The sequence below is a fragment of the Hippichthys cyanospilos genome, chromosome 5 (assembly GCF_059441005.1).
Source record: "Hippichthys cyanospilos isolate Australia breed blue-spotted pipefish chromosome 5, RoL_Hcya_1.0, whole genome shotgun sequence".
In the NCBI taxonomy this organism is placed as follows: domain Eukaryota; kingdom Metazoa; phylum Chordata; class Actinopteri; order Syngnathiformes; family Syngnathidae; genus Hippichthys; species Hippichthys cyanospilos.
The window spans coordinates 15,301,793-15,518,451 of record NC_142373.1 but is presented as its reverse complement, the minus strand read 5'-3'; the positions used below and the strand labels follow the sequence as shown (position 1 = coordinate 15,518,451).

At 43.7% G+C, this 216,659-nt stretch overlaps 11 protein-coding genes, 2 long non-coding RNA genes and 1 other non-coding gene across 23 annotated transcripts in view; 11 read left to right on the top strand and 3 right to left on the bottom strand.

The window, feature by feature from the left end:
• The first annotated feature begins 4,862 nt into the window (after positions 1–4,862).
• Positions 4,863–82,538, top strand: nalf1b (NALCN channel auxiliary factor 1b). Its single transcript, XM_088415746.1, has 3 exons — positions 4,863–6,220; positions 73,032–73,203; positions 75,436–82,538. The coding sequence occupies exons 1-3, from the start codon at positions 5,402–5,404 to the stop codon at positions 75,735–75,737; spliced, it is 1,293 nt and encodes a 430-aa protein (XP_088271872.1). The 5' UTR covers positions 4,863–5,401; the 3' UTR covers positions 75,738–82,538.
• Positions 82,539–100,714: 18,176 nt separating this feature from the next.
• On the bottom strand, positions 100,715–121,682 carry LOC148423727 (cholecystokinin receptor-like). The gene is made up of 5 exons (XM_088415135.1): positions 121,362–121,682; positions 111,711–111,962; positions 109,633–109,894; positions 108,864–108,991; positions 100,715–106,509 (listed from the first exon to the last, which is right to left on the bottom strand). The coding sequence occupies exons 1-5, from the start codon at positions 121,504–121,506 to the stop codon at positions 105,968–105,970; spliced, it is 1,329 nt and encodes a 442-aa protein (XP_088271261.1). The 5' UTR covers positions 121,507–121,682; the 3' UTR covers positions 100,715–105,967.
• LOC148423728 (uncharacterized) lies at positions 105,875–116,751 on the top strand. 5 transcript variants are annotated; one of them, XR_015865633.1, is made up of 4 exons: positions 105,875–106,624; positions 106,715–106,747; positions 108,139–108,251; positions 108,483–109,612. It is a non-coding gene; the product is annotated as an uncharacterized LOC148423728 (long non-coding RNA). The 5 variants fall into 5 exon arrangements; XR_015865635.1 differs by lacking the exon at positions 108,483–109,612 and adding an exon at positions 111,718–116,751 and having other exon boundaries at positions 105,875–106,747; XR_015865632.1 differs by lacking the exon at positions 106,715–106,747 and having other exon boundaries at positions 105,875–106,426.
• A 4,436-nt stretch (positions 121,683–126,118) lies between the features above and the next one.
• fhip1b (FHF complex subunit HOOK interacting protein 1B) lies at positions 126,119–137,878 on the top strand. 3 transcript variants are annotated; one of them, XM_088415820.1, is made up of 14 exons: positions 126,119–126,532; positions 127,736–127,890; positions 128,023–128,140; positions 128,921–129,256; positions 130,456–130,848; positions 131,051–131,281; positions 131,413–131,658; positions 132,215–132,382; positions 133,120–133,199; positions 133,260–133,429; positions 133,804–134,880; positions 135,076–135,254; positions 135,333–135,495; positions 135,568–137,878. In XM_088415820.1, the coding sequence occupies exons 4-14, from the start codon at positions 129,122–129,124 to the stop codon at positions 135,861–135,863; spliced, it is 3,138 nt and encodes a 1,045-aa protein (XP_088271946.1). In that variant the 5' UTR covers positions 126,119–126,532; positions 127,736–127,890; positions 128,023–128,140; positions 128,921–129,121; the 3' UTR covers positions 135,864–137,878. The 3 variants fall into 3 exon arrangements, with proteins under 3 accessions (XP_088271946.1, XP_088271945.1, XP_088271947.1); XM_088415819.1 differs by lacking the exon at positions 128,023–128,140; XM_088415821.1 differs by lacking the exons at positions 126,119–126,532; positions 128,023–128,140 and having other exon boundaries at positions 127,151–127,890.
• A 1,361-nt stretch (positions 137,879–139,239) lies between these two features.
• On the top strand, positions 139,240–143,164 carry LOC148423725 (organic cation/carnitine transporter 2-like). Its single transcript, XM_088415020.1, has 10 exons — positions 139,240–139,446; positions 139,817–140,026; positions 140,188–140,291; positions 140,359–140,513; positions 141,457–141,628; positions 141,774–141,900; positions 142,116–142,216; positions 142,338–142,552; positions 142,621–142,803; positions 142,989–143,164. Exons 1-10 carry the CDS (start codon positions 139,240–139,242, stop codon positions 143,162–143,164), a joined length of 1,650 nt encoding a protein of 549 aa, XP_088271146.1.
• Positions 143,165–144,141: 977 nt separating this feature from the next.
• Positions 144,142–152,168, top strand: sestd1 (SEC14 and spectrin domains 1). The gene is made up of 19 exons (XM_088415930.1): positions 144,142–144,321; positions 146,219–146,294; positions 146,370–146,478; positions 146,813–146,903; positions 146,968–147,081; positions 147,397–147,510; positions 147,612–147,700; positions 147,771–147,823; positions 147,932–148,021; positions 148,419–148,579; positions 148,686–148,808; positions 148,887–149,087; positions 149,184–149,298; positions 149,363–149,513; positions 149,976–150,057; positions 150,142–150,264; positions 150,396–150,587; positions 151,214–151,317; positions 151,651–152,168. Exons 2-19 carry the CDS (start codon positions 146,219–146,221, stop codon positions 151,904–151,906), a joined length of 2,244 nt encoding a protein of 747 aa, XP_088272056.1. The 5' UTR covers positions 144,142–144,321; the 3' UTR covers positions 151,907–152,168.
• An 802-nt stretch (positions 152,169–152,970) lies between these two features.
• Positions 152,971–153,080, top strand: trnal-caa (transfer RNA leucine (anticodon CAA)). The gene is made up of 2 exons: positions 152,971–153,008; positions 153,035–153,080. It is a non-coding gene; the product is annotated as a tRNA-Leu (tRNA).
• A 9,576-nt stretch (positions 153,081–162,656) lies between these two features.
• On the top strand, positions 162,657–165,839 carry olig2 (oligodendrocyte lineage transcription factor 2). Its single transcript, XM_088415459.1, has 2 exons — positions 162,657–162,763; positions 163,949–165,839. Exon 2 carries the CDS (start codon positions 163,964–163,966, stop codon positions 164,753–164,755), a length of 792 nt encoding a protein of 263 aa, XP_088271585.1. The 5' UTR covers positions 162,657–162,763; positions 163,949–163,963; the 3' UTR covers positions 164,756–165,839.
• A 3,137-nt stretch (positions 165,840–168,976) lies between these two features.
• Positions 168,977–170,694, top strand: olig1 (oligodendrocyte transcription factor 1). Its single transcript, XM_088415588.1, has one exon. The coding sequence runs from the start codon at positions 169,200–169,202 to the stop codon at positions 169,866–169,868; it is 669 nt and encodes a 222-aa protein (XP_088271714.1). The 5' UTR covers positions 168,977–169,199; the 3' UTR covers positions 169,869–170,694.
• Positions 170,695–178,316: 7,622 nt separating this feature from the next.
• hpxa (hemopexin a) lies at positions 178,317–182,009 on the bottom strand. The gene is made up of 9 exons (XM_088414259.1): positions 181,858–182,009; positions 181,395–181,411; positions 180,491–180,729; positions 180,222–180,375; positions 179,925–180,137; positions 179,740–179,835; positions 179,325–179,455; positions 179,083–179,230; positions 178,317–178,655 (listed from the first exon to the last, which is right to left on the bottom strand). Exons 1-9 carry the CDS (start codon positions 181,920–181,922, stop codon positions 178,426–178,428), a joined length of 1,293 nt encoding a protein of 430 aa, XP_088270385.1. The 5' UTR covers positions 181,923–182,009; the 3' UTR covers positions 178,317–178,425.
• Positions 182,010–182,114: 105 nt separating this feature from the next.
• On the top strand, positions 182,115–183,590 carry LOC148423719 (uncharacterized). The gene is made up of 3 exons (XR_015865533.1): positions 182,115–182,251; positions 182,341–182,830; positions 183,046–183,590. It is a non-coding gene; the product is annotated as an uncharacterized LOC148423719 (long non-coding RNA).
• A 748-nt stretch (positions 183,591–184,338) lies between these two features.
• itprid2 (ITPR interacting domain containing 2) lies at positions 184,339–203,581 on the bottom strand. Of its 2 annotated transcripts, XM_088414258.1 has the most exons (21): positions 203,433–203,581; positions 201,474–201,551; positions 201,226–201,402; positions 200,161–200,203; positions 197,656–197,705; positions 197,530–197,583; positions 196,085–196,124; positions 195,912–196,007; positions 195,295–195,442; positions 194,390–194,450; positions 193,239–193,361; positions 192,084–192,423; positions 191,724–191,880; positions 191,206–191,257; positions 190,460–190,554; positions 188,368–190,017; positions 187,867–187,914; positions 187,668–187,792; positions 187,296–187,461; positions 186,056–186,298; positions 184,339–185,975 (listed from the first exon to the last, which is right to left on the bottom strand). In XM_088414258.1, exons 2-21 carry the CDS (start codon positions 201,514–201,516, stop codon positions 185,901–185,903), a joined length of 3,786 nt encoding a protein of 1,261 aa, XP_088270384.1. In that variant the 5' UTR covers positions 201,517–201,551; positions 203,433–203,581; the 3' UTR covers positions 184,339–185,900. The 2 variants fall into 2 exon arrangements, with proteins under 2 accessions (XP_088270384.1, XP_088270383.1); XM_088414257.1 differs by having other exon boundaries at positions 197,530–197,705.
• A 1,606-nt stretch (positions 203,582–205,187) lies between these two features.
• On the top strand, positions 205,188–209,742 carry neurod1 (neuronal differentiation 1). 2 transcript variants are annotated; one of them, XM_088415775.1, is made up of 4 exons: positions 205,188–205,313; positions 206,570–206,844; positions 207,116–207,345; positions 208,263–209,742. In XM_088415775.1, the coding sequence occupies exons 2-4, from the start codon at positions 206,585–206,587 to the stop codon at positions 208,769–208,771; spliced, it is 999 nt and encodes a 332-aa protein (XP_088271901.1). In that variant the 5' UTR covers positions 205,188–205,313; positions 206,570–206,584; the 3' UTR covers positions 208,772–209,742. The 2 variants fall into 2 exon arrangements, with proteins under 2 accessions (XP_088271901.1, XP_088271902.1); XM_088415776.1 differs by having other exon boundaries at positions 205,250–205,313; positions 206,567–206,844.
• Positions 209,743–210,928: 1,186 nt separating this feature from the next.
• cerkl (CERK like autophagy regulator) overlaps positions 210,929–216,659 on the top strand; it is a 14,575-nt gene continuing 8,844 nt past the window's right edge. For both annotated transcript variants that reach the window (XR_015865662.1, XM_088415452.1), the window contains exons 1-3: positions 210,929–211,149; positions 211,836–211,945; positions 214,603–214,833. Coding sequence is in view for 1 of the 2 variants with exons in the window: in XM_088415452.1 (XP_088271578.1) it covers positions 211,031–211,149; positions 211,836–211,945; positions 214,603–214,833 (460 nt within the window). In the remaining variant the exon portion in view is untranslated. The remainder of the gene's footprint in view (positions 211,150–211,835; positions 211,946–214,602; positions 214,834–216,659) is intronic.

Genomic DNA, 216,659 nt, shown 5'->3' with positions numbered 1-216,659 from the left:
AGGGGCCGCAACATGATCTTGAAGTACTTTCCATAGTGTAATATGTGCGTAGGAATTACGTTTGGCACATTGGTGTTTTGATTTCTCATTAAATATGAGTTTTATGGCGTGATCTTGCTAACCAGGAAGTAAAGCAGTTCGTTTGCTCTTACTGTGCCATGCCATGTTGCAGCTCAAGCGGCGGGCCCCGCGACATGCATTAATCCTTCTTCCTGACCGCGCGTCCTCACGAGGCTCCAGGTTGATTAGCTCTACTCCAACATCATGAATCAAGGGGCCAAAAACAGATGTTTTACCGACATTAAAACGCAAAGCGGCACCGATATGCCGCTCTCACTGACCTGTGTTCCTTCAATCAAATCAGTCCCTGTAGGAACCCAGGACTGGATTCTCTTGGATTCGTTTCAGTCACTTGAGCGCCAAAATTTCACACGCAGATGATTAGGAAATAGGCGTCTTTGGGAAGGAGAAAAGGCCCAGTGGTGACCAAGACCCAGGTTTTACTTTCCTTCGTGGAACCTTTGTGCAGACTATTTTGGTGGACCCCTCTTTATGAAGGTCAAGACTTATTTTTAGAGCACAACTCTGAATTCAGTTTTGGTTGTTATGGCTTGGATAATGCAGTCTGTTGTGATGTTCAAGAAAATGCAATGTATTACGGTATGTTGATTGGACGGTTAATTAATCTTGGCATTTTTTGTGGACCAAATTCTGACTGGTATTTTAGTCAGAATCTTAAAGTCATAATTCACATTTCGCAAGCGACATAAAATGATGTGGCGGGCCAGATTTGGCCCTCGTACCTTGAGTTTGACACCCGTGGAATAGATGAAGAGAAAGAAAAGGCTATAATCAGCAGACCAGTGTGCGCGTGTGTGTCTAAGAAATAATGTCTTTTCAATGGCAACGACGCCTTCTATTGGAAGGTCTTGAGGAGCAATGATTTTTCAAGTCAAATAAATCCATGATGGTCCCATTTCCTTCCTGGAATATCACTAAGTAGAAAGCAGACCTCCACCAAGGCCAAAGTGTGAATGCACATGAGGGAGAAAAACAACAACTCCTCAAGTTTGTTTTCATGCGTAATCTTTTGTTTATTAGGACATGTTCTCACTCAAAATGGCGGGAAGTCCTACTCTGGTTGTGGCAATTGGACCCTTCCGTTGACGTCATAATGAATAAATGTTCTGTTTTTCAAACATGAGGTTTCACCAAGTCTATGATTGTGTGTACATGCCAATAGACGACAATTAACAAAGAAGTCATATGGAACACCTTTTCACGTTCTCTAACAGGTGCACACAGCTTCATACTTTGCCACACTGAATCACCTGGAGACATCATAACCTTTACATGATCCTCCCCGTCTTAGTAATATTCCAGTGTGGAGGACTCGGACATTGGTTCAGTCGGCTCACTTCTTTTATTTATTAATTTTTTTCAATAATGCCGTCACAACCTCAGCTAACACGAGCTGCTCTTCGCTGCTTCAGGCAATGGCTGCTAACAGCCAACTGATTTCCATGCTCTTGCTCGTCCCGCAATTATTGTAAGTAAATACCTGTGTATGGCTAATAATAGTATAATAATAATAATAATAATAGTAATAATAGTATAAATAAACATCTACGTGCCAAAACCCAGCTTATGTGGCAGACGGATCAATCTTCCTCGAATGACGGCGAATAAGAAAAAAAGTTAACATTCATATAATTTTGCCCTTCATTTTAAAAATAATGCATCTTATATTTGGGAAATTACGGTCCATCTCAATGACAGAATTAAGTAACTGCAGGTTTATAGACCTTTTAATTTGAAAAATGAACAAACAATTTTTGCATTCATTCTTAAATACACACATAAATTGTAAAAAGAAACACAAAAGGGGATTATGGGAACTGTGGTCGTTTATTGAGTTAAATCTCGTCCCAAATTGTGTTAAATGCATTTACGTCAAACCTTTGGAGCAGCAGGAGGCATAATTGAGCTATATGATTATTCGATCAGAGGTGGTTCAATGGTGTATACACACATGCACACAGCCGCTGCATCGATAGTGGATGAGTCATGTCTGCCAAAGATTACAGTTAATGTAATGGCCAGCTATTTGCATTCATAGCACACGCGCACAAGAACCCCCCCCCCCCTCGCTCTCTCACACGCTTGCTCTCTGATGACAGATCATCAGGTGTGCTACAGAAAATGATCCTATTTCACTAATTGGTTCAGGAGGATAAAAGAAAAAAAAAAATATATATCTTTATTCATGAACTCTAGCTATGCCGTAGTTGTATAATGACAGGCATAACAATTACATGTTCTTCCACTAGATGGCAGAAAGTACAATTAATCTGTGTAGCCACAAATACAAAATTGTCAATGTCAACTAAAAACATTTGTGACCAACTCAACCATTAGATGCTGAAAAAAGACTACATCAATACGTAACGATTATTTTAAATTGTCAACAAAATAAACACAGAAGCGCCAATATCTTAGAAAATTTAACCTGAAGAAAAAGGTATTGTGCTGATTGATCTCTTAATCACGTAACATGATTTAGAAAAAGAAATGTTGTTGACAGTCATTTCAAAAGTTTCTAACTCCCACAAATAGTTTGACAATGAAAGCACCACTGCACCACCTGGTGTCGTGGATCTGCAATAACACTTCACATGGCAAAAGCAAAGCCTGTTCTTGGGGGGTTACACCTATTAGAATAATTGAATATAGGTTATCCCATATTTGTTTTTGTTTTTTTTTGCAATAAGCATGTTGATAGATTGTTAGACATGGATGTTTTCCGTCGGAGTTGTTTATGGAGAAGTTGTGAGGAGAGGACTCTCATAGCATGGCATGGGGTTGGTTTTGATGTTCCTGGGAAAGAAGATCATGGCATGGATTCGTGATAACATCCCCCAAGATCACAAACTGATTGTTTGCATTGTTGACAAGTGTCTCCCCTAACCCTTAAGGACAGCAATGGCTTTGTAACTAGGGCCAACCCAAATGAATAAATGAGGAGCGAACGTGGTGTGTAACCAGACCGGGAGGAGATCTGAGAAGGTGCAGGTCTCTCTGCCCACTCTCCTCGCGAGTAAAAGCTTCTTGTCTTCCATCTGGTTTGTTGTTTATAAAATGTTCGAGGTTGCTTGAAATTGACATCCCCCCCGGCATCCGGCTCCCATCTCCTCTCCTAAGAACCACAACAAATAAATCCAACATTGAGTTGGTCTCCTCCATTAACCTTACCATTGCTAAAATATGCCCAAAGAAAAAACTCACTGACCCTCGAATGAGCTTTATTGATGTGCATTGAGATCTGTGGGAAAATAAGTGGTTCGTGAACGGCTTTCTCTGTTACATGTGTTGACTGGCAAGCTTGTGCATTCATGTGATGTGTGACGGGTGACTGGGGAAGTCAATGCGAGACACGGCCAGTCCATAAACTCCCTCGTTACAGTCAGCGCGCCTTTGACTTGCCACAAAGCCTCGGCTGAGTCTTTTTTAGACAGTTTCACGAATGTAATGCTATGGTGAGTGCTTCAGTAGAAGGATATTGGTAAACTGGATCATCTTCAATCAAATGTTCCCATAGAAAGGAGTGATGTCAAACGTGTTTATCACAATGACAATAGTGCACTTCAAAGGTTGCCGTCACCATCTGGTGCACGAAAGAGCCTCCATCCATCCATCCATCCATCCATCCATCCATCCATCCATCCATCGAAAGTATTTTAAATCTTACTGTATGAAATATTACTTCCAAGCGGCATGTTAACACCCATTTTTAGACCAATTTTGCATTAGTCATTCATGCCTGCCTCCCCCTCAAGAACACAAATTGAGGGGATCTCTTTTGGAAGACTGATGTTCATCCTGCCAGAGGAGTTCCAGACGTAGACTCGCTGCCAAGGTGCACTGACGTCTTACTGCCAGCTTGCAGTGAGATGGGCCAACACCTCACTCGGGCAGATTTGTTAGCACTACTTTCATTTGTCATCAATTTGCTTGTTAGGGTTTGTGTTGCAGCAGGGATACTTTGACAATAATTAGCAGCGCTAGGGGTGCCCGGATAAATTGTCGTTTTACTTTTAGCTCCCGTAGAAAACAAGTGAACAAAGGTATTGGGACAGCAAATAGAAATGACTTGAATCAAATTTATTTAAAAAAGCCAAATATTAGTCCGGGACATAAAGAACAAAAACACTTGAATTGACAACACCTAGCATGTTAGCTAGATCCACCTACTTCTGTTTTATTTGTATTTATTTTTTTTACCAATACTTGGTCTTTCCAGAAAAGTAGCTCATAATCTGCTCTACGTAAATTCATACAAAATTAGTTTTTGGCAGTTATGAACTTGGAATGGATTTATTTTCCCCCAAAACCCTTCCCTAAAGCACTTTTTTGTTCCTGCAAACATTTAGATTTGGTTTGGAAAAAATCCTTTCTAAAAGGGGTCCCTGACTCCAGAAAGTTTGGGAACCCCCAGTGCAAGTGACAACAATGAACACCTGGCCAAGACACAATTGGTGTACAGAGATGACACAGAAGAACAGGTGGGCGCAATCAGACTAATGGACACAAGAAAACACGGACAGCCAGAGAGAAAACAAATCAGAAAGGCAAACCCAGAACACGGCACTTCATCGGCAGTCAGCAACGGCCAGCCCGCATCAAAACAAAGCGTTGCCAAAGTGCATGCGTTTGTTAAAACGTCCTTTGAAATGCGTACCTGAGAATACTCACCTCCTTCCCTCAGCATGCCCCCGTCTTCACCCCCTCCCCCCGCCTCTCTCGCTATCTCTCTCTTGTGCATATAGGCAATAAGCTGCTCGGCCACTGCGCAACGATGGAGCTCTCGCAGCGATGGAGATGACGCAAACAGCCCGTGCTCTCCGAAAAAGTGTTTCTAGGCGAACATGGCGGCAACTTAGGCGCGCTCCAAGATGACAACGGGCAGCCGGAGACGGGATTCAACGCTTGACGCTCGGCTTCCAGGCGGCGACGACACCGGCCAGCGCGGAGCGGCCGCCCGCTTCACTTGAGTGAGAGAGAGCCCCAATCTGCGGCAGACGCCCCAGCGGCAGCAGCAGCAGCAGCAGCAAAAGCAGAAGCAGCAGCAGCAGCAGCAGCAGCATCAGAGGAGAAGAGCGACGCCAAGGCAGGGATGCGGTCAAAGAGGACGCCGTCCCCCCGCGGGGAGCCGGCGCGGAGGATGCGGCAAGCCTAATCCGCGCGGGCGGCTTCAGCGGAGCGGAATCGCGGCGATCGCCCTGCGCCGGCGGAGGCAACGGCACCCCCGAGGAGAACCGAGCCGAGTCCGCCCAAGTCAATGAGTATTGAGACAGAGCAGCCCCCGCGGCGGAGTCGGCCGGGGCAGCACTCTCCCTAAAATATGAGCAGGGGTGCTCGGATGCGTCGACAGCATGACGAGGGCGTCAAATACTGGTTCGCACCCCGAGGGACCGAGAAGCCATCCGCCGAGTCGGAGCGGGCTCAGAGATGGCGCCTGTCGCTGGCCTCGCTGCTCTTCATCACCGTCCTGCTCTCGGATCACCTGTGGTTCTGCGCCGAGGCCACGCTGGCCCGCACCAGGGACAAGCGGCGCTCGGGCCCCGTCAGAGAGACGGGCGAGCGGCCCCGCTCCCTCCACTGGCTCCCGCCGGCACCGCCGACGCCGCCGTCCTCCCCATCCCCATCTTCACCGTCGCCTGACCCCCGCCACCGCTCCCACCCCCGCCACCACCCCCACCCCCACCCGCACCATCACCACCATACCCTCCGCTACCACGCCAGAGAGCAAGATGCTATTTTTCTAGGGAATTCTACCCAACCTCTGTGGCGGATGGACACCTGTCACCCGGACAGCGTGTCCAAGGACTGCTTCACTTTCACGGACGCGGACACCGTGTGCCTGGGCCTCGCAGGGGGAGATGGGACGCAGTTGGCCTACGTCAACCTGAGCGATTTGTACCTTTCTTTTTGTAATTCCTACTCACTTTTGGATTTGTTTTACGGGTTTACCAGTCCGCCCGACATGAATTGCACCCTGGATATGGCCATGGGGGCGGACGCGCCCGGATGCGGCGACTGCGTCCGGGCTTACCAGCTCCTGGACCGGCAGGCGGAGGACAACTACCGGGAGTTCGAGCTCCTGGTGCGCAAATACGAGACGGACGCCTACTCGGTTCGGACGTGCATGGAGGAATGCAAGGTAGGACGCGAGCGCGCGCGAGTGGACTTGAGGGGGTGGCGGGTTCACCGTTGCCATGGCAACCGCTGGGCATGTCAGGATATTTGCATTTTTGGTCTTTCCTTTCAAGAAATCAAGCTGCGCGCCTGGAACACTTTGTGCCGTTTTGCGCCTGTGTCTTCTGCTTCCGCTCTTTTCTTTGTCTCCCCTCTCGCGCGCAAACCTTTGGCGGCCCACGCGCCGCCTCTGTGGCCTTCCCGCTGTCCGCGGTGCTGACAAGAAGGCCCCACAAGAGGCCCGTTTTAGCTGTTTGCTCAACAGAAGGAAACCTCAGTGCTGCAGACCGCGTAGCTTCCGTCCCGCTTTTTCCTTGTCATCCCATCTGCATTGCTAGCCTTCGCTAATGCGATAAGTCACAGGCGAGTGCCGCGACCTCCTTTTTAGCCCCATCCGGTGTGCTAATCGGCCTCCGAGTCCGAGTGACCTTTGAGAAATCGCGGCGCCCCGGGACTGCGTGACAAACCGCCGCTTTCTCAAGAAGCGCTCTGTCGGAGAATAAATACGTCATTCCGCTTGATGTGTTAATCGTAGCTAGTCGTTCTCATTTGGAACGGCTGTCGGAACCGAGCGTCGACAAATGGTGAAGGCCTGTTCTCCAGCCACTTTGTTGCATTGCTGCTCATGAGGTTGCAAGTTCACGATGGTTTTGAATGGTGGACATTGTTCCGGGGAAGCCGTATTTCCCCAAACGGTGGCTGGCCAGGGGTTGTATTTACTCCATTGCAGTGAGTAGCAGGTGTTAATGTGAGGAGGCATCTTTCTTAACTACATTTCCTCAAACGCTACGCAGGAGCTTTGATTTAGTCAAATCCAAAGACATTTATTTGAAAGGGGTGATTTCAAAGGAGACCTGTACTCTATTTCTTCAAGTAGTTGCTGGGGGCTTCGGGTCATGTTTATGAGGTGTCAATTTTAGCGAGAACTTTCATAATTCTCCAAACGCTAGCCGGGGGCTTTTTATTTATCGAACTGCAGCTAATATGGCATGTTTATTTGAAAGAGGCATTCATTGGAAAGGAGGCTGGTGCTGTAATTCCTGAGATAGTTGCCACAGGCTTGTATTTACTCAACCGCAGAGAGTACAAGGCATTTATTAGAATAAGGCGTCCACTGAGCGGAGACGTTCACTGTCTAATTTTAACCCCTGGGTGTCTGGGGGGTTTTCACTAACCTGGCTTTATTGTCGCCCAACTTTGAAAGGTTCATAACATTGTCAAATATGAATATATTTTTTACATCATTTTTTAGGGGGATGCCTATGTCCCGTTTATGTACAAAAAGTGTCAAAATGTGATAACAAAACAATGACACTGTTTATGAATATATTTATGAAATAGAAAAAGGAATATTTTATATGTCATAATGAGATTATTGTGGCCTTTGAAGACTTCTGCATTATGGGTGTCCAGGCTAAGCCAATCAACAAGGTCATTGAAAGGCTTGCAAATGTCATAAGTTGGCCTCTAGCGCTACCCGGTTGTTTTGTGCTGTTAACACAAAAATTTGTATTGCACACCGTTTGTCGTATGATGACTTTTGAAGACTTTTGCATTACGGAAGTCCAGGCTAAGCCAATCAACAAAGTCGTTGAAAGTTTTGCAAATTTCAAAAGTTGGCCACTAGCGCCACCTATTAGTTTTGTGGCATCAACACATTTCCGTATGATGACGTTTGAAAATGTTGCATTATGGGAGTGCTGGCTAAGCCAACATATACATATAAGATGTATAAAATGATACAAGCTATATGATCAAGAATTATTACTTTTTCACAGGGTTTCAATATTCAAGAGATTTCAAGATTCAGGAGATTTATTGGTGGATTGTATAGTTTAACATAATAATATGGAATTACAAAAAAAAAAAAAAAAACAACAACAAAAAAGGCCTTTTACGTGCCACTGTAGCACCACCATCTATTTTCTGTTTTTTTTTTTTTGTGATCTTTACACCTCGGGATCTCTAAACGCGCGCAACACGCAAAGCAAGGCTGGGCCCCCGCGCCCCGTCTTTCCTGCAGGTCCAGACCGGAGCGCCTCTTCCGGTGTAATTTAATTTGCACTCCCATAATTCCGTGCTTCTCTTGTGGCTGCGTCTCCAGGGCCGCTCGGCAGCGCGTCCATCGTCTTCCTCCATCTATTCATCATTGTCTCTCGGTTACTTCCACATCCTCTGCCTCTTTGTCTTCCTCCCATCTGTGTCAAGAGAGTCGCGCGTCACATGTCCACGTGGCCGGCGTAATACTCTAACTCGGTTCCCGTCAGGGGCATTGCCCCCACCTGTCTGTCCTCTGAGGAAAAATGTGAGTGTTAGTGATAGATACGGATCTAGGTTGAGGTCCTTTCCCTCTCTTCAATTACTGAAGCGTTCACGCAGGCACCTATTTGGGCTCTCCGCATCGCTCATGCTCTTGTAGTTTTTTTCCCCCCTTTGCCTCCTTTCAAAGCGTGACGGCCACAAGACGTGCTTGGGAATTACGCAGCGGCGCTGGTGAAATAATACCGGTCAACTGTCGATCAATGTCATGTTAATGTTTCAAAACATTTTGTTCCTGTGCAATGGAAATAATGCCTTATGGTTTAAAGCTGTCATAAAACCCTTACTTACAGCATAAGTGGCAAACTCCAGTCCTGGAAGGCCGGTATCCTGCATGGTTTAAAGCCTTCTCTCTCCAACACATCTAATTGAAATGATTAGCAACATTTTCAAGATCCTTCGGAGCTTGCTTATGAGTTAATCATTCGAATCAAGTGTTGTGAGGAGGGGAAATAAATGCTGCTGCCTATTGTTCTTTGAATAGTTTCACACGATCATGTCTCTTATAACATTTCATACTACAAATGAAATAAAAACATGCATCTTTCCTGCTGTTATTGATTTGGATCAATATCTGTCTGGCAGCCTGGAGGTACGTCAAATTTGAAAAGGTTTCTGCAGGTACTAGCAAATCAAACACAATCCTGCTACAGGAACAGTCTGTTTTCATTTTAAATTAAGAGCAAATTGGCTGGAACATGAAGTGATTCAATCCTGGGTTGTGTTATAGTGACTTCCAACAGGTGAGATAGAACAGATCATGTTACACTGAATAAAATATGTCTTGATAGGACTAGAACCGTAGTTTGGGTATAAGACATGGATGGCATAGCACTCTGGTTTCATTTTTTTTTTTTCAAAACTAATTCTTTGCGCGGGTTAGGTGATACTTGACTGAAAAAATAGGCACATCATTAAAAAAGGTTATAATTACTCTTCAAGGGTGCAATATCGGTATCTTATTGAAAATGAAAGGCTATTCCAGATTTTTTTTTAAGTACTGTAGTTGCAGGGTGCATTCATTACTTTGAGAGTGCTTGACTTTTTTTTGAAGGAGGAATTCATTTGAGAGGAGGTATTTCCTCAAATAGGGTTTAGGGACTTTTGTTTACTGCAAATTATATTAGGTGTTTATTAGATGGAGGTATCAATTTGAGTGGAGAACATTAAATAATTTCCTGCTTTTATTGACTGCAGAAAGTACCAAATGACTATTTAGGAGTCATTCATTTGAGGGGAGGAATTTTTCCCGAAATAGATTTTAAGGACTTTTACTTTATCAACTGCCGATAAAGGCGTGTTTATTTGATGGAGCTATCAATTTACTCAAATGGCGGCGGGGGCTAAAGAGAGCGTCATGTGATTCTGTGACTCACTCATTAATATGAGGGGGGGGCCTTTATACTACGTACTTGAATTGAGGGTATGGGATACTTCTTGGACTGAGGCATCAAGGAGACATGTCCATTTTTTTTTAATGTTTTTTGATTCATTAATTTCAGATGAGGTGTTATTCTCACTTTGTTTATCTACAGAACTATTATACAAATGGAAACTTCCATATACTTGGTTGCTATTGTTTACAGTACCGTATTACATGGTGCCCACTAATATAGACGCGTGCCGATTATGACGATTGGTTCAGTTTATCGTGTACAGGTACTTCCTGGTGTCTCGGACCATTAATTATTATCCTAATGTTGGAGTGGCAGCTTTTTAATAACATGACCGTCACTGTAACAAATGACATTGGTGTGCCCGCCATGACCGAGGATCAGAATTAACTTCCCACATTAATCCGGTCACTATACATTAATTTCCGGCAATTTTTAAGCTGGAAAACGTGCATGTATACTTTTTCCTCTTAAAAAGTCTTCCTTATGTTTTTTTGGTGCATGTTACTGCAAATGCGGAAGATTCTCTTGCGTTCAGCGTTCATTAAAGGACAGTAAGGAATGAACGATTTTAAACGAGTGGATTCACGTAAGCATGCATGCATGCATGCTTGCATTAATGAATGGATTGCTCGATTGGTGCGTGCATGATTGGTTGGGTGGTGGATTCAAAATGTGCATTAACTGTAAAGTACTTCAGAGTTGGGCCCCGATGTGACACCTAAGGCGAGACTCCATCCATTGCTGATTTACATACGCTTATAAAAGTGATCGATTGTTTTTATCATTGTCTTTAATCCATTACACAGTGATGCATCGGTAATGTAATACACAAAAATTAGTAATGTGTATCAAATCATGATACAATATAAATAAAACAATCAACCTCAAACATCAAATACTGATAACCTCACAGAGAGGCCAAAAAAAACGTTACTGTAACATTTTTACTAAGTTCTCTAAATGAGATTGGACAATGTGTTATGCAGGTCATATTTCACTGTATATTCAAGGCGAGGATACAGTTCTTATTCCTTTTGGATTATGCAAATCTGGATTGCAAAACTCGCTGTCTACAAGTTCTCCTTCCAATTCAATTAGGTTGCCTCTGGGCCCATTTCAAATAAATGCTGGGAAAGTCCTCCTTCAAATGAGCTAGCAGTGTTTGCTTCCTTCCTCCCGAGCAGCAGATAAGGGAATGTGCGTGTGTATTGGGAAAAAAAAAACAAAACATGCAGCTGTACTCCCATGACAACATCTTCTCTCCGTGCTCCACTCCTTTTCTATGCACTGCATCACAATGAAAAAAATGCTTTTTTTTTTTCTCCCCCATTCACACTTGTGCGGACCCATATTTTATCACTATTGTTGGAATCATATGACTGGGTCAAAGCCCTAACTGCCTGTTCAGTAGTGTTTTTCTTTCTATTGATGATATTGTTGATTGCTTGCTTACCATATTTTCTGCATTATAAGGTGCACTGTCAATGAATGACTCGACTCATTTTAAAACGGTTTATATATAATATATATATATATATATATATATATATATATATATGTATATATGTGTGTATGTATGTATGTATGTATGTATGTAAGGTGCACCACATTATAAGGCACTTAGAATAGAAGCTACAGTAGTGCCTGGGGTTGCAATATGAATCCACTAGATGGAGCTGTGCTAAGATGAATATCAACAAAGTAATCAGTTCAATCAATCATACTTTTCAATCAGACAACTAAAAATAAAGATGATTTGTGGAAAATACTGCTAAAAATGGGGGGAGGGGGATACCTTTTGACTGCATCAAATGAAAGATAGAGTTACTTACAGATATATTTCCACAACTATAGCAAAGGGAGGGACAGGAAATAATAGAGAAATGGGCAGACATTCTTGTTTTTTTAAATTTTTTGATGGATTAGAAGGAACTCCGGAGGCTTGACTATTTGTATGAATCCATGAAAAAGTATGCTTTCCATAATATGATAAGACAAACAGAGTTTTGACAAGCGGAAATATGGAGTTGTTCTTCCTTACACAGTCTCACTGATGTGCTTAGTTGAATGATTTGATGAGTGGGTGATGTGTTAGCTTTGATTTTTCTCTGACAAGATGAAAAGCGAGAAGGGAGATTGAAAGTGGGTGGCTTGGGTGGGTGGGGGGGGGGCTTTCTCACACCACTGGAAATGGCCGCCGTTCAAAACTTGACTACACACACACAAATGCGTCGAGCGCCCAGACAGGAAATGTGGAAAGTTTGTATTTACATATAAGAACATCTGCATCTTCACGCCTTTTTGGACAGCAGCAACCTGCACAATGCGATGGAACAGATGTCGCTGCTATGCAGTATGTGCGGCAAATGGGATTGACTTTGTTCAGCTCTCGTGCACGTGCGTTTGTTCTTTTAGGAGTACTGATTCACTGATTTCAAAAATAGAATTCCATTCAGTTAGAACTTGGCTAAGGCAAATCGACACTAAGGAGTCAATCCAGTCAATGCTATTATTAGCGTTGCCATTGTTGAACTTCAGCCATGGTTTTTTGCATGTTCATTTAATGTCCGATTGGTAGGAAGGTGTCCTTTAACCCCCAGGTGTGCGGTAATTTTTCGCTAACCTATCTTTATTATCACCCAACTTGAGCTGACTTTGAAAGGGTCATAACATCGTCAAATATAAATATGTATTTACATTCGACCCCCCCAAAATATTCGATGGCATCAGCCCTATCCATACATATGTATATTCACATGGATATACAGTATGTTCCAAGGCTGTTTTGTTTTAAAGAATTTTCATTTTGTGTGAAATCAAACGTTAACAGCTATTCGATAGTGCAGATTTTGCCGATGGGAATATGCAGATAAAATGCTTTGCATGAAATAAAATGCTTCCCTTTAGTGCAACATTTAGTTCTTGGACCGAAGCTTTTTGTCAACAAGTCCCACAATGCATAGCAAGAACTTCGCATTATGGGAGTCAGGCCGAGCCACTCAATGAAGTCATTGAAAGCCTTGCAAATGAGCTTAGTCCCTTGAAAAGTGGGAGAGTCTGTGTTTTGAAGTCGGTGAATGTGTGTGTATAAGAGTGCACTTGAGCTGTCAGTCCAGTCCAACCAGTCTTAAGGCCACCTGATAGGGGGGAGAGGAACGATTGTTGTATCTTGAGAACTCTAGAAGAAGTTCAAATAGAAATTGTTTTGAATGCGGGCCGATAAATGCCATCGACCTTGAGTTCGTAGCATGAGATTTTGCCGAATAAGCAATAAATCCTCCGATGCGTTCCTTCAACTTCTCCATGCAGTGCCTGCGAAATGGGTTGGCAGCCTCTTCTCTGAATCAGCTGCACTCACCCGGGCACTGTCGTTGCAGCAGATAAGGAGGATCCCTGTGATCAAGGATCCTATGATGCAGATGTCCTTCATGACAAACCGCCCTCAACTTGTTCCATGGATCATCGGCGCATCCGCGGGCGAATGTCCCGGTCCCGTCGAAAAAATGTTGTCAATTGAGTCGAGTGCCCGGCTGACCAATTCCATGACTCGTTTAAAGGCCAAGGAATACTACAAGAGGCCACAAATGATAAAGACGAGGACAGAATGCAACAAAGTGCAGAAGCAGTGGAGGTAGGGAGGGCAGGAGAAGAGGCTAATCAATAAAACACTATCGCAGGTATGATCCCAGCTTTTATCTCTCTGAACTTCAATAAAATGCAGACGTTACAAATCCGGGCCTTTCTAATAACATCTTCACACCGTAACCGGGTTAGAGTAGAGTAGAAAGACAGAGTTCTAAACATGAGTCCGTGTATTTATGCCCCAAGTCCTGGCAGGTGTTTTCCATCGTTGACTCAGGTCAAGTTTTTGTGTGCAGTGAAAAAGTCAGAGGATTCAGCTCCTGATAAATCGGTGCAAAAACTAAAGTGTTGCATTTACAGTATTCTTTCAGTATACTTAAATACAAAGAGCACTTTAGTCACCTGTGCTAATAAATGATACTTTATGCGGTTGTTTTCTGCTAATATTCCCGACTTCCTGCATGTGCATCGGTCATGCAACAGCATAATTAAATCAAACAAGCGTTTCAGCTATATATCAGGCTTGACAAGCACTTCCTGTTTTGAGCTCCTCTCGCTCATATTAAAGCAACACTTGAGCAAACAACAAATGGCTGAAGCTGCTCGGCGGTGTTTGTTTTTCCCCCCGTTGAACAATATCTGATAGTTGACGTAGCGTAATACATATTCAGAAACTCCCCGGTGGTTGCAACTTTCAATCTGCCCGTCTTCCAACTAACCTTTTGATGTTTGATTTCCAAAGGCATGAGCAAATGGAACGGTTTTATCTCTGTCCATAAAATCTTGGCTGTGGGTCTTTGTTCCTAGTTGTCCATCTCATATGACTTCAGTCACATACCGTACAGGCATAAAGAAGGGTTGGTCTGGAGTTGATTTCATCCCTCTAAGGTACAATTGACACAAAAGCGCCCTTAGGGCTCCTTATTGGTCTCCGAGGTTACTTTTTGTACTTTTCCTCAGTCTGAAAACACGGAAGCATGGAACTGAGTATGTGGAGTATGTATTTGACGTGTTTGCAAGTACAGTGCTGGTACATTTCGAGGTATTTGCAAGTGTGTGGCGAAGTATTTGTAAGTGCGTTTGGACGTATTTGCAAGTAGGCTGAACGTGTTTGCAAATACATTTGGACGTACTGTATTTGCAAGTATGTTTGGACGTGTTTGCAAATGCGCTTGGATGTGTCTGCAAGTACGTTGACTGTATTTGCATGTACGCTTGGACGTATTTGCGATTTTGCTTGGATGTGTTTGCAAGTATTCTTGGATGTAGTTTCAAGTATGCTTGGATATATTTACGCTTGCTTGTATTTGCAAGTGTGTTTGGATTTACCATAATTCCAAGTCCATTGTGACGTATTGGCAAGTGTGTTTGGACATATTTGTAAGTGTGTTTCGATGTACCATATTCACAAGTGCATTGGGGCGTATTTGCTTGGAAGTACGCTTCAAAGTATTTGCAATTGTGTTTGGACGTATTTGCACGTACGCTTGGACGTTATTGCAACTACATTCACTCCTTTACCGCTGGTTACTCCACATTGCAGTTCCAGGCTTCACTTGCTATACTGCCAAGATATAAAAATCATGTTGGAAGGGTGCAAGAATAGTAGAAGCGCCTCTGAAACAAGTCATTGTACCCCTAAAGGTGCAATATTGCACACTTCTTTTTTCCTGGCAATTGATCCAAGGTCTAATAGAAGAGGGACAGCCTGGAGGAAGAGAAAGAAAAATTCTACTGATAACGTTGATATGAAGCTGTGAGAGCAGCCAGTCATGCTCGGCATCACTGACACACGCACACACACAACCAGTCACAGCTCCCAGAGCTCCCAGACGCTCTGCTGACATTCTCACATCACTGAGTCATCGTCATCATCATCCGCTCACAGCATGTCCTGTTACAGACGGAACATGAATGTTCAAGCTCGTCGCCACGCTCGCTGTCTCGGCTGTTAATGTCACATGATCACAGGCACACAGGACTCCTTCTCAGAAGAAGTGCGGTGCAATAGTTTCGTGATTACAGACAAATATCTTTTATAGGTTAAGGAAGATGCTAAAACGTTTTTCTAATGTGGTAAGAACAATCAGTGTGTAAAAATAAGTGAAAATGTAAATATTTCACAATAAAAGGTCAAATTTTGTAGTTTAATATACACATCCGCGGGCAGTATGTTTGACATTAATGTGTTACAGACTGAAGCAGCAACTGGATCATAATTTTTGGTGGACATCCTGTTTTTGTAAAAATGATGGAAAACAATATTATTACTATTCATTTGAATGTGATTCATCAATTAGGCAAGGGGGAGAAAAGGCATTCATTTCTGCCCATGCATGAGGAGAACGGAGAAGGACTGCACCGATACAATTCTGCCGCATTCTGTCTCTCTGAACCCTCTCTTTTCCGAGGTCCCGAGGTCACATGAAGGTTCTGGCCCTAAAAGGGCAAAAGTGCAGCTGGGGAAAACGTGCGACCGTAACCCAATGCATTTTTTCATCAATGTGTTGGTGGAAGATCAGTACATTTATACCACAACATTTCGTAAAGCTAGGCATTCTGCAAAATATTTTCAATCACAAGTAAAGTGACATCTGTCCGCGGTATGAGTTGGGCCAAACTTGTCGCGGCAACCTTCTGACAGCAAAGCATTTCTTCAATGCAAGCAGTTATATTGATTGTAGCAAATGTATAATCGCTGCATTTACAATTATTCCAACATTCTTATCATCATTGGATTATTACATTTTCTTGAAATTGACTTTCTGCACGTGCTCCACACGTTGTAGCGTGTAGTTGACAAGTTCTGGAGGCAAAGAGGGAGGAGACAATAGCAAATGCTAAAGATTAGAGAAAAGACCCAGTGATGTGTGCAGACAGGATCTGACAATATGTGTCACTTCCCCAGACGCGCTGTAATTTTCTCCAGGTTTTATTCTATTTATTTTTCTGGAAGGCAGCGGGGTGGGCGAGAACAATTCATTTGAGCACCTGGCCCGATATATAATCCTCTCCCATTTAATCAGCCTTTCTGTCAATGGATGAAAGTGCACACGTGTGCGCGCATGAGTGTATGGCATTGTGTGACGCCACAAAGCCACTTGTGTGTGAGCCACAGGCGTAAAAAGTTTGAAGGCGACAATTTCATATTTATGGAAAAGGATTAGGGCCGCTAAAGAGAAAAAAAAGGTGGGCATGCTTTTCTCTTTTCCCTCGGAATTCTGCCATTTTCCTCAGAATTCTCCGGTTCCTTACCTTAAGATAAAGTCTGACTTCTGTCAGAGTTCAGATTTTATTCTCAAAATTGGAACGATTATTTCTCTGCAATGTGTGAATTCAGACTACACTGGTGCTTCTACTTACGAAATTAATTCGTTCCAGAAGTAATTTCGTACCGTAAAGTAGAGCTGCTTTTTATATGTAAATAGCCTAATCCGTTCCAAACCACCCAAAACGCTCCTAAACCCTTTAAATGAATATTTTAAACTGTACAAAAAATGTAAAAGTAATATTTTCTTATTACTTTAAAGTTATACCCATGTAAAATTGTAATTAAAAATATATATTTCTAATGACTTCATTCATAAAAGCAGTGACTGCAATGCAATAGTTTTATGTAAACTTATTTGTAATATTTAACTTAAATTACATGAATAAATTGATGTCTTGCTGTAAATGTTTAAAAGCTTATGCTTATGAGTAAATCTGTTCTTATCATCAGATTTTATTTTTGCTATTATTTCCAAAATTAAGAAATTGGGCCTTGGTCTTATGCTGAAGAGAAAAAAATATGTTATTTTATGATAAAAAATCTGAATGTTTTGAGTAAAGAAAGCTTATCAAGAAAATGCTGGATTCAATATCTTGAAAGCATTTTTTTTTCTCAAGATATTTTTGGTACACAAGAATTTTTTCCTGTTTAGACAAAAAAAAAAAATAGCATATATTTCTTTCCATAAGCTTTTTTTTTTTTTATTTGAACGGACTTTTTGCAGTGTGTAAAGTTGCAGCTCATAGCTTAATTCTTTTCCCCGCGTGATGCAAATGATGGCTTCCTCCGAGCCTTCATTTACAAAGCCTAAGAGGCTGATTATTCACATCATTACTCGGGCAGCGCCTAGCAACCACCTCACCGGTCTGATATCGCCTTCAAGTGTGTGCGTGAGTGCGCGAGGGAGACAGAGAGCGTTGTTTGGCAATCCAGGTTGATGGTTTTTGAGAGTTGGTTGAACGCAACCGTCCTGGCTCTCCACTCCTCCTCCCCGTTAAATACGCTCAAGCACCCGACACCCACCTCCATTCTGACAGTAATTTGATTGTGAACGTAGCTGGGAGGGGGAGCGGAAGGGAGGTTATTGAGGGCCGCAGATAACGCATGGAAAAGGAACAAAAGCAAGGGAGGAAGGGATGGAGAGGAGCTCAACCTGATAATGAGGGGCTTATCGTCATCGCTCCCTCATAGTTTTTTTCCCCCTCAATGGTGCGGAAGGCAAATAGTTCACCTTTTTGACAAACGTCCACAGGTTCCGATTTTGTTGCTTTTTTTCATCACCTGCTTTTTGAAAAATAGTATACCCTAATTCCACCACTATAATGTACACAAATTACACTGATTCAATCGTATAACTGAATCACAAATGCTATTTGCTTCGATACAAAACCTTAATTAGCTGCAAATGAGTAGTACTTATCAGTGCTAAACCTTTGCATATGCTAACATATAGCAAAGGGAAATACAATGCTAACGAGCTAAACGCACACACGATCTAACCTGCTAACATTAGCTAGCATGTTTTCCGCAGTCACAAGTTGTCGGATCAACAAGCAAACTGAACAAAAGTACAACTTACAGACACCCGTGGGCCACATTTCACAGACAGGCGACAGTGAGCGCTCTCCACTCAAGCCACGCCGTATTTCCTCACCACAAAATGCCATATCGATAGCAGCCAGAGTCGGCGCCAAAAATCAGAGATCAAGCCAAACAAAGCACAAATAAAGAATAAACTCAGTCAGTTCCAAAACATTATTTCAGGTGCGGCCCGGTACCAGTTGATACCGGGCTGCAGACGGGCGGTTGGGGACCTGTGCTTTATAGCAGTGCTCCCCAACCTTTTATAATATATATGAAATATATATTAATATATGTAATATCAATAGCGGCCAGAGACGGCGGCAAAAGTTTTCAATGTCGCAATCACGCAGTGGCCGAGACCGTGCTAAATATTATGCTGACAATGCTGCGCTATCGTTAGCTTAGCACAGTAACTACAGTTCAACAGCTGTTAAGTGAAGCAAACGCTGCACATACCAGTTGTCCCAAGTTCTCGCTTCCGCCTTTCTACAAGCCAGGTGAGTGCTCTTGCTTGGCTCTGTTTTGTATTGAAAGCTCAGCTGGCCGTGTTGGATCGCTCCCGGTGACCGCAAAGCGGCCGCCATGATTCATTCCTGCCCCCTGCGTGAGCCGTTGAATGTGCCCGGAGTTGATTGGCTGTCGCGACGCGAAACGCGGAAAAAGTAAAAAAAAAATGTAACTTCACGCGAAAGGCGAAATTTCGCTTCTCGTGACCGCGCGCGGCCTTTCGCGTCGCTCCATTTGCGTCCATCGCGTCGCCCGATGTGCATTCGCGCCCAGTCACGCCAACTCCATTGACTACAACACAAAACGCTCCGCTTTTTCGCCTCGTTTGCGTTCGGTGTGCGCATACCATTAAACTAAATCATCTCCAAAACATTATTTCGGGTGCAGCCCACGCTGCCCGGTACCAGTTGATCCACGGACCGCTACTGGTCCGCGGACCGGAGGTTGGGGACCACTACTCTACAGGACGTAGCAAGAGAGAAAAAGTATAGCAAAACAAGATAAATCCCATCTTTTGTCATGTGGTTGACTGATCAATCTTCTTCTTGTTCTTCGAAAAAAACATACTAATCTTGAAGTTACCGTTTATAGGACGCATTCATATTTTTGGCCTTCATTTTGGAGAAAAAAAAGTGCATCTTATACTTGGGGAATTACGGTATTTAGTCTGTCTGACCTCCTTTTTGTACGTGCTTCTTTCCATCACCTCTCCCATTTGTCTATCTGACCCAAGCCGGGGTGTTGTGAAGCATAAGCCGTGTTGGCACATCCGGAAATACGCTTACTCTTGAAGACAAATGTTCAGTCGTTCGTGTGTACATCCAGTGCAGACGGCGTGTCGGTAACGTGGCGTAATTTGAGGGGTCACAGAACAAAAGTGCGACTCGGCATTGAGACTTTCTGGGACATCGGTTCTCATTCAGCTTTAAGTCCGGGGATTTACTTTATCCACTACGGGCAACGCTATTCTTCGACTGGTGGGATTTCAATCAGAAACAAGCTGGGCCTTATGACAAAGAATCAGGAGTGCTGCTTTCTGTTAATGATAGGGCAAACTAGGAATTTTCTTTCCAGTCCTTTAATGCTACCATCATTTTTTTTTTTTTTTTTGGGCCATGGCAAAAATGTGTTTTTAGGACATGCCACAAATGTGGATGGTGGGCCGCAATTGGTCCCGGGCCATAGTTTGTACGCGTCTGAATTATGCCTTTTTCCTTATTATTATTACAAATATTGGAGAGAAATGGCATTTACTCAACTGCCTTGCAATGATGTCATATTTTTAGAGGTTACCAAATCTGTTTTCTTACCCTTTAAAGGCAAGTTATTTTTGGAAGATGACTGACATTTATTTTTTACAAGACTTTGTTTATGACGATGCTTTTAGGAACAGTGGAGGGTACTGTTAAATGCAGGTAATATTTAATTAGCCGATGTTTTGATGACCTTTAAAACATAGATTTTCTCTTCTGGCTGTAGTTTTTTTTTTTTTTTTTCTTCTTCTGTGTACAGTGGTTGTGGCAGATCCTCTCAAGCTCCCGTTAAATTATTCATCTGCCAAAGGCGTTTACAAAGGCACTGAAGAGGAACTATGACATGCCCGCTCCTGTGCAATTTTTTGTAACGCACACATTTTCACACACGCACAGAAAATATGTGCGTGCCGCCACGGTCACTCATGCTAAGAATGTCAGCAAAGCCGAGCGGGCGGGCCCGTGTCACATTGCGTCTGGTCTTCGTTTTGCCCTGCGCTAGAGATAATCACCGCAACAAAATACACCTGCTGAGCACTTTGGATACGCCTCAACTTGCCAACGTAATCCAATATTAGACATAAGGCTAATAGGCTGATTTACAAACTATATATTCCATGCCAGTGTTGTACTGAACTGTTATGTTATCTGGAGGTCTTGACACACAAATATATATATATATATATATATATATATATATATATATATATATATATATATATAATTGGATACCATAGTTTTATCCACTTCCATTGGGAAATGGAAGTTGATACCTTAAGGAGGTTGTTTTTGTAGCGATCCCAAAATGGCCATCTTTGGAGAGAATTTTTGTCAGTAATTCAAAACTAAGCTCCGTGACACCAGCCTGTTTTTGTGAAAAACATCTCTCTCACACACACACATTGCACTCAGCGCACGAACATGACTTGGCTTTTGTATGAATTTCTACTAATGGACCAAATGTACAGTATTTGCACCGAAAAATCCTCAACCTTTTTTTTTCCAGATACAGTATGTGTTTTCGGTGAATTAATAGCACATTTCCCGCTTGAACAAGTTCCAACTGGGTAATATGAAGCAGCGTGTGTTCCGTTAGGTCAGACCTTGTCAGCTTAGAATGTAATAGGTTCCAACTGCTGGGCTGTGCTGTCTTCTCCTCCTGCCCACGTGTTCCATCAGCTGCACCTTTTTCCTCCCCGGGCCTCCCGTGCGGTCACGTGCAGCATAGCGGCTATAATGGAGATGAATGGCGTGCTACCAGGCGGGTGGGATCGGGGGGGCACCGCAATGCTGCACTTTCCTCCTCGCCTCCATCACTGGCGCTTATCTTTTAAAATGTGGAAAGTCCTCAAAGTGACTTGAATAAAACTGCTGCTGTCATTTAAAAAAAAAAAAAAAAGCAGAATTTTGGCTCGTTAACACAAACCGCATTTATGTTGGTGGCTGTTTCAAAATGTAACTTAAAATGAGCATTTTTTTTTTTCCCCTCATTTGAACATAGCTGGACCCAAATGATCTTAATAGTCTGTAAATTGTAAGCAATATTTGCTCAGATTTTGCTAGATTCAAGCAAAAATTCTTGGACGAATTTGAACATTTGGTGGTAAAATAATATTCATCCAAAGCTGTAATTTAAAAAAAAAAAAAAAGAGACATCCATTAAAGACATCACCAAAATCTTCTTAATTCTAAGTAATCCTAAAGGTTTAAACCAACGCCTGTGTATAAATCCGTTGTCATAATGAAGATGCTGTTTCCGCTATCATATCCGGAATTAAGAGCAGCGGTCTTTTCACCTTTCTGTGAGAAAACGTCAACGTTTTGAGCAAAGAAATCCTAACAACAAACCCCTCTTGCTTGAGATAAACGCATAGGATGCAGCACTGTATAACGTTAGCTAGCACGGCCCCCGCATTCGCGAGTCATTGGATCAACAAACGTTGTTTTTCCTTTTCCCTCTGCGCTTGTCTGTCACCCCCGAATGTAACTGTACAGTATGACGGCGAGTTGCTTGTGAAATTTCACTCCTGCGCGTGTTTGCTATGAATTACGCGTGTGTCATTGTGTTCTCGTCATGCGCCTGCTATGAGCGGCTCGCATCCAACGTTCTCATTAGCGCCGTAACTCAGCGGCGCGGCTGTGAACGCCGCTTGCCGCCGCATCTGCGCAAGTGTGTCCGCGTGACGGACAAAAAGATGAGAAAGTTCAGTTTGGAGGATGTTTTCCTTCTTTGGTTTGATGTCATTACTCACGCCGGGCAAAATTAGAGCAAAAAACAGCTCCAGCCCCAGCCATCCGTTAACTAGCGCGCTCTATTAAAAAGTTTGGCGGCTCATGAGTAATGCAGCCGGCCCGGATGAATCATGTCATCGGGCGCCACATTTCCATTTAAATAAGTCAAGCGTGTGGAGCATATGCTGCTGTATAGGAAGGATAAATGAGAGCAAAAAAGAGGTTGGAGGAAGAGAAATTGAGGGAAAAGTCAGAGAGCAAAAACCATATTCCGCTGGGAAGTGCTTCAGAATGCTATATGTAGGCATTAGTCACTTTTGCCGCGTTCGGGCTTGGGTACCGCACTGCGGTTGGGATGAGCATTCCGTTGCTCGATTGGAGCAAAACAAAAACAAAAAAAAACTGAGGAATTGCCTATTCAAAATGTTCCGTTTATTTAACGCTAGTCCTCATGAGCCTTGGTGAGTTGAATCCTCCTGGCTCATTTTGGGGAGTGAGGCTGGATACACCCTAGACTGGTCGTCTCTCAATCGCAGGGAATATTTCAAACAAGGGTGTCAAAGTCATTTCAGCTCAGGGGCCGAATCGTAGCGAGTTAAAACAAGTAGTATCATTGATATATCGATTTTTGCTTCGCGCACTGGCCTGGTCCTGTCCCAGACATGGTTTTTATATCAACAAAATCATATTCTGAAGTTTTTGGTTGCCATTTCATTAAAACATTTAAGTTTACCCTTTTTTAAATCATAGTTATATTCTTTCAAACTCTTGATTCATCTTGGCATTGTTCTAAATAGTCATTTAATGTAATCAAGAGGTATTTTTTCCCATTCTTCAAAAAGTCATTTCCAGAAATCAATAACGTTTGACTGATCTATCTGATTGTTTTTTTTGGCATCCCCCTTAGCGCAGCTCCATCTAGTGGATGCATAACACAACCACAGCCACTACTGTAGCTTCTATTTCATGAAGCTTATGATGCAGTGTGCCCTATATATAAAAACAGTTATAAAACAGGCCAATCCATCTAGTGCAGGGGTGTCCAAAGTTGGTCCTCGAGGGCCGCTGTCCTACATGTTTTCCAGGTTTCTTTTCCAGACACACCTGATTCAAATGATCAGCTCATCAGCAAGCTCAACAGAAACCTGAAAACGATCCTGATCATTTGAATCAGGTGTGTCAGGAAAAGAAACCTGGAAAACATGCAGGACAGCGGCCCTCAAGGACCGACTTTGGACACCCCTGATCTCGTGGGTGTGTAACGCTACTACTCTAGCTTCTGATCTATGCACCTGATAATGCAGTGCGCCCTATATATGAAAACAGTTTTAATACAGGCCAGTCCATCTAGTGGGTGCATAATGCAACCTCAGCCACTACTGTAACTTCTATTCTATGCACCTTATAATGTCATGCGCCCTATATATTTAAACAATTTTAAAATATGCCATTCATTGAAGGCCCAGGTTAAAATCCGGTGCGCCCCCCCCTTCACTTTTCATACAAAGAGTTACTCATCTACCAGCATGAGATTTGATTGATGAACACGGAAGCAAAATAAACTTGTCGCCGTCGCAGTGAGTTTGAAGCGGAGCAGAAATAGGAGAAGACAAACATTTCATCAAAACTACAAAAAGGTTGGGACCTTTTTTCCAGTGACAAATGTGCGTAACCAATGGTGACAACAGCAAGAGCTAGACACTATTAGATAGAGCACTGCACTGTCAGTGTGGCAGAGGACGATGCGGGGGAGTGTGACCTGAGTGATGCTTTTCATCATCAAGCAGCATGCAAGTAGTTCTGGTTCTACTGATGATGGGAGCGCTCCCAGTGGTGCGCACGTGCGGTTTTGCTCCCAGAAAATAAAAAGACCAAAAACCTTTGTTTTTGCCCAATGTATCGCTCCCCTCCATCCCACCTCGGCACCCTGCGCACGGGACGGCGAGTCGGAAAGGAAAGCCGGCTTAGATGGCCACTTTGTAAGGAGCTTAACTCTCAAAATATGGCTTGACCCATCTCTGAATGCTTCATGAATAAACATGGAGCAACTTAGTTTGACTTATTTGCAGCAAGCGTTGCTGAGTCCAAAGTTGAAAAGAAGAGATGTGTTTGAGGGTTCCAGTTGACCATTTGCGTCTAAGCCCAACTAATCTAGCATCGCACCTGCTTTAGAATGCTAATGTGGAAGGAATGCATTCGTTTTTTTGGGGGATGATAATGCAAATGAAGAGCTTTTTGCACAAAAGTGAGCACTCCAGGATGACACAAAACCCTCAAGATGAAGTGCAAGAACTTATTTCATGCTTTTTATTGTTTCAGGAAAAAAATGGCTCGTTCGGTTTTAAAACTATGAGGTGCTACATTTTTCCTGCATATCATTTGTGTACAGTATAAGCAACTTTGCCATCTTAGCCATCTAGTGGCGAATAGTGATATTGCAACTTAAAATTAAAATCGACTATACGGTTCGGCACACGCAGATTCACATGCTCGCATCACATATGTATAATATGAAATACCGATCAATCATGGACTTTATGCATAGCTAGTCAATCAGAAATATTGAAACAAAACACTTATTCATATGAAGTTACATTTCAGCATAGTGGAAAATTCACAAACATGCAAAAAAACAAATTATACACTCCCTGCTCATGCCAAGTATTGGATCCTTTTTTCCTATTTTGTGGTTTTCGCTGCAGTTTTTCAGTTTTGACTTTTTGGCTGACTTTTTTTTTAGACTTAATTCCATTCCTAAGCGTTCCATTTGAAAGGGTCCAACTGTGGACAAATAAAGGGACAAGGCGAGCGCATCCAAACACATTTTGCCTCTCGTGTCCTTGGTGACACCTGCAATGTGCCTGCAGAAAGAAAAAAACACATTTCGTTTTTAGGGTCATCTGAGGTTCAAACACAAGCATTGGAGCCCATCAAGCGGGTGCTCAGCATTTGCAGTGGATCATTTTTTTCACTTTTTTCTTTTTTTGTTAGCCTTTGAATATTTTGCAGGAAATAGGGTCTCATGCTGCACCATCTACTGTGTTTATTCATTTTATTTAAAATCTTGCAATGGTTTACAAAAATGAAGCCATCTTTGGCTAGCTGTCTCGACCATTCAGATTAGTCCCTAGGTGTGAAGGTGTACCATGTGTTTTTCGTTTGGGGGTGGGGGGGTGGGATACTATTACTACTACTACTACTACTACTACTACTACTCCAAATTTGGGACAGTTTGACCCAACCTTCTTGGGTTTTTTTTTTTCATATTAAAACCCCCCAGCCCAATAATTACTTCACATACTATGAAGAGCAGATTTCAGATTCCTAAAAAGTTCATCTATGTGAAAATAAAAGCTATTATGAACAATTTTGAGCATTTTTTTTTAAGTAGACGCATTTACTGTACTTGCCAGGTATTCATGTTTTGTAGCACATTATCGCTGCATTTGTCCTTTTGAATGAAGCGAAGCAATTTGATTTCCATTTGGCTTTATAGTGTGGCAAAATAGAAGTTATTTCAAACAATTTGCACTTTTTCAGCAAAATTATTTTCACTTTAAGGCAACGTAAACTCCAAGCAGTGTGGAGGCTTTCATTCCGCATGCGATCACGTTCCCAGCTCGAGCGTTCGTGTAGACCAGCTGGGTTTCAAACCCACTGCGGCCACCTCGACACTTCGCTTTATGCCATCCCGTCTGTGGCGAGAGGACGCCGTCCCTGTCTTCTTGTCTGCCTTCACAAATGCAGCATCGTTTACGCATGCGTTCATGCTTGAAATCACGTCATCATTTTTCCGCATTGTAAGGTACACCGAATTATAAGGCTCACCTTCAATGAATGGCCTATTTTAAAACTGTTTTCATATATACGGTGATCCGTCAGGGCCAGCAAGGCCTTCTCTGCTGGCCTAACATCACCTGACCTCATTATCATAATTATGATAAAAGTCCATTTTCTTTGAAATTTATATAAATGTATATTTACTAAAATTCTGTGGACTAATAATTTTAAAGGCTCTTTTATATTGGAATTTTTTTATTTTATTTTTGAAAAAAATCACGATGAATCATAAAACATTAGCATTACTGTTAAAACATATCGAGTTTTTCATTTATTGTTATTACATTTATTTATGGTTTTGTCATGTCTTGTCCCCATATAAATTGCTTCAAAATTGGAGCATATAAAGCATTTAAAATTTCAAACAAGGGGCTACAAAAATTCAAATTGTAAAAAAATACACTTAGAATTGAAATGCGGGAGTAAAAACTGAAGAATATACATGGCGATGAAGTTATTTCATGTTTTCGTTCCCAAAAAATGAAAACAGTTTATGCACTGTTTAAGGCACACCGGTTTATAAGGAGCCCCATCAGTTTTGGAGAAAAGTAGAGATTTTTAGGTGCGCCTCATATTGCGGAAAATACCATAATAATAATAATACTAATAATACATGTTCTGTTTGAGCTTATGTCTGTGGAGTTTTCACAGCGCAGTATACACGTGCGTGCATTTCATACAAATGAATTCAGAGCATCGCAAGGACCCATTTATGTCTTCTCCAGGGAGGAATTGTTTTAACAAGTGCGCTGATCACATCTCGTGAAATATAGTGCCTTCTCCCGCCCTTTTAGGTTGCCATCTTTACGGTGAAACTGAGTGCCATTGTAAATGTCTCGCTAAAAAGATCAGCCTAATCAATAAAGGTTAATGCACGGGACATGGTGTGTCCTGCTTTAAAAGGCCGCTTGATGGAATGTTCGCATCCACCGCAACGGAGATTAGCTTCCGAGGACAGCGATGCTTCTCTGGTGTGTGTGTGTGTGTGTGTGCGTGCATGCCCTTGGTTCAACATGGTGGGCTCCAAATTCTGGGTTTTACCATTTTTGTGGGGACCTGTTGCACTTGTAGGGACCATTTTGGTGGGGCCCACAAGTTCAGACCTCTTTTGGTTGAGGTTAGGCTAAAGTGGTTGGTAAAGCGATGGTTAAGGTCAGGATCTGGGGCTACGAAATGCATTATGTCAGTGAGACGTCATCAATATGATATGAAAACTCCTTGTGTGTGTGTGTGTGTGTGTGTGTGTGGGGGGGGGGGGGGCAATGTATGCTACTGCTGTGTTCTCACGTTCCGACAAACTCATACAGTATCTCCTCGGTTAACACAGTGGCTCCAATTAATTAAAATTCCAGCTGCTGTTGTGGCGGAACAGCTGGAGAAAGTGCGTCAACAAAGAAACAAGAACAGATTTTTTTTTTTTTTTTCAATGAACGTAGGGTAAGGTAAAATGGCAAATGAATGAAAAAATAAATAATGCGGTAATTCCCCAAATAGGAGACACACCTGTGTATAAGACGCACCCTTAATTTTGGTGTCAACCTGGTCTTTTTTTCTAAGTTACTGTGTAGACACACAACTGTTTGGCGACAATTTCAAACCTAGAGCCAAACAGAATGAACCTCTCTCTAAATTCTTCACATGTTCTTGTGTTCATAAAGGTAAGTTATCCAGTTGATGTGCGTTAAGAGACGCATGATTCAGATTTCCCGCATTGTGAGATGTCAGTGAACGCCTCGGTTTACTCGACCGTGATCCTCTCGGTTTTTGTAATGCTCCTACGACTCAACAGGGATGGACTCAGACTTATCTGTGTGTGGTGTGTGTGAGTATCTAAATATATATATATATATATATATATATATGTATATGATTGAGAGATGGACTGCGTTTAGCATGATCAGTAAAGCGGGCCCTTGCGTTTATCAATATTAGCGGATAAAAGTTGGACATATGCTATACGCTATATGCACCCAGACACAACAGCTGCATTCAGCATAATGGTGAGCTGAACTTCTAATCATTCGTTGTCGTTCGTTCCTAACCATCGAAATAGCATCCAAACTGCTACTTATCACCCACAAGGGACCAATGATCAATCATGTCGCCGATGAATCCAAATCGACTTGAGTAAAAACCATCTTCACTCCCAAATGCAATAATAGATAAGCGGAGAAACCAGTATGCTGCGCGCCATAATGCAGCACAAGACTGTTTGCAGGGATTAGGACGATACGAGCACTGCAGCTGCGGCGGCAGATCACACCTGTGGCGAGCGAACGGTGCCCCCCTCCAGCCCTCCCCTTGGCTTGTAAGGGTGTTTTATTTCTTTGTGAGGCTTAGGCATTGTGCATCAGGGGTGCACCTGCAAAGGTTTTGTCCTGTCAGCGTGGATCCTCAAAGCCTGACGCCATCAACCTCTGCTGATGAAAGGTGCATTTTGTCCTTGCCAGGTGTCCACAGAGAATGAGACAGCTAGCAAGTCCTCCATAAGCTAGCTTGAATATTTATGCTTCCGCCACTACACTTCATGCAAATCGGCATTGAATTTCAAATCCGGACCTGTCCGTATAAAGAAATCTAACGTCCTGAGGGCCTCTCGGCACCCTTTTTCTTTACATAGCTTCTCTCCGTGTAGTGAACAGAAATCATGATAATGGACTCCCTTGTCACTGATTATTGAGTCATGTAGCGCTAATTGGCTAAATTGCTTTAACATGCCATAGAATATCTAATTACATCCACAGTCGAGAACACGCAGTACATACGCTGAGCTTCCACTTTATTGGGATGGTCTTAAGTTGAAAGTGGTACAGTGGTGGAGCGCCAAAGGTCAAATTGTCCAGGTTTTCAATATTTCCTTTGTAGTATTAAATTCAAAATATGGCTGACGGAAGGAGTGCTGCGTCATCAGTTATTTTGTTAGTTGAATCTATGAATCAGTTTAGTAGTTTTTAAATTTGCATCTGTTTATTCAAAAAGGGGACAGACACCCTTTCCGATCGACAGCGTCAAAATCTCATGAATGAAGGCGGTGGCTGGTTTGTTCTGTGACGCATCGGAACAAAGGGAAACATGTTTGGAATTTATTGACACAAACATATTTATATAATCATATAATTTTATGCAAAATTGTCCACAATCAATTTAAGCCTTGTAAATGCCATAATATGACTCATTTTGTATTTGAGTGCATGTTATTCAAATTGGTCTGTTTGGAGTAATGCCACCCCCCTAATGTGAGGCTTGAAAATGAGGGGAAAAATCGATTTGTACCCTGAGAAATACAGTATGCGCTTTTCTCAATGTTTTCTCAAGTCTCGTATGTTCACCAGTCCGTTCTGATCTCCTATTTCCGTGTTCCGCTGTGTACCCCACGACTAGTCTAGAGTATCAGTCCCCAAACCGTTAAATCAAACAATCCCATTCGATCTTATTTCCTTTTCGTCAATCGTCTCTTGTATTCTCTCTTCTGACTGTTTGCTCCAAGGTAAAAAAAAAAAACACACAAAAAAATCAAAAGAAAAAAACCCATTCACCTCTCTCCGTGTGCGCTTATTCTAAGTCTGCCAGAGAATATTCTGGCGGCGTATTTATTGTGCGGCGAAGGCCATAGGAAATGGCTCTGTACAGTAAGTGATGACTGCGCCCACCGCAATGACATCCGGGAGCCTCGAGCAACAGCGCACTCGCTCAGAACATAGCACGCTCTCTAATTAACTAATCAAATATTAACCACCTCTTCATTCTCTTTCGTCTCTGTCTGCACTTTCCTCCTTATTACCCGTCCATTTTTCACTAATGTTCCCCATCCCCTCATTTCTCCGCGTAAAAAAGCTCAAACTCCTCTGCGGCCGGTAATGTGACATGCCTTCAAAATTGTTTCAAAGAAAAAAACCATCACAATGGAGAGCGCGCTAACCAGCGGGCCCCGCGTGCCGCTGCGATATCGGCAGCCGGGCTCAGTGCCAATCAATAAAGCTTCGGATCGGGCCAGAGGGCCAGGACCCCATGCGGTTCTCCCAGGTTCCCGATCTATATTTAGGAGGGCCTCCAAAGCGGCTGAGCCGGCAGTAGGCGCGCAGCGAGGGGAGCTCAAGTGGCCGCCGGGCTCGGCATGGGAAGAGCGCGCGCGCATACACGTACGGGGGTTTGCTATCGTTGTGGGGCCGCCCCGTTGAAATAATGCATTTCCAAGCCCACCACAAGCATCATTACCCTAACCGTATTTCTAGTCGGTGCATCGAGCGGGGAAATAATTGAGAAGCACTGCCCTGACCTTTGCCCTTTGGTGTGAGTGGGTGTTAGTCCCTGTGTGCCCTGCCATTGGCTGGCAAGCAGTTCAAGGGTGTCCTCCGCCCACCACCCTCATCTGGGATAGGCACCAGCAGGCCTGCGACCCTAGTGAGGATAACCGTATTTCTAGTCGGTGCATCGAGCGGGGAAATAATTGAGAAGCACTGCCCTGACCTTTGCCCTTTGGTGTGAGTGGGTGTGTGCCCTGTGTGCCATGCCATTGGCTGTCAAGCAGTTCAAGGGTGTCCTCCGCCCACCACCCTGATCTGGGATAGGCACCAGTAGGCCTGCGACCCTAGTGAGAATAAGCGGCTCTAGAAGATGCATGGGTTGATGTTGTACAAGCACAACATCAGTATTAATCATAAAATAAAAGTTTTTCATTTATTGAATTAAAAAAACAGCTCATTCTTATACTTTAGGCTATAAAATCATCTCGCAGGCAGGATTAAACCCAAACGGGCCGTATGTTTGACACAGCTGCAAGTCTTGACACTCTAAAAGAGGTCTGGACTAGCGGGGTCCAGCAAAATGGTAACCACAAGTGCAAAACGTCCCCATAAGGACAGTCAAACCCAGGATTTGGTCTCCACCATGTAGCAAACACCATGGGCACACACACACGAGCAAATTTGAGTTGGTGTGACGGCAAATGAGGAAGGAGGAAGATGTCATTTTTCCAAGTGAGCATGAATGACCAGCGGGGGGCGGGGGGGTGACAGCACCGGAATGGCTTTGCCTTGCAGCCGCGACAAGCTGTTAGATGAGTAGCTGCAGGGAGCGGGCTTAGCCACTCTTCCAGCTCTGGGTTGGAGAAGACCCCGCAGGGGCAACGCACCATGAAGTGCAAAGCTTTTCTCAATTCCTACTCAACTTGAAAAGAGATGTATTATGCCATTCCCTCGACAAATTAAAATAGTTCCCAGGTGGACCAAATACTCCAAAGACCAAGAATTACAACGCACTTATCAGGCTCTGACGCGTTCATGGCAGCCAGCGTGTTTGCATTAAAGCATGGTGTGTCTACCAGACTTTGAGCAATAGACTTTGATGCTGACAGCTTGACACATTCTGACTATTCTATGCGCCTTATAATGCGATGCGCCTTATAAATGAAAACAGTTTTTAAAGTAGTCCAATCCATCTAGTGGATGCATGACGCAACACCAGCCACTACAGTAGCTTCTGTGCTATGCGCCTTATAATGCGCTATTGAAAATAGTTCATTCATTAGTGGTGCGTTTTATAATCCGTGGTGCCTTATGGTGTGGAAAAAACCGTAATCGCACTGTCATTATTGACATCTGGTTGTCATGCGCCGGCATTTGCAGTGTCTCCCACCCCAACGCGGAGAAAATATTCTTCTATCAATTCAAGGACTCTGACCTATATATGAAGAGAAATGACGTCAATGGAGTGTTTTCACAGCGACGTCAGCTCACTTCCAGGAGTTTGCTTCACTTGATTGTCATAATTCTGGATAAGAATGAAGATGCACAGCAGTGCGGCAGAACCCCAGCTCCCGGTGAGAAGCGCATCAATTCATTTCTTCCTTTTAAACAAGCTACTGCATAATTTTATGAGGAAGTAAAATCACAAGAAAAGAGGCTTCAAATGGAGCCCTTGAGTGCATCACGATAATCTTTCGCACATCGCTTTGCTAAATACATCTATCCATCCGTTTCTGCGTAGAGAGATTGTTTAGCATTGCAGAGCACCCAAAGGGGACAGTTCATGACTAAACGATGAAAATGAATGCCCACACTGAGGTGCCACACAATATTTTGGGGTTTATAGGGATTAGCTAGCTTTTGTATTTAAAACCAATGCAGGCATGGGGAGAACATGCAAACTCCAAACAAACAGAACTGTGAGGCGGATGTGCTAACCACGCTGTCAAATTCAATGAAATTCAACTATTTGCTGCATCATTTTGCAGATATAATATGAAGACACCTGGGAAGTATTTCAAGTCGTGACATATAACATATTCATGATGCGCCCCTCATTAAACTGCACACATTTTCACCGCACACAAACGATGTTTGATTGTTGCCTATTTTTGACTGAATGACTCCACTTCTCTACGGATGACGGATGCATTTTGCACTCGGCCTCAATGCCAGACAGCATTTCTTTGTGCTGGAAAATGCATCATCCCGCTACTTGATATTGCCTCGCCTTCTATGGTGCCTGTCCCACTTTTGATAAAGCTTGAAATCAAATAATAGGCTCAGATAAGAGTTCCTTTAAAGGCTGCACCTCCGCGATGTGGCCCTTGAATAGGGGAACTGAGGCCATGGAGTCATGCTAACGGAGGACAAGTGCAGAGGGAGGCTATGGGTCCCCTGGAAAAGAAACTGCAGAAATGCCAGCACTTACCTGAGGCCTCCCAAGGGCATCGCCGAGCAGGAACACATGCGATTTTAATTCTATTACTGGCCCGATTCCTTTTTCTTACTGATTCCCGACGGGATATTCATGCATTTCACTTTTTTTTTTTTTTTTGTGAAAAGATTTATACATATTTGAGAAAAATATTCCTGCAGAACATATATTTACTTAAATCTTAACTAATTAAACCTTATGCAGTAACCGTACTGTTATCCCTTCCATTTGATCCCTTTGGCTGTAGTCTGACGGAGAGCGGTGGTTATATTGTCAACTCCCGGAAGTTCAATTGGAGTGAAGCTTGTAGCTGACCGAACATGATAACCATGATGTTTTTACCTGGGGTTTAAACGCATTAGCTCTTTAACAGAGGTTTGGATTGCCTGCCATGCGGTGAATTCGCCTTACGAGCCCAACCGCGGAACGGATTCATCTCGTAAAACGGGGGCCAACTCTAAATATATATATATATATATATATATATATATATATATATATATATACGTGTGTGTGTGTGCGTGTATGTATTGCGTGTGTAGCGATTCAAACAAAAATGAATGAATAACACCTGTCTGCGGAACAATTACGTATTTGGCAGTTGTTAACTATACAGAATGTGTCAGAGCTATTTGAGGCAGAGATGTCAAAGAGGAGGTGAGATTGTTTGGATGGGAGTTTATCCCCGCTATCGCTGTCTCACCGATGAGTCATACAGAGAGTGTTTATGTGTGAGTGTGAATGTGAGAGGAAATATGCTCGCTATGAACAGGTACTGTACAGTGAGAGAAAAGAGTTTGCTTCTCGGCCTCGTGCATCTACGCGCTCATATTTACCCATTTTTTTGTTACCTTTTCAAATCTTTACTAACTACTTTACAAATGTCATGTTTTAACCATCATGATGTGGGTCAAATGAGAAAAATATTTTCATTTTTCAAAGTGCAGTGACTTTATAAGTGGACAGTGATCAATAATAAATTGTAAAGATGGTCACTGGAGTTAAGAATAGGTTTGAAGACATGTTTTGGGGAATTGTTTTCAATGTAGTGTGTCAAATTAAAGCGTCTATGGCTGGGCTTGTAGAAATATTAACTAACCATTGCATGATGGATCTAAAACAGTGGACAACCTATGGATAAGATGAGAAGCATAAACTGGAGTTAATGGCCAAAAAACGTCATGTTTTACCGCAACTTAGATCTATATTCTTCAAATTGTTTTTTTCTCGGTTAAGGTTGTTGTTGTTCTTTTTCCGAAAAGAGAAAGCAGGAACTGAAACCTTATAAAACATATACAGCTGTCGGCGTGTGCGTCATTCTGCTCATTTCTAATCATACGAGCCTGCAGTCTCATTCCACCTGGTAAGAGTGCTGCAAACTTTCAGCACTAGTTTTTTTTTTTTTTTTCCTGCCACACTGACAAGTTGTGCAGCAGCTTTCGCGCTCACATCAGCTTCTTGTTGTCGTGGTTGTTGTCACTATTTTTAGCAGCTTTCACTCCAGCTTCCAGCCGCTGCTGCTGATGACTCAGGAATCGGAATTGTCTGTGTGGCACGATGCCGTCCCGCAATGTAAACCATTAATAACCATTAGAGGACTGGATTAAAAAATGTTTTATGGCGAGTAAAACAGTGCAATTTCCCTGCTTCTCATTATGTGTAAAGCAGGGGCGTCCAAACATTTTTTTTTAGGGCTGCACATGAATAAATAGAGGGGCATGAGGGCCGTTTTTTTAATCTAAATAAACACGGTAAAATTTAATAAAGCAAGCAAGTTATTGAAAGAAACTGCTTCATCAAGACTTTCTGTTAATGGGACAACGTATAAGATTTTGAGCATTTTTTTTATTAAAAAGGAATTAATGAAATGATTATAAATTTCAAAAACGTGCAAATAAATGTGTTCCTAGTGACCAACAGTATGTTTTAAATGTACTCGTGGGTCTAGTTTTTATGAAATTATATTACATGGAAGGTCGCAATGTCTGTTATAGCTACAGACAGCAGGAGGTGCTGCATTTACCGTAATGCCCCTAAAGCTCCCACAATTCAATTGATAGTTTAGGAACAGCCATTTTCAGACAGCCCTTTAGCCCAACTTGAAAAAAAAAATTGAAGTAGTTGGATGTCTGCTCTCTAAAAACGACTACCAACACCGACTTATTTTTGAAAAACATTGAGGGCTTTGTCAAAATGATAGCAATACTATTTAAAAAAGTCCATCAAAGGTTTGATGGTAGTCCTATATTCATATACGTTTCCACACACACTGTGAGCGTAGAGGCTGAAGTGTCACTGCCATCTGACACGCACATATCCCATTGGCCCTAGCATCTACAGTCCGTAATCACCAGTAATTACGGATAATCCAGTTAGAAGACGGAAATCTGGACATGTTTTGATGAAGATGGAAACTTGGAATGAGCAATCTGATGTATTGCCGTCACATTTTTATTACCTCTTTCTTTCCTTTTCTTATTTTATTGCTTTTTTTTTTTTTTTTTTTTTTAGTTTTATTCTTACCTATGAAACCAAATACAATCTGTTAAGGATATTGGTCGTAAATCATAATTACGAGAAATAAAATACCAAGTAAACACCCAACCGGCCCTTTTTTCTTAGATTTCTCCGCCCAGAAGCTGTGGACTTGTGTAAATGGCAGTTTTAAGTTGATGAGAGAATCAAGTAATTGCCCACAAAATGGCCTTTAGTGTATTTGTAACAACGAAAAGATTACGTGTTTCAGGAGACAGCTTTCTTCCTCCTTCACCATGGTTACCGTCTCACAGGCTCTATAGCAAGGCACGTGAAAAAGTCCCTATTAATTAGATGGCATGTGTACACAAGCCAAACACCGTTATTATTGCTTATTGCATATTACACGCTAAGCGAAGAAAGCACGACTCCCTCAAATAATGCTCATTGCCTGCGATTAGCTCCAGACGCGAAATTCAGTGATCGGCTATTAGCAAGCAAATGAGAGAAATAACATAATTACATTGTTAACTGCGTTGATCCCGCATTTTATGCCACACAAACAGAGAAAAAGGCATGTATTAGTTGTACAACTACGGCCTACTATTCAAGAGCGAAACTCGCGTTATTTCCACCTCCATGCCTCGCAACCTACCTATATATATATATATATATATATATATATATATATATATATATGAACAATGCCTCACTTACTGTATGTTTGAATAAATTCAAAGTTTCTATAATTACAATTTTGCTTTCATCGCCTTAGTCCTGAGAATGTTTGCAGAGTTAAAAATAGGCCTAATTTGAAGAAGGCCAAAGAAAAAGAAGCCAGTCGCCAAGCCAAAGTCTTGCTGAGTGAAGAGAGGCTACAACCCCCCACAAAAAGGAAAAGCCGCTCTTTTTGCAGCATTACAAAAATTTATTATGGCTAAATAAGCAATAGCAGAGATTAGATATCAATTAGCAGCAACGTATTTTTAAATGAAAAAACAGGATAAGAAATGGCTCAATGCTTTTAAATCATCTCATTCTTTCAATTGAAGCTCTGCTAGAATGTTCCCCACGTATTTTTTTTTTTTAGCTGACTGTAGGCTCTTTGGGTTTAATGGTTAAACGTGACGGGCCTCCGCTGCGAGATGTGTCATAATCCCAGCCATCAACACCCACGCGCTCTGCATCGTCACAGCACGGAGCATCCACTGTCTGTCAACACTAATGGGAGCTACGGCAAACAAGCCAAAGTGACGGCCCCACCAATTGTGTGGAGCAATATCGCACGCCAGCACTTTTACAGTACGTGTGCAAGCATATTCAGCTAACGTGATAGCTGCAACCCATCGCTTTGTCAGAGTTTTGCTATGTTAGCATTAGTGCATAGAACAAATTCTGGTCTGCTACTCCAAGGAGCATCCCAGATTGGTGCTTGCTATTTGAACGTTGCAGCAACATTTTTGGCATTCCATTTGAAAGCAAATCAATTGGAACAGTTTTTGAAAAAAAAAAACAGAAAAAAAATTATATATATATATATATATATATAATCTTCTGCTGGCTTGACAATTTTTTAAAGTATTATTCGTGAAAATCCGGCGTAATGTTGCTCAGACTAGCCTTCGCTGTGCTCAAGGTCACTGAAGATTGTATTCCTTCTCTTTCAACACATCTTCAAGCGGTTGTTGCTGCTTTGCGTTGCAGAAATATGCCGGGCAATGGGGAAAATAACTTTGAAATGATTTAAAGCTATGGGGTGAGACGGGCCAAAGGAAGGGGTCAATTTTTCCGGCGCGTTCGGATTAATGAAAAAGCGGTGAAAGGGAAGCACGCTGCAATGAATTGGCGCCACGTACGCAGCCCATGTCCTTGCGGTCGGCGGCGTTGAGGCCTCGCTTTGGAACGCAAAGGCCCGGACGGCAGCTAAGTGGGATCTGGATTGATGTTCTCCTTCAGCAAAGCACTGCAGAGGCCTCACTCGCCTCTCTGCCCCCGCGAAAGCTCTTCTTCATTCACCTGCATTGCACCACTTATTTCTCCTTCAACTTAATATCTCCTTCTGTCCTATAGATTCATGGCTCTTCAGTCCTCCCCCCCCCCGCGCGCACACACAAACGCACGCACTTCCGTCTGTCCCTCTATCTCTCACTGGGTAAACACCGGAGGGATTTGTTCACGTGTGTGCTCAGGTGCGGGTCGACTCCAAGGCAAATGAAAGCTGATAATCCCTCTTCGCTCGTCACTCGGAAATACAAACAAAAAGCGCGTACGGGGGTAGTCAAGCCTACTTCAAGTTTTTCCACCTAAATTCCCCAAAAACGTTCAAGTGGGTTTGCATCTTGGTCCAAACATCAAATATGAATATATTCAACCCCCAGACCTTTATTCAGTGGCATTAGTGCTATACATGCATATATACTTTTTGTTTTTTTGTTTGTTTGTTTGTTTTTTTTTTGGGGGGGGGGGTTACGAACCCTTTATTGCCAAAAATTGTAAAAATGTGATAATAGCAAATATTACTCATCAATTGACAACCATTTCAGCTAACAGCAGCTCATGTTAGCTGAGTTTGTTTCGGCATTATTTTCATAAAAGAAGCGAGCAGGCTGAACCAACATCCGAGTTTATCTTTGTTCACACACAGGAATATTCCTCAAACGGAGAGGATCATGTAAAAGGTAAATGTGTCTCCATCTGATTCCATCTGATGTATGCTAATCGACATCCTGGGGCATTGTGCAAACAAATCCTATGTTTATACAGAGTACTTTCAGGCATATTTAAAAATATTTTACACATTAGAAGCTCCAAGCTCCCATCCTGCTGTGAAATCAAATAAACAGGTACATTTTATCCTGCCTTTTTCTGAAAATGGATCTGTAAGCCATAGATGGAAAATTCAGGTCCAGAAAGTAGAAACACTGCCACCGGACCAGGCGTGTTTAACTGCCATTTGAGTAGAAGTAACCTGTTAATAAATGATCCTTAAGCAGTGGGGATTGAAATGTAATTGATGCCTTTTTTTATGTATCATTCATGAGCCGCTTGAAGGTTTTGGTTTTTGCTGCGGAGCTAAATTTAGCTAGGAGGGACAGACAAGCTATACTAAAACAGAAATTGCACATGGTTTTTGTAATGAAATCAAATTGATGCCATTGTTGTTGTTTTAAGGGCCCATGGCATGATATTTTGGCCAACTTTCCACATTGAAATACATGCATAGAAATTACATTCGGCACATTGCCAATTGAAATTTTTTTATTAAATATGGTTGTATGATCTCAATGGTTCGAACCAGGAAGTGAAGTGTCTTGTTTAGAAGTTGCTCCTCTTACCGCGTGGCTGCCTAGCCCCCTTTGCGATGTCATTCAATACGGTCTGGCCACAAAACCTCTATCCATCCATCCGTCCGTCTGTCCGTCCGTCTGTTCATTTATCCATCCATCCATCCATCTGTCCGTCCATCCGTCCGTCCATACATCAGCCTAAGTCTTCCCAAGTCATAAATCAGGTTTTCCACAATGTTAGCCTTCAAATGACTTCTTTAAATTCGCTGTGCGATGATCTTAAATATCAACTTTGCTATATTTTCTTTGCAAAATCTTGAATGTGCCGTTTGCCTGTAATCTATCAAAAATGTTTCCAAAATGGGCACTGCATTAGGTTTGTGGTCTTCACTCAACACAGTACACACACGCACTCAACCATGCAGCCGTTCATTACCCATACAGTTTATCCTACGAGAGGTAGCGAGCATCTGCAGTCTGTTCCAGCTGACATTGAACATGGATAAATACACGCAAAAGCAAATACATCCGCCTAGCCTGCGCAATTACGCCATTGTCTTCCTTCTCGTCTATTGCCCAGATGCCAGTGTTGACATTACAGCTTTGACAATGGCGTAATATACAGTTATGTTCGGAGTAACACCTTGTATTTCCATATGTGCAAACGCAAACTACTACTTTTTTTTCAAATAAGGAGCATCGGCAGCAGATTTTAGGTGTAAAGGAAAATATGATTGGGATGAAATTAAATTTACTTAGAAATTTAAAAAATTTAAAGACTGTATTTAGCTGGCAACCTGTTCAGAGTGCCCCCCCCCCGCCTACTGCCCCATATCAGCTGGGATAGGCTACAGCAAGCCTGCGACCCTTGTGAGGATTTACAGCTTTGAAAAATGGACAAATGGATGAAATTTATAATGGGTTTTCAAAATGAATAACGGTATAAATACTACACATTGTCACTTTAAATGCCCTAATAAACGGTCTTTTATCAAAGTGTACAGGACTTCCAAGTCTCCAGACCTCAATCCAATAGAGAACTTGGGGTAATGTCAGAAGTGTTGTTTGTGAAATGAAGAAGACTGATCCATGAAATACAGATTTGAAGCAGTTCTCTGAAATACTGATTTCCGCAGCTTAATGGAAAAATGACAAAAAAGTAACATTTTCAGACTCTTTTTGTTCATTGGAAAGATGTAGTATATAGTTAAAACAAAGATATAGATAATAATTACACTGTACAGTGAGTGTATTAACAGGATTGTGAGGTTTGCTCCATCCAAAACTCACAGATATTATTGTGAACACGACCGAAATGTTGTTCCAGAAAGCAATGAAACAAGGCTGAAAAAAACAACAACAACAAAAAAAAACAAGTGCCGTGAGGTTAAGTAGGCCAGCGAGCGCCACTCCAGTGGTGCTAAATTGACCAAAGTCTCCCGTGTGAGAGAAAGTCTGAGCTGGATGAGTGCCTTTGGGTCAAGTGTGATTTCCTCAGCAGCTGGAGCATGACAGGCGACGAGAAGCAGCGGCCGGCTTCACACCATCAACCCCGAGATGAAAGGCGCGGCGTACGCGCGCGCGATTGATCGCGACGGCGGCTTGTGTTTACGGCGTCCGATTGCCGCCGGTGCGGTGGGAAGCTTTACTTGTAAATCAGATCTGGGCTTTTCCCCGTCGCCATGGCAATGACTTCCTGATCCACTCTGTTGTGATTTAATAGTCCTCGGGGAGCTCTAAACACATGCCGCGGATGCTCTCTGGTCTCCGCTCACCAGGCTTAAATTCAATTAGTTGCCAGTTAGAGCACCTGTGTGCGCCTGCGTTGTTTTCAACGTGCTGCTGGTTGGTGGGGGGCCCCATCCCTTTTCTGATTAGGCAGCGGTCAGTCTCGCCGTTAAAAGTTGGAGAAAATGCCCCTCGGTGCGAAACGATGAGCGTCGACTTTGCTGTCCCGTTTTTCATTCTTGACGTCCAATGGTCAAATCAGCCCATTCCTGGCCAAAATGAAAGGTTACCCTCCTGCGAGTGTATGAGCCGAAGACGCCGAGCGACCTGAGATGACTTATCAAATAAGAATCAAAAGAGATGAAAGAGGATATTCACTCTCGTCGGTGAGACGCCAGAGCCTTAAACGCTCTCTTGACGGAGACCATCGACTCTTGCGTCATTGCCCAGCTATCTGATGCTGATCAGGAGACGTGAAATAGCAAGTGATGGATGAACGGATGGTGTGAAAGCTGGATACCCAATCATAGAGCTCGAGATTTATTGAAGGTGCCATGGGCCACTGGCCACAAGTGTTAAGATAGCAACCAGGAAGTACAGAAAGGGTGGATCACAGGCAAACTGAACGTCGGAAAAAATAGTCCAAAAGTAAAGTACCGCATTTCAGCGGGTACAGGTTGAGCTCTTTTTTTCTCATTTTCAATTTCAATTTTCAAATAGTGGGGCCCACTTATAACTGCATAACTCAGAGCAATTTTATCCACATATCTGTGTTCGGATATAGTCTTTTCCAGTGTGAAGTAATCTCATTTGCATCATCATTTACAAGGCTTAAAATGCTTATACATACCTCTGATTTGATAGAGTATGCCTCTGTTTTAGAGTGTTTCATACACTTGGGTAAAGACAGAGATGAGAATTTCAGGAACAGAAAGTAAAAACCCTGCCACAGTTTAGCTTTGGCCACAGGTGCTTCCACTTAACTGGCAGGTTAATGAGCTGATTGGAATGCAGGTTCCTATGGTTAAAGCCAAAATGTGGCAGGGTTATGCCTTCCTGAACCTGGTATTCCCTTCTCTGGGTAAAGAGCATCCCAAGTAAGATGATTAGCAAATCATCTCCGCCCCCTCGTCAAGGAAAATCTCCAGTATCTGTAGATAGGAGATATCATTAGGAACACGGACCCCTGACAACAAGCTAAGAGAAATTCCATGGAAACGGTAAAGCACTGCATGAAACCCTCCAGGCCTGATGTTCCTCTGAAGCGGTCCTTGTCAACTAGTGGAGCAGCTCGCGTATGACCCAAGGAAACAAGCTTTACCTTTGTCAAATAGGCCATTAGTTAATGTGTAGTTCAAACATCACATCTCATCAATCCCCCCATCAGGGTCCTCGAACCCTGAACCAAACGAAAATGGCTAACATACAAAAATAAAATAATTTGTCCAACAGTAGCCGTCAAGTTGATCAGAGGTTGAGTTTTGACAACTATAACTTGGTGCCCATTTTTCAAATGTTTGAGTTCACAAGACTACAAATATTAAAAACACTTATCATATATCTCGCTGCGCTTTAGCTCTGGTTGTCTCAGCTTGGGATTTTACCGTTTTTCATTGTATTGTTTTTGAAATGAAACACCAAAGCGGGTGAATGGATAAATATTCCGTGTGTAGTACTAACTGAACATCCAGGTTGTGCTTCAAATCTATTCTATTCATTTCTATACAAAGGCATGGCGTCTGGTTCTGATAAAACTACTATCATTCATTTATTCGTATTGCATTTCTCATCAGTTGCAGTTTACACATTTTCAGTCCATCATGCTTCAATGTTCCCAAGAGCAATCAATGGAAGTGTTTATCAGGGCATTTTCTCCTGGAAGGGAGCGATGACATATATCCCGCCTTTTGATAGACATCTCCAAGGCGAACGCTGGTTTGATGTGGCGGTGAGGTGATTTCTCTGAGCCGCTAATTTGTCTGTTTGATGCTTTTTCATCCCGCTGTCTGTCGTCGTCTTGATGTTTAATCATGGCAAACACGCCACATTTTCTGCCCTTTTCTGGCCCACCCGTCTGGCACTGGCCGTGGACTGTAGTTGTGTCACTAACAGACACTCGCATACAGTGGACAGCAGCAGTAATTGTTTCAGGATACAAGAATATACAGTATATAGTGATGGATGTATACAGTATATGTGTGTGTATTTGACTGAAGTTATTTGAATATTATTTATTCCCCGCACCCACATTTTATTTGTTATACAACATATATTTCAGGCTGAAACAGAAGTTTCTTAAGACTACACTTACAGTTTTAGAAGAGATACTCTGCATGATTTTTACTCCAATCAAAGACTGTGATTAACAAAGCTGCTGAATAACACTGTCAAGTGGAGACAAAAGCTCATCAGGAGATCAGGAGGTGGTGTGCTACTCTAAAAAGTGCCACAGTTTGTTGCCCTGACAATATAATCAGCCACGCTTTCACTTTTCTATATTTCTGTTTTATTTGAATCATTTATCTGGGGTGTGTTGATTCTGGTACAGTTCGATTTTTATTTTTTTTTAATATAATGAATGGATAGATGAGTATTATGCCAGCTGAACAGTGTTGTAATATAGATATATATACACACGCAAACTGTTATTTTGACATCAAAAACAGATTTTCACTGCTTTTGTTTCTGTTTTGTCGAAGGGAAGGACTAGTGAGATGTTTCAGATGCAACAAAAAAACATATTTGTTTCAAACTGTAAATGTGTGAGGATTTTTCTCCTTTTGTCCAAAGTAACTTGGTGTCACTCAAACGACCTAGTTTCAAACAAAGATGACTAAAGAATAAGGTAGAATCTTGCTTTCTTTTTCTAGGTAAAGAATGGAATATAATCTTGCATATGGTGCCAACGCTGCCTACATCGTCATACAATACAATATTCTGTTGGCCTTGAAAGCTGCATCAAAATGCTGGAAATCGACTTGTGCTCTAACAGGTTGCCTTCTCAGATCATGCTTGGTACTGAAAGAGTTCATCAGAAAACTGTCAAGTTCCAGCAACCTAGAACATTTAAAAAAACGGATTTAGATCATTTTCAGACCTATGGGCAATATATGAGATCCAAATGATCCAGGAAACTATTGAGCGTGAGGCAAATGTGAACCGTAGTAACATGTAATAATATCATTTAGGTTCTTCTACATACTGCTGTTCATCGAGTGACTGCCTGTTGCTGTAATCCATTTTTTAAGCGTGCTATAATCTGGTGTAGTTTCTAAAAAGTCATGTGGTCGCCATGGAAACCCCTTTCTGATCATGTTTCAGTTGGCTCATTGGCTGAAAAAAGCAGAGTGGATGCTGTTCAAATAGTTTTTGAATGACTTCATTCCATTGAGCTGGACTGATGCAAGTAGACTTGCTTGACATGTGTAGGCACGCGTTTTCCTTCTGGTGAGCCTGGAGCCTTTGCCTCAGGGTGTGATGTTAAAATAAAAAATAAAAAATAAATCTCAGCCGACCATGAATGAGGAAACTTCTACTGTGTACGCACTTTTCAAGCATTTGGAGCAAAATCACTTTTTCTAAGTAAGATTGCACAGGTCAGGTGTGCTAGCTGCCTTTTGATTTGAAAACATTACATATGGAGGAGAAATGTTGAATGAAGGCAAAAGTTATTGCACTAGTCAGTGTTACACATGCCACCAGCTTCAGATGTGTATTGAAAATATATGTCATGATGAGCCATAATACCATAAATTAGATTGCAACCCAAAACTTTAACAAACATTGTTTTGTTGATTTAAAAGTCTTTTAGCAAAAGTCCCCATATATATTGCTTTCAAATTGGAGCAAAAATCGCATATCAAATTTTCAAACGGGGTGTTATAAAATCGTAAAAGACATATTTAGAACTGAAGTGCAAAGGTAAGAATTGAAGCATTTACTGTACTTGGTGATTAAGTTATTGAAATTTTGTATTTGGATTATCATGCGTTTGAGGTAAATGAAGAGTTTTGGGTGCACCTTAAAGTGCGGAAAATCCGCTTGTCCTCTTTAGGGCTGCGGGAGAAATGGTGCCAAGGCTAGCTGATTTTATACACCCTGGATTAGTCGCTAGCTAATCACAGGGGGCAAACAGACAAACAATCATTCACACTTACATGATTTTGCATAGCGATCATTTTCAGGATTGGTATTTTTCCTCGTAATGTCACTAAAGATGCTAAAACCACCCATTTGCTGTTGCACTTGTCCCCCATTAGTATTGTTGGTTACCTGGAAGCCTGGACAAAATGGACCCCATCTTGTCACAGGACATACAGTAAAAACAAATATTCACGCTCACATTCAGATAAACACACTTCTCTATTCTCTTTTTATTTGGACCATCTTTGAAGTAAAATAAGAATATACACAAGTCGAAATCTGCAAGCCCAACAGCCTGCAGCTATTTTTTTTTCCTAAAATATTTTCAATATGGGGAAAAAAAACAAATAGAGCCTTTTGATATAAACCCATTAGCTAAAACAGTGAAAAACGCAGCGGTGCAGTCGTAAAGGCGAGTCATTGCCACAGGCGGCGTGGCGCAAACTATCTCCAAGATCTTGGCTCAACATGAGCCTATCTGTAATTAAATCTGCTTGTCTTGACAGACAATTTGTGCAATTGAATGAACTAATTCAATGAAGTCATGTCATTCGTACTTTTGTTGACTTTCAACTGCACGATTAATTGGTATCTAAGCGAGACGTGACGGCCAGTCTGAATGTAAGCCTTGCTAATTTGCTATAAAAATTCATGTTATACACAGACATTGTTTGACCTTATGCTCATGGGAAAAAAAAAAGAGTTTAGACCAGTGGAAATGCAATTAAGGGTGTGTGAAATTAAAGCTTTGACCAGGCAAGATGGACTTGCACGTATCAAAATGAACATCCCGTCTCCCTAATAAATGTCGCAATGCCGCCGCGAATACTGATTCATCAAACGCTGATAACTGTTCGGTCACTAACGTGGGGTCGCCTTTAAAATCAATGCCCGTACATTGTAATGAAATGTCTCGTGAGTGTAAAAATGCTATTAAAAAGTGTCACTCTTCAGGGAGGGCAAAAAGCTGGAAACAAGATGTCTTTATCGTTTCTCACTCTCCAGTTGTGTCAGTGGTGTCCATGGTGAGAGATTGTGATATGTAAGGGGCCAACAGCCGCGACCTTCACCGATGGCACTTTGTCACTGCTCTCCAAGCCCTTAAAGGTGAATCTAAGGATTGACATTCCTTACCGTAAATGTACCATATTTTCCGCACTATAAGGTGCACTGAATTATAAGGCACACCTTCAATTAATGGCCTATTTGAAAACAGTTTTCAAATATTGTATTATAAGGTGCATAGAATAGAAACTAAAGTAACAGCTGGGCTTGCATTATGCATCCACTAGATGGATTGGCTGAATTCAAAACTGGTTTCATATATAGGGCGCCGCAAATTTTAAGTCGCATAGAATAGAAGCTAAAGTAGTGGCTGGGATCGCGCCATGCATCCACTAGATGGACTGGCCTATTTTAAAATTGTTTTCATATATAGGGTGCACCACATTATACGGTGCATAGAATAGAAGCTCCAGTACTGGCTGGGGTTTGATTAAATGAAAATATTAAACTTGTCCAAAAAGTGTTTTAAATCTACTTTGAACATTTAATAAACACAAAACAGAAGAAAGACAAGTAGCTTTTTCCCGTGAGGACACTTCCTTAAAACAGTTTGTAATAATGTAAACAGTATACATACATAGTACAAGTGAGAACAAAAGTCTGTGAAAGTCATCATAGAAAATCAAGATGAATGTATAGAAAGTAAGCCGTTGTCGTCAACTAATTGGTGCTCTTTGTCTCCTCGGTTTGACATGACGCTCGCCACCGGCTCCTCTCCATCTGACATGTGACCTTCCCCGTGAGGGCGCGCTCCAATCTCGGGGAAAAAAAAAAAAAAATCAGAAGAACATTGCCTCTGACAGCGGGCGTCCCGAGTGGCCTCATGGGAAATGCAGTCCTGGCAATCGAAAGCGCAGCTATGACTCACCATCTGCCTCCCTCATTCAGTCATTACACACGGACACGTGTACGTGTGTGCTTGTGCGTCACTATTTACTCTTGTCTTGCATGAAGTTCAGATCAATTCCATTTTTCAAAAACGGACAAGTTATAAGGTGACCTTGAATGCCACTCTCGCAATGAAAGTCATTCGATGTGCGTGCTTGCACTTTCAGGTGATTTTAGGGATGCTGGCATGTGTGTGCCTGCAGGAGATGCTAGTGTACATATACACACATGTTCGCAGACTATGGAAACACTATTGCAATATTAGTTCAATTGGGTTAGCTCAATTCACTACATGTCAATAACAGCTATCGTTTAACACAGCTGAGATTTATTTGTAGTTGCGGCCTTTCTTAGTCCTGGTTTCAAGTTTCTTGCTGATGAGATATTCTGAGATGTGTTTCAAGTAACCAATGAATGCAGACCAAATTTGCATTCTTTCTCTGATTGGCTCTTGCCAGATAATGCAAGATAGAAGTTTTTAAATTCCTTAATAAAGACGGTTTTTAGTGAATTCAACCTCAGCGATACTTGTAGTGTATGTGACAGATGAATTTTAGACACATGTTAATTAAACCATCTTCTACAGTTAGTAGTTATAGATGAGAACCAACATCCACCATTTGAGAGCCATGTAAAGCATGATAATGCCATCCAGTGAACATGATAGCTAGCATGATAGCTCTCGTCGCCTGTATTATACATGATGGTGTATCATAGCCCGAGGTTAAACCCCTTAGCTAGTTTTGCTTTCGTGTTACACTTATATTATGTTTCAATTGCAGTCCAGAACTGCAGACATGGTGTTAACTTTAAGTGTAAGCCCTACGACTGAAAAAAAGAATTCGTATGAGTGCAGACAGAATCAATCAATCAAGTTTATTTGTATAGTCCTGAATCATTGAATTTTCAGATTAGAGCAGCGCCTGACGAATGACAGAACAGGAAAAAACAAAAAGTAAATTGTCACCCTCTTGTGGTGCCGGAAGGTTGGGCAAAAACACACGGACGGACTGACGGCCCGACAATGACGAAAAGGGGGCGGGGCTCTCACAGATGTGGGACCGGCAACAAAATGTTTGTTGCCCACCTCTGTAAACGTATACCCACACGAAAAGAGAAAGAGAGAGCGCCTCACGGCTGAGCCAGTCCTCTCCACTTGGCAGCGTCATTACGTATTCCAGGCATGACTTCTAGGATGTATTGACATTCCTGTCTCATGCTCCCTCCATTGTGCATTCTGTGAAAGCTAAGCCACTCATTTCTTCCCCTCGCGTTTTCCCAACTCCTCAGACACACCAGCTTTGGTCGGTGACGCAATGATTTTTATGTTATTCAAACTGGGCTGCTCACTGTTGCTTTTGGAATGATACACAAACATAAAATTCATTTTGTTTCTGTTTTGGAGGTCCCATTCAGCCATTTTCTATTGCGCTTATCCCATCCAGGGTCAAGCTGCAGCATATCCCGGAAGATGTCAGGGGAAAGGTGTGCAACACCTTGGAATGATTCTGGGTCAGTCACAGGGCACATACTTGCACATGGTTGCTGCATTTTTAAAAATATATTAAACTGGTCAAATTGATTGCTTTATTGAAGAGTCATTTATAATATATTTTGTTACTAACACCCCTGCAGGATGACGGACCCCACTTTGAGAACCTCTGGCTCGGTAGAAGAGTGGTTAGCGCCTCACAATTCACAGTCCTGAGCTTGCATCCACCTCACCCCTTCCTGTGTGGAGTTTGCATGTTTTCCCCGTGCCAGTGTAGCTTCTCTGCGGGCACTCTGGCTTCATCCCTCACTCCAAAAACATGCATGGCAGGTGTGCTGGACACTAAATTGTCCTCAGCTGTGATTGGAAGCGTGGATGGTTGTTTGTCCATCTGTGCACTGCGATTGGCTGGCATCTCGTTCAGGATGTGCCTAACCCTACTTCCCCTAGACATCTGAGATAGGCACCAGCAGGCCTGCAGCCCTAGTTAGGGTAAGCGGCTATAGAAAATGGATTGATGGATGATGCAAGCCAGAGCAGTTACTGATAATCGTTCTTTGTTATTTAGCTAGCTCCAAGCTAATCATTGTTGCATAGGTTATGGTGCTAGATTTGGCATTGAGGCAAAAGTGCACCATAGAACGTTTTGGCCCCTAACCAAGTTTGTGTAATTGACGGGCGGCGGGAATGAGCGGAAGTTCCTAGCTCAGATTTAGTAGCTGCGCTCTCAGAGCCTTTTGGAAGAGCGCGGCTGTGACAAATCAGGTCCAACGCGGCGGACACAAACACAAACTGGGATTACTGGCGATATTTGAAAGATGTATTGATTGAGCTACAATGGTGGACTGATTTGTCAGTGTGTGGATCCATCCAGTCATGTGCCCTCCAGCCAATCAGCATGAAGCACAAAATGTCTGTTGGGAAGTCCAAATCAATTGATTTGATTTATTGAACATACAAAAACAATATAAACAAAATTTAAAAAATAATTAAAATTAAAGAAGAGAAAAAAAATCAACAATAGATGTAGCAGTTTCATAGTTTACACACACACATTCATTTATCTGTCAAACACTCCCGCCAAAGTTTGACGGGCGGGTCCTAACACCTGATTGGTTACCCTGCTCTTCATATTAACGTGTATTTAATTAATGATACACTTAATGAATTGATTAGACATAATTGATGACAATTTATTTGATTATTTACTGGTACATCTATTTCTTGAATTTTGGTTCTATTGGCCTTCCATATATATCTCCACACCATAGGTAAGGTATGGCAATAATAATGGACTATACAATATTTAGAATGATTCCTTATTCAAGAAATCCTTGGTTTTGTAAAGAATATTGTCACAACCTCCCCGCTCTTTGTTGTGCTCATCTTTTGTTGAAGTTCAACCTTGGCATATGATTGCACTCATAATTGTAGATATACTGATATTAGTTTTATTTAGCTTTTCTTTTTTGTGTGTGTGTGTGCGCAAACCACCTCTAAAGAAATAATCCACTCATCCATCCAATTTATGCACCAATTAATCCTCTAAAACAGAGGTCCCCAACCGTGGTCTGCGGCCCGGTACCGGTTCGTGGATCAACTGGTACCGGGTCGCATGGGATGCACCTGCATCTAATTTTTATTATTTTTATTTTGGAACTGATTTAGTTTATCCTTGAACAGTTGATTCATCTGTGCTTCATTTGGCTTGATGTGTGTTTGTTTGGCGCCGCCTCTGGCTGCTGTTCAAATTCCATTTTGTAGTGAGGAAGGACGGTGTGTCTTGAGTTGAGAGTGGTCACTTTCGGTGACACACGTTGTTCTGTCTTGGTGAAATCTGGCCCACGAGTGTTTGTAAGACGTATATTCTTTGTAAGAATGTTTTCATTTATCATAAAATGCCTCAAAATTTGTTGATCCAATAACTTGTGACTGGATAACATGCTAGCTATTGTTAGCTCGTCAGCATGTTATATAATTGTGTATAATATGGCTCGTTAGCATTTTCGTTTGTGCTAGGTATTTCGTTTTGCTATATGTTAGTATATGCAAAGGTTTTGCATTGCTAAGTAATCGTTTGCATCTAATTAACATTTTGTTTTAAAAGGAATTGCATTTGTAAATCAGTGATAATTGATATGTGCACCCCCCCCGGTGCACAATGAAAATCTTGACCGGTCCACGGTGAAAAAAAGGTTGGGGACCCCTGCTCTTAAAAGTAGAAGTTACATAAAACTAATTGCAAGTTGTGCTCATCTATTTCGTTACCTTCACTCGCAGAAGTCTCCCCCATCAAGCGCTCCATCGTCTTTCACTTCATCCCAGGTTACTCTGGGGAGCAAGTCAAAGTTCAACCTGTTGTGTAAGCTGCACTCAGTTTTGCAAGACAGAAAAATAAAGTGAAGGAAGAAAAGCTAATTTGCTCCGGTCACTACAGGGAATAAGAACTTTAATAAGGTTTGGGGAGGGGGGGGGGGAGTTAGAAATGAGTTTGGGAGTTAAAAGGTACTTCGTTTGGGTTTGAGAAAACATATGCAACTCAAAGAGGAAAGATGAGAAATAGCAAATGCAACAAGGACCAGTGCTGTGAAACCTAAAATAGCCTTTCATAAGCCTTATAAAGAAAGCAATTTATAAGGCTTATAAAGAAAGCAACATGTGGCACAGTTGTCCACATTAGCTATATTTGCCTACTATCAAAATGACTACAATAATGGCTCCGGAACCCAACGACACTCAAAGACATAGGTAAGCTCGCCGTGTATATTTTCTTGCACAGGTGGTGCGGGATGTTGCTCCTGTTTCGCTCCTGTCATATAAGCGAACTTCAAGCCTTTTTCATCTCCACGGATGGGGCCCGTGCGAGAGTGCAAGATAAGCAGGAATGCCAAGAAATGAATCATTGAAGGGAAATATTATTTTGGGAGTGTTTATGGTGAGAAATCAACATTGGAACATGGTTAAAAGCTCCAAAAAGTTGACATTTGTAAACGTTTGTAAACAACATTAAAACAAAACATATTCCCTCCACATCGTTTTCAGCGTTTTTTTAAATAGCTCCTCCAGGGAGCCACTAGGGCGGCGATACAGAGCCTAGTTGGTCTAGAGCCACAGGTTGCTTACCTCTGGTCTCGACAAAGCCAGAAGCGATCATCTAACATCTTAGTTTAACGGCTGTACATTGTGTTTGAAAAGAAACATGTACGCTGGCTCATATTTCTGTTTACGTGTCTGCGAAGAGTGAATCACGCAAAGGTTGTATTCAATCATAAGCCCGCGGAGCATTGGGAAGCTTAATGTCGCACAGTAAGCCAGCACCAACCTTTTCCTTCAAGGCTTGGAGGCAGACGTTGGGTGGCTTCTGCATCTCCATCCCAGTTGACATTTAGCCAAGCGGGGAGCCCTTACTTATATGATGGAGAGACGAGGCGTGTTTTGTGCTCTTTACACTTGTCATTGCTGCTTATTGGATAGAGGCAGGTTCACTTAAGAGCTGCCCTGCTGTTGTCTGCTTATTCTTGTTGGAGGCAGGAAGACACATTCTGGCATTTCACTTGCACGCAAATTAACTGAGGGCCCAGGAGATGGCTTTCTGTGACAAATACAATCATGCACTCTATGACAAATACCTGAGGTTACGCTGTTTTCCGCACCATAAGGTGAACCTTCACTGAATGGCCTATTTTAAAACGGTTTTCATATATTGGGCGCACTGCATTATAAAGTGCATAGAATAGAAGCTACAGCAGTGGCTGGGGTTTCATCATGCATCCACTAGATGGAGCTGTGCTCAAGGGAATGTCAACAGAGAAATCAAATAAGTCATCCATCCATCCATTTTCTATATCCTTAAAAGGGTCGCCGGCATGCGGGTGCCTATCCCAGCTGACTTGGGGCAATAGGCAAGGGGACACCCTGAACTGGTTGCCGGCCAATTACAGGGCACACAGAGACCGACAACCATTTGCGCACTCAATCACACCTAAGGACAATTTAGTATGTCTGCTACACCTGCCATGCATGTTTTTGGAATGTGGAAGGAAGCCGGAGTGCCCGGAGAGAACCCACGAGGGCTCGGGGAGAACATGCAAACTCCACACGAGGAGGCTGGAGCCAGGTGGATTTGAACTGTGGAGTCTGTGAACTGTGCTGCGCTGTATTGGATTATAGGGCGCGCTGTCAGCTTTTAAGAAAATTCAAGGCTTTTAGGTGTGCCTTACAGTGCGGAATATACAGTAAATAAATGTTGCATTTTTGCCTTAAAAACTGTGAGAGAATTGGATACACTTTGTCTATGAAGTTATAATTAATTAGCTATTAAAAAGTACACGGAAAGAAACAACATGGCACGACATTCAAGCAGGCTACATTGGGTCCTGCATTCTATCTGTCAGTAGGCGAGTGAGGAGGAGGGGGGGTGGATTTGGGGACGCAAACATTAGAAGAGGAGAGACTGGAGATAAATTGTTCATCCCACCATTCCATCTCTCTCTTCTGCCTCACTCTCTCTCAGGACGACTGTGTGTGTGTGTGTGTGTGTGCGCGCGGGACTGCAGATAGATTCTGATGTTCTCATTTATGTCTTAATGATTGGGTTAGTATGCAGTTTGTGCTCTGCAATGCTGCGCTTAGACAGAAAGCAAGATCACAGGGACGCATACGCCGCCAGATGAAATGATTAACACACACACACGCAAGGGATTTTTTTTTCTACCATACTGGGGACACCTCGTCGACATCATGCATTTCCCAGCCCCTAACTCAAACCTTGACCATCACAACAGATTGTCTAACGCAAAATAGATTTCAAAGCTATATTCTAAAGCAGTGGTTCTCAACTTGAAAATTTGGTATTTTAGCCAATCATAATTAACATTTCGCAGGCCACAGAAAAGGATGTGGCAGACCGGATATGGCCCCCGGGCCTTGACTTTGTCACCTGTGCTCCAAAAGCAAGTCTAAACATGTGGGGGTCCACTAAAATAGTCCCCACAAAGACAAGAAATCCCAGAACTTGGTCCCCACAGTGTAGCAAAAACCAGTGGTGCGCACACACACACACACACACACACACACACACACACACACACATCTGAGCCTTTTAATCAGATGTGTCCTGGCAGTGTAGTTTGCAGAGCACACACTTGATCACGGCATAAAGTATGCATCTATATCAAACATATGCAGCACTCACATTAAGTGGGAGGGGGTCATAATGACAAATGATATTACCATGGGTGGTTAATGCTTAAAACTCCACGACCAGTGTCGTTTCATCATGTGAATATTTCATCGGGTGCCAATTACAAGCTTGTTTACTTATTAATCTGATTGCCGCTGCCAGAATGACATCAAGCGCTCTATGAGAGCGAAAGAGAGAGAAGAGGAATAGTAAAGCGGCCCCCACACTGCTGGTGTAAATAAATACATAAAACATTGAATGATTCTACTAAATGCCCATAATGCGTATTATATTCCACATATTACATACGTACTTTTTTTTATATATAAGAGGGAGAAGCAATTTGGAGATCAGTGAAAGTAAACATTTTTTTGTGATGATTGTAGCTTAGCAACTGTAACTAGGCATGGCAGGCTAGCGAAGCAGTGGATTTCCATGGCGCAGTGGTGTTACAGTATGGCTCTCTGGAGAGCCATACTCCAAGCGTTGCGGCAGCTTAGCGACGGAGAAGTCCAAAAATGGCTTGAAGAAAATGTTTTGGAAAATGAAAGTCACAATGGAGGGGGGTATTATGGAGATTTTGTGTCATAAACCAGCAGGGGGATTAAAGAGAAAGAAAAGCCGATGCGGAAGCAAAACATGCCACCACTTGCATTACCGTGTCGTGGCTGTTGGAGTTTTTGTTCAAACAATCTCTAGTAATGTCCTTCCTTCATGATGTAGCGCACCGGTGTCAAACTCAAGGCCCGGTGGCCAGATCCCGCCCGCCACATTATTTTATGAGGCCCGCAAAATGCCAGTGCTAATGACTAATACCAAACTTGCAAGTTGTCTTCAACTGTTAAAATTTTAAGGGAAAAACAAGCATTTTTTTTGTTCCCAATCGCTTTTGAACAGATTTTACTGACCTCTGTTAAACGTGAATGTGTGACGAAGTGCGAGGTGCAGGTTTCCAAGTTGGATTCAACTTTTAAAAATTCAGAAGGAAAAGACAAGCTTTTTTTTTGTTCCCAATCACTTTTGAGCAGATTTTACTGGCCTTCGACTTCAAAATGAGGTAAATGTGTGATAAACACACTGGTGTCAAACTCAAGGCCCAGGGGCCAGTTCTGGCCCGCCACATCATTTTATGTGGCCCTCAAAATGCTGACTTGAGAGTTTCTGGCTAAAATACTGAAATTGTAATATTTGGGGGGTAAAAAACAAACACGTTTTTTGTTCTCAATCCCAACTACGCCAAGATTTTATTTGATGAAATAATTTTCTGGAACCTAAGCTACTACTCACAACATGACAAAACCTTTCATTTACACTGAAAATAATGTGAATCTAAATGAGTCATGATGGACCTGTGCATGTGCAGTTTTTTGTCTTCGGTTGTTTACTTGCCAAATACCACCCCCCTTCTCTCTCTTTTTTTTTTCTATTAAAGCTGCATTTTCATTTAAAAGTCAATAGCAGTTCCACTGGCAAAGGTGGCTCAGTCTTTTGCAGAAAACAATGGTGGCTGTATTTATCGAAGCTGCATATCCCATTACAAGTGGCTGTGTAGCTTCACGCTGCCGTAACATCCTCTTGCTGCCTCATTACAACTCAAGGGCCCTCTCTGACCGCTTTGCCTCTCACTATTTGTGTACGTATATGCGGGTATATCTATCTATTTATCTCTCTATCTCTCTATCTATCTATCTATCTGTCTGTCTGTCTGTCTGTCTGTCTGTCTGTCTGTATATATATATATATATATATATATATATATATATATATATATATATATATATATATATATATATATATATATATGTATATATATATATATATATATATATATATATATATATATATATATATATGAGATCGCTGTTGTTTTGATTCTTTGTCTAAGTCTATTGCCCAAAGGTGTGAATGTGCCTGCGCTGCCGACCAGATGTCTCGTATAATTTCCGCTGGAATGGGCTCCAGATCACCCGCTATCCTAGTGAGGACACGCCGTATATAAGAGGAATAGATGGATGTTTGAAATGAGGATGTGCCCTTCCAAGGCTCCCTTAGTCACATGCAATATTCCACAGCTGTAATTCTCTTGGGATGTGATGACAAAAGGCGCATATAATAGCCAAGTGGGCTAAAATAGAGCTGGCCTCAAGGCCCCTGCTACTCGCTACTGCTTAGGGGAGTTGATATATAGGATGAGAGGAGAGCTGTGGGTGGCGCTGGGGGATTCTGAGAATGGCATCACAGTACAGTACAGGTTTTGTCCTAAAGATGTAAAGATGCGATGTGTTTTTGGGCACGTACACGGGTAACGGTGATTTCTGTGGAAATGGGCTGGAAGCGTGTTGATGCGGCGACGTGAGTGCGCTGATCTGCCCGGGTCAGGCTCTTGATAATCCGCTCGTTTTCCACTTTGCGGCCTCCATTGTGAGCGGGAGAGAACATTAGGAAAGCCTTGGTACACTCTGCTCCACTTGCAAACACATGCTCCACAGAACAAAGGCTAATATGCCAATTCAGCCTCATCAAATCAGCGTCACCCACTCATATACGGCGGGCCTAATGAGCAGCGCCTCTCGCCAACTGTCTGCGATGGAAGAAAGTGCGAGTGCTGAGGAATGACACATAACCTACCACTCAGGCCAATTACCGTATTGGCTGTACAACATGACAGCATCTCCTTCTTCTGTTTTGAAAAGATTTAATTAAAGGGGCCGTAACATGATATTTGAGTACTTTCCACAGGGTAATATGCGCATATCAATTACATTTGGCACATTGGCCATTACGTTTCTGAGTAAATATGGGTTTTATGGTATCAATCTTTCTAAGCAGGAAGTAAACGACGCGTTTGCTCTTACCGTGTAGCTGCCGCGCCCCCTTTCCGCGGGCCACGCAACATGCATCCGTCCGTCATCCCGACCTCGTCCTCACGAGGCTCGCGGCTGCTCAAGACTACCGTGTTTCTCCGAGTACAAGTCGACCCCCTTTTTTTATTTCAATTTGGGTGAATTTTAAAAGAATGCAAGTATAAGTCTTCCCCTGACTTTAGTGGTCACATAGATCATGGCTGTCCAATACTAACACATGCTGTGTGTTATTAAATTGACAAAATTACGCAATTCTTTATCGTGTATCGAACAACATACAGCTGGTGTGAGAGTACGCATAAGCAAGTATATAGCTTTGAATATTTTTGTTCTTACAAATGTAAGAACTGTCCAAATGGATTGACTAGCTGATGTGGACTTGAGTAAAAATTTAAGAAAGATGATTATGTGACCAGTGAAGACAAGTCCAAATAATGTCAGTCTTATAAATGGTTCCCGAAGTTTGCACATAGTCTACGTAAAAGGTAAAGGAGTGTCACCTGGAGGGCAGGAATGATTTACATATTGATTCTGGTGAGCTAAACCATCTGTAGGTGACCCACTCTGCTGGCTTATCTGCATGGGATCAACAGGCCAGACAGTTGATGGTGATTGCATCTTTGGTCACAGTTAATGCAGTCAAATTATGATTACTGTAAGTGTTAAATAGAATGGGCTGCATAAATATGGACAACCGGGAATCGGACCTATTGCGATATAGATAGTATTTTGCTGATAAACTGTGTTATATAACTTCATATAACCTAAAACTTTGAACCTCAGAACTGCATGGCGAAACTAATAAGCACTAAAACATCACGCTATGCTTCGTTATTTTCTATCAGTGACATTCATTCTAGCTGTTCCAGCTTCTCATTTAGATTTTGCAAAGCCACCCCCAGGAAAGAGAATACCTCTCACACTTCCCCAGTCACCGTGTTGACTATGAAAATTGAGATCTACATCTAATAAAATATCTGTATTTTAAACATCAACAAAAGAAAAAAAAGGACTATAAATCAACTTTCAACAACTGTTTGTACTTTTTACAGCGTTTATAAAGGTTAAAAGTTAGTCTAAAACTGAAAAAAAAAAATGAGTGCATCAAAGTGCCTGAAATTTTGAAAAATGATGCCAACCTCTTTTATTGCACTTCACATGGCAATTTCGCGACCTTCAGTTTGTCAAAATTAGCGGTACATGCAAAAATGCGTTTACCGAATTGTCAGCATTTGTCATCATGCTGCTCATTTCGTCGGTCTACTGAAAGAAATCGTGTCAAAACCCAAAGCGCGATCCATTCGGCAAAGCCAAGTATTAGTCCATTACGGCGGCGTTGCGCGCGGAGCCATTTACCGGCACATTTCTGCACAGTCACACAATCCCAAACGCGCCATTCCATTATGCAAATGAGCCTCCCAGAGTAACTCCGGGGAACGAACGAAAGCAGGGCAGACATTTATGAAGAGCACATATGTGCGAGACGCCGGTACGACGGCAAGGAGGCTCACGCGTTGCCGTAAGCGCCGCGCTGACCCTGAAATCGTTCCTGCGGCAACAGTAATGGCTCTCGGGTTACTTTGCACCGGCAGCCAATCACGAGCGATCCGCTGCCGCGGCCTCTTAACATCTCCTGTTGCACATACATTGACCACATCTTGTCCTTTCCACAACGCCGTCATGCGCAACATTTGCATTTAAATTGAAAACAGGCTGAGTAAATCCTTAATTCCCTGAATATCCACAGTCCCGCGTGACCCCACTCCACGGAGCTCTACAAGAACAGAACAATCTTTTCCCGGATGGCGACGGCTCGCTCGCCATCTCCTCCGCCCTTCCTTCCCGTCCTCCCCGGATACATGCGCTCACGTGCGTACATGACGCCGAACAGGCTGGACGCGCCCGGTGACGACTCGTCCTGTCATTAAGGTGGACACGATGACTCCAGCGCCGCCGGGAGCTCTTGGCTCGCTTATTGACGACTCTATTACGCGAGGTCTGAGGGGAAGCGCCGTGTACGGGCTTCTATCGGCCAAGGTAATGGCGCTTCAATCAAGTGACGTATGCTTCTTTTCGACACGTGTGAATCAACGCTTGCCCGTAGCGCTATGGGCCATAAGACGTAACGCGGTGTCGCGCGAGCTCATAGTCGTGCGAACCAGAGTTGTAATCAAAATACCTTGCGCTGGCAAGGTTTCGATTGGGAAAATCAACATCATTTAGTGTGGTACTCGAACGAAAACGATTCAAACGCAACACGTTTTTCAGTCATAAGAATTGTTTAACACGCATATAACTTTTTGACAGCGATCTTTCTCCGTATGTCATTACAGTGGACCCCCTCCATATGAAATGTTGGTAACATATCGGCATCATGGAGACGCTATGATGGCAACCAATAGCAGACTAGCATCTTAGTGACGCTGACCAAAAGCAGACCAGCATTTTTGTGACATATGCAGTGACACTTAGTGATGTGGTGCGACTCATATGCTCGCACACTGACCGCCAAGTTTGAATTTTATAATTGTGGTTGATGCCGTTAACCGGGAAAATGCCGTAAAGAGGGGCAAAAAAAACGTAAGCCAGGAATGCCGTAACCCGTGGGTCTACTGTAGTCGTTTTCCACGAAAGAAAGGGTAAACAATATATACCTCTATTTTTTATGTTGCCTGTCGTCGTGTGTTGTGCCACCATTTGTGTTCAAATATGCGTTGCTTACAGGGTTGCATCTCGTTTGCCTTTTTTTGTCATTTTGCATTATTTGTTAGCATGAAGCAAAACGGACTGTATTGCTGTCATTCTAAATACGTAAGGTGTAAATCTTCTTTGTCTAATGTTTTGTTTGTTGGTAACAGCTTGAAGCCTCCGTTTGAAATAACTGCACACAATGCGCCTAAAGGCTTGAGCGCTCTGCTATCATAAGAGCATTCTCGAGTCAAGCCAAAATAATGGGCTCTTATCTCAAGGTCCCTGTGTTTCACACTGGAGATGCACATGGAGTTACTTGTAAAACATCAGGCCTCTGCGCCGGGTACCTCCTAGCACAATAAAGTCTCTCGGCTCGAGAGTGAAAAGTAGGTTAGAAGAGCAGACTGGCTGACGCGAGTTGACTCATTGCGGCTCTTGTTCTTCGTCTTACCTTTGATCACAAACCGTCACGCGCTCTCCGCGGACTTGAGCGCTTTGATAACATCCAAGCTTACTTTCCAGTATGTACCTAAGAAAGCATGCTTACATAGCCAGAGCATATGTTTAACCTGTTGGCGGTATTTGTCCATTTGGGGGACTTTTACTGTCCAAAAATGAGAGAAAAAAAACCCCAATATATTCAGATAGCTATCCTGGCCCTGTACATTTTGAGTGATGAACGAATTTTCATATACAGCAGACCTTTTCATCCAAGGGCCACATTACTCTTCTCTTCCCAGATGAGGCGCCGGATCAGTTTGTAACAAAAACATGTGATAATTACAGAGTTGTCTGAAAGTGAATGTTTGTCGTTTTCCAGAATGCCACTTCTATCCGTCCGTCAAAAAATTGTATGTACGGGCCCATCGTAATTTTGATACGGAAAAAAACGATTGCCGCTGTGTAGAATAGCAGCCAATTGTGGCCGATTCCCATTCCGCACCGCAAAGTAAATCTCACGAGGTGGTGCGGAAAGCGGCGCTGAGAGAAGCACAGAGCTGAGTTTACATAATCAATACCAAGGAAAGACGTTCCTCTCTGCTCGTGAATAAATGTCAAATGCAATCAGGGAAATCTTTTCTTTTTAAACGCGGTTAAACTGTTGAGTTAGGAGTTGGAACGGCAAAGCGTTTACAGTGAATTGGATTTCGACGGAATCGATATGGTTTTACTCTCAAGGACAAAAGATCAAGAGTATATTTAAGCATTAAAAATATTCCCTCACAAAATGAGAATGTTTTGTGCTGTTTTGTTGTTATCATCTGCGATTGCCTGGGATTGTCATATAGAAAAATCATAGATAAGTGATTTTATAGTTGGGGCCTGTATGATTTGTTGTCACAGTTCACCAGTTCAGCCACCTCACTCCCAGCCTCACCTGCTCAGCCCTCCTGCTAATCAGCCCAAACACTAACACCTGCTGCCACTCACCCGCCTAGTATAAAGCCCGCTCACTTCCATCCACAACCTGCCAGATTGTCTCTATGCATCACGCCGAGCTTTCCAGCGACTCCTCCTGCCAGCCTGCCCGTTGCCTGACCCTGTTTGTTCCTGACCACCCGACTGCCCGCCGAATTGACCGAAGTATTGGTATTTCGACCCTGTCTGCCTCTGACCACCCGCTAGCCTGCCGTCTTAATCTGTCTGCCCGAGCCCTCCTCCTGTCCCGCTCCCTCAGCCCGGCTCCCAGCCAAGCCCCGCTCTCCTGACTCCGAGACCCCCTAGACTTCTTCGCCACGCTCTCGTCGGCTTCCACAAACCATCTGCACATTCTGTTTAATAAACTTTCTGCATTTGCCCTTACCAGTTGTGCGTGCGCTTGGGTCCTCTCTCCTCCGGTCGTCACAATTTGTGTTATAAAGAAATAAATACTTTGTCAAAGATGACATGTTTTGACATAATATTGTTCCAGGGGCCGGGCAAAATGCCAAAGTGGGCCGGATTCGGCCTGCGGGCCGTAGTTTGAGGACCACTGGTTTACTGCATACATCTATGACCAACAGCTAATGATGACTTCATCACATATTCTATTTTTGCACGTGTTTGAACTTGAACATTCCTGTCTGTGTTAAATACCACTTTGAGGTATTACCGGGGATAACAAAATAATATTGGATAGTTTGTTTAACATCTGCTTTTTTTGAGTCTACTATTTGCTAGAACAATTGCCTTAATTTATTTTAATGCACTGCAGCACTGTTTGGACCAGATGTGACATGGGCCATACGTCGTCAGTTTCTGATGAATGTTTTTTTTTTTTTTTCTTGCTATGTGTCTATGTTAAAGGCATCGGAAAAAAAAACCCAGTTAAGATGGCTGTTAACTCGACAGCATAATGTCTCTGCCCCCTAGAGGCAAGTAGCTGTTAGCTCAAAAAATGTTTTCACAGCTTTCAAGAGATTGCATTCACGCAACCAAGGAAACCAAAAAACATGTTTGGGTGCAGTTTCTCCAAGTAAGCCATGTACAGTTTTGTTTTTGAGCACTCGAGTTACATTTTAAGGAGTAAGTATTGTATTGTCATATGTTCTACCTGTAGTTGATATATTTAATGTTGGAAGTATAAGGTTTGATTGAATTGTTTTTTGTCATTACATATTCATTAATTAGCCCATCAATTCGTTCATTTTTATCTGCTATAAATGTCGGAATTGGCCGAGTAAAATCCTTAGTGCGTTCCTCAATCAACTACCACCAACTTACAAAGTTCATTAATTGCCTCTGAATTTGTGTAGGATTTTTTTGCATACGTCTGTGTATGTGCATTGACGTATATGGCCTCTTGGGGTCAAAAGTTTGCAGCAGCCCCCTGGACAGGTCAGTACAAGATCTCCATTAACACCATTTCCTCAGTGCTGCTAGCCGCCCATGTGCTGATTAAGTCACATGTGTCCATACATGTTTTTGCATCACTCGAGTACAATCCATAGTGTTTTGCCGTTAACGGATCAGCCAATGTGTGAAAATGCTGCTGACAGATAATTATGCCATTTTGCACTGGGCGCTATACCGTGAAAATGTAGTCGCTGTCAAACTACTCGTTTTGTAAGCTATAAGCTCCTTGATGAAATGCTGTTGACAAGCCATTACATAAATAAGTTCATAAACTTTTGCTCCTCGGTGTTTGGACATGCCGGGGGCCGCTTAATTTAACAACATTTATGGTGTCGTGCAAGTGATGAAGCATCTTTTTGTCTCTTCTCCCTGCGCGCGAGCTGCCTTAGGAAGCTCCGGCATATCCCCCTTAATGGCCATATTTAACAGCGGGAGCGAGATGGATTCATTTCCAGATGAACTATTCCATCATGTGTGGCGTCCAGCCAGTCACGTGATCTCCATATTTCATTTACGGTGTTGCGGGGGGGGAGTTATTCCCAGCTTTCAGCCATTCTCCTGGATATTGGATTTGATCTCCTGCACGTCCGTTTCAGCACTCCATTGATCTTTCTATCAGCGTCTAATTAAAAGTGAAGGCTCCCCCGACGCTTTGGAGATTCCCACACATCCCGTGAGGTCAAAAGACAAAGCTCGCGGGCTTGTCGAGTGGCGAGGCCTCCTCGTGACCTTTGCGTTTTACCATGGAAGCTGGCAAGAGTACTTATACTCTTATAAAATACTGTTTTTGTAACGCTTCAACGAATCATCTTGCGGGCCGGATTAAACCTCCTTGTGGGCCAGAATCGGCCCACGGGCCGCATGTTTGGCCGCTTTAGATGATCAATGAGCTGAAGTGGCATCAGGTGTTACACAGTAGTACAAGCCAATAATAATAACCAGGAAATCCTGATGCATTCACTCGCTGCCTGCACTTGTTGAAATGGCTTCTGTTTTAGCTCACAAGTGCACACTTACAAGTCGCACAAACATTCCTGGACAGATGCCATCCCCTTCTTTCTGCTTTTTCAACTCCTCAAGCAAGTGCTCTTTATTTTGTGCTTTATATCCCGCAGAGAGCACTTTTCATTGACTTTGTCCGCTCAAAGCCTCGCAACGGTTCATAATAAGATCTCACTCACAGCAGGGATGTTGTCTTAAGAATATAGACACCACTTTCACTTCATAGGTTATATATAAGCAGTGTATCATTTTATAATCGCTACTTACTGTCTAACTCAGGGCAAATAGAAAATGTTTATTAATAATTGTTCTGATTGTTTTGTTGACATTCTCTTTAGAGAATCTCCATCTAGTGGATGCAGAATGCAAATCCAGCCACTACAGTAGCTTCTATCCCATGCACCTTATAATGCGGTGCGCCATCTGTCATTCATTGAAGATGTGCCATATGTCGATGTGCCTTATAATGCAGAAAATATGGTGGTTTTTATGGTGGTTTTCCTTTATCAAATACTTTGTTATAACGAAATATGAAAATAATGCATTTCAAAATTGATATGTAATACATTGGAAAGTGAAAGTTGATTTGCAATATGCATAATTTCTCACTTCATACTTTGATCATTTACTGAAATATTGATAATATTACCCTGGTGCTCTTTTTTTTTCCGGCACAAATTTAAACATAATACATACTTGGATATGTAACAGCAAAAGATCCTGTTTGATGATGTATCATGTCAAATATAGGTCAATTTTAAAGTAAATTTTGAATGATGTATGACTTAGGGTGATGGCATCAGTTTCTTTTGTATCTACAGGCCACATTCGTGTATGCCACAGCAAGAACCGGTTCTTTTTGAGCCCCATCGCTATATAAAAGCAAAAGGATGTCAAATGCGTTGACATTTATGTGCGGGCCATGCAGCACTGACTTGATAGGCGTGGGTACGTGTCTGTGATTTGATGTGACAGTGCTCCGCGCCACTTGATGCTATACGACCGCCAGCCATTACCGAGTGAGCCACGTCAGTCCCGACAGCTGCCTCACATCTGGAGCGGCGCTTGATTAGGCCGACCAGATTCCAGGACATTATCAACCGAAAATGAAACGTGCAATCAATTCCCGCCACGTGTCGATTCTTGACACCACCTACGTAAACCCGGGACAAAGCAAGGGGGCTCAGGATTATCCGTCGGCATTTGGGAGACAAGCCTCAAAAATGGAATATTCCGGTTAAACCAGAAAGGCCGATCACCCTACTAGTGGTTAAAGTCTCTCTTACCGCATGCGCAACACATGCATACACATGCCTGAAAATAATTATCTCTGTAAATTCATTATCACTGTACATGCTAGTGTAAATTATGCCCCAATCTTGATGAATCTTTAGGAGAAATGTTTTAGGGCTTATGGATAGGCCCCTCCCTTTAGATTTGTGAAATGCCAACAAAAACGGTGTTGATATCTTTAAAATGTGAAGCAGCCATATTTAAGGCATTTCTAGTACAAAAATATTTGTTCATTGGACACGTGCGGTATCCGGTGATCTCGTTTTCCCGTCCTGGACGCAGAATTTTCGACGGGGGCACATTCTTTCAAATCAAAGTGAGTCCATCAGACATAACGTTTTTCAACATCAAAATATTCGTCATCATCCATCATCTTTTATTCAGCAAAACTTGTATTATAAGGCGCACCGAAAAGCCTCGATTTTCTCATATATGAAAACATTTTCAAACATGCCATTCATCGATGGTGTGCCTTATCTGGTGTGCCTTATAGTATGGCAAATACTTAACTAGAAGGTGTAGTTTTGACCGGTACTGTAGGTAAAAAAGGCGGAATACATCTTGAACTGGTCACCAGTAAATCACAGGACTTACAGTATATTCAGTAGACAAAGCACATGCCACCGATGGACGATTTGGAGTCTTCACTCGGTCATCTTGTTCGAAGCCACATCCTGTCATTAATAATGAACACGGCGGCCGGACCGCATATACTCTTCTTTCATTTTTGATGCGCCACCTTGCCGCCGCTCCTTTTACAATTCACCGCTCGTAACGTTCCTGCTCACCTGTGACCAGACGTCATTTAAAAAAAGGCGCACAGTCTCAACAGATCGGGCCACTGCACGTCATCTCTCGCCGGAGGTTTTGCAGCCTTTTTTTTTGGATGGTTTCACTTTGCAAAAGGAAAACATTTGATTTTGGATAAACATGGACACAAGAGAGCACCCCAAAAAGTGGAAAAGGGAAATAAAACTTTTTTTTCCCTCCTGAATTTGTTTGATATGATTTGCAAATGTAAATATGATTCGGGCCATGATAAATGTGTGCCAGGCTGGATTTGACATCTTTAAATGTGATTGACAAATATTAGGACAAAATTTTTGTAACATTGTTTAACCCATTACTGCGCAGAGTCTTTCCTGGCCGACAGTCTAAACAGGCAAAACGGCCGAAAGCGTCCGTAACAGCCACTGGTTGAATTCTAACGTACCCCGAAATTTCTCGAAAATCCTGAAATTCTTGCATGTTTAGGACTTAAAAATAGAAAAACGTGTGCCTGATAAAGGCCGTTTTTTGCCTTTTTCGACGATCGGCGAATAAGCCACCGCTGTGCCCAATAAAGGGTTAATATTACACTTAGCACAGACTTTGTTCTTGTAATATTATTTTTTCATATTATATTCTCTCTCTTTTTTACTATTACTATTTTCCCTGTTACCCATAGACTCCACCGTATGGCCAGTCATGTTTGTCATTTAAAATGAATCATTTGCAGCATTAGTTCAACAATTATACATCATCATTTCATCATCATCTTGAATACCTGAGCTTGCATGTTTATGTGCTCTCGTGCGTTTTGCTCCCTATCACTATTCACAGGACATTGTTTGTTTTTATATGCCGTTGACACAGTTGGCACGCTTTAACGGTGCCGCTGCCCCAGGGATGTCAATGCGCACCCGCATAGCATAGCACTCATTCACTTAGCATTACACACACAAGCATCACAGCCACTCACATGAGCCGCAACCATAAGAAGTAGATGCATAAACGGGCGCTTCTCGCTGACGTCTAAGTTCACGCTTGGTTTGAGTTTATTGCCTCGCCGATGTGCGTGTACAGCGGAAATAGAAAGTCTACTTGCGCATCCCTGTTAAGGCGCCACTTGTTGTGCTTTCTTTTGTGTGATAGCGAGTGTCTGTACTACGCGTTGTTGAGATCCCCATCTTGAAGCTTTGCTTTTGCATTTAGACACCGCTTAAGAGCAGGAAAATACATCACGTAAACATAAAGGGGCCGTAACATGAAAGTCAACTTTTTGAAGCTTTTAACCATGTTCCAATGTTGATTTCTGACCCGAAACACTTTTCTTCATTGATATATTTTTATAAACATTCCTTGCTTATTCTGCCCCTCCCGCGCCAAGGAAATGGCTTGAAGGAAAATACACGCCGACCTTATCCACATCTTTTTGTCTGGTTTTGGATCTGGAGCTGAGGAGGAGAGATTTGCCAAGCAAACGGCAATGTTTCATTTATTAGCTGCAACATTTTACCGTAGAAATGCTGAGGTGGCTAAAATGTGTGTTTCAGAACAGTGGTTGCGGAGCTGAGGAGGAGAGATTTTGCACCGAGTCTGCCAAGCAAACGGCAATGTTTCATTTATTAGTTACAACATTTTACTGTAGAAATGCTGAAGTGGCTAAAATGTGTGTTTGGGAACACACAACTGGAAAATTACCGTCAGTAGTAAATATTTCACCCACAGGTGGAACTATTGTTATGAATACTGGGTTACCACAGGGGCTGATTTGATAAACTGAACGTGTGTTAGTGAGAGCGGTATAATGACGCTTTGCTTTTCAATGTTGATAAAACACTTGTTTTTGACCTCGTGTTGTTGGAGTCGCGTTAAATAGCCGTGAGCCTCATGAGGACGAGCGCTCGGGATAATGGATGGATGCATGTTGCGTGGCCCACCACATGAGCTGCAAGATGGCGTGACACGGTTAGAGCAAACGAGCTGTTTTACTTCCTGGTTAGAAAGCTCAAAACAGTAAACCTCATTTATAATGAGAAATTAAATCGCCAGGGTGCCAAACATAATTTATATGCACACATTACACAGTGAAAAGTACATAAATATCATGTTACAGGCCTTTAGTATCTTTAAACTGGACCAAAGTCAGAGGGACTAAGAGTGTCAACTCCATTTCTAATCTCCGCTGCATGTTTACCAATGTTTAAATTAACATCGCAGTTGTGTAACCTTTGCTATTCGACCCTGGCTTTTGTATCGGAAATCCCAGAGGTCTTTGCTTCAGTGGAAGTGTGTGTGGATGTTGGTGTATGCGTTCCCTCGCCGGCTGCCTCTACATAACACCCTCTATATGACCTGCGACGTTTCGCCGCTTGAGCGGTCAGCTCATTTCATCAAACGCCGCAGAGGCCTCCCTGAATAATAACAGCAATAACAATAATAATAATCATAATCATAACATCTGACTGCATCTCAAGGTAATTACATTCGCCTGCGGCGGACGGTGTCTTCGCTGATTAATTTTGTGATTAAAATAAATACTGAAATGGCCTCTCTCCTTTAGCTCATTTGTGTCAAAAACAAAAGGATGGCATATCTCAAAGAGGAGTATCCGCTGTGATGATTTCAATAGACTCGCTTGTTAACAATAGTAATTTCAAACAATATTTAAATTGGGACACCATCAACTACAACAAACAACTTCATTATCTTCAAAGAAGTACCATTATGATTAAATAATACAACATCCAGAGGTGGCCATTTTGTCAGTATTGACAGACTACCCGTCACCGATGGTTTTGCACACGGGCTGCTGAACAACAAAACCATTTTAAAAGACTGACTAGGACAGACAGAACTCGAGATTTGGACCGTTAATTGAATCCTTTGTTGTAAATGTTGAGAAATAAATTGTCCTTAATGTTTTGAAGTGGCCAGCACAGGGCTGAGAAGTCATTGTTTGTGCATGCTTTCATGAACTGAACTGCATACTGTACACAATTTTGCTCAGCACATTCGTTGTATAGACCTAAAATTAAAAGCAATGTTTAGAACTAAGTATTCAGAGATTTTTATGTTTGTTGCATATTTAATATAATTTGAATGAATTAATCGCTCACACAGGTGAACCACAGCTTCTAGGGTGCCTTTCGATTCAAGTAACCAACGGTCACATTGCCAAGTGACAATCTCACTCTGATTCTTAGCCAGGAAATGTAAGATAGAAGTTTTTGTAAATTTCCCCAAAAAGACCCAGCAAAACCTTGCTTTTTACTTCTAGAGTATGTGACGGATAACGTGGTCAAATGTGAACTTTGTTTTAAGCAACCGGGTTGTAAAATGTTCTTTCGAGCAGTTAAAACGGATGTTTGAATGGAAGTCAAAACTGTTTGAAGAACGATAAGCTCCCTAGTAGTCGTGATTCCTAATTGCTATCTTGTCCCAATGACACACATTGGATATACACTCTGTTTGATTCATACGGTAGTTTGACAAGGTCCATTATTTACGTATGAAGCTAAATATGCTTAAATACAAATGTTTAAATTAGATGTCACTGGTAATGCTGCATGCTTCTACGCAGCGCAAGCTGCCACAGCAACCGCTCCCTCCACCCAAAAAAATAATAATAATCCGGAACTGCTGACAGGGCACAAGCATGCAGCGCCACTTAAGACCAATACCGCAGGGCGGAATAAAGGTCTTCCATCAATTACAATCTTATTAGCTTAACTATAATTAAATAATCCAATCAGAGAGTCTCGTCCCCTCAGAGCGGGTGAGGAAGCACAGGGTATGGATGAGATGCATCTTTGAATCCACTGCTACAACAAGTGCATAGCAAGAAAGAGCAATATATCCTGTCTATAAATATGATAATAATATTTTTGTGTTACTTTGACAACAATGTAAAAACGATCGCAAAATGGAATCAATCTCATCTTCCCAAGCCCTTCATATTCTCTTATGTTCATATCCGTGAGTTATATATTAGTTGTGCGCTGTGTTTCACGTTTCCCACATTTTGAGCGGTCGGTAAACGGCGCACCAATCTAACGTCCAATGCGCTCGAGGAAGTTGTTTTTTTTCCTTTTCCTCACGACAGCTCCGGTTACTTTTTCCATGAATAGCCAAAGTTGTGCAGTGTTTGCATTTCGCCAAGTTTACGATTGTGTGTATGTGCCAAGACCGCAAATAATAAACGAGTCAATTGGAATACCTTTCCGTGTTCTCTAAGCGGTGTACACACCTCGCCACTCTTGATTGAATCAGCTGGAGACATCTGAACTTACATGATCCTCCCGGTTTCAGTAATATTCCTGTGTGTGAACAAGGATGGACTCGAACGTTGGTTCAGTCTGCTCGCTTCTTCAACTCAAGATAATGCCTTGGCAACCTCAGCTAACACAAACTGCTGTTAGCTGCAACAGGCACTGACTGCTAGATCATTTTTGGGAAGAAAATAGTGCATCATACTTGAGGAATTACGGTACTATCGTATTTTCATCCACACTGCCTCATCAATAACATTTTTCCATGCCTTTTAAAAAAACTAAATCAAGAACTAAAATGAGATACTTTTTTCACCCAAGTTGGATATCCGATTTTTTCTTCAATTATACATTGTACACATGTCTTTTGTAAACTTATGTACCCCAAGAGTCGTGTACAAGACAGCTTTACAATGTCTGCTTCGTGCCATTTCGCCATGAATATAAACTGCACTCATGCCTTAATAATTCCATCCTTCATTCCATTAGTAGCACAATACACTCATGCAGCGGCCCATTATTTATTTCTTTATTTATTTTAACAGAGAATGAGTGTCCACTAATTAGGCTTTTAAAGTGTTTCGCTCTAAAAAGCCTCTCAGCAGGGCCTTAATGAATTCCTTTCTTTGGCTGGGTGCCTCAGACTCAAAACAGTCGCAGGAGTCCGTGACCTTTACAGTGGCTTCACAAGGATGGAAGGAATAAAAAAAAGTTTGAGTTTTGTCAATACGATCAATAGGTGACGAAAGGCACTGTCGGCCAAACTAACCTGCGAGTTTAAGAGAGCGCTCCGGTCGTTTGATAGCGTGAAATATGCGTGGCAGCAAATATGGCAGCGAGCGAGTTGGCTGACCTCAAACTCACTTACTTTGAAAGTGAGGAGAAAGCAGTAAAAAAAAAAAAAAAGACTGCAAGTGAAGAGAAGTTATGAACGATTTAGTTCCGTCCCGACAAGATTTCCAAGCCATTTTTATCTCTCGCACTGGCTATCTCCATTAGCGTCTTGGAGATACGACAGCAGCATGATGGATCAGCAGTTCTTTTGGTGCTTCTACAGTAGAGCCGTGGTGGAAGTGGGCTCAACGCCACAACTAAGGAGGGTTACCTTTCAGGACATTTTCATTAGGTGCCCTTGCACGAATGACAGCTGCAAGGGGTTACATTTTGACTGACGCTGTCAGAGGGGCAGTCGTAAAAATATCTTAAACGTCTATACTCGTCAGTGGGACTGAATGAGGTCAAATACATTCCATTATTTTTTCATTTAAAAACAATAAAGGATTCAAGATGCAAACTCGGCAGAAGAAAGCAGGCATTGAGATTCAAACCCAAAACAGTCAAACTGTGAGGCAGATACACTGTAAATTTCGGACTATAAAGCGCACCAGATTATAACATGCAACAACAATAAAATTAACTGAAAAAAAATTTCAGTTTCAAAAAGTTGAAACATCAGAGAAATGGTACTGTATTTTATGCACTATAAGGTGTAGCGGATTATAAGGTGCACCATCAACAAATGGCCTTTTTTTTTAAAATCAGTTTTAACTGCATTATAAGGCACATAGAATAGAAGCCACAATAGTTGCTGGGGTTGCATTATGCATCCATTAGATCAATGCTTCTCAAATAGTGGGTCGTGCCCGCCCCTGCCGGGACGTGAGGCAATGCCGGGGGGTGCAAAGGACCCCAATTAAACCATTTTGTATTTCAGGCACTTTGGTGCACTTTTTTCAGTTTTACACCAGCCCGTAACCTGTATAATGGCTGTAAAAAAGTAGTTAACGGTTGTTGAAAGTTGATTGATGCTTTTTTTCCAATTTAAATATTAAAGAGGATCTGGTTTCAGGTACACTTAAACAATTTTTTGTAAATATATATTTTTTTCCATTTTAGATGAACCTGTAACCTGTATTAACACTGTAAAAAGTAAAAGTTGTTGAAAGTTGATTTATGTTGCCTTTTTCTTTTGTTAATATTAAAAAAGATACAATTTCAATTTTTATTGAAATTCATAGCTGGTGGGGGGACGTGACAGGTTTTCTCTTTCCTGGGGGGGGGCTTTGCAAAATATAATAGAGAAGCACTGCACTAGATGGAGCTGTGCTAAAAGGAATGTCAACAAAAATGTGTAAGGTGCAGCGGATTATAAGGTGCGCTGTCAGCTTTTGAGAAAATTGAAGGCTTTTAGATGCGCCTGTTTTTGCACAATTTGTTAAAGCATTTTTTTTAAACTGTGGTGTTGAATAGCAGTCATTGGAATGGCTTCTGGCAACCTCCTATAGCATTAGCATCTGTTGATGATTCAGCATTGGGCTCATTGATCGCCGTGTACAAAAATACCCAGTCAGACGGTTGGCCATGCACTTTGTTTGCGGGGGGAGCGGTGGAGTTTCGCTGAGTCGCAGTGAAAACAAAACACGACGCGACACATTTACAGCGAGGTTAGTAATGTATGGTAGAAAAGAGCTAGGAGAGCCTTTATCGCTAACAGCCAAGATGAAATGGAAAATGTCAGCGCAGGAGCAAAAGATGGCCGCGTACGATCACATTTTCTCACACATGCATTCATTTAGGGCTATTAGCCTAATGCGCCCGTGACATCGGGTCATCTAAGCACATTTTCTGACATTCGCACTGTGCTATCAGATCAGGCAGAAGGCCAGGCTGTGTTTTGCTGTGTGTGTGTGTGTACTGTGCAGCCAAGCTTATCTTTTGATTTCAAACGTAATTATTATCAGCGCGTGGCATTTTAGCCCGCGTGTAAATACGTCTCACGTCGTCATGATCAGTCATGCATAAAGCCACGGCAACCTGCGTTTAGTCAAAGCTGTATATACATAACGATGTCATTGCAAATGTCATGCGTCATGAGAAATGATCTTGGTCCTAGCAAGAGGATTGAAAAAATAAAAAAATAATCTCTCAGGTGTGTTTGTTTTCTTGTCTACCATCTCAATCATTGTACATTTGTTCCTTTCAATGCTTGTTGGCTTCCTCCACGAACTAGGAAGTCAGAAGTCTGTAAGTCGGACTTTATTCTCAGAATTCTGACTGTCTCAAAATAGTGACTATATTTTCAGAATTTTCACTTTCTAGTCAGAATTCTGACTTTATTCCCAGAACTTTATTCGTCGACGAGCTGACAGCTGATGTTGTCTTCTCATTGCTTACAGTACTTTGCTGTCACTCCTACTTGATAATGTAAATCACACATACCTTAACACGTTTGCACTGTCATATGTATTCATCATGCTAGCAGGACACGCCCTCTGTTTTGCTTTCAGACGCACGGATGAACTCCCAGCAGGCGCTAGCTTAACTTGCAGATCTCGCAGTGATTCACAGGAAATAGCAGCTAATGGCTGCAGGTGATAATAATACCACATAGAGTGTCTGACACCTTTTTATGTGAGGAATATAATATCCCAAAAAAGAGCTGAAAAAAGACTTCCTGTTTGCAATATTTCATAACAAATTATGCCATTCTGTGATTATGTAAAGTATATCATATATATATATATATATATATATATATATATATATATATATATATATATATATATATATATATATATATATATATATATATACATACATATATATATATATATATATATGTGTGTAAATGTATATGTTTATATTTACTTATTCATTTTGATTTAAATGATTTTACTTGTGACTTGATACGTTTGAACGCGCATTATTCATTTCTACGTTATGAAATTATTTTTAATGACTTTTGATACATCTTGCCGAGTAACTGGTGCAACATCAATCATTTTTTTGATTATGGAACCTAGATTTGTATTCGTTTTCCGAGGATGGTCCCGCAACGTTTTGCTGACAGCGAGCTTTATCGGTATCAGTCAAAGTGTATTTGCGGGATTTGCATATCAGTAATAGCTTTGCATATGGAGATTCAGCAGTTGTAATATCAAACGGAGCTACTGATTCAGACTTGAATTTAATAGAAAATCTCATTCATCATCTACGCAATGTCATCAGATGAGGTCATAACTTGCGCTCACGTACAACGTTTTGTCAGCTTGGCCATGAAGGGAAATGTGAACCAAGCCTCGCTTGCATCAAAAATGTAATTTCTCTTTTCTCTGTGCCCCCCCACCTGTAGTTGGCGTACAAGCCGTGGCTGTGTTCTCAGTACTTCCAGACCACCCAGTTGCACTGCACTAAGAGAATCCCCTGTAGTCAATACTGCCTGGAGGTGCAGCAGCGGTGCCCCTTTGTCCTGCCCGACAATGACGATCTCATTCACGGAGGCAGCCCCAGTTTTATATGTACAGGTATGTTTCTGTCATTCAAGAGTTTTATTGTCATATGCAAAGTAATACCGCACAATGAAATTACGTTCACTTCCCCGAGCAGACAGCATCCCGTAATCGAGCAAATAATGAAGTCGGCAATAAAAGAAAAACGAAAGAAACAGCAGTATTCTTTGAGAATTCAGGCGAGATCAGTAAAATACGTAGCCGGGAAAACACATGGTCTTTTTGAGAGTTTCTTTATATCTGAAGCTTCAAAGACACAAGTCTTAAGAGTGCAAATATTTTGTCACACTACATACACCGCAAATTTTCATACTGGGGGGATGGAAAAAAACAAAATAATTAATCGCTATGAAACTGTTTTGAAATCAACGAAACACTATTTTTTAAGGTTTTTAGTTGCAGTTTGATTTGAAAATTTAAGTTCAATGCATGATTGAACACATTGAAAGACTCGACTTGATTTGTCTTGGCATTGATCCAATGTATTGTTCATTCAGATAGTACTTTACATTAATCACCTTTATTCTTCCTTTCTGATTGTCTTAATAGTTTGACTGATTTATGTGATTGTTTGTTGACATTCCCTATAGCGCAGCTCCATCTAGTGGATGCATAATGCGATCACAGTCTCCACTGTAGCTTCTATTCTACACATTTCACCATGTGGTACTCCCTATATATAAAAACCCTTTTAAAATCGCAGTCGAGAGGGCTTCCTGATTTGAATCTCGGCCCAGACCCTCCGTAAAGAGTTGATGCCGTGGTTGAATGAAGTCTCATGACTGTTGGGGAGGAACGTTAGGAGCAGTCAATCGCAGGAGGAGCAGAGGTGATATAAAAAATGGAATACCGAACATGCAGTCATGTGGGTGTTCATTATTAATAACGGAATGGCGCTCCAAGCAGCAAAGGGGAATGAACTTTAAACCGTTTGCATCATACTTCTGAAGTTCTCGGTTCAAGCCTTCTTTCCTGTGGTCGTAATGCGTTGTTCGAGTGCTCGCAAGGTTTTCGGTCACCGTCCCCATAATTTCAAAAGACGATAAATCTTCCCAGGCGTGAACCTGAGTGTTGTATAGGAAATTGAAATAGGAATATATGAGAGTATTATGACTTTTAAAGACTTGTATTATGGGAATCCAGGCTAAGCCAATCGACAAAGTCAGTGAGAGGCTTGCAAATGTCATAAGTTGGCCGCTAGCGCCACCCGGTGGTTTTAGGCTGTCAAAAAATGTCTATCGCATCCCATTCACGAGTTGCCGTTGCTAGGATTAATGGAAAAATTGGGGGAAACGCCTGATAAAATATGTGCGGTAAAATATATCCAAAATTGACAATACAACTTGTTGCTGTTTTGGGAGCGAATCCCCGCAATACTACACAGTTTGACAGAAATGTAAAAATATATTGCTATCGTAGATGCCGCGCTATACATTAAAAGTATTGAGGAAGCATTGTAGTTGCGGGTCAGGCACATTTCCATTGGATAACCCGCTTCAACCCCCTTTGAGCCGTGAGGTCCTCTCCCCAGTGTCCCCGCTGACCCCGACGCTTTGCCCGGCACATCACCAGGTACTGATTATCCCGACCTTCGCGACACCGCGGTGTCCTTAAGGACGCTTTTAACCCTCGCTGTCGTGATGGCGCCATTGACCTCCCGCCAAGTTTGTCGCCTCCTCAGGGCTGTCTCCTTATTCTCATTGGACCCTGAACGGGTGCGCTTTGACTCATCGCAGCCGTCGCTCCGGTTTCCCGCCGCGGCGGCCTTTGTAAGGACGGGAGTGACGAGTTAGTGCGTTCGTGTCAGTACGTGTCATCTGCGTCCACCTTGTTTGTCTGGGGACGAGGTGTCCTCCTGTGCCGCCTCTCGTCTCGCTTGAAGTCCACCCTGATGACATCCATTCAGTCTCAGGGAGAGCATGCAACATGTTGATTTGTTTTTCTAAACGGCGGACACATAAGGATGAAAGAGCCACATGTGGCTCCTGGGCCCGTGGTAAATGTTGTGTAAAATACGTGTAGCTCCGTTTTATGATCTACCGTATCTTGTTGGGTGGACTTTGTTATTCCTGTTGGAGTAAATGGTGTCGCTGCAGCAAAATCCAAACACCGCAATGGCTAATACATCGGATAGATCAAAGTGAAAGGCTAGCCGTAGCGTATGTACTTTGCGCCCCCTGAACCCGAAATGGCGAGTGCGGTGTTTTCACGCCTTTCTCTGCCGTCCACCGCTCGCGCGGCGGCCAGGGTTGCTGGAGGACCATCCGTCGGGCGCGGACCCCGAGGCGGAGTGCTGCGACGTCCGATGGGACTTGAAAGCGGACAACGTCTCCCGGGGGACGCTGAAAAGAACTCACCCGCCGTGCCAGCACCGGACCTCCCTCAGCTCGTCGGCGGCGTGCAGACTGTGTAACAGCCGCCTCAAACTCTGCCTGCTGGTGCTCGTCCTCCTACACACTGTCGCCAGCCTCACCGCATCCCACAATGCAACGGGCTTGGGCCTCCCCGCCATCACGCCTCTGGAGGAGAGCCCTGCTAATGAGGAGTGACGAGCCGCCAGGAGGAGGTGAGGTTGTCGAGGTGGTGGGATGGAGGTTGGGGGGCGGCGGTGATTCCCTCACCATGGCAACCGCGATGGAAAAATACAGCCACAGGTTTTTTTTTGTTTTTTTTTTTGTTTTTTCCTCTTTTTTTTTTTCTTTTTTTTTGCTGGAGCTGTGCGCCTGCGCGGCAGCACTTCCTAGCCAAATGGAAAAAAAAAACAAAAAAAAAACATTGGGACGTTTTGACACAAGAGACACACAAACCCAATCAAGACACATGAATAAAAACGGGAAGGGGCTCGTTAGTTAGGAACAGGGAACGATGCCGCAGCCTTTGAGTGGGAGCGTTCAGCTTCCCGCTGGCTGAGTTACTCTCACTTACGCTTTTTTACACTGTGTTCCGATTCATGTTTTCTGTTGCACTGCCTGAGTATGAACCGCCACAATCATATTCTCTTTCTGCCGTTTCACCGTTTGTGTTTGTTGGGCGGACAGGAAGGAGTACCTTGAGGGGTGACGTGTACAAACAAAAGAATTTGCTGCCAGAGTGATGTGTGCTACAATTTTGATTGTGTTGTTTTATGCAAACGCCCTTAGGACCTTTCGTATCCAATTACGTGGAACGCTCACTGTTTTGTTTTGCTCACAGTCTGTTAAACAACACAGGGTATTGAATACAATAACAAGCCGGGTCCGGTTTACGATTCCATCTTTGGTGATCTGATCACAGTTGCAAAGTTCGGAGTTGAAGCCTCGGAAGCTTCTTTCACGCAAAAATCCTGCCAAAGTTATCCTTCTGTGCATTTTTCTGGCTCCGCGTGCGCTTTCGCACAACCGCACGGCACCAATGACACATTCAAATCCTGCAAATGTGCTACATCGTTTCAGACATTTATCACTTGGTTCATTTTACACAGGGCCCAGCAAAGCGTGAGAGTTGTCCAGCGCATTTTCACGCAGTCGCACGGCCGCTCAAGTTAAAGCTAGACAGTCTTCTTCAAAGGTCACCTGAAATTGCCGCAGTCAAAGCAGACGTTTCGCCACTTGTGCATTTTACACAGAACCCAGTAAAGTGTGGCAGTTGTGCACTTTTGCGCAGTCGCACCGCCGCCCGAAATACAGCTAGTAAATCTTGTTCAGAGGTCATCTAAAATTGCAACAGTACAAGCAGATGTTTAGCCAATTGTATTTTACACAGAACCCTGCAAAGCGTGATATTTGTCGAGTGTCACAGCGCCACCCAAATCAAAGCCAGTCAGTCTTGTTCAGAGGTCAAATTGCAGCAGTAAAAGCATAGGTTAGCCACTTGTGCATTTCACACAGATCCCAGCAAATCAAGAGATTTTCCTGCAGATGTGTGTGTGCTTTCACGCAGTGACACAGTAAGGTGGACAAAATGAGTGTCAAGACAAATGACCTGTTACAAGCACACATTTTTTTTTCCTTTGAGAGGAGGAATAAAAATAAGCAACTACAATCACGCGGTTGCACAAGTGTGCACATCCTCTCATAATTCTGCTGTCACACATTCAACCTGTCATCATTTCAAGTCACTCATCAATCATCAATTGATGATCGTCAAGAATTTAAAGTGCCTCTGATGGATCCAAGATAAATCTCAGAGGCTCCAGTAGATTTTTTCTGCCTTGTTTTTTCTTTCAAGCAAAAAGCTGTAGTTTGTAATCTCATTAGTCAGGTGGATTTACAGTAAGAAAAACAGTTAAGTTAGCATAAAAACTTCAAGCTTCTGTTTAAAAGAAAAAGAAATCATGTTTGAAAAAGACTACAAGAACAACCAACTTTTTTCAGAGGTTGCTTTTTATTTCCTCTCCGTTTAGGTTTTTTTTTTAATTGAGTTGTGCAGATTATAGGTCATAAAAATGGTGGTATTTTTTTTTCTATCCCACAGTCTTAAATGAGCTGATTTCATGGAAGGTGCCGATTTCTCTTTCCCACTGTGGCCGTTTGTGCAAATTGTCATGTGATCACAGCACCAAAGAAGCATCACTTTGTTTTGTGAGATATTTAACAAATACTAATATCGTGCTCAACATTTTAATCACTTCCTCAAAAGGTAAATGCTGCTCTTGTTTTTATCCATAATTTTAGCCATTTTGACCTTAGTCCAAAACTAGAAGTTCAGATTGATGACCATAGTTTTTGTACTATAAAAGGCGCGGGATTATAAATTTGAATTTAAATAAAAGTTGCCTTCAAAATAAAGTCCGAATCGACATATTATCAACATAACACCGACATACTCAGATTATTCGAATACTGCACCAACACAACAGTGACATGACTGTTTAATAATGGAGAGTGCCCTCTGGTGGTAAGTACAATTGCACTTCTAAATCAAAATAAATGTTAAGTCTGTCTCCCTTTATTTAACGGGAGACTGCACCCTGGTGGCCAGTAAAATAAAAACAAAAACTTAGATAAATGAACCACACTGAACTATAAGCTGCAGGGTTCAATGAGTGAGAAAAAAATTCTCATGAATCTTTAGGTGCACCTACTCTTACTGGTTTTTTTTTTTTGCACAAAAAAAGTGTATAGACAATCGTAGCTGACCACTGAAAAAGTCAAGTGAGACTGAACCTTGGAACTTGAGCCAAATGGTCAAACTCTGAATGGAAAATATTTGTCAGCAATGGCGAAAGAGAACGCAAACAACGAGCTTGATCTTCTAACTCGAAGTTGTCGAACCTAAAATCACAACTGGGAATGCAACAAACGATGGGAAAAGCAAACGTATTATTGCATTGACGAATGATTGTATCTCACAGAACAAAGGCTGTCTTAACCAAAGATGTGATGGGAGTCATTTAACTGCCATTCAGGTTCGATTTGTGTTTTGGATTCTTCGAACGAATGGATCCACGTGTGCGTTTATCGAGAGCTCATCTTTTCACTTTTCTTTTTTCGACCGTACCGGCCAGTCCAATACGTCTGACGGCATCCAAGTCCATAGCTTCTGTCTCTTACCTCCTGAATTATTCCCGTCTCTGTCAAGTGTGGCGTCCGACTCGTCGCCAAACGTTGATTTGTTTTTTCTGTGAACACCTGAACCAAAACTATATTAGTAATCGTAACTCAGGCCTTTGAAACCACAGGCAACCCGATGACTGCGTTTTAGCTGCGATACTCTGTAAACTGTTAACGCTGCGTAGTCCTGCTAAACATTACCTGTCAATCATCCGAGCGGAGGGGGCGGGGCCACCGGCAAAAAAAAAAAAAAATTGTTGGACGTCATGAAGCCTCTCTGGTGCACTCTAGTAATCCGTTTACTAATCCGTACCCTCAATTTACTAATTCGTACCCACAGTTTAGTCATCCGTTTGCTCAATTTATTTAGTAACTCGCTCGCTCAGTTTACTAATTTGACCTTTGCTTTGAAAATCCATACCCTCAGTGTAGTCAATTTACCAATCCATACCCTCAATTTAGTCATCTGTTCGCTCGGTTTAATAATCTGTTTGCTCCGTTTACTAATCTGTTCTCTCAGTTTAGCAATTCGTACCCTCAGTTTAGTAATCCACACCCTGAGATTGAAAATCATTTCGCTCAGTTTACTTATCCATTCGCTCAGTTTACCAATCCCTTCGCTCAATTTACTAATCAGTGCCCTCGTATTAGCAATCTGTACCCTCAATTTACTAATCTGTACCCTCAGTTTAGTAATCCGTACCCTCAGTTTCGTAAAAAGTACCCTCAGTATAGTGTAAACGCTGTATTGAAAGGAGGTGTCTCTGGGTTTCGACATGAGAGCGGGGCAACGAAAGGGAACGTTTGGAGTGATTGTAGAATAACAGTGATGCAGACTACAGTAACAATAACTACAGTGACAAAAACATTTGTCAAAATTTGAAACCGTCATCTTTGTTGAATAGAAAATGACCTCTATGCGCAGCGGGAGCTGAAGGTTGCAGGGACCATCAGCAAATTGTAGTTTATTCATGATGACTAGGAATAAAAATTCCCCAAAAGGAAGCATAAGCTTTTATGTGCAAAATAGATGTTGTAATAGGGTCATATTAAATTATAATACATGAATGTACCAGAGGGGCTTTGTAGGACATTTAGTTTGTGACCCCCCCCCCCCCCCCCCCAAAAAAAAAAACATATCCCGGAACCTATTTATTGCTTTTGTTTGTTTCTATTCAAGACATTTCATGAAGTAAAGGGCTTTTTAAAGTACACCTCATTATTATTTGACACATTCAAGTGCAGCGTTACCATGTTAATTAACACATACCCCATCATCCGTGAGAAAAAACATGTCTAAACCGGATAATTCATGTCAGTGACATTCAAGACATTAGCGTGATGTGGATGTAAGATGTTGACCACAGGAAAGACCGACGGAACCTCAAGGGCTGACCTCACTTTATTTCTTTTTTCACTCCACAACTCAATAGATCAGGTATTCCAAAAAAAAAAAAAAAAAAAATCCGACATTCTTTGCAGCTCACAATCGATGTCCACTCTGATAAATGATGTCAATCATTGGATGATTAAGCTTAAAGTCGAAGGATGACAACAATGACTGGCCCATCTCTCTTAGCATAAGAAAAAAAAAAAAAAAATAGACAAAGCTGCTAGTCCTTAAGTAACCACTAGATGGTAGTGTTGCTCCAGTTTGCGGTTTTCTCATTTTTCATCATACATGAGTGTCCCCAGTGATAGATGAAAACATTCTACAGTTTGTTGTAACCAAATGAGTTGTCTCCTCAAACCACCCAAGAAATTGCCTTCATGAGCGCAATTTACGAATGAAAACAACATTTAGTGATGGATAAATTCAATTTCTCATATTTTTTATGGTCACTAGTGCTTACACAGGAAAGAAAACGGAGAACTGGCATGATCTCAGAGAATCACACAGGCATTACACAGAGTGAATTCTAATCTAAAACAAACAGGATTATAACACATTTTTAGAAATGTATTTGTTTAATCTATAACGGGTGTTAAATTCGTTTTTATCGTGGGCCACATTGTAGTTATAGCTTCTGTCAGATAGCCGCAATGACTGTGAAGTCAAATACATTTTAAGTGTGTTTGTAACACATTGACATAGTTCTGAAATCACCGGCCGCTCAAATCTTTTCAAAAGCGATTGGGGACCAAAAAAGTATTTGTTTTTCCCCCGAAAACTCTCGAAGTTAAAGACAATTTGATATTTTAGCCAGAAATTTGAATCAGAATTTCACGGGCCGGGCCACATAAAATGATGTGGCGGGCCGGATCTGGTCCCTGGGCCTTGACTTTGACACCCATGATCTAAGATCAGTCTGATTTCATCAATGCTGTCCAATGCAAATCAAGTTCTGTGATTTTTGAACAGTGTTCTCGTCATTTGGTATCAATCTTTCTTTGTGCAAACGACAAGTATTATTTTCAGTAAATGTGATAAATATTAATTTGGTAATACTAATTAGTGGCGGATAAATGACGCTTCACGAAGCACTTGTGATATTTTTGACTCCTTTAGACAGCACCCTTGATTGAAAGATGGACATTGAAATTGTTTCTACTGCATTAGCATTCATCTTTACACCAAGAGCGCTATATTGAGGGAGAACAAAAAAAGAATCACACACCTGAACATGAATCTCACATAAAAATCTTGTTTTAAAAACGGATGGATAGATAAATAGTTTTATTTGTTTTCCTTTTTAATTTGAAGATATGCAGTTTTCCATTGGACAGCCCTGATATTTGAAATGTCCCCACACGGCGCCATTCGCCTGACGCAGCGGCCCGTATCCTCACTTGCCCCAAACGCATAAACAGCACAGTCGAGATATTCGAAGCCGAATCGGCGCGAGATTTTCAAAGCATAAAGAGCACCAGGAAGTAAACAGGGTCCATCAGGGCCACACAACCTTTGGCTTTCACCTCATAAACATCAACAAACCTCACCAGAAGCACATTGAACTTACGTATCTGCAAGTGCGTGTCCAATATGTGGACATTTTTGCGTGCAAACAGCCACACTGACATGTAAATGCCGATTTGGGTTTGTTCCTAAGTGTTTTTTTTTTTTTACATCAATATGCAGCGTTAAATTGTGTTTAATTCAATCTACAGCTCAGATTATTGTGGTCTGAAGCTTTTGTAGCCAATGCTCATTTTCCACAACATCACAGGCCAAACGTCGTTGTTTTCTGACTTTCACATTTGTATTGTGCCAGTACCCCGATGATTGCTTGTATTTGTTTTTTTCTCTCTCCTGTGGATCTATGCAGAAGCCCGTTGACCTTTCTTTGCTTTGTTTTCTTTGTAAATATGTTTCCTGGTACACTGAACAATGTGTGTTCTCACCACCTCCTTGTATGTATGTATTCAGTTGATGTCACGATGTTGCGTTTTATTTTGGCGGGAAATTTCCAATGTTGTTGTTTTTTTTTTTTTTTAAACTATTGTTTCAAGCACCTCAAATCATTCATTTTAACGAGAATGTGTTCAATCCTTGGCTCTGTCAAAAGAGCGACAGAGTTTGTGGTTCCGTGCGCGCGTGTGAATGTGGAAAGATTTTATCGATTAGAAATAAGGGGAAAGGCATATAGAAGTATCATTGCGATTATGATTATTATGATTACTATTACGCTACCAGTATATTGTAATATTATAGATGCTTTAGTTGGACTAACTTCTTTAATTTTTTACAAATGACTTTGATGAAATGATTTATAAAAACCAGTCTGACAAGTCACGATCTTTTCGAGAAGTATGAGAACTACCGCTACAATGATAAAAAACTGTGTTCCGATGAAAATAAATACAGACATATTATCTGTTCATCTGCTGTCTTTTCTATTTGTGAGCAGCGCCAAAGAATGCGTTCAGTGGTCGTATGTTTGAGGTTGATACGAGACAAAGTAAAGGTACTTGTTTCCATTTTTGCGTTTTATCTTTTCAAATACTCTTTGAATTTTTTTCTTTTTTTTCTAGATGATTCTATAAAATTCCCAAAATGTCAAGCTACATGTTTCCATGCATTTTTTAAATACCTTTCATCCTGTTTGGAGGCGCTAGCCTTGGACCTACCTCAGCCAAATTGAAGTGATTTTAACTCTAGACCAGAGGGCCCCAACCGCTGTTCCGCGGCCCGATACCGGTCCGTGGATCAGGTGCTACCAGGCCGCATGAGCCACACCCGAAATCTTCAACTTGTCATGGTCTGTAAGCGTTGGCTAGTATTTGTGTTGTTTTGTCTCCCTCCTCAGGCCTCTTTGAGTAATTGATATAACAGGTCCACGATAAAACATCTCCAGCATTGAACGGTCTTTGGTGATAAAAAAAAGGTTGGGGACCAGTGCCCTCGACTGGTCGCCGAGTAACCACAGATGATACGGAGACAAACAACTCTGCGTTGCATGCAAGTCAGGTAAGAATACAGGTAAGCATCAATCACATCCTTAATCAGCTAAAGACTTATTAGCAGAGGCTCTTAAACTCAGGGGTAGAGCTACATGTTTGACGGAATCATTTTGATATCAGAGATGACAGAGTGAAGTATTTCAAGGTGGGAAACTTTAGTTTCATGATACAAAACCAGTCAAAAGTTTGTAAACATCTTCAAATTCACGTGAAAAAGACGACAAATAACATAACTAACATGCTTAGCATATACTTAAATCCGCTCACCACCCTGTCGATTACCTTCCGGTGGGCGATATTTTATTATATTATTAAGGCTCTGTTTCCTAAAATGCAAATTGCACAAGCAACGTGGAAATTGTTTTAACTGCAACACACCTGCACGTGCGTTACTTATTTATTCATTCCTCCGCGTGTGTTCGAGTCCCACTCATGACGCTTATTATTATTATTATTATTATTATTATTATTATTCATTTAGATTGTCACTATGTTTATATTACCCTGCTAAAAATTAGGAGTTGAAAAGGGGCCGATTTGTTTCGCGTGTTTATTGATTGTTGCTTGTGACGAATCTGCAGTCAGAAAACTGAAAACATGTAAACAATCGATCCGCATTGGAATCGGGAGCCAATTGACAGGTCCTCGAAAAGAACAAGCTTGTCTCAACCGGTCCGTGACAAACAAAAAGGTTTTGGAATAGTCATAAAGCATCACCCACTGGAATCTAATCTCGGGGATAATATTTGATCAACGTTTTTGTTTGTTTATCAAAAAATTCCGTCTTCATTTCTTTATCGTGCAGATGACTAAATATTCATCTACAATTCAGAGAATTTAAAACTAAACACTGCGTGTTTATTTATACTGCAATATATATATATATATATATATATATATATATATATATATATATATATATATATATATATATATATATATATATATATATATATATATATATATATATTGCCACAAGAGTAAGCTGTCAAATTTTGGCACCTATGCAAGTGGAGCAAAGTAATTCCTCTTCATACCAGGAGATAGCAGCCTCAGCACGTTTATTTGAATTATGTGCTGGCATTACAAGTATAAAAATAGATCGCAATTCAAGTGCACCGAAGAAGCACTGCATGCAACGCTAACGTGATCACGAATACATGAATGGGTGAATGATCCCTGTGAGTGTTTTGATCAGCAAGAATTACAATGCACTGTTTAAATCAGTCGCACGAATATAATGTGAGCTCTTTTATGAGTCGTTTCATATGCATCATACAGTAAGTGGCATTATGCACCAGTGAGCCAATGAGTTTGCATATCAATGAAGCCGTGGATGTTTCCATTCATACTTTTCCAGCCCAATAATCAATCAGTCCCTCTGCACTCCTCTGTTCTAAATTAGCATGTGTCACAAAGATGGGCGGCATCTGCACTGCTTTGGCGTCCGTGTGAGCTACGGGCAAGATTATAAACCGGAAGAAGAAGAATGAAACGTTACATGCTGGGATTGGCCTTCTGCTCTTCCGACTCGGGATTAAAACCCTCATTTCTGTTGCTGTTTGTTGGGAGAGATGAAGCCATCATTTGACTAATCCTCAACTAGCCTGCCAATAGTCACCATGCAAAAGTCCACCTGTGGGTCCAGGCTCTTAAAACTGTTCTTTGCTGATTAATATTTTGGTTGTGGAAGATTACTTAAGACACCTGTTTTCAATCCATCTCAAAGGGCAACTGTTTTGCCACTTGCTGTCATCTGAAAATGACATTGCCGTTGCTCTGGGCTTGGTAATGGCCAATCATGTCTCAGCTTGCAAATCTCTCAGGTCTAAACAGAAAAAAGAAAAAAAACTGTGATTGGTTGTTGCCTGAGCCCTGGGCTGTTGCAAAACCATGTTTAGTCTACAGCACAGGTGTCGTTGCCTCTCTGTAGTCGTGAGACACAGGAGATTGTTTCTCCAGTACTCCAGAGCAAGGCTGCCCTCGGGGTAGCGGCCGTCACACGTCAACCAAAGGCCGAGTTGACAATACAGCGGTCCTTTTGTTTCAATTCACTTTTTATTGTGTGAAATTGTCAGTTATACCCTTTCAGCCGTTCTCCATCCAACAAATATTTTGATGCTTATTTGATTTCAACTCACGGATGAGCTGGGAACAGCTGCTGAGTTTGAATGACAAGTAGTGAGTTACCATGTTACAGATAAATTGACAAACATATTCAAATCTAATGCTGTCTATTCAAACAGCCTCGCATCCATGTTTTTGGTATGTGGAAGGATTCCAAAGGAAAACTCATCAAAGGACAGAGAGAGCACACAAGATACACAATGGAAGACTGAGATGACATTTGAATCCCAAACCAAAAGCAATTATTCTTGATAGAATAATTTTGATCTTTTTTTTAGTCGTTGACAAGATTGTCCTGGCTTGTTGACTCTTTTTGCTTGACGGGCAGTAATGCCACATTATGGCAGTCGCTGGGATTAATCAACTTAGGGGTCACACTGCATCTATAGTCTGCAGGGGACGAAAACTCATTTCACCATTCTTGGTTTTGTTTTTTTCTTGCAAAGTTGGGACTGTGTGAAATGTGTGCTTTAATTACCATCATAATAAACATGATTAATGTAGTGCCAGATCACAGGCTGAATAATACATTTCAAGCAAACGCCATAATAATTGTCAGAGTTCTGGTGTCCCCAACTACCCACCATCTACCCGGAGTCATGTCAGTCTTTAAATGGGGAAGAAGAAAAAAAAAAAACACTGACTGGGAGGTTTTCTTAAATGAGCCACCTTTTGACACCCGTCTCTTTCATGAGCAAAGTAATGAGCCATCGTCAGTCAGACGGAATTTGGGTCTTCACAAGATTAGTGAGGATGCGTTTTTTTTTTTTCTTTCATTTGATGAACACCGCAGAAGGTTAAAAAGTAATTAATGCTCTAATTAGGATGTGCCTTTTGACGTAGAACTCAAATTAAAGTGTCTGTGTGCATGTGGAAGAGTATATGTGTATATAATATGTATGTATGTATACAAACTCATCCAGATCCGCCAAGGAAAAAAAGCATACAATCACAAATAAAACACCTGTTGAATACTAATGTATTAAGAGAAATCCTAGCTCCAATCAATTGCACATAAAGGAGAATTTCTTTTTCAATGAGTTCATGGATTACTTGAGCAAATACATCACAATGTAAGTGTCTTGCAGAATAGTTTTAATGGATGTGGCTGCTTCAGTTTGTGTCAAGAGCTCCTGAAAGGCAGGAAAAATCTTTGTCTAATTAACAGCTGCCATGGTGATGAGAATAAATGACAAAAGGTGGCGTTGCATCGGAGTGCCAGGAAACTTGTTTAATTGTCAGCAGAACGACTGCTGTGCATTGCTAATGACCGTCTGGGAACGCTAAAAGATGTCACCTATGTATATTTTTGCGCTGCTGTTTCTAACGAAAGATTTATTTTCCACATTTAGTTGCTACAGCCTCATTCCTATTCATATTATCCTAGAGATCAAAGGCCGGGTTACATGGCAACTTGGATGGATCTCAAATCGGACGGCAGGCCGAAGGACTTCGGCAAAGCCTCCATGCTTCATCAGCTTCGTTGGTGGCCTCGCCCTACTCAATTCGCTATTAAACCCTCAATCGTTCTTTGTTCCCGAGGAAAACTAATGAGGCATTAATGGCCGTTTGACTCCATGGTTCATTCATCTGGACCTGTGGGAGCTCGCTCCAAAGGTACTCATTTAAAAGGGCATTTCTAAAGGCAAACCTGAAAGAGAAAGTGAATATCCCGCTACTATTTTCCAGTATGAAAGTTCAAAGATTCAAGCCTTGGTAGTTTTACGCTGGAAAAAAAGCTTGGCTGAGATGAAGAGAGAAAAGCTGCCTTAAACAGAAAAAAGAAAGCGTCAAATCTTCCAATGGGAAAGATGTTCTGTCGGCCTTTAAATAAATAATCATTTTACACTGTAAAGAATACATGACGAGCTGAAGCGCGTCAGGAAGTTTTTCATCTACTCCAGCGTGCGCGACCACTCCATTTATTTGCAGCTTTTCTTCACCGAATATTTTTGTATTTACTTTGCAAGTCAATTTACAGCGTTTTTCCCCCAAACTTTGTTTGCACGCTTGACCGACGCACGGACTCGGACGACGTGCGACCTGAACCGCAAACGATGCGGTTCTTGAATCCTCGAACGGACCGGTTGTCATCACGGAGAAGTCGGAGGCTTGCTTTGAAGGATTTAATGCTCATTCGGCCAGATCACGCTTATCGAGCTGCTTCCGAAACAATCGCCATTTGGACTTCTTCCCCTGGAGGCCAAGGAGTTCTCAAGATACGACAAGCTTTCCTCCCGTCCCCGTCAGGTGGCCTTAAGACTGTTGCTTGGACTGACATATCAAGTACACTCTTGTACACACACATTCACAGACTTCAAAACACGCACGCACCCTACACTTTTTATATTTTAAGGTTTTTGGTTGCAATGAATTAAAATATTTCAGTTTGAATGAATCTCTTTTTTTTTTCAAACGCTCGGTCTTGGCATTGATCTAAACAGTCTTAATGAAATCAAGAGGTATTTTTGTATATTTGTGCATAAAATACGGCACACACGCTCTCCTCGGGTTTTGCGATTGCCCACAGACCAAAAAATGTTTGTACGTGCTGGCGTGTGGTCGACTCTTCAGTTGATGCGTTTTGGTTATGTGAAATAAGATCTAAATGTATAGTGATGGACGCATGATCTACATCAATACAACAGACTACTTTTGCATAACAATAAGGATTTAGCACTCCCCTTTGCTGGTGGTTTGGAATTTGGCTCGCAATTTTTATCCCCAAAGCTCACCGATACTTGTGAAAAGCAACTTTCTTTTAAACTCATTTTGCAAACGTAATACATCCACCTGTTGAAAAAAAAAGAACAAAATTGGACTTTTCTGAATCCTAACTTGTTGCGCAGTAAAAATGATGTGAAATAAATTGGTCCAAACAGGTACATTATCACCAAGGTTCACTATTATCAAAAGGCACAAGCTAAAGTAGGCGATGCTCTGTCACTATGACAACAGCGGTGAAGCTATTTTTGTGTGCTGATGTGCAATCAAATAGATTTTCAGGTAGAGGTACAACTCACTGTTGCTCCTACTAGTGTCAGCTGGTGCAGTTCTGGTATAAACTAACTTGTTTTTTTTTTTTGTGGGAGGATTACACTCCTCTCCAGCTGTGACACACACACACACACACGCACACACACACGCGCGCACAGTTAGCCAGTCAAATCAATGGTGACTTACAAGCAAATAACGTAAATACCAATGGGTCTCGTATGCATGCATTCTTTTGAATATATTTGCTTATTATTCTGTTGTATAAAAAGTGCATAAATATGTTGATTTAATTTGTTAGAACTTATTGTACTAATATTGGTGCATGCATCAATCTTTATTCCCACAACATTGTGATCATGATTATACCCATGATTTTGATCCTATAGTATTTTAACCGTTTTACGCACGTATTTACAGGTCAGGCCGAGCGTCAGCGATTAAAGCCAAATGGACGGACGACATCTGTTTTTGATGCCATCTGCTGCAGGCTGATGTTACGTCCGTCGGATAGACGAGGAGCACGTCAGGTGAGATTCCATAACATGGCTGCTGCAGCACAGGCCCAGCACGCTCATTTATTTGGCATACAGATAATGCCAGAAACTGAATTTTCCACATCTGTGATTCTTGACCATTAAATATATGTGCTGTCAGTGTTTTTTTTTTGTTTGTTTTTTTATCTCCGGCAAAGATCCCAAACCTCTGGTACGGGGATCACCTGGTACCGCAGCCTGAATGATCAACTACCGTAATTGCCCGAATATGTAATAAAGAATCATAAATAATAACATGCTCAGCTAGCACGGAATTGCAGTACGTACCAGGAGGGCTGAATGATTACAAAATTGAATTACAGATTTTGCCATTTCGATTTTCTCCAAGTTAAACTTCAGTGCAATAATGAAAAAATAACAAAAACCAAAAAATACACCAATCATCATTTTGAGGCCCTTTTATTGTGGAAAATGTTTAAATTGCGTAACGAAGCTCTTTGTCATGATTGATGTTCGACTATTCATTAAACCGATGACATTATTCCTTTAATGTGGCCCTCAAAATTATTTCGTCTTCAATTGGTCTTTTCAAGTAGCCAGTTTGTCTACTTCTTGATGTTCCTGTGTTCCCTGCTTGGCTACTTTTCCAGTATTTGCAAAGCAATCACCTCATAAGAAGCCACACATAGCTGCGAGGTACAGACAATAGGTCTCTCAAAATTCAGTTTTATGGCTACATGTTCACCTAAATAGCAATAAAATGTCTTTTGATGGCGGCAATTTACCAGCTCCCTTTTGGACAGGGAGGAATAAATGGCTTTGTTCTACAATTGATTGTTTCGCTTTACATAAACATCCCATTAGATATGTCTAATGAGGAGAAAAAATAAAGCTAGAACAGTAATTGATGGCATTGATTAGGAACCCTAAACAATTATCATGTTTTCCGCACTGTAAGGCACACCTTCAACGAATGGCCGATTTTACAGCTTGTTTTCATATGCATAGGGCGCACCACATTATAAGGAACATAGAAAAGAAGCTGCAGTTGTGGCTGGGGTTCTCGGCCAATAATCTGGATATTTTTCTGCCAGAAATCTGCATCCTTCTCAAAAAATTCCCTACCAGTCTGTCACTATAGTTACAAGTGTTAAAATGTAAATGAAGATTGACCTTAATATTTAATAAGCGGTTTGAGAAGTCTAAAAGCCTTGAAATACTGAATCAATCTATTTCATTGTGTACAAGAAAACAATAATTATATGATTAGTCTTATCCAGCAGGTACATTTGAGCCTTCCTTCCTTTTAATAAGTGGCAGGATTTTGAAATGATCTTTTAGATGGCTTGCTTAGTCCCTTGTTGAGCTTTCACCTTTACCTAACTAAAGGCCAATGCATGCATCTAATCTCAAAGTCCCTGCACTGATACCAATTTAGGTCTAGGAGCAGGAAGTAATCCATCGCTATATGACATTACACTGACAGTTTGTGTTCCGTGGCCAAGACAGAGTGTGGCCAAAGCCGAAAATAGCTATTGTGAAGGTGCATTGAATGTGTTGGCGGGAGGCCGACCAATAAAATCTTAAAAGCGTGGCTCTATGAGTCGACATGGTTTGGAACAATCGTATTGCCAACATTTTCATCAATACGATTCCACAGCATTGGGTCAAATGCCGAAATATGCATATAGTGAGCTGCATGCGGAATTTGTTTCTTTATTGAATGTTTTACATGGGATATAGGGCCATTAATTTCTAGAAATCGGAAAATCAGAGAATCTGCGAGTAAGTGATCGCTGGTGTGCGGGGTTCAACTGTAGTTTTACGTTGTAATATCAGCATTCACCACCAGATGGCAGACATGGTTTGATTACGCTTATATCCGGTCTGATACTGCCGCTCTATTACAACAAGAGTGGGATTAATCATTTTTTGGAGTTTGAAATATAACATAGAACACGAGCTACAGTAATGGCTCGGGTTGCCTTATGCAGCCACTAGATGGAGCTGCATTAAACAACAAAACAATTAGATAAATCAGTCAGATAAATCAGTTTCAATCGGAAATGATTTATGAAATGTATTATCTGAAAAATGGACAAATATGTCCTGACTTTAAAAGACACATGGAAAAGTAGCTTTCATTACAGCGAATTGTCGTACTTTTGCTAACTTTAAAACTCAGCACGTCCTCTTTACACGTCAAACATAATGCGTGCATCTGACCAAAAGGAAAACGGCCAGGGCTCGTTGCTACTAGCAACAGGACCAACAAAGGACAGTGAAATTAAATGGCAGCACCCAGACACAAACATACCTGCTATCTTATTATTTCTGTTATCTTTTCTGCAATAAGTCTGCTTGAGGGCCAGGAGTTTTTTTGTTTTTTTTTTTGATGCAAAGAAAATCTAATGTAGATGTTCTGAATTTGGCAGCAGACAACCATTTTAGCTCAATCACCTAAATGGAGTCTCTGCCCATAAGTCAGCATCACAGAGAATGATAGGTGCCCTTTTATCTTCTCATGCTAAATGACTGCCATTTCGAAAGGCAAATATACAGATCACAAGAGCGCTTATTGCATTTTTAGCTTAGACGCAATTGAAGCAGCTACTCGCTGTCATCTTGCCATGTCAATCTCACTGATCATTGAAAGAAATGTGAATGCTTTGCTTGAATTGGGGAGAAAACCTTTATGGTCTGTCAAACTTAAATGATGTATTATTTTGTTCAGATTGACAGAAACCAAAGTGGGATTTTTAAATACCCTCATGCATAAACTGTGTTTTTTGCTCTGTGGGCCATATTTCATTTAAAAATGAATGTGTACCACTTCAAATCGAGCAGGAGTCGAAATTAGTGTCTGTTCACACGACTCTCAACCTGATCAGTTGCAATTGACGATAGGCAGGGATGCACATAACTGCACATAAATCACTGATGCAACGCGTCACATGCTTCGCTTGCTGCATTTGCGTACACCACCTAACCTTCACCCATGACAACAACCGAGCCTGAGCTGAACTTTTTTTTTTTTTTTTCCTGAAAAGTGGCTCCAAGATGGGCCGTGGCTTGGAGCAAACTTTCGCTCCCGTTGGGACAATGTCTCTGGGAAAATAATCAATTATTTTCGGTAGTTAAGTACCGTAGTAAGAAAATAATGACTTTTCAAAAAAAAAAGGAATGGGTATCGGAATGATAGCAATAAGATAAATTCATTACACACTCAGCTTATTTGTATACTTTACGTTACAAAATCATCCACCGGGCCAGATTAGACCTGCTTGTGGGCCAGTACCGGCCCGCGGGTCGTATGTTTGACACACATGGTCTACATTTTGGACCAATTAGCTTCACTCAAGCTAGAAGACGCCTAGTTAGCTGCTAATTGCTTGTCACAAAACAGTGAACATCCAGCTATCATGGTACGATCATTGCAAAAAGAATGGCGGTTCATTGGCTTTTCATGACAGTGACACTTTGAAAATAAATTCCAATTCCTCCAAATCTTGTTGGTTTTGGAACCCTTTTTTTTCTCAACTCTGACAAATTGGTGGTGGATTAGTGAAACAGAAAACGTTGTTGTCAACTTTTGAGTGCCTATCTCTGATGCAGAAACAAATGACTCAAGTGGTCCTTGCATTACCGTCTAAAATAATTGAATACCTCTGACAACAGCTGTTGCGATGTTCCGTTGCGAACCACAGAGGCGGTCCACTTGACTGAACCATCAGAATGCCAGGTGAGGTGCCGGTGCATCCACTCGAAAGAAGAAAAACAACAAAAAAACAGTTGGATCATCAGGCAAATATTTGGGTTGACAGTGGTTAGTAGTTGTTTAACCTGCAGCGTGTTTCACTGGAGGGCCTGATGCAATTGAAAAGCGGATTTCGGAGGCTTTCGGGTCTGAGAGATCCGAATGGCAGAGCAGGGATTAGCGTGTGGTGTTTTCATCAGCACAGCTGTGCCAAGGACCTTTTACTCTGGCCGCAGATTGTAAGAAGGCTGCTAAGTTGTCTTTTGTTTAGAATCTCATTAGTCAAATCAGTACATCTTAAAACATATATTCATGTATGTGTGTGTGTCAGTGTCCAGTGTATATGTACATGTGTGTGTGTGTGTGTGTGTGTGTATATATATATATATATATATATATATATATATATATATATATATATATATATATATATATATATATATATATATATATATATATATATATATATATATATATGTATAAAATGTGTGTCTGTGTGTGCATGTGTGTTTGTGTGTGTTGTAAGCAAGCAAACTTCAACCTCCAAAACCAACAGTGCCAGACAGGAAGCTCATAATTAAATCAATACAGATGTTTTCCTCAGTTAGTGACATCATATGAACCGCTGTTATGAAAGACTCATAAGCGGCTTGGAGAGTAAAAATAGATCGTGCCTGCTTTGACCTCTACCATGTTCCAAGTGTAGCACTTGTCCATCACGCCCCTTTCTAAAAGCTCGTATCAGATAATATAAACTCGCCCAACCTCCTTTATTTCAAACCACAGCTGGCTCACGCTGGCTCCAACCCTGTCGGCCTGACGCTCCTTTCCATCCATCGGCAGGAAATTTGAAGTCCATTATTAAGCTGTTTTTGAGGCGGGCAAGTCTCAAGACCTGTTTTGCCCCCATGTTGTTGTGAGGAAAAAGCAGAGGTTGTGTTACAGTAAATCTCTGCGACAGGTGCAAGTGCATCTATCACCTGGGACGCCTTCATGCGCCATATCCATGTCCTTGAGGGTGCTTCGTAAACAAGAGTATCCCCGTTAATGCATTTTTAATCAAACTGAGGAATAATTCTGCCCCGCGTTTGCTTTTCTCCATCTCGACCTTCCATGGGATTATGTCAAATCTAACTACTTTTTGCACATGAATTTGGATTGATTATTGTTGAGTCAGTCAAACAGCGACTGATTTGACCTGATTTCGTAAACACTCGATCCTTAATCAGTGTACAGTGTTCTCTCTCCTTACTTCACGCTACACTTTTATGCAGCTTCGGTGCTTCGCTTTCTTTTTCAGGAGCGTCTATCCAATGTACCGCAGTAATACTCCCTCGCTCAGTGCTAACATGAACTCTGAAGCAATTAATACACAATCTAGTTTAGCTACAAATGAAGGCAATTCTGCTTAACAAAGCAAAACTTTTTCATGATGCTTAAACACTTGTGGCTGTGAGAGAGCTGTATGGAGATGTAAACATGAGGGAGGTGGTGGGGTGTTAGCGGATGCACCAGGCATTGAACACCCGGTCTGAGACTCGCCCTTTAAGAAAACGTGTGCTCGGGTCCGTGGGGAGAGTTAGCGGCCGCTTGCCTCTCTCTGATGAGCTGTGTGGTTTTAAAGAAAATGGTTCTCGCCCCAACAGAGACACATGCTTGTTCAACCTCTGTATTACGATTGTTAGATTACTGGGAATTGGAAAGAAAGGTCAGCACGGTTTTATTACACACATTTAATTGACTTTATGTACGTAAAATGTCCGTCGTGGGTGGGGATCCTAATTCGCAGAATTCACTTAACGTGGGGGATTTTCAGTTCACATTAATTGTGAAAAACCAGGAAACACTCTATAAACCACAATAATTGAATAAATCTGTATTATTATTATTATTAATGTATGTGCCTTTTATACCAGTTGAACTGAAATTGAATCTGTTTGAAAAATTGCTAGGATGGATGAATTCCCTTCTGCTTTCCACAAGGATGGACGCTCTCCCCTCAGGGCTTGACTTGTGTTGTTTTATAACTCAAACACGCGGTCCTATTGAGCTTTAAAAATCAGCAACCACCTCACGCAATGTATAGATGTTCATTCAATCCATACAGTAAATCTCCAGTCACTATCCTTCCTCAGTTTGGCACTTTTTGCCTTCCACTAGGATTTAAGAGCAAGAAGTCTGGCAGGGAATTATGTTTGCTCTGCATATCATCCGTGACATGCCTCCCCACCGGCGATGAATGTTGGATCCGTTTTAGCACGAGCTGGCTCAAGAAATACAAAGCATGAGTTGATGTGAAGGAAAGACTGTGAAGGGGGAACTATGATTGCATGCAAAGCCTGACAGCATCCAAATGCAACGAGCACTTGCATGCTTCTCGAAGGAATCCTTGGAGGTCGAGCCTGGTTTCATTAATAACGCATAATTACAGTACATTGGAATCAATAAAAGGAGCGTTGGCAAAATCTCCGTTTCGTTAAACTTTGGGGAAAAAGTTGGGAAAACTGGGAAGGCATTGTCTTATATGGCCCACATTGGATTGGTGTAACTTGTGTTTTGGCATGGTGAGATGTTGCCGACATCAATGCAGGGAGACCGGAGAAAAGGTGCACTCAAAACGGAGTAATTCAATATGAGGAAGACAACAAACCGAGGTTGAAGATTGTATACAAAGTAACAAACAAAAATGCGGACTTACTAATAAAGACTAAAAACAAAGACTATGTTGTGGAATCTATTGAATTTAGTCCATCTATAAGAAGTCTAGAATTCAAGTTGTCTTTGAGTTAGGTTTCTTTCATCTGAAGCCTCAAAGACACAAGTCTTAACAGAACAGCGTGGTGTTCTAAGAGTGTGAAGGGACAAGTAAAATATTCTTATTTGCTCAAGGGAGTAAACCCCTTGAAGATGGATGCCAGACCTAAACATGAAAAAGAACCAGTTCTCTGTTCAACATGCTTATGCAATCCGCAGAGTGGGGTAAATTTAACACAAACACTTTGACATGAACACTGTGCTAATAACCCGAAAGAACTTGAAGGAAACTGGAAACTAAATACATTCAAAACGGAGGCAACAAGGAGCACCTGGGCAAAAAACAATTGGAGCAGGGGCCTGACAGATGGACACAATCACACTGATGAGGACAGACACAAGGAGGAGCAAAACCATGAACTTACACCGATGCACAAAACCCCACAATTTAAAAAAACAAATATAAAAAACAGCCCAAAATAGAAAATAACAGAAAACATGATTCAAAACCACAGAAGACAAATACCACCAGAACATAACATATTTAGACTTAAAATTCAAGTCACTGGTTTAGTCCATATGTCAGAAAAAAACGAGATGGTGATGGTCTCAAAATGATTGATCACTTAAAATAAAATGTTTTTCAATGATTCTGATAATCGATTTGTGGTCAATTAGTTGTTTCAGCTCCACTTCAGAAGGCCATCGCACTTGGTGCATAATTGAAGCGCCATGATGACAAAAACAAGGTCAGAGCACTTGAACTGTTGATGTTTTTTTTCCAGCGATTTTTGCCCTGCTATGACATTGTGTTCCATCAATAATGTAAAGAGGCTAAAGTCAAACCTTGACAAATGGCAGAAACTACAAAATCGTGACTTCCATGTTATTACAAGGAACAAAAACAGGGCCAAGTACATTTTCTTTAACAGCATTTCACACGGAATAAGTGATTGCTTTGATTCCTGAGCTCATTTTATTCCCGCTGTCTGGCGTTGAGGGAAAGCCACCAATTAGTGAGGATAGATTGGACGTTGTGTGTTGTCAACCCCCGCAAAAACGGAAAAACAGCCGGGGATCATGGGGGGGGTGGGACTCAAGCACAGCCCTGACGAGACCAGTGTATGAGACGGAGAGGTTAAACAAAGGTTGACGCACTTTTTTGTGCCCGAAGTTGGGAGACAAATGTGTCGAGTAGTACTTGGTACGCCCTCATGCATTATGGGACAACCTTTAAGCTATTTACTACCATTAATGGCAACTATATGGCCAATATATAAACGCGGCTCCACGCGTCACCTCGGCTTATGTGGCCGGCGGATCCATCTTTCTCAATTGGTGTCGGAAAAAAAAGAAAATCTTTTTAAGTTACCAATTATAAGACACATCCATACTTTCGGCCTTCATTTTTGGAGACGATACAGTGCGTCTTATATTTGGGAATTACGGTATCTGGTTTTATTGCGCTGAGATATTATAGTAAGTATTTGGAGTTCATAACTCATCATGAAAAAATTGATCAGTTCCCTTGCATTCAACATGCTCAAGAAAGGTGATTCACATTTAGGAAGCAGAAGGTGTCGTTTGTAAGGCAACTAATTGGAGCTGAGATGAGGTTCAATTGAGCGTTAAGAACTCTGTGGAACTGATGGTTGATTAATTCCGTCTGACGCAATTGGGACCAACCACTTGGCTGCAACTAGCGAAGCGCTGTAGATTTGCTCTCACCTTGTTTACTTTATAATGAAGAGTAAATTAATTGTCACCTACGTGTAAGTGGCATCACTCTGTTCAATATAACATTGGACAGACATTCAAAGTGATGTCGCACAATTACAGTATATATTATGTCAACAAATCTATTCATCAATAATTTATCATTACCGTATTTTCAGCACTATAAGGCGCACCGAATCATAAGGCTCAATCAATGGCTCGCCGCGTTATAAGGCGAATAGAATAGAAGCTACAGTAGCAGTTGGGGTTGCGCTATGCATCTACTAGATGGAGCTGCACGAAAGGGAATGTCAACAAAAAAACAGATCTGTCGGTCAATCTTTAATCAAAAATTAAGAATAAAGATGATTTGTGAAGTACTATCATAAGATTGGGGGGAAAAATACCTCTTCATAACAATAAAAGACTCTTAAGATCAATGCCAAGATGAATCAAAAGACTAGAAATATATAAAATATATTAATTAATCATCTAAATATTAAATATTTATCATCTTTAGTATAATACACAAACAATATATCATATTAATATTATAAATATGGTATATTTATCCTTATGATTTAATTTTGATCATTTAATATCGTATTTAATGTTATTAATATTAGACCTCAATTTTTTTTATCAAATTGCTGAAAACAGTTTCTGGATTTATTTTATAAAATCATGCTTGCTTTTACAAAAAGTCACGGTTTTTGTGCCTTTTTCTCATATAATTCAAAATTAGAACGTAGATCACGTAGCAAAACTTCAAAGTTATAAGAATTAATTGTAAAAAGTTCATTTAGAAATAAAATGCAGGGGTAAAAATTCAAAGAATTTTACGTTGCAATTATGTTGTTTTATTTTTTCGTCCCCCAAAAATGAAAACTCGCTGTCCCAGTCAGATGTTGAGAAAATTGAAGGCTTTTAGGTGCGCCTTATCGTGCAAAAAATACGACAGTTAACAGAGGGTCATTTATTCAACGTTAAGTAGGATTACAAAAACATCATGTAGAAAGCCTGCATAGTTTAATCTGTAGAAAAAGCTTCTAAAAAATGTATGAAAATGACATGCTGGAACAGTAACATTTCCCAAACCCCGACAGAATCCGAGACCCATAATGGCTCGACGTTAACATCCCCCTATTTGGATGCCGCGATATCCCCAAAGCAGTGGCTGCGATTCAATCTATTTATGGGATATGTGCATGTTTTGCTCTGTTTGAAATTACCTGCTGATTTCCCATCGCTGAAAGGCCTCCGTTTAATGAACATGTTAGAATTCAGCTCTGCTCAGACAGGAAGAACTGAGCTTATTCTCCCTATTTCTCTGCTCCCCATCCCTCATCAGTCATCATTAGGCACCGTCACCCAAGTGACATTACTAATAACCTCTAACAGCTTTAAATTATAATTTTAATGTGTCTCAGTGTGTAGGAGTGACTACACGCTCACAAACATGTTTGATATGAGAGTCGTTGGATATCTACCATATATAGGAGAGTTAATGAGTTATGAATTGATTAAGGTCTAAGATATGTTGTACGTTGTGGACAAAAATGTCAGGAATCCTGGACATAAGTGAAAACGGGGGGGAAAAAAGATTTTCTTGCTCACTTTTTTCTGTCACGGGTTCATGGCACCGTGTGAACAGCAAATCCTATCCCAAGCCATTCCCATAAAGTGAGAATCATATCTTTTTTTTTTTACAAAATAGGTTGTCCATATGTGGAACTGTGTGCCTCTCTTCAAAGAAGATAAAACGGCAAGTGAACCATGAAGAGACCGGCTTGGAGAAAGAAAGAAAGCTTAGGGATCCTCTTCGATTTTGTGATGAATTGGAATTTCAAGCGTAAAGTCTGCTTTTTATCATTTTTGGTCAGTCCGAAATTTACCGTACATTAACATTTGTTGGCTTGGCCCCGCCATACATGTTTTATCCCCGCGCCGCTTACGTAAAACTTCAGACGCCGGCCGACCGTCGATCCCAAACGCCAATTTGCGGCGAGAAAGCCTTCGGCGCCGCTGATCAGCCGAACACAGCAGAAGGCGGGGACGAGCGGAACATCTTGCTTCCCTCCGGTCTGACACGCATTGTCTCGCCTCTCAATGTGACGCGTCTGTCACTCACGCTCAATGACGGGGAGAGTAAAAGCAATCTTCATGAATGCGCTTTGAATGACGTCGGCCGAACAAGCGATGTTCCCAGACCCTGAAAAACCTTCCGGCGTTGAGGTTCCACCTTTTCAAAATGTCAAGAGGCTTTTTATCAGCATAGAAATGCCACTGGCAGCGGCACAATTTAAAACAATTGCTTAATTTACTCGGCACTTACAAGCATTTGTTGCTCATTATTCAGTTGCGAGGATGATGAAATCGCACATCGATTTTGGGCCCAACACTCGTCCATACAGAGCGCGGAGCGGCAGCTTTAATCCCCATCAGAGCTGCAGTATTGATACCAAGTACACCCTTTAATCAATAGCCATCCTTTATACTCAGCCTTAGCGTCTAACTGATATTCAGCGGAGATGATTACCTCTTCACGGTCACTCTTATCTGTCACAATTAAAATGTCAAACACCTGTCGTCTTGTCATCGGAAGGTCAGCCTGATGGTTTCCGACCGCATTTTTTCCAACCGCGCCATTAGCCGCTTCTTTTGTGCTACTCTTGTGGCATTTCCTTTCTTTTGTCAAAGGATTAGGATTCAAATACGGTAGTATTTTCTGCACTATAAGGCGCACCTACAATGAATGGCCTATTTTAAAACTGGTTTCACAAATAGGGCGCACCGAGTTATAAGGCGATAGAATAGAAGCTACGGTAGTGTCTGGGGTTGCATTATGCATCCACTCCAGTAGATGGAGCTGCACTAAACTACAAAAATAATGTCAACCAAAACAATAAATTGGAATTGACTTGCAACGCGTCAAAAGAGTGAGCGGAAAAATAAATCGAGTAAAGTCGTAGAATGGCTTTGCCTTCATTCCCGTATGCCCACGCACAATAAGAACAGATGATGAATCCGTCAAAGTTGTCGTCAAGATTGACCCATAATGTCTTAAAGCAATTGGAGCCAAAACAGAACTCACTAATTGACTGCTGCCAGCAAAGCTACTGTTGTTGTTGTGCTAACTCCCTGGAGCAGCACTGTTTGGCTCAAATCCCTTTTTCTTTAATTTTCGGAAAGAGTCTCATCCCCATTATTATTTTTCCCTCTAGTTGAAAAAAATGCTCAAAATAATTATGTAATAAACAGAAACAGATTCAGTAGTAAAAGTGAATATTTTGTCTAAAATTAATTTTGTGGCTTCATTGTTTTTTATAGCAAATTAATACCTTTAAAACCGAGGACCATTACTGATAGTATTTCTTTATATGGGCCCTAAAAAATGTTATATCATTTTAACCCCTGTGCTGTATTTTGTTCAATCGTTAGATGCTGACAACATATCAAAGTTCAACATGGCACAACCACTCGTGGCAGTGTGCCATTCCTTGACTAAAATACTGACAGAATCATGTGATTAAAAATGACCCAAAAATTGTTAAAATATTGCACAAGGGTTAAGGGAAATGAAAGTTGTATCAAAAGTGATATTACTGTATTTTTTGCTCAATTTCCTGTGCTGCGGCTAATACTCCAGAAAATACGGTACTATTAGTCATGGTATTTGGTATCACTGAATGCTAAAGAATGGAGTACTCGTATTATTTCCAGTCTGCAAAAAAATGCTACCGAACATGTCTAGTTTAAGTTGACTTTATTTTAAATATATGACATACCAAGCAGCAGTATATGAAAAAACGGACTTCAGTACACAAACATTCCATATTGTATGGTGATAGCTTTGTGGAGTGTTTTCCTTACTTCTTTACTGGAGGGAGATTTGTTGTACCTTCTCCATATACCCCCAGAGGATCATTCAGATTAAAATCCAAGCATATGTAAACACATAAGGCCTAGCATTTGTAACAAAAAAACAAACATAAAAAAAAACACTTTTTTTTTTTTTTTTTACAACATCACCCCATTCCAGAAAAGACAACGGTCACATTAATCTTCGGCGCGTTACCATGATGTGACGGCAAGTCAAAGCCTGGAGCAACTTTGCCATTTGGTCCCAAACAACACTGACCCATATAAAATACACTGGGGATTAGAGAAAATACCAATAGCGTACAATCAAGCGACACTTAATGCGAGGTTGGCCTGCCAAGCGGGACAATTCAAGTGGACGTAAGACCGCCAGCGTGCGCTTTCCTAACTCTTCGGTCTTCACGTAGCCTTCGGCCCCGACAGGCTGCTTGCAAACATGGCGCACCGTCGATTATATCACTAAAACGTTTCCTTTACACAGCGTCACAAAACAGGATAATGCATTACTTTTACATCACAGGAAACATTTTCAATCCAAAGTGGCACCGCGTTTATTCATAAAACAGACACGGACGAGCAGGAATGCACATGATTCGTGCAGAAAAAGCTCGAGTGTCCGCGTGTATTCATGTTGACATTTGCTGCAAGCCTGTTGCGCTAATCCCAGTCCGCCTTGGAGGCGGTGTACGTTCAAACAATGCCCGTATGCGTGACTCTCATAAAAAAAGGGCACTTTCATCTTCATCGTCGTGCTCTGCCGAAATCGTATGGCACGCCATATGATGGGGGAAATGCTCGGAATATTCTACATTCATCTTTCTAGACCAGGAGTTCGCTAACTTTTTAGGGACCCCTTTTAGGAAGCAAATTTTCCAAGGAACCCTTAGTTAGCAAAAACAAACAAACAAAATCATCTTAGACAAACATACTGTAATTCCTCAAAGTAGAAGATGCGCCCTTAAACTTGGGGTCAAATTCGCGCCAACACTCTGTCAAAAATGTCTAAACTATAGCAAAACTGACTAAATCTCATCTTTTGTAAACTACATATTTTCTTGTGTTCATATCCGTAAGTTATAAATTTGTTGCGTGTTAAGTCATGCATGTTTCAGATTTCCCACACTGTGAGCGGCCAGTGAACACCCAACCAGTGTAATGTTATATGCGCTCAAAGTTGTTTTTCTTTTCCTTACGACGTGGTTTGAGTTCATTTTACCATAAATACCCGTAAGTTGAGCAGCATCCACTTTTAACTTTATGCCAAAGGACCGCAATTAATAAACGAATCAAATGGATTACCTTTATGTGTTCTCTAACCGGTGCCCTCTTAATTGAGTCAGCTGGAGAAGTCCTAAGTTTTTACTCTGGGTTTTAATAATATTTCAGCGTGTGAACAAGGATGGACTCGGACGTTGGTTCACTCTGCCCGCTTCTTTTAATGAAAATGCTACCATCACAACGTCAGCCAACACGAGCTGCTGTTAGCTGAAACAGGCACTTGATGCTATCTTGAAGCAATCATAAATAATTTATTGTTACAAAACATTTTTTAGGTTTTACTGAATTCTGGTCGCTGTGTTATTATTTTTTTTAATATAAATATTATTCAAACCTGAGGTGCTTCTTGGAATTGCTTTTAAATGATAAGCCAAAATATTTGTGTTTTGAATTTTTATTATTCGGCTGTTCAATTTGTTTTTGCTTTGTTTTTTCCTCAGCAGATATCGGGGTTAAAACACAGCCCGGACCGCAAAGTTCATTTTGCCTTTAGCTCGTCTTACGGGCTGCCGGCAAACGGCATCTTTATCATTCGCTCGCAACATTCCCCAAAAAGCACCAGCTCCATTTGTCAATGACACTTTCCGCACAGCAACCAGTAATTTGAAAAAAAAGGGACTTAAAAGGAACGGTTGCCCTCATCAAGCACGGGGATCAACAAGCTTGGGGGTTGGTGGAATGAGAAATCAATCACATGCTCCAGGTTTCATGGGGTTCTAACGGGAAGGAGGGACGGGTTGAAACAGCGACAGGACTGAGTGAGGACTTGCCACTCCATAAAGGCCAACTCATTGCCACCCGACAAACATGACTGATTAGCGCGAGGAGAGCGCTCATCCGTTTTCTGTCGCTGACCCTAATTAGCTTTGCAGGTCTGCTGGTGCCGATCCCCTTTTATAATGTGAGTTGACATTGACCATCCCCATTGGAAAGTCAACGCTAACACATTTTAAGTCATCTTTTTGTCTACTTTTTTTTGTATGAAACAAATCTGGTGACAGATCTGTGTTTGGGGACCTTAAAACTAAATAAATAAATCAAAGAGATGTCATATCGTTCCCTATTTGGACCCTCAAAGCTTTGAAAAGTTTCCGACTCTTACCATCATGGGAGTTGTTTTGAACGTGGTTGCAACACAATACATTTGTATTACACAGGTGTTTCTCAATTACAATATGCAGGTTTTTGCAGCACTTCTCTTCAGCAATCCCATGTAACTCATTATTTAAAAAAAAAAAAAAAAAAAAACACCTTCACACTTGAACTGCAGCTAATTTTGTGGCGGCAGCAGATTACAGATGGTAGCAAGACTGACATTTTAGCAGCGGTTCCTAACGCACGCCATGTATTGTGTCGCATTGCGACGAATACTCCCAAAACCCAATTCTTCATCCCTTGCATGTCACGCACTGGTACAGTATGCTCGGCATGAATTGCCACAACAAATTTAATAAGAGGATATCAGCGTGAGTGGCAAGTGGATGAGCCGCTATCACGCAACCTTCGTGACACCACAGGGAAATTATTCGCTCAAAGATCTCTTGGAGGGGGAAAAAAAGCATTCTCTGCGTCACTCATAAACACAGTCAATATTGCATTCCTATAGTTTTCCATACAGTATGCCCAACAGAATTACGACACGTGCAGAGACAATGGATCCTAGCGATTACTAGGAGGGCATTCAACCTCACTGGTGAGGCATTCACAGCCGCTCACAATGTGGGAAATCTGCAACCCACCTAATGCGCAACAAATATCTAACGTACAGATATGAACACAAGAAAATATGAAGAGTTTAGAAAGATGTGGTTGATTCTGCTTTGTAGTAGTAGTTTTGTAGTTTTTATATTGTTGCCATAGTGTTGGTTCATCTTGTACATGATAACAGAAAATACTAGAATTCAACCCCAAAATTAAGGGTGCGGTTTATACATGGGTTCGTCTTTTATTTGTGGAATTGCAGCTATTACATTATACTCTTTGTTGCCGTTGTTTGATATTAGGATTGTTGCCCGCTTGCTGCAATGGAGAAAAAAAACCAAGAACCTAGATCTTTATGTGTGTGTGTTTAAAATCAGTATTTAACTCTTCTATTAATTTAATCCTTCCACGTCGTTTCTAAAGCTACATTTTACCTTTACCTCTTGAGCAATAACCAATAGCCTTGCCCCAAATCAAATACCTACCGTACCAATTATCTGATCAATTACTTGCCGATCAACAAATGTACAAATTGGTCCAGGATTATGCTTCTCATCAGTGCAGATATTTTTGGCACACAAGAAAGCTCCTCGTCTCTGAAGATGATTACATGAGACTATTGCAATTAGTGATGGGCGTCATAATCTACTAATTAATCAAAAATGATGCGGATTTTGTGGAAGTGATTGCTAATTTGTTCCACCCTGAAAGCGATTGTCGATAAATGGAGTGCACTGCTTGCAGGCAACCAGCAGAGGCGCTATTGATCCACATAACTACATATTTGGATGTCACCTATCGGAAGTTGAGCAATGTGTAATGATTTTTCGGAAAAGATATGATTAAAAAAAAGATAAAAAGTGATTTTGTCGCGGACGCATTTTTCAGCCATAAGAATTTTAACTCATAAGTCAAGTTACTACTGTATACATGTTAATTACTTTATAATATACGCAAACACTGTTTTCATTAACACTTGGAAAATATTTTTATTCATCCCTGTTTTCCTTATGTTTGGCTTAAATGTTTTGTTTTGTTTTTGTCTGTTTCTTTTGTTCATGCAAAGCATTTGCAATAGGGGTCTTTGAAAAATTTGCTTTCCAAAAATGTGTCCCCCAACTCCAAAAAGTTTGAGAACCCTTGCCTTATGGTATGCCATACTTTTGGTTTCTCCTATTCCTTGTTTGATACTGAAATGGACTAGATTGTGTTCAGTAATTTGCAGAATTTGGTCTCATCAGACCAAAGCTCCAGATTGCATTTCATATGATTGAAAGCTTTTCAATCTACAGCAACGAATCCCAAGTCCATAAATACCGCAATAACGTCGCAGCGACAAGAACAAGATTAACAAGCAGGCACTTATTGCACAAGGCAGCTGAATTACCATTGATAACAATCATGTCTATAAGTAGGTGACAGAAATGTTTCACAACAGGTTCTTTTCTTCACTTATGAACCACCAAGATGACCAGTCTCATGATTTACCAAAGTGGTTTCCAACTTTTTTGTATATAGCAGAAATCGAAGGACGCAAGCTCTGCTATAATATATATTTACTTTTTTTTTACCCTTAATTTATTTACAGTAACATCAGTATCAGTGTCGGTGCAGATATGCTGAGGAATTCTATCACCGGGTTCTTCATCTCAGGAGATGTTTGCTCAACCATTTACCTTGCATCATCTAAGAGAGCGACATCCCTCTTCACAACTGCAACGGTATATTATTCGATATACGATGAAGAAATGCGTCTAAAAGTAGCTTACTTTTGTTATTTAATGAAACACACCGTGTGTTATAATTGGACAGTCATGAGCTCTACTTAAGTCAGGGGTAGACTTACAATCACGTTTTTTTGTAAAATTCGCCCAAATTGAAGTTAAAAATGGGGGGGGGGGGGGGGGCGACGTGATCGGAGAAATTACAGTAGCTTTCTGTTTTTGAGTGTATCGCTTGAGGTATATATACATTGAAAAAAAACGCTAGGATTTATTTTGCTTGTTTTCTTTCTCACAGTCATGGATTTAAACCTGTGCGTTGCTACATTACGCCAACAGTTTTCAATAAAGGAAGCGGAAGCGGTACACCGCGCCGCCCTCGCAACTGCCCCTTACAAATAAGGACGGCCTCCATGGGCCTCAGCAGGTTCCCATGGTGCTGACGGTGGTGTAACTGAACTTGGACATGGACGGTCCCATGGCCATGACGTCCTCCTCGTTGTCCCTCAGCCCGCGGCGGCGGCGGCGGTGGCGACAAGGGGCGACGCAGCAGGAGAAGGTAGCCAGCAGAGCTTTCCGGAAACGGGTGTTCATGAAGCAGTAGATGATGGGGTTGACGCAGGCGGAGGTGTAGCTCAGCAAATGGATGAAAGCGATGGGTCTGCCGGAAAGGGCTTTTTTGGCCGAATTGTCGTTGAAAGCCCGCCACGTGTTGGCGCAGTACAAAGGCATCCAGCACAGAAAGAAGAGGACCACGATGACCACCAGCATGCGGATGACACGCTTCTTGGCGTCCAGCTTGGCCTCCGACGTGTTGCTGCGCGGCCGCTCCGTCTTGGGCGTCCTGACAGAGGCGGACATCGCGGACATTTCCAACGAGTAGGGACGCTGGACGTTGACGTAGCATCCGTCGCCGTCGTCGTTGCCGCACAAAGCTGTTGAGGTCAAGCCGTTCTTCGCATCTGCTTGGGGCGGCAAAGAATAATTATTTCTTGAGGCGCTATTCGTCTTGTGGAGGAAATTAAATTCATTAACTATTGAGCTGTTTCCTAATAGATGATTGGTTTCCTCCCATCGGTATGCTTTGAGTCATTTTCGTACGGGCTGTTTGTTTTTTTTTTGTCACATCTTGGCTGGCTCACTGTACACACTTTACTTTATCTCCAGTTGGTTCAAAAGGCCGTAGCTCACCTATTAAAGGTATAGTAAACTTATTTAGCTACTTTTACCAGTAAAAAGTGTATATTTTTCCTCTCACTCAACAGCCAATCACTGCTCACTGTATTAGCAGTTTGATTACCGTATTTCCAGCACTATACGATGGCTAAAAGCCTAGAATGTTCTTAAAAATGTCTTACAGTGAAATGCGCTGTATACAGCGCTTAAAACCACAAGGTTTCATTTTTGGGGGGCGAAAAAATAAAATAGCTTCATTGCCATGTAACTTATTCAATTTTTAACCTCTGCATTTCAGTTAAAAAATGTATTTTTTTATGATTCAAATGTTTATTACACCCTGTTTAAAATTTTAATGTGCTATATAGGCTCCAATTTTGAAGCGATTTGTATGCGTGTAAGGTGCAAAAACGCAAGCGCGATTTTATAAATTCAATCCAGAAACTTTTCATGTCAACAAAACATTATACAGTATTTGCAGGTTTTTGGTTGCAAGAAATAGTTTAGGGCACATAGACCTGCATAGGATACACTCCATAACAAAAGTAGAAATATCAATCAAACGACTCTCAGCACACAAACGCAATTAGAAGCTTGTAACAGACAGCCTCTATTGGTTACCCGCCAATGATAAGCCGCAAGAATTTAGTCACGCCATTATTTCCGATCTTTATTGTAAGACAATGTACATGTTTCCATTCTTTTATCCTACAATCACTGCCTACAGTTGCCCTGGTTACCAGCAAGGCTCCACAGTGCGAAAACATATTTGATTATGTTTGCCAGTGACTAAGACCACTAGACTAGACTAAATTGCGCACTGCCCTGCAGCGCGGCGACTATTTTTATTTCATTCCGCGGTGCTCTGAGGAAAAACGTTCAAGTTGATTCTTTTAACCATCTCCATCAGGGAAACAACAAATGATTGAACTGACACATTGTTGATATCCTTTTTTTTATATTGCATGTTACCATTGCTTTGATTTGATCAATATTTTGAAGCCTTTATGCAGTATGTTGATATTTACATCAAAGGCATTTCGTGTCAAAGGGAAAGCATTGAAAGAAGATTGATTAAACATTGAACATATACGCACAAAGTTTATCCCTTGGTTAAATCCCAGCCAAAATGATGTGGGGAAAAAAGCGTCCCAAAAATGATCAAAACGCTGCACAACGGTTAAATCATGGTTGCAAATGAAACATTTGAAGACAGGATTGTCTAATTTGGAGGTTCCACTTCAATAAAAGCACACAGAATATATGTAGTTAATGGATTATTAAATTTGTCTCATTTTCCATTAACCTCCCATAAAATCTCCCAGGAAATTTTTATCCCTTTTATCGGATTTCCACTGAGATACGTTGGAGGCCTTTTTTTTTTTTTTTTAATACACGCTTGTCTCTTTTTTCAGACAACCTCTTTCCATGTGAGGACAAACAGATGGCGACGTCCGTGCCCGCAGCTGCCAGCCAATTGCATCCTCTGACATTCTCCTCCAGTCTACTGACAATGCCAGACCCTCTTGTAAGTACACTGACAGTTACATATAGTCGCTCATCGCCCACAGCACATAGCGGTGATGTCGCTAATGAAATCCTTACAGTCACAATTGCATTCATCTAGACCAAAATCAAGCTGGGGGGATTGCTTAGAAAATGAGATCTAACGAAAGTATTTTGCTCTCCAAAGATCATTTTGCTCAGCCACTGTCTCTCAGGTACTTATTTAACTGTGCATGTATTATTTTGGTTGCAGGCTGAAGCGGTATCCAATCGACAGACAAATAGGTGTCAAAAACACATCCGAGGGGTTTTTTTTCATTTCCGATCGTCTATTAATATAGTTTGACAGAGGTGTCTGATTGTTGACATTCTCTTTAGCCTATGTATATTCTTTATTCCGCTCAGGTATACCTTTTTGCATCTCCCAAGTCCAACTGACATTCCTCAGCAATACATCCTTGTTTTTATCGGTTGTCATGGTAATACCGGGACACGGTGATGCAACCTTTTGAGCATCAAACTTAAAGGACACGTTCCTATATTAAGTCTACTCCTTGACAGCCGCATCGCCCTCGGAGAACGACCCCTTTCCGTCATCTGTATTCCATATGTCAAGCTGTGCGTGCGTCCTCACCTGTAGAGTCTTTTTTGTGGCCCATCTCAAATTGGATGCCTCGGTAAAGCTCCCTGGAGATGAGTCCGTAGGCCACGCTCATCACCACCCCAGGAATGGCAAACAGCACAAGCAGCAGCAGAACGTACCTTCAGGACCAGGCGGGGCATCAACGGAGAAGTGTTAGGACATTGTATGGCGCTCAAGTCATGGAGGTGACAAGTGGATTGGACGCAAATCTGACAACAGGGAATATTTACGCCCCAGTGGACGCCACATCAAAACCATCTTGATGAAAACGTTATCTGCCCCAAAGTGAAAACATAATATTGATCTTTTTCCCCAAAGTGAGATTTTTTTTTTCTTCCCTTTGAAAGTACTCAACATGACAAAAATACTCGGGCTCAATTGAAAAGCACGAGGACTCGAGAGGGTGAAACGAGATGCGGCAACCGGGGAATAAAGTATCAATTTCATTATTTTTAGATCATTCAAGCCGCGAAACCTCATTTTATTTCATTTTAACATCAACTCCCATTTTAATTATACATTTTTGGGGACTAAAAAGGGGTCTTAAAATCTTTCGTCCGAAACGAATTCAGATTTAAGTTCATTACTGTCGGTAAATAACTACTAATGTAATCCGTTACTTTTGCAATTTTGTACCTAATCGATTTCTGATCAATTTAATGACCAAAAGGAATCACTTATTTTAGCAACGACTTACTTCAAGTAAGCAATTACTCCTGATCGTAAAATCGACCCCCCCCGCCCCCTCAGTCGGACTCACCAAGACTGCTCGGCCATGGCGACGGGCCACTTGGGACGACACTTGTGAGCGGTGGTGTTGTCGGGTCGCGGAAAGGAGCCCAGGTGACTGACCACCGGATACGGGATCATGATGATCAGGGCCATCAGCCAAGTGGCGGCGATGACGCGGTAAGCGTGGGAGCGAGTCTGCCAAACCCGAGACTTCAGAGGGTTACAGATGGCGCTGTAGCGCTCGATCGCTATGGCAACCAGGCTAAACGTAGAGATGCTCACTGATATACCTGTGGAAACACAAAACCTTATTTGACTCATTCGATCCCAAAGACGTATTTTTTTATTTTTATTTTCAAGCATCTAGACCAGAGGTGTCAAATTGTTTTAGCCTGGGGGCCGCACGGAGAAAAATCTCTTCCCAAGTGGGCGGGACCAATAAAATCGTGGTACTGGATATATTTATAGAACTTTAAAACAACTTTACTCCCGGTGAAACGTAAAAATACATCTTTTGGATTGACTTTGTTTAAGACGAACAGCAAGACCCATTGGTGCTTATCAGTATTGTTGAGTTTTGGTCCTTTATAAAAAAATAACAAAAGCAAGCAAGCGATATCTGCAGTCCGAGTGAAAACAAAACCTGTGACGCAGTGTTGTGTTTACAAAAACATATGCGAGGCGGACGCGCTGGCCTGGATATCTGAAGAAGAGGAAATCATGTCGGCCTCCGACACTGATCCCATCTGCCTTTTCCCTCCTGACAAGGCCAGACGGAAATTACTCTTTACCTCTCTGATTCGCGTACTTCAAAATGCAAACTGAGAATGTTTGTTTGGCTGTGTGAGTCAGAGGTGAAGCATGTTGTCAAAGCCCACGCGCCCCTCGAGAAAGTCAAGGTGGCGGAGGCGCAACTTTTTGTTGCGGTCATAAATACGCACTCGCCGGCATAGTTCCACGTTCTTGCGAGATCCGAGACGGTGGTACCTCGGGATACGGAGGTCCCGGTTTACCAAAAACACAACATACGAAACATTGAAGAATTTTTAGAAATTAGACTAGATTTCTGCCATCCTGCTCCTGCGTTAGTTGTTTAGCTTCCTTGGATGTGGACAGCTAACGCTGAAGCTTGGATAACAAGGCAGTTCTTAGATTGGGTCCGGCCTTGAAAAAATATTACCGTAATTCCCCTAAATATAAGACGCACCTGTGTATAAGACGCACCCTTAATCCATGGGGGAAATTTTGACGTTTTTGATGTGATAATCATACACAAGTGGGCTGAAATATTGGTAGGTTGTCAAAACATGACGATGTTTAAAATGCCACACTGCCGTCCCTTCTTAAATGCTTACAAACAAGGTCCAGAGGTACACCCTATAGGTGTCAAATTTAGCCCATTCAAAATTGGAATTATTGTCAATTTTGGACGTGTTGACAATGTCCCATGTTTTATCGTGCATTTCCGCTGGTTTTGCATGACTCTTTTCAACGGCAACTTGCAAAACCACCGGGTGGCGGTAGCGGCAAACTTATGAAATTTGCAAACCTTTTAATGACTTTGCTGATTGGCTTAGCCCATAATGCGAAAGTCTTGAAGTCATAAAACTCTAATTATGACATAATAGATATTCCTTTTTCAATTCCACAGAAATCTAAAAATACTATACATATATATATATATATATATATATATATATATATATATATATATATATATATATATATATATATATATATATATATATATATATATATATATAAAACTAACAATTGCAGAAGTGACTAACCCTTGTGCAGTATTTTGCCCATTTTGGGGTCATTTTCTTCCAGATCATGCTTGCAGTTTTTTAGCCAAGGGAAGAGACACTCCTGGTAGTATGATAAATAAGTGCTCATGCCATTTTGAGCTTTGAAATTTTGTCACCTTCTGAGTAAACTTTCAGCTCATTTGCATCTTTTTTAAGACTCCCTTTGATGTGCCTTTAATGTAAAGATCAAAGGAGTGGACAAAACACCGCAAAAGTCTTATATATTTTTCCCACTGTAACACCTCATTATTATTATTTTTTAATGTTTCTCCCCTTTCCTTTTGTCTCATCTCACCCATGAGGTAGGATACCGTCTTGCACATGATTGCGCCAAAGATGAAGTCCTTGAGGATGTTGGGGATGAGGGTGAACGGCATACAGAATACGGCCATCATCAGGTCGCTGACGGCCAGCGACAGCAGGAAGGTGTTGGTGACGGTCCGCATGCGCTTGTTGACCGTCAGCACCACGATAATCAGCAGGTTCCCAAACACGCTCAAGAAGAAGATAAGCGCGTAGAGCAGGATGGTCAGCGTGTGGTCGTCATCTAACAAACACAAATCAGGTAGGACGTTAGTATGGAGATCATTTAGCTCCGGGTACCCAACAGCCATTTGAGAGCTCATCTGGTTCGGTAACAAAATAGTACAGAATCCATTCCTTGTCAGTTTGTGGATTCCGTTTGGACAAAGTAACCCTGGAAGTCCTTGTCGAAGCGCGAAGGGCAACGTTCTATGCTCTTATGCTCTCAATATTCGTCGCTTGGGTAAAGAAAGCTTGGAATAATATCCCAAGTCAGATGATATTTATAATTGGGAGGTATACAAAATAATGCAGTTGTGATAGAGTAGCTGATTGATTTCAGCAGATCCAGTCAAAAGTGCAATTTATGTCGATTTACAATAAGAGCGCCACTGCACCACCTTGTGCTGTGGATGTGCAATTACACATGCGAAAACCGTTTCCTCCCCCCACCCCAATATGGCATCGCGCCTGTCCCTTTATTTGAGAGGGACTAGACTAATCAAGGCAATTCGGTGGAAGAGTGGTTAGCATGTCCGCTTCACGGTTCAGAGACTTGAGTTCAAATCCAGCTCGCGCCGGCCTTTCTGTGTGGAATTTGCATGCTCTCCACCCCCCATGGGTTCTCTCCGGGCAGTCCTGCTTCCTCCCACATTCCAAAAACATGTGTGGCAGGTGGATTGGACACATTCGGGAGGGATTGGGCGCAAGAATGGTTGTTCGTCCCTGTGCCCCCCCTGCAATTGGCTGGCAACCGGTTGAGAATGTCCCGAAGACAGCTGGGATAGGCGCCAGCAAGCTTCCGACCAGTGTGAGGAGAAGCGGCTCTAGAAAATGGATGGATGGATAATCCAATCAATTCATGGCTGATATATTTGTGTTGCCCGGGTGCAAGAGCTGTGTCTATATGGCCTCAGCCATTATCAGCTCCGTTGGATCATGTCCAGCCAAATCCAAGTGTTGTGCGCCCACTGTTATCTTCACTTCACCCCCCGCATGCGTACAACACTTGTTTCTCCAGAAGGTGCCCAACCGCTGCCCCTAGGTGGGGCTTAGTCAACCAAGTGTACCCATCCGCCGTGAGGGGAGGGATGAAGCGTGCGTTGCCTACAATATTTCAGCGTCGTCGGGGCTACTCGAGCCTGAATGCACAGAAAATAAACAACAATCTTATTTTTGTCCTGTTAATCTTTTGAGTTTTACACCAATGCTCAAGAGACGCAGACGTCTCCGTCTCCTATGCTTGGTGATTATTATCATTGTTGATTTGGCGACTCTCTCTCCTGCACCATTTTTTAAGAGGAAATAAAACAAGCTTGCACAATTGTAGACTCGTTCAACAAGGGTGTCGCGTGAGCGAAGATTGAGAGGCAATTACGCTCTCATCGATTTATTTTCACAAACTGATTAGTCCTCTCAAAATTGGTCCTTGAGGGCAGTAGCGCGCATACGCACCAGAATAATGGGCGCATTTCCTTCTTTGGACCACGTGGGATGCAAATGGTATGTGAAATGCACAGATGGCGGGGGCTGCGCCGCTTGCTTATCAAAAAGCGTCCAGGTCCAGGTCAAGCTGTGAGAACACTTCAGCATGAGAACATTTTCATTGCCTTTGGCTCACCGGAGCGGCTACTCTGTTTGGTTTGAAACGACACGTCGTGTGATGACGCGGCACAAGTAGGCCTATCGCCACAATTACCCAATCGACTTCCATAAATAAAATGGACCTTCAGTGTTTTGTTTTTGTTTGTTTTTTTTCCCAGACTTGATGACTTGCCAATTACATGCTTTTTTGTTTCAACTGCGCTGCGTCTTTCCCTCGCCTGTCAGTCAACTTGTGCGAGGTGGGACTTACACACATATGTACACATAAAGAACCCTTCTATCCTCGTGGGGACATAACCTCAATTGAAATCCAATTCGAACGTATAGTCTAAAAGCCAGTCTTGAGCCTCCACCAAAATGCTCCCCACAAGTTCAAGAGGACCCCACAAAGACCATAAAAGCACAATTTGGGCACATTCCATTGGCATTATGCATTTACTCGCCCCGAATCGTAACCATCACAACATTGCCAAACCTGAATGTCACAGACATGTGGGTGGGAAAATTTCGCATTCAAGAAGAACGCGCGGTTCGTTAATGCACCCTATGACACATTTGTATGAAGAACGCTGCAAAACAGCAAACATATATTCTAATTTAAAAAGCCATCTCACTCAGTTTTTTTTCAGTTGGAAACGATAAACGCAAAGGGCTGTCAATTTCTTGGCAGATTTCAATTGACTTCAAAATGTGACAGGCCAAAAGCCATTTCAGCCATATAAAAAAAAAAAAAAAAATGTGGCTGTATTATGTAAATGTTTTAAGTTTTTCTGAACAGAGGTGTGCCTGTTTATTATATTATGAACTATACTTTTAATTTATCTTAGACTATTACCCGCTCTGCATTTGACATTTATATTGATTGAAATAAACTGAATGGTAGTGTTCTAGATGCTTGAATTCTAAGTTAACACTCTTGAAAAGGGCATTCACAAAATGCCATGATCTCATATCAATGTATCAGCTGCATGATAAAAAAAAAAACTCTACAATACTATCGCGTATTGTGATAGTTTTTATGAAAATACCATCCTTTATACCATCCTAAAAATGTCTTATTGTGAGAAGCTTACAGTAGTCAGAGTTTCACACACTAGCCAGAAATCTGCAACACTCGCTGGCTTTGTGATATCCCGTCCATCACTCCGACTCAACCTTCCTTTGTCTCCTAAACGTTCACTTGTCACGTCGAGGCCCATTTCATGAGCGCTAATAAAAGCAGCGCATGGAAAAAGCCAGCCATTATTATGTAGAAGAGACAAAATAATAAAAAGATTCCCCGTAACTCTCACTTAATGTTTAGTTGTACTCCATACAGACATAACAGCTTTTTAAATAAATTTTAAATCATTTCAATCATTTTTTTTCTTCTTTTCTGTCTGCTGGGGGTGTATGAAAAATGTGCAGGCGGGTGATTGGATGGAAAAGATGTTCCTTCATTAGGTTTTCTTTCTGCCATGTTGAACAGAATATGCTGCCCGGGCTTCTGCCTAATCGAAGCCAATTAGCGTCCCTGTGTGCCGCCTGGCTGTTGATAACTCTCAGCACATTTATATTAAAAGGTGGCTCAGAAAACTCTCAATCGCTCCTCTGCTTTATAACGGTGGAGCGAATCACATTTTTTTATCTTCGCATTTGCTGGCGCATTTTTCTGTTATTCTTCACTTGGCAAACATGACACGGACGGACATAATGACGTTGGCGTGTTGCCCATGTTTGACTCCAGTTCTCGCTTTAATTTCCCCAAATTAACAAGCTGCCGTTTGTTTGTTTGGCAGTACTCGTTCCAAGCAGAATGCGCTGAGGAGCTTCTGTATTTTTTCGGGAGCATTTGCTGAACATGTTACTGGGTCGTTGCAGTTACAACAGGGGGACAGGATTATACAAAACGAAATCTTATACAGTGGATGTATAACGCAATCTCAGCCACTACTGTAGCTTCTATTCTATGCGCCTTATAATGCGGTGCGTCCTGAATATGAAAAATAGGCCATTCGTTGAGGGTGCGTTTTATAATCCAGTGCGCCTTATAGTGCGGAAAATACGGCAGTTGTAAATGAGATCCAAGCACTTCTTGGTTCTATTCTTCAAATGATCTAATCCGTTGCCTTGCGAAGGACTGACGACCAGTCCGGCGTGTCGCATGCCCTTCGCACATACTCGGTCGGTATTGCCTGTGGTGACCTGCGACCCTGAGTAGGATGAATGCTAAAGAAGATGAATGGCCGGTTGTTAATCTGTGGCTCTTTGCCTCATGTTCCTCTGCCCTCTTTATGAATGACCTAGACCTAGCTAGAAAAAAAAACATGAAACTACATCTACTCTTCTTTTTTCATCCAAGACAAGATTAATCGTGGGCGGAGGCTTTTATTAGACACGCAGTTAACAGAGGGCTCAGTTCATAATAGAGTTCATTGTCTGTCCATGAATATTTAACATTTAATCTGCTTTTTTCATTCAACAAATCTGACATTTATGGACTAAGAATTCTTCCCGATCCGCCTTCCCGCTATGTATGCAGAACGACGCTTTCTATTCCGGTTGACTCCGTGCGTATCAGAAAAACAAAAAAAAGAAAAAATTCTACCCTTACTCCTGTAAGGCGGCGCTATTGGTAAATGTCACCATGAGTGTCTTATCCAGCACTGCAAATGTCACCTCAGCTGTGTCACTAAGATCAACTGCAACTCGCAGCAGTTAATGGAGGGTGCTCGAAAGCTCTCACCGAGTACAGACTGTTTTTGACGCTTGTAATTGAAAACAACATTTCAATTTACACATTCAAATGAGATCCAAAACAGAAGATGTAGCGAATATTTGCCTACACAAAAGAATGATAATGGTCATCTTTTATTTAACGAAGCGGAAATCAATTCAAATATTTTCTTTACAGTAAACACACATCATTCCCGATTGATTTTTTTTTTTTTTGTCGAAAATGAATTAAGCAGCAAAAATCACCGTTGGAAATAAATATCATGGAAACAATGTGATTCCTTTTTTTTCTATTTCTTTTTTTTGTGCATTTATTTGCAGCCCAGGCTCTCCATAACTTCTGTTAACAAATTAAATTTAATTATTTCCCAACCAACTTGTCTCATAAAAAAGTCGCATATGCCATATTTTCCGCACTGTAAAGCGCAAATAAAAAGCTGACAGTGCGCCTTATAATCCGGTGCGCCTTTTACAGTGCATAAATCGCAAGTTTTCATTTTTGGGGGATGAAAAAAATAGAATGACTTGATCACCATGTAAATTCTTCAATTTTTACTTCTGCATTTCAGTTACAAATATATATATTTTTTAATTAAAATGTTTACAACACCTTGAAATTTTGCTATGCTACATTAGCTCAAATTTTGGAGCAATTTATATGAGGACAAGGCACACAAAACAAGTTTACGTAAAAGAAAGCTATTTTATCAAATACATCCAGAAAACCATTCTTCAGATAACAATTTCCACATCTTTCTTGTCCATTAATAAAGTTTGACTGACTTAACTGATTTTTTCGTTAACATTCCCTTTGGCACAGCTCCATCTAGTGGATGCAAAACGCAACCCCAGTCACCACTGCAGCTTCTATGTGCCTCACAACCCAGTGCGCCTTATGATGCGGAAAATTCGGTGGTACTACTATGGTGCTACTCCTTTGTTTGGACAGGCTAAATCCAGAAATACATTGAAATGTTTCAAATATTGAGTATTTTTTTTTTTTGTCAATTTTTTTTCTGCAACCATGGTATCCCTCTTTCTTTGTACAAAGAAACACACAGGTGATAATGGCGGTGGGTTAGTTTGAAATGTTCGAATTGAGGCTTTTGGGGGTCAGCGGTGGGAAAGGGAGTTTTACTGCACTTAGTTCACCCCCCCCCTTCTCATCGCCGAAGTAATGCCCTCCTGTTGATGCATGATGAATTGCAATCAGCCCTCATCCTGGGGAGCTCATCATTATTTTCATTGACTCGCTAAAGACCTTCTCTCTCGTCTGCACTCGACAAGAGAGCCAAGCCACTCCGCTTGGTGTCTGCGCAACCGCCCGACTGTGAAATGATGTTCATTGTGGAAATTGGCCGTGTGCCTTCAGAACACCTGCACCCCTCTTTTGTTTAAAAGCAATCTTTCAAATCTCAGGTGGCTAAATATACCATTCGACAGGTGGGCAACTTACACATTTTTTGCTGGTCCAACAGTCGTCGGTGCCCCGCCCCCCTTTTGTCATCGTCGGTCCGCCATTTTTTTCACGCTGAAAATATTCATCGTCGTTCCATCGGCAGGAGTCCGGAACCCCACTTAGGAAATCAAACTTCCTGAAGACTCCCATTGCAAATGTTTGTTTGTTGGATTGAATAAAAAACATCTTTAATTAGATGGACAAATTCATGGATAAGTAGTTTTGAAATCAAAAGCAAAGCATGACAGTTGGTTGATTTATTGTTGGGGTTGCTGTAACAAAACAAACCAAAAAATATTGCAAAATCTCAACTTTATTATGCATTATACACGCCAAGTTCAAATTTTGGAACTCAGTTTAGCAAGGATCGTGGAAATGTACATGATTGGCTTTCACGGCTCACATAAAATGATGTGGCGGGCCTCTGACGTAACGCCTATCCCGACAATTACAACGACGGATGAAAATTACTATTCCAACATTTTTAATTCGCCTTTTTTTTAACCATTCCCGTCCTTCGTCGGCGTCTGACAAAACGCCCATCTCTGCTGCATCGTACAATCAGCGTATGCTGTCGCGCATTTCAACGCGACCCGCATAATGCTTGTTAAAGACAAGCACCGTCTTTTTCAACGTGCTCCATGACAACCTGTTGGTGATTAAATATATGCAGCATATCGATGGGTCGAGCGATAAATGCACGTGCGTCACGATGCTAATTTTGTCTGCGGCTCGTCTCGGTAAGCTCCATAAACGCGGCGCGGGTGTGTAATGGAGCGGCAAAAGAGGTGGTGGGAAAGGTTGGCGGCCGTGAGCCGGTGGGGCGTCATTTCAGGGGTGACTGTGAGCGCAGGGATGCTGACAGCATCTGTGATGGCTCTGATATTCTCTTGGCTTCTTTTATGCAGGCGCTCTAGGGTGCCTGAGGGACAGTAGGGTCTTAATTTAATGTCATACGCTCACTGGATATTTTATGAGGTGCACATTAGCTATCAAGTGATAGTTGTTAAAATTGTTTGGGGAAAAAAATGGTTCCAAAGAAAATTGTGCTTTTTTTTATTGCTGCTGCTATGATTCAATATTAGGACCATAATTGATTGATTTCATAACGATGATGACATTTTAAAAAGTAAGACCCGCCGATGTCATGAGGCCTATCATGCTTCACTACTGTATGAATCGATTTTTTTGGTCTCAACCGGTCCGCGACACATGAGATTAGGGACGACTGCTTCAAACTACATTAAAAATAGACTTTTGTCATCAACTGTGCTTTATTGTATAAACAATTACAATTATTGTTACCCTCTTCCAGTCTCCCTGAGACCAAGTTAGGACACCATCCTGCTCACACTGCTCAAAATAACCCAATCCAATTGAGCGATTGACAAAAATAATGACGTTTGGACAAAAAGAACTCTCTCAGGTCTCGACTCGCCTTTCCCGGCAGCTAAAAGGTTCATATGTAAGGCGCACCGAATTATAAGGCGCATCAAATAGAAGCTACAGTTGGTGTTGCGTTATGCATCCACTAGATGGAGCTGTGCCGAAGGGAACGTCAACAACACTCAATCAAAAATCATCTGTAATCATGAAGTGACATATCCGCACCACTTGCTGGCTACGCCTCACGTGAGAGGGGCAATTTTATGCATTCACACTACCTGCTGGCTACGCCTCACCTACCCCGAAGCCGCTTCGTGATCAGTATGCACCCTTATGGCTGCGCGGAAGACACGAGGTGCTCGGCATGCCAACGGCACACTTAAGTTGATTGGGGACTTGAAATTTCTCATAGCGCTGTGATTGACAGGCAGAAGGCATTCTAGCTTTTGTCCACCATCAATGGAGACATGCTATAGAGGGTGGGAGCTGAGGACGACAAGAAAGTAAAGAACCAGTGTGACAGGTTTGAGAATGGCATCAGTGGTTTGAACAGCATGAAGCGCTGATTACAAACTGCATTGTCTTTCTCGACACTCCTAAAGAAGACACTTCATTTTGTGCACTTCATCAGCGGACAATTAAGCAGGTCCATTTAAGGAGGCGGTTAAAAATAGCAGGATTTGCTTGATGAAGTCGCGGGGATACAGAAGATGCGCCAATTTGTCTTTCTAGCAAGCGTGGCGTCATATCGTTACGTTAGGTGCAACGCAGGGCTGGGAAACCTAGGAACAAAATAAAGGAAATAGCAATTCACCGAACCGAAGTTTTCCGAATGTGGAGGAAGGCCCCGCGCAAGCACGAGCGGAACCTGCAAACTCCACAAGCAAAGCACAAGTTCAGATTTGAACCCAGAACCTCCAAATTGCAAGGCACACGTTCCGACCGCTAATCCGCCGTGCCGCCTTCAGTTTGATTATCGCCTCATTTTTTTCACTCCAATAGAACGTCACCCGGGCTATCGAAAAAGATGAGAGCGCCCCTAATAGAAAAAGGGCTCCCCACACCCAAATACGCAAGCCACAGTACAGATGTGAGATCAGCTGACCAGCTAAATCCCCTACAGCGGCCAGGTTTCATTTGCACTCTTAAGCCTCATGCCAACGCAGCCGCTACATTTAGGGTTTACAAATGATGAAATTGTGTACTGCCTACTATTGAATTATTTGAGACTGTGTAGGGCTACAGTTCCTCGGCATTGTCCGCAACAGAATTTGTCTTTAAAAAAATAAATAAATAAATAAATTATATATGTGTTTAAATGTCATCCAATATGTCAATATAATAATATATGGTAAATTGATTTATGCAATTTCCTGAATGTGTGGATTCACGTGCCGGCATTGTCATATTGGATAGCATTTCAAATGTTTATTATGTTCCAATATGCCAACTAATTCATTCATTATAATAGTACAATATACTAGGGGTACGACTAATGATTATTTTAATAGTCTTTTATTCTGTCAGTTATGTTGCTGATGAATTGATGAAATGGCTTTCGACAGGTTTGAATTTTTATGCCGAAACATATTTCAAACTGACATGAGTTGATTATGATTCAGTTGCTGGCTAGCCATAAATGCTGATCATGTTTTCCAACGTTTTTTTTTAGATTACCTCTCTGGAGGACAACAAAAATCAACTAATCAAAATTAACTATTGAGAATCTAAAATCCTGATATTTCAGACGATTTTAAATGAAAATGACTTTTATTATTAGTGATTATTCCAAATATTTATTTATGAATTTATTTGGAAATCAATGGGTTATTGATTAGTTGTTGTACCTCTATAGAATCTAAAAATATTAATTAAATCCAAAATAAACTAAGAAAGGAACAAATGAAATTCCCCTTCAGAAAGAGAAGTGTATTCTCAAAAAAAAAAACTGCCAGCAATGCTTTTGAAAAATATTGTTTCACTCACGGCCACAATATTATGATTGCGTTTAGTATATATATCAGTGCCAATGAAAATTCACCCTTCCGCTTGTATTGTGTGCCATTCTCTTGTGCAAGCCGGTGACATGTTTTGACAGGTTGAGGTCAGAGTATAAATGTACAGTATGGCCAAATTTAACAAAGTTTGGGGGTTTGCACTCAAGCGAAACTCGGGGTCTCTCTCCGAAGCGTGACGTCACACTGCCACGTACCTTCTCATCATTAAAAGGAGAAAATCAACCTCAGTGTGTTTTCTCACCTTTTGGCCGCACACCTCGAGGTGCGAGCGCCGTGGACACGTTGCCGCAGCTCCGATTTGAAGCGTCCGCGCTCGCGTCGTGCGCCTCGAAAACGCGCGTCGTTGCACACTCGCCGGACGTCTCGTTGGCTGCTAACATATCCATAATTCTTCAACCAACTCGCATCTACTGCTGAAAAGTTAGATGACCTCAAATTAGAACGTCTCGCAGCGCACGTTTGCATCCATGACGTAGTTCTTGCCAAGTTCTTGCATGGGGGGTGGGAGTACTTTTGCTTGCTTGCCTGTGCGCGACAAAAAGGAAAGGGAAGCCCTGCCAACTGCTGCGTTGTCACCAAGTGAATTTCACGCAGGGTGAGGGACGTAAGATACTTATAGAGGGAGGGGAAGAACGTCAACGTGCGCGAAAGAGAGAGAGAGAGAGAGAGAGAGAGAGAGAGAGAGAGAGAGAGAATCGTTTCCATGTGGTATTCATGAGAATCCATATATTTTCCAAGCCTCCCCATAAAAGGAAAGGTATTCCAATAATTCATAATAATTTATGATTCTGTACGTTAAGTCAACCCAGATGCGTTGCTTTATTTAACCAGGGGGGCTATAAACGCCTGTAGTAGGATTATATGCACTGTATCGCCTCCCAGTGGTCACACTCAGCAACTGCTTTTTATTACAACAGGGGTGTCCAAACTCGGTCCTCGAGGTTTCCGTCCTGCATGTTTTCCTGTTTTTTTTCACCTGACACGCCTGATTCAAATGATCAGGATCATCATCAGGCTTCCGCTGAGCTTGCTGAAGACCTGATGATTTGAATCAGGTGGGTCGGGGAAAGAACCCTCGAAAACATGAAGGTTACCGGCCCTTGAAGACCGGATTTGGACACCACTGATTTACAAGTATGATTTTCCTTCCGCTGAAGGCAGGGGAAGTGGAACTGAAATCAAATGTGTTGAGGGTCATTCCAGAGTTGGAGGACATTTCGGTTTCAAAATTATTGATAAGCAAAATTTCACATTTCTGACTTTCTGCCACATATTCTACATATTATCAATACATTTACTTTAATAGCAGTAACGGGATTGCACATCTGCGCTAATTTTAGCTTTTTCTCAGGAGGAGAAACAACCTTTTTAGCTAGCTTGCACTGCTGACCAAGAAGAAAAACTTACTCATGTAAAGACTCATGTAAGACTAACTCTTTTGTAAAAACATGATAAACAGAAGTGAGAACGTAGTGTTGCTCTCACTATTCTTTTGGACAATTGTTTGATGATATCGATTCCAGCGTGTCATGTGATCACTGTTTTCGTCTTCTTCTACCGTGCCAAAAAGGTTATGGTAAAAGGGTTTGCATGCATGTTGTGGGACACACGTTTCATGTACAATGATTATTATTTGAAATGTTATGTTTATGAAAACAAATGTTCCTACAGTCGCAAGAGACAGCAGTGAAATAAATTATACAAAAAAAAAAAGACATTTAAATTCCATTTGAATAGTTTCAATTGAGATTCAATGTGGTCATTACAGGGTGTGTGACGAAAAAATATCATTATTATTCTTATTATAAAATTAAGGGTGCTTCTTAAACGCAGGTGCATCTTATATTTGGGGAATTACACTTAGTACTCAGGTGAATCGGACAAATGGCTGGCACGGCGGGGGTCCCACCGCCTCAGAAAATAGACGTGCTCATTTAGGGAAAATCTAGAATTTTTCCCTAATGACCTTTACGCTTCACATTGAAGTAATGACGTTATTTGAAGTAATTGACTTTGCTATATTCCTGACAGCGATTGACTTCATGGACAGTTATGAGTCTTTGTTATAGTTTAATAGTGTGACCTCTCTTTTTCCGTCTCTTCTTCGCGTTCATGCTGTGCTCTTCTTTTTCTGAATTCAAAGTGGCGTATAACATATAAGTGTCGGTTGGGGCTCGCTCGCATATTCCACCTGCGTCCCTCTGTCCACTTTCATCCACAGGATGTGAACAAATGCACATACTGGCCCCGACCTCGCCGAGGTTCTGTGCTGTTGTGATCTAACAGCATTAATGTCAGTGTGCTTCCTGCTTTGTCTTGCATGCTCATGCAATCTTATTGACCGAACAAAAGTGCAATCTGTTTTATACATGGATTATTGACGTATGGATTTTGCGTTGAAATGAGCTCGACATGAATCTTGTCTCTTTACCGTACGGAGCCTTGGAGCTTTGGGGATTTGTAAAATGCAATATGTTTCGTTACGCAGGCTGACTTGCAAGTTTTCATTTTCAAAACTTTTTTATTTTTTATATCATAGGAAATAAGATAAGGTGAATGAATTAATTCATTCAATGCCAGGGATGTATTTTCACGTATTTATGGACAATAAATCCCAGATGCTTAAGTATCAAATTAAGTACATTGAGGACATTAGTTTCCAGACTCTTAAAAAACGTAAATGGCATTGAATGAGTTAATGTTACATGCAAACTGTCAACTTTAAACTTTGTGCAGTATTTGAACATTTTTGGGTCATTTTCTGACATGATTCTCACTATATTTTAACCAAGGAATGGCATACTTCTGCTCCTGTAATAACTAAGTGGTCGTGCCATGTTTAACTTTGACATCTTGTCACCATCTGGGTAAAATTTCAGCTCCCTAGCATCTTCTTTCAATGTGTTAATGCCTTTATGGAATTATTCATGCCTTCAATGTATAATAATTATAATTTGAAATGTTACGTTCATTAAAAATGTTCCCATGGTTGCAAGAGACAGCAATGAAATACATAAAACAAAACAAAAAAAAACAAAACAAATACATTATTTGAATAGTTTCAATTGGGATTCAAGTTGGTCGTTAGAAGGTGTGGGACAAGAGAAAATATCATTTTAGGGATCCACCAGACTTATTTGGTATATTTAAAACTATTTTCAACAGTAATTTTCTCTTGGTTTTTTTTTTTTTTTTTCGATTTGGTCTCAGGACAAGTACATTGACTCGGAAACTGCACGTATGTAGATTGTTTAAAATCTGATGAGTGGGGCGTGAAATGTCCTCCAATTCTGGAATGACCCTTACGCAATTTAAAACAACTTAATGGACTTTCTCCTCTGTGCCACACATTTGGGTGGTCAACAAGTGATATTATCTCTAAACTGTGAACCATCTGCTTGGTCTGGAAGCATTTTTTTTTTTTTTTAATAGCAGGAAATGTAGCGAGAGAGGAGGCCTGTTATGCCTCATTTCTAATTATTTTTTTCTCCTGTGCTTAATTGGCTGCCAGGCCCAGGTCATGCGTCGAGCCACTTAGCCCAGATAAACAAGCCATGGGAGCGTGCCAATCTGGATGAGGAGCGCTAATCACGAAACACGTTGATTACCGCTGATGAAGACAGCTTGGAGATAAATCAATTCTAGTGTGGCATTTTGCAACTTGCATGTCTGCTATTATTTGTTTGGAGCACTGCAGCTACAAGTCAGGCGTCATGGAAAAGCATCCATCTGTTGGTCGCTGAATTTCAAGACAGGCCTAATGGAGGGTGCACGCATGAGTGCTAGGCAGAGCTCAAGAGGATTTGGGGTCCCTCGGCGCTTACGGCATCAACCGCCACACATCTCTGGCGCTTAACAGCGCAGTGGGAGGAAGAGACCGAGACAGTAAAAGATGGGAATGAGTGTTCGAGTCGTTTGTTGTAGTCACACTTTCACAGTATAAGCCATTCTATATTGGAACGCAAGCAGAGCGTGATGATAGTGTGATACAACAACAAGAGACTAAGGTGTTGATCTTTCCATCAGCAGCTACGCGTACCTGACAAATGTTAGATCACATGGCTTCCCTGAAGGTTGGGGGGGGAGGGGTGCCATTCTCATGTGATAATGAATGGTGCAGTGAACTTCTTTTCACAAAAGAAAATACTCTTCCTATTTCAGTGATGGCCATCCATTTTCTAGAGCTTGCTTGTTCTCACTAGGGTCTCAGGCTTGCTGGCCAGCTGACTTGGGGCGGTAGGCGCGGGACACCCTCAGCTGGTTGCCAAGCAATGGCTGGGCACACAGCGACGAACAAGCATTCACGCACCCAATCACACCTAAGGACAATTTAGAATGTTCAATACACCTGCCATGCATGTTTTGGGAGTGTGGGAGGAAGCCGGAGAACCCGGAGAGAACCCGCGCGGGCACGGGGAGAACACGTAAACTCCACACAGGAAGGCCAAAGCCAGGTGGATTTGAACTCGGGTCCCTGAACTGCGAGGCAGACGTGCCCATCACTTTTTCACTGAGCCGCCCTTTCGAAAACAGTGATAAGCGTTTTTTTCTTGCCTTTTTTCCCAGCAGCTATGTTACAGACTAAAACAGAAATTGAATCATAATTTTTGGCGCTACCAATTTGACGAGTTGAATATTACAAAATCTATACAAAGATGAAGGATTAAACATTAATTTAACATGAATAAACAACAAAGTGAGCAAACGACAAAACTGTGTTGATCAATTTTGATTGCAACAAAACACGTTTACTTGAAATAGGAATTCATGGAAATTGACTAATTTTATTTCATGCTTAGTGATCAAAAAGTGGCTGGGATGATGTTTTTAAAGTCATCGCGCAGAAATATAAATTAGAATGGAAGTTGGATTAGATGAGCTAAAGCGTCTGAAGCTCAAAATGCATGTCATAAAACTACTCGTATGACCATTGCAACTGTGGGCGTGTGCTATTTTGGAAAAAAAATCATTAAAAAAATCTTTACAGCCTATTTGTCGCAAACCAAATGACGTAAACCAGCGGGTAAGGAGGGGAGGGAGTGCTTTATGTACCTGTCGGGACAGGGGTGTCTAATATAGCTTTATGTACCTGTCGGGACAGAATTGTGTAGTTTTTGGTACCTTTTTTGGAACTACAATCCCCCGTCCTACATCCTGCTGTCGGATCCATTAGAAGCTCGGTGCGAGTGAGGCGAGTGGTAGCTTAACGACGATGTTGGTTCTTCGCGTTCGTTCCGTCGGTGACCGACAGGATGCGTCGCCGCCCCGACGAGACGAGAAGCCTCTCTCTCGCGGTGCTCTCGTCGCTCCCCCGCCCCGCCCGGCCGGGCTCAGCGCTGACGCGGTAGCTGTCGTAGCCGCTAGCCACTAGCTGTTAGCTCCGCCCGACACTCGACTGGACAGCAAAATAAGGTAAGCCAGGCCATCAAGCCTTTGACACACACACCTCACACACGATTATCCTAATATTGTCAATAAATCCTAACGATCTGCATTTGACATAACATTAGAATTGAAGGTGCGTCGTCCTTGGTCCATTGATTTAGTTCATGCTAACTGACGCCTGCGAATGCTTTGCCAAGGGGTTCTTGACATAAAATATTAAGATAGTAGACACCCCCCTACTCCATCGCGGGCGTTGGTTATGTTTATATTAGAACATCCCCTTACTATGACAAATTGCATTTCTGACAAAATAATACTCCACCAATTAGACATTTACGATTGCGATATACAGACTGTGTGTGTATATATATATATATATATATATATATATATATATATATATATATATATATATATATATATATATATATATATATATATATATATATATATATACATACACACACATATGTGTGTGTGTGTGTGTGTGTGTATGTGTGTGTGCGCGCGTTTGTGCGTTAGATGTGTTTTAACAAAATCAGGCACATGTCTCCCTAAACGAGATAAATTGAGATCGCGATATATTCAAATGCTGCACTTAATTACCTTTACAATGATATATAACGCATGGAGGTAGCTCACAAAGTAAGTTCTTTTGAGAAAAATAAGTTTAAAGTTTTGTTACATTTATCTTTCGGTGGTGCGCATAGTTTTTTGTCATATTCTTCTATTACAATTTGAACCTTTTGGCTGATGGGAAGCCCTAAAGGGGGTTATTCTTGTAGAAATCCCAACATGGACATTTCAGTCGAAAAATCATATTTTTGTCTAAAACTCAAAGTTCTTGTCTGTGACTAGCCTGATTTTTTTTTAGATCAATGTGTGTAGAACTGCAGAGATTTCATTGCTTTCCATGAGATCACCTCAGATTTTGTTTTTGTTTTCTTGCTGATGGTTCAAGTGATGAAGTTAGACCTACAATGCCATACACATCCGCAAGTCCACAACCTATTGCATTATGGGAAATAAGTGCTCCATTTTTAGCTTATAGCCCACAAGTACATTGTAATGTCTTTGTATATATGGTACATTAGAAGTAGGCTTCAAGAAAAACATTTCTCTTTCAATTTGGCTTGTATCTTTTTTTTTTTTTCCTGGACGAAAAGTAAATGATACAAAAGTGAAGGAGGTCAGGAAAAGCACTTGATGTTTTGCTCCTGGTGTTGACAGCGTTCAGGCCCCACCCCAGGGTGCGAAGGTCGAGGTGTGACGGCTAGGCGCTCGTCTCCGCGCCTGAGCTTTTGCTTGAAGGAGACTGCTACTCTGGAGTCTTGTCCAAATCGGCGTTTGCCTTTGTCCTCTTCCGATGGTGGAACGCATTGGTGGTGAGTGGCTCTGACTTACAAAATAATTCTTTCTGAAGACTTGAACTTGTACTTCAGCTTGTCAATTCAATGATTAGAAACGGTTTAAAAGTTAACGAAGGACACTAAACTTCAACACTTGGTTGAACACAGGAGTTGAAAGGTCGGCAGAGGTTCCTCTGAATCGCTGATCCGCCTCCAAGGTCTGATGGGGACCCGGGGAACTTGTTGAACTGCCGCCGACGTTTTAGTCAACAGGATCCAAGTCTTTGTAATGCAGCTTTGTAATGTGCAAAAATAAAAACTAATGCATGTCACTTAAAAAAAAAAACTATAGGTCTCATATTTCTGGATTTATTCCTGTAATTAGTTTATTGGAGCGCACCAACCTTTAGCCAGGTGCTGCCCAGTGTTCAGACAGAAACCTCAGTGCAGAACCGCTTCAATGCTAACTATTCCTGAATGGCACTCAAAGCGCTTTTCTTATTTTCTTTTTGATGGTACAAAGAAACAAGGCATCAAAGGTAGAGCCTGATCCAAAGTGATTGCAGTCTAGATCTAAGAGAGTACATGCACATCTACCCAAGCAACTACCACTCTTGGCCAAGTTCTTCTCCTTCGGGTATCCGTAGTAGAAAGACGGAGGCCCTGTGAGGTGCAGGAGAACCTGTATAATTTGATATAAGGCTATCTGAAAAATGTTCATTGATTTGATAGGTTTTTTTTTTCATGTTATTTATTCGAATGAATAGATTTGTTTTTTAATGAATGTATTTTAGTTCAGCACTAGATGGTGCCAAATTCAATACGCTGTCCCTTTAACGTGAAACTTTTTAAATGACGATTACAGTAGTACAATTACAGTACTACAATGAAATCGTGTTTCTTTACTGCGCGGAAAACATGGCGGATGGACTATTGTTTATGGAAGTTTGCTGGTGAAATTAAGAATGAAATGAATAATTTCATACTGACATTCCAGTAGGATTAGCTGCTGCTGATGATGATGATGGTGATGATGGTGCTAATTGTGGCGATCTCTTGCCGACAGCACCCATGGAACAGCCGTGGTCACGGACTGGATGATTGTGTGCGGACCAGGAAGCTGGTTGAGGCACTTCCTGCTTTGCCATCGGGTGAAGCCACAGCAACCAACGTCAAGCCCGCTAGCCCCTCTGTGCTGTCCTGGCCCCACCCCTTTCCGTCTCTTATATATCACAGCCACCTCCTACCGGGTCATCGATGCCTGAAGATGAGCTGGCTGAGCAGGTTGACACCACGCACCCCCGCCACCCGCCCGGGGCGCGCTGCCGCACCCCAGGATCCACCGTCGTGCACCGCCGACCCCGAGACCTGCCTCATGGTCTTTGAGAACCACTGGAGACAAGTGAGTGCTTTGACGACAGCTATAATTGATATTGATATATAATTGATATTTAAAAAAAAAAAAAAGACTGTTTTGCGCTGCCGGGGTGCTGCATAAGACACACACTTTCCATCGAGTTATTTTCCCTTATCTAGCGTTGGGTTGTGGGTCTCAATTTCAGATTTCTGCAAGAATGTATTTCTAAACTCTTCATAAAAGCATTATAACTTTACAAATGTTACCTTTTTGTCTTTTGCTGGAGTATTTAAAAAGCTCTAGATAATATATTCACGAGAATAGCATTATTTATCATAATAAAAAGGGACTTTTTTTTTTCTCTACTCTTGTTGAAGGTTACCAAAGCATGGGAGGAAGTAACACTTGATTATCAGGTGCAATCATCTGCTGCACTACCTCCACTACACATATCATGCTGACAGTATTTCAAGTGAATTTATAAGCAGGGCTCATATTGCCTCTTAAAACTGTTGGGTCCCTGGGACTTACAAGCCTAAAAAACTATGGGTACTGACAGAAATGCTTGGCGTCCCAAAAATTGCGCAATAGAATGACAAAGTTCAAACTGCATTTACAAGACATGAGCAATAACCAACAACAGACATTAACAAATGTCACAATTTATTAAAATCGAATGAACTTACATTAGGGCTGCATGATTATGGCCAAAATAATAATCATGATTATTTTGTTCACCATGTTTGGTCAAACATGTCTATTTATTGCCCAGTTTTTAAACAAGGACTATATAAACAAGGATTGATACTTAGAAATAATAATAATAAACTAAAATAATTAAATTAACAACAAAAAACAAGACCTAGCAAAAACCTGGCACACAGGGCAACAACTTACTTCCTGAGTGCAAACCAATGAAAAAAATGAAGCCTATTTAGCAAAATTTAGGCAAATTTGAATAAATTAGCAGTCAAAATATCATTTTCGGTCATTTCAAACCGAGTTTTTGTTAGTTATTTATTAATTAATGTGAATAAACTTTGTTTTGATGGTGTGAATGTGCGGCCAGGACAGCTTGGCAATGGTCTGTCTGTCATCAATTGCCTCGTCTGCGGAAATATTTGCCGGTTTGCAATAGCTGAGTGCGAAGCGCTCTACGTCTTTAGGGGTGCCGGGGCTAATGCTGGGTTTGGGCTTTGCTCCGTGGTGCGTCACCACGCTAACGTGACGTCCACTTCACGCAGGTATCACGCGTGCTCGAGCAGAGTGAGTCGTCGCGCTCCACTGATGACCTGATAGCGGTGAGGAACCACACGGACCAGATGTTCTGCCTCCTGGCCGAGGAGCGGCCCTCTCAAAGCCAGGACGGCGAAGGGGGTGGCCCCATTCTGCAGCTAGTAGTCCGCGAGCGGGTCTTGGAGCACCTGCTGCTGTGGCACCTCCGCCGTGGCCCCGACGCGGACAGCCTGGGGGCGCTGCTCAAGCTCTTCGAAATGCTCATCGGCCAGTCGCCGCAGGCCTTGTTGCGTCGTCCGGCCGTCCTGCATCCCCTGCTCAGCCTCGTCGGGGCCTGTGCGCACCCAGACCGTGGCTGCCCCCCCGTGTTGGAGAACAGTCTGGTGCTTCTCCTCAATCAAGTAAGTAACAGATTTTTCCTCTTTTATGTTTAGGAGAATAACATAAAGACTGTCGAACAATGTTTTACTGTACATTTAGAACAGATGACTATGGAAAGCATGCAAGGAGCATCCAGTGTATATGAGAATGTGTGGCTAAAGGATGGCAAAGAGCGAGGTGATTGCGGCAATATTGACGGACGCGCCGCTTCTCTGCGGGCAGGTGTGCGTCCGTGTGGCGCGGGAGCCAGCGCTGCTTGAGACGTTGGTGCGGGCGGCCCCGGCGCAGCAGGGCTCCACTAACCTGGTGGTCTTCTCCTTGCTGGTACCCTTCATCCATCGCGAGGGCGCTGTCGGACAGCAGGCCCGCGACGCCCTACTGCTGGTCATGGCGGCCTCGGCCAGCAACAGCGCCGTGGCGCGCTACATTGCACACAACTCTTACTTCTGCCCCGTATGTATGCATGCGCTGCACGCTCATCACTTACAGTACTTCCATGCAAAAGCACACAGGAAATGTTACGGTTGCGGCGCTTGATGACGCTTCGTTACGCAGGGCACTAATCGTAGCTTGCGAATGTTCAGGTGCTGGCGACCGGTTTGAGTGCGTTGTACTCGTCCCTGCCTCGCAAGATGGAGGTACGTGGGGACGACTGGCACGCGCTGCGGCGCGAGGACTGGATGGGAGTGTCTTCGCTGGTGGTCTTCATGAACTCGCTGGAGTTCTGCAACGCCGTGGTGCAGGTGGCCCACCCAGTGGTGAGATCGCAGCTTCTGGACTATCTGCACAATGGCTTCCTGGTGCCTGTGATGGCACCCGCCCTCTACAAGGTACTTTTCAAGATGCCCGCCGAGATGTGTTGGAGCACAACGGAAGGAAGTTAGGCAATGGGTATTAGTGAAGATGCCTCGCTAAAGTGTTTTTTTAAGCACGCTTCTGGCCCAGCTGCTGTAGTACAAGCGAATCACCTCACCTATACAACACCACCTGTGTGAGAGCTGCCTCTGGAGGCTCCTATCTGCTCATTCTACCATGTTGAATAGTATGAAAATTAAAAGAAGTGCTCCTGGCAGCAGGCAATCATTCATAGCATTTTTTTCAAACAATTTAACGAAGGAGTGTGATAGCAACTCAGCCATAGCCCAGGAGCTGACCAACAGGGGTAACAAAATTCTCCATTCCATCATTTTTATGTTTACGATCACATTTCATGCAGTAAAATCGATTCTAGAAATATAAAAAGTGGACATGCTATTTTTGAAAAAAAAAAGGGTTTGCGTGCTCAGAGGTACCGATTGCTTTTTGTCATTGTCATTTGCTCGATTGCTAGTGCAGCGGCTCTATATGACTGTGCATATGCATGTGTGTGTGTGTGTGTTTGTGTAGTCCTCTGTAGATGAGATGATTGCCAGCACGGCCTACCTGGACCTGTTCCTGCGCAGTGTGAGCGAGACGCCCTTGCTGAAGACCTTCCTGCGCTTTATCCTGTTGTATCGCCTGGACAACGACTCCATTCTTGATACGCTATTAGCACGCATCAGCAGCAACTCCAGGGTGGGTGCACGTCGCTGTCTCTGGAAAAACTATTGACAGACCACTTCTGAAAAAAAGTTCAAGGAACGGTTCGGAGATTAAAGACAGAGACTTGAGATGAAAGGCATGTTAGGGGGTTGTTAATTGTGCTTGATGCCAATCTTGTACCTTATTTGTAGAAAGACAAAAATGAACAAAATCTTAACATACCCTCTATCAAACTCTTAAAATGAAGTGAATTTGAACAACATCAGTCAAAACAAATAAATATAACAGTCATGAAAAAATGCAAAACTACTCTCACCTGGAGCCTTGAGTAAGGCTTTTGCATGTCCGTGCATTTCTGAGACAAGAGAATGAAGCCATCGGCCAGGATTATGGGAAATTTTCACTGCCCAAGAGCACTGTTGCTGGCAAAATGTATGCTACAATAAAAAAATGTGATGGCGCGGTTGGTTTTGAAGCGATACAAGTAAGGCAGGCCTTGGTTATTTCTCAACATACATCCTCAAGCCTATTCTCGTCTGCTGCTCAAACATGTTTCAGTTGCACCAAAATCTCATGCAGTCGGAAATTCTGTGGACTTCTCACGATGTCGCATGCCCTCCCCAAGTGCCGCAAGACTGATGTCAGAAATGACGGGAAAATACATCAGCTACCTTACACAGCAATTGTTTTGTTTCTGATGTAAAAGATTGAACAGGAATTGTACGCTTCCTGGAAAACGGCAAATGAAAGCGTGCCATGTTGTGTTGCAGCTCTGTATGGTGTCCCTCAGCCTCTTCCGGACCCTTCTGTCATTCAACTGCGAGGACATCATGCTGCAGCTGGTCCTCAGGTAGGTCGGCGATGACGTGGGGCCATGTGACCGCCTTGACCTACTCTGCTGGCCCCCCAGGTACCTGCTCCCGTGCAGCCACGTCATGCTGAGTCAGCGCCGCGCCATCCGGGAGGCTGACATATACGGCAAATCCGCCAACAAGTTCCTCTCGCTAATACCTGAGTGTTGCCGGATGGCCGCGCCGCCCCCCGCCGTGCGGGACGAGGATCCCGCCCTCAGGGCCAAAGGTGAATGCCGAGGGGAGAACAGTCCTCCATGGGAATTTAAGAGGCGGGATTTGTGTAATGCGGTCTGAAACCTTCCACATGAAATCTGGAGCTATGTCATTGCAAATGTACAGTACAAATAGGTGTACAGTTTGTGACGGGGAAGAAAAATGTATTGGAATAAAAAAAAAAAAAACATTACAATTGCCATCAGCTGATTGTGAAAAGCATATTTGGGGACTCATCGTGCTAAAATTTCTCATCCACAAATGTATTCAAGTTTTCTGTTAAGAGCCCACCACGTGTGAATTGTGTGATTGTGTTTCACATGGAAAGTTTCCAACTTTGAAAGTTCTAGCTGGAATGCTTTAAAATGTGCTTTTTCCTGTCCTCAGCGGCCTACAATACAGGTGAGGAGGCCCTGGTGCCTCCCAGACCCAGCACGCCGTCCCGCTTGGCCTTTTTCATCCGCGCGCAGAGCAGCAGCAGCATGCCTCCCACCCTAGCTGGTTCGGAGTCAGTGCAGTCGGCCACGCCCGACAGCCCCGTGCACCACCTGCAGCCTGACATTACGGCCTGGGATTCGGGCTACCTGGACTACCTAAAAGACGCCCGACGAGGCATTGAGCTCTGTTCCTGGGCGTGCAGAGACTGGTCGGCGCCATATGATGGGGAGGACCCCTCCCCAAACACTGCGCCGCCGCCTCCACCCCCTACTGTGTACGCTCCCACCACTGCCGCACACCCAGAGCACTTCTCCCTCCAGCCAAGAGGCGAAGGCATCGAACGGCAGAGAGCCGGCGAGGCGGCACGTTTCGAGTGGAGCAGCTCGGAGCACGACAGCGGCGAGTGGGACGTGACCATTGGACAAAATGACTGCATCAGCCTCACGCCACGCTCCATGAAGAGGAGCCTTCAACGTGAAGAACTCCTTCCAAAAAGTGTTCCTCCACACCTTTGCCCCACCTTTTTAGCCACATCCCCACCAGCGGCAAACAACCCCGCCCCATTGTACAACGGTACAGCGGATCCGGGCGAGGGATGTCCAGGCCAGGCTAGAGAGCTGGAGGCCAAGAAGGTGAAGCGGGACTCGGACCGCAAGGAGTTTTTGGACGAGAACTCAAATCGGAACGGTTGCCCGGCCAACGACGCTTGCTCCAGGCAGCGCGGGCCCACGGTGGAGAGCTTGATTCAGGAGCTCCTGGAACAATCTCCTGGTGAGACGCGGCCCCCTGAAGATTGCGACGGTGAAGGCATCAGCATCGAGGCCTTCACTAGGGAGCTGAGGGAGCTGGAGGGCAACGTGACGCCGCCCGCTGGTGCTGCAGAGATGTCCCCGGGAGATAGACAACAGCTTGAGGACGATCCGAAGGAGAAAACGTCTGCCGCCGACATCAAAGGAGAAAGTTTCCAGGCTGCTATCTGCAGTCCCACCAGATCTCTCATTCAGGGGTCGTGTCAGCCATACACGGGTAAGAACCTCGTGGTGGGTCCGCTTGCATTTATGCGACTGGACCCTTCCACCCTTTAGCGCATTGAAGAAGGGGCCCAACTTACCGAATAGCCCTAGCCCCCCCCCCCCCCCCCCCCCCCCCCTTTCATAATTTTGGATGTAGGGCAAACATTTGCAGAGAAAGCTGAACGTGTAAACTGTGGGATGCGTGCAGGTCCGCTGATGGCGGTGCTGCTGGCAAAAATTGAGAACATGCTGCACAACTCGTTGTACGTCAACATCCTGCTGACTGGCGCGGTGGCGCGACTGGCGTGCTACCCGCAGCCACTGCTGCGCTCCTTCCTGCTCAACACCAACATGGTCTTCCAGCCCAGCGTTAAGTCTCTGGTCCAGGTGAGCCTCAATTCATCGTGGGGCTTGCCGGTTTGTCGTGGCAGCGACTTTATTTTGCACACCTGCCTCTGTCTCCAGGTCCTGGGTTCCGTGAAGAACCGCATTGAGGCCTTTGCCGCCTCGCACGAGGACTTCCCCGCCATGCTGAGGAAGGCCCAGCAGTATCTGATGGCACGGGGTAAGGTGGACTGGAATGAGCCGCCTGGTGCTGTGAACCCCCTGCGTCGCTCAGATTCTCTAGGTGAGCGTGGGTTGAAAATGGGCGGGCGCGCCGACTCTGTCTCGCTTTGACTACCGTCTCCTCTCATCCCAGTCAAGAGTCGCAAGTCATCCCTAAGTGACCTGATCCTTCGCCACGCCGGCAGCCCCACGCGCACCCGCAGCGCTGCCCAGATGGCCCTGGCCCACGTACGGGTGGGCGGGCAGACGCTACACAGCGCTCTTTTCCGCGGCGGCGGCACCAGTCTGGATAAGCAGGCGGAGGCGCTGCGCGTGAAGAATGCAGTCTACTGCGCCGTCATCTTCTGCGAGTTCCTCAAGGAGCTGGCCGCCCTGGCCCAGGAGCACGCTGTAGCGCTGCCCTTTGCCCGCACTGAGGCTGAAGAGTAGACCCTTGGGGAAGGACACCCAAGGCTAGCTTCTAAGAAGGGGCTGGACCTCTGAGAGTAGACTGCTGTAGACTCAGGAGGGCCCCGCGCCAAGAGCTGGACCCTGAAGAGGAGGCAGAGAAGAAGCTCTTCCAGGGTTAGACATTGAGACTGGATGCCAAAAGGAGTGTATCGCTCTGAGTAGACGTCTAGAACTAGATGGCCAGATGATGAGGGCTAGACCTCCAAGCAGTTAACCTGGAGACTCCACGTTGTGGTCCAGGATTAAGATGCTGAGGGTCGGACGCCCCCGGGTAGGCGAGGAACAGATGTTGGAGGGGTGACTGCCGAAGAAGGGATGCTAACGGTTGGAAGCCTCGACAGCCAAACGGCACCGTGCTCTTTGCCAGTGGCATTGCGGGACGTTGTGCGTTGAACCGGATCCTTTTGATAGATGTGGATTTTGTTGCTGCTGCTCCAAGTATTTTCCTTTGAAAGTGTCAAAGAGCTGACCGTGGTATGCTAAGCACTCACTTTGGACTCTTGCTGCGCGCCGCGTCTTATGTTGTTGTTATCGGACGTCACGGCCGTGTCCAAATGTGCACACCGTTAATGGGTTGCGCCAATTTGTAGAGGGTGCTGAAAATGACCCACAATGCATTTGGAACATTTATTAAATTATAATGATTTCAAGATGTATACAACAAAGGAAATCAAATGTTTTCAAATCCATTTTTATTCCCAAGGGTGGTAGCTCAAAATGCGGCAATCACGTGACTTGGAGAAAGTCATGAGGTGACCGTTCGAATGGCCAAGTAGCATGAGACAACTACAATCCAGTACTACGTGTAGTGAGTGCAGGGAACTTTATATGACCGGTGAGGGTGCGCATCTAGACATGGCCCTTGTGTTTTGTGACATCTGCACCTTTAACAAATGTATCCACGAGCCATTGATGCTACGTTCAACCACAGAAATGAAAGCACTACAAGGTTTGGTTTCCTCAAAGCCACTTTTGATATCATTCTTTTTGCCATTTTAGCACCATTTTGTCATTTACAATGCTGACCCAGGAGCGATTTTCTTTTTACCTTCTTGCGAAAAGGGATTTTGATAACTGACAGTCTGATTAGGGGTTCAGACCAATTGTCCAGCTACCCTTAGGTTTACGGACTGAGCCACAGCTACTGCTGTTTTGGACTGCTTAGGGGCCATAAGGTAGAGCTGAGGCACTGTTAAGACCAGTTTGGACCGGAGACAGCCTATAGGAGCAGCTTGTTTGCCGGTTGATGCCAGTTTTTGTCCGTCAATAAGATGCAGTCGAAGCCAGTTTCCTCGAGTGAGGAACAGTCAGCAACACTTTTGGATCGGGAGAATAAAGGTGTCTCTTTGGCCTTTCTTGGTTTGGTGCTAACTGCCAACAAGGCACTTTTCAACAGTTTTTGGTCTTTGTGTCACCTAACAAGTTTAGCTCTCAAGCACTCGCTAATGTGCTTAAAAAACAGGGAAAACCTTTTTAAGACTTCATTGTCTGTAAGGATATTTGCCAATGAAGCGTTTGTCTTCCTTGATGTATGTTTGTTCCTACTGCCATCACAAGTGACATCGCTTGAAACGTTAAACGACCAAGTCAAAACAAAAGATTGTAGTTTGGACATTACTGTAATAAAAAAAAAAAAAAGTGAGCAAAGGAGGAGCACTTGCCCAGTGGTTGGGGACCTCAGTCCTGTGACTTCCCCTCTGGACTGTTTGATCTCTGGAATTGTTTTTTTGTTTTGTTTTTTTCCGTGCCAATCTTCTCCCCATCAAAAGTTTCTTCCAGTTTGCAACTATGCAAAAACGTGGAGGCCGACCGTGTAAATATTGTAAGATTAAAGAAAGTGGTCAAGTGCGGAGCTGAAATGTCAAAAGAAAATGTTTGTGGACTATTTTTGTATGTGATATTGTCATGGCACGTATACAGGATGGAAAACCATCCGTGAGCAAAACACTAAAGGGAATGTTTGTATTAATTTATAAAGTCTTTGTCAGCAACAATCTCCTCTCATGTCTGCTTTGTGCCTGCTCTTCGCAGGCGGCGCTGTGAATAGCATGTCCGCCTCATAGGGACCAGAGTTAAAATCCACCTCACTCCGGCCTTCCTGTGTGGGGTTTGCATGTACTCCCCGAGCCCGCGTGGGTTCTTTCCAGGCATTTCGGCTTCCTCCCTGACTCCAAAAACATGCATGGTAGTGGATTGGACATACTAAATTGTCCTTAGATGTCATTGGTTGCGTGAATGGTTGTTCGTCTCCGTGTGCCCTGATTGGCTGGCGACCAGTTCAGGTTGTCCCCCGCCTACTGCCCAAAGTAGGCAGTAATAGGTATAAGTATATCTAAAAGATCCTTTTTAACAATGACAAAAGGAAAAAGCAATACAAACCAGCTTTCAACAACTGATACCAATCCTTATTTTATCACAATTACACTTCACATGGCAAAAACAAAATCCTTTTCCCTGAGGTCATCCGCGCCCCGCCCCACTATTTGAGAAGCACCAGTTTAAAAAAAAAAAAATATATATATATATATATATATATAGTGTAAGCACATTACCAATATATTTCCGCAGCAGAGAAACACTGGTTTTGTTGTTACGAGAAACACTGGTTTGTTGTGTATGGAAAGGTTGCGAAATGCCACTAGAATCTGTAGATAGGCGTGTAATGAAGCGCTGGGATGCCATTTCATCTTATTGCTACAATTCCTATACCCACTGCGATTTTTTAAAAAAACATTGTCTACAGGACTAAAAAGGGTTCAAGCGTTTATTCGATTGACTTTAAACTGGATATTTACCTTGACCTGAGTCCTGGCCTATCGAAACCCATCACAACAATGGCTACTATAAGTGTGATCGGAGCATTAACGGCTTGTGTTTGTCTGCGCATGTGTTCAAAATTAGTGGACGATCAACTTTATCGAAAGAAAAGTGAAGTAAGATTGCTAATGTGTGATCGTCTAGTTAGCATGAGCGCCAGAAGACCAAAGTCCACGAGAAGAAACCAAGGGTACACTACACATCCCAATGGTCTCCTGTTTGTAGTTTTAGCCATGAAAAGCTCTGCCCGGACTTCATCCATATGGATCGTCAGAACATAGCTAAAAGTTCAAATTTGAGCGAGCGGCACTGAATGTAGTCTACCTTTGCCTTTTGGCAGGAACGCTGCAACACAGCGAGTGGCCAGTGGATAACATAGATGCTCAAGCTAAAGAGAGGCAAAGTTTGCACGTGTGGATATGACACACACACAGGGGAGGAGTCGAGGCCCACCTTAAAAGAGACTTTTGGGTTCGAAAGGTTTTCAAAGTGAAGCACTAGCGTTTGTTGTGTCCCGCGGGTAAGTGGATGCTCGACCATGCAGGACTACGAGGACGCCGTGTCATTCCTGGGATCCTGGGGTCCCTTCCAGAGGAGAGTGATCTTCCAGTTGTGCCTGGCCGCCGTCCCCTCGGGGTACAACATGCTGTCCAGCCTCTACCTGCTGGCCACGCCGCCCCACACCTGCCGGATCCCCGATGGCAACCTCAGCCAGGAATGGACGCAGGCCGCCATCCCCCAGCAGGTCAGAACTGGTGGCTAGACCGCCTTCCTTTTGAAACTAAAGTGTCTTCTTGAAGGTTTTACAACAGATTGAAGAGTTCAGCCTTCTTATGCCTTCACAAAGACATCTCTGATTCCAAACATTCTGAAGCAGTTTATTATTACCCAGCAGTTTTGCTTTAGCTGACGTTCTCTAATGTGCAAGCACATGTGACATGGTTAGAAAATATCCTGGATGCAAGGTTCCTCCAAAAGTTCAACTCTGCAATAATGGACAACATATCCTCCAAAGTGCACAGATAGCAAATTATTGACCGCTTGGGTTTGTGCTGAAGCCACTCGGAACGGGTCATCTAATGTGGTTCGAACATTAATTCGTGTCTCCTGGCCAGATGATCTCCGGGCACATGGAGCGGAGCAGCTGCAGCCGCTTTCAACTGAGCCTCATCCGGAACCTTAGCGCGCTGGAAACCACCCAGAACCAGAGCGCCGGCACAGCAGGTTCTGCTTCAGGTCCGGCGCTGTCCGGCCTGTCACAAGAGGGATGTCAGGATGGTTGGACCTTCAGCACAGAGTACTACCAGTCCACCGTGGTCACAGAAGTAGCCATCTTGACTTTCTACTTTACAGTCATCTCCTAACTTAATTTACTCAATTTTGCTTGCTTAGATGAGTTGAAATGCCGTTCTGGGCCAGTCCCAAAAGCACCATCATTATTTGTGACACTTTAAGCCTGTCGTACTTAGCGTTGTGGTCCCTCCAGTTCAATCTGGTTTGTGAGGACCAGTGGAAAGCGCCTCTGAGCACCCTGACTTACTTCTTGGGCGGGATGTGCGGATGTTTCGTCTCGGGCCAGCTCTCCGACAGGTACCTTCACTCTCTCCCAGACCCCCATGTAAGAAAGAACCATAAGAATTCCTCATGTGGACTTCAGGTTCGGCAGGAAGCCAGTTCTGTTGGGTTCCATCGCCTTGCTCAGTGTCTTCAGCAGTGTCCTGGCTTTGGTGCCATCCTGGGAGCTCTTCACCGTGCTCTTCTTCATGCTGGGCCTTGGACAAATCGGCTGCTACGTCGTGGTCTTTGTTCTGGGTTTGTGCCACCTGGTCCTCTTCTTTAACAGGCTTTCAACGTTCTTGCTGTAAACATTGTTCAAAATGGGGCTGTCGCCAGCAAGTACTTTTACAATCCATTAGTCCCGCGACTAATAGGAGGAATGTTAGCAGATGACCATTATCGTTTTCTGATGGAAGCGAACCAAAAGAAGCCCACAGCAGTAGAGCCACATCCCACCTAACAAACGTCTGGAAAGTGAACACCATTTGTGGGCTACTGATTGATGCCAAGAAAGGTCCACCGCAAAAGCACTTTCTCAGGCTACATGTCAATAAACGACAGCTTTGTCATACCGGGCCTGTAAATAGTAATTCATTGTGTCAGATCACGCTGAGGAAGTCTGTTTTGAACGCAGTTTCGATTGTTGAATCCAAAACTCATCACCATCGTATCAAGCTCAGGTTTTTAGGCAACAGGATCCCCCATTTTCTTGAAATTGATGAAATCAATATGTACAGTATGCCCATAACACACTTGGGAAATAGTCTATGACAATGGGGAAACGCAGACCTTGTTGAAATGTGTCATGCGAATGGTGACGTATGCACTCCGCCTAAATGTTCCCCTGTGTAATCAGTCTGCTTTCATGACAGACTGCAGAAATCTGAAAATACTTACTTTAGGGCTTTTTTTTTTTTAGACAGAAATCAGAGGACTTGGACATTGTGAAGTTAAACACTGACTCTAAAGATTCATCACTGATAATAATACATGCTTGTTAATCAATTATTCAATTAACCTTGACTTTTAATTTGAGGAAATACGTGTTTATGTATTGGATGGGTTTTGAGCTGGCACATGATGCACAAGTCATATTGTGCACATACATAGTGTACTTAGTCCAAACCCGACCCCCTTTTTGCTAAGACTGAGAGGAAGGCATTGATTGGAGCATTGCTCTGTTTTTTTTCTTTGCCAGGCTCCGAAATTCTGACCGGTCCAAGCAGGGTTCTTTTCAGCAATCTGTGTTTGCCCTTCGCTTACGTGTTGGGCATGCTGCTTTTGCCCGGGACCGCCTACCTGGTTCGAACCTGGCGCATCCTGGCCCTGATCCTGGCACTCCCTGGTCTGGTCTGCGTGCCACTCTGGTGGTGAGCTGCTCTAATTTCAAGTCGGGAAAACACCTTCCCAGCAAAACCGATGTCTAGTTACCCACCTCAATGTACCTTCCACATCGTGCTTCTCTGATCCTTTCTCAGTAAGACCTCAAACACGGACCTCTGCGTTGCGTTGTAGGCTCCTTCCAGAGTCTCCTCGCTGGCTGGTGTCTCGTGGACGTCTGAAACAAGCTGAACTTCTGCTTAGCGCAGCTGCTATGGAGAACCGCGTGGAAGTCCCGCAAGTCATCTTCAAAACCGGCAAGGTGAGCCGATCTCATCCTGGATTTGATGGGATCACCCATTGTCATTTGATCCCTCACTAGCTCGTTCATTGGCCTTAACTCTGCACAAGATTTTTCGGCAAGGTCTTTCCTGAGGTCCTCTTTGCGGTTTTAACTGCAAATGAGGTCTATTTGGGGGTCTTACATTGGACTTTCAGTCTGGTCCAGAATGTGCTCTTGGGTTTGCATCCCAGCAGGTGGGGAATCAACCAATCGCCCAATCGAACTCTCTAAGCTTTGTGGACCTGGTGCGGACGAGGAATGTTCGTCACATGTCACTGATCCTGTGGATCATCTGGTGGGTTTATTTTCCTTCACCAGGCCATCGTGGTATTCAGCATTCAAAACGAACTCATTTTCTGTCCTTATAAAATGTCAACAAGCAGCAGACATCCTTGTCACTGTCACGTCACATTCAGGTTGTCTCTGAACATCAGCTACTTCGGATTGTCCTTCAACACGTCATCTCTTTCCGGAAACCCCTTTGTCAACTACTTCTTGGTGTCGGCCATCGAGCTGCCCGCGTACACCGCCAGCTGGCTGGCGTCTCGTCATCTTCCTCGCCGTCCGTCCTTCATGGCTTTCTCTCTGTTGGGCGCGCTGGCGCTGCTCCTGGTCCTGATCACCCTGCATGGTGAAGTACAGCACACTCAGCTCCGAACAATACCGTTCCAAACTGATGTCCGCTCCCCCTCCCCGCAGCTCATCGTAGTTTGACCCTGTTCCTGGTCCTGCTGGGGAAGTTCGGGGTTCTGGCTGGCCTGAGCATTTTGTACACTTACAGCGGAGAATTGTACCCCACCGTGATCCGGAACACGGCCTTGTCCTCCTGTGCCACATTCTCACGACTTGGATCTGCCGTGTCGCCCTACATTCTAAAACTGGGTCAGTTAAATTTGAAAGGTTTTTTTTATTTTTTTTATTTACCATAATCCACAAATAGAATTTTCACCGGGTTCTTCAATTGGGTTTTCTTTGTTTATGTCTTTCCTGGGGTTTTCACTCAGGTGTTTGCAAATTTGGTAATTTTTCTGAATTCCTGTGTCTGTCATTTTGGAATATTGTGTCAGGCATGTGGTATGATTTCTTGCCGTGGATCTTGGTGGGGTCCTTGTCTGTGTTTGGCGTTGTGCTCGGCATCTTCCTGCCTGAGACCTTCAAGCAGCCGCTCCCCGACACCGTTCAGCAGATGGCCACCATACGCAAGTATAGCTCATCGTCGTCGTCATTATCATCATCACAATAGCACAATGGCCGTCTCCTCCCTTCAGGTGGCCATGCGTGTCTTGTGCTGCAAAGCATGATGGGAAACCATTCAGAGACCATTCAGTTGGACCAGAGGTCATCCGGACATCCCGTCTTTAATGCATACTTGCACATACTACAAGAATTTTGGGTGTCAAAACACTGCACGGTATGACGTATTCACTGACAAAAAGATTCATGGAACAAAAACTTATTTGGGAGAAAAATCCACCCACCCGTTTCCCTTACCTGTTCTATTCACACTTCAGTAATGTGTAGTGATGGGTAAATCAGGCCCAGAACGTAAAAAACCCTGCCAAAGGTTGGCTTTAGTCAAATGTGTCTTCACTGAACTCGTAATTTAATTAGCTCATTTGACTGCAGGTTGAGTAGAAGCACCTGCGGTTAAAGCCAAACCCTGTCAGGTTTTTTTTTTTTTTTTTCTCATTTTCAGGACTTGGATTCCCATCTCTGGTAATAGAAAATACATTTTCTGACATAAAATTAAGAAGCTCAATTTTGTGAGGCTCTCGACATATATGAAAAATCGCGAAACAATTGTGTTTATCTTTAAAGTCCGTCTTAATTATTTAAAGGAAAAATTAAAGATGTAAGACTCGTAAGCGTAGCATTTTCCATTATTCTGTCAATAAATCGATGAGAATGCGCAAATAGAAGTAAAGTTTCCGATTGTCTTTGAACATATCGGCTGCTCCTGCCCCGGACATATGTTATTACCTTGTTAGAAAGTATTCAACTTTCAAAATAAGATACATTGACCTTAACTAATAACTCCGCATTCGCCACTTTTTCATGTCATCCTACCGAAACAATTTAAATATTATGATGAAAAAAATTTTGTTTAGAAGAGGGCAGAAATATCAGGACGGGTAAGATGACTAATGGCTAAAATTCGTATTCTGAAGCTAACTGAAGCGGAACTAGCATAATGTCCCGGAGGCGCATGGCGCATGCGCGGAGCAGCACCGCCGCCCGTTAGTTCCTGGCTTTTTTCCAGCTAGCAAGTCGGCGGCTGGCAAATGTAGAGCCGCTGGATGATAAAGCTATCATTTTCCGCCCACGGGATACGCACTGGTACTCCTGGAAACTCGTACAAGACTCGACGGAGCCGCAGAATGCCCAAGATTTGACTGAAAGGTAGGAAAAGTAGCTGAAAGGAGATTGGTTGTCCAATTGATCGGAGAGTCATCGATGGAGGGGCAAGGGAAGATTCGGAATTCAATGTAGGTCATTGTGTCTGCGGGCCAACCCCAAGCACATTACGGCGACGACGACGACGACGATGATGATGACTATTATTATTTTTACTGGTGATGAATTGGCGACACGTCTGGGCCATCATTAGGACCTCCGAAGTCTAACCCAATCTGTGTCGCCTGACTTCTCACAAGAAATCATCTCCATCATGCGATGCACGTTAGAACTGTGGTCATCTTATTTCTGCACGAATATTGGCCCAAATACGCGTTAAAATGTGAGAAGTCTGATTTTGCGAAATAGGAATTCTTCGCTTGAGTCCGAGTAGAGCTGAGGCCACATTTTCAATCTTGTTCTCATTTAGGTAAATGCAGTTTTCGCAGGGAAAAGTGCGATCCCAATTCACATTTGCTTCGTTGCATCCGTGCTTGCGCCTCACGTGCACAACGTATCGATGCTATGCACCGCTTTGAAGTCTATATGTTCCGTATCATGAAAGGTCATGTGGTTGCTACTGTGACCACATCATTAATGGATGACCCTTTGGAACAGCTTCGGTATAGGGGGATTAATTTGGGGGGGATACAGCTCATATGGTGTATATCACGGGGGGATTTTCCATAAAAATAAAATCTCCGATTTAAAAAAAAAAAAACATCTCCCCTCCTATGTTTTAAATAACAAGTATATTTGACCAATTAAAAAAATATTTTAACTAGCATTTAATATACATAACTGTCTTAGAATTAAAGTACGAAACGTCTGCCTTACATGAAAAATTTCTATAAACAAATGTAGCGTAGTAGAAAATTGTACGAAATTGACAAAGTGCAAAGCCAAAACATTTTCAACTTGGTTAAAGATAAACATTGCAGCTTGAATCACTTAGGACACAAACAAAACAAATTGGATAAGGAGTTGCCAATTTCATTGTATACCAGCTATACAATGACAATAAAGGCATTCTATTCTATGCAAGACCCGAGGTGTGTGCTTGTTACCCCCCCCCCCCCCCCCCCCCCCGCCCCAAACCTTTTTTTTTTTTAAACACATTTTTGGGAAGGGAGAACAGGCTGTCCACTGCCTCTGGAATAAGGCATGCCATGCTGCATGTGACAATTCTGCCCAACATACATTTGGGTGCTTGCTCATCAGCTATTTCATCCCTATCCATCGTACCCCGATATTTTCGTATGTGCTTCGTTGTGTGCATAACTCCTCCGCGGCGGCACTTTGTTGGTTGATGCGGTCTTCTCCCCCTCGCAAAGCTCGACATTTGACATACTCTGCCAGGTACTTCTGTTTCACTTGCCGAAATACATTTGTTGTGCTGGTACCTTTGGTTGCAACGCGCTTCGAAAATACATTACAGCGGTACAGTACTTGCTTCACGTCTGTCGCTGCATTTCCAAACCATTGACGATACAACCAATCTTTTTCTTTTGTCATACATGTGTTGCGCTAGTGGAAGACTGGTTAGCATGTCCGGCACGCAGACACCTTTCAGAGGTCCAAAGTTCGAGGTTAAGCATGAAGATAAGCGGCTAAAGAAAATGGATGGATAGATGGATGTTGCGCTAAGCCTTCAGTTTAGTGGGAGTGTGATGAAAACAAGGGTTAGCAAGCAGAAGCAGAGAAAAATAATTGTTTTTTTTTAATTATTTAAAAAAAACTGAATCAAATAATGGATTCATCTCCCTGGCCTAAGTCCAGCCATGTAGGAGTCATTATTCTCACAGGAAACATTGGCGAGTCCAAGTCCATTCAGCTGCTGTAGATTTGAGAAGATGTCATCGTAAGAAAATAATGACATCAAGTGTCGCTGTTGTGCCAACAGATGTGTCATCAAGTCAGCACCATGGAAGCCAGCAGCATCATCAATGTACTCAACAAGAAGCTGGCCTTCCTTTCAGGTACACGCTCATACACTCGGAGCTTGTTTGGGAACAAGCGTGACTGAACCGCCTGTGCTTCGGTTGCGCTTTGAGGTGGCAAAGACCGTCGCAGTGGTCTGATCCTCAGCATTCCGCTTGGCTGCGACCAGACCAACATGGATGAGCTGAGTGCCACGCTGGACTACCTTCTCAGCATACCTAGGTACGCGAACACGAAGCGCGCCATATGCACGGTCGCAAAACGTCTTCGGATGGAGTCAAGTACCAAGTGAACCAGTCACAGTGCTTACCCAGAACATTGGTACACACCATAGCGGTTCCACTCACACCACCAGAATGTAGCCAGTGTCACTTCCACACATTGCCGGCCAGTCTAAGGTTAGCGACAGCTCATCCAATACAACCCAGCGAGCCGACGCCCAGTGTCGTACGACGGCATAACTAGCATCAGCGCGTAGATGGCGCCATATGGCCACTTGAATCGTAAATTTTCCTCATCTCACTGAGCTGGGTGTGTGCGTGCATGCGGACATCAGCGAGAAGTGCAAGGCGCGAGGCTTCACAGTCATCGTGGATGGCCGGCGCTCACAGTGGAACACGGTCAAGACGGTGGTGCTCATGCTGCAGGTGGGTGCCCGCCCGCGGGCTAACATCGCCCTCGGCTAATTGCCGCCCACCCGCTCGATTTCAGAACGTGATCCCAGCCGAGGTGTCGCTGGTGTGCGTGGTCAAGCCGGACGAGTTCTGGGATAAGAAGGTCACGCACTTCTGCTTCTGGAAGGAGAAGGACCGGCTGGGCTTTGAGGTGGGACGCACCATCTCCCTTCTTTCTTCACTCTAAGTGTGTGTGTGTCAGTCTGCGAGAGAAATTGTTCAGCATGTGTGTAATTGAGGGCACAACGCTATTTGTGTCTGCGTTATTTGATGTGTGAGTGTGTTTTAATGTGAGCAGACAAAGTGTGCCAGTGGGTCACCATGTTGCTGCACAAGAACAAGAGGAATAAGAGCGTTTGTGAGCGGGTGGTGACCCACTTGTTTCCGTGCGCCGCTACGGAAAGCGGGCAGAGCATTTGTGAAGCTTTGAATCGAAGCTCAGCCCTTTGCATCTCTGTTCCATCAGGTGATCCTGGTGTCGGCCAATAAGCTGACCCGTTATATCGAGCCCTCGCAGTTGACCGACGACTTCGGGGGAACCCTGGACTACGACCACGGCGACTGGCTCAGCAAGAGACTGGTCTCTGCTCCGCTGCTAAATGTTGCCAAATACACCCAAGCAAGGCGATTGTTAAAGTGGCAACTCATGGCTTCTTTTTGTGTGCGTGCGCACGCGCGCAGGTCTTTGAGAAGTTCACCAAAGAGTCCACATCACTGCTAGACGAGCTCTCAATTATCAACGACGGCGACAAGAGTGCCGACCTCGATAAGTACGGACGCACCTTCGCGCATACACTTAGCATGCACGCACTTAGTATTGATGCGTGCGTATGTGTGTAGGTCAGCTGATGCCCTCCTGCCGTCCTTTGACCCGGAGACGGTCCTTCAGGCAGGTAAATGGCCGCTTAGCATTTCTTTGCGTTTTAAAGAGGTGCTTGTGCCCTTTGCGCCTTCCTCCCGGGTGGCAGCCAAGCACACAGTTTTACGCCCTCTGAGCGTAGGTCACGAGTTGCTGTCGGAGCTCCAGCAGCGCCGCTTTGACGTATCTGAGGGGGGAGGTGTCGGCGGTGGGGGCGGCGGAGGACAAGGAGGTGAGAAAACTCCTTAGCCAATGCGCTACATTCACACACATTAGCCCTGCGCACACCAGTGTGGACTCAACATTTTGGACTGGAAAACCTATTTGAAAATGTAGGCGAAATGCTCAAAAACCTAATGCCATGGGATATTTTGCAATTTTCTCGGCATTTGGCGCGCTTTATGCCGAAAGGTTTGAAAATTTAAGAGTTTTGTTTATGAGTCGTTTTGATGCTTTTATGATCATGTCTGTTTTTTTCCTATAATGCCACAAGTGGCAAAATGAAAATGAAAAAAATGCATCTGTCTTAGCATTTAGCGTACGAGTCCAAAATGCTGCATCGACACAGGGAGGTGGGTGCTTCCGTACTCTCCAGGCACAATAATGACCTTCTTTTGGGGGGAGGGCAGCCGCACCGGCATGGCGTCCGATGGAGGAGGAGCTTCTGGCTCAACCCCAGGTCATGAAGCTCCTGGACTCTCTGAGGGAGAAGTACACGCGCTACCAGGAAGTTTGCCGGCAGCGCAGCAAGCGCTCGCAGATTCACGACGTGCACGCCAAAGTCATGCAGGTGAGCGCACGCTAACGTTCGCTAAATGTCACCATCACATAAGACAATATTGTTATATAACGAAAAGAAATGCAGAATATCGCACCTAAAAATATCGCCTCCAAAGGTGGTGACGTGGCTGCAGGGCCCGGGCTCGGAGCTGCTCAGGAGCCACCGGGCCGTGGGAGACTCTGTGCGGGCGGCGCAGGCGCTACAGCAGAAGCACGAGGAGATCGAGAGTCAGCACAGCGTACGGCCCGAAACCGACTGACGATCCGCTCGCATGCGCCGGCGCTCTTAATGGGCACGCTCCTTCCTGCCCCGGCAGGAGTGGTTTGCGGTGTACGTGGAGCTGAACCAGCAGATCGCCGCCCTGCTGGCCGGCGGGGATGAGGACGAGGCGGAAGCCGGCCAGCTGAAGGCGTTGCAGCGCCAGCTCGGCGACGTTTGCTACCGGCAAGCGGCGCGGCTGGAAAGTCGTCAGAACATCCTGCAGGCTGCGCACGCCTTCCACACTGCTGCCCACCAGGTAAACCCCCTGGCTCGGCTAGCGATCTTGTCTGTTACAGCGACTTCGTGGCGTGTTAGCGTGTTGCGCTAACGTAGCCACGTTTGTGGCGATCAGCTGTCGCAGCAGCTGGACGCCCTCCTGGCCATGCTGTGCGCCGACGCGGCCCCGGCGGACGGCTCGCAGATCCAGCACAACCTCAAGCTGCTAGAGGAGAAGCTGCAGGGCGTAGGTGCGTGCGCGCCGCCGCTATCCAACCTCGTTATGCGCCCTGTGCCAATTCCTCCCCTTTACAGAGGCGGGGCTGGCATCGCTGCGTGAGAAGGGGGCGCTGCTGCTGGAGCAGACGCGCGCGGATGACGGCGACGACGACGCGGCGACCGAGCAGACCAACAACGTGCAGCACATCCACGACATCATGGATGACATGCAGATGAGGAAGCAGAGGTGATTGCATGCTCACATTGTCATCGCTGCGAGTCTTTTTTTTTTAATTTCTTTATACTCCCAAATGCTAGAATACAAATTTCAAAACTTGACCTCATTATGAACCCGAACCCTTGCTTGTATTTTGAAAGTTGGATTACATAAGACAACAACTTCTGGAAACCCTACTATGATATCCTAATCCTGGATTGGGAGCTCCCTTTTCGAACATGAAGCATCTCACTTCCATTCCCATCTCGGCCTCAGTTCCTAACTGGACACCCTAGCCAATCTGAAGGCCCAATTACAACCGCAAAATCCAAGCGTAGTTTAGAAATCCCTAACGGCCAATCCTGGCGTAGACTTGAAAGCCTTCCCTTGGCTTGACTTGACTCCCGACCCAGGGGACCTTCAAACGCTTGACCGTGCAACAGAGGAATTTAGCTGGCATCAAAAGCTTCCCTGTGATGTGTGCACTGACAGGTGCGAGGACATGGTGGACGTGCGTCGGCTCAAAATGCTTCAGATGGTCCAGTTGTTGAAATGCGAAGAGGACGCCCTACAGGTCAGATGGGCCGGCACCACCACCGCGACGTGATCACCGCGGTGTAGCCAGTGTGCGCTTTACGTCGAGTGTGCTCGCGCGCAGGCCGTGGATTGGCTGTGCGAGCTGCTGGATGCGCTGCTCAAGACGCACGTACGACTGGGAGACGACGCCTGCGACACCAAAGCCTTGATGGACAAACACAGGAAGTTCGTGGACGTCGCGCAGGTCAGACACATCATTGTGGTGTGGTGACTTTGTGTGTGTGCGTGTCAGAGAGCTTGTGTGTGCATGATTTTGTCTGATTGGAATTGTGAGAGTACGTATGCATGTGACCTTGGGCGTTATCGTCCGCACAGAGCACATATGACTACGGGCGTCAGCTGCTGCAGGCCACCGTGGTGCTGTGCCAGTCCCTGCGTTGCTCCGCCCGCTCCTCGGGGGACACGCTGCCCCGCCTCAACCGCGTGTGGAAGCAGTTTGTCGTCAGCGCCGACGAGCGCCAGCACCGGCTGCGGCTCGCCCTGACCTTTCACCAGCACGCAGATGCGGTCAGTATACGTGCGCACGCGCGGCAGGGGGCGAGTGCGCTCTGTGTTCTCACTTTTCCATCCAAAACTGTGCGCCTTTGAGATGAAGCTCACACAGGCAAAAGAAGGTCATAAAAAAGTCGGGACGAAACGATATTCAAGTACATTCAAAAAGTACTCAAGCAAGTAGCTGACAAAGCGGAGGAGACATTTTGGACCAGCAAACTTGGAAGCAAAATCCTACAAACAGCATTTTTTCCCCAGAAAAAAAAAAAAAAAAAGACTTTTAGTTTGGCCCTCATAATACCCGATACCCGGTATGAAAGTCATTCACTGTGGCATTATTTGCAAAAAAAAAAAAAGATTTTTCTTAGCATTTATTTTGAAAGTTTTTGCTTTGGCATTGAAAGCCAAAAGAGTGCCAACAGGTTGAGAAAAAGAAACGCTCATGCCACATTAGTTGGTGGGAACGCTGCCACTGTCATTGTGGGCTTACTCGCTCTTGCGCAGGACATGCTTGCAGCTCTTTGTTTCCCCTTTTCATTGACATTTTAGCGGCGCTTGATGCAGGATTCATGGACCAAAGGCTTGACATTTTTGGGATCCACGGCCGCTGCTGAAAGCTACCATGCATGTGCATGTTTTAGGTGCTTCAGGAGCAGCACGCGGAGGCCCGGGCGCTGGATGAGGTGGACGCTTCGGCCAAAGCTCTGCTGGACAGACTGGGTGTGCCTGTCATCTTCCCCGATGGGTTGGTACACACGCTCGGGCTGCGTGCTAAGTTACCAGGCCATGATGGAGTACTCCTCTTCATTAGATTTTGGAACGACGGGCCACAAAAACGTTCAAGCGCAAAGTCCATTTCATATGAAAGCCTTAACACAGAGGAACCTTTGAACCCCTCATTTGATGCCCTCACAATGTCTTGAAAAACCTCACTATCAAAGCTGTATTTGAAATCTGAGTCCTTAACGGAAAGTATAAGCCCCTAATCGGGTACGCTAGCAATGTCCAGAAAGTCTGCACATTCGAAACCTAGGCCTCGGCTATACGCGGGTGCTGACCGTGTGCATGTCTGCGTCAGGAGCGAGCAGCGCTTTGGTGGCGACGCGGCAGCGGCTGAGTGCGTGCAAGAGCGCTTGCTGCTGGTGGAGGAGCGCCGACTGCAGCTACAGGAGGCCGAGCTGGGCGGCCACCCTCGCCCGCAGGAAGAGGCCCTTCACGCAGCCCTGGACGTCATCGAGGAGAAGCCGGGTGAGAAAGAAGAAGACCCTGACGAGGACCCGCACGGGGACCCGGAGTTTGCCCCGGAACTCCGAGAGGAAGACGTGCCCTGCTGAGAGATTGGCGCTCGCTTGCCACAAAGCTAACTGATGCTAACAGTCACCTTTCTTTGTAACATCTGGATTGATGAGATTTTCCCAGCATGATCCTTGTTCCCGCCTGTGCTCTCCCAAACCAGACGTTGAGGAAAAACAAGATAATTTGTTACTTTTTTAAGCAAACCTGAAGCTTTAATGGCTGTTGCTGGATGTGTCTACCATGCCCCCTCCCCAATTAAATATTTATGACATGGTCCAAATAAACTTTTTCAAGTTTGAAGCTTTTGGTCTATTACATTCAGAAGGCTCAATGAAGATTTTTGCTCGACCAACTCGTTTGAACATACTGTACTTGTAGGCTAAACGCTAAAAGCATTTCAAAGACAATTCTGCTGTTCAGTTTTGGCTCGTCAAATCTGAATGAAAGATGTCTGCACCGACATCACTGCAAAAGCCTTTCGTTTTGTCAAAGGCATTACTCTTGCTGATACGCTGCTGATGTCTGTCGCTCAGTTTTGAGCAGGCACAATAAAAAAAACTCCCAATTTGAGATGTCCACAATTTGGTTTGGACTAGTCAGTGGTTTTGCCTGGTTAAAACTTGTGAAAAAAAGGATGTCGCTAATGTTCTTTTAGCGAAATGAATTTAAAGAGGTCTTCCACAGTAGTCGTGTCTGGTCGAGTCGATTGCCGCCACCAAGAGGCGGATAAAGGGATCGATAGTTCTATGTTTACAAGTTGACTTTGCTACGACGTGCGGTGACGTCATCAACAAGGGACAGTTGTCGTGATCGAAGGTAAAAATAAAAATGTTGTTTTCGGTGTTTTGTAGTCTACACGAGTATGACTTCAAAAAAGTTCTTAAACACGGTTCATGCCTCGCTTTAATTTAGCAGAGAAGACAACAGCGCAAGAGCAAGCACAAACCACGTCAACAACTGCGTTTCTATCAGTACCGTGCTCAAAAAGCAGCAAATTGCTTTAACATCCTTTTCTTATATGAACATATTAATCAAAACATTTGGACACAGTCTGATTTGAATTTAATTTTAAGTAGGCTATAATTGACCGTGTGAGTCAGTTGTCAGGATGGCCGAGCGGTCTAAGGCGCCAGACTCAAGGTTGAAACCTTCTCGCCAAACGGGAATTCTGGTCTCCGAATGGAGGCGTGGGTTCGAATCCCACTTCTGACAAGAATTTTTCTCAGGCCACCGTTTTTGCTGTTTTTTTTCTCCATCTTGGATTGCTTTATTTTCCGATGTATGAAGTCCTTCCTTGTTTGAATGATCAAAATAGATCGAACATCACAACTATTTTGTTCACATATTCACATATAGGTTAGAATCATGTAAACTCGTATTTAGTATGGCTATAATCATGACAGTCTTAACGTTGATGCAAAAAAAGTTAGCTTATTTCACGATAAATAGTGTGTAATATCCACGTGACTGTATAAACAATAATCAGTCAATTGTTTTTCTTGCGCGTATGCACACGCGCACACACGTACTCGCACGCACATACACACTACAAAATATTATATAAATAATCGTACAAACTATTCTTGTTTAATGGTTATTATGTGATGAAAGTTACTATTATTTTCAGTTGGAATTCCATATTTGCCGACAGTTAGCTGCACTAATGACTAATGCTCACTAGATGTCGCTGTAGGACGAGGAAACAACATCACACTGGACGCATCATTATGAACAGCCAATTATATCCTGCTAGTTGAATTCGCTAACGTCAATATTACGAGTCAATAAAATGAACTTTAACATTAAAATTATTTTTAATTGGTTTACGCTATGCCTCATTATGACAACCGTGTAACCGGCATACCTACTGGACTTAGAAAACCAAACGAGAAAAATACAAAAATAAATAAAAAAAACAGAGCATGGCCAAAACATTTGGTTAACGGAATGGACAAAAAAAAAATACGGGAGCTCAGGATGATCAGTATCGGTGGGAGAAAACAATGGTGCTGTCACGAGTCGCGACATAAGGCTCCAAACCGGTACTTCCCGGTTAAACCGACGAACATTGAAAGTGACATTTAATTCAGGGATGGGGAACATCAAGTTTTACATTCTCGCTCAACTATGATGCAACTGATGACGAGGAGTGTTCTGTTCTCATAAGTCCGCGTGTGTGTCGGAGGTGTCAATCACGGGGTCTTTGGGGATGCAGCTACTTAGTCTGGACAAACGTGTGTGCATGTGTGTGTGTGGTGGGGGGTGGGGGGTGACGAACTAGCTAAATTATGTTCCAGTAGTTACGTGTGTGGCGAGTGTTAATTGTTTGAGTGCCAAGTGACTCCCCTCAATCAGCCCGGGCCGGACCCTCAAGTGACCCCCCCCCCCCCCCCCCCCCCCCCCACCCATTCTCCCAGGCCCTTTTGTACCACAGGACTTGAACGTGACACGTCGGGTCTGGACCCACGAGCTCTTTTTGGAACATTCCTGCGTGTCAGCAGGCCTTTGGGGGCAACATGGGGTGAGGGGGTCCACAAGGGCCCATTTCAATCCTGCAACTACCTGCTCAACCACTCGGGAGGCCTTCAAGGGTTCATCAAGTAGTGGCGCCACCTTAGTTGCCTCCCACTCAATTAAACTTGTGCTTCTGGCATGCTGATCAGAGGATTACAACTTTTTCAGGGGGAGTTGTCGCTGTCGTAAGGGGGGCGCTCAAACTAGCACGTAAATGATTAAAATCACATCAAAAGACAAATCTGTTAACAGTTCGTACGATGCTAGCCACTTCCTGCTTTGTGGTATTTTGTTCTACCGGTCAAGCAAGCATTTTTCAGGAATGGGTAGACGGATAATAATCCAATCATCATCAAATGGTATCATCAGTGCATCTTTCGGTGGGATGCGCTTCTCAAAAGCAAGCACAAAAAATTTAACAGTGACGTCAACCATCAAAATTGTTGCCATCATTTGCGCAGCGCTTGGCTTGTCTTTCCTAAAGTCCTAGGCGCGATCATCCGAGATTGATGCCACCTTTTCGTCTCAGATGACGTCAGATGATTTGTTTTTGTCTACCCAATTTTGGAATCACATCAAATCGGCGGCTTTATTCATTCACAAGCAGGCCAAACTGCTAGGTGGTAAATTCTGTCCAATCAGAAAAAAACTTCCATCTCTTAACATGAGCGGCGTTGGTGTAGATGCGTGATGATGTAAATCTCTGGTTTATGATTGCTGCACGCAAACTCAGATCCAGAGAATTTGGCAAATCTCCATTTGGTCGGAGTTTTGGAGTCCGGTTTAAATGAAAAAAAAAAAAAAAGAACCGGGGTACGTATCGCAGATAAGGCGGAAATTTTTACTGCCCGTTTGCAAGAACACTGCTACTTGTTGACTATATCTGAGTTGGGTGGAAAAAATGCAGTTCAGCATCCTGTCAGTCCTCCAAAATAAAAGTGCATCGTAAAATAAGAGTCCCACGTCGTTAAGGGTGACTGTACTTGTGTTTGAGAGTACGTTTGAACGAGTCCAAAATGTTTGCCCCACGTTGGCAGCTATTCGCTTACGGTTGAGAGTTTCCCAAACTCAGCTTTTGCTCTTGCTTTCTTTTTTTCTCACAAGCGGCTTTAGGTTGTTCGTCCCCTTCGTGGACGTGTGGACGCTTCCCGGTCCCCTCGTTTGCCCCCCCATCCTAGCTGTCAGCGCTACAACAATGGCGCAGCATTAGCATGCTAATGAGGCCGACAGGTGGCTCGTAGACGTCTCAATTAAAGAGCTCGTTAAAGAGCAAAGTTAAGCAACAGCACTTATTTGCATTTGTCTCGCAACAAATGAGTGCGCGTGTGAGTGACAGCTCACAGGAAGTGAGACGGACGTCGCTAACGAGCCAGCTCGTTGAAAGATGCCCTTTCCTTTGGGGGCGCCATTAAATGGGCCGCACAAATATCTACAAATGACCCAAACTCAAGCCGGCCACCGGTTTGCGCTGGCTTTGCGCCGAACTGTCCTACACGTCATGCTTATCCTCACTCCCTGAAAAGTGGCACAATACCATCTGAGACCAAAGGCTCACCTGCTGTCTGTCTGTCTGTCTGTCTGTCTGTCTATCTATCTATCTATCTATCTATCTATCTATCTATCTATCTATCTATCTATCTATCTATCTATCTATCTATCTATCTATCTATCTATCTATCTATCTATCTATCTATCTATCCATCCATCCATCCATCCATCCATCCATCCATCCATCCAGCCGTCTTTGTCTGTCTAAGAGTAGGGTTTCTCTTTTAAAAGGATTCAGAATTGATGTAAAATATCCCAAGATCTGTAGTATACATAAAAAAATCATAGAACAAATCTGATTCCTGTCAGCATCTGTCATGCAAAGATTTACGAATAGACACAAGGATTGAGGAAATAATGTCTAGAATTAGTATATATATACTGTATATATATATATGATTAATGTCCTGTCCTGATTAATGTACTTTTTACGCTGTAAAAACCCTCCGTAGGCCCCAAATAGCACTCACAACAAAGGTGTGAAAGAGGACGGCAGACGGCGATGCTCCTTCTACTGCCCCCCGCTGGCCGAGGTGCAAACTGCAATGAGCAGCACCATGCGCATTGAAGTTACACGAAGACTGATATCGTCCTTTTTATCCTACCAACAATATATCTACTCAGAAATTCTCTTCACACAGAAACTTTTATTTTGCTGCTATTCTTCAACAATTCCTATTCATTTGAATATACACACACACACGCGAACAGACACACACACATTCACACACGGACATAAACATATACATGCAAAACAATGCACATAGACACACAAACAAATGTGCTCAAAAGCACCCCAGAAACACAAATGTGGAAAGATGATTTGGGACATGAGCGTTTTGGGTTACCCCAACTGTTGCTTGTGCTCAAAAACGTCTGCTTGTCTTGTCACGTGCATGCATGTGTGTGTGCGTACGTGTGTGTGTGGGTGACAATAAAGATGTAACACAACATGCTAATCACTTTGTAGCCACCACCAATTTACTGCTAATCCGCGGGGCTGTGTTCTCTGGACTGTGAAAACGGGGGCGGGTGTGTGTGTGTGTGTGTGTGTGTGCAAGAGAGTGCGAGACATGCGTCACGCCGCGAGTTAATGGGGCGGGCGGCGGGCGCTGGACAAACGGGGTTATGTTATGTCGTCGCGCACAATCGGCGATGGCGGCACTGGACACAAAAAAAAATGTGTGTGAAAGATGGACACCCCAAGCCCCCACCCCACCCCTTATGAATATGCTAATCCTTGCTTAGCATAGCCCGTTAATTAATGAGCCACAATGGCCCGCTTCTTGGTCTCGCGGAGCTGGCACAGTGACACCATTGGAGCATACTTTCAGTGTCATCAACGCCGGCCGTGTTTAGCGCTTAGGCGGCGCCGGCAGGCCACTTTTGCCGGCCGGCCGCTTGCAAGGCCACAAAGCGTGGCTGTTAGCGTGGGCCGGGTATTAACCTACATAGGGCCAGGATGACAACAAAAGACAACAAAAGCTGTCCACAATGACTCACCTCTCATGGTCAACACGTCGTCCTTATTTAGACGTGCATTACCCTTATGCTAATGAGGACCGGCACAATAGCTACAATGTTGTTTTGTTTCTAGTGTGTGACGGCTAACGTCAACTCAATCTGCACTGATGCTACAGCTAGTGCTACAAGCTGGTTATTTGTAGAGTTAGGCCACCGATTCTTAACTCATTCAATGCCGGGAGCGGATTTTCACGGTTTTTTTTTTAAGTTCAGACATTCAGTCCCAAATACTTAATCGTTAAATCGATATTTAAGTACAATAAGGATATCAATTTTCAGACACTTAAGTATTAAATAGATACTAAAGTATCTGGCCTGACCCTTTTACTACAAAGTTAGACAAATTTGCCATCGCTTATGAAAGTTTATAATTGAGTGTGTTTGCTTTTGACTGGATGTGACTTTAGATTCACCGCTTTCGGAGCAGTTGGGAAATTTAAGAACTAGCGAAATGCTGCCTTTTGTTGCACTTTGACCCCGCAGCAACCTCACCCTGAAAGGACTTTGCGTGACCTCACACTCCACAATAACGATGTTAGCATAAATGAACAGTTAGCGTTGCCAGCAAATGAAAGGCATCATCCACAAGTGACACTTTGGAAAACAAAAAGTAAAAACAACCAGGAAGTAACATTAGCAATAGCATTAGCATTTGAGACATTTTAGGCTCACGTAGCATCTGAAAGTCAGCATGTTGAGTCTAAACTTTAGCCTAATTAGTTTTGTTGGAATGAGTTCTAATTTAGGCTAATTCATCTTTCTATTTTTAAGTAATGTTTTATTTTGGTATAGTTTGGCTAACTTTGAGCTAACTTTGCTACTGTTTTAAATGTCATTTGTTTAAAATTACAATAATATGTGCACATTTGAGCTCATTTCAGCAAAGTTAGTCAAGCTGGCCATTTAATCTTAAGCAAACCTTGTTAAGCGGTTAGTGTTGTTTTTCTCAATTTGAGAAGTTTATAGCAAGTTATATATATATATATATATATATATATATATATATATATATATATATATATATATATATATATATATATATTTGGTTTTTTGTTAATATGTATATTTCACACAGAAAGATGTGTGTAAATCTAAGCTATATTAGGATAATTGTTTAAAAAGTTTACATGCTGTTTTGAAGTCAGCAATAAGTTTGATCTAAATTAGCTTTCTATATTTAAATAATGTTGTTTTTTGGCAAGGAAGTATTTTGTGAAAGTAAGAGAGTCATGAGTTAGCAGTGGTTTAACATTATCACTCACTTTGCTTGTGTGTGTGTGTTTGTGTGCGTGAGTGCATGCATGCTGCAGTTCATTTAGCATTGCTTGCTCTATTGAGTTTTAAATCTTTTATAATGAACAGAACTGGAGCTCATGTTGTATCAGTGTGTAAATAAATGTGCGAGTGGAAATCTTTAAATGAGTGTTTATTAAATGGTCGTGTACTCATTAGGTGGCCTGCACTCCCATGAGGCCCACCCAGCTCATTATGATGGAGCGACTCCGCCAGGGCCAGCTTATTAACACCTGCACGCTAAAGCGCACGCACATAGTTTGAATCCAAAGACATTTCTACTTTTTGTTCGGACTGTGAGTCAGCTTCAAGATTTTTTGAAGGTAATAAAACAAAAATGTACCTGTCCAATGTGCAAAGCCTAAAATCTCGGCATCAAAATATACAAAAAAATACATTTTGTATTGTTGATTAATGTACGTAGCTACAATGGCGGTGTGCTATGTCAAAATGGTGGAAGGAAGGGATGCAACCGTATCTTTTACAGCTGCTCCAGATCTGAGTTGTTTTTGCCACTTTGTTGGCATCCAAGTTTTGGGGTGCAGGTGAAAGTGAAAACTAGCACTGGACCTTTCATTAGGAACAACAAGTCCACCTCCTTTTGCCGTCTGCATGCGCATCCACTTCAGGGTGCTCAAGACTTGAACCCCCCGCTGTCAGAAGACAAGTCAGGTCCTGGAGTCAATTGCCCACTAGGCAATGGAAGAATGGCGAGAAGATGGCAGACCTCTAAATCACGGCCTGTTTTTTTGTTTTTTGTTTTTTACAGTGGTGAACATGTGATGATGGTGGTTGGGGGGTGAGGTGGGTGGGTGCGGTCCCGGCATCCTAGTAGGTGGTCACAGCTGACCCGCGCTCACCCCGCATCCTGTGGCCTTTCTGGACTGCCTTGTCGTTGGGACCTCCCTGCTAATTAGCCCCCCAGGAGGCGCTAAAGGCGTCCGTGTGACTCCAGCGTTGGCCGAGATGGCATTCAGGCCGCCGCCCCTCTACATTTCATCACCGCCCCCCGCTTTTGTCGGGCTGTCTCCGTCCATCAATCTTGCCATTAGGCCTCCGTATTACGGAAACCGCCGGGCCCGCCCCTTTACAGACGCCCCCCCCCACCCCGGTCTCATTAACCCCACCTGTTGCTGGCCACCGATGCCAGCACCGCCTCCTGAGCAAGGTGGGGGGGGGCAGCACTTTGGGTGGTATGTGTCTTGTGGGGGGGGGCCACAAAGCCCCCTGTGTTCAGGCGGGCCCACAGGAGCTTGTTTTACAACAGGGGAGGGGCCGCCCTCAATGGGCTGATGATGTGAACCGCCCCCCACCCCTTTCACACTCACAAATACCCCTCCATAATAACCCCCTGAACCCCTCCAACACACCCGCCCGCCAAATACCCCCCTTTGCCGCAAAAATGCTCCCACTGCTCATCTCAGATCCCAAGTGATATCATTTTGAGCATCACATCCGCTTCAAGGCTTCGGGATACGCTCGCGTCCAAGTCCAAGTTCCAAACGTACCCCCGGCGAGGTGCTTCCACTTAACCCTACACAAGTTGAGTTGTGACCTGCTACCACCAGCCTGTCTTCAGACCCTAATTTGAAACCCTAAATCTGCCTTGAAAAGCCTACCTTGAAGCACCTCAAGTGCGCAGCGTTCTTGCACTCCTTCATGTCAGCTGTCTAGCCTCACGACTACTAGAGTCTCAAAATCATCTCATCAAACATCAAAGTACACAGAGATATTCTGAAGTTGGAATTGTGCAAATGCATCTTTCCGAACAAGACGTTTGCAAGCATCTGCTCCTCCTCTGAAAACCAGTCCCTTTCTGAAATCAACAATCAATTTCTAGCAAATGTCTGGAATGCACACTGAAGCCAAAAGTTCTTCTAACACGCTTGCAGGCTGAATGCAAGGTGTAGTCATTTGCAAGAATCAGGAAAAGTTGTTTTTAGCACTATATGTTTGAAGTAAGTCAACAATGTTTCAGATAGTTTGATGGTCCTTTTTGGATCATGCCACTCTGGATGCCTTTGCACATAGCTCAACCTAAAAAGTAGTTTTTTTGCCACTCTGGCAGCTCGCTTCCTTTAGGGTAAGATACCCTAACATTTGTAAAAAGATTTCAATTGGGGGTTTCAAGGGACCCTTTCAAAATATTAGCGGTTCTGTGTCTTTTTAGCAGAAGAATGCTAATTTTTGCCACTATGTGAGCTCAATGGGAGCTTGTTTAAGCCCACTCAATCAATCAATCAATCAATCAGTGCAATATGAAGTGCAGCCACTGTCCTTGTGCTGGAGTTCATCAAATGTCTGCTGAGTTTCTGCTTTCTGTGCAGTGCATCTGTATGTGTGTGTGTGTGTGTGTGTGTGTGTGTGTGTGTGTGTGTGTGTGTGTGTGTGTGTGTGTGTGTGTGTGTGTGTGTTGCGTGTATCCGCGCGTGTTGTGTAAAGCGCTCACGGGATTAGCGCTTTGGCTAGCGGTTAGCAGGGAGGCCCTTTCAGGCCTTGAATAGGCGCCTGAATATAGAGCCCCCACCCCCCCTCCCCCCGCGTGACCCCGTAGGATCAGAGAGCAGCTTGTCGAAACATTTGTAACATTTGGCAAAAGCAAATCTCTGCCTGTTGAATCCCTGCGACGAGCGAAGAGGAACAAAGTGCCCCCCTCAAAAAAAAAAAAAACAACCCCGCCCGCTTCTCCCACGCAGTGCACAGCTCAAATCCTTCTTTTTCTGCACCCGAGGCCAGATGGGGCGGAGGAGAGAATGGGCCGGGCCGGGCGGGCCGGCGCCATTCAATGGGGCAAGCCGTGCAAAGACGGAAAGCATGCAAGGCCCTTGTCCGGGCCAGGCCGGGCCGGGCTGGGCCGGCCCCGCAAACCATTCAATTAGCTCCGCCCAAAGCCCGTTTGCAGCCCAAAGAGGCCGAGGGATCGGCCTTGCTCGGCTCGACTCGGCACGGCTCCGCTCCGCCCCGGCCGGCCGGCAGTCAGCGACCAAACAGCAGGTGGGCCTTCAGCAAGCCGGTCTGGACCTGCCCTTCCTTCTTCTTTTTGCCCTTCTACAAGGAGGAGCACTTGAGCACATTTCCAAGTCTCTCAAATGAACACTTCTCCTACACCTGCATTATTAGCTTTTTGTGTTTACTTGGTTTTAATTTTCTCGCCCTGGCTTTTTTGATTGACAGAATTGTGCAATTGGACTGGATATCTCCCCCCAACACGCTCAAAGGCTTGCATATAACTTGCACGATATTTGAAAAAACGCCTTTTCTAATTGGCCTGGACGTGCGCGAGTGACACTAATGGTCAAAAAACATCAACAATTTTTCACATGGGGGGGTAAATTTGTGTTGAATTGTCAGTCCTTCCAACGCGAAGATTTTTTTTTTTTTTTGTGAATGCAGTGAGTTCAAAACGACCTCTGCAAATCCACGAAATAAATAAATAAATGAGTGCATGCACCTCAGGCTCCGTTTATGAAAGCAATCGAACTCTGCTTTTCATGAATGTGTCGTTTGACACTACATGACTGCTTTTTTTTTCAGCGTCTGACATCTTGAGCTTCCTTTGGAAGACACCTTTCTTGAAAGCCCCGAGGCGCGCTTCAGGTCGTTCCGACTTGCCTGCATGCACGTGACCGCACCTGGAGCATGAGCCTGTGTGTGCGTGTATATGTGCGTGTGTGTTTGGCGGCCGCACTCATCTTGCATTTATATCGTTAGTGCGCGTGCGCGTATGCGTGTGAGAGTGATTTCAATTAGCAAGTTGTTGGGCCGCCCCTCTTAAGGCAGTTGATTGCGCGCGCGCACACAAACACACACACACACACAGTGAGTGTAGTTGTCCCGGAGACCCCCACCCCCCCTCACCCCCTCGGGCGTATAATAGGCGCCGAGCCCCGCCGGCGCGTCACTGTGCAGCTGTCTCGCGCGCGGAAGGACGTCACGCGCGTCGCGTCGAAAGGATCTGGCCTTCACCTTTTGACCTTTCGCACCTTTTGAGGAACTTCGCCGCTAAACAAGTGACGGTAAGTTACAACATTTGCCTTTTGGAACAAGTTCTCATGCGGGGGCGAACAAAATCACGCGCACAAAATCGCGCTGCAAAGTTACAGCCGGACCCAAGTTGTCTCCAGAAAATACTAAATTAAAATTAAGTTATCATATTGAATGATATCACATTAAATATGTAATTATATTATATTATATTATATTATATTATATTATATTATATTATATTATATTATATTATATTATATTATCGCTGGCAAATAAAACTTGTATTTTACATTTCAAGTGAATGATATTCAAGAAGTGTTGCATTGGCTTAACTTTGATTCCGTTATGTTGTACAAAATGAAAGCGCCTGAATTAAGATCAATTTTTGAAATGTAGGCTACTTCAAAAATGGCTCAGGATCCAGATGATTTGTGTACAATCACCTGCACTAAAATGGTATGTTGAATGAACTTCATTTAATTTCAGCAGTTTGTTTACGCAATAGATGTTTATAATTTATTAAGTATTGCACTTCAAAAATGATGTACATCAAATCGTTCTTCAAAAATGGGCGTGGATTCAGGTCTTTATTTTGTGCAACACCTTGAAGAAATCAAATGGCGTCAATGCAATGTTAAACCTTTTTCAGAGACTGGGTAAATGTTCAAAATGTGTTAAATTTAATTAATGCAGCTAGTATAAAGCTTTTCTTGGCCAAAATGTCGACTGAAGAATTACGCGTTTCATCTACACGTTCAATGCATTTCATTTTTCAAGTAAAGCACACGCATCAAGTCACGCGTTTACATTATTTAAGCTTATTAGTCACCGTGTGTACATATAAATCTTAAAGTTTTATAAATAAAAATTGTGTAGCATCGCTCTCACTCATTTGAACATGTATGACTCGTATTTCTATTATTTCTGATACTAAATTATTATCCGTACATGTTCAATAAACACACTGGAAGTATAGCGACTTGTAAGGTCAGTAAATTGCGCGCATAAAACTTTGATCGTTAGTTCTTGACGAAAAAAGTGAACAGGGGCGAATATTTGAGGCAAGTTAGAAATGACAAAAACTGTTTTCGCGCGAGTTAACCCGGGGTGTCGTCTAGGAAGGTGAATCCAGAAAAATCCTTCCAAAAGGAGAAAAAAAAAGAGAATCTTCCGTTTTGGAGGGTGTCGATAATGACGTCATGTTGTGCGGGCAGGTGTGCGAGCGCACGATGGAGTCGGACGCGAGCCGCGTGTCGTCGCCGGAGGCGGACGCCGCACTGCTGTCCAGGCTGCGCCGCTCCGCGCACGCGCACGCGCACGGCTTCCCGGGCGCCGTGTCGTCAACGCAGGGCGACTCGCCCGCCGGGGGCTCGCCCCCCCGCCGCCGCCACCACCTGCACCACCTGCACCAGCGCGAGGAGGACGAGGACGACGACGCGGAGGCCGAGGCGGAGGCCCTCTCTTCGTCGGCGCGCGCGGCCTCCAGGAAGGCGGCGGCGGGCAAGCTGCTGTCTGAACACGAGCTGCAGTCCATCCGGCTGAAGATCAACAGCCGCGAGCGCAAACGCATGCATGACCTGAACGTGGCCATGGACGGCCTGCGCGAAGTCATGCCCTACGCGCACGGGCCCTCAGTGCGTAAACTCTCCAAGATCGCCACCCTGCTGCTGGCCAGGAACTACATCCTCATGCTCAGCTCCTCGCTGGACGAGATGAAGCGGCTGCTGGCCGACGTCTACGGCGGGGGCCACGTCGCCGCCGCCGCCGCCGCCGCCGGGGCCCACGTCGCCGCCGGCGGAGGGGCGCACCACCAGGCTCAGGCTCCCCTGGCCGCCCTGCACCACCCGCTGCTGCCGCCGCCCCCTCCCCCGCCGCCCCCGCCCTCCGCCAGGGCCCCCCACGGACTTCTCAAGGCACCGCCGCCCGCCTTCCAGCACTGGGGGGTCGCCGCCGCCGGGATGCCTTGCCCGTGCAGCATGTGCGCCGTGCCGCGCCTACACCCGGCGGACTCCAGCAAGTGAACGCGCCCCCCGACTCTTCCCCACTGACTTGTTCGTATACGTGTACAGCAACGGAAGTCGCTCGTCTGACGCGCGGGAACGCGCTCCGTCTTTTCCTTTGACGAGCGCCCACTATTTATTGACGAGTGTCACGCGACTCCACGCGAGGAAAATAAAGAGCCAACAAAAACGCCGGCTTGTTGACTTTGCTCGCTTCGTCTTGAAATCATTCAATAGGAGCCAACATTCAATGTCACGTGTTTCGCAAGGGAGAAGAAACCCCACTCTGCATATTCAAAGTCAAATTTCAAAAGAAGGCGAAACATGGTTTGTTCCTTTAGAATATCTCGCGGCGTCCCAAGTTCAAGCGTGAGTTGGAGTTTTCCCAACTCATTCCGGTTCATAACTTGAATGCAAAATCAAGATGTTGCGATTTTTTTGGCTTTCCCTGCTGTTTTTTTTTTGCATTGCATTGATTGCACCAAGGATCCTTTTGGACTAGCTCGAAAAGTTGCTTGATAAAAGGCGTATTATAAGCGACAGCGCTGATGAGCGGGAGAAGGTCATTCCGGATGCATTCAAACACCAAATTACTAGTCCTTGGGTTTAGGAGGTCATTGCACGCACTGCCACTAGGACTTGACAAGGTGATTGGACAAGCGAAAAAGCAGCTGCTCTGTTTCATGGCGCGGCCCACTTGAAGTTTAGGTGCGCGACAAGCAAAGCAAAACACCCATACTGTCGCTCGCGGCCGGGACTTGTCAGTCTTTTGCTGAGGGACCTGAGGTCCAACCAAGCCTTCTGCTTCTCTTCCTAAGGTGCTCCTGCGTGTGTGCGGCCTTCCACTCACAGCCACTTCGGCAAAACAACAAACAAATTGACAAAAGAAGAGAAAGAAAAAAGCCCTATTTAAAGCACTTTGACTGTAGTGCACTTCTGATTTCCCCCCTTTATGTCTCAGATGTGATGCTGTTTTGTTGTTCTCCTGCCTTCCGTTGGAAGTTGGCTCAGAAGAAGAGTGGAGGAGCTTTTGATCAGCTCCGCTATGGCTTATTTGATTTCATTTGGTGTCACTGGAACAATAAATTGCTTCAAACCCACTGTCTCCCTTGTGTGTGAACGTGTGTGTTCCGTTTTCCACGCGGAAAGGGTTGACCACGGTGTGTTTGGAATTACTCAACTCTTCCACGTTTCCTTTTCTTTTATTTTCAATGCACGAAAGGGTCGATTAGGCAGGTGAAACGGCAGCAGCAGTAGAAGGAAATAAGCTAAACAATGTAAACATACTGTCAAACATGCTGTCATTTTTCAAACATTTAGACATTTATCATTTGTATACAATATATTGCTAGATATTTCATACATAGAGAAAAAACAACATACATATACAAGACAAACAATAATAATCAATAATAATAATTCAACTTAATATATCAGTCCGTTAACTCAGACAGAACGTTGTGTAGCGTGCCATCGAACAACTACATTTCCCAGAAAGCTTGCCGCACCAGGAAGCGATTTGACTGTTGCACAGAATTTGCAATAAATCTGTGACAAACTGACCCAAGAAGCGATCAAAGCGCGCGGCACACATCAAATTAAACTAAACAACAAAGGTAGTCTTGCACGTCACTACAGCATTCTTGTGCGTTCCGAGTGAATGCAACACGAATTTGAACGCTAACGCAAAGTTATTTCATTGTCCGAAACCCTATGCAACGGTTTGCAAATCAGTACAACCAAAGCAGGCGAATAAGCTCCAAATTAGAAAGAAAGAAATATTTTACCAGTTGACGCACATCTGGCCGAAACGCCGTTGACGTGTCACAGGTGGCACTGACCTTATAATCATGACATCTGCTGACGTCATATTTAAGAAAACACAACTGTGTGTGTGTGTGCGCGCGTTCGTGTGTGTGTCGGTGGGGTTTGCTCAGAGTAGGGTTTAAAACGTTAAAGTTTCAAAAGAGGGCTACTAACTGGGGTTACTAGTTAGAGTTAATTCTATATAATTCTAATGATGATTAGGTTATTGTAGTAGGGTGTAAATTTAGGGTTAAGATTTCAAATTAGGGTTTTAAACAAGAAATTGGGTTTCGAATGAGGGCCTCAAGCTAGGTTCAGAATTGCAATGCATAGTTGGTGTTTTTTTTCTGGTTTTAACCTTTGTGCACACACTTTGCTAACTATACACATTGCATCTTCCAATAATTTTGTAAATGTTTCTTTATTTCTGATTATTTTTCGCCAACTACTCAAATTATTCAGTGGAATCAGTTCTATCCATACATATATAGGTTGAATTTATTAATACTTACAAAAAAATTGAAAATGGTACGGTCGGGCTTTGTAGCTTGTGAAGTGATGACATTTTACGACATAGCAATTAACTGGTCTCTTCCGCCACCTACTTTTCTGTTTGCTGACATAGTTTGACTGCCACTCAATGGGATGTTGCAAAATGCGCAGGGAAATCAACGCAACAAATCCTATGAAAATGCATCTCAAAAATGTTAATTATAATAGATTTATATGGTCCATAATGTGGACAATGATATTTTTTTTTACACAAAATCACGCACGTGCAGCTGCAATCACAGAAATTTCAAAATCGTTGCATTTTGAAATTTTATGTTTTAATCATCTGCTGGAAATTTCAGGTCCCTAGTGTTTTTTTTTCCCATTGGTTCTTTTATGATATCATAAAAAAACAAGGAATTTCCATAATTTGTAACATAATGCTCAAGGTTTAAATGAGGGTTAGGGATTTTAATGTAGTAGTGGTGGGCTTTCCAACCACTGGCCACCAGTGACATGATATTTATTCCTACCTAAATTAATATCCCTTACAAATATATCGGCAAACAGATCCACCTCTTCACGCCCTTCTGCCGTCATGATAAGAAAAAGTGCACTGTGTTTTTAGCAAACAAATGTCGTGGACTCTCAGGAGAGGTTATCTAACCACAGGACACATCCATGACTACGTTTTGATTTCCACATAGGTCCAGCTTGCTTCCCCTGTGGTCGCAGTCTCGTGAGATGATTGCTCCGAGTGCTGTTAAGTGAACAGTCTGTGTTCATTAATATACAGTGGACAGGGCCTTCTCTTTGCATTGTGAAGGTTCCGGCAGAGTTCAGGGATACTGACACCACTAGCTAGCTGAAAAATGATTGGGTAATCAATTTTCTCCAGCCGCGTATCTTCACAACTGTTGTCGGCTTGCCGGTGCCCGTCCCAACTGTCTTTGGGCAGTACGCGGGGGACACCCTGGACTGGTTGCGAGCCAATTGGAGTAGTTGGATATAAGTTTTATCCATCTCAGTGTTTGCGCTATCTTGGTGGTGGGTGCGCGCCACTCATGTGAGTGGCTTTGAGTGAATTGGATTGAATGAATGAATTTGGGGAACCATTGATCCTGCTTTTTGATAACATTAGCGATGTATGTACGATGATTTGAAATGGACAAATGTCGTGGTGGGATGAGGGAGGGGGCATGGACATATCTGTCTTTTCTAGGGGGAGCTTTTCCAAGTCCTTGTAGTCCTTTACCGATTCTCTAAAACAAACGGACGTCATTGAAAATACAAACGAATGTCACATTCCCAACAAAAATGCAAATCCGTTAATCTTGCTAAGTGAAAAAAAGGAGCATCGGACTTCTTGAACACAAATGAGACTTGTTGCGTTGCGTCACCATGGTGACCGAGGATGGCTTGAGCCTTGTCCGGGACACTCTGGCCTTTTAGCGTGCAGGTGCACATTTGTTGGTCCAAATGGACACCGGCGCCCCCAGTCTTCCAGGAAGCTGGGCGGCGGATGCGGCCGCTCACGGTAGACAGCGGCATCTTTATGTGGAGTCCGGCCGCACGACTCCGCCAAGCAGGTGTTCTCTTTTCCCATCCGCCGGATCCAACGTTGACAATCCCGCCTCCTTCACGTCCATTGTGGCTACGTGGGGCGACGGGACGCCCCTTCCTGCGCCGCGTGCCGACTTCCTGCGCTCGTCCCTCTGTGGCGAACAAGCCACCTTGTGTGTGAACATAAACCTCGCAGTCGAGCGGTGGCGAGCCGAGGTTTCCAGGGGCGGATGGGAGGGGGGTCAATGCCCCTGTTGTTTTTTTTAGAAGGTGGGGGTGCTGGGGTCATGAAAGCAACACTTGAGACTTGCCCCAAGATGGAAAAGCTCCCACCTGACATCGCAGTCACGTCGCATGCGTGTGCGTCTGTGTTGTGCGCAGGTTTGCACAAAAAGCGCTTTGTTGACAACACGGCAGAGTCGACGGGTCTTGCGTGCGGGGGGCCGGCCGCTCAGCGGTCATTTAGCTCACTTTCCAGCACGTGAGGCGTCACATCTGCGAGTCCTCATGGCGGAGTGAGACGGTCCCCGGGAGGAGCGGGTGAAGATTTGCAGTCCCGCTCGCATTTTTGTAACTCTTCAGCAGGGGGGTGGGCCACTTGAAGATGAGCGTGTTGAGCAGCCCCACGCTCAGAGCCCCGGGGGAGCCCCGCTCAGCACAGGACCTGACTTCCCACCGCTTCCCTACGCCAGCGGCGCCGGGGGGCTCGGCCAGGGCCCCCCCCCCCAAGGCGGGCCGGGAACCGAATACCAGGGAGCAGCAAGAGCTGAGGAGGAAGATCAACAGCCGCGAGCGGAAGCGGATGCAGGACTTGAACGTGGCTATGGACGCCCTGAGGGAGGTCATGGTGCCCTACGCCTCCGGCCCCGCCTCGACGCCCCCCCGCCCCGCCGGAGCCCCTCCTGGACGCCGGCTCTCCAAAATCTCCACGCTGGTGCTGGCGCGCAACTACATCCTGCTGCTGGGCTCATCTCTGCAGGAGATGCGGCGGCTCCTGGGCGAGCTCGGCGCCGGGGCGGGGACGGGGGCGGGCCCCGTCCCCCGGCTGCTGCTTACCGGGGGCTGGCCCCTCATCTCTAGTCCCGGGCGGCTCCTTCTGGCCCGGGAGCCCTTCCCGGCTTCGGGCGCCTCGCCCCCCACGCCCCCCCTGCCAGCTGCCCCGCCTCCGCAGTGGGGCTTGTGGCCCACCTCGGCCTTGCCCTTGTGCCCGTGCGGCGCCTGCGGACTGCCTGGGTTCGGGCAGCCGGCCCCGCCGCCCAGATTTCCCAAGTAACGGCGGAGCGCTGTCCCCCCCGATGTTCGACGTTCGGCAATAATCAACAAATGAAGACATTTTACTGCTGTGAGTCAAGTTGACTTTTCATGCTAATGCTAGTTTATGTTAACAAAGATGCTAAGTCTGGAGTTGAAACATTTGGACGGCTAACAAACAAGCCGGTGTCATTTGGGGGATTTTGGAGCCCCCTTGGCCCCCGTGAAAAGATCAAAGAGTCGTAATGAGGCCTTTTGATTCTTTGCTCTTTCTCCTTGGGACAATACGTTCAAACGGAGAGAAAAAGTGCCAGCGCCGCCGCTGGTCCCGACGAGGTCCTCCTGGATGTGAAACCTGATGGGCGAGCACTTTGTGAGGATTACGCGTGTAAAAGGAGCGGTCTCCGCTAGCGTGCGCAGCACAAAGGAGGCGCTGGACGCAATTAGGGCAGATAAGGGCTAATAAGGATCTATGGGAGGAGTCTCATCAAAGTTGGACGCTCCATCTTGTCCTGCGTATTTGCATAAAGCTGTTGTGTGCCGGATTAGCTACCTTGCTACTTGGTCCTCTCGCCTACCTTTTGGGATGCCCCCACCTCCTGCATCCTCGAGTGCCCCCCTAAGAGGGTGTCGCTTTCTACTGCCGGCTGCTCTCATTGTTGCAGCGTCGCGGTGGTTCTTTTTGCACTTTAACTAATTTCTTGCTTTCTCACACACGCACACACATGCACGCACACACAGACACAGACACACACACACACACACACACACACAAGGATTGCTTCCATTTCAACCTTTGTCAGCTATACTTTTTTTTCAACAAGGAGTGTAATAAAAGATTTACTTAAAAAAAAAAGAATGACTCGTCTTCTATTAGACCTGCATTGAAAATGTTTATATGAATGAAATTTATGGAGTCATCCAATGCAAATGCATGTTTTTGCTCTTCATGTGTGAGTCCAATATTATATGATATAATATATATAATTACAACAGCATATCCACAAAAGGGATCACATATCTTTGAAATGATTGCATTGTTTGCCAAAAGCCTTTTTGTTTTTAATTGTCGGCTTGCCGGTGCCCGTATGCAAATATTGTCACAAATTAGCTATTTAGCTATTGGAATTATTTGCATATTGTAACAACATATTTATATATAACAAAATCCCTATAATATAATATTTTTATATTAAAGATAAGGTCATTGTGAAATATACGTCATAAAGAATTTTTTTTTTCATAAAATTTGAGGAGTCACGGAAAAGTCATCAAGTCGTCAAACGAAACATGTAGTCTAAATAACTGAAATATGTACAGGTACAATTTAAAAATTTCAACTGCCACGTTTGAAAGCATACATATTTTTAAAAAATGGTGTTTAATAATAAAACGCAAAAAGCCATTGAAAAATATTAAAAATGAAAGTGGGTCTGCTAAAATAAAAATAAAGAAACTTTTGAATTTAAAAAATGAGTAGTATTAGTCACGACAACGCTTGCTTGCTGTCTTCCATCTTAAGTGAGGTGACCAGTGAGTCGCTGTCGTTTGTGATGTCATCATGTGATGACATCATCATCTTGAGCTGGGAAAACAAGCTTAATGCCCTCTTTTTTTTTTTTTACTGTGTGTATATGTCGTTGTGTGTATATGTGTTGGTGTGTTTGTGAAGAGCAGCAAGAAAGAGCAGATGGATGGGTCAGATGGGTCCACATGGAAAAAAGTGTGTGCTTGACTGCTGCACATACCTCCCAAAAACTACAAAAAAATGCACTTCATTGCTATACTTAATGCGCACAAACACACACACACACGAGTCAAGGGCAAAGCCAAATGTCCGTAAGCGTGTGTACTTGATGTACACCCAACATTTTAAGAAAAGGTGTTTGTGTGTGTGCCTGTGTGCATGTCAAGTCTGGATCCGAGCCACAAGACTTCAACGTATGTCCCTGTGGGCCCCCCCCATTCATTCACTCACACACACACACACACACACACACACACACACACACACACACACACACACACACACACACACACACTACGAGTCTTTGTGCTGACCAGCAAAAGTCAAGCCGTCAAGCCAAGGACATGAAGCGTGCGCGCGCGTGGCCACCGGGTCAGCGCACTTTTGCTGTGATGTCATCGCGCATGTGCGCAGGTGTCATGGCGGCTCCTCATTAGCATACATTAGCATGTGTCAAAATCTTCACTTGCTGGACCGCTGCCCGCTCACGCGCATGAGCGGCCGGCTGCAGGCGTGCACGTGAGCGGCCTACTAACTTAACTCCCTCTCGATCGCTAACCTGCAATCAGGCCAAATGATACAATCGGCATAGGCGCCTCAAACGCCCTTTTTCTAACCTCCATAACTCTGTGTTGGTCACCTGCCGTTTGCTAACAGCCAAAAGTGGCTTCTGTCGTCGGTGAGCGGTTTGCGGCCCACAAACGGCCCATGAGCCGTATGTTTGACACCCCTGCGTCAATCCTTATTGAAACTAGAAACATTTTTGACCAACTGAAACGTTTGACGCTGAAAAAAGATGTTCTAATAAACATATTTGAAGGTGCTTCAGCAAAAATTAAGATTTAGAATTTCTTTTATACCATATTTTCCCTCCGAACATTTCCCCTCTAAAACAGGCCCCCAGCCTTGAGTTTGACACCTGTGTGCTAAAGGTTATGTCGTGACCATGGTGCTTTATTCTTTCTGACTGGGGAACCAAACAAAAGCAAATTGAAAATACTTCTCAGTTTCAAGTTTTGTTATGATGCAAAAAAAGCCAAAGTGAAGGTGTCCTCCGAGGCTGATATTTCTTCCAGGAGACTAAGCGTACGCTAAAGGCTCCGGCCCCCGGCGGGGCGCCGATCGGTCCGGCGTCAGCCGGCGGACCCCCGCGGGGCCAAACAGACACGCGTTTACCAGGCCACTGTTGTCGTTGCGGGAGTCTTGTCGCGCCCATGCTGCGTGACACGTCGGCGCTTAGCCTCAGCCCATGCCGCACACAAATGCGCCGCCATGTTCAATCATGAAGGAGATGAGGAGACCGAGCCCGCCTGGACCAGAACACCTTGGACTTTTTTGGACAACAACAACGGCTGCAGTAGACTGGAAGACTGCAGTAGTACGCTCACTTGCTGTATGGAATGTACATGATGCGTATGATCATCATCATCATGTAGATCCAAAATAAAAGCATAAGGTTTTCAATAGCAGTGGTCACTGCATAGGAGTACTCTATATTCAATAATCGAGCATCGGATACATAGGTCGGACAATAAATGAGAACGGAAAAACTAAGGTCCGCACCAACTTACCGGTCGATGAAGCTATCAGCTTTAGCATTAGCACAATAGTAACAGCAGGTTGACTCACCAGTCCCTCTTTTGCGACAATTTGTGGTGTACGCAATTGCTCATGGAATGGTGGAAGGCATCTGTAATGGTGGCAGCACAACAGTTACTATGGCTGTTTGAAAAGATCATCGTCGATTAAAATTGGTTAAGTGCGTACCTGCGTCTGCTATGGTCCATCCCGCATCCAACTCACCAGGGAATGCAGGGCGCGGCCATGTTTAAAAGGACGAGTGCACGACGTCTCGCAGACAGTCGATGGTGCAATTGGATGAAAATAGGCTAGATAACAGGAGCGAGTGGCCTGGGTAACCACCCGGACTACACATAGTGTTTTTTTGTAACTGATGATTTCATTATACTCATTATAAAGCTGCAAAACAATAATAAGATTGGTCCCTAACTGTGACTTTGGGGGCTTTGTCTCATCCTGTCCCCTCATCGCAAAACCTTTTTGATGCCTTTTTGTGTATTACACAAAACGCAACACAGACTGTCTCAATGTTGCCTGACATCTTTTTTTTTTTCACACAAAGATGCGCCTTGTGTGAGCGTGCGTGACTGAATGTGTCCATTCTGCGCTGGCCTTACTGCATCAGTGTGCATGTGACACACACAATCACGCGCATACGCGTATGCACACACACACACACACACACACACATGCTGTCTCACAGCTAGCGCGTTAGCAGCAATAAGCATCTGTAAGCGTCTTGATGCAGACGGTCCGCAGTGTCCTGATTTGACATGTGCACAAACAAAATGGCCACCCGCGATAGGTCGCAGCGCTCTGACTTGCATCGAGTGAGCAATTAGCCGCTGTGAGGCAAGGTGGGAGTGGGCGTCGCCTGACCTCAGGGGCCGTGCTTACTAATTTCCCTCAGGAGGACACGCTCCGCACCATGATCTTGTCACTGTGCCCTTTAATGAGACGGGCCCGTGAGGAGGCCGCGGCGCCGCTCCCGGCGGTTCATTTAGCCACTAGCCACGCTCTGACATTTAAACACAATTAACACCTGCACTGCATGTGCAAGTCAACAGTTTCATGAGTTGGAATTGTGTCCCAATTGAAACTTTTTTTTTTCTACAACTGAAGTTACTGCTGACAGGGGTGCCTGTTTGTCGTGCGCCGTTTGCGATAACATTGATGCCTGTGTCTTTGGCAATTTGTTGGCACGAATTTAAACACCTGCCTCTTTTGAGCGATTACATCTCTAATGTTTCCTCACAAATCAAGGCAAATCAACCTCACAGCTCATAAGTCAGGTGAGTCCTTTCCCAGAGCAGCATTTTTTTTTCCTACATCCAAAGTCCGGACAGAAAGCCTGCACCAATGTGTCACTGAAGGTCACTTGCCCTTAAGCAGAAGTGCACCGCATCCTGGAATCACCCAGCTATCTCCATTGTTGCGTGATGTCATTCACGTTGCATCACGCACCCTCCCACCCCGTGAAAAAAACTGGTGCCAGTCCGCACGTCCAGCTGCCACACACAAAACGACAAAGACGCATTTGTGTGTCCAACATGCCGTCACTGCGCGTCTGTTTGTTTTAGTCGGTTGTGTTTGCCGTCTGTAATGAATATTAGGATGAGTGCATGGCACCATGCAGCTTGTCAACTACTTTTCAGCTTGGTCTTGGCATGTGTCAGCTGACCTCACATATGTGCTGTTGGTAAGTGCACCTGATTGGGTCTCAGGAGTTTGTGCATCCTCATTAGCAAAAATTTTTTTGTGTGTTTGTTAATTGTGTCTTTCTGCGCCAGCTGCCTCCTCCCCAATCCCCCCCATCCACCCCCCTACTCCCACCGCCGCTGCACACGCACACGCGCGCACGGCTCTCTAACAGCCACTAATTGTCATCATAAGGAAGTGAGGCCAGTCACAACTGGAGAACAGCCTGCAGCGTAAATACACATGCACCGTATTGTGTGTGTCGCGCTCACACACACACAGGGGAGGCCTCAGAAGAGAGTTGAGGAAGCACGGGCGGTCCCCACGAGGATGAAGGCGATGTGCAAGTGTAGCTAATGAAGATGCGATAGGTGAGACGATAACCTCCACCAAGGGAAAAACAAGTCCAAGGCTTAAAGTTGAGCAAATGAGTGGGTGTTAAAAGCAGTAAGGAAATAAAAAAAAAAAATCCAAAATATTGGGATGGCAATGTCACTTGATTTGTTTTTTTTGTATACTGAAGGCATTTGTTTTTTAGATGAAAAGATGATCTTGAGGCTTTTCTCACACCAAACATGAAGACCATGCGCAAGTACAAGCAAGCGCCAGCCACGTGTTCCAATATTTTTGCACGACTGCCTTCAAAGCCAAGCTGCTTCGGCTGAGGACATGCACGTTGGATTTGGCGAGGTGGGGGGCTCCTTACGAGGCTGATGGCCAGAGAACGAGGAACGCCTGGACATGACACGAACGGCCGACTTGGGTCTGCTCCATCGGTAACGGCCGCGCCCAAAAAAGACCGAAGCAACAGGCACAAAACACAAGCACGCGTGCGTTGTTGTCCTTCTGGATTTTTTGAGGGATATAAGGTGGGCTGCGCAAGGAAAAAAATCAGTGAGAAGAGAGAAAACACTTTTTTACTGCACCGTGTGTTGCCGCATCTTCTAATGAATATTCCTGCGTACGAATGTGTGTGTTGTGCACTCGTGTTTCTGTGCGGGTCCCAGAGGCGGGAAGCGCATGCGGACTTTGCGCTTCACTTTTGACACAAGCTGCATCTTTTTCTCCATCTTCCTGGCACGATCAACACAACACTGACAGCTCCGCTCCGCTAGGACTCACACACGCGCGCACGCTCACACACACACTGGGGAGACATGAATGCTGATGGGAAATCAAGGAGATGTTATGAGGCAAAAGATGTAGACAAGCACAATGTTGTCCTTGGGCTGTAGGATAAACTTCTCCACCATTTCCTGGTTATTCTTTCATTTTCTGCCTTTTGTCCTGGTCCTTGTTTGTGACGTTCTGCTTTCCCTGCTGTTTCCTTACTCTGCTCTTCAATGTTAAAATGTTGCTGTGATTTCATAGTAAATTACTGGATAGGTTTTGCATTACTTTCACAGTCATGAATATCCTGTGAATGCATTTGCAACAACATACTGATGAATGGATTTTACTGATGAATAACAGGTAAATACTGTAAAATCCACGGCTGCTGTCATTTAAACAGGTATTCGTCGTAATATTACAGGGTGACTTAAATATAACAAATTACTGTAAATGAATACAGGCGATCATTGTGAAATGCTGGTCATTTTAAACAGTGTTCGTCCTTGTCATTGACCAGGTCCAGGTACCGATTCTAGACCTGCTCTTTGGCATGCACTGGACGAGGCAAAGATTTGTTCGTGTTCATGTTCCTGCTTACTTCTGCAGTTTCTGGTTTCTGTCCACTGTTTCAGGTTTTAGTCTATTTGAAAACTCTTAGTCCTATTTTTTTCTTACTGTGGCGACTTCCCTACTAATATGCATCATTCTATTGGCTCTTGTTCTTGCCACTGGTTTTAGTCCGATGACTGGGTCTGCGGCCAGTCTTGGTTTTGGTCCTGGTTCTTCTTCAGGTATGGCTTGCTGTTGCTGCTCCTGGTTCTGGACCTTGTTTTTTTTTTTTTTTATTTGATTCTATTTCGTTCCACCTTAACATATGCTTCACAATTGATTGTGTGCAAAAGCTCCTTGCTCCTCTATGTGTGTGTATATGTGTGTGTCACCTCCAGAACTAATGTTCCATTTCAGTCCAATTACACAAGAAGGTCAAAGATTTTCTCCGTTACAGATGCTCCATTGCGCATTGTTTGCCCACGCGAACGTGCACGACTGTGCTGTCACTTTGACGTGGGGCTCTAGGGTCACGTGCCAGAGAATTTTTGGCGGTCACCGGTCCAGAGGGGCGGCGGGCTGAGACCATCTGCTCACCAGAGCCAACATTTACCTGCCATGCTCTTGGCCGCTGGCCATACCCGCATACGCGCACATGCAGGGTCAAGCCACAACGAACGACAGGCTGAGAGCAGATGTCCGTCAGGCCTCCTTGCCCACTTAATTAAGCACAATCAGCGCTCACACTCACTCACTCACTCACTCACTCACTCACTCACTCACTCACTCACTCACTCATAAGCGGAAAAATGAAATGGATGGATTTACTTTAAAAGTGGATCTGGATCGAGAAGTGAGAGACCCTGTCCTTTAGTGAGCTCTCGAGGATTGAGAGATGGATGGACCCGGTTGACGAGCCTTTCCTGGCTGACTGGTGTTGCGTATCAAACAATTTGACACTCGACTGGTGCACTGTTGTGTCCAGCAATTTATTTCAGCTGCAGTGAGTGATGACATGACATTGACGAATCTGCGAGTTCAAAACATAAACCAAATTTGAATATTGTGCAAATAAAACAATGTTCCCCAAATGTTTGAAAGTCAAACATACCTGCGGTCAAAACCATTTGCCTTTCCGGTCCAATGCTCCCGCCCCTCACTCATAACCTGGTACTAATATAGGCTATAGCGCCACCCCATGGATACAGGCTAGACAGGTTGTATTTGGCCAGTGCAAGATGCTTTTATTTTGTGCAACCACACAACATAAAAAGTAATACACTTTTTTGTTTGTGTAGTTTCATGTATGGCACATATTGCTGAATCATAATTCGTCATGTACGTAAGTCATGTGGTGAATATCATTCTTTGTATATTGCACAGGTTGTACAAATATTAGCGTAATCAGACTATGCATGCGATAATGCAGCTTCATGTGTTTTATTGCTTTGGATAGATTGGAGTTTCTTTCTGCTGACCCATCTTTTAGAGCCATCATCTTTGGTCATTTATTGCGTGTTATACTGTTATAATTCTCTGCACCAAGCAAATTGAAGGCGAACACGTCTTCAATTTGGCCATCATGACCAAGTTCATCTGCAGCTAGGCCGACCATCGGAGGGGCTCAAGAACGGAGTTGTGGCGCCCCCTGGTTGATACCAGGGAGACCCCTGAGTCAGTCAAAACACTGAACGTCAGAGGAGCACATGAGGTCTGTTTCTCATTATTCCTGCCTTGGTGAAAGTTGTTGGTTTGCTCCAGAGTGAAGACAAGAGGCAGGAGTGCTTCTGCTCATATTTATTGACAACAGCAGGGTACAAAATCACACTCAGGCAACTCCCTCTGAGCTCATGGGACACGTTTGTCAGTCCAAAGCTGAATCTTGCGGCCTTCAGTGGTCGCAGCCAAACAGGTCCATGGACACCCGGTGCTGCTCCGGGATGGAGCGGCCGGCCACAAACAGCTGGATGCTATCAAAGTGGTAGAAGTGGTTTCCTACGATCACCCGCACTCCGTGAGGGTCGCACATGGCAGCGTCCACCTTTTTGATCAAAGTCAAGGGACGCTCGTTGGTGGCCTCGCGATGAGCTGCCTTCAGCTCTACGTCGTAGATGTGCTCGCCTGAAAGGACAAAAGCACAAGCTTCAGAATGCCGCTTTGTTGGAAAGCGCAGAGCCTTCGCAAAACCAACAGCTTATGCGAAAACAACGTCGGACCTGCGGAAGATCAGAATCGGGTATCGAGTTGGTCAGGTGTCGCCTGTGCGAGACCTGAGGTTAAAACATCGGCGGACTGTTCTATGACCAGCATAACATCATTAGGCCTATAAGATAGAGGATATGAAGGAGACCAGAGTAAAGAATGCTATTACATCTTTAACAGACCAGCAATGGCTTTGCTAGGCCAGCAATTTAAGTCACAACAGTAGTGGATCTGTCAAAAGACCAGCGCCCATTGGCATTAGTCCTGCAAAAAGCTCATAGCAGGGATGTGAAAGACCAGAGCGTCTCAATATCAGGAGAGGCAGGTTGAGTTAAAAAAGGCTCACCTTTGATAATGTGAGCAATGTGGTCATTCTGGCAAACAAAGGCAGCATCGATGGGACCCTCCAGTCCCAGAACCTCTTTGATAGGCTTCGGGTAACCCTCCAATAGGGTGTGGGGCTCGCTGACCATGTACAGATACAGCTGGTCATCCTTAGAGAAAATGCGCCGCCTCCATATCGTCAACATGGGAGACCAAAGAGCAAAAAGCGACCAGGCGATGGCCAAAAAGTCTGGCAAACCTAACCTTCATCATGAAGAGGTGGTCCTCGTAGGAGAAGACGGCGTCCACCTCGCTGTGAAGTTCTTTGAAGGATGCCTCGATTTTGTCGGCCTTCACTGTGTCATTGTTGCCGTCTCTCTGCAGGAAGTAATGGCCTGAACAAAGAAGGACAGATAGCCTGAGCGCTAACATTGACGAAGCCCTCATTCATCGTTCCCAGGCAAGCACACGGAATTGCAGTCCTGACTTTTTGGACTTTAGAAGATTTCTGCTCGTCGTGTGACAGTGTTTTCTCAATTTTCATGCTTAATGGGAACCATCATACTCTTGTGATATACATATATATATATATATATATATATATATATATATATATATATATATATATATATATATATATATATATATATATATATATATATATATGACCGCATCTCACCTCTGAAAGCGTACAAGTTGCCAACGTCGTCCGAGGTGATGGCATCCAGGTGAACGTGGCTGCATCTCTCTCGCTCCAGAACGTCGGTTTCCTCGCCTGCGACGCATGGCAGCGCCAAATGATTGACGGCCATGGCGGTCGGCTTCCCCAACCACCGCGTGACGTGAGGAAAAGAGCCAACTTACTGTAGTTGGAGCACCTCATGAAGAAGTCACGGGCCTCTTTGGGGTACCTGCCGTGGACCTCTCCGGTCTTTGGGTCAAATTTAGAGAACTGGTGTCCGTGGAAGCAGTAGTAGTGCTCCATGTAGCGGAAAGCGGACGTGCAGTTGGCCATGGTCTTAAACTCCCTGTGCTCCACAGCCTTGTTGCCCACGTGAAAGTGGTAGATTTCGTGCTCTGTCAGGAGTGGACCAACATTTGCTCAGGGACCAAAATGCAGAGCACGAGCGCCAGCCTCTTTCTAATGGATGGAGGACCCACCCTTGAAGAAGATGACTTCGTTCTCTTCGCAGTCCGGCTTGGGACACACCACAGCGGCATCCAGATGGTCCGGGATGCCCGGAAAGACTTCAGTGATGGGTTTGGGGAAGCCCTCCTCCAACTTGTGCTTGTAGTAAGCATATACTTTGTCGTCCTGGAAGCAAAGAAAACATCTGGGCAACTCTACTTGGCAAAATCCAAAGAAGCTTTTTTTTGTTTGTTTGTCTACTTGGACACGCACGATTAAAGAAAGATTAGCCGGCGCTTACCACAAACAAGTATACGTGGTCGTGGTCTGTGGCGTTCTCAAAGTGCATCCGGAAAGCGGCATCCAGGTGGTCCAGAGGGTGATCATCAGTGTCCACATCAGGGAAAGATTCTTTGAGCAGCTCGGCTTTGCCGTGGAAACCCTTGAAGAGGTAGCGGCCTTTGAAGAAGAAGGGCATGCCCTCCTCGCTGACCGTCACGGCGTCCATCTCCAGACCCAGGCAGCGGTCCGGGACGTCGTCTGCGCAAAACGCTCGGCGTCAGAAGAGGGGCGCCGCCCCTCGACTGTGTTAGGAAGCGCACCCTGAGCGAAATACCGTCGCCAAGCTTGTCGAGTCTGAGCTGAACGTCATTTGTGTTGAAAGCTTTGAGACTGCCTATGGTTATCACAAGATTATGGTGCCAAAGCACTCTTTTCTGTTAGCCAGGCCTATTGTTTCTGTGAAAAAAAATCCTGTTCAGGTCAATTTTGGTGCTAAAACCCTAAAAATGTTGATGTGATAGAGAAACCGTAGCATTGATTTAGGAACTCAAAGAGGACCTAACAGATCCAATTTAACAGAAATGGTCATCCCGTTTCATTTGTGCCTTGACATCACCAAGAGCACACCAGTTTTTTTCTTTCTTTCATTGATGACTATATGACATAGTCCAATGTACAAAAACCCTGTAAGGGTGCTTTAGGAACAGGGAATGACGACCGATTTGGAAAGCAGTGCTCATGTTCAGATTCAATGCTACTTTTCAAACACTGCAACCATGTTTATACTAGTGGACATTTTATCCTGGTCCGTGAAAAAAAAAAAATCCATCATCAATAAAACAAGTCGCTCAGTTGTTGAATGAATGATTGCCAAGAGAGAAGATGACAAACAATGGATAAGCTGCAGATGAAGGCTGACTCACTTGAATGGCCGTCATGGCTGCGGGAAAAAAGAAAAAGACGTGTCATTCTTGCATGCTTTCACAAGACCTCACCAAAACGCTGGTGTCAAACGCCAGGCCGTGTCGTTTTAAGCATTCCGCAAAACACCGACACCGTATTTATTCCACAGAGTTGAAGCCGACCGTAAGAACGAGATGATAATTATTTTCTACAGTTTTTCAAAGTCGCTCGCATCCATTTCTCAGTGCGGAATGAAGCCTAAATGTTTAATCTTTACATCAGAACTTGTTGTATAAACAATCATGTTTTTCATTACATTTACAATAGTGAGCCGGGCTGATTTGAGCAACCCCACGGACTCGTCACAAGTGTCCTCTACAGACGACGGATCGGACGCTGATCTTGCAACCGGACTGAAACCCTTAAGCATAGTTCATATACAGGTTTACGGCAAACAGGGAAGAAAGTTCCGGAACCACTTACTCGTTGGCCCAAGCCGAGGCCAAGCACAGGCACAAGCAAAGGACGGCGGAGAGCGAGATCTTCATGGTGGCCTGACCACAGCGAGCAAGCAAGACCGGAGGTGGCTGCTGAACGGGCCGCCGGCCATTTATAGAACGCCGGCAGGAGCGTGGGTGCGCCAGACCTGTTCGATCGAGTACGCTGTGTCCCAAGATACACCCACGTGGACCCGCGTAACCGGAACAAATCAATACGCGAAAGTCCGCACGCTGGCGACCGGCCAGCGGCGGCGGCGCGCCTCACGTGTTTTATTTTGCCATGTTGAGAATCCTAGAATCATTTGGTTCCAGTTGGGGTCCTGCGCAGACTTGGGTCAAACCAGGTCTGGAAGCTTCCAGAAGGTCCACAATGAGAGGTAACTAACCCAGCGTGCTAGCGGGTCAGCGGCCGTTGTATAACACGCTTGTGTGCAGTGAACATTAACAGGTTGTGTTTTTCATGAAGCCCACCAACTTGGCACATGTCCATGCGCGCTGAGCTCCCACCGGACGCCGCTAAACTACACGGAATCGGCGCTCGGCCTTGCTGGCTGCCTCAATCCTCGCAGTGCTCGCCGTGCTCTGGTTGGTGCCTCTGGTCGTTGATGCACCTAGCCAATACGTGAAGCTAGATTCAGAGCCACGTGTCATCTGAGAAACATGAAAATGACCGACAGAGCCAGACACTTCAGGAAGACCTGTCCGATCGCCACCAGCGCTCCGAGTTCTGATATACAGTCAGAAAGAAAGTTTCGTGAGTCCCCGTCCCACCGGGGGTGCACACAGTTTAAGGAATTTGCTTTCCTTGCGCCGAGAATAGTCCTGGCCAACGTCTGCCTAAAGTCTGGCGAACGTTTGTGACCTTGAACCAATGTTCAACCCTCCACTTTAAGGATAACGCAGCACAATTCACAGGATGAATTCATTTGACCCAGGACTCAAGATCCTCAGCACAAGTAAGACTTACCTAATACGAGTATTATTCTTATTTTGGCTATTTTTGATGAAGCAATAGAATAGAAGAAATAGTTGGAGGATGCCATCAGAGGCCGCTGGCTTTGTTGAGGAGGCTGGTGAGGTTTCTTATTTGGGCTGCTCAGGCACCAATGAAGACACATTACTGACTTTTGCCAGCCGTCTCAAGAGCTCAGCCACCATTTCTCATTCCCAGGCATAACTAGTTTAAGGGAGAGCGCCACCAAATGGAGCGAGTTCGGATGTGGGCCACACCCGCAAAGGTGCCTCAGTGGAGATGGACCGGCCAGATCTGAACGTGAGGAAGACCTTACCCGAAGGCGTCTCGTCTTTACAATGGACACTTAATGTTCGGTATGGCACAATGTGTTATCTTAGCACTATTGGCATTAGCATCTATTGTAGCCTGTTGAGCCTGAGAGGGGGCTCCTCCCACTTGCGGTCCCTCCACAAGGTTTCTTTTTTTTGCCCGCTTGGGGTTTTGAGATTTTTTTTCTCCCCTTTTATGGAACCCTTTGTCAAACAGCAGAATTCTGAAGGCTGACAACTTTTGACCACTTGCTGCATAGCACAATTCATGGGCCCAACTTATTTTCTTGTCAGGCAAATGACAAGCAGAGTGCCTCCAGTTTGGAGTTACACTCATGAGCACCATCACTCTGTGTTAAATGTAAATATTAAAAAAACAGGATCACGTGGTCGACTCTGTCCTTGAACCCGCGGCGGTGATGCCATCGTGTGTCGTCCCAGTTCAGATCGCCGCCGCGGACCTCGAAATAACTGGCCGAAGTTCACGTTGGCGTTTGCTCCAGCAACGCAGAGCCGTGCCAAGCTGCCTCTGGACGGTGGGTGGAAACAGCGTGGCTGACTTTCTGAGCCAAAGAGGCAGGTTCAAATGGAGACAAGGGACTTCCGGCGAGGCTTGCATGCTTGAAGGCAGGAAACGTTTGGCTTGAGTTAAGGGGTGACAAAAATGTCCAGCATTTTTTTTTTTTTTTTAATTTGCCCACAATGGCTACATGTTGCTTCCGGCCTTCTTTGATTTGCAAAGGCGAAATTGTGGGGAGAACTCATGTTGTTGAATAGGACGTTTGTTACTAGGCAGAGTTCTTGCTGGGTGACGCTTTGCAGAAATGAAGCATTTTTGCCTTGGAAGGACGCACGTCGCCAGTAGCGAGGATACCTCCTGTGTGCTCGCCCCATTGCTTTTGGGCTTATCTCGTGGTTGCTCCTGCTGGAGCTCAGATGGCTTAATTTCGCCCGCTTCTGGCTACTTAGAAATCAGACTCCAGAATTTTTGCCCCATTTGACACAAACTAGGAACAACATTTTGTTGTTGTTTTTTGCAGGGCAGAATTCTAATGCATTTGAACAGAACTCAGAGGCCAAACTCGTTAAGCCCGGCTATGCGCAATCCATGGATTGTTTGCCTGAAGGCCAAGGCTTTTTGGCATACATGCAGACAGGAAGAATAATCATGAGTCAGGCGTAATGAAAATAAATACATCTTTTATTATTACTCTTATTCCTAGCAAGTGAGCCCTCCCTGCATTGACAGTTGTAGAAAACATGCACACACAAACACACAAATGCTGCTTTTGCTCAAAGCAAAATCCACTGAAGTGTGATTAGAAACATTGACAACTATGGAACCAAACTGGGTGAACGAATGGTAAACAACATCCATGTCTCATTTCAATCAACCAATGACGCCATTAGTACAAAGCGCCAGCTAAAACCGGCGTCGAAAATGTATTTTACTGTTCATGAATCACACAGTGAGGTGGAATGTTAGCCAACTATTTCACACAATCAAATGAAAAATGCTAATGTTTGACCATCGTCATCATCATCACCACCATTACAACATCCGCATACTTGCTGCGCAACATTAGCCTTTCAAGCTGCTCTAAACACTCAGACCAATCACGTAACCGTGTCTTTGTTGACATTTTTAGCCACAGCTGGCACTCGTACGCTAGCTGACCACATTTGTGTCTGCAGTTGCATGATGAAGAGAATATCAATAAAATGTCAAATAATGGTGAAATATGCTAATAGATGAGCGAGTTGGCTAACATCCAATGTTTGTCTAAACCGATTTACAAAACATATTTGCAAAGAAACCAGTGCTGTCAATAAATGACCTCGTTGGCTGCTCAGTTAGCACAACCGCGCCGATGTTCGTTCATTTTTGTTTAAACCTTCTCTGTACCTGGCTAACCGCTAACGTGGCACGGGCGCGTTAGTATGCGTGCTAGTAAACGACTGAAAGATTTCATCGGCGGCCAAGTTTGAGCAACGTCCACAGAACAGCTAAGGTTGCCAACAGCTGAAGCTGTTGAGCTTCTCTGAAGACGAAGACGATGGAGAGGTATGTGTGAGAACGGTGACTTATAAAATCTCACACACACGCCATCTTTCTTTCATGTGTAAGGTCAAACACACATTCTCCCAATGTCACACACACACTATTTCACAGTCACACACAATCACTCTTTCAAGCAAACACAGGCCAACACAAATGCCACAAACTCGTCCCTCATGTTGTTGTGTGACAGTGTGGTGAGATGCGATCTAAAAAAAAAAGTGCTGCTGGAGTGCTGCTTTAAGGTGTTTGATGTGCCAAAAGTAAGACTGAAAAGGGTTTCTTTTCTGTTCATGTGTTTGTTAGTCCTGGTTTTGGTTCAACTCTTCCCGCTTTCAGGTCCCGGTCCATTTCCTGACAGTGGTCTCGTGGTCCGGGTCTGACTTGCTTCGCTGTTGACTGCAAGTGGTCCTGCTGACAGGTCCAGGCGTAGGTGCTGGTGCAGCTAACAGGTTTGCTCTTTGCGAGCAGCCTCATTCCTTTGAGGTGCTTAGTTCTGTCATTGTAATTTTCTTCCTTTGCTCTATCAGTGCAGCGTTTGGGATTTCAGGGTTTGGTGTTAGTGTTGGCAGTGTTTAGTAGTGCCAAAAGCAAAAGCAAACCTAAGGTGAAAGTGCTTCCCTGGGGCGCGGCAGGCTGGCGCACAGTGTAGACGACATTCAGTGTTGTGGATGGTGCTGGGGCTAGGGATGGGGGGGCAAGCCCGACACCTCCTTTAAGATCTCCTGCTGCACTCCCTGGGGCACACTCTCGTCCATCTAAAGCATAAGCGAGCAACGTCATAACACGTGATCAGTGAACGATCAGGTTTTTCCCATTTGGACTTCGGCGTCCTTACCTCGGGTACATCGCCGTCACGGTTGAATCCCGCCTCAAGCGCGTCCCCTTGGCCGCCGTCTCCTTTCTTGCCCTCGCCCGGCTGGTCCCCCCCCCCGTCGGGCCGCGGCGGCGGCGCCGGGATGATGCTTACGGACGTCCGGTACACAGCGGGGCTGGGCGGGGCCTGTGCGGGGGACGCAGCCCGCTCGTGGCAGCTCAGCTCCGATCGGAGGAGGAGCTGCTCCCGTAGGAGCTCTGACACCTGGGTGCACAAGTTAGCATCGTTAGCTTTCGCTTACGAGCTGTTAGCTGGGTTAGTCAATCATAAGAAAAAAATCGGATATCCCTTTTGAGAGGTTGTTCAGTAGAATGAGCAGAAGAAAATCAACTTTTGACAGAGGCCAGTGTGGCCCTAGAGGGGTATCGCTGCTAATACATGGCTGCTAAAACAAAGCAAGTTATGCATTTGCATGCACGTCGGAAGGAGTCGAGTTGGTGCTGGACGGCCCCCGCAGTCAAGCACTCAACAAATGTTTGGTCTGCGGTCGTAGGTCAATCAAATCCAATGCTGAAGGTGTGCGCTGCTGTGGGCGTGCATACGAGCCAAGGTCAGTGTGTATGTGTGTGTCCACGCGCATATGTGTGGGTGGCAAAATTCTTAGACTTAGAGAAAAGGACAAATCCTACTTAAAATAACATTGACCTTTGTTGCGCTTTGTGATGTGAAGTGAGAGCTAACTCAAAGTGTGCTGCCGCCATTCGCTGTGAGGTCTTTCATCTGTCAACAGGATCAATTAAATGTTTGTAACATGACGTCATTTTTTCACATTGCTAGGGTTCATGTTGGAAAGATATAGAATATGCTAAAGAGTTAATGTTGGAAAGTGACAGAATGTGATTCGTATTTTATGGGACACTTTTGATGTTTTAACATGTTCAATTTCACATTTAAATATGTTGGAAAATGGGAAAAGTTGACAATTCCTTCCAATGTGCTAAAAAGGTTGCATTTTCTGCCATAATACCTTAGGAGAGACTTTTTATTTAGCATCTGACTACAAAAATAAACAATAAGTTTGTAGATGAAGTCATTTTGCCAGTTTTATGATGTCCCTTGGGCATTTGGTGGAAAGACTATGTGCAGGTCCATATTATAGGGCAAAATGATTGCCTGGCAAGCACGTTGGAAGGAGTTTGCCGGAGCAAAAGGTGGCCTCCGCATTGGGGAGTTGAGGACCATAAGAGAGTAGAGTACTGACGGGCTCCACGGCTCGTAGCGCAGAGCTGGCTGACACCACGTCCACGTCCTCGCGCGGCCCCGCATCTTGCGTCAGCTCCATCAGTTTGTCCTCCAGCTGCTGTTCCAGCTCCAGCAGTTGGTCTCGGACGGCCGAGCGCAGGGACTCCAGCTGCTCCACCTCTAGCCTACGTGCGAGCGCGCATACACGCTTGGATCAACACAAGTGGGGTTCACCCACGCACATAAGCACACATTGCCACACACACCAAAATCAACATGTGCACACACACACACGTTCACACACAAGTGCACACACACATGTACGCGCTGGCACAAACACGTGACCGTACCTTTAGCCGCGCACTAATGCTGAGGCCAGTGGCCAGCGTACCTGTCGGCGGGGCTCAGGTGTTTGTAGACCAGCGCCTGCTGGTGGACAACGGAAAGCTCCAGCTCGGCCATCTGCGTCCGGAAGGCGCTCAGGCTGCGCCGCTTCTGCCGGAGCTCGTCCAGGGCCTGGAAGCCAAAGGTCAAGCGGGGGAGGCGGAAAAGGGAGGTTTTGCGGGCCGGGAAGGCCGAAGGCCACTTACCTGTCTGCAGGAGGCTTCGGGAAGCGCGGCCGAGGCATTGGCGCGTTGCTACGACAAGGCAAAAGGCACATAGTAAGAAAATACAAAAGGTGACTTCAAGCATGGGAGAAAAAGCAAGTGGACATCGTCATCATAAGCCTACACACCCCATTTCAATGCTCAGTTTTTGAAACCACAATAAAAGCTTCTCCACAATATTTCCATTGGAAGGGAGAATTAGGAGGGCACAAATGACTATATAGTTGCAAAGGTGTGTACAATCGCATTAATAGGAAAACAGCTGACTTTCCAATGCAACAAGTCGGGGGCCCGGATGAGGCCCAAAACAATCAGTTGTTAGGCTTTTGACACTTTTTTTTTTTGTTGCCAAATTCAGTTTCTCAGATCCATACAAACTGGAGATGCGACTGTGTTGAAAACAAAGCAAGAGAGTTGCAACAGCTAAGCGTAAACATTCCAGAAATTGAACAGAAAATTCTCCGAAGGCGACCAGAAACCAACCTGGTTGAGTGTGTGAACGGTCCCCCTTATGTCATGGAGGACCCTCCTCAGCTGCATCTCCGTAGCAGACAGCACCTGACTTGAAGCCGGACTCAAGCCCAGATGCTGGCCGTAACCGGGACTGAGAGCTGCACTGCTGAGGCCCAGGTATGAGCCATTCCCCAGACCATGGTGGGGGCTATAAGCCCGGCCGCGACTCGGGAAGACAGCCGGACTGGGAGGGGGACCGCCCCGATGCCCAATGTAGTCTGGAACTGGTGAGGCGAAGTGGCTGAAGTCGTAACCGTGGTAACCCAGATAGGGCGGGGTGTGGGGAAGAGAGTGGTACGCCATTGGGTAGCTGGCGTTGTGGTACTGGTGCACGGGAGGACTTCCCGGAGGAAGGCTCCACGGGCCAGCGTAGTTGGGGGGCTGGTTGAAGGCAAAGTGGTTGGCGTACTGGTGGGAGAGGTTGGGGAGGCTGGCGTAAGGATACGGCGGTGCGGGGTACAGTGGCGACGGGTTGACAGGAGGGGCGGATGCAGGCGTCTCTGGTCTAGGGCTAGGATAGAGAAGGGTATCCGGTCCCGTACCGGGTGCCCCGCCTTGCCGGTAGTGTCCGAAGACCTCTCGAGTGGAAGACAGATCGGGGACGCTCTGGGTCAGCCAAGGCCACTCGGTGGGGGGGCTGACGCATCTGGGCGAGCGACGCTGTGGCACGGTGTCTCGCTCGCCGGACTCGGGAGAGCTCTCTATCAGCAGGCTGGACACACAGGAGGGCGAGTTGGCACGGTCACCGTCAGGTTCCCGGATGTAGCGGAAGGCGTAGCGGGGCTGGCCGCAAAATGTTCGGCCCGCCCCCAACTGAACCTTGACGGACGACACCACTCGGGTGGGGGACAGCAACGACGACGGGAGGGAGGATGACCTTTGCAAAGGAAGGGCGCCCCGCTCACGGCGCCTACTGGAGCGGGGAGCCGTGTTGCTCAAACGCTGCTTGACACGACTCAGCGCGCTCAGGACGGGGGAGTCCCAGGCGGACGGACAGAAAAGGTCATCTGAGGGTGACACCGCCTTAAGATTGAAGGCCTGATCTGAGGGTGGGAGATGCGAGGAGCAGTGCGAGAGGGTCGGAAGGTCAGAAGGCGGAGGGTCAGAGTGCTGCGACTCTGAGGGCGTCGGATCAGAGGACGGTCGATCAGAGGATGGCGCCTTTAAGTTGGGCCAATTCGAGATCTGGTCATCCGAGGACAATGGATCTGGGGACAGTGGGGATGGATGGCCTGAAGGCGGCAGGTCCGAGGGAGCTGAGGACGGCGCTTTTAAATTGGGTGGAATGGCGGGCCGTCCATCAGAGGGCGGCAGATCCTTTCGGGCATCGTCTTGAGAAGCTTGTGCCTCTTCCGGTTGGGGATCTTCCTGAAGGTCCGCCGCAAGGTTCTTGGGGAGCTGGTGGGCCTTGTACAGTGGTAGTGGCTGGCAGATATCCTCGTCTTCCTGCTCCAGGGAAGTCTTGTTTTCTCGGGGCGCTGCCCCGCTCCCTGAAGCATCTTCTGTGGAGTCGGGCAAGTCGAATGCTGGTTGGCTGAGGGCGACAGGTGTGGCCACTTCCTGCGAGGGGTGCGACGTCACTGTGGTTTCGCTGTCACAGCTGTCGCTGCTCTCCTGAACCTGAACACATGCGCCGAATGTCAACATTGTGCCAAACAAGCTACATCACATACTTTATGTAATGTTTTTATGTAAGAATGTTTTTCTTTAAAATAGCTTGTATTTTATTGTAAATCTACAAAATGAAAGAATTATCCATAGACATTTTTGCATTTATTTGATGGATGCATTACAAATAATTGTACAAACAACTGATCGCTAAAACTAATAATTTTCCGACATCAATTTCCAGTCTTAAAATAGTTGACTAATTTATTTATTTAAAATAAAACAAATACTACTGAGAACTGAGAAAAAGATCCATGTCCACTGGACATTTCTATTTTTATGAGAAATGGTTGGTGATGAAATGAGTTAACAAAAAAAAAGAGGTTTGACTCTAAGAACATGACATTTGTCATGACATTTGGCCGAGCGTAAGCAGGGGCCATATGTTGTCCACCTTGAGGTTGGCAGCGGCGGCGACAGCGTCCACCGATGACGTCTCCTCCGCAAAGCCGCTGCTATCCGAATGCTGGCTCACTGTCCGCAACAGGTCTGCGGAAAAAGGCGGCTTTAATGTGCTTCTCCGGTGAGTGCTCCGCCCGCAGCGCCCTCGCAGCGCGAGCCTGTCACCCATCAAGTGCTCCAGACAGCCCGTTTACAGCCTCTCGCTTATGTAAGAGATTCATTCCATGTGAATTTCTTCTGCAGCTAAAAAGGGACATGCAGCAGTCACGCTGAGCGTTCCCGAGCATCAATTGTGTTCGCAGAGCCGCCAGAAAAAAATAAAAAAGCAGTAGTCCCAAAAAAAGTACGGTGTTCCCTCGCAACTTCACGCTTCACTTTTTGCGGCTTCGGTGCTTGCGTTTTTTCAAAAGCCTGTCACTTTACTGCAGCGTCTACCCGATGTACTGAAATAAAACTCACGCTCGGCCCTAATGTGGAGTTTGAAGCAGTCTAACAGCCTGTTAATACTCTGTCTCATTCCACCGCAAATGAAGGCGCTTTTGCCTAAAGGCCAAAAAGAAACACAAGCCTGTTTGGCATCCATACTAGGGTTAGGAGATTACTGGGCATGGGAAAGAATGGTAAGCAAAGTTTTACTCAAAACTTTTCATGAGAGTGGGGGGGAATCCTACTTTGCGGAATTCTTCTAACGCAGATTTTTTTTTCAGTCCGCATTAACTGCAAAAAACAACTTATCACCTGAACTTTTGGAGGTTCTGGGCCCAGGTGCTTCGTCTTCGTTACTTTGAATCTGAGGACACAGCACTCACTTAACAACAGCAACCAGACAAAAGCATGAGAAATAGAAAAGACACAAGAGCAACAGTCATCGAAGACACACAAATACATTTTGTATACGTGAGATTCACATGCGGGGTAAATCATTCGGACTCGTTCAAGTATATTTGCAAGTACGATTGAACATCACGTGTTTTGAACATGTTTTTGACGTACTTGTAAAATAAATGCTAAAAATGTTGCAGTTTGACATTATTTGGTGGGATATGAATATGCCATATGATATTTATTTTGAAAATTTAGCATTGTGGGCCAACAAGCCCAAATAAATTTAATCTCGCAACCTCTTGCAGTCCGAGATCTTGTCCCATCCCAACGCATTAGATAAGGAAAATTACAAACAGTTCAAACAAGCGTGGAGAAAAAGTAATAAAAAAGTAGGGAAAGTGAAGCAAACTTGCGGTGCTAAGCTGGCGCACCTCCTCCATGTCGAAGGAGTCTGCGTTTTCCATGCGCAAGTGCGCTAGCAGGGGCGTGGGCGGGGCTGGCGCCTTCTCGAGGGTCTGTGCGTCATCGGTGGTCCCATTTGCTGCCCGGTCAGCTGACTCAGCTTCGTCGCCGCTGCCTCCCTTTGACCTGGGAAGGAAGACCACCACCAAAACTAACTGACTGGTCACATCAACCCAAAGTCACCTCTCCGGGCCGCATATTTTATATTTACAAAAAAAGAAACAAACTTGCATCCCCTTTGACTGCTTTTTCATTGGCTACAGGCTGACAAGTAGGAGCTGAGGGCGATTATTTTTTTCTTATCTAGATCAGTTACTGTTTTTTCTTACCCGCTGTGCACGTGTTGCTCTTTGTCCCCTTCCTCGGCGACAGTGGCCAGGGTCCGGCCATCCTTCTTGCGAACATGCTGGTCAGCGGGCTGCTCCTCGGCATCCTGGGCAGGGGAGGGGACAGGCGCGGCTCCCTCGGCCGGCCGGACCAGCTTGGCTGGGGCCTCCTCTGCCACCTGGCCCAGCGCGGCCGAGGCCCCTTCGGCCACCCTGCCCTGTGCGGAAGGCAGCAGGTTGTGCTTGCTCAGGCTCTTCTTCAGACGATCGGCCACGTTCTGAGCCGATTTGCTCCTTTGGAAAAGGGACGGCATCGGCTGCTCTTTGGACGTCTCTCCTCCTCCTGAGGAGAAGGTTACGTTAGCGGAAAAGAAAAGGCTCGAGGCAAAGGCTAAAAGATCACTTCTACGCAACTTGAAGCTCCCGCGACGACACTTCCAGCTATTATTAAGGGACTGTCACCAGCCTCCGTGCCCTCTTGATGATATTCGGATGCTAATAAGGGCTCAAAACCTACACTCCGAGGTCAAAGAACTTCGATGTCCGTCCTTGTTTCATAGGAAACAAAAATGACTCCAAATGCACACTGATGGGCTTCGAAGCTTCGAAAAAATGCCGGTGCCCGGCCTACAGGGGGAGCTTTGCCTCATGTGCTACAGGTAGCCCTCAGTGTCTAACAGGCTAAAACAAAGTCTCGAGACCACCTAGAGAGCACTGAGCTTGGCCTTGGTCGCAGCCAAAAAGCCCAAAAGCAACACAGAGCAAAACATGGCGCCCCTGTCTAGCCAACATCGGCTGGAGAAAGCAGCCTTCACACGTCATGCAGCGCGCCAAAATACGAGAGGAACGCACCTCCAAAATTGAAAAGTGAGCAAAAAAAAAAATAAAACATCACTTCCACTCATTGCCTTAAAAGGTTGTGCATTGCCTGAAAAAAACAACAGTATTTTCCAGCCTTTCTTCTTTACCACTGTTTGGAACCACAAGTTAAAAATCATGTCTGACGTTCATTATTTCATTTCCATGAAATGTAGATGATTTTTTTTTAATTCAAGTTTAAAAACAAACAAACAAAGAAACAAAAACACCATTAACCCTCCATCATGGGCTTTTTTTGCATACAACAAAAAGACTAGGTGTGGAGTGCGTTACTGTTACCTTGCTCCTTGCTGCTGCTGCTGCTGCTGCCAACATTCTGGACGGGATTACCGGACACATGACCGTATAGCTGGATGAAGTGATTGGCCACCGTGGTCAAAACCTCAATCTGACGGAAGCGACCTATTGGACACAGGTTAAACGATCATTGAAGGGAAAGTTTTCAAACATTACATACAGTATGTGTTCATTCATTCACAAGGTTAAAAATAAGTCATAAGAAAGTAAAAACAAAACTGAAGAAAATCTTGAAAACGATGACGATCCAATTTTTTTTTTTTTAACTGAAGCTTACAAAAAAGCCATGAAGGTTTAAAAATAGAAGAATGGAATGTACTTGTGCTGCAAAGCATCAGGAGCATCAGAAGTTGCTTCTTTTTTTTTTTGCGGGTCATAAGAACCTGGCGGTGGACGCCAACGCTCAAGTCGTTAAAAGGGCGCACTATTTAAGGAAGTGTATCTGCAGAGGTGTGCGCATTTGCGCCGCCTTGACCTGCGACCTCAAATCAACTTCGCAATGATGCCCCTGAAAACAAAAGCAGCCACTTTTTGCCATTTGGTGGTTCTTAACGTCGTTGGAATGGGAGTCACAATCGGTGAAGGTGCAGGCCTGCTTCGCTTCCCGCGGTTACGCAAGCGTCCTGGCAAGCAGAATGTCCTGGAAGGCAACAGCTTCCTTTGACAAAAGCAGCACTTTGTCAGCCAAGACGTGCACGTCTAAATAAAGACGGCCATCTTGGAAACATCGAGCTGTGCAGAGGGGAGGGGGTCTGCGAGCCGCCTGCGAATGCGACAGCACGTGTGCACAAGTGTAACTGGCCGAGTCAACTTGTGAGCGCACGCACCAATCGCTTTAGATGAGAGTGGAAGCATTTGCATGTTCGCCTATGCAAGAGCACAAACACTTATGTGCAAGTCCTGCCAGTGTGTGCGAGAGTGTCACCATGCGAGAGGCAAACAAACGCATCTTTGTGGTGTGTGGCTGCGGCTGTCCGGGCAACCGGCACAAATCGTGAAACGTTGGCAATAGAGCGGGTGGGTGGGGGCACGCTCGACTGCTACAGTTGACCAAATATCACTGATGCTATTAGCAACAGAAGTTAATACTAAGCAACAATGGCAGGTTGAAGAATGCGGTGGTGCGCACTGACTTGTCAAAGCGTAGTTGGGGTTCTCAACCTCCATGCGCTGAAGCTGAGCTCCCAGATAGACCTGCAGGCACAAGGAGTCATGTCATCACTTCAACCGATACCTTGCAACACTCAAAATCTTGCCTGGCTACGAAATGACAAGCCTCTTAAGAATTGAGAATCAGAATGCAATTGGTGCCTTTAAAGTGTTTGTGGCTCCAGTGCTCGCTCATTTTTCCTATGGGAACTGTTCCCACAACTCGCAATACTCAAAAGCGACAAGTCCCAGGAGAAATGTTTGAAGTACTGACAATGATTCATATTTTGACGCAAAATGTTTTTCCATTGAAAATTATTCCATTCGATTCAATCAAAAATTATTTCTGCTATCTATGGCTGTGCAAAAAAAATCAACATACAACTTCAGTCTGCATTCCAAGATAGAATAACATCACCTTTACTTAAGTTTGATCAGTAAGGAACCAAAAAAATAACCCGCTGACTCACTGCTTGACTTTCCAGAACGGGCTGCGTGGTGACGTCATTGAACAGCACGCCTCACAGGGCAAAATGTTCGACCCCACTCCCGTCAATTTGCATGTAGCAAAATTTGACAGTGGCCAAAATTTAGCACCTCACCAGACTACCTGGTTGCAAACCACCGCCGAAACAACTTAAGCTGGCTAGCTAAGGTGCTAATACTATGTTACTAGGATAGAGGTTCTTAACCAGGGTTTGATATAACACATAGGGTTCGGTCAATCAATCTCAGGGTTTTGGCGGAACAGCCGCCACTTTGCTGTGAGTTCAGGCACTGGGTTGGATTTGTTCTTTGAACAAGGTGATGTTCATTATTTTTTACAAACGAAGAGTTCGGTGAATTCTAGGCTAGAGCTTCTTTCGATTTGACAGGATCGCTTTCTGACCTTGATGTCAATGCCCCGTGCCGCCGATGCGTTGTTGAAAAAGCGCGAGGGGATCTTAGAGGACATATCAGGCTCGTCCCTCCCAAAACCCAAATTCAGCAGGATTTCCTCCGGGTCCTCCTCGTACAGGTCCAGCAGCTCCGACACGCTGTGAAGGCAGATGCTAGTAAAGACACGCTGCTAATCGCAATATGGTGTAATTTTTGATGCCTTTCAGAACAAACAACAACCATTCATTGTCATCCTCTTCCTAGTAATAATCATAAAATGATGAATGATTACTCCTCATCCATGTTTACTTTTCTTTTTTTTTTTTTTTTTTTTTTGGTGATTCAAAAGTCCAAAAACTTGTGTAATAAAAGTCCTGACTTTACATGTGAAAATGTCACTTAAAAGGAACGGGGCAGGTATTTTCTCAACAATCAGTAGCATTGTTAAAATCTTTAAAGAAGTCCAGAAAATGTGATGCCACAACACTAAAATGAAACGCTAATCTAGAACACACGACAAGTACAATCCAGAGGCATACAGGAAATGTCCAGAAGACAGCAAATGAATGCACTTCCAACTCCAGGCCAGTAGGCGGCAATAGTCGAGTACGGGGCGCGGGTACTGACCTGGACACGGTGCTGCTCTTTCCTGATCCCGTGGAGTTCATACTTCGTCCTTTTTCTTTGTACTGACTCCTCTTCTGATCGGCAGGCAGATTCCCGCTAGGGGGCGCAAGAGGATGTGAGCCGGGCCAGCAGCAGCCAAGAGGAGGAGAGCACAAAGCCCAGAGGGGACTTACCAGGTTCCTGATGTTTTGTTGATGGACTGGAGACGGTCGGCTGCAACCGCACCAGAAGAACCACGTCAACAACTTAGTTGTGAAACAAGTCATCTTGTTACAAAAACTAGTCTACCACATGAATCCCTCAAGTATTCCTCCTATGACTCATGCCGATTAAGATGCGATAAAGTAGTGTTTGACTCAAGAAGGCATGCGATATTATTCAGCGGCCTTACAATAGCGTACAATTCACTCTGGTACCAGCTCGTTCACACCAATAATGGCGCGCTAGGGCTGCTAGCCTGCAACTAACAATTATTTCAGTGGGCGACTTCTTTTATTAATAAATGCACTGGATTAAAAAATAAAATCATAATTTAGCATCCCTTTATTAGAAAAAAACATCCCATAATTTATCATGGACAATAAAGACAAAAACCAATTCATCAGGATTCAATTACTGATCAGCAAGTCTGAAAATCAGCAAAAATGTTGATCAGTTTTCCAAAAGAAAAGTGGATTAATTTGAAGACACACAAACAACAATCATGTCTGCGATCATGGACAACTTTACTGTCATTCTGAAATTATGCAGGATTCATAAAGTTTGGCCCTGAAAAATGAATCGATGATGAAAAGATGTGGCGATTCTTTTGATAATTAATTGTCGCATCACTAGTGCAAAAGACTCCCACTATATTAAAATTCAAAGAGCTTCTGAAAGTCATACACCATAATGGGCATTAAAATAGGCAATTGAAGCCAAATCTCCAAATAAGGAGTAAAAAAACAACACAATTCAGACAAGGAACCACTGGTTGCATTTAAAAAGGTGACACTGTTTTCTCCTTTCTTTTTTAGCCTGTTGAGGCAAGTTTCCCTCTCACTTGAGAAAGGCTTCCTTTGTCTCCAGGCTAAACATGCGCATGCACACAAACACACACATACACACAAACGCAATCGAACAGACACACACGCGCACACAATGGCGGCGGCAATCCAAGTTGAGCCTTCAAGTCCCGAGCTTAACAGCCTGACTTGGCACAGGATGGCTGCATGATGTTTGGCATCAAGGCACATATCCTTTTAGCCTTACGCTAGCTGAATTTGGACTCTTTAGATATATAAAGTGGATACAACACAATACAATACAGCAAAGCGAATATAGGACTGCATGGGGATGAGAGGTTTTATTTGATTTATTTTTTTGACACCTGACACTATTTCAGTCCTTGAGCAAGCCGCAATGTGGGGCTTCGGGACTTAAGGACAACAACAGAACTCAGGCTCTGGACAGGGACCAATTTGGCCGCCCGGTCACAAAAATAATTTTCCACAATAAACTCATGGGACATTTGTCGATATTTTTTTAAAATTTCCCATAAGCGGAAAATGACAATGATTTTCAAGGCTGACAAGCCCATTTGACTGTGAAAAGCGTAATTCCACAGCTGTCGACTGACCTTCAGCTCCCAGCGAAAGTTCATCTTCAAAGCTACAGCCGCTCCTCGCCACACCTGTCGGCACATAAACGTCGCTGCGCATCTTTGGGCATGCACGCAATGCTATTGTGAAGAGAAAGCGCTTACCTTTGCATGCAGGTGCACTCTGCTCGTCCAGCGACCCAGCCAGCGGTGTCCTAACACACACGAAAAGAAGAAAAAAACGTTAATATTGTAATTCCACGGGCGCACACTACATTTCTGCAAATTAACATGGGCACACACTCGTACATGGACCGACTAACAGTGCCGCAAATGTGCTATTGTGTTTCTTTCATGTGTGAGGCGGGCTGCAATTAGCACATTGAACGCAGACTGACGTGCTTGTTTTTCCTGGTCTGAAATGTAAAGAGGAGGACGACGCGCTCACACCTCCCTCCACAACAGGCTTAAAAAAAAGTGCTTGTGGTCAGGTGACTGCATTACACCCATTGATTGGTGAAACAGAGTCAAAGGTCACCAGGAGCAATTTTTAGAGCAAAGTGCTAACGGCATGCTACCATTGATTGCTCAATAACAACAGCGATCCCTATAGGGCTCAATGTCGCGCTTCTCCACATTTATCCTGTCAAAATTACAACCGATCCAAAAAGTGAATTGAGTAGCAAAAGACTACCACCATTATGATCCAAAAAGGGACTTGAGTAACATTTTGCAAATGCCTACCCACTCTACTGACACACACACACACACAATGATATTCAGCCACACGCACATAAAACAATCTTGTGTAAGAAGAGGAGGCCGGCTACAGCCAAAGGTGAAGGAAGGCTAAATTCCTGTGTGTCACGCCTCCGGCTGCTGGCTAACCCAGGCTTACCTGTCCGGCAGGCAACGCAGGAATTAGGCTGGACCGGAGCAGACCAGGGTCAGCAAGACTAGGCTGCACTGGACTGGACCGATTGGCGAAAGGCTGCTGGGAAACTGAGCTAGTGGCAGTCGCTCACGCTTACGCAAGATTGCGCTTATCGGCGGGACAAACTTCGTGTTAGCCTAACACACACACACAAACGCTTAGCCTAATCTACACATTCAGGCGCGCACATATTTACAAGTACACATTTAACAAACACGCTCAGGCTGTTAATGTGCAAACACACTTTCACACAAATGTAAGCACCCACCTGGTAGTGCATACTTGACACGCATGCGCACACTGTAAATGCTTGCGTAACCTGGCGCAGCCGCCAAATTCGCACGGCCTCTAACACGCCGCCAGGTCGGGCCCCGCGGCACCTGCCATGCTAACGGGTGATTCCTCCATTGAGAACGCGTGTGTGTGGGTGTGTGTGCGTGTGGGTGTGTTGACTCAGCAGCAGAAGAAGCAACTCCTCCTTTGTTGACTTTCTCCCTTCTGTCTCAACAGTTTTGACAGCATCTAGCTGGGCGTGTGCGCCCGTGTGTGTATCTAAGCAAAGACTGCCGTCGGTTCTACGTCACTGGGCTGATAGCACTAACATACACCCAAAGTGTCAGGGGAAAAGAAACTGTATTGATTGGAGTCAGCAGTTTAACAGCATGATTTTTTTGTTATGTTGATTTATTATTGTGGTTATGTGGCTATTACTCTCTTGATAACTTAATTTATTATAATGCAAATGTCCAGTTTATCATTTATTTTATATTAATGCTTTTTCAAATTAATACATGCATTTGTAGTCATGGATCATTAGCTTGCAAGCCATAGTTGTAAGCCTGCTGTGATGATGCTTCATCTTAGAGTGATTAAAAGATGTTACATTTTGTCACATTTGGCTCATTCTATAGCTTGCAAGCTAATGACCTGTGACCTTTGAATTTGGAATCCATATATTTTTTGAAAAACAAATATATCATGCATTATAAATAAATTGGACATCCGCGTTGTTAACACGAAAACAATTGTCACACGACCTCAACAATTATTAAAATGAGCATATAAAATTCGGTCAAAAATGTTAAATGTTTAATTATTTTTTTTCTCTTCTTTTAGTTCAACTACTCCCCCTGCTAGCTTGAAGCGACATTATCCTAATTTGCGTATTGTGTTTTGTACGTTTTGAAAAGACTTTACATTCACAGGGTTTAGATTGGTAGTCACAAAAAAAATCAAATCCACACATTTTAGATTTGTCATAAGAAAAACAATCATACCTGCGAAAATTAGATCTGTACATCTGTGCAAGAAAAAAGAATAATATCCACACAATTTACATTCGTACACTCAAACTATAACTATTACGGATATGAATGGTTTAACTACAGATACGAATGGTTAACCACACATTTGTATTTTTGACAGTAATCTTAATCTATACCTAAGTATGCCACAGATGCTCTAAACACATGATGTGGAAAATGATAACAATTCACTTAAGTGGTAATTGGTGAAAGTGATAGGTCCCCTAAACAAAGTGCAAGATAATGTGTGAACCACAAGCTAATATCTGGACCTGCTCTTGAGATGTTTCAAGTTGTTAGATTTGTTATGCAAGGCGTTTTCCAAAGGCGTTTTCAAATGGAAGGCTTCAAACCCGGCTGAGGAAATCATAACCATTCACAAGGATATTGACTGCAGCAGTCAATCATCCATCCCAAAAGGGAATGACTTACCTGCATCGGTCGAGCCAGGAGGTGATCTTGTTGGGAGCAAGTCCTACGAAAGCGACAAAAAGCATGGCGCTCTGTCAGACCACAGCATGCCAACCCCCTCAAAACAATTAATTAATAAAAAGTAATGCCTTGAAGCTTCCGGCATAAGTACTTTTTTTTTTTGCGGTTTTGTTATGTTTGGTTTATTAAATTAAACTGTTAAGAAAATGCACTGAGGCGAGAAAGAGACACGAAAGTCAACGCGTGGCGTGTTGAAACAAGAACACAAAACAAAACATTCCCTATTAGTAACCCCTGTGCCGCCAGGGTAATCTCACTGGCATAGTATTGGTCGCGCTTAGCATAATAGCTAGCGGCATGCTAACGTACGCAAACAGTCACAAGATCAAAATCATCCAAGGTAACGGCAGCGCAAATGCGTAAAAAAATGTTTTAATGAAACAAAACTAAACAATCTAGATGTGTGTGCGTCAGCTCAGCTGCTGCAAGCGTAGCGCTCCACGTAATTGACTGAGCTCCATTGCAAGCAACTTGTGTTGCTTGCAATTATCTTGAAAGTGTAAAGAGCGCACCTCCGAGCTCTCAGCAAATGGCGCATTGAAGATCTAACGTGCCTGATCACAGGTTCAAAAATCCCGGAATCCCGGGAGCAGAATGATTTGCCAACATCAAGGTACTAGTTTGAAAAGATCATAATAAACTCAAAGAAGCACATCTACCAATGACATGAAGAAAACAACAACAAAAAACACATTTCTTGATCAAGATCCAGAAACAAGATCACCAAGATGGATCAATGTAATAAACAATATCAAGATAAAAAAAAAAAAAATTGATCTCTCGCTGGGTCAAAAGGATCTGAACAACTATATTTGATTAGACAGATTTAAGACCCAGATCTCTGATCAAGATTTTTTGACCAGATATACAACTACAAATATACGACTACAGGATCATATTTTGCGCAGAATCCAAAGGCCAAACCTACCAACAAGGTCAAAGACTTAGATGTATCACATATCAAGGCCCATTAACAAACAACACTGTGTAAACAGTCAGATTCACCTGGTTCTCCCAAGGTCCTCTTTGGCTCTTCATTGTTCTCAGTGCAGTCTGCCAGGGGTTCCTGCGGTCCAGAGGTCTGGGTTTTTTGTGTCTCCTGCCAAGTGGACTCCCTACTCTTAGCCCAGGCCCGCCGTCGTAGGGACGCCAGGCTGCAGTTGGGCTCAGCACTGCTGCCATCTGGGCAACCACAACAATGAGTCTTGTGTCCTGACCATTAAATAAACAAGACGGTGAGGCAAGAGAAGCACCTGGAGACTGGACCGTGTCCAGGAGGATGGCAGGACTTTCCATATTTGATATGGCAACATCTGCAGCTGTTAGAATACCTGTGAAGACACAAGGAGAGACAGGAAGGCATTAGAACCAGGTGGGACACTGGGACCGCAGAGACTAATGTACCCTTATAACAGATACATCATGTAAGATTTTCAGTGTGCCACTGGGATCATTAAGGCCATATTGACATAACATATTGATCACTCAACTCCAATCATTAGAACCACTCAAGCCACTGGGACCATTCAGGGCACTACGTACAACTAATAGGGGCGTTTGAAGCACTGGCACCACACAGTGATGGCAACTGACGCTATAGAGGAAAACCAGGTCCAAAAATAGACGTGTTGGGACGAGAACGTGTGAAACAGGAAACTGGTGTTTACGGCCACCAGCACAACAACTTCCTGTCTGGAGTGCGTGCATGCGTGTGCCATTTTCATAAACAAATGGAAGGCATCGACACACAAGCGCGTATGCAAACACACACTAATACAAAAAGTTCACCTCACTTGAAGTGGAAACAAATTGTCCAATGCAAGTCATTAAATTTCTCCTTTGCAGGGTAAAATTGTGGCCATCACAACAGATTTGCTGTGTCTGGCCAGAACACATTTTCAACTATTTCTAATTCAAATGCTCAGCTGTGACCACTATTCCCACCGAGTCCGTCTTGACTTTGATAACAAATGAGACTCAGGCAACATTTGTTTTAAAAGTTGCAATCATCACACATGTATAGAAAAATATAACATAAAACATGGAAGCAAGCATTTAGCATTTTTTAAGCCAAAATTAAATAAAATAAAACAGACACATCTACACAATGACATTATGTCTACCAAACATGCTGTGTTACTTTGAGTGCAGCACTTTTGAAGCAATATTTGAGATCAGGAGACACTCTTCCCTAATCAACGTCTTATAACATTGTGAAACGTTCATAACAAGGCTCAAGCATGTTTGTTAAGACATTAACATTTTTATTAACATACCACTGTCACTGTGATCAAGTATCACAGTTAACTTATCACAGTTAACTTAGCAGGAAACAAAATTAATGACGTTAAACAACATGGACAATGCACCTAGCTAATGTTAATGACCACTAACATGAATAAAGTATCTATCTAATCTAATCTAATTAAAACAAACTTTCAAAGCATCACTATTTAGGTAGATGCCGTTGAACATTTCCAATAATGTCCCTAACTTTATTTTCTTTTACATCATTAAACTAGTCTATGTATCAAACAAGCTAGCACAGGTTATAATTTATTGATAATTTGTTTCGATTAGCAACAAACACATTGATAGTGGCCTCTATTCTTATCATATCGCATTAAACATTCTAAAATTTCACTGGTTTAACGACGACGACGTCGCGAAAAAAAAGTCATGAAGTGTGATCAAACTAGTTCATGGCATTTTACAAACGTTTCATAAAGTCAAACTAAGTAAGGACTCTTAAGACAACCCATTTTGGCATCTTTTTGAGAAACGACTCTTCAATCTGGTTCGTGACGCTTTATAACGTGCAGCGGTGCACCTCATAAAATACGAGCGACAAGTGTACAAGTAAGGAGCGCTTCTAGGGGCACAGCTACATCAGCTGAAGCACGGCGGACTTTCCCGACTCGGTGTTGACGTTTGACGTCACCGTGCAACTTGTGTGCTGGCGATTACGCAAGTTGGAAGGTTTTGTGCTGTCAGCAAGGTCGCAAACGAAAAGCAGCACGCCATCCACCTGGTTCCTGGCGCAATCAATGGCGAACCTTCTACATTAACGAGTAGGAAGGAGTCACGAACAAGTTCGGCAAGTTTTTGGGCGAAAGTTGAGCGAAGTGGGCCGACCGCGAATAACTAAGCAACACTTTAGGGAACTGTTTGTCAAAGTTGTCAGTCCGCGTGGAGTTGCGGCGCTCGCTCACCTTCATGTTGGCCTCGAGTCCGTGGCGTCCGTCCGTCGGCTGCAAGGCTGAGAACAGCGGCTGAGTTCAAGAGTGGCTAAGATTTGTCAGGAGTTGGCTCGTCCTCCTCCTCCTCCTCCGTCGTCTCCGGGCTCTCACGTCCCGCATTCCTGCTTCCGCTTCCTCCTCTATGGCCCGCGCCCGCGCCACGCAAACGGAGAAACAGCACCCCCTGGCAAACTACCGCCGTCGTGCAGCCTCAGGAATTTAATATTCAATACAGAAGTGGTTGGTTCTCAAACTTTTTTCACTGATGTGCCCCCTGTGATATATCTTTTCAGACAAGTACCACTTAACCATTGCAAAGGATTATTGATTTAAAAATAAATAAACAAATACATTAAACACATGCTTATTAAATTCAGACCCTTTAAATGTTCATTTGTATTGGTCCACAAAAGAGCTAATGAATATAGTGGCAGATATGTTCTCGAAAATAATAAAAATAAATAAAATATATATATATTTAAACTTTTTAGGTCATTTTTACGAAATGATGCAAATGCTGTCGAAATCTTTTCACCTGTCGTCATCGACACCTGCCGTACACGCCTTTGACCGACAGAGAGAGCCAAAGACTAGTTCCGTGAGTCATGCACTCCAATGCAAACTTCATTAGTTTTTTTTTTTACTTCATTAGGTATATTTTTAAAGTCGATTTGCAATGACGTAGACGATACTGCAATAGTGTTCCTAATGTTGCTTATGACGACGACAACAAGAACATTAGATTGTAGATTGTAGAGAATTATTGACAACACCAATAATCATCATCATCATCATCATATTTAAAAGAAAAAGAAGAATAAGAATGACATCTTGTTTAGACTATAAACAAGACTAGATAACCAGACTATAAACATTAAAAATATAAATATTAAAGTTATCTTGAGAGCAAGTGTTGTCCTCTGTCTATATTCCGCCACAGGGAGATGCTGTTTCACAACCAACATTAAGCCGAGTTACCGTTTGCCAGCATGAACTGAGATAAGTGTGATGAAAATGCCCGGCCGCGGCGTAACAATTTGACCAGACTTGAGCGCCGTTCTTGTCACCGTGATGTTTTTGAAACCACACAAAGTTAAGCGAGTGCCGACGTCTAGGGGGAAAACAAAGTAAAAAAAAAAAAATAATAATAATTTTTACCTACATCACATTGAAAAGAGGAGTGTGTGCCGGGCGTTTTCGCGTGAGACGTTTGTGTGCTTGTGTAAAATGGACTCAGCGTTAAAGATTAACCAGCAGGTGACCAAGGTGCTCGTAAGTTGCCCGGTAACTTCCGAGCATGCACTGCATCACCCTCATCATCATCGTCATCATGTTGTATAGGCAATCAGCTTTCAGGATCTTTCCGATAGACCGTGTTTGATAGATGTCACTAGACCTAAGACGCCAAAGTTTCATGGACTAGTTCTTGTCAGCACCCTATATTTCAAATGTCCCGGATAAATTTGTTTTTATTAATATTGAACTCTTCAATGGCCTTCAAGTTGGTGCAGCAAGCAAATGTTCGTCCTTCTTGCGTTGCCGTTTAACAGATTGTGTCGGATGCTCGGCGGAGTCTGGCGGCTCTCGCTCACGCGCACGCGCTGCGGGCTAGGCGGCAGATGGGTTTTTCCGGAAGCTGGGTCACGTGATCCCCGGGGCCCTTTGGGTGACGTCGGCACCATATGGCAAGGGGGCGTGGTCCGGACATGCTAATCATTACGCGCGCGCAACACGTGCACGTCTGTTATAAAAGTGGCACTTCCGCGCGCACGGCGCAAACCTTTGAGCGACTGACGCACGCGCGCGGGATGTACAGCATTTGAAAGGCGGCAAAGCAACAATAACAACTGACAGGTACATGCATTCCTGATTATTTTCTTTTTATTATTATCCTGATCGTTCATTTAATTCTCATCACTGACGTCATGAGCACCAACAATTCCAATTGAACGAAAGTGACAACAAAAGAAAGAAACAGAAAAGAAAGGAAACTGATTTTCCTATAATAACATATAGGTGCAGATATCTAAAACATTTGTGCATATTTCTTTTGGATTTTTTTTTTTTTTTTCGCTTCAAGTACAACTGACGATCCAAATCTGATGAACACGGTTAAAAGTAGGAAAACGTTTGCGATGATCGTTTTGAAAATTTCTTTTCATTTTTGTCCTTTTCAACAACACAAGTTTTTGACAATTTCAAATGCGCGTTGTTGATATATTTTTCATGGACTAATAGAAGTTATGTGATGGAAATTGTTTTCGTATATGCCATCCCTAAAGGTGAGCAAGGCATGGCAAACTGGATGCAAAACTTGATTCATATTGAGGACAATTTGATTCACATGATTTCTCTTGCAGTCCCCCCACCCCAAAAAAGGTTCCAAATGTTTAATACTTCTAATAATATGTTTGACGAAATAAATATTTCTGCTTCCTCGCGCAATGACACATGCGTTTTTTTTAATTTACCAAGAAGCTTGTATGACTAACAATGACTCTATTTGAAGCTTCTGTGGCTTTGTGTTTGCATGACTTAAATGAAAATGAGATTTCTTTTGGTATTTACACTGTTAAATGGATTGATTATTTTCATATTTTCACGCATACATTTCAGGGTACTGTATAATGTTTTATTAACAGTCAAAAATGCCGCGGGACCATTAGACTTAAAAAGAGGTTACAACAAAATCATTTAATAAAATAGAATTTCTCTTTTAAAATAAAACGTTATTTTCAAAATATTACAAATTGGAACAATTTGCATACTAAAAATAAAGTGGGAAATTCTAAAAGCATCTATGAAAGTAATATCGTTTTATTAAGACGTTGAAAGACTGGAAACCTTTGTATGAACACGTGAAATATTCAGCGCTGGATTTAACAGATATAATTGAAATTATGACATGAACCATCTTGCTGCAGTTTTCAACAAAATCAGGGCCACAAAAGTAGCCACACTTTATTTTTATATTATATCCGACGTTAGGATTTGATTTGCTTATCAATTAAGCTCAAAATGAGATTCTTAATGATGGTATTTTTTTTTTTTTTACTGTTGATAACCAAACAAAAACAAAAATCCGTTTTTGGATTGGGAATGACAAGCAGCATCGGATCGGCGCCATGACAAGGTCGGAGCAGAGTTTTGGGGAGTCTGAAGTTCAGCAGGAGGAGGCTTGCAGCCCCGCGGGTGCCGGAGCTGGAATCGGGACTGGTGCCGGGACTGGAGGTGAGGAGGAAGAGGACGAGGAGCGCCGCCTCCTGGACGAGGACGATGAAGACGAAGAGGAACCAGAGGAAGACGAGGACGAGGGCGACGGCGACAGCAAACCCAAGAGGCGAGGGCCCAAGAAGAAGAAGATGACCAAGGCTCGCATGCAAAGGTGAGCACATATCGGCACGCGAGCCTGCTGGCATAATTTTGTACTCATTCCAGCCTGCTTGCAAAACTCGTCCAAATGTATTTATAAATATGTTCGAACGTACTTGTACACCGACGGCGGAATGCATAGAGACCCCCGTTTGACTTAATTTATTTTACGCAATTAAAAAAAAAGATGATTATTTCTTCTCATTTGGCCTCCATTCAATCCACGCGAGAAACGCTGTGTATGAGTCATTTGTAAGCGTTGGTTGCATTTTGTTTTTCGGCAGGTTCAAAGTTCGGCGCATGAAGGCGAACGCTCGTGAGCGCAACCGCATGCACGGTTTGAACGACGCCCTCGAGAGCCTGCGCAAGGTGGTGCCCTGCTACTCCAAGACACAAAAGCTCTCCAAGATCGAGACACTGCGCCTGGCCAAAAACTACATCTGGACTCTCAGCGAGATCCTGCGCTCCGGCAAAGCCCCGGATCTAATCACCTTCGTGCAGGCACTCTGCAAAGGTAGGAAAAGCTGCACATCACACAAATCAACACAGTCTGGAGAGAAAACAAAATGGGAACGGAACAGCTTTTTGTAATAAATACGCTAACGCGGTAAAGTGCCATTCCGTGCTATATGTCATGAGTAATATGTTCAGTTGAACACCAGTCAAAATACCCATTCTGTGTATTGTCAGCAAATTCTCATTGATTTCGCGATACTGTAGTAATGCATACGTAAATCGTAGAAACGGACAATAATGAACATATTGCATGATACATCAGCTGGAATCAATAGTCATGAAACAGGCAGTGGATGTACAACTAAAACGTTTAGCAAACAGTCATTTGCATGTAAATTATACAATAAATAAGAATGAGCATGAACAATAAGAACAGACCGGAATCATTTGTAGTAGTGGACATGTGAAATAAACATGAAGCATTTCATAAACAATAACTCACCGGTAATAAAGATGAGTGAAGATGTAATATGTACACCCAATAAACAGTAAACACCTTTGATAATCTAATGGTCTTTTATCTGAAAATCTAATATCAAATAATCATGTACTCAATAGTAATGAATAAGCAATAAACGTGAAGACAGGCGAGTTAACACAGTAAGAAAGATGATCAAAGAAAACATAAGAAAGTTTAAAAAGCCTTATTCCTGTACTCTAAAAATGAAAATTTGGCTCAAAAGTGGAACAAATTGTATCCAATTCTGACTACCCCCAAAACAAACAAACAAACAAACACCTAAATAGTTATGGAGAAAAATGTTTGCTTAATTTAATGAAACCCACCTTTTTTGCATATTTGCATTGGCTCAAATGTTTGAATTAGAAAACCAGATACTTTTAGACCTGCATTTCTTTTGCTGCACAAAACCCATTTTTGGGGGCTTGTTTTGTGTTTTGGCTTGCCGCCCTCAGGTCTATCCCAGCCCACCACCAACCTGGTGGCCGGGTGCCTGCAGCTGAACCCCCGCACCTTCCTCCCTGAGCAGTCGCCTGAGCTGCGGGCGCAGCTGCCGGCAGCGGGTGGCGCCCCCTACGACCCCCACTTCTCCTACCGGAGCCCCGGCCTGACGCCGGGCCTGCCCAGCCCACCCTACGGCACCATGGACCCCTCACACGTCTTCCACCAGCTCAAGGCTCCGCCCTACGCGGCCCCGGAAGCCTACTTTGATGGCGTCCTGCTGACCGACGGCCCCACCTTCGACCCGCCCCTCAGCCCGCCCCTCAGCGTCAACGGAAACTTCTCCTCCTTCAAACATGAGGCGGTGCCGGCAGCAGACTACGACAAGAGCTACTCCTTTGGGGTGCACTATGGTGGTGGCGGGGTCTACCCGCAGGTGGACAACTTGATGGCCTTTGACGGACACTCACATCACGAGCGGCTGATGAATGCACAGCTCAACGCCATCTTCCATGAGTCGTGAGCGTTGCCTGGAATGGAATGCAGTGGCCGCTAAAGCAGCAATAAGTCAAACTATGCAATCTGACCCCCCACAAAAAAATCTATTTTGGAGCCTCCATCTTGATGCTTTTGCCCTGCTACCGCAAGGCCGTGAAACTTTTTTTTTTGTCGCTTAACGCTTTGTAGTTATGGCTTCCCTCACTGGAAAACAAATAGTTTGTTGAATTATTCAGCGACTTCAAGACAGTCTCTGCCTAATCATTAAAGACACAGCTAAAACACTCTCAGTGAATTTAAGCAAGAAAGTGAGCGCAAATCATTTGCTTTTATTGCCCACATCAAATGGTGTGGTGGGCCCAATCCGGCCCCCGTGCCTCGAATTGGACCACCTGTGTCTTAGCCTGTCATGTGTTCACTTTCTAGATGCTTGGAAAGACTTTTATTCAAGGGAGCATATTATGACAAGGGAGTTTTTCATGTGTTCAATAGGCCTGCAAATAATGATTTAAATCAAATACTCATTTGTCAATTATGACGAGATCAGTTTTTTCATTTCATTTCCATCATTTTATACTACCTTTGCCATTGTCTTCATTTAAAAAAAAAAAAAAAACACCAAAAAAAAGACAGGCTGCCATAATAAAGGACATCAGAATATGTCTCGACTATTTCAGTTGAAATCACCAAGAATTCAAACAATTTTGGCCTTCATAAATACTTGATTAAAAAAGTAATTGTCACTTCGTTTGATGATATGTTCATCCATTGTAACATCAATTGCGTTTGTGCTATTTCAAACAAACAGCTCGTAGGTGTTAACCCTCTATTATTTACCACAACAATTGATGCATGTCTTCTTGTCAGCATGCTCTCATTACATTAGACACTAAAAGACAAAGAAAAAGCAAATTTCACACACCTTCCTGCATATTTTCCTTTCCCAAATGCAGATTTGATTAAAGGTTTTATAAAATAAAATAGTTTTGTATTTTACACGACATACCTGTATCTCTGTGTGCACATAGTGCGTGTGTGTGCGTGTGTGTGTGTGTGTGTGTGGGGGGGGGGTGATCAATGTGTAAACAAGATCATTTTCAAAAATTAGAATCATGCCTGCAGAATGAATATCTGGATCCCTTCCTCTCCCCCTCTCGCTCTCTCTCGCGCACACACACACACACACACACACACACACACACACACACACACACACACACACACACACACACACACACACACACACACACACACTACCTCCACCAGTATCTCTCAAGTTAACAGCTTTTAGTGGAGCTTGTAGTGGCATAATTAGTTTCAAATTAGGAGTGTCACCAGTGTGTTTTTTATTTTTCTAGCTAAGTCAGTGGCACTGTAGGATTTAACAATGCTATATTTCTGATTGATGTTTCAAATTAGGATATCGTTTGTCGTTTGTGTTTCGAACTGATAAGCAGAATTAGCATTTATAAGTTAGCCAATAAATGGATCAGTTGAGTAAGTTTTTGGCTGGGTCCGCTGTGTGACTGATGTGGTGAGTGTATTAGCAATTTGAAGCATGGTTAGCTTTCAGCAATATCAGCAGTGATTCTGGTAAGTGCAGCTGGCAACGAGCAATGTTCAAAACATGGCAAAGTTGGCGATGAGCGAGAGCATTTTTAATATTTGGGTCATTCCAGAATTTGAGGACATCCCCCATCAAATTTTAAATAGTCCACATGCAAAATACAAAACCATGCAGTTTTTGAGTAAACATATTTGATCCGTGACCAAAAATTAAAAAAACAAGACAAAAAAAAAAAGAGGTCATTGTTTTTTGTTTTTTTTTAAATAACAAATAAGCATGGTGTAACCCCTAAAATGAGATATTTCTTTTGTCCCACGCCCTGTAATGACCAAATTCAGGGCATTATCATAATAATAATAATGATACTACTACTACTACTACTACTACTACTACTACTACTACTACTACTACTACTACTACTACCACTACTACTACTACTACTACTACTAATAATAATAATAATAATAATAATAATAATAATACTTTTTCTGACATTTATAGAATTTAATTTATTCCGTTGGTTTTTCTCGTCCGGCCTTGCGCGTTCCTGCGACCGGCAGGTGCATGTAAGCCGCGTGGTCTCCATGACGACCAGACTCCGGAAGTGCCCGTCGACTGGCTATGGATCAGCTTAGCTCGCGCATGAAGCGAGGCTCCTGCACAAGTCGTGTTTCCATTTATTGTTCAGTGGTTTTGTTTGTTTTTTAAGTTGCGAAAATGTCGACGCGCGGGCAGGACAGAAAGAAGAAAGAGCAGCAGATGGAAGAGGAGAAGCTCAGCGGGAGGAAGAAGAAGGAGAAAGCAGAGGGCGAGCACAAGGCGGAAGTGGAGCACAGGTGAGGAGTGAGCGACAGGGGAAGGCTAATGATGACATCATAGCCCGCCAAATTCTACTCTCTCAACTCCATTTTCTTCCCGAGATGTCGACGAAACAAAGTACATCTAAGATGAACATTGACTCATTGAGTTTTATTTGTGCCGTTGCGGAGGAGGAAAAATGTCCCATTTGTTGTGGCGCTGTACCTGAATCGGACAGCAAACAACTTTCTTAAATATTTGAACTTTTCTATTAGACTTAAATTTTATTCTAGTATCTTTTAATGAACTTTTCAGGAGAGACTTTTTCAGGAATGGTGGCTTGGATGGCAGCGTGATTTCAAGTCTGTCGATAATAGATCAGTCAGATTAAAAAAAAAAAAAACATTTACGTGATTTCTTTTAAAGTGGGTCATTATTTCAAATTTGAAGTGCAGAAAATGCACAAACATAAATTGATTTTGCTTTGGTAACAGTTTGGTCCGTAACATCCTCAAAAATTGTTGAGAAGAGATAGAAAATAATTAAGTCCAGATAGATAGAAAATAATTAAGTCCATCAAGAATATGATATATTATATAATATAATTAAGTCCATCAAAAATATGTTATACAGTACTTCTTTATCTAAAAATTCTAGCTTTGATGAGAAAACACCTATAGGAAAAAAATTAAATTGAACATATTTTTTAATCTGTTTGCATCAGCGAGTGCGTGTTGCTGCGAGGGATCTTCAAAGTGGGCAAGAAGAGCCACGACGTCCTGCTGAGTCGCACCCGCCTCACCTGGACGCCCATCCTCCCTGAGAGCCCCACAGGTCACGCGCTGCATCCACATCTGCGCGGAATGTGACGGCAGATGCTGCTGTAACTGAGACCGGCGCGTGCGCACGCACACACACACTTAGCCACACGCATGAATGCCACATTGAATGTCATGCTCAGAACGACACAACGCCAGAAGCTGGCGAAAAACTATGCTAGATGCGCCACGTGGTTACTATTGGACAAAGTTTAGTTAGTAGTGCTATAATAAGCTTTTAGCTAAGATATTAGTGGAAGCAATGCATGTGAAAGCTTCTGTGGCGAACCTTTCTTCTAGTCTTCTCCTTCATGCTCGCTTTGCCAATATTAACTAGCAGAAGACTTGCAAATTCTTAGTTGAAAGCAAGAGAGCCCTCCTCTGCTTCAGTAGATGTGCCAAGGGTGTCGAAGGCTACTTTCACACTGCAGGATGTGATACCCAATTCATATTTTTGGGGCAAATCCCCTCTTTTTATGTACTTGTTCATGTCAGGAAAACACACGCATCGGGAATGTGACACGCAAAGCACACCATCAAGCAACTCAGATATACAAAAAAAACATATATGCCAAATATGGGAAAATTAAGGGTTTGCCTTATTTAATCATTGTTTGTGGCAAAGAACCTCCCTTAGATTTTGTCATTTGCGGCGGAAGTGATGAGTGCAGTTAGCATTTGGCAAAGTGATGGGGCGTAAGGGATGTGAGTGTTTTTTAGCGAGGTTAGCGATGCTACTTAGCTGATTGAGGAGAATGACTGTCATCATTTGAACAGCTAGGGAACCGAGGGCAAAGTATGGCAAAGCAGACTCCAGCTCGCACGGCGTAACTTTAGTGTGTACGTTTGGGCGTATGTTGCTCAAATTCTCGTCAGGTTGATCCATCATCAGGCAGCAAGCAGGGCGTGGTTTGCTTCTGACCGGTAGCAACGAGTAAGCAACGTGCATTGGAAAGCCTTACGAACTGCTCTTTTTGTTTTGCTTTCATGTCACTCTTGTTTTGACAAAACTCAATGAGTAAATACACGTTGTGTGTTTGTGTGTGTGTGTGTGTGTTTGTGTGTTTGTGTGAGTTAGGCAATCTGTTTTGCTGTATTCCATCCAAGGGTAATGTCATTTAGCATGTTTAGTGTGCGTGTATGTTTGCGTGTGTATATGTGTGTGTGTGTGTGTGTGTGTGTGTGTGTGTGTTGGCAGTAGTAGTGAGCAGTTGGTTAGACCCGTGGGGGGTTATTAGATTCTCTCAGTGTGAGCAGATTAACACACTCCTACAGACACACACACACACATATACACAGTCAGCATGCTGCGTGTGTGTGTGTATGTACAGAAATGGATCAGCTGTTGTTTATGAGAAGTTCTTCCTGTCAATCTGCTAGAGGATGTGCGACATGTTGTTTACCTGCAGGAAGCTTCTATATTTTTTTTTTTTAAATATGAATGTTTCAGTTCTTAGGGTGATTGATGAGCGTAGTTTGCTTTCTCTGCAGAATTTAGCTATGTTCGCCATTGCGACGAATGAATTTAGTTAGCATTTAGATAAGGGATCACTGTACTCTTTTGGTGTCATTACCTTTCGATTATGTCACATTTCACTCGGTGGTGCAGTGAATAGCACGTCCGCTTCACAGTTTGAGGGACGCAAGTTCGAATCCACCTGGCTCCAGCCTTCCTGTGTGGTGTTTGCATGTTCCCTTTGAGCCCCTGTGGATTATCTCCGCGCACTCCGGCTTCCCACACTCCAAAAAACATGCATGGCAGGTGAATTGGACGTACTAAATTGTCCTTAGGTATGATTGGGTGCGTGAATGGTTGTTCATCTCTGTGTGCCCTGCAATTGGCTGGCAACCAATTCATGGCGTCCCCCGCTTACAACCCAAAGCCAGCTGCGATAGGCACCAGCAAGCCTGCGACCCTTGTGAGGCCAAGGTGCTCTAGAAAATGGATGGATGGATGAAATCATCATCAACATACAATGGAAATTATATATTTACTGAGACAAGCATCAGCTAATTTATTAGCTATACCACCAATACGCAAAACGAATTTCCTTTTCAAAAATAATAATGCTATCTATTTAACATGATGTTTATTATTGTGTCGTGTGTCACAGTGAACACTGTATATAAGAGTTTGTGTTTTGGCTCAGTGTGTTAGTGAGGACAAGATGGGAGATTCTCGTCCATCTGGACACTGACATGCTACAGGCGTGTGTGTGTGTGTGTGTTTTCTCATTGTACAATCTGTGACTCAGTGTGATCATTTTAATTTCACTTGACTGGACACTACATGACATATTGTAGATATTGTTTTTATGTAATGCACAATTTTTCTTCATCTATAATCAATCAAAAAAATGTTTAAGAACTTTGTTCCATCAGCACAAATGTAAATTGCTGCCATATCAGATGACTTAAACAGTTATACTGGTTATAGCATATTTCCCGTTTGAACCTGATCTGAACAAATCAGATCCATATGACAAATTGGAATATTTCTTTCCAAATGTCTGTTACTAACTTGAGGATGAGTCCCCTCCACGGATGACAGCAATATGTCCAAACCCTGAGTATGCATAGCTGTCCCAAACCCTTAAGTGTACTTTGCATTTGGCAATGTGGTTAGTGGTCTTGCCACATTTGCTGGTCTTGACAGTGTTGTTATGTGCACAGGTGAGGCGTGCGTGTCCACGCCCGGTGTGCTGATGCTATGTGACATCCTCACGGTGAAGGTGAAGCGGCGGCGAGCGGCAGGGCAGCGTTCTGGCGGCCCCGTGTTGGGTGTAGCTTTGTTCTACTGCAAGCGAAGGGGCCGCAGACTGGAGGAGGACACACTGCACCTCCACAATGCATCCTCAGAACACACGCACACCTGGTACAACACCCTGAGGGAGCTCCTCACAGGTAAAATCATGTATTATCTCTCTGACATCTAGAGATACTGTACAAGACATGAGACATTTGCGATCGTTTGGCACATTTTTTTGATTTGAGATACAAGCTCTGTGTGGTGGCAGTGAACTCAACACATTTTATGTATAGCAGTTTAAAAACGGTGCACAATTAATCAATAGAGGGGTATCAAGTGGATTATTGCTGCTCCTAGCTGAGGCTTATGGGAAAACACAACAAAAAAGAAAACAAAAAACAAAGAATTAAACTCTGTGTTTAGACACACATAATGCTATGATAGGTTCCATATCCAATGAGTTGCTTGGACATCATTACTCAGACGAGGTAATCTGCTAATCCCGCTCAACACATGTATAACGCACACACACCATCAGCATGTTGAATCATGTCTGAGAGTGAGATTAGCCAAAACTGCCTGGTCATCCCCACGTGTGTATCTGTGTGGAAAGTGCTTGTATTTGAAGACGAAAATATTTGACGTATTCTACTGCACTACTAAAATCGATTTTTTTAAAGCAATTGATGGCATTTGAAATGCCATGATAATTTTGGAGAACCCTCTACTTTCCGGTACATGCAAGTTTGTTTGGTGCGTTTTGAAGCAAAACTTGAGGGACTTCGTAAGGTAAGGGAGCACTAGCATCAGCCAACTCCTCAAGGAAAAGAATGCCATCTTGACTTGTGTGGCTTCCTTTCAGGCCGCCTCACCACTGCCGACCCGCTGCATGGAAAGCAGTTGGGCCTTTTGTCCCATTAACCGCCATTCAGCATCCTCGTCCCGCAGCTGCCCCGCGCCGGCATCGGCAGGACAGAACGCCGCCTCAATAAAAAACCTTTTGAGGCTGAAAAATTAGCTTAAAGAGCATTAAGCCTAACATACCGTTTACCTTGACAGCCGCCACAATGGACTTGGCGCATTGACGCCCACTGTGACCAGGCAAACTGACATGCGACCTGCTGCCATTCAAGTAGCTAAGGAGCTATGATGGACAGACAGCTGACACACACACACACACACAACACACACACAGACATACGCTGTACTGCAATCAGCGCTTTGAAAAAGATTTGAAAAATGGCTGCGTTATAAATGGAGTGTAACAGTTCTGGAGAAGCCCTGCTTTGGGTGCACATTTTTGTCAGTACACGTCAGAAAGCTTCTCTGATGGCCACAGTTCAACCCAGGAGCAGACTATTGGGCAATTGTTTCCAAATCCAAAGTTAAGTTTCACTTCCAGATCATGGCTGCACTCTTGGCCATCTTGACTTGAACTCACATGAGTGAAATCAAAGTTGTTTACATGATGAGTGGCTTCGTGTGCCCGTAGCCCAGGATTGTTTACCATGGCAACGCTGCATCGCCATAGCAACTGGCCGTCCGGCACGCCGCGTGCAGGAAACCCGATCCTGATGTGTGTGTGTGTGCGTGTGTGTGTGTGTGTGGATGTATGCGCGTGCACACCCTTTACACTCTTGTCATCTTCATCGACAGCTTCTGACACAAGATGGCTGCCAAAATCAAGTGTCCACAATAGCTGCTGTCTGTTGATGTGCTTTCCCCCAACTGTTAGCCAGCTCACCAAACTAAAGTTCTAGAAAGTTCTGTCAACATTTCATTTTTCTAAACTTTAGTTTTATCTCAGCCACACAGAACTATGTGCAAACAAAATGACAAGTAGGCACACCTGGACAAGACAAGACCTGCACTAGCGTATCTTAATATGTAATTTAGTCAACAATATGATCCATTTAATTCCAAGACCTAGGATTTGTTTACAAGTGGCTGGTCAATGATCCCAAGCAAATGTATGTTCAAA

What these genes read in the sequence shown, in the direction of transcription:
- fhip1b (XM_088415819.1), top strand. Translation starts at nt 129,122, where the DNA reads ATGAGCTGGCTGAGCAGGTTGACACCACGCACCCCCGCCACCCGCCCG. An exon ending in TGGCACCCGCCCTCTACAAG is followed by an intron (nt 131,659 to 132,214) that starts GTACTTTTCAAG and finishes GTGTTTGTGTAG; the next exon opens with TCCTCTGTAGATGAGATGAT. An exon ending in ATGCTGCAGCTGGTCCTCAG is followed by an intron (nt 133,200 to 133,259) that starts GTAGGTCGGCGA and finishes CTGGCCCCCCAG; the next exon opens with GTACCTGCTCCCGTGCAGCC.
- sestd1 (XM_088415930.1), top strand. Translation starts at nt 146,219, where the DNA reads ATGTGTCATCAAGTCAGCACCATGGAAGCCAGCAGCATCATCAATGTA. An exon ending in GGAGACGGTCCTTCAGGCAG is followed by an intron (nt 147,824 to 147,931) that starts GTAAATGGCCGC and finishes CTCTGAGCGTAG; the next exon opens with GTCACGAGTTGCTGTCGGAG. An exon ending in GCGAAGAGGACGCCCTACAG is followed by an intron (nt 150,058 to 150,141) that starts GTCAGATGGGCC and finishes GCTCGCGCGCAG; the next exon opens with GCCGTGGATTGGCTGTGCGA.
- itprid2 (XM_088414257.1), bottom strand. Translation starts at nt 201,516, where the DNA reads ATGGAAAGTCCTGCCATCCTCCTGGACACGGTCCAGTCTCCAG. An exon ending in AAGAGCAGCACCGTGTCCAG is followed by an intron (nt 195,443 to 195,911) that starts GTCAGTACCCGC and finishes CTGCCTTCACAG; the next exon opens with CGTGTCGGAGCTGCTGGACC. An exon ending in CACGGGGCATTGACATCAAG is followed by an intron (nt 194,451 to 195,294) that starts GTCAGAAAGCGA and finishes TTGTGCCTGCAG; the next exon opens with GTCTATCTGGGAGCTCAGCT.
- olig1 (XM_088415588.1), top strand. Translation starts at nt 169,200, where the DNA reads ATGAGCGTGTTGAGCAGCCCCACGCTCAGAGCCCCGGGGGAGCCCCGC.
- LOC148423727 (XM_088415135.1), bottom strand. Translation starts at nt 121,506, where the DNA reads ATGGATATGTTAGCAGCCAACGAGACGTCCGGCGAGTGTGCAACGACG. An exon ending in TCGAGGTGTGCGGCCAAAAG is followed by an intron (nt 111,963 to 121,361) that starts GTGAGAAAACAC and finishes TGTGTTTGTTAG; the next exon opens with ATGACGACCACACGCTGACC. An exon ending in GCCATGGCCGAGCAGTCTTG is followed by an intron (nt 108,992 to 109,632) that starts GTGAGTCCGACT and finishes CTGGTCCTGAAG; the next exon opens with GTACGTTCTGCTGCTGCTTG.
- hpxa (XM_088414259.1), bottom strand. Translation starts at nt 181,922, where the DNA reads ATGAAGATCTCGCTCTCCGCCGTCCTTTGCTTGTGCCTGTGCTTGGCC. An exon ending in ACCACGTATACTTGTTTGTG is followed by an intron (nt 180,376 to 180,490) that starts GTAAGCGCCGGC and finishes CTTTGCTTCCAG; the next exon opens with GACGACAAAGTATATGCTTA. An exon ending in CAACTTGTACGCTTTCAGAG is followed by an intron (nt 179,456 to 179,739) that starts GTGAGATGCGGT and finishes TTCTTTGTTCAG; the next exon opens with GCCATTACTTCCTGCAGAGA.
- olig2 (XM_088415459.1), top strand. Translation starts at nt 163,964, where the DNA reads ATGGAGTCGGACGCGAGCCGCGTGTCGTCGCCGGAGGCGGACGCCGCA.
- nalf1b (XM_088415746.1), top strand. Translation starts at nt 5,402, where the DNA reads ATGAGCAGGGGTGCTCGGATGCGTCGACAGCATGACGAGGGCGTCAAA. An exon ending in CGTGCATGGAGGAATGCAAG is followed by an intron (nt 6,221 to 73,031) that starts GTAGGACGCGAG and finishes CCCCACCTGTAG; the next exon opens with TTGGCGTACAAGCCGTGGCT. An exon ending in CCCCAGTTTTATATGTACAG is followed by an intron (nt 73,204 to 75,435) that starts GTATGTTTCTGT and finishes CGCGGCGGCCAG; the next exon opens with GGTTGCTGGAGGACCATCCG.
- LOC148423725 (XM_088415020.1), top strand. Translation starts at nt 139,240, where the DNA reads ATGCAGGACTACGAGGACGCCGTGTCATTCCTGGGATCCTGGGGTCCC. An exon ending in CTGATCCTGTGGATCATCTG is followed by an intron (nt 142,217 to 142,337) that starts GTGGGTTTATTT and finishes CGTCACATTCAG; the next exon opens with GTTGTCTCTGAACATCAGCT. An exon ending in GGTCCTGATCACCCTGCATG is followed by an intron (nt 142,553 to 142,620) that starts GTGAAGTACAGC and finishes CCCTCCCCGCAG; the next exon opens with CTCATCGTAGTTTGACCCTG.
- neurod1 (XM_088415775.1), top strand. Translation starts at nt 206,585, where the DNA reads ATGACAAGGTCGGAGCAGAGTTTTGGGGAGTCTGAAGTTCAGCAGGAG. An exon ending in ACCAAGGCTCGCATGCAAAG is followed by an intron (nt 206,845 to 207,115) that starts GTGAGCACATAT and finishes GTTTTTCGGCAG; the next exon opens with GTTCAAAGTTCGGCGCATGA. An exon ending in CGTGCAGGCACTCTGCAAAG is followed by an intron (nt 207,346 to 208,262) that starts GTAGGAAAAGCT and finishes TGCCGCCCTCAG; the next exon opens with GTCTATCCCAGCCCACCACC.